The following is a 251,129-nucleotide window of genomic DNA, read 5'->3' on the forward strand; positions in this document are numbered from 1 at the left end:
TCACACACACAACACACAACTATCTGTTCTGCATGCAAAGGGCTCATGGGAGAAGATTTCGTAGAGTGTATTAGTTAGAGGGTTAAGAATGGATGTTCTTATTTCTTCGCCTTCCGATTTGGTTTCTAAAATGTTTTGTGCGCTATTTAAACATATGAAAGTTTTACTTTAAATCAAGGAAAATACTTTTAAAATAAAAGTATATTTATTGTATTAACTGACTGGACACTGAGGTATTGCGTTAAACTGGAGAGACAAAAGAAGGCATAACAGGACTCAGTATGGTATTAATAATATTCTCTCCACGAATTTTCACAGAACACCGTTTATCTTTTATCATCTGACAGCAACGCTTTCTTGTCATTTAATAACCCATTCATATCATGGAGGCAGTGTAATTACATCGCATGAAATATGAAACTGTTGGATTTACTTTTGGCAAAAGGCTTTAACGATGAAAGAAATGTCGGTACTCTCAGTCACATGAGTAAATAATCTTAGCCACAGACTTTAATGTGAGAGAAAAGTTTTTACAGAGACATAAAACCTTTCACCTTTGTTTGCACACGAAGATTTTAACTGTCGATATTTTTCTCTGAAGCAGAGTGATTATAACTGTCGATCTCGATCTCTCCCGCAATCCCCATTACTCTCTGTCTCTCTGAAAGCAGACATACAATCCACAGTCTCTTTAAAAATCATGTCTACCTGAAACTTGAGAAGGCGGAACAAGGAAGGGTCTTGACGAGGATTCGCCACTTCGAAAATGGCTGACATTTGGAGCTAACGGCTTCCAATTACCATTTCTACAGGCAAACCGGAGAATAAAAGACTATAAAAATATTTCATTTGTCAGTTTATTGCCTAAAACATCGCATAACGTTCAGCAAAAATTCACAATTGTTTCACAGGAAATTGTAGCTGTGTAACCATATTATTTGCAACAAATGAAGAGAATGAAGTCACGCGTCGATTCACAGCTTGCTACCGATCATTGGTTCCTCTCATACAGTACACAAGTACTTACAATATTTTTAGAGTCCCTATTGCCCCTCCATCAGTGTATGTGTTTCTTTTATTTTAGCCGCAAAAATAATTTGAGACCTATCTCACATGGTAATTGCCTGATTTTCTTCAAATAAAATAATTTAGTAATCAGGAATATGAGCATCATTGTCGTTAAAAGACTGCTGTAACCAAAATTTATTTTCTGTTCCAATCTGGTTTCTGTATGTTGTTAGAAATTATTTTTTTTTCTTCTAATTATTGGTATTAAATCTTAAACTGTAACGAATATATTTTATCGGAAAATAAAATTTTCGTCTTATGACTCAGCTGCAACTAAGGTTTCCTAATTTATTCATTTTCCCTTGTCATTCAGCACATTTTAATGCTACAGATATTTCGCCGTCTGCTTTGCCCAGTCTTTTTCGTATGTGAAGGAAACATAAAATGAATAACTAGCTCAGAAGACGGAAGAGAAGAATGGATGACGCTGATGTTTGCAGTCAATATGGATCATATTTTTTTTGGCAGGAACATTCTTGTCAGAGATCGAGTCCTTATGAGAATTCTAAGCTCAGAAATTTGAAATATGTGCACTATTGTTCATACTTACACCTGCCATGAAAAGGTATTGCTAGATATAAACATGAAGAAAACGATCTCGCTGACTATGAGGCTCTTCAGATGAAATTAGAGTATACATAGATTGTGAGAATGATTAAATAACACGCCATTAGCCACATCTTGATAGTGTATGACAGCTGTTTCATATTATTCCGATTAATTCTCTTTGTCGGCCATTTATGTTTTTGTGGCTCACAACAAGTTTGCAATAAACCTACTAAACAGCATTCAAACAAAAAATGTCGGATAAATTCATTTTAGAAATACCAGTCTACTTATGTAATAAACTTTACAGAAATAACTGTTTAACAAAAGACATCAGCTCCATACAAGGAGATACACAAACAAGCGATGCAGACGACACTCTCACACCACTGTTTGTACACACCACACTCTCTTATTCGCAGCAGACGACACTTGCAATATGTGACTGGGTCAGACATTTCAACTGACATTAAAGCAAACTCTTCGCTTTAAGCATACACACATTTTCATTTCAGTACATGTTTCCAATGAAGAAAGAATTGATCTTTGTTTCCCTTTCGGGTAATACACATCAGACTAGTATACTACTCTTTAAAAAAATATATGAGGTCCGATTCGAAAATCTTTTCTCTAAAGTAAAGAGCTATACAGATTGCAGATATACAGTGAACTACTTTTTCTAATAAGGTATATTATACAGACAAATATTAATAAATCATATTCTTAATAACGCACATCATCCGTGACAAATTATTTGATAGAAGTGTAAAGAAATAGAAAAGGGGAGACCACTCATAACCAAATCAAACTGATTTGGAGGTTCTTTCCCTTGAAACACAATTTTGAAGTGTTGGTGAGTGTAGAGGTATGGTCTTATTTTAAATACATTAATTAAAGCAGTGTTTGACAAGCTGTGTTGGTTTCCACATAACTGTTAATATACTAGACAGGCTGTTGGCTGTTTTTTTAATACTTTTAATGTGTAATTATTTCAAGTGTATTTCCTCCCAAACGACTTTCTCTTAGCTTACCTCTGCAGGTGTTGTTCGCTACAGTAAGTTGGTCTCCATCATGGCAGAATCACACTGGATTGTTCTGTATATCAAGTGTTCAGCTGTGGGCAACGTGTTAATAGAATGATTGTAGAAATATGAGTTTTTCTAAACAGTCTAAAGAAAACGGGTAACTGAAGGTACACACGATTCCTTATTATTGTTTGCTTCCTGTTATTCACACTATGTCGTACTCGTGATGCAGGAATGAATAATAGAGGACAGGTAGAAGACACCCAGCTAACCCTTCATTTCACGGGAGAACGATTACATAAATAGACCGTTAACAAACACGGATACGCCCTCATAAACCATAGATGGCTTATTGCAGCAAGAAATAACCTCCCCATCCAGTCAAGATTGTTGCAAAAGTTTTGATATCCGTTAGTTGCGTATTTCTTTGAACTACCTTCTTCTTTCTTTCTCTGTTTCGGTCCTCTGCCCCGGTTTCTTCTTCCTTCGTTTTTACTTTACATTATTTTCATTTCTCAGTATTTCTGTTCCTTTTCTTGAATTTTATTTTACTGACTGCTTGTATTTCTATTAATATCCTCGTCTCATTCTTTTCTTCTTTCGAGTCTATGAAAACGTTTCGGTACATTTCACTTCCGGCATATCCAAAAGCTATTAAACATTTGTTTCGTTCCTTTTTTTTTAATTAAACAATATGAGGATGATTTTAGTGACAATACCAAACGCCCACAGACAACACTCAGTGACGGATCTACGTGTACCTTGATATTCTTACAGACTGGAATAATGACAAAGAAGCTTTATGTGGAAAAGTATTAGCTATGAACTATTTGGTCATACAATATGTCTGCATTTTAAAATTATGCCATGTGGACAGAGAGAGAGAGAGAGAGAGAGAGAGAGAGTGGTGCAAACACGCAGGTAAAACTAATTTCACGCGAGATTGCTTTGATAAATGAACCGTTAAGGAAGATGGCTGTTCTGCACGTCACTGCCTGACAAGTTTCTGCAAGTAGCGATCTTGTTTTTACTCTAATGGCATTCCACATCTGTTCAGCAGTACCATCATAGAGTGTGCCTTTGTTTCTTTATAACAAACGCTCTCTACACCCTTCTCTCTTTTGGACTAACCTTCGTCTCCTGGTCAAAGACAAAATGATTTTTTTGAAGGAGAAAAGAGCGACTTTTACAAATTCAAATGATCTGTGTGGGAAAGAGCCCAGTGAGATGAAATTCGCGCTGATCGAAGAAGTTCCCAGCAAGTGCAGACCTAAAGAACTCATGGAGCTTGCTTCTAAACGTGGTTAAGTTCATACCTGTGTAACCGAGTGTTGCGTGGTGAGGGGAGTAGAACAGTGACCACAACAGTCCAGCACTCAAACCAGAAAGGCAGGAGCCTGTCAGCAGTTACACAATTCTTTTAATGCCAATAGATCTACAGTCACGGCTGCGTCGCTTGTCTCGCACCTTCTCTGCGGAGTTTTCTCCCCTGTCCTTACGTCTCAGCTCTGCCCTTATATACCTCGCGGGTGTGTCACTTTTCGCGCTCTTTTGCATCAGCGTTGTTTTCGCGCTCTTTTGCAATCGTCCTTTACTTACTGGCATGCATCAGCATTTTCTGCCTAACAAGCGCTGGACAACCGGCCCTCTACACCTGGAACACGTGGATAAAACTAGATACCAGTAAAGGATAAACGTTCTAAGAGAGAGAGAGAGAGAATCTGTATCATATTTTGACTATTACACAATTTGTATTTCTTGACACTAAAGGCTGGTGGTTTCTGAGTTTGCCTTCGAGGTAAAAATTCGACGATCGGGCTCATGAGCCTATGAGCTTACATACCAAGTATGTGACTTTATACTGAGAAGGTTAAAAGAGTTAGTGGTGCGGTGAACCCTTTACACCTCTACTTTTTTTTTTACTGTGTGGAATCATTAATCTTTCTGAATTATCAGGGGACAAAGGGTATTTTCCGCACAGTTAACCACTTACATTCTGTTTGTCTATACTTAAGTAGAACTTATCTCGATCAGACAGCCAAGCATCTTCAGAGAGTGTCGCCTTAGAGGACAATTAACCAGAACAGAAACATATTCTTTAAAGTTTCTTGGACACAAGAAGCTGATCATTATGAAGGAGACAAGTCAAGAACTGCTCTGTATGTTCTTTATAGGTCCCTTACGACAAGCCCCAAACATATATTTTTGGGTCTCTGTTAGTGTTAAACATAATGAAGAAATAAAAGACGACAAAATTAACAGGTAGAGGAGAGAAAGAACAAGCAGGAGGATAAACGAGGGAATCAAGGATGGGAGTAGATAAGGAGGAGTACAACAGAAGATAGGAAAAACGTCACCAAGGAAACAGTGTCAACTGACCCTCTTCCCGTATGGAGATTTTAGTCATGTACAGGTTCTCATCCTCTAGGAGTAAAGGTTTCTTGTCCTGTAGGCCCGGCACATCGTAGTAAATGAATAAATCGCTGAGGTGTTCAGCTGTCAACACCTCCACGTCTGTGGCCTGGGGGATGACGAGGTCCCTGAGTGCAGCGCGGTCACCAGGCACGCTTCTCAAGACTGTCAGCAATAAGGGTCATTTAAGTATTTATCCTTATTTTTTAAACAAATCCGAGTACAAATGTAAATATATTTTTGTGCATTCTCTTAGCAGGCATTCTTTTTTGTGTGCTTTTTTTCTCCATCTCTCTTTTTTCTTCCCAATCCTTCTCTCTAAGTCTTTTCCCTGTTCTCGTTTCCTCCTCTTCCTCACCCATTTTCTCCACCTTTCTCCATTGTAAATGAGTGAGTAATGCCTACTTACCGACGATAAAGTGTTGGGCTCCTAACACCTTCAAAGGACGAAAGAGAGAAAAACAGTTAATACAGATGGGAATTTCTTTTTAAGATCACTCGACATCGTTTAAGTAAGTCTCAGTCTCTAAAAATAAGCCTAATCTTACAATGTATATAACACATAGGATTGGTTGGTCTCAATTAAAAATGATTCTATTAGCTATTATATTAGCTATACTGACAATTAACCATCTAGTTTCAATTTCCTTCAGTCAGACCGACAGTCACATATAGCCTTTCAGACTGATGCGAGAAAATGGCATCTCCTTACAGATGCGATGTCATGAGACAATTTTTTTGAATGAGAAGTTTTCTCATTTTCTTACATCGCCTTGTTACATTCAGGGCTTCTGCTAAGGCTAAATTCTTTGGGGTCCCAGGGACCCCTTCTTCAGATTTTAAGGGGTCCCTGTTCTTCGCCCAATTTTGAATGGGACCCCATTGACGAAAACTGAAGGGGTCTTCCGAACTTTTAATGCGTACTGTACGCAATTTTTTGCGTAAGCAGAAGCCCTGTTACATTTTTATATATATTTTTTTCTACCATTAATTTTTCCCTTTCGCTCCTTTTTTTTTCATATAGTGCTTTTCTTTAATGGGTAGTGTAACGTCCATAACATAAATCAATTTCATTCCGGTCTATTACAAAATCAGTCAAACAAGGAAAAATTTACATTTCCAATAGCAATCGTGACCAGAGTACATGTTTTGCTCTATGTTAAGATCACAGGGTGAAGTCGTGTGTGATGGGCTGGAGTATGACGTCATAAAATATGACGTCATATTTTATGACGACAAAAAGGTGACGACAAACGGAGGACGTTAGGACAAAGACGAGACGACGAACAACGGCGATGAGTGAGGGAGCATCGGCGTGTGGCGCAGCCGTGGCGATTGTTTTAGCCGTGCAGAAAAGAGTTTGCACCTGAATACAAGACCTGCTTGTATTGTTACTGACGGACGGTTGTCGTGGTTAGAAAGATACCGTCACCCATTGGCCACATTTGGCGCTGCGAGCAGGATATTTTGTCCAATGGCTGAAGAGGGAGACAGCCCAGTAGAGGCTTTACGAACATATCAGTTGTTTCGCCTCCAAAAGTTTGCCGGCGGACCCACACCGAATGTGGAGGAGTTCCAAAAGAGAAGTTTTCGTGGGCCTCACCATGAACCGATGACGCCGAACGCAGCGTGCGGGTATATCCTGAGCGCGTTGGAGGGACCGGCCAGACGGCGAGTATTGATGCTACGCATGACGCTATCGACAACACCCAAAAAGATCTTGGATGTGTTGGTCGAGGCGTACGGCGAACGGAAAGATGTCATCGATGTAATCGCCAGTTTTTATAACCGCCGACAGCGGCGTGAAGAATCCGTTGATGAGTATGCCACGACGCTTCGCAATTTGCAGGCAAAAGCAAACAGCCTGCAGAGCGGCGCTATTTCAAATATCCATCTGGCGGCCCAGTTGGTGAAGGGGCTGAAGAATTGCCATGTTCGACGGGAAACGTCCAGACACCTGGCTGACAATGAGTTCTCCTCATTTGCCGACCTACTGAAGACGGCAAAGCGGGTAGAGAGAGAGGAGGAGGGCAATGAAGACAGGGAGGACGAGATAGATCGCCTGACTGCACGAGTCAGGCAGCTGGAAATGGAAACGGCCTCCCAGCCTCATAGGATCCAACAAAGTAATATCCTCTCCACCCGCACCGCACGACCGGCGGCACTTGTGTGCTATTGGTGCGAACGAGAGGGGCACCGGGAGGCTGATTGTCAGCACAAACAGAGATACCTGCGACGACAGAGGCGAGACAACGAGATGGTCAAAGATTCAGCCCTATCACAAACGCTTTACAGGCGAGGAGGAGGGCGGCGCGGCGTCCAAGCGGCAGCGATTAACAACATTCGGAGGACAGCAGCCCAACGGTCAGGAAAACTGACTGTCCCGTCGTCTGTAACAGGATGACGGGGAAAGGAGGTGTAGCAGGACTGACTGGAAAGTGTCCGACGGTGAGGCGGAAATTCAAGAATTCGAGTACTGGCGCTGCTCGACACCGGCAGTGAGGTGACGACAGTCATGATGAAATGGGCCCGAGGCATATACAGAATTTACAATTAAATCATCTCCCATCACCTTGAGAGGGACCGGCGGAGCGGAAGTGCCATATTCAGGAGTAGCGCTGGTGGACATTAAAGTTTTTTTGACGCAGTGTTGAAAGACTTCCTATCCTAATTGTCAATGATCCTGTCGATGCGGGCACAAGAGAGCGCAGGAGGCGTGTACCACTTCTACTAGGGATGAACGTCTTGATCGGATACCTGACGCACCGCAGATGTGCCGCATGCAGTACAGGTAGCAGTGCGTGAGGCTCACCTTGAGAGGACAGTGTCAACAAAAGGACTGGCTAGGGCCGCTGTCAACACGTATGTTCCTGCATTTTCAATGGTCACAATTAAAGTGACGAGCGTGCGTACCATCGCCCTCTGCTCGCCGCCCCCGTAGCACAACATTACAGGGGGGCTGGTGCTAGTCCCACCTCACAGGAGCACATCACAGCCAGCCGCTATGTGCGTCTGGCAAACCTGACCAGCAGCAGCGTTTACGTTGCCGGCGCGTACTGTCGTCGCAACTTTACAAGTTGTGGACAATGTTGTTTGCCAACAAGGTGTCACGGTGGATGTCGGTGTGAACGAGTTTAATCATCTGTAATCAGTCCAGCAGCTCCCCTAAGGTTAAGGTCACTGACACACCTGTCGTCACGTGTCCAGACTTTGATGGCACGTCAGTCAGCATCAGCGACTTGCAGGCGCTGTTGAACAAGCATGTGTCTGGTTTTGCTAGGGACTCGACGGACCTCGGATCACGGACGCTGTCTTCCATCGTCTGCGTACCACGGACGAGGTGCCGGTAGCGTTGCCCTACCGTCGTATCGCTCCGCACCAGCTAAAGGAAGTGCAAGATCATATAAAAGACTTGCTAGACCAGAAGGTGATTGTGGAGAGCCACAGTGCATACGCTGCACCATCGTCATTGTGCGGAAGAAGGACGGCAGTGTGCGCCTATGTGTAGACTACAGACGGCTCATGAAAAGACAGTCAAAGATGCCTACCTCTACCACGCATCCAGGAGTCTTTGACGCGCTGGTGGGGGCTCAGTACTTTTCAACACTTGACCTTGCCAGCGCTACCACCAGATAGCGATGCACCCAGATGACAGACACAAAACCGCGTTCGTGACACCCATGGGGACTATTTGAGTATACCAGGATGCCAATGGGCCTAACATCCGCACCAGCCACTTTCCAGAGGTTAATGCAGACGACAATGTCGGACTTTTTGTTTTCATTCCTTCTTGTGTACTTAGACGATCTCTTGATATACTCCAAGACGTTCGATGAACATTTAGCACATCTTGATCGGCTCTTGGACGCATCGTGGAGACGGGATTAAAACTGCGGCTGGATAAGTGCCAATTCCTCGGCGAGAGGTGACCTACTTAGGCCATACCATTTCCGCTGAAGGTGTCAGTTGTGAACTGGAAAAGTAGAGGTAGTACAGAAGTGGCCGGTGCCCAAAACTGTCTCGGAGTTACGCAGTTTCTGGGATTTGCCAGCTATTACGGGATTTATCAAGGGGTTCGCCAAGATAGCTGGCGCATTACATGACCTGGTGACGCAAGCCACGCAAGAAGAAAAAGAGACAGAATGATATCACAGCGAATGGCAGTGTGTCCACCAGGCTGCGTTCGACACCCTTAAGTCGGTGTTGTCAGGTGCACCAGTGCTAGGGTACGCTGATTTCATACAGCCTTTCATTGTAGAGACCGATGCCAGCAACGAGGGCTCGGTGCCATTCTGTCACAGGTGCAGGAGGGCAGAAAGCGGGTTATTTCCTATTGCCAGCCGACGTCTGCGCCCACAGAGCGAAAATGACAGCAATTACAGCAGCATGAAGCTGGAATTTCTTGCGATGAAGTGGGCGGTGACTGACAAGTTCAGACACTACCTGCTAGGCGCACAGTCGTCGTGTACACGACAACAACGCGCTTGTCCATTACAAACTGCAAAGCTGGGAGCAGTGGAACAGAGATGGGCATCGCAACTGGCACAGTTTGACATGACTGTTGTATATCGACCAGGCAGTCAGAATCCTGCAGATGGATTATCTAGACTTCCAATATGTGATGATGCACATTCCGATGTGGACCTCTCTCACTCTAACGCACTTCCATCCAGTAGAGATTTCTGAATCGTGTGAGCTGTGGTGTGCACAGCAGCCATGTGATGTGCACGCATATCACCAGTCCATGGATGACGACATTATACCATCTACTGGAGTGTTTCCACAGCTTTCAACCGCCACATTGAGGACATTGCAAGCTGAGGATAGTATCCTCAGGGCTATCATTAATGCCTGGCCAAAGAGACCCCGCTGTCACAGGAACACGAAGCACGCGTACTAAGAAACAGCTCAAGACTGTTTTGTCAGAACGAGCTGCTGTTTCGAAGAGTGAGTGACACTACACTTGGAGAAGGTCGAACAACTGTGCTCCCCCAGTGCTCTAAGACCCAATATTCTCTCATTAGTAACATGACCGCATGGGCACCAAGGATTTGACCGGACTATTTCACTGTTAAAAGCCAGAGTATACTGGCCGGGGATGTACTGTGATGTTAAAAACTACATAGACAATTGTGACAGGTGTGTGTTAAACCGTCGACAATGTGCACACAACACCTTCAGGAGGACATCTGCTTGCTGATTACCCACTTGCAGTGCTGGCCATTGACTTTACAAAGTTAGAAATGTCAAGTGATGGCAGGGACAATGTACTAATAATGACTGATGTGTTTACAAAATTCACGCAGGCCATTCCACAAGGGATCAGCAAGCCGATACTGTCGCAAAGGTGTTGGTGCAAGAATGGTTCCAAAGGTTTGGTGTCCCTCAGCGACTCCATAGTGACCAGGGCGGGACTTTGAGGGCAAAGTGGTGCAAGCATTGTGCCAGCTCTATGACATCAAGAAGTCCCGCACGACGCCATACCATCCCCAAGGAAATGGTCAGTGTGAGCGATTCAATAGATCCATGCACGACCTTCTTAGAACGCTACCTGTTGAACACAAGCGGGTGGCCAGAATACCTGCCGGAATTACTTCAGGCCTACAACAGCACCCACATGCGTCAACAGGTTCGCACCATATTTCTTATTGTTTGGCAGGGAGCCATGCCTTCCGGTTGACTATTTTCTGGGTCGACAAAGCCCTTCTGCGTGAGCACAAGCGACTGGGTGCGACAACATCGTCTTCGGCTGCAGGAGGCCTTTTACAAGGCTCTGCGTAATACAAGGATGCGGCACGGAACCGTGAGCGGCACACAGACAAGCGGGCGAGAGACCAACCTGCACGTCGGGCAGTACGTATATATTATCAACAGTCACCGGCCGCAATAAAATGCAAGACATCTGGAAGCCAGACTTGCACGTGATCACCAACCGCCATTTGGGGAGAGAGTGCGGTATCACAGTCAGACCCTCGCTGGGGGGTCCGCACTTACTTTAAATAGAAGCGATATTAAAGCAGCGAGGCCACTCTACAGCTAGAGGATATTCAACTGCCGGAAGCGCCATACGCTCCGGAGGAAGACAGTGACGAAGAAACGCCATTTTGGTATGATGTTTCTACACCCCCAGCAAACCAGAACTCTTGTGACAGAACCTGTAGTGTCTCAGCCACGCAGATCTCAGAGACTTGCCGCGAGACAAGCAAGAGACACATAATGTGCAAGGAACTATTTCGTGTGACGCTATTCAGAGACCCATATGAATACGAGGGACATATTTAGCTCGCGTAATGATTGACTCTATAGATAACGAGCAATATGTTGTATCATTGATTAGTTTGTTATCTGTTATTTTATTCATATCCTTTCGCTTTGCCACGGCTGTGCCTACGAAATGTTAATTCTGACTGGACAATTACACACAGGACAGCTGGACGGAATGCCCATGTAGTAGTTATTCAGGGAGCAGAATAATCAGTCGGTTAGATTTAGCTATTAGGCGAAGTACAGATGTTTGTTCTACAAGACAACTCTGTACTCTGTTAGGTAAATAGTACCAGCTGCTGGTATGACTAGGCGTTGCTTGCGGCAGCAACAGATCTTCTTTCGAGGTTTTCGAGGTTTAAATATTGGAGCCCCCCCCCCCCCAAGGCCAGCATAATTAGGTGAACTTGTATTTCAGCCCTGGTCTTGCTAGCTAAAGCTCATCAGCGAGGACGCTGTTGGAGAAAGAGTCGGCGGGGATGTGATGGGCTGGAGTATGACGTCATAAAATATGACGTCATATTTTATGACGACAAAAAGGTGACGACAAACGGAGGACGTTAGGACAAAGACGAGACGACGAACAACGGCGATGAGTGAGGGAGCATCGGCGTGTGGCGCAGCCGTGGCGATTGTTTTAGCCGTGCAGTAAAAGAGTTGCACCTGAATACAAGACCTGCTTGTATTTTTACTGACGGACGGTTGTCGTGGTTAGAAAGATACCTCACCACTTGGCCACACGTGCATCAAGGATTCTAACGGTGTTGGACTGAAGACAATGCGTTACTGTACCTTGAATTTGTAGGTCACGGGATATCCTTCAAAAGCTTTGTTAACATCATCGCTAGTGAGTTGTGTACCCTTGATATCAAACACGAAGTACACGGCTTCCTTGGGGGCGTCCATGATGAAGTCAAGTACAAGCGCTTCCTCTTCCGGCATCGCTGTAGAGTTGGCAGACAACTCTGCTCTGACACACGTCATCACCAGTGCAGCCATAGCCAGCTACACAGATGAATAGACAGCCATGGTGAAATCTGAAATACCTGGCACAAAATTGCATTCCTAATTAGTTTCAATAGTAAAATATAAAAATAGTGTAAGATGCTTTTTAACTAATTATATTGTTTTTTATAAATTTTTTCTATTTATTTTTAAAAGCTCTGTACTACTACTACTACTACTGGAATATTACAGCACCTTATTCCCGTCCAACAGAACAAGGCGATGTGTACAAGTCAACCGTCACGCATACCTGACATGATCATATACAACACGTAGGACTTTTTCGGAAGAACTCATTACACAACTATTTCAACACCTAAATGAATATATACTTTGTACTTAAACTTAACATGCCTAAACCTGTTTATAGATTCATTTGTTTTCTCTACTATAATGGTGCTGTTGGTGATGTACATTTGTCTCTCAGCACCTGCCGGCCACGAGTCAGTCAGTCCCTTGACTGGTACTTTTCGTGTTGGGAAAAACGTGAAAAGACTATAGCTTACAAGGCCCGCCACTCACGCCTGTTTTGGGCAATAGTCAGGAAGTCCTGCACAGGACGAACAGTCCAGTCTTTGACCTCTGGCCACCGTGGCATCGACCCCCACCTCCTTCAAGGTAAGAAAAAATTACAACAAAATCTTACATCCCATTTCGTGTTTCTGATATTGTCAGACACCAAGCAGCTGCAAAAAAGGGAAGGCCAAAGAAAAATCTGTTCACGGTATCTGCCTGAGCAGACGAGAAAGAGCAGCAACAGCCACAAGAACAAGGACTAGCGGGTCTCACCCTGCTAGGGCTTGGGTGAAGTAGCCACGGATGCAGTCCACGGATCTGTATGGATCTGTATAGAACACCTGTATTTGTGTTGAATTTATGTTGAACAGACGTTAGAAAAAAATTGTGATGTGATTTCTTCTTCTAATGAGAAAATAAAAATATGTTGACGCAAAAACAACATCGTGTTTTGTTTGTTTGTGTTATCTAATGGCGCTTGTTTTACCACAAATGTAAATGAAGTACATATAGCAGATGCTGCATCTCCCAGATGAGTGTAAAAAATATTTCATTGTCTACAACAGTCTATATCGTCAAATCAAGTCTCTCGAAATAAAAGCATGGCTCATTTGTTCTCTTTGTGATGAAATAATAAACACCAACTGATGTAAACAAAGTTATTCTAATCGAGAGATAAATAAATCAATGAAGCGAATTCTTTCGAAGTTTTTCTCTTCAATATAATTATATATAGAGATATACATGGTAAAGCTGGTGGTTATTGTAATACGGTTACCTGACATGAAAAGGCACAATCGATATGGGAAATTACTCTGTAAGATTTTCTGTTCAATGTATTCTTTTCATAAATCAAAATATTTGGGACGGCTATATAAGAAATGTATTTCTGTTTTCTATTCAATACAAAAATGACACTTAGTATCACGAGTGTTTTAACAGCCATAGCGAAAAGTGATCACTAGTGTAAATTGTATAAAATCATCTCTCATGCCAATATGTTTTTGTGTGTAAGAAAGTTAGCCTGGGGATAAGGTAGATTAAAAGGAGTTGTATGTTTTAAATTTGGCGATTAAGTTTCTTCTGCCACTCTTCGTGAAAACAATTCTTAATTTGAAAACTTTCAAAAACACTTTGACATTTCCAACCCCTTGACTATTGCATACAAAACAAAACCCGTATTTGTAAAAAAAAAAAAATCATGTTATAATGTAACCATGTAGCCTTATTGTCATGGTGTAAACGGTATAAACTTTTCTGCTTAAGCGTTTCTGTGGCAGCTGCAATAGAACAAAGCATCGTACATGTTCATTTATGTTATTCGATAAAGGCCACACTGTCAGTTATTCACTTTTAAAAGATAAAATAATCTTAGGGAATCCTGATATTCATGGGCATTATTTGACAACGGTATCGAGAAAGAACAAAAATAGTCGTAAGGGATCCAGTTTCCATTGTACAATCTACATAAACGCAATTTAGTAGAAATGACTTTGTGCTTACATAAAATATACTAAAGGATATATGAAATGTATACGATATTTAAAATATATCTTTAACCTTTGTGTTCGTCAGAAAACTGCGAATAGTATTTGGTGGAAAGCTGAATAAATAGGAGATTAAACTCTACAACAACAACAACAATCCTCCTCCTCCTCCTCATTATTCAATAAAAACAACAGTATTATAGTTTAGTGATCTTGTAATCAATGATGCATCGATGACAACACCGACATTCCTGAAGGTCTGGAAAAAGAGACGTCTACCCCAGAGAAAGTACAATTAATATAGGGTAGCACACATTTCAGTTTATTTGAAGAGGCTAATTTAGAAGGACCTCAGTTTAGTGATCATTTTTTCAGTTTTCTGGGGGACATCCAGGCTTTCACAATCTACCGTTTGCTGTGTGGTAGTGAAACCTACTGGCAGCTGTGTATCAAAAACAAACATATCCTGTAGGCATATGGCGGAACCAATTATACACAGAATAAGAGGCCATCAGCAACCCGTGTTTACAGACTGAGGGATGTTTGTTTTCAATATTATGCTGTTCAAATTAAACTCCGATACACGCTGATTATATCAGCATCCATGCTGCACAAATTGTTTTGCGCTACATTGATTTAAAATGAAAAAAATGTCATGTGAAGGTGATATTTCTGTTCACCCAATTGTAGGTGGTTGCTTATAATACCCAAGCCGTGTTTAAATTAATACATATAATAATTTTTTTGCATGGCATGTGCCCAAAAGCTGTTACTCGCAGGCTGGCGCTGTAGCAAGATAGGACCTCTCCTCAAGATGGGAACTCCCCTCAATGTGTTGTAAGGACAGAACCGAGCTCTTAGCGAGAACCAATGGTCTGTGCTTACTACAAAATTAAAGTTAACAGTAGAGAAACACGTAAAACTTTTAGTTTCAAATAATTACAGCTTGCAAAGAGATATGTATAGTGGGACTATTTTTCTTGTATATCACTGCGCGAGTGGGTGTTTGATCGTCTGCTAAGGAGTAACTACAAGTCAAATTTAAATAAAAATAACATGAAAAAAACTAAACACATACAACTCACGCTTTATTTTTGGTTTTGATAAAAAAATACCACGAAAATGTCTGCTAATCCATTCAGCAACACTAGAAAACCCAGCGTCTGCATACCTTGAGGGGAGTTCCCATCTTGAGGAGAGGTCCTATCTTGCTACAGCGCTGTGTGTTTTCAATGATTCATTCCGAAAGCAAATGAATGTACAAAATAAATTAATAAGTTTAATTACTTTTATCTCACCTGTTCTGAATAATACATAAGTGAATAGAGCTAGTGAGTTATCGTTTGCGTGCTTTGTTACAAAGACAAATGTCAGCCATTAGTGTGGTTGTAGCGATGTTTTGTTTAAATCAGGGGTCTCAAACACGCGGCCCGCGGGCCGTATGCGGCCCGTGAAACATTTTTGTGCGGCCCGCGGTCACGTACGCGGTGTATATGTATGTTGTGCTTGGTACTTTTTATGGGAACTACAGTTTCTGCTTTTTTATTAGTGACAGAGACAACTTCAACTTATTTTAATAAACTAAACTGCCTGTGCATATAATAAACTACACTAAATGTAATTAATAATTATAAAAACTTAATTTTAGCATTTAACTGTAGTGACAGTAGTGTTCGTAAAATTTAATGAAAAAACATTTTCTTTTCGTGGTGCGGCCCGCTGACTGGCTGTTACTTTCCACTGCGGCCCACATGCTAATATGAGTTTGAGACCCCTGGTTTAAATGTAAAGTAGGACGTCACGTAGCTGTATTAAAAAGAACAAAGCATTACAAGAAACAAAAGCAAGATTAACAAGGGCATTTGTGATTTATTCTCTTACCTCTATAAGTCAATTTGATTTGTGTATGTAAAAAAAGGATAAAATTAGACGCGGACGACTAATTACAGGGGAGAATAAGTGTCGCAAGCACTACTTGTGCCGTTGACACCGGCCAGTTGAGTCTTCTACCTCAGATCCCGTGAGAGTATACATAACTGATTGCATACATGGGCCCAACCCATTTCCCTTAGACCATTTAAACGCACGAACAAAAATTTTCTCTTTGTCACCGTTTGTGTTTGCTATCCCTCATCGTCTTAGTAAGTCTTTCAGCTCTTGGAGGAAGCTTTCTCACTAACAGGAACGTCTTTCTGACAGAAGAATATGAGCAGCTTTGAACAAAGGATAGGGGTAGCACGTGACAACACAGCTGATCGTATTTAAAACAATTAAGTGGTTTTGATGCTTATGTAATATAAAGGCAACACAGTCACTACTGACACTGCTACAATAATCTGTATCGGCGAACTCGATAATGTTTAGCGATGTGCAGTTTGATGATGATGATGTCGATTTGTAGTGCGCAAGTATCCATTCCGAAGAATGCTCATTGCGCAGAAAAAAAAAACAAAAGTAGAAAAAAATAAAGTGAACAAATATATAAAAAAACCAGGAAAAGTAAAAAATATAGACAGAAGTGTTTCTTGGTAGTTTAAGACTGGTTTGAAAGAAACAGATGGGTTTTCAGTTTTTTGCGAAACGTTTATTTTTATTTACAATACTTTATTTTATTTATTTATTTTATTTTTATTGTTTGCATTGGAGTACTCTTTAATGATCAACAATATTTCATGAACACCAAACGAAATATAACTGAGAAAGCTTCCTACTGGGACTGAAAGACTTCATTGTGTGACGATTGACGATAAAACACGACGACAAATGTGAAACCGGTGTGTAGCTATGACGAGCTTTATGGTCTAAGGGAAGTAACTTTAGAATTCACGTTGATAAGACTGTTGGAGTAGTCTTTCCTATATTTTTTTAGTTCATCACGTGACAACTTAAAAAAAAATATAGGAAAGACTACTCCAACAGTCTTATCAACGTGAATTCTAAAGTTACTTCCCTTAGACCATAAAGCTCGTCATAGCTACACACCGGTTTCACATTTGTCGTCGTGTTTTATCGTCAATCGTCACACAATGAAGTCTTTCAGTCCCAGTAGGAAGCTTTCTGACCAACAGAAGACTGCCGAGAGATGGTATGAGAGTAGTTATGAACAAATAGAAGACTTGTTTAGCAGACATGACCCGTGCGTAGCGGCTGATCGGAATAAAAACAAGGATTAAACAAGGATTAATCTGCTTGTACACATAAAAGGTAACACCACCAGTACCATCAGTGTTACAATCGTATGTATGGTAAACGTCAGTGTACACGATCATCATCGGCAATATTCCATCCATAAAAACGATGTTTATGTCTACATTAAGAAAGACTACAAAAACTTGCGCAAAGGCAGCTTGCGCAATGCGTCCTATTCCCACGTAGCAAGGCCACACAAGTGTCTTGCGAACTGACGTCATCCGCACACTGCATTGTGGGAAGTTAACAATATGGCAGGCAACATCGAAGACGAGATACTTTTAGAAGCAACTGTGGCGACTATAGTTATTTTACATGAAGCGGAGAGAGAGAGAAGAAAGAAAAAAAGATGTGGGTGAGGGAGTGGGTAGCTCGAAGGAAACGATTAGGAGCTTATTCGTGTCTGCTTAAAGAAATATCGTCGGAAGATTCACGGGAGTGCAGACGCTTTTTGCGAATGTCGTCTGCCACATTTTATGATCTGCTTCATTTAATCGAGCCTGCAATTCGCAGACAAGACACGGCCATGAGACAGTGTATACAAGCAGAAGAAAGACTGGCAGTGACCCTGCGTTACCTTGGTTCAGGTATGCATTTTTTTTTTTTTTTGCTGCTTGGGTTGGTGACGAGAATGTTAGGTTAAAAGTTATGTAAGACGGGTAGAAAGTGTGGAAAAACTAAATGCTTAATCTCAGATTTAGCAGTACAGTTCAAAGAGATGAAAAATAAGAGAGGAGAAAGGATCAGCTTAAAGGGGAATGGTGGGGTTGGCAATTATAGCAGTTGCTGTGAATATTCACATTTATTGTACCACTTTAGTTGCATTGTTTTTACAACTTGTTGGTGGTGGTGATCTTGATTGATCGATATAGGATTTAATTTGGCAAATGCTTCAGTGAATAAAATCATAAAAAACAAAAGTGCAGCAATACACCATAAACATCCTATAAACTACTGATTGTTTATAAGTAGTTGCTATATAATTTGTTTTATTGCCAACTGTTCAGTTCTAACTGCCAAGATTGCCTGTGTGGGATCACCACTTTTGTGAATGCATAACAGAGGACAACAGACAAGATCTGATTTTTTTTTTTCAGGCAATTCATTTGCAGACTTAGCTTTCCTTTTTCGATAATCCAGGAAACACAATCCACAAATTGTGATGGGATACATGTGCTGCATTGTACGGATTCTGCGAGTGGATTTTTTTTAAAGGTACACTGCTGATAAAGCTTAGAAAATATGAATGTACATCATTAGGGTCGATGAATGCATTGCGTGTTATTATATTGGAACCTCATTGTCAGTACATTTGTGATAAATGTGTAATCAAATCAAACACAGACTTTATTGTCTGTCGAGAGACCCAGGACAGAAATTTGTCTTCGCTCACCAAGGGCAGGCATACATACTCATACAGACATTTAACACACAGTTGGGAGTAAAAGTTATTAGGAGTAAAAAAGTGTGATTGCACCAGTCCATCAAAGCAGTTTATGTTTATCCTAACAACAAACCTTGGGTGACCAAGGGGCCTAAAGCAGTGCTTAAAAATAAGAAACGTGTTTTCACGGTTCTGCCCACGACAGAAAATTGGTACATAGAGGTCCATGATGCTATCCGTTGGGGTCAAGGTGAAGCACAAGTCCAAAATAGAGTCTCAGTTTGCTACAGGTAACATCCGAGTAGCTTGGCAGGGACTCTGTGTGTGTGTCTCTTTGACACAGACATCAGGCTAAGTAGACAATCAGTATTATATTATTTCAATTCCAAGTTTATCAGTAAATAAACACAAAAATGAGTTTCCATTGTAAATGACTCATGCTGGTATGTTGCGGAACAATACATAATGGCTGAAGACAAGTTGGGATACCTGATGTTTATTTTTCTAATAAAGTGGTATTCTGTAATTTCACTCTAATCTCATGCATCATTATATGTACATCCAATTGCATTTGATCTCGAATGTCGTCAGGAAAGTTTTCCGTTGTACGAGCTACCATTTGGTAAAACAGCTCATTCGGGGTAGCCTGTCTTGGCTCCGCCATTGCTTTCTCCATGAACTTCTCCCTGGACGTATGCAGTTGTTCTAGAAGCTCCACAGCCCGTGAAGCTGGCTTGGTGGTGTCTAATCTCTCTACCTTCCCTTTCTTTCTTGCACAGTCTGGTGCCTTTGGTGGTGGTGTTTGCTCATACACACTGGGTGAGGTTGGGGCAGCAGTTGCTTCAGCTGTTTCTCCTGAGCTGGCCCCCACAGAAGTGAGGAGAACTCTGATATCTCCTGTCTCCTCTTCTGGAACAAGGGGTTTTTCTGAGGATTCCGAGGAGTTTTGTTGATGCCAAACTCTGGAAATTAGATAAAATACTCATGATAAAAATTTCAATAAATCTTGTTTATGCTTTGTACATGCAAATATGCTATAGATACATGCACATGTATATTATACTGCTAAAATGTGATGTTTTGTTGTTGCAGGTTCCAAGTACTGAGGCAGAATGGCAACAAATTTCACAAGAATTTGCACAGCGATGGAATCTACCAAACTGCATTGGAGCCATAGATGGCAAGCATGTTGCCATTCAGTCCCCTGGTGGGTCAACACACTATAATTATTTAAAATTCCACAGCATCATTCTTCTGGCAGTTGTAGATGCAAAATATAGATTTCTGTATTTTAACGTGGGAGCAAATGGCAAGGCAGGTGATGCTGGTATTTTCAGAGACAGTAATCTAGCTGCTGCTCTTCAGAACAACACTCTTAATATTCCAACACCAGTGCCTCTCCCAGGCCGTATTACACCTGTCCCATATTTTATTGTAGGGGACGATGCCTTTCCCCTTAAACCATATTTACTAAAGCCATTCCCATTCAGAAGAGTCATTCAGAACCTGCAAGATGCTGAGGAGGAGATGGAGAGGAGGCGACAGCGAATTTTTGACTATAGATTGTCGAGAGCTCGAAGAATTGTAGAAAACTTGTTTGGCATTCTGGCGGCACGCTTTGGTGTTTTACAGAAACCAATGGCCCATAGCCCGGAACGGGCCACGACAGTAACACTAGCATGTATTGCACTCCACAACTTCTTAAGATCTAAAGTGGACCAAGAGTTTGTGCCACCCTGTTTCATTGACAGGGAAGACACTGAAAGCCATAGATTAATTGAGGGAGACTGGCGCCAGAATCCACATCAGCTGCAGCCCCTTAACAATGCTGCAGTCAACAGGTCTTCGACTGATGCCAGACTTGTGCGCGAGGAAGTGAAAAATTACATGAATGAGGAGGGCACCGTGCCATGGCAAAATCATATTGTATTTGGTTAAGATTTGAGTAAGTATATGAGCATGATGCTTGAACGATTTGAAATTGATAAATGTATAGTATTTCAATGTTGCCCTTGTATCCGATACAATCATTGGACAGCAGAACCAGTTGAACATTCTTTTTCAGTGCTCACGGTTTTTAAATCTTACTGTTAATCTTGATAAATCAAATGTCTTGATTTTTTGAAATGGTGGTTTTATATGTGGTAAAGAAAAATGGTTATGTGGTAATTTTTTTTTAAAAATTGTGAATGTATACAAATACTTGAGTATAGTTTTCTCCACAAGGTGTATTTTTACACATGCATTAGAAGATATTGCTGAAAAAGCAAAGAGGGGAGTTATACGTATTCTCAAACTGTTATGGTACATTGGTGATACTTCACCTAACCTGTTTTTCAAACTTTTTGATGCACAGGTCCAGTCATACTTTTATATGGCTCTGAAATATGGGGTCTGTGTACCAGTAATGATAGCATGGAGAAGGTTCACACCTTCAAAAAGGTTATAAACTGAAACTGTTCCTACAAATCCTGAAGCAGAGACTGATAAACTGTCACCACAACAGTGGCATAATGCTATTCAAGCATTTCAAGATATTTCCCATACAATACATTCAAGACTCCTATTATTTTAAGCAGCTATCTTGTCTGGTTGAAACACAGAGGCATAAAAGATACCTTCATAAAATTTAGAATGGGTATAACTGTACTTAAATGCCATCAGCAGCGTTATTTTTTAACACAATCAGAATGTTTGAACTGCCCCTTTTGCCCTGACATAGTTGAAACTGAACAGCACTTTCTCCTTACATGCCCTAAATATATGGACCTTCGTAAACTTTTCATCTCTAAAAAATATTCTAAGCACCCTTCCCTTTTCCATTTCAGATAATAGATTGAAAACTGCAGGTCTTGCCTCTTTTGTTTATAATGCACTGGAAATAAGAAAAACTGTGACTTAGACCAAAGATATGTTACTGTTAGTTGGTTATATGTTGTCTTGTGACTAAAAATAATTTGATGAGTATATATTTGTACTTGCATATTTATACAACTGTATGATGTATGGTTAAATGACAATGCATATCTTTACTTGCACATGAGCATGTTGTGCTTACCTATAATTATATTACTATTGATGGTTATGCACCCCCCTTGAAAAGGGCTGATGGCCTATTCAGTAAACTGATTCTGATTGAAAATCAAAAAATATTTAACTATTAAATGAATGATGGAGATGCATACTGCAGCATTCTGTTATTTTTCTTTGTGTGCATTCTGTGTCGAGAAACCATAATGCATTCTTTTGAGATAACCATGTGTGTCTGATCTGTGATCGACATATTATCTTGATTATTTTTCACCTGTAAACCTTTCCCATCTTAAATTACCCATTGGGACTAATAAAGTTGGTCCTTATCACTATGTTAAACAAATAATCAAATTTTATCAAACAAGGATATTGTAGATATCTTAAGCATTTAAAAGTTGTACTGACACTTTTCGTGTTTTTAAAATAATGTGAAAACAATTTGACAATTAAACAACTAGAGCTGAATATTGCAGATTTGATAAAAATAAATTTGAAAATAAAATGTTTAAGACTATCACACAGAGGCTATTGCCAGTTTGAAAATATAGATATTAGCGGTTAACTCAAAGTGCTTACCAGGTTGTCTTGACCCTTTTTTGTTTATAAAGGGTCTCAGAAAATTTAGCGCTTTCCCAAAAACGCCATGTAGGCTCTGCCACATCAAGTGCAGACACCCCGCTTTTAACAGCGGCCGTTGTATGCACACAGCTGTTGCAGAAAAAGACGTTCTTAGTGAACGCATTTTCTGCTTCACATCGTTTTCTGAAATTAGGCAAACAGAAGACTTTAATATCCTAAATCTTTATTAATACAAAAGCTAATCAACAAAGATTATGAAAGCTGCTCATTTATCATGTAGAGTGGTTTGTGATGAAGCAACTCTATCATCGTGAGAAAAATTGTTTTCTTATGTTTCTAATGGCGAAATTCTAGTACTTTTCTGGTATGGCATATCATTACACTTATTTATTTCATATAAGCCATCACTAGCATCAGCAGCACACATCTTGATTCATGCATTCTTTAAACATGTGTTTTTTAATTCACTGAATCGCTAAACAGTACACAATCATTCTTTAACAATGTTTTAATCACTGAATCTAAACAGTACACAATCATCGAAGCAAAGATAAGAAAATTGTTACCAGTTATCCCGTTGCCCATAGCACGGGCAATTTCTGTCAAGGCATTTTTGGCCTTATACCTGTTGGTGTAGTCTACGTCTCCAGTGTCGAACAGACACGGATAATTTTCCAACATTACGATCAACTTCATGCAGTTTTCGTCGGACCACATGGCCATTGTTGATGTGAAAAGGGAACCTCCTTTGTTCAAGAGTGGAAAGGGAGCCTACTGTGTTCAAGCATTCCGATTGGCTACAGCTCTACAAGGCAGGTCGTCCTTGCGGGAAAATAGAAACGCGCTCTATATCTTGCAACCCAGCGACAAGGCCTCTCTGCGTGCCGTGTGCACAACTCGACAAGGCCTTGCGGGGGCTGCAAACCCCGCAAAGTGCCCAACATTGCAGCGTGGGAATGGGCCTTTACGCCCGGATTTTGTACAGGGCAGCTTGGGTACTACGTCACCCGCTGTTGCTGCCCGTCTCGCGCTGCGCGCCGCTCGCGCGACCACGCGTGGGGTGGAAGGGGATGAGGGGTGGAGTGACTAGGCCTAAACAGCGCCCCCGCTACACTTACACACATACTTTGCACAATCTGGGATACAATGATTGGCGTTTGATCTCGCTTAATGGCTGTAAAGGAGGGAATCTTTGGCTGAGTTCACCACAAAGTGTGGTTTTCTAACTAGACTAACCTCCTTGGAAGCGGATAACTTAGAAGCTAGAGTAACGGCTTTCGAAGTCAAGCTTCTATCTGGTTCGATTCTCGCAAGGAGTCCCTAGCAGTTCCTCTGGCTGACGTTGAATAGGCAGCTAATGAGAGAATAGAAGCACCACCCTTACAATACATTTGCCCTGAAATTAGTGGAGTCTGTAGTACTACACATTCTATACACACATTATCTATTTAGCTATCATTTTAAGGGCATTTTCCAGGTTTCTTTTGATGATACTAATATGGTTGCCTTTTTAAACAGACACAGTTTCAAAACAGGTGTACAGAAAACTTTTGTGTTTTCTATTTTTCAGTCGATAGCCAGAAATGGAAAACTTCCTGTCCACTTTTTTTTTATTTATTAACGAAACCGCAAGACTGCAGCGAGCTTCAAAGAGTATTGTTACTATAGCTACTTAGCGGTGTAGGTATTAGGGCCAGGTCATCCTGACCGATAACATAGGTACTGTGTCTCAGCCCATACATCACTCGAGTAGATATGTTAACACCTGCCCGTCTAGAAGTGGCGGGTAGTTTTTCAAGACGATGAAGGGAAAAACAAGTTAAATGGTTACAATAGATACTGGCGTGGTGAGTCATGTCCAGTAAAACAATCTTTACTTAAATTCACAGGAAACAACACAACCGTTTGTCGACTTACTAGACCACCCTGTTTCAGTATTCCTTCACCAAAGAAAACTATCTTTTCCGATATATTTTCCTGATCTATTAAGTAGAAAGGTGTTAAACAATGGCGGGGCAGGGACAGCAGTATTATAGCGAGTTTTACAATGACAGTCTTCTATTTTCAAGACAATCCTCTAACTGCTGTACAGCCAGCTAAACGAATAATATTAATTAAAAAAACCCGTAAGAATGGGCTTGATTGTCGAAATGAAAATCGACATCTACTGAAAATATGGGTCAACCTTTCATGTTTATATACAGCCATAGTAATCTCAAGTTGATATAAACATAATACCATAAAAGTGAAAAGTAAGATTCTTATTAAGGACTTTCTAAAATAGAAAGTGTAACAATGTACCCTATTTAAATGCTATTTTAATGTGCACAAGAGGAATCTACGATAAATTTATGCAAAAAAATGTATTGAAGTTATTATACACATACAAGTCGTTATAATCAGAGCTAACGGGGTGATAGTAGGAAGCGAGGCAAAGTCGTTGTCAGTGGCAACATGAGGAAATCCAGAACAAAGGTCTTGTCTCCATATCTTGCGAATAGTGATTTACCCCTGGGGTCGTACTTATAATGCTTGGCAAACATGTAGGGTAAGAAAAACAAATATTTAAGAGGCTAGATACCACATCTAAGTACGGGAAACACAGGTGTCCTTGTTTTCCTTACGTAGGTACAGAGCAACACTTTAGTCTCGCGTCCTTACTGCGACCCAAGGTGGGGAGCGAGCGGGTGTTACACCCGTTTTACTACAAGAGGTTTGTTTGACGTCAAATCCGACACGTCTGGTCACGTCAGGGTCACGAGACGAATAATCAGGGTGGGGTGTAGACGCTTGGATTGATGCCACCCTAGGGGAAACCCCTTGTGACTCTGACGCACGATCCGATGTCTTTCAAGACTTCTTCCTTCTAAACGGAGATCAGTCATTGGCTCGGATCCATCGGGTCACGGAAAAGGTCAGATGTTTACAGGTAGTCGGTGACAGGTTAGGATCAGGGACAAGATCCTGTTAATTGAGATCAGGATGCAGCAGTCAGGCGACGTAAGCTGGTCTTTGATCACGTGACCCGGCACGACACCTTGTCGAAGACTGTCCTTCAAGAAACTTTGGAGGTTGCCACCGGGGTGGCCAAAGAAAGAAGTGGCTCACGAGTGTCAAAGACTGGACTGGTCGTTCTGTACAGGACCTGCTGACTATCGCCCGCAATAGACAAGAATGGCGGGCTTGTCAGCTGCAACGACAGGTACTAGTCAAGGGACCAATGACTGAATGACTAAATGTTCTTAATTATCAGTTAAACTCAGCGAACGTTAAGTGCATGTGTCTCTCCTTGTTTTCTCAAAAATGTTGCACGAGCCAATAATTTTCTCGTCTTTTAATAGTATTATATGGTCTTCTTTCTCCCTCTCTCGTCATTTATTTCTCCCTATCTTTTTCTCTTTCTGGTCGATTGTGGGTTCTTGAATTGATGTGTGTGTGTGAGGGACAGAGAGAGAGGTTTATTAACCTGAAGATAAAAATATTTCTCTACACTACCCAGCACATAAGTTAAAGACAGGTGTGAACTCTATTTTAAAGGCAATTGTCAATCAAAGGGCGTTTTGTAAATCAAAAGCGGAAACGATTCCCACTTCAAATATCTAAGATGTAAGCATTTTTTGCTCCCTTTGCTAAATGCCTTTTAATATTGCAATGCTTCGTTACAAGGATAGACAAACCCTTTAGTTCCCTTGAATTTCTATTTGGCCTTCAGATAACAGAAAAGAAAGTTGGTTTATACGATATTTATCAATTTTTAGTTCCGAATCATCAAGTACATCGCTTCTGAGTGTGTTCCTTCTCACACTAGCATTTTAAAATAATTTGCTGGTAAGCACTAATAAATAGTTGGCTGGTGATTATTAGTAAATAATTGGCTAAGGTACATTATCACTAACTCCTCCTTGATATCCTGTTTCTGGCTTTTTTCCTTATTTAATATTTTAAAAAGCAAAAAGATGCAAAAGAATCTATACAAAGATACGAAGTACTTTATTTCATCTTCGGTTGTTGTATCTCAAGTCCACTCCGTTTCTGACTGAAACACTTATCGTCTACGAAACAGAAATGAGTCTTCAGCATCGAAACGCGTGGGTGCAAAATATTAATTGCATGTTAACACATACAAAACACGAGATGATTCATTATCAACATGTGTTATCTTACAATAATCATTTTACACACGAGAAAAACCAGGTTTACTCAGGTTTGGTCCTGACACAAACTCTGGTATTGGCGGCTGGACCAAATCTCCGGCTCTGACTCACCTGACGACGGTGGCTGCCAAGATTGTCTGGCTGGATGAGTGCCGCCAAGAGAGAGATGAGTGTCAACCAGACTTTTTCTCCAGCGTCACGTGACGACGGCATTCGATCTGAGACCGGAGTATGTTCACCTCGTCTGACAGATGTTACAGCCCGGCAGCCGTGGGAGGTAAGGTCAAGAACCTTCTGTGTACACATGGAGCATGCAATACTAGGAAGACAGATTTTGTATCATCTCTCTCTCCACACACACAGCCAATATTTTCACTGGCTTCAAAATGCTCCTTTGATCGTAATCTCGATTCTTCCTTGTTTATCGCACGACCACAGCCGTTAAAATTTATTTTGAAGCTATTAAGAACTTCAAAAAAGTGTTCTTTCTTCATATTTTGTTTTCTTTCTTAATCTGTCATTCGTCTTGAGTATTTTTGAGAAATGTGTTCCCACATGAACGTTCTACACCCCGTTGATGGTATCCATTAGCAATATTTTTATTACAGTTATTAAATATATTACTTTCTAATTAACATTTTCTTGTAATATATTTTATTCACGATACCTATCTTTCGACAAAGGTTTTCGAACATAGGGCGTGGCAGCTGTTGAATAGTTTACTTTACACCTGATAGGCTGATAAATATAGTTCATACCAGTCTCGTATGTGTAGGTCTGTATCCTGTTCACTACTTTATAAAATGAGAGGAGCGAGGCGACTGTGAATCATTGCACTACAGGCCACCAGAGACAGTCATGTGGCTGTTCACAGGTGAGAGCTTATGAAGTTTTTGTAGGTACACGCGTATTCATGCACCACCACCACCACCACACCACCACCACCACCACCACCACCACCACCACCACCACCACCACCACCACCACCACCACCACCACCACCACAACAACAACAACAACAACAACAGTAGAATAAGCTTAAAACACTATCATTCTATCTCTGAAGCTTTCTACTTCATACTTTCATTGATATTATTATCTTCGTTGTTTTCAATTGACAGTGTCGTCTTTCCAGTATTGACCTTTGCTCTCTCACAGGTGCAGGGCTGCAGCTTTTCTCCGTCATCATTACCTGTCTTCTATTTGGTGCGAGAGCCCAAGGTGAGTGCACGAACTCGTTTTAATTCACTAGGTGAAGAAGTCTCGACTTACTTTCACACATCATACAATAAATGTCTGCATCAGTTTGTAGTTACACCTGTGTAGTGTATCGACTTACATAAGGTGTTTGTTGCTGTGTTTTACCGGTTAGGTTTCTTAAGCAGATGTATGTAATATATCCGAGATGCCTTTTATTTCATTTTAGGAAATGATACCTAGTTTGGAAGAAAAGATAAGCATTTCCTGGGCTGTATAGAACACATGAAGTGTCTTTTTAATTAAGGATGTATGTTGTGAATCATCTCAAAGTTGTCGGTTTCTATTCTATCTGTAGTCGCAATTTTCTGTAGAGAACTGAGAAAGGAAAGTTAGAAAAAAGAACGGTAGATGGTCATTTGGGATTGCTCAAAACTTTTGGATCCGAAGAAATCAGTCTTCTCCGCTTCGCTTTCTGTTTGTCACAATCCATGAAAACATTTTCGTGACCCAACAAAGATCTGGCGGCCTTGGTGCACTGCCCTAGAGCTGTGCTTGAGTAAGTCAGCGGTTGTTTTTCAACCCTAAAATTTCAACAGAAGCGATCCCAACATTCAAGTCCCAATTTTTTTTCTACTTTCATTTTTGCTTTAAAGCAGCGGGATACCGAACACAGAAGCTACACAGCGCAACCCAAGCACATGAAACCAGAGACTACAGAACAAACATAAAATGAAGTAGAACCAACTTTTACGGTCTGCAGATAGAAAAGAATGCAAAAACCTGTCCTGTGTGAACAAAAATGAGTGTCTCAAAGGCCATAATTATCTTTGATGGCCCATCCCACTTGCCAGTGTTATTGACATCACAAAGACACAGATGTGTTTTGGGGAAAGAGAGAAAAGTCTAGTCACAGGTGTCGACACTCCTCGGTCTGTGTAGTCAATGGTTCTTTTCTCGTCCTTCACCAAGTTGCCATGGTGGGCTTTATCTTCTATACACTTTCGTTTTCACTGATGCGTAACGATATAAACAAAATTTCTTTTCGAGATTCTTTATTCTGTCGCCCTCAAAGGGGCATTGAGATATTAAAAATATAGGTTCCCACAATTCACACTTTGTTCATTATTTAAAAATGATGTGTGGACTTTTTAAATTGTTGTCAATGTACCATTTCAGTTTCGTTTCTTTCATCATTTCAGTGGACAATGACGTGCGACTTGTAGACGGACCCAGTCCTCATGAAGGACGGGTGGAAATTTTTAAGAATGGAGTCTGGCTGAGTGTCTGCCATTCCTTCATCCCGTATTACAGCTTTGGGAGAGTAGTCTGCAGACAAGCAGGGTACCCAACGTGAGTAGTCCTTGGGTGTAGTGCACTTCATCTAGTGTCTTTGTCCTCAATTTTATGTAGGTGATAACAATATCAAAAATAAATCAGCTGTTGATTCTTTTGTTAAAGGGCAATGCAACAGCATTTAGCTAAATAATTAATCTTAATTTGCACACAAAAACAAAGAGTGTACCTATTAAGTACTAGCAATGCAATTGTTACGAGGAAGCAATGCAAACCACATTTCAAAGTATGTACTGTTTACAATAAACTCAGGGTTATCAAGTGGAGTAAGTTGTATGCACACAATCCTATCCTGCTTCACAGCTGCTGCAAGTGTTTTGTGACTATTTCGCTAACAAGATTCCATGTTTCACTTTTGTTCTTGCATTAAGAGCATGATCCTTAGAAGTGTGAGTATGCGCTTTACAAATTATTATTATTATTATTATTATTATTATTATTATTATTATTATTCCCGATCATGTGTTTCCAGCAATGGCGCAGCTCTGTACTACGCCAACTCTTACGGACCAGCTCCTGGAGAAATACTGAAGAAGTCCATCACCTGCAACGGACAGGAAGCCTCGCTGTCAAACTGCAGTTTCTCACCAAGTGACGAGAACTGTGACCCTCAATATACACTTGGAGTCAGCTGTGACACAGGTCTGCTCACATAGAAGTGCTACAATAAACACATAAATATGCTTTCTGCCCACTCACCTAGTCTGGTAAACCCATTTATGCCACAAACTCTCGCACAGATATTTACAGACGGATGCACACGTGCAGACAAGACTATTGTCGCCAGTAGGTGTCTACACATCCATGTACTTATGCAATTACCCACCAACTCGCTCATAGGTTACCAAAATCTTCCATTTACTTAGTTCTGCAGAGTATATGTACAATTACAATAAAGCGAGAAATAACAAGTTGTAGATACCATACTGCTTGGATATTTTGTTCTGATTGGTTTTGAATGTTTCAGGTCTGTCGGAGGTGCAGACAGTTCGTCTTGTCAACGGCACATCCCAGTATGAGGGGAGGGTAGAGGTTTTCAAGTCAGGAGTTTGGGGAAGTGTCATAGAACAGTACACCAGCTACGTGCGACCATTCATTGCTGCCAATATTGTCTGCAGAACTTTATTTGGATCTAGGTACATATCCGAACATTTGTTTGTTATCCGAAATTCGCTCTGCGCTTTTCTTATATGATTATGCACTATTATTTTGTGTTCTTACAGGTATAGATATATAAAGTAGTTATCACTTGTCTGGAAGAATGTTTGACTTGCGGCTTTTTGCAATTTTTGTTTTGTTTGGTTAGTGGCTAACGGACAGGACTAGATGAAGATGTGAAATAATATTACACATCAAGACGCACAGTTTTATTTACACATTCCCATAATGTGTTATAAATATGTAAATAGCTGGAAATTTGATAGAAACAAAACCAATGTATTACAGAAATCATTACATTCTTTTTGTTTAGCTTATAGGAGGAATGTGACTCAACAGTTTTTACTTACACAAAGTAAAAAAATGCAAATATAGGTTTTGTTGTGTACAGCTATGGTGGATCAGTTGTGCCTACGCAAGAGGCTGCTCTACGATTTGGTATCATCAAAAGAAGACCGATACACATGATCGACCCTGTGTGTGAAGGAAATGAGCAAAGCTTACTTGACTGCTCCTATTCTACTGGACCATACGTAACACTCGAAAACAGTCTTTCACTTGTGTGCAAACAAGGTATATTGTCAAAGTAAAGGGTTTTCTGTGTAAATAATTTGTAGCGCCACGCAAAAGGTAATCAAAAGTGTTTTACTAAAAATTGTTTTGATATTTTTATATACTATAACTCAGCGAAAGTTTTGCTTATTCCAATGACTGTCAGTCCAGAACTCTCTTGCATAGCAGACCAAGACTATTCTAAAAACGTTTAACTCAGTTCATTTATTTACCTTTTTATAGTAATATCTACTTGATGGCATAATTTCCTAAATCTATTATATTATTATGAACATCATTAAACGTCTTAAAATATGTTAATTAAATGGCATCTAAAAAATTAGGTGTAGTTGGTAGAATTATTATATGTGGGAAGCAAACAACTCAAGAATGGCGAATTTAAATTGGCCTCAGCATCATCACATATTTTTGCCAGGATGTATTACAATGACGGCAATAACATGTCTTCAAGCATTGTTTACTAATGTGTTTGATTTCGTTGCTTTAGTTCCCGAAGGATGCAACGGTTATGTTGCTGCATTAACCGTTGCATCAACCGGAACCATTACGTCACCTGGGTTCCCCGAAGGCGCAGTGTACGTCGATGACACAGACTGTGTGTGGAAGATCGTCAACAAAGCTGGAAGGATCCAGCTGTCCTTCACAAATCTTCAGATTAATACTTCATTGACAGCATCAAGGAACATACTCCAGGTATGTTCTGTTCATTTAGGCTTACTTTCGTATTAATAGAACCTTGGTGGTTAATGATATTGGAACGGGTGTTTTGCTGTTTTATTTTATGACGGTAACTGTCATAAGCATGCCTTTTTGCACTGTTGTTGCAGCTTTATATGTATTTTTTTATATAAATAGTTGATAGACAAATCCCTTATAATCCTTCTTCTAAGTCGATGTATCAACTTTTTGCAGCTATGTGTGCATTCGGTTGGTGTAATTGTAAAATCAACCAAAATATCTCTTGTTATCACTGTATGAATATTTCTAAAAATCCAGCAGATCGCTAATGTGGCTAAACGATAGGCACTGAGTCCATAACTGAATGTGCATCGCATGATATCTGTCATTGTCATTGCCCTACTACATCTCTTGACAATAAACAGTTCGGATATTTTGCTTGCGGCTAATCGTTTTTACCTTCTGTTATATCCTAGGTCATAAACAGTGATTCTTACAACTCTTTAGCCTACGTACAGAGTCCTGTCACCCTGGGCACATTGCAGTCCTCTGGAAATGCACTTTATGTGTGGAACCGAGCTCAGTCTGGAACGAGAGGAATTCAGTTTCAGGCTTCTTGGGGTAAATTTGCTTTGGCAGAAGCCTTAGCATTGTTCAAGTTTGTACAAAACAGATAAAATATATGTTTAAAATAGCAGTACATGACAACAAAATACAAGGCATAATATAATCCAAAGGAGCTTTCAAAGTCGCATAAAAAAATTACGATTCTGAGCTCTTCTGATGGTAGTGAAAATTGTAGTAAAATATTAATAAAGCAGCCTGATCCTACTTAATATGTTTGACTATTATGTCTGCAGATATTCCCCCTTGTTTTCAACTACTGAACAGCGAAAGTATCGTCCAGTCACCAGGCTACCCAAACCAATATCAGCCGAACTTAAACTGCACGTACGAAATCGTTAAGAGAAAAGGCGTTCGGATGAGATTTTCATTCTACAACTTCGCTCTTGGAGCAAAGCAAGATGGCGTGTGTCAAGATGCTCTAGAGGTCAGACCATTTGATGCGCTACTTTGAAATGCTAGGTTGCCTATGAACTGATTAAATATGTATCAGGACCGTATCCATGATTCCATTTTCTAATTATGGGTCTAATTAGTTCTAGCAGTATCGTTTGTACACTTGTACATTTGTGTTTAAGTCAAGAATAAATGCGTTTTTGACTTCACAGATATTTGACGGCGACTCCTTCTCATCACCGAGTGTTGGAGGACCGCTCTGTGGAACAACTTACCCATCTTTCCTGACAACCAGCAACCAGACCTCAACAACAGTTCTTGTCAGGTTCACGTCGGATGCTGTTAACACGTCTGTTGAGCGAGGATATCACTTTTACTGCTATGAAGTGGAACCAGGTAACTTTACAGATCCCAAGATAGCAATGATAAAATACAATACTTGAAACGGATTAACCGTCAGCATCTTTTCGGAACGACGACTTCACTGTGACCCTGTCCTGACCACGAGCGTGTATAACGTGTGTCTGCAATTTACTTTGTGTCTGAGTGTATGTTGTAGAAGTGAACCTGTCAATTATAGGCCAGTATGAGTGCATGGTTGTAAATGATTTCGTCTATGTATGATTTATATTAAAAAAACTTTAGGAAAGGCGCTATATAAATCCTCATCATCAGTATTGTTTATATTTTACAAGCGGAGACATAGTAGGTACATAAACCACAAAGAAACTCTTACAGACAAATAAAGAGAAACATATAAACAGACAACAGTGATTCACTGTGTACAGATCCAATCAGACCTGGTAATTACACGCAGGACAGCGGTAGTTTCAAAACTCCCGGCTACCCCGACGTCTACAACGGCGAAGAGGACGTCATCTGGACTATCACCACCAAGCCCTACAAGACCATCACACTCTCCTTTCAGGACGTTCAACTTCTGAGATGCTGTTTTAATATTAATTATATTTTAGTAGGTTAAAATTTATTTCACTCATGTTTCTGCTTGCGATCCTTTGCACTCTGGAAATTGTGTATGTAATCAGATCGTATGTCTTCTGGCTTTAGCAAGGATATCTTTTCTATAAGAAAAGCAGAGAATGGCCCGTTTATTTGTTGATTTACAACTTGCACAACCAGGAATGATTTAAGATGGGTCTTAAGCAAGTTTGAAACCATATAAACGTATGTGGATATTATCTAGCAATAAAAAATAATGGGAACATAGCTCGCAGCATTACGAACAAGACAGATCGCACTCTGCGCGAACCAATAATGATAAATGTAAGATAACAGCCAGAAGACGGTGAGGTACGTATAGACACACTGAACAACATAAAGATGAAATAGAACGTAAAGCAATGGATGAAGGTATGAAGGAATGTAGGTACAGTAAACTTTGTCAGATAAAGTCGTTACAGGATGGTTTTATATATTATATATATTACTGTCTAAGATCACTTCCAGCATTACCTTACTCGGATGATTAATCAGATTATCGTCTTGGCATTGACTCACGTTTACCTTCTGTAGGATAAGACCTTCACTTTTACCACTCGGCTCCCCCCTTTATACGTGTTTAGCTCAAGCTAACATTTTTTGTGCAAACCTTTGCATTTTACGTGTTCTCCAGTGCTCATTCTATACTCTACAGCAGCGGTTCTCAACCTTTTTACTAGTGACGCCCCCCTGACGTACAAAGGTACGTGCGCGCGCCCCCCTTAACCAGCAATGATACCGGTATAATACTGGTATAAGAAACTTAAAAAATGACCACCTTCACGCCCCCCTTGTAAGCACGTCGCCCCCTTCCCTCCAGGGGGGCGTGCCCCACCGTTCGAGAACCGCTGCTCTACAGATTAAGGCTCATTTCAGCAGTTTTTCCCTTGCGCATTCTCCTACCTATAATTTCTTTTTGGATTTAGGTGACAGAAACCCCCGTGTACAAGTACACTTATATTTATAGTACGGGTACAACATCGACGATCATCACTGACGGAAACGGCCTTGAAATTAAACTGATGTCTTTGCTGGATAATGGTCTAAATAAGATCAAGGCTTCCTGGACAACAGGTTTGAGCATAATATATCGTTTAAAACACAGTTTAAAAATAATTGTTTAACATGGTACAGAAGGTTATTACCGTGAAATATTCACGCTTATTAAGCTGTGGTGGCAAACAGAGTACGTGGTTACTTTAAGTATATTTCATGGATGTATGGCTGCTAGTTGTTCGTAGTCTGTATAAGCTGTGTATGTATGTATTTTTGTGTCACTATTCTTATTTGTATCTGTGACGAGCCGTAAGTTCTTCAGCAGTAGTCCTTGATAAAAACGTTTATTTATATTATTATTGCTCCAAGGGGCATTTGTTTCAAACGACACACATAGCAACAAAAGGTGACCGGCCACTGATCGCCGAGGGGTATCTTCATTTAAATATATTTCAAGACCATTTCTCACTTTTATTTTTACACAACGGTGTACTTCCCAGCGAGTTTCATGACAAAGAAAGTAATTTTCACAAAAAAGTGAAACTCCACAAATTTGGCCCTACTCACCTTTCCAGGCCCCTGGTACCGAACTGCTCTGTGTGAGTTGTGACTCTCGGTGGCCGGTCATAGCTGTATACATACGAACTGTTTCTTCTACGATTAGAAAAGTAGAGTGTTACATTTTCAGCTAATTGTTACTGTTTGGGGTTTTTATCAGAATGTCGACAAGTCTTCCAGAATCTCAATGGAACCATTAGCTCCCCTAATGACCCGGAGTTTAACTCGTCATCAGCAGACTGTACCTACATCATTAGACAACAACCAGGCTACTACATCAGGATACAATTCTCATCGATCACTTTTGAAAAAGATGCAAGATGCAGAAACTTCATAGAAGTGAGTTGGAGTCGCAGAAAACCTATATCTACATAAATGCATATCTTACTATTTTTTATGAAAAGCTTCGCTCACATCTTGGAACATTCTGTGTCATTTTTATAATGTTATCTTCTAGAAATTTAATGTATTGGTAACTGATTGAAATCCCTAGACAACTTAAACTCCAATTTTATATAAAGTTTAAAACAATTAGTAAGCATGTTTTTGAATCATCTAGCGTTCAATATGATAGTTTGATGAATTTATAAATAAGAAAAAAAATTGTTTGGGAATTAAGAGTTTATGTTGAATTATGATGAGAAGACATTTATCCTGCAAATGTTAAAAATAAGAGTTATTTACCGTTTTACTTAAGTTTCTATTTCCGTATTAAGGTTTAAGGGTTTTTAAGAACTGTTTGAAGAGGTCTAGATTTTAGACAATAAACCTGAGGGACAGAACGTAAAGGCGTGCAGTTTCGATCTAAAGATATAAATATTAATTTTTATTAGGAAAATCATTTGACTCACCTTCGCACATATTTACGTTTCAAGTATATACTTCCCTTTAAAGAAACCTTCTCTTTTTCCCAGTGAATGGCTATATAAATTGTCCTTTACCACCAGTAAAAGCGATAAAGGAATATATTTCAGATACATGACGGCAGCACAGAGTTTTCCCCCTTACTCGGTGAAAAGTTCTGCGGTCTGTCACTTCCGCCACCTTTGACCTCCACACAGAACATGGTGTTCATGAAGTTCAACACTCAGACTGGATCCAACAACTTTAGTCTGACCTACTCCTCGCACCCAAAAGGTAATTCACACAATCATCACAATGGCAGCTGCCAAATGATAATTAACAAATAAAGCCACGGGTCATCTTCGTTATTTTTATCCACCTTAGTCTTTACAATATTCTCAAGCTATAATCAAATTCCACTTTCCTTTTTAGCTTTAAAACGTTAATGCAGACGTGCACCTCCAATATTTCGTAAAAAAAATCAACAACAAACTAACACATCTTAATGAATTTGTATTACGCATCATTAACTCTAAGTTTACGTTTATACCTTTCGAGGGTTAACTTTCTATGACCTTTTTCGGTGAGCCCGGGGATTATTCTTACGCTAGCATGCACTCGCTCCCTTCACCTTCCCAACAACACTCCCTCGCTCACTCGTTCATTGGAGAAGGCGGACACGACTGAGTGAGCAGCTCGAGATCAGTGATAAAGCACAGCGTGCAAGATCTTTCGACACGTCAATGTAAAATGCTTTAGGGTTGCTTTGCTTCGTTTTAGATTGGCAGTCAGTGATATTAGGCATTTTCTTGCTGTACGGTGACGTGCTGACGGCTGAAAAGATGACATTCCTTTGTTTGAAGAGCAGTCGCATCTCATGATATTCACAACATTCGTATTTTTACTGTTCAGAATGCTCCCAGAGTCTGCTGACAGACAGCGAAGGTAGTTTCACGTCGCCTGGCTTCCCTCTTGGCTATCCTAGCAACACCTACTGCGTGTGGACCATCACTGTCAACGACAACAAGGCTGTCATCGACCTGACGTTCGACGACTTCTCTGTCGGCTATGTAGGAACGCAGTGCTACCATGCCTTCGTCAGGGTCTACGACGGAGCAGTAGTCGATGCAACTACCGTGATGACAACGTGAGTTTACAACGTGAACGTGTTCTAAGGTTAACGTTTTCCTTTTCTGTATCAATGCTACTGCTGTATTGTCCTCTAGCTGCACGAATTGGTAACAATTTCAATTTGATTAACTAAGTTGCAAACCTTTAGCACTATTTATGCTGTGGAATCCCCATTTTTTCCTTTGAAACACGTGACTCGCTGACCCGGTCAAGAAGAGGTTACACTCTCAGTGTACATTGACCTTCCGAAGTGAAGTACTTCTGTTCTTCATAGCACTCGATGTCTGACCTCTTCCCTAAAAGGTCACAGTCTACACATTTCTACAAGAGATATAAGTGTGGTTGATCAGACCATGAAAAAATGCACTGCTATACTAATTTACAAGAGTCCAGTCGCTAAACGATAATCGTTGATGATAATCTCCTTCAGCTAGCTTTGGATTGAGTTTTCTGTCTCCCTCTGATTCTCCAGCAGCTTCGACAGGTTTTTTTTCAATCGTGTCTTGTACGCAATAATGTTTTGACCATCGTTAACTGCAAATCAGTCGTGATCGCAAAATTCTTGAAGATATATTGGAATGTAACCAAGACCATCAATCTTTCCTAACTGTACATTAAGCGTTATTCTCATTCCAAAGACGACGTGCACATGTGTTACAGCTTGTGTGGAACTACTCTGCCACCAAAGATAAGGTCAACAAGAAACAGTCTGACAGTCGTGCTCAACGTCTTCGGGTCACTGGTCAACGCCAACGGCTTCCGGGCGTCATACTCCGCGAGAAGACTAGACGGTCAGTCTGGCAGCCCTTCTGTAGAACTTATTCTGACATATCTGGAACGTCAATGAACCATACATTACATCTGATTATATTTTTAGCATCACACAAGGCATTTGGTATATTCGTTTCGGATTTGTACAAAGTCATCATATGAAACGCGCAATTTCATCGTCGTCGACTATCTAAACTATATGTTAACTACTTTAATCTACAAAACTCTTGCTACATAAAGATCAAGATGGGAGTGTAACGTTCACTTGTATGTGGCTGTGAACATATTAAGAGCTTGTGTGTTGGAGTGTTCGTTCTTCTCTGAACGCGTGCATGTGGTAGCCGCGTGTTTATAACTCCAGTTTTGTTGTTCATTTGTTTCAGGAGGAATCCCTAAAGGTAAAATTTCATTTACATCGCTTAGTCTTTAACAGGAAGTATAAGAAAACTTGTCTTTACCTCCTTAACGATAACTGTAAGTTACTTTTTGCTCCAAAACTTTCTCTCTGAGCACCACCGTGCACATGAAGTATGAGCCATTGATGCCGAAGAGTTCACTTGAATTTTTAGATTATGTCGAAATCTTTAAGAACGAAACTATGTTAGAGAATCACTGTAAACATTCTTAAAATGTGCAAAGGATACAAATTCTGGGAAAAATGTTTTAAACGTATATTCCAAAGTATTGCTATTTTCAGGCCTCTATCCGTATGGAGTCAGTGCAGGCGACGGGATCCTCGGACAATCAATGTATGAAACCCAGACGATAACTTTTCAAGATGACGGATTTCCGTTTGGAGAGAATGAACTCGACGCAGTTAACGTAAGCCATTAAATAATGTCTGCATAGTCACAGTATCTTGGGTCTCTCACTGTTAAAAAAAAACAAAACTAGCTTGACCGTCTGACACAAAGAAGTCATCTGGTTTCGAAATCTTTGAGATTTCACCCAAAATTTTCTTCTCAACCCCCCCCCCCCCACCCAAAAACAAAACAAAAACAAAAACAAAAAAAAAACAAAAACAAAAACAAACAAACAACAAACCAACAATCAAACAAAAAAAACCAACTTAGCTTTTGAAAATAGTAAGCTTAATTTCAAGGAAATCCAGTTACAGTTTAGTACCAGATAGCAAAAGAAGTAATTCCTTGTGTTTTATTAAATTTAGTCTGTCGCGCTTTACTCGTGTCTTGTTTGTACACCAAGAGCTGCTGAGATGTGGTTAGAGATGTGAGACCTTTTTTATTTACAACTATATTACAAGAATATTTTTAGGCCAGCAACAATTGTATGCTGCAAATGTTTAATGTTATAACTGTTATTGATGGCTGTCTTGATTGTTGACCTTTTTTTTCAGGTGGGTAGGGATGGAATCTTGTCTTTTGAGAAGGGAACCGCATGACCGTGGTTTGACTCCACCCGCAAAGTGGTTTGTGCATATTGCACCTACATCAGCAATGAGCAAAGTAAAGGAATATTGAAGCTTTTAACTCGAGTAACGAAATTCAAAACTAATTGCTGAAAGGAATGAGATTTTTCGTAAAAGTTTCCTTCTTTGTATTTTATTGTTTTGAAAAAAAGTAAGGAAAAAAATAAGTAAAGAACGTAACACTAGTACCATAATAATAAGTGAAATGTGCAATAATTTGTAGAATTATTTCAATCCGTAACACAAGGTTGACTATATTAATTTAGATGTATATTAATTTAATAAAACTTAGTATTCAAATATATTCAACACACGACTACGGGCAACAACCCCACCCTCGTATTTAAAAATGTTGTAGGTTTAGGTCAGTATATTTATCGACGTTCATGCTTTGTCTTTGTCACGACACCGCCGGTGCCTCTCGTTTCTCGCTCTCTCCAACTCACCAGCGGGTCGGACAATTGCGCATTCTTTCGTTCCAATTAAAGAATGACTCGCCTGTACGAGTCTGTCTGTTTACTGATCAAAATTACCAACCAAAAAAAAAAAAAAAAAAAAAAAGATCCTAACTATAAAAGCAAAACGGTCTCTAACACCACAGTTTTTCCTTCAATCTCCACTTCTACAAAGTACAACGAAGCCTCAACACACTATAAACTCACTGTCTTGGCAGTCGTTTCTCCTTTCACATTAGTAACATTCGATCTCTGATTAGCAAATCGCATTGTCTTGGCAAATGCGTTCACGTCTCCCTTTCCGCTCTCTAACTTTCTTCTTCTTCCACTCGCTAACGTTCTTCCTCTTCTATCTACTCTCTAACGTCCTCTTCTTCTCTCTATTCTCCAGCGTCCTTCTTCTTCTAAAAATGTCCTCTAACGTCCTTCCGCTTCCATATCCCTTCTCAACGTCTCTCCCGCTTACCTCACTATTTCTTTTTGACGTCACTATACGTCATTTTTCACGTTCCATTTAGAGAACGTCCATCATTCGCACGCTTTCATTTACACACGCGCCCAGTCCTAGCACTCTGACTAGATCCATGACAGTCTTATCGTACTTATGTATAAACGTACATGTCTGTCCATTTTCTGTAGATGTGTACTACCACTATTATGATAACACCACAAGAGACAGCGCAGTGCGGGACAAAGCCACGTACGATGTCCAGGATTTCACGGGGTCAGCGACCTTCCAGGCGAGCGTGGTCATTGTAGTCACATGGGATCGTGTACAGCAGTACTTCCCGTCCGTCGAATACAAACCGACTAACGTAAGGCGGTGTCTTCTGAAGCCCTGGCATACATTAGTTTTGATTCCACATGTGTTCTTTCAGTCTTGTTTCATTCCATCCTGCTTGTCTTTATCTTTTGTAAATGCTCCTGCATGCGGACTCCTGTACACGTGCACAGTTACAGGATTACGTAAATACTCGCACAGTCAAGCATGCACATGAAATATACAAAGGGAGAAAAATGAAAACATACAAAGCTAATTATTAAGATTTATATCAGCTGCATCTATAAACTATGGCAATAATTTTGTCACACAGATGGGTGACGCCACGTTTCAAGTGGCTCTGGTCACCGACTGGTCAGAGTCTTACGCTCTGGTCCAGTACCGGGTGGGTCACATGACCTGGCGATACCCAGGCCGCTGGTACAGCATTCAGATGGGAGTCGCTAAAGGAGAAGTCACAACATTCCAGCCAAATGTGTATTCTGGAACTGAACTGGCATATGAAATCGACTCGTACTTCGGAAATACTGGTCAGTCTTTAAGAGGGAGTTGTAGACTTAACTATCAATGGATCGGGTCTAAATAAGAGCGAGAGAGAAAGAGAGAAGGTGAATGAGTAAGCTGGACAGGAGACCAAAAAATAAAAACCAACAAACAAATAGGGAGAAAGAATAATGAAAAAATTAAATACTAGAGTACAGTCATTAAGTTATTTTAAAATAGAATTAAAAAAAGAGAAGGTCGTTTATTAGAAAGATTAATAGGGATCACGAAAAAAAGGATCACTATCACAAAATGATTCAGACATTCCTGATTACACCTTACTGTCTCCACCCTCTGTCTTTTGATCAGGATACAAAGGGTACTGGGTGTACCAGTTAGGAAAGATCCCAGCCAGCTACACCAAGACATGCCAAGCCTGGCTTCGTAGGAACAAGAACCTGAAAAAGCAGAGAGAGGCAGGTTTTGCCGCCCTACCCAAGTGCCCCTGCTCCAGGAGAGGCATTTTCAGAGGTATCGTCAACCAGTGGAGGTTTCATCGCAGGGACGAGAAGAACTACTTCGAGTGTTACATCCTCAACGTGGCTCGCACAGGAGAGTTCGCTCCCTTCGGAAAGGTCTGTATGGACGTCTAGAAATGAATTATAAGGCTATAGGTCTATTGGATATGCTTCGACTTCCTTCTGTAGGCGATCAACGATACCGTCATGCTCACACGTGTGTCTGAAACATTAGACAGCTATCAAACGCATGATAATTCTTTATAATGCTCAGTACATGTGTTGCGCATACAATAGAATAAAATAGGATTCTTCTTCTACAGATACATTTACTCCTTAATGAGAGTGTAAATTCAAACAAACACTTTTGTTTTTTGTTTTTGTCCACATTTAAACAATAATTATTTATCTCTAGAAATAAGAAGTATTGTAATCGTATTTATTTCGTATTTGGAAAAAAGGATGAACAAGTTGTGGCAGTTTTTTATGTATTAACAATATCATCTTTCTGATGTGAGAGTGTTTTGGGATAACGTGTGTACAGAAAAACATAATTTTAGACGTTTTTGCTTTTTCACATATTCAGCTCAAACCTGACTTTCTGTGCAGGAGTGTTGCTACTCGACCAACCCTCTGAAGCCAGACACACTTGACATGCTCATCACATCTCCACCTTTTGCCGGGACGGCCCTGGCCTTTAACCCTTTGGTCTTCTCTCAAGGGAAGCTGTATGACTCTGAGGACAGGATCCCACACGTTGCTTGTTGTGAGCACGGGACAAACAAACAATGTCGTCGCTACTACAATCTACGACCAATCGGAAAATGCGACCCTAATCCAGCGATACAGTGGAGTGAGTGAATTATTCATCTTGGTAAAACTTTCTTATAGAGTAACGTTAGTATGTTAAAGGTCGAGCAACCTATTGAACAGAGGGAAGTGAGGATCAGGTGCGATCTTTTTTTTTCGATAAGGATTGCGGAGTAGAGTATAGAGTTGAGAGCCATTAATGAACTGCTCTTAATAAACTTTGTAATAGTGATGTTTAATCGCATACTTTGGCATAGGTTATAATGAGTGTCTTAAGCTCTGAGAGCATGCTCTTTCGTGAGTGTGATTCTGCGCTACATAAAGCACACATTGTTTACTATAATTATTATTTCTTAGAACATGACAGTTATTAATGGAACTAGCAAACTTTTATGTGGGTTCAGCAAAGTGATTTAAAACTATGGACAGACGCTGCGCTCGTGCTGTCACTAAGCTTGACGAAACCTCTATGCACCCATGTTACCTCTTATGATATAAATCAGCATTGAACATTAACAGGTTGACACCTATCTGCTTAGCAACACAAATCAAACGCAAAATCAGTAGTGGTGTACAGGGCCGTGCTTAGGGGCAGGCGGACGAGGCATCTGCCTAGGGCCCCGCGCTTCAAGGGGCCCCGCGCTTTTGATTGTAACCTATTGACGAACGTTAGAAATAAATTAATCGTAGGCTTATGTTGTTATGTGTATGCAGCGTGCTGTCAATGATAAAAGACGAGATATCCCTGAGGAAAAAAGTGACTTTAGATCCCAACTAAAACCGTGTGATCGTGGCGTGAGGGCCCCGCACATGCCCTTTGCCTCGGGCCCCGCGGGGGCTAAGAACGGGCCTGGTGGTGTAGGTGTACGATTCGGTTTTGAGCGGGCGTGCATTTATTTACATGTATCAGTAAACACGTGATCTTTTGTAAACGATAGTATTTCCTGTCTCGTCAGCTCCTTTGTACGGTGACCCCCAGATAACGACCATGGATGGCAGGAGGTACCTCTATAACGGTCTGGCAGAGATCACGCTGGTCAAAATAAACACGTCAACCGTCAGTTTCACCCTTCAGGCCCGGACACAGAGGGCGGAGCTTCGGCCGGGAACGCCCACCAACGGGACTGTCTTTACGGCGGTCGGGGCGGAGGAGAACGGAGTGAGGGTCTTCCTGCAGATCGACCCCAACACTAACACCAGTAAGAAGATAAGTGTGTGTGTGTTCATGCAAGGGAAGGAGTGAAAAAACTTGTTTATTCCGCCGGATATTTTACAATGGATTTATGTAAAGATGTAGTGGCAGACAATTATATATACCATTGATGCGTTTTGTTACTTAATTTAAAGCTTTAAAATAGTGTAATAATAAGTATTCATATTGTCATTGTTTTGCTCAGTAACATCGCTAACATTTTGGGTGACGGGCTCTAGTTGACCTCGTATTTCTTGCTAAGGATTGTAAATACAGAATTAGTACTCGATTTAGTGCCACAAAATAATATGCAAGGCCACATGAGATTAAGTGAGACTTATTTCTCGTTTTTCTTTCCTTTATTAAGCCGTTTACTTGTCTAAGGAATTTGATTTGTCTTTCTAGCCCTCATCTTCTGCTTCTTCTACCTTTTAATTTCTACAGAATCAAACTCAGGGTGTAGTCTTTTCAGGCAGCAAGTGATTACTGCTACATTTCAGTTATTTAGTATCTGCTTGAATTCATATAAATATCGTATATTTTAACAGCTCTGATTATCTACGCCGGTGATAGAGACTACACCACACGTTTTATGCAAGAGGGAGACAACTTCACTGTTGACGACGGAAGTGTTTTGCTGACGCGAGATAACGACACGTGTGTTGTCAGCTTTCCGTCTGGTGAGTGAAGGTTTTAAAGAAATGTTTCTGTTGTAAATATTTTTTAAATGTTGTTTAAGCTTGTTACTAAATGATACACAATAATTTAAACACTCGTTATTTACAATTATTAGATATTTAGTATTAAAATCGGATTTGTCGTAATAAAAAAAAGAAGACAAAGATCTGAGTTCTTCTAACACGATCTTTTGCCTGGTGCACTACTAGCGTTCACGAACTACTTTCTTTACTGCTTTAAATAGATTAATGAAAGATTAGAACGACAAGAGAAAGCTTTAAGAAAGAACGAAATTTCCACCTGAACGTGTGTAAATAGGATTGTTATAGCGTTTTAATGCTTTATACATTCAACTCTTGTCAAGGTATAAGCCTGCAGATTTACATCCGTATGAAAGCCTTGGTGATTGGAATTGCCATGCCTCACAACTTCCGGAATTCGACAAAAGGGATGCTGGGAAACTTCAATGGCGACGAGACAGACGACTTCATTGTGCCAAGTGGAGAGCGTCTGAACAACAGTCTCAGCGAGCGGCAGATTTTCAACTTGTTTGCCAACAAATGTAAGATGCACACAGAATAATACAACCAACCGTACACAGTGTGAATGATCATGGTTTTTTTTGTTTTTGTTTTTGTTTTTTGTTTTTTTTGTTGTTGTTTTTTACAAAAATGAAAAGGATAAACGCTGATAGAAGACTAGATCCTGTCTGCTGAGATACGTACCTACCTGTATAAGATAATGTCCAGAGTTCCTGAAGGTTGCCTGTGTCCTTAGGGCTGGTCAACACCAACAACAGCGTCATGCGATACGAGGTCAGAATGGGTCCAGCGGACTTCTATCGCCAAGACTTTCAACCTGTCTTCCTGGACGAGGTGGACCCGTCTCGGCTAACAGAAGCCAAGGTTCTTTGTGGCGCCACTAACATGCCCTGCATCTACGACTACCTGGCCACTGGAGACCGAAGCTTTGCCTTTCAGACGTCAGACCTCCGAAACCTGTCCGACATCCTCATCCAGCAGAGCAGTCAGTAGACATATAAATGTCAGAGTTAAAGAAATGTTGTCTTGTCTTGACAGGAATATAATGTAACGTTAGTAATCTGACATTAATAGTTCTGATTATCAAAATACGCGTGTTACTCTGATATAGACTATAAAATCTTTATTTATGTATATGCAGAGGTTTGATTAACATGAATCAGATGCCACTGCTCGTGCATTCAACTCAGGCGAGAAGCCAATAAAGAAAGGGCGATATGGTTTTTGGTCGAAATGACCGACTCCTGTCTCTTTACCAACACACATCAGTCGACTGTTCTTCATAAACCACACTTTGCAGAAGTAGCTTTTAATAAAAATCAGATTCTTTGACTTACTGTTTGTGCTGTTCGGACTTTTTGAAAAAATCAGGTTCACAAATATAACTAGCTTGTAATTGGATTATAAAAGTTTACTTTGAACATTTAAATAAATAAACTTGAATTTATAGGTACGTGAAGTTTTGTTTTTGGGAGTAAAAGCAGACGCTCTAAGTAATTCTTATTTAATATTGAGGTTATGCTGCACTAAAATTAAAGTTATCTGCCCTTTATTTCTACCTCACCTAAAAGGTTTCATTTTGATTTTGTCTGAATTGTTTTTTTTCCGTTATTCCAGAGAACACAGCGCCAGTCCTACAGGTGCCTGAAGCTATTTACGTCACTGTACACATCACAGCCAAGTTTGTCGTCACAGGCGTTGATCCTGACGTCAGTGACAGATTGACCTATCACCTGTTAGATGACGCCAATGGAACTTTAAGAATCAACCAATCAACTGGTGAAGTCAGCGTCAACATGACATCCTTAACACCTTTTAAAGTCGAGTAAGACTCCTTCTAATAGAATACTGCATTGGGTCCAGCCTGTTACGTGTGATGATACGTTATGTACGTATTTATGACAAACAACAGATCACAAATTTGATATGGCTCAAGCACACTTTAAATAAATTATGTAAATTATGTATAAATTATTGCTTTTAAGCAGTGCCGTTAGTTTCAACAGTGGTAGAATCTTTAAACCGGACAGTGATAGCTATCTTATAAGACGGACATTTTAAGACTCATTAAAGTTGAAAGTTTATATTCCTTCATTCCCATTATGTTCATTATCAGAGTAAGCGATGGTCATCAGGGAATAAAATACTTAACACCAAACTAAGAAAGGGTTTCTTTAACATGATAGTTTTCCGTGAATATGAATGTTCTCTTAAAGACTAACCACAGATGGTTCGCGTGTATTGCATATATCCATAGATACAGGCGATATAAAGCTAACATATAATTTTGAGCCTCTAAAACCGATCTGTTAATGAATTATACGGTACAGTCTCCTCCAGTTCTAAGAATCAGCTACTATAGCACGATAAAGGACTTTGAGCGTCTGAATAATCCAAAATGTCGCGCATTCTCTTTCTCTGTTTGGTGTTAACTTATGGAAATCTTGTAATTGATGTATTAGCATGACGTAGTACACTGTTCGCGGCGATCGTTGATCGCAGGTGCGAATCGCATACTTACCAAATAATTCATTAACAGTTTTATATGACCTCATTTATCGGAATCTGGTTTCAAGCAAATTTTAGGAAGATTTATTTCCATTCTGCACATTTTTAGGATTTATGCCGTGGACTCCCAGGGCGCTCAGTCTCCTGTGGAGTCGATTCCAATCGTCGCCTGCTCCGGGTGTTCAGGTCACGGCACGTGCAACATGTCGGACACTAGAGACGTGCTGGGTGACCACGACTTCCAGTTCGCCGACTGTCGGTGCGGACCGGCCTGGGCGGGAGACAACTGCGAACTGGACAGAGACGGGTGCAGTGACAGCCCTTGCCACCCGCTTCGGAACTGCACAGACATACCAGCCAGTCAGCAAGGCGATAGTGATATCGGGTACACATGCAGCGCCTGTCCACAAGGGTACTTCACGAAGAACGATTCCAATGACTGTTACGATGTAGACGAATGTCTCATCAGTACGTTACATGGCTGCGACATGATTTGCACCAACACATTCGGCAGTTACGAGTGTTCCTGTCAGGAAGGCTATCGCCTGAGCACCAACGGCCGTTCCTGTACTGACGTCAACGAATGTATTGAGAGAACTCACGACTGTCAGCAGATCTGTACCAACACTGCTGGCGGCTTCCAGTGCGAGTGCGAGGCAGGTTACACCTACGACAGCACCTCAAAGACTTGTACTGTGAATGCCAACTTTTCCCAGGTTTGCAGGACCAGTACCTGCTCTCAGGGCTGCAGAGTGATCACGGATGCTGCAAACAACAGCCTCGCGCAGTGTTTCTGTTATCTCGGTTACGACCTGGACGTCAGAGACAACGCGACGTGCGTGGACCGCGATGAATGTCGGGACAAAGTGTGTGACCAGGTGTGTAACAACACGGCGGGCGGCTTCTCCTGCTCCTGCTACGACGGCTTCGCCCTGAACAAGGATGAGCGCACGTGCTCGGTCTGCCCGTATCTCAAGTACGGCCCCGAGTGTCTCCAGACGTGCACGTGCAGTGGCAGGAGCGTAGCGTGTCATCCTGTAGGGGGCTGCGTCTGTCAGGACGGCTGGACTGGCCCCACGTGCATGGATGACGTGGACGAATGTGCAAAGAACCCGGATGTGTGCGGCCTCGACCAGACGTGCGTCAACAGTAGGGGATCTTACTCTTGTGCATGCCGTGAGGGTTATACTTATGACCCGGATAGAGGTTGTCAAGGTATTCTATTTTGAGGACCTTCCTTTACCTGTCTGGCAGTCTCTTTCTGTTGCCTGACATGTGTTTAACCATTACTGCACCTTTTGCTTACGTCCTTTAATTGCTTGACTCCAAAATAATTTTTGAGCTGATTAATAATGCAAATATTTTAATGTAGTATTTATAATTATGAATATATTTCCATATTTTATATTTAGATATCGACGAATGTACTTCAGACGTCCCGTGTAAAGAAAACGAGGTATGCACCAACATCCCGGGTGATTATTACTGTACATGTAAGGCGGGTTACAGCAAGGCAAACTCATCAAACTGTACAGGTAATTTTTGTGAAGAGATTTTTAAGGGAATTTTTTCGAAAGTTCGCATAAACGACTTCTGAGTTCTATTTGCTTATACCGGAATTTCTCGTCATCTTGAATAAAAATTAAAATCGGCCATTTTTCTTTGTAAAAGCCTGCATATATTCACAATCTTACAACTCTAAAGAAACACACAAACAAACAAACAAAAGCACACGAACACACACGCAAACACGAAGGAAATTTTTGTTTATGCCCGTTTCCTTCTGTAAACCGCTACTTTAACCACAAAACCATTTGACACTGCAGACATTAACGAATGTGCAATCAACCGTGGAGACTGCCAGCACAACTGTGTCAACGTCCCCGGCTCCTTCAACTGCCTGGGTAAATATGGTTACAGACTCAACGCTGACCGCAAAACCTGTACTCAAGGTACTTCTTTGTTGTTGATTCTTTTTTTTCTGAAAATTTTGGAGAATAAATCCTTATTTGTCGTAATTGATATATCATAATGAAAATTTTGAAATAAATCCTTCCTGTATTATAATTGGTATATCAATGTTAATATTTAATTGTATCAAAGGAGGTGATGGGGTGTCACTAACACTAATCGAGCAAACGACTACAAATATATATTTTTTGTATGGCTTATTTCAGGTTGGGATGAACTCCATTTATAACTGCCAAGCATGGTTGTTCATTGTATATTAGAACTGACTGTTTTGTTTACCAAAGGCAGTTGATGCTAAAAGCTCACATATTCAGAGACATTTTTAATACAGATAGGGTGTAGTAGGAATAACAAGTTTAATTGTATTTCATATTTACAAAGCTTAATGTTAATGCTAATTAATGAAAGAATTTAGAATTTGGTGTTAATGGTTCATCTGAATCTTTACAATACAGGATCCTGCAATTGCGGATATGAGAGTTCATTGTGAGGATCGGACCTGTAAAATCAAATAATAATTTTCAGTATTTTTTCTGCGTGATCATGCAAAAATACTAAACACACTTTTTAAAAATGATGTACATCCATATTTCTTCCCTCTGAGAGAGAATTTGAAATTCCAGTGACAGGTGTGATTTTATTCTGCGTATTTGGACACCGTAAACAGTTTGTCACAAATATTGTCATTTTGAGACATATGGATATAATTATGTTCATTCACTGACTGAACACTTAAATGCCTTACATATATTAATTGTCTTTTCTGATGTACCTTACAACAGTGCGTGGAGTTTGTAACAACGCGACGATGTGCAGCAAGGCTCACGGATGTACCCTTGACGACAACAACAACGACTTGTGTTTATGCAACAGCGGCTACACGATCAACCAGAACACACTGACCTGCAATGGTAAGTTAAAGTATGATAATAGTAAAATAAACTATCCACCGGTCTTCACATTAAAGATGAAAAGCTCTTCAGTCGATCCACCATCCGAGGTTATGTGTACATACATAACTGCACTTTTTGCTTCATTAATCTATGTACATTAAGAGAAGAGTAAAATATTATGATAATGTAAATTAACGTTTTCAAAGTAAAAATGCATTTACGACATTCTATTTTTTTGATTAATAAAGAACATCTACTTAAAGTAAAAGAACAACAGTTATTTTATGATTCTGTTGTAACGCTGATGTCTAAAGTACATTTTTCTAGTATGACCAATATAGTTTATTTATTTGTTTTAGATATTAATGAATGCTCAGCGGGACTGGCCAAGTGCTCTCAAACCTGTATTAACACACCTGGCAGTTTCACCTGCAGCTGTCCTGTCGGAATGAAGCTGGATAATAACGGACTGACATGCTCCAGTAAGAATAACATACTGTATCACGAATTTACATTAAACACCATTTTTAGAGTGGAATTTGTTAGGTTAATTCTTGATAAGCATATGTTAATCTACTGATAAGATTATTGTATTTCCTATTACAGATTGTTTCCCAGGGACATTCGGACCTAACTGCAATCAAGTGTGCGCATGCGCAGCCGGAGCAGAACGCTGTGACATTGTTTCCGGTTGCGTGTGTCTTCAAGGTTATGAAGGTGACAAGTGTGACAAAGATGTTAATGAGTGTCAGTCAGGAATGTTGCCTGCCAACTGTACAGGTGAGAACGTAGAATGTGTCAACACTAATGGAGGCTACACGTGCAGGTGTCGTCAGGGATTCGCTGCAGACAACAACGGCGTGTGTCAAGGTACATGGTCATCAATGCTTCCGCATGTTCAACCTACAATTCCCTTATATTATAATCTTTTATCGAGTTAATATTTACATAAATATAATTCTCTAGCTGTTTCCAATACAATATAACCGTTATTTGTTGTTGCTTCTGTATATTTATTTTTTTACGGCATTGCACCCAGTCCTTATTGCTTTTTGTTATTTTGAAGTTTGTAGAACGTCGTGAACAGCTAATAAAACTTTAATTACAAGGCACAGTGTTTATGATCATATTCGTTTGGCGATTATTGTTCACCGAACTATACTTTCTGTCCATCATATTTATTATGAACGATTTATCTGTATCGCATGTGTAACGTTTAATGGTTAGTAAATATTGACACTGGCCGTAGACTGTCGCTGTATAAGCGTAGTAACCTAATGGTTAATTGATGCACTCATAAAACTATTTCCTTCTTCCTTTTCAGTGAGTCAGTAGGCAAATGCTGATAAAAGGATATACACTTTCTTTTTAATTATAACAGATATTAACGAGTGTCTCGAGTCTCTCTGCGACCAGCACTGCATCAACACCATCGGCAGCTTCCACTGCTCGTGTGATCAAGGATTCTATCGGGATAAAGACACAAAGACATGCAAAGGTAAGACTAAAAACACTTCGATTTCATGTGTGATTTGATGGGTGTTAACTGTCACAGGGTAACTGAGAGTTGTATCTGATCGTTAATATGAAAATATTTACAACAAATTGGTTTATTACTGTTGAAATTTTCTCCATTACTTTCATGGCAATCGTATCTTATGTTACAGATGTGGACGAATGCGCGTCCCTGCAGACCAATGTTTGCACTCAAAGCTGTGAGAACACCGCCGGCTCCTACCGCTGCTCCTGTGACGTCACAGGATACATCCTCAACAACGACGGCTTCACGTGCAGAGGTCAGTTTGTGAAGAGGCAAGAAGTCATTGTACGAGAGCCACGGATACTCAGAAAATTATACATATCCTACGTTCACCTGGATAGCACTTTTATACTTGTCAAATATCGCTATAATTATAAAGATCTAGCAAAAATGTTTTGAGAAGTCACGCATGCTAACCAGTCTCCGTAACTAAAGTCGTAGAAGAAAAATGTAAGTGCTCAAGGTAAAGCAGACAATCAGTGGCACTCAGAATGTTTGTAAAGAATTGAACATTATAACATGTGTGTGATCTTTGAATAACATAAAGTGTAAACAACATCTGTTGCAGCACTCACTGTCTGCCAGAGAACTGACTGCGATGACGTCAATGGGGGATGTGCTGTGGAAACAAACGGCGAGATTTGCTTCTGTAACAGCGGTTTTCACCTGCTTTCTGATGGAGTTTCTTGCAGCCGTACTCCAGGTAAGTAGCAGTAATGAATTTCTTTAAAAATGTTTGTTCATATAATTATCCTTGTACTGTAAATTTTGTAAAACACTTTATTTTTACTCCCTATTATTATAATTCATTCTTGGAAAGCTAATATAGCATGGACAATATTACTGATAGCAATTCAAACAAAATACATTCCGGTGATAATGTTGAATATTGTGAGGTCACACGAGAGAATGAGTTGAGTCACACAGAATATTTAGCACCTCTGGTCGTCGGTTAGTTTCAGAAACTATTGAGAATTCTACACAAGAAGTTACTTCTCAGAATGTGGGAAACACACCAGAGCTCTCGACGGACATCAGCAGGAGCACTACAACATTGTCGTCTTCCTCGTTGCAGACGGCATCCGTCATAGGTGGAACCCTTGTAGGTGTTGTGGCTGCTGCTGCAATACTGATGATAGTAGAAATGAAGCTATAAGGCATCTTTGCAGTGTGATTATAGGTGGCAAGCTGAAATGTTTTCTGATTTATTTGAAGAACTTTTGCCCAGGCTGCTAAAACTTTAGTATTTGTGCCGTTAGCTTAGAACACTGCTCATCTTGGTTAGAACACTGACATTTGAACTCATGTGTGATCCACTTATCTGTTAAATATTTCCGGGCTATTAATAGCTTGTAACTTTAAAAAAAACAACTATCAGGAGTCTTTTATACACAATGAAAAATGTAATGCGTTTATGGCGAAAGTAACATGTTCGAGCAGTTACACACACTGTTTGGCGCTTTATTATGTAAACAATCATGTGGCAGTGTATACCCCATATTTTTGGAAGCTATTTACTGAAACAATTTTTTCTTTATTAAACTGAATATACTTAGCACATGTGCTGTCTGTTTTGTTAAAATCCGGTTTCCAAAGTTCTCTACACTATCATTGTAATCTATGCTTTGGTTCTTCATTGCTGTCGCTTATTCTTTTCTTTTCTGCATAAGTTAAAATCTTTCCCAACCTGTTCAACATATTAAATGTTTGAGGTTTACACATTTTCTATTATGGTGCAGTCTGAAGAGGCTAGACTGATCCACGTAAACAACAATAGGAGTGTGAAAAATTCCGATTGCAGTAGAAAAAAAAGTATCACTATGTCTGTAAAAATATTTTTATTTAGATTGTTGTTCTATGTATAATATTGTTTTCTTGAATCAATTGATGTAGATTTTATAAATTTATAAATTTATGTTTTAGAGTTTGCAGTCTCCTATTTTTGTTGTTATTATTAATTATTAATTAATCATATATATATATATATTAATGTCTTTGTCATAGATTGTTTTAGTGACTTGGGCGAAGCAGTCGTCTTTGCTTGAAAGAAATGAAGATGCAGACAAACTTAACTGCTGTTTTCTATTTAATGTGGTTACTTTCTAGCTAGTCTGCTTGTTACTCTGTCAAATTACTTACAATAATGACATGTAGGAAGAGAAATTTTAATGGATTTAAATATCAAATTCCAATAAATTGTTACGCTTTAATTTCTTTACATTGTAATTCTTTTTTGGTATGCTTTTGTCTGATGTGGTGCATTGTTATGTAGTTCTTCTTATTAGTAGCATTATCTTTCTAATCATCATCATCATTATTATTATTCCATAAACTGGTATGCTTGTGTAGCGAGAAATCTCTACAAGTGGCTAGCTTCTCCCTGCTTTACACTCCCGGCTGACCATAAGAAAACAGAAATAGAGGTTGATGGTGGCTAAGGCTCTGAACACAATTAGTACTCTCTCACACACACACACACACACACACAATCAAAATAACAAATAAACATGATAACTTATAATTCAGTGTGCACATCAAAGTTTTTCCAAGCAAGTTGGTTTAGGCATTCATGCATTGCTTGCATTTCCTGCAGTGCCCGTTGTAGCCGAGAAACTTCGGAGTGGAGGAAGGGAAGTAATTACTTCCATTGTTCTTGTTTAAGAAAATGTTTTTTCTCCCTTGAATATAACAGCTCTCTCTCTTACACACACAGATATAAAAAGCCATAAGCTTGTATCCTGTCTCTTATTTTAAATAAGAATAACTAGTAAGGTTTCTCAAATACGACAGAGCAGACACGGCCCGACTTGACTGAACAGACCGTCGAACAGACAGAACGTTTCTCTATTTCCATCGCGAATGGACAATCCGATTCAGTAGGCTCAAGCGATCCAAGTAGACAGACCCGGCCAGACTGACTCGACTGACAATGCAAACACGAACCCAGAATACAAGTAAAGGACTCTTACAGTCTGAAGGAGCAGTGAATGAATATATAAAACTTGATGGGATTTTAATGGTAATGACTTTACTAAACATTAAGTTTGGAATCTGAAAGACGTATGGAAGTGTACATCCACATATGTGTTCTAACACATTAAGAGCAATGGTGTCACTTAGCTACAGATAGCTGAAACATGCTCAGAGTAGTTCGTGTTTTTAATGTTAGTCTTGTTTGCAAGTGTCTTTTAAACATCGTGATTCTTTCGTTGTAATACAAATGGTTTTACGCGTCAGTACCCTGTAGAGAGGGCAAGGAGAGTTACACAAAGTGTCAGAACTAAGTGTGTCTTCCCGAAATACTTCAACGCACACTTTCAGACAGTGCTCTCAGACTGGCGCGTGCCGACACTCTGTCAAGCATTTTCATTGCCGCCCACTTCTTCCATCCTGCACCGCCAGGCGGTCGTGGCGTAGACGCCGCAATTAAGAATTTGCACGTTGTCGAGTTAAAGAGATTGTAAAGGCAAAATAAAACTGCTTAGAATATCGTGAAGAATAGGGTCAAGTTTGAATCTCGTCCATTTTCGTGTCTGTTCATGCGGGAAAAGTTAAAGGTTTTGTAGAATGTTGTGTTTAATACGAGAAATGACACAGAACTCTTAGACAAAGTCTCGTTCTCCGTCACGTGACCTTATGGCACATGACAAAGACTGCTTACCAAGTGAAACAGACTGTTTTCTATAATTTTTAAAACTATGCTTTGAAAAGTTCACTTAAAACCTAAATTAGCTAACGGGACACCACCGATCACGAGTTCAAATCCTAGCAATGATCACCGACACTTGTCTGTCTGTCTTGCTCCTACGTCACACGTCGTCTGCTAACCGTCTCGGGAAGATATCGTGGTTACTCGACGGAAGGACACAACAGTCAATTTCACTGCATTTTTTTCGATGTTTATAAACATCGGTAACCGAAATAATGCTAATAAGTGGTAATAAAGTGAGAAACGAATCATTTTTTTCTTCTGCATTAATCTCGTGCACTGCAACGTAAATAAATATATTTTTAAACGTTTTGACCGTCACAACAGCTGAAATCCATCTTAAAACAAATCTTCTCTCCATTGCATTGGCAATACCCTCCCTCGTTTAATATTTATTAGAGAGTTTTTTTTTCTATCTTATCAATGGATTTTTAGAATTGGTGACCGTTGTTACTGATCCTTCGTTGCAAGATGCAAGTAAGTAAGCTATAGACTGCGGTATGTATATAACGTATATACAGCTAAATAACAAAAACTTGACCTGCATCGACGTCTTCTCAGGGGAGGGTCACGTCCTGGTGACGGTGGTCTGTAAAGCAAAGAGAGCAAATCGAGGGTCAGTGAGAAGCCTTCATTTCCTGCAACCACTCGGCATGTGTGACAGCCATGCGAGTCCGTCAAGGTCAGAACCAGTTATGAATTACATTTGTAGCCAGGCGAGATCCTGTAATATTTTTGTTGACTAATGCGTTTATTCACTGTACTCTCTTGTATGCACGCAAGAAAAATACTAATAGAGAAAGAGAAATTGTCTTTACTGGAATGTTTTGACTTCCTTTTTACTTTTATCATAGCTTCAGTCAGTAGTTTTGCATCGTACTAGTTCTCGTTATCTCTATGTATTATTCACTTTTTATTAAGTTTTTCTTGCAGGTGCGAGATGGCAAGGCTTTTTTCTAGTATGTACCATCTTCTTCCTTCCTCTGTCTGGTGTAGATGCGCAAAAGGTTAGTGAGTTAAACCGTTAGTCCCCTCTCACCGTTTTATACATATGTAGCTATCACTATGTTATTGCAGCATTAATACTTCACCAGTAATAATTTACAGCATCATCGTCAGGCTAGTTTCTGCGTTTTTTGACGATAACTGAAAGTGGAAGCTTATTGGCTTCTCAACATATGACTTGATATAACGCATACCTTCTCTTCCTTTTCACTATTAATAACAAAGAGATTTTGATAGAGATTATTTGTACTGTATACAATTATTAAACTATTAAATGCAGGAGCTTGTTCATACATATATATAGTTGATTACATTGAAAGACAAATCAACTTCAAGCCCACTTCCGGAGCAGTCAAGCCACGTGCGCCCTGCTGAACGTGCTGACGTCGGCGAAATAGGTCGAATCATTACTAAATTTTTTCATAGCCAATTTTTTTTTTCAGTTTTAACAACAGGTGATTGTTTTTATTTTGTGTCTGATTCACATGATTTTGTGCCTGGCATAGGAAAAAATGAATTGCGACTTGCAGACGGACCTAACCCATATGAAGGGCGAATGGAAGTCTTCAGGGACGGAGTCTGGCTTAGTGTCTGTCAAGAGAATGTCTCTGTCACTCTTGGGAACGTCGTCTGCAGAGAATTAGGCTATCCAGCGTAAACAATCAAGTTTCTTCAAGTCCAGTGCACTATCAAAACATTTGTAGCTCACTTATAGAGCATCTAGACTTTTTAAATTCAAGGAAGAGTGATGCATAGTAAAGAACTCAATGTATGGATTTGAAAGACAATAACTACTATAGATTATTTTGTATTACATAAACTTCTTCATTTATATTGTCATTAATTTCAATAACTTTCAATAGTTCAGGAACGTGTAACCAAGATGTTAAAGACATTGTTTAGGGACGAACACTGTGTGCGTGTGTCTGTGGGCGCGCATGCATTGATAACTAATTTTATTTTTCTAGCAAGGGCGCTGTTCTGTACTACTCCAACTCTTACGGTCGAGCTCCGGGCGAAATACTCAGAAAGTACATAAAATGTAGCGGACAAGAAATATCCCTTTCAGGTTGCAGTTTTTCACCTCGTGACCAGACCTGTGACCCTCTTTATACGCTTGGAGTCAGCTGTGACACAGGTTTGATGAAGAAAAGTTTAATGATACACATATATACGCTTGGTACTGTACAGAATTGTCACTATTATACAATCTCGTGAGGCACAAAAGCGTGTCTAATATGTGTTTTCGGCGTTTTATAAATGCACATTTATGTACAAAATATGTATCTAAGTCACAAGATGATGAAATAAAGTGGAATGATCTCTTGTCTAGTCATTTTTTCAATGTTTCAGGTGTGTCGATGGTGCAGACAGTTCGACTTGTGAACGGAACGTCTCAGTACGAGGGTCGGGTAGAGGTCTTCAAAGCGGGTGTGTGGGGCAGTGTCACGGATCAAAACTTCTACTTAGGAAGACCCTTGTACAACGCTCTTGCTGCCAACATTGTCTGCAAAAACTTGTTTGGATCAGGGTATGAAGTTATTTTCTAGCTTCTCAGCTAAGCATTTACCCTTTTCAAGTATTTATGATCTATGTGTATGAGAATGTTTTGTTTGTATTGTTTTCTGTATGTAAAGAGCTTTCATCTCACTTTTGAGGTGGTGTATAAAAGTAGATGTATGAATAAAAATACAAGTTTTATTACATGTAACATCCATTGTCATAGTGTTTGATCCTATGTTAAACTTAATGGTTCTTACATATGGCTAAAGGAAAGCACATTAGTTTGTAAACTGTATTGTAAGTATATTCAGAACCCAGTGTGCATTACTCACAAGTGTAACCAATGAAATTGGTTTATTAATCTCCTAGTAAGGAGTTGCATTAAATCACACTGGAACCCCTAAGTAAAAGCTAAGAGGTTTGCATTGTAACTGTAGTAGAAATATGCATGATAAATACATGTTACCTTCGTGTAGCTATGGTGGATCAGTTGTACCCAAACAAGAAGCGACTGTTCGATTCGGAGTTGCCAGAAGGAGACCCATCCACGTGAACAACGCCAGGTGTGAGGGAAATGAACAGAGCTTACTGAACTGCTCCTATACTGCTGCATGGATATACGAGACACTTGAAGACAGTCTTGCTGTTGTCTGTAAACAAGGTACGTTGCGTATTTGACCGTATACTTCACGAACATTAATTTTGCAAGCACCAATAGTAAGAGAACTTAACACAAAATTACAGTATTAATTAGATTTTTTAACCGAGAAAAACACAAACACCATGTTTTGAAAGTGTTTAACAAGAAAGCCAACCCTATCTGTCGCACGTGAAGAATTGTAAGTACAATAACATCTCCTTGGTGAGAATCCCGAATTCTTTTCACTCATGTCAACCCCTGTTTGTATATTTTCGTGATTGGTCTGGTTTCTCAAGTTCCCGAAGGGTGTAACGGGTACATTGCCGCACCAGCCGGACACATCACATCGCCGGGCTTCCCTGAAGGTGTAGTGTACAAAAGTAACACTGATTGTGTGTGGACGATTGTCAACAAGGCGGGAAGAATTCAACTGTCTTTCACAAATATTCAGATGTATACGCCTTTACCTTCTTCGACAAACATGCTCCAGGTATGTTAAAGAATATGTAGATTCTTATTTTTAAAACGTGTAATGATCATTTAAAATTTTTTAATATAATGTTCCACTTACTTTTTGTCTTAGGTCATAGACAGTAACGCGTACTCCAGTCTGGCTTCCATTCGGAGTTCCTCTAAAATAGGAGTGTTGCAGTCCTACGGAAATACACTTTACTTGTGGCTCAAAGCTCAGTCTGGAACAAAAGGGATTCAGTTTCACGCCTTTTGGGGTTAGTTTACCTTCTTACAGAATAGTTAACATCAATTTTCCACGTTTTATTTCAAGACAGCAAAAGGACAGGGGGATATCAAGTAAATACAAATGATAATGAAAGGCAACAAGGTTTTAAAAATAATTGTTAAACCTTCTTCCTACACGCTGTCTCATTCCAGTAAATAATTCTAGGATTAATAGTTTTCTCTGGTAGTGTTCGACTTCTTATTTTTATCAAACGATTGTCCACAGAGGTTCCACCATGCTTTCAACGACTGACCAGCACAAGTGATTACATTAGGTCCCCAAGTTATCCAAACCAGTACGAACCGAACCTCAACTGCACGTATGAGATTGTCAAAAGAAGGGGAGTCTTGATTAGGTTTTCCTTCTACAACTTTGCTCTGGGAGAGAAGCAGGGAGGCGTTTGTCAAGATGTTCTTCAGGTAACACCACTTGGAAACTACGTTATTTATGACTGAGTACTTTTAATGTCCATTTTTGTAAGAACAAAACCAATTCACTTCTTCGATGTACAGATATTTGACGGTGACTCCGAATGTCAGAGACTGTGGGAGGTCCTCTTTGTGGAACGACCCTCCCACCTGACATGAGAACCAGCATCCAGAACTCCACAACAGTTATCGTCAGGTTTAAGTCTGATGCTTTCACCACATCTGTAGAGAAAAGATATAGCATATACTATCAGCAGACTGAGCCAGGTAAGATTGCTATCGCCCGACTTTTTACAGATTTATCTACCATTAATTAGTAAAGAGATATATTCGTCAGCAAAAACATGATTGCCGATACAAAACTCACAAAAACTTACTCGCAGACCAAAAAATGTCAAAATCCAAAAAAAACCAGCCAGCAGAGCGATTCATTGTGCATAAAAATGGTCTTATTTGATCAGATCCCATCAGATTTGGAACTACACTGAGGACATGGGTACCTTTACATCTCCCGGCTACCCCGACGTCTACAACGGCGAAGAGGACGTCATCTGGACCATCACCACAAGCCCTACAAGACCATCACACTCTCCTTTCACGACGTTCAGCTTGGACAATGCTGTGATAATAAGATGATAGTATGGTTTGATTATCTTTCTGATTCCATTATTTACATTTGATGGGGCTTAAAGATATCTTCTAAATAAGTAACTATGTAAAAGACTTAACCGCGTCCCATAGCTGTTGACAGCAGCACTAGCTCCTAGCTGCATGAGCTTTGACAGATGTGGTATAATAAGGGTGATGTCCCTTTGCCGTGCCGTCTTGTTTTATTGGAATACCTATTGTGTTGACCAACGCTTCTTGCTGATATTCTCGACCTTGTGTTGGACTGTTTTCTTGCCTTTGCTTGTATCCTTATGTTTCTCATCTACAACTTTCTCAGCGACTGCTAGTATTCGGAAGGCCATAACGGTTAACATGAACAGCAGAATATGCTGCTTCAACTCCATGTAAGCTGATCTCATGTTGTTATTAGACATTTTCACACATGCAGTTTTGAAACTGTACCGTTTATAAGTATGAAACAGTTGTTGCAAAAGACTTCAACATTTTCCTACCTACATTTTCTAACAAAATGTCTGATGCAGGTGACTGACAAGCCCGACATCAGGACAACACAGATATCTAACTGGTGGTCTACTTCACAAATCATCAGTGACGGACACAGCCTCGATGTGGAATTGCATTCCGTGCTGAATAACGGTGCTAACAAGTTCAAAGCTTCCTGGACAGCAGGTTAGACAGTTATGTATAATGAAAATCGGTGAGGATTTGTTTCGATACACACATACACCACTGTCTGCCATCGCCCACCTACGTATGAGAAAATATAGACACACACGTACATAGTTATAAAATGGGTTTAAAAGTATTCAGTGTTCTGTGCTGATATATATATATATTATAGAAAATTAAAGTTTCATTATTAAATTCAATCAACGATTAGTGTTACAGTATTTAGTAACGATTATTGTTTGGGATTCGATCAGAGTGTCGACAAGTGTTCGAGATCCTAAAGGAATCATTACCTCCCCTACTGACATCGACTTTGACACGTCATCAGCAAACTGTACCTACATCATCAGACAGGAGCCAGGCTACTACATCAAGATACAGTTTTCTTCAGTCCACTTCAAGAAAGATGTGAGATGCAGAAACTACATAGAGGTAAGCTGTGATTTTGAGGGGGGAAAACAAATGAGGCCATGAGTATGAAACGTCACGAAAGTAAATACACAATTGATGCTTATTCATTATGAGATCTGGAAATATTGTAGAAGAAAATCATTTTACGGATATTAACATTTCTGGATTTTTTCTTTGTTCTTTTTTGGTAATATTCTATTGCATATTTACTTTGGTGCTTTTCACATGCTGTTTCGCCATCAACAGCCAACTATTTTCCTTGTGTATTAATTTGCGGTTGCCACAGTAGTCAGCAAAAGCTCCCTCCCGACATTGAGAGAAGAGCTTGTTGGATTTGCTTCAGGTACACGATGGTAGCACTGAGTTCTTTCCTTTCCTTGGAGAAAGGTACTGCGGCGGGTCACTTCCGCCAGACTTGACCTCCACACAGAACGTGGTGCTCATCAAGTTCAGCACTCAGACTGGACAAAACAACTTCAGTCTCACGTACTACGCGTATCCAAAAGGTCAACCACTTTTTTATAATTCCCTTCATTTAAAATGTTTACAAACGTTCTAGATTATTGAAATCCAACTTCCTTCTCATTTTTCTTTTGTTCTTTGTTATTTTAGTCCTTTACCCATTTCAGATGTATGTGCGTGTGTCTGCTGAGTGCACGTGTATGAATTCGCGCAGTCTCCTTAAAATTCTGATACAGTACCTTTTTTAAAGGCATGTCAGTTAAACACGAACTTTTCAGTTAAAGACCTTAATGTCATTCATACTTGTGGCTTCTCTATTTTACTTTATAAAGTAGTTAGATATCACTTCAAACGAACTGTGAGACATTTCTTCTTAAAGAATGCGACGAAAGCCTGATAACAGACAGTGAAGGAGGTTTCACGTCGCCTGGCTTCCCTCTTGGGTATCCTAGCAACACCTACTGCGTGTGGACCATCAGTGTGGACGACAAGGAAGCTGTCATCGACTTGACATTTGACGACTTCTCTGTCGGTTCTCAAGGAAGCTCAATGCCAGAATGCCTTTCGTCAGAGTTTACGATGGAGAAATTGTGGACACAAACACTGTTATGACCACGTGAGCCTTAGTAATTACCCTTAGTGATAGACTTTAAGGAAATCATTTTTCGTAGTTCTGTATCCGTTCGAACTGTCCTTTCTGCACAATAGCCTCTGATGAAGAAGCTTCACATGTAATCTCTAACTGGTTTCTTTATCTGTACATGGCGGTACTGTGAGTCAGTCTTTACAAAATAACTTTCTTTACGAAAAAAATTGAATGTAATAAAACTTTGTAGCGTTCAGCTACGAGATACATATTTGTCATTTCAATGATAATGTTACAGCTTGTGTGGAACTACTCTGCCACCACAGCTGAGGTCAACCGGAAACAGTCTGACAGTCGTTCTGAACGTGTTCGGGTCACTCGTCAACGCCAACGGCTTCCGAGCATCATACATCGCGAGAAGACCAGGCGGTCAGTATGACGGATACTACGTTGAAATTTAAATTTGACAATATTTTCTCACGAAGTTTTGCAAAACAATCTTTAACATTTTTTTATTAATGATTGAACTGTACTAAGGTGGCATCATCCTCATCAAGATCAATCATCATCAACGTATTTATCAATATTAACAAATTATTTTCATGTTATCTTGTTCCTAACTGTAAAAGTAAAATTCCTGTGTACTGGTTTGTATGAGCTTCGTTGAATGAGTTGCGTATGTTGTGATTACACATGCTTGGAATTAATGACACAATTTTCTTGGATTTTGAAATTTTCGCAGAAAGACTTCTGAAAGGTGAGTATTTTATTTTTGTTTCCTTAAGCTTAGATTATGATTGGGTCGGTGAAGTGGTATAATAAGCAGCATAAAACAATGAGCAGCCGATGATGAGATACACAAAGTTCTTATGCTCTTTCTATTGTATTGAATGCAATAAACATTTCAAAACAAAGCAAACTATTACCATTCTATTCTTAATAAAATTATTTTTTAGTATCTACTTGATGCTTACGTTCTTGCAAAAACAAAAATGTTTTCTGCAGCAATCTGTTCTGTTTTGATTAGAGTGTGATGGAGCGATTCATTGAGATTTTTCTAAATATTAAAAATTTAACTTATTTTAAAAGTTTATTTGCATCATCAGGTTTTTATCCATACGGAGTCAGTGCACGTGATGGAATGCTCAGACAACTGCTGTATGAAACCGTGAAAATATCTTTTATTGAAGATGGTTTTCCGTTTGGAGAAAGTCCTCAAGAGTCAGTCACTGTGAGCAATATTTAATGGATAAATGCATTCAAAATGTCATACTAGTCCCACCAAGCACCAAGAGGGATCTGATTACTTGTAAAAACTAAATAAACAAAACAAGTTAATTATGTGATGTAGAGTATCACATACAACTACTTTTCATTAAGATCTAATAAAACTGCTGCATAATTCTCAATGAATTTCGTCCAAATAATATTTAATGGTCAGGTCCTTGTCTAGTTAACACTCAAAAAACTGTAATCCCTTAACAATGCCTCCAAATGGTTGAGTATTTTTTAATTAATCTAAAAAAGTGAAATCAGACAAGCAATAGTTAAATATTCTTTAACTCCAGATGACTTTCTCACTGTGTTCACGTTGTTTGCCGACATTTTTTAGGTGGGGCGGGATGGAATCTTGTCTTTTCGAAAAGGGAACCACATGGCCGTGGTTTGACTCGTCACGTAAAGTGGTCTGTGTATACTGCACTTACATCAGCAATGAACAAAGTAAATACATAGCACGACTTGTCATTCGATTCTATTAAAACCCCTTAAACTGATAAAACTAAAGCAAAAACCTTTATACTTTGCAATATGAATTAATCAGACTGCTAGTCTAGACTAACCATATAATAAAAAATATCTTTAAAAGTAACTAAATATTTAAACAATTACATAATAAATACAGAAAAAAAATAAAGTGACAATTTGTAAATAACACATTACAAAACGATTCACGCACTTGGGAATAGCATTCTTAGTTTGAAAAAAAAGTCCAGCAATATAAAGTCCACGTGTTTACTACCTCGTCTAAAATGTTGTCCCATTTAAAGACGAAAGTTCACGTGCGGCGATTTGTACAGGGGTGTACTACCATCTGTATAATGACACTACAAGAGACCGTGCAGTGCTGGACAAAGCCACGTACGACGTCCGAGATTTCACGGGTCAACGACCTTCAATGCAAGCATGGTCCTCGTGGTCACTTGGGATCGTGTGCAGCAGTACTTTCCGTCCGTCGACTACAAACCGACTAACGTAAGACTATAATTTATGTACCATGGGAATAGCAAGAATTAGCTTTATTACAAGAATTTATCATGTAATATCTCTTTTTTATGGAGTGCTAACACAAAGTTCTGTATTTAATTATAATGACCTTCTATAAGATGTCTGACTTTTGTTCACAGATGGGGGACGTAACCTTTCAAGTGGCTCTGGTCACCGATTGGTCACTGTCTTACGCACTGGTCCAGTACCGGGTGGGTCACATGACTTGGCGCTACCCAGGCCGCTGGTACAGCGTGGAGATGGGAGTGGCCAAAGGATCGCTCACAACATTCCGACCAAACGTTTACTCAAGAACTGAATATGCTTATGAAATCGATAAGCACTTTGGAAACACAGGTCTGATTCAAACAAAACAAAAAAAAAAAAAAAAACACACACACACAAAAAAGAGAAAAGACTCTTATTGACACGTCCGTCACCTAGTGATTCATTTTATAGGTTTATTACTTTTTTACTAATAATTAGAGTCATTTGGGAAAACCATATTTTCTCCACTTACCGGGTGAGAAAGAGAAGAGATAGTAAATGAATAAATTAATTAGTAATAAACTGTGAATAAGGAAGACAGACTCAAGGTTTTTAAGTTGGACATAGCATTACCAAGTTTTCCATAATTAACTTAATGTCAAGAATGTAAAGAAAATGTGTGCTTTCATTTATTTACGCCATATTCTGGGAATTTTTTTCCCTTCACCTTTTCTGTATCAGGATACAAAGGATACTGGGTCTACGAGTTAGGAAAGATTCCAGCCAACGCCACCAAAACCTGTCAAGATTGGTTTCGCAGGAACAAAGTATTGAAAAGTGAACGAGACGCAGGGTTTGCCTCCCTACCTAGGTGCCCCTGCTCCAGACGAGGCATTTTCCGAACTCTCTTGAACCAGTGGAGGTTCCATCGCAGGGACGAGCAAAACCATTTTAAGTGCTACATCCTCAACCTGGCTCGCACAGGACAGTTCGCTCCCTTTGGAAAGGTGTGTACCGTGATGACCTCTGTTATGTTTTAAGGAGTCAAAAACTCACCCACTCTATACATCCCCTGATGGGAGACAATTTTTCGGATGGTGTGCTGTGAGAGCGGCAGAAGTGACAGTAATTAAAGCATACATTTAAAAGTCTGTCTGTGCAGGAGTGTTGCTACTCGACCAATCCTCTGAAGCCAGACACACTTGACATGCTCATCACATCTCCACCTTTTGCCGGGGCGGCGCTGGCCTTTAACCCTTTGGTCTTCGCTCAAGAGAAGCTGTACGACTCTGAGGACAGGATCCCACACGTTGCTTGTTGTGATCACGGGTCAAACAAACAGTGTCGTCAGTTCTACAGCCTAAGAGAAATCGGAAAATGCGACCCTAATCTATCGTTTCAGTGGGGTGAGTAAAACAAATTCATTCTTTGCATAATTTGATATTATTTTAAATCTTTAAAAATGTATAAAGATAAAGGCTCGAAGGCAGTCTAGGCCATGTTTTCTTAGTTGCAAGCAATAAATAAAAATCTGTGAAATAAATAGTTATCAGTACGAATTTTGTAAATACCATTTGTAGCAGGAAAAACGGCTGGGAACAGCATTACATTTATCATCAAACTACTTATGTAATTTAAAATGCAGGAACTGGTAACCACCATATGCAAATGAAATAAGGCATGTAATTTTTTCTGAAGAAATACTTTTTGCAAGTGACCATATTTCTGAAAAGGACAGCTAATTTTTCCTGATGGAAAGAGAAATTAAATTCATTTTGTTTAAATCTGAGTGATGCAGTTATTTCGTTAAACCTGTCAGTTCGGCTGAATGCAAACATCAAAAGATCTGTCCACGGGACATATAAATGACACACGTTCTACATTCAATTTCCTGTCTAATTAGCTCCCCTGTACGGTGACACACACATAACAACGTTGGACGGAAGGCAATACCTCTTCAATGGTCTAGGAGAGTTTACACTGGTCAGACTGGACACCTCAACGTCAATTTAACTCTTCAGGCCCGGACACAGAGGGCGGAGCTTCGGCCGGGAAATCCCACCAACGGGACTGTCTTTACGGCGGTCGGGGCGGAGGAGAACGGAGTGAGGGTCTTCCTGCAGATCGACCCCAACACCAACTCCAGTCAGTTCTTCTGCAACTTCCGAGATGACTTGTTCATTCTATCTTTCTCTCTCTCTCTCTCTGAAGGAATGCACGCTCGCTAGTGTCTTTAAATGTGGGGACCTTGAGACGGAGGAAGGTGTCATCACACAGTAACTGGCTCTTGTTCGTCCCCATCCGAAGTAGAGAAACCAATGTAATTGATGTATAAAAAGCAATTATTAAAGTACCTGCGGTTAATTTATAAGGGAATTATTAACAACAATGAAAATGTCTTTTAATTTAGTCTCACTTCTCTGCCTGGCGCTAGTGCCCTGAATGCTGGCAGGCAAGAATCACAGACAAGAGGGTTTGAGACGAGAGTGCACTGCTATATCTCAGTTGATTTTTAACATGACATGAATATTCTCTATTCTATTAGCCCTGATTGTCTACGCCAGTGGTGTAGACTACACCAACCGTTTCAAGCAAGAGGGAGACAACTTTTTTTTGGATGATGCAAGAGTTACGCTTAAGCGAGAAAACGATACGTGTATTGTCAGCTTTCCCTCTGGTAACTGATTCATAGACCAGTTTCTCTTATAGAATTTTTTTCCTTTTTAAAAAGTTTAAAATTTAACACGTAAATACTCTGCAGCAGTTTTGTAATCAGCAGTTATCGAATGCTTAAGATAACAAACATTTTTAAAATAGAGAAGGCAAACAACAACGATGTGTTTTCTATCAAGCTATCGAACTCACCAAGTTAATGATTTTTTTGTGTCTTTGATGCACTGATGAGTTAGTGGGAAAACATAGCTATGGACAAAGAAACGGTAGCGACATGTAGTAGCATCTTCATTAAAAGATTTAATGTTTAAATTAAAGTTAAGCAGTTTTGTTTACATTTTTAGAATGTTTTATCCTCTGTTAAGGTATAAGCCTGCAGACTTACATCCGCGCGAAAGCCTTAGTAATTGAAATTGCCATGCCTCGCAACTTCCGGAATATGACAAAAGGGATGCTGGGAAATTTCAATGGAGACCCCACGGACGACTTTATTCTGCCCAGTGGCGAGCGTCTGAACAACAGTTTGAGTGAGCGTCAGATCTTCAACTTGTTTGCCAAAAAATGTAAGTAAAAGAGTAACAAAGTTGAGTTACTTTTTTTTACACGAGATATACAGACGGTAAAGACAGACTGAAGTCGAAGGAGTGGACGAGATAAACTTTTACTTCCATAATCTATTTAGCGTGACGGTCACGTGTGTCCTTAGGGCTGGTCAACGCCAGTAACAGCGTCATGCGGATACGATGCGAGGATGGGTCCAGCGGACTTCTATCGCCAAGACTTTGAACCTCTCTTCCTGGACGAGCTGGACCCGTCACAATTAACAGAAGCTAAGGATCTGTGTGGCGCCACCAACATGCCCTGCATCTACAACTTACTGGCCACTGGGGACCAAAACTTTGCCTTTCAGACAACAGATCTTCGCAATCTGTCCGACATTCTCATCCAACAAAGCAGTCAGTAGTACACCAGCCTCTGTCATGTTTTTGTAGGTCACGTGAGAGATAAATAAACGTTGTCTATTCTGGACAAGTGTGAAGTATAAACGTTCGCCATTTAACAGGCATCTGCAACTCAAGAGTACATCTGCCACTAATTTCCTTTTTAAAGTGCGCGTTCCAAGTGATTGGGAAAATTAGAAAGAAGAAGAAGTAAAGAAATATTTTAGTTCACAGTTATACATAAATGTGCTTCATAAATAAGCTAATATTAGCTAGGTTCACAGTAAGAAAGTAGGTACAAGAAAATGCTGTAGTTATAAAAGTATGTCTGTAATTACTACAGTTATTTTTGTAGATTAATTAACATTTTCTGTCCTCAGAGAACACCGCCCCAGTTCTACAGGTTCCCGAAGCTGCGCACGTCATCTTTGGTGTTCCTTCGTATTTTTTCGTCACTGGACTTGATCCTGACGTCACAGACAGATTGACCTATCGCCTTTTAGATGACTCAAATGGAACAGTGAGCATTAACCAATCGTCTGGTGCAGTCAGCGTCAGCCTGAAATCCTTAACACCATTTAAAATAAAGTAAGAATAAATAACAACATGTTGGTTTGTTTACTCATACAGAGATAAATAGTGTATATCGGAGACAAGACACAATGGTGTGTTTACGTTAGGTTTTATCCAAGGTATTGTTAAAAAATCTGAAATTTTTGTTGACCAAGGAAGGGGCCAGATGGCAAGATAAAAAGTACAATGACTCTGACAGCAATAAAATACGACGAAAATATAAACTGTGTTACTGGTTACAGCTGTAACGTGTCCACATAAAAATACACAGACATCATATGTTTGCACTACAGTCTTCTTTCAAAGGCTTCAAATCTTATCTGGAAAGTACAGAAAGTACTATTTGTAGTATCTGTCCTACACTGTCTGTCTCTACTATCGCCGTTTATCAGGTCAGCATCTTCCATACATTTACTATTATTGTTATTGCTCATCATCATCATCATCATCATCATCATCATCATCGATTCCATAAAGAGTCAGTGAAAGAAATTAATTCCTCTAAAATCTCTTTGTGTTAGGGTGTATGTTGTGGACTCCCAGGGCGCTCAGTCTCCCGTGGAATCCGTGCCAATCGTCGCCTGCTCCGGGTGTTCAGGTCACGGCACGTGCAACATGTCGGACACTAGAGACGTGCTGGGTGACCACGACTTCCAGTTCGCCGTCTGTCGGTGCGGACCGGCCTGGGCGGGAGACAACTGCGAACTGGACAGAGACGGGTGCAGTGACAGCCCTTGCCACCCGCTTCAGAACTGCACAGATATACCAGCCAGTCGACAAGAATCCAGTGATATCGGGTACACATGCAGCGCGTGTCCACAAGGATACTTCGCGAAGATCTATTCCAAGGACTGTTATGACATAGACGAATGCCTAAACGGTACGTTACATGATTGCGACATGATCTGCACCAACACGTACGGCAGTTACGAATGTTCCTGTCAGGAAGGCTATCGCCTGAGCACTAACGGCCATTCCTGTGATGACGTTAATGAATGTGTGGAGAGAACTCACGACTGTCAGCAGATCTGTAACAACACTGCTGGCGGCTTCCAGTGCGAGTGCGAGGCAGGTTACACCTACGACAGCACCTCAAAGTCTTGTATCATAAATGCCAATGAATCCCAGGTTTGCAGCAACAGTACCTGCTCTCAGGGCTGCAGAGTGATCACTGATGCTGCAAACAACACCCTCGCGCAGTGTTTCTGTTACCTGGGTTACGACCTGGACGTCAAGGACAACGCGACGTGCGTGGACCGCGATGAATGTCGGGACAAAGTGTGTGACCAGGTGTGTAACAACACGGCGGGCGGCTTCTCCTGCTCCTGCTACGACGGCTTCGCCCTGAACAAGGATGAGCGCACGTGCTCGGCCTGCCCGTATCTCAAGTACGGCCCCGAGTGTCTCCAGACGTGCACGTGCAGTGGCAGGAGCGTAGCGTGTCATCCTGTACGGGGCTGCGTCTGTCAGGACGGCTGGACTGGCACTACGTGCATGGATGACGTGGACGAATGTGTAGAGAACCCGGATGCGTGCGGCCTCGACCAGACATGCGTCAACAACAGGGGATCTTACTCTTGTACATGCCGTGTGGGTTATATTTTAGACCAGAATGGAGTTTGTCAAGGTATAGTGACTCTTGTATTTATTTGTCCTGCTAAAGTGTTACAATGTGTCTTTTTCTACTTTTTTGTAATAATTATGTCAAACCAGGTTTGCGAAGTACAGGATTTTCCCTTAACATTCTGTGCGCATGTTCTTAGCAATTTAATAGATTTTTGATTAACTTTTATCTCGACTTTATATCAATGCATTACATATTTAGATGTTAACGAGTGCTCCAGAGATTTGCCGTGTAAAGTAAACGAGGAATGCACCAACAACCCTGGTGACTACTACTGCAGTTGTAAGCAGGGATACAGCAGGACAGATTCAACAAACTGCACAGGTAATTTTTTCGTGATACTGCGCTGTCAAGCTTAAATAAATACTGATTGAAATAGTGTTTAACGTTTCTCATTATTCTTAAAATCAAATTTGTTCTTTTCCATTCTGATGCACAAAAGTGCACTTCCACACTCTTAAACAGGCCCGCTCTTATGTAGATTTTACTTTTGCGGTTTGCATGGTGTTTGTCTATAAGATGTTTGGATGTTCCAGATGTTGATGAGTGCTCGGTCAACCGGGAGACTGCCAGCACGACTGTGTCAACGTCCTCGGCTCCTTCAACTGCGAGTGTAAATACGGCTACAGACTCAACGCTGACCGCAAGACCTGTTCTCAGGGTACTTACTTTGTAGCTTATTTCTTTGTTTGCTGAGCCTGATTTTCTTTATCTGCATATTATAGAGAGAAGGCGAAGGTAAAAGGCTGCATACACAACTATGATTCACTTAGCTCCCCTTCTCTACACAATTAGTCACAAATAAACTTAGAACGTACCATCCGAGGACATTTTATTTTTATCTTTTATTTGTATCCTTGACCATTGAAAAATATAACTCGAATATAGAGTGTAAAAGGAATATTTTATTTGTATCTTTCTTGCTGTGAGTAACAATATTTCTTATTTTGTAAAATAAAAGTGAGGCAAATATGCAAAATCTATCATCATAATTTTGGTGACATTTTTACACAAATCCTCTTCCTGAATTAAGTATTTTTATATTTTATCAATGCCGTATGTGACTGTATTCTAAGTATTCATTGCAGTACTGTTATGTCTGTACCGCATGTTTCGTGCACTCACTGCATATGATAGCATGCTATTCAGATCTCGTGTACTTTGCTAGTGTGTTAGGATGCGCGTTTGCGTACTGATATGTACGTTTCTACACACGGTGTTCTGTTCCACACATCAACAGTACGAGAAGCTTGTGCCAACACGACCAAGTGCAGTAAGGCCCACGGTTGTACACTTGACGATAACGACAACGACTTGTGTATCTGTAACCTTGGCTACACGATCAACCCAAACACGCAAGTCTGTGAAGGTAAATATGCAAAATAACAACAGTCTTGCGAGCCAAAGGTCCTTCAGTAGAACATACAGTCAATTATCAAAATTCGACAATTTAATTTCTGGATTTCGTTCTAAACAGGGATTTTGTGTCTTTACATTTGTTGCAACACCTTTGTGTTTGTGCCGGTATATGAATAATTTCCTATTTTGAGTCTAATTGTGAGCAATATCATAATCATATAGATTTTCATAAATTATATTTTAAGAGACCTAACATTTATAGTATTGAGGACTAATTAGGGACTTCAGAGAAAGTAACATGCCATGATGAATACAATTTTAAGAAGTGTATATTTTTTTCTAGATGTCGATGAATGCGTAACGGGGCTGGCCAACTGTTCTCACACCTGTAGTAACACACCAGGTAGTTTCATCTGCAGCTGCCCTGTTGGACTGAAGTTGGACAATGCCAAGCTCAAGTGCTTCAGTAAGGATAAATTAAGACGGAAAACAAGACTACTTACTGTTCAGAATCCTTCAAACTGCACAGTGATATATTTAAAACCACCACAAAGAAACATTTATGGCCAAACTTTATCAGCAGTCAACAAAAGCAGCCTAACTTTAATTTAAATAAACATTTTAGTATCCTCCACATTTTTTTATTTATCGAAACCTGAATTTTGGAGTAACATGTCTATATAATGAATATTTAATTGTCTGTCTCCTTCTGCAGCTTGTCCCCTGGGGACGTTCGGACCTAACTGCTCTCACGTGTGCGCATGCGCAGCCGGGGCAGAACGCTGTGACCCTGTTTCCGGTTGCGTGTGTCGTCAAGGTTGGGAAGGTGACAAGTGTGACAAAGATGTTGATGAGTGTCAGTCAGGAATGTCGTCTGCCAACTGTACAGGACAGAACGTAGAATGTGTCAACACTAACGGAGGCTACACGTGCAGGTGTCGTCAGGGATTCGCTGCAGACAACGACAGCGCGTGTCAAGGTACATATATATACAGGTTACACTATTTCTAATACAATTGTATATTGTTCTGATATTGTAAATTTACAAAAATCTCCTTTCTATTTTCTTTATATTTAAGTTTTGCATATAATATCATTATCTACGATTGCAATCAGCAAAGTGCTTTTATTCTAAGAGTAAAACTAAAGATATGATATATTAGCGTTTTCCTGATTCCGTTGATGGAGGTGGGGAAGAAAAACAATATGTAATTCACAGGCCGTTACAGAATACATTTTATATTACATACATTTTATTGCGTGAATATTGTTTAATATTTTTTTAAAGATTTTGACTCAACCCTTATTTTGACTATCGATGCCCTCATAACAGTGACATCTACAACGGACTTCTGTGTAGTATATTAATTGCTGATTTTATACTGATAACGAGACATACAATTTTACTGCAATAGATATCGACGAATGTTCCAAGCCTGTATGCGACCAGCACTGCAACAACACCATCGGCAGCTTCCACTGCACCTGTGACGACGGCTTCTACTTGGACGCAGTCACACAGACATGCAGAGGTAAGCACTGAAACAGTTTAATTTATGAATGTGCTTACTGTTTAGTGTCACAGGTATACCGACGATTTATCGCATTGCTATATATAATTTAACATCTTGTGTAAATAACTGATTTAACAATCTTTTTTTTTTCTAAAGCCCTTTCCAGACAACATTTTTATATGTTTATGATTACTTCAATGTTTATAATTTGCACGATGCATTACAGATGTGGACGAATGCGCGGACCTGCAGACAAATGTTTGCACTCAACGCTGTGAGAACACCGCCGGCTCCTACCGCTGCTCCTGTCACGTGACAGGATACATCCTCAACAACGACGGCTTCACGTGCGGAGGTGAGTATGTGAAAGACCATCGAACGAAAGTGTGTCAATCCTTTATTTGAAGTACAACATTTATTGAGCTAGCCTCGCTCTTCTCTTTCGTAATCTCTACTCACTGATTGTTTTTTTGCTAAATGTAAAGGAGGGCAAGTAGACTTGTTTAAGCCCAAATGTCAGTTTAAAAAATTGAGAAAGAGTGGTCATTTATTATTTTTCTAAGTATGCAAGTGTTTACTTAACACTTCATGTGCAGCTTACAAGAGGATTACTTGCTTTGCTCTAGATTATGTTCATTACTCATGTTATAGAACTGACATGTTCGCCGGCATCAACATAATCAAGTACAGATTTTTAATATTTTTAATGTTTTCTGAAAAATGTATTTTCTTTTACAATTCTATTTAAAATTCTGGAATTTATTTAGATGTGTACAGAGCAAAAATTCATATAATTATCTTATTAATATTATCAAGTTTCGTTACCGTTGACGTTACTGTTTTAAAAAAAAAAATGTGTTCTAATCCTGACCAGCATAATATACAAGTGTATACATTTTTTTTCTAGACGTTGATGAATGTATAACTGGGGTGGCCAATTGCTCCCACACCTGTAATAACACACCTGGAAGCTTCGTCTGCAGCTGTCCTGACGGAATGAAGCTGGATAATCTCTGGATGACGTGCTTCAGTAAGAATATATACTAAAATAAAAACTAAACTTAAAACTGTTGCCCAACTTGCTATTTTAAAGATCGAGCTTTTCCTTCAGAAATATAAATTATAACAGTAACGTTAGGTAAATTTAAGTCTTATATAAGTTAACAAGCATGTCTGAGTTTGTCACATCATAATCAAAGTGCTTTAAACTCAGCTTGATTCATTAAACGTTTGTAAAGCGATATATAGATAATTATACACACATATACACACTTTTTCATATATTTTATAATAAGATATTACTGAAGTTCATTATTATTCATCCCTTGTAATTTCCCTCAGTCTCAAGGGCAGTATTTTAGTCTGCTGAATTCGGATAAATCTTTTTGAGTACTTCATGTTACTTCATGTTGATTTTTCTGGATCCTCTGTTTTGTTTGTTTGTTTTGTTTTTTTTTTTACCTGTAACCAATCATTACTGGTCAATAACGACAAAAAAGCGTGTTAAAAACCTTAGCCACAAGAGCCTCTTTTTCTAAACCACTTTGTTTACTGATTATTTGATTGCATATTCTTCTGCAGCCTGTCCCCCAGGGACGTTCGGACCTAACTGCTCTCAATTGTGCGCATGCGCAGCTGGGGCAGAGCGCTGTGACCCTGTTTCCGGTTGCGTATGTCGTCAAGGTTGGGAAGGTGACAAGTGTGACAAAGATGTTGATGAGTGTCTGTCAGGAATGTCGTCTGCTAACTGTACAGGAGAGAACATAGAATGTCACAGCACTGACGGAAACTACACGTGCGAGTGTCGTCATGGATTCGCTGCTGACAACGACAGCGTGTGTCAAGGTACACAGTCATCAACGATCTGGACACACTTTTTATCTTCTTATCATAATAAATCAGGTTTTAATCTGATACTTGCAAAAACCTTTTTTTTTTTAATTTTGGGTTTTCAGGAACATATTTTCGGTTATTAGTCAGTTACCTGTCAGTTTAGCAAGAATATGACAATTTAATTTCCAATGTTCTGATAATATTGATGTCTAAAATATTGCTACCAAACTAAAATTTTAGCTACACCAAATACATTTTACATGTATGTGCTTTTTTTTAAAGATATTGATGAATGCATTAATGGGGTGGCCAACTGCTCCCACACCTGTACTAACACACCTGGTAGCTTCGTCTGCAGCTGTCCTGTCGGAATGATCCTGGATAATATCTGGATGGCGTGTTCCAGTAAGAGCATAACAAACAATAAAACTCACAACTTGTCTAGCTAGGCAAAGACTTTTGTTATTTTTAAGATATCTTTTTGTCTGTCGTTAATAAGAAGGATTAACAGTAACATCACGTACATATAAAGTTTCATAAGTCAACATTTACAAACGAGTTTTCCCAATCTCATTACTGTATGCTTAAGACTTATTTTCGTTAAACCTGCAAAGCAAGACCATTCTAAATTATGTAGTAGCTAGATTACCACCTACGTCGTCAACATTCTTAGCACACTTAGTGACAAACACAATTTGTGTTATTCTGCTTGCTAATTTAGATCACTTTATTTAAAAATGTCATGTTGCTTGATATCTATTGTTTTGAGGACTTGATTCTGTGGATTTTCTGTAAAACCTGTAATTACTGATTACTGATTAATATTCACGCTATTTTGTAGTTCAAACCGACGTCAAAAAATTTAAGGTAACAGTGGTCTTTCGTTTCTTCGAATCAGGTTTATTTCCTAACAAACCTTATTTCTTGCTGCAGCCTGTCCCCCAGGGACGTTTGGACCTAACTGCACTCACGTGTGCGCATGCGCCGCCGGGGCAGAGCGATGTGACCCTGTTTCCGGTTGCGTGTGTCGTCAAGGTTGGGAAGGTGACAAGTGTGGCAAAGATGTTGATGAGTGTAAGTCAGGAATGTCGTCTGCTAACTGTACAGGTGAGAACGTAGAATGTGTCAACACTAATGGAGGCTACACGTGCGAGTGTCTTCAGGGATTCGCTGCAGACAACGACAGCGTGTGTCAAGGTACATGGTCATCAAGCCTGATTTAGTCTAATTTGGGAAAACTTTGATACAGACATATCAAAAATAAAATAGAGTTGTTTCAGTAAATACCAATGGGTACCTGACTCTATAAAAAGGTTGGGGAAGGTAATGCAAGTAAAACATGCCCCGAGGAAAGTGAGATCTCTAACATCTCACTCCTCAACGACCTGAAAAGGTTAGTGGATGACCTTTAGCTCTTTTTTTAAAACCCAACAGATATCGACGAATGTTCTGAGCCAGTCTGTGACCAACACTGCAACAACGCCATCGGCAGTTTCTACTGCACCTGTGATGACGGCTTTCTCTGGAATCAAGTCACCAACAGATGCAATGGTAAGCTTGGCGACAGCTAATGTCCGGGGGTGATTAAACATTGAGTAAGACGGTAAACAAACAGACTATCAGCACGGCGACATGCAAAAAAAAAATGTTGCATAATGATAATATTTAAAAACGTTTATCTAAATTGTGAATGTTAGTGATGACAAGATTGTATTTGTCATTAGTATTTGATAATATGACAGATGTTGAATGCATATATATGGACACCATATAAAGGAAGAAGAAATAACTATGCGAGCAAGTCATACAAGACAAATGTAAATGAGACAAAGAATAATCAGTGAACAAATAGTAAGCATGAAGAGTGACATAAGTGTTAATTTTTTTCCCGTTCATCATAGGAGAAAACGACGTGCAGCTTGTAGACGGACCTAACCCGTACGAAGGACGAGTAGAAATCTTGAAGAATGGAGTCTGGCTGAGTGTCTGCCATCAGTATGTGTCAAGTGACTTTGGGAGGGTCGTCTGTAGACAGTTAAGCTATCCAAAGTAAGTAACTTTAATCTTACTTATCTGTAACTTTAATTGTTTCTAAAGATATTCTCCCAAATCACTCTTTTTAAAAGGAATTAAATATAAGCTAATTATTCAATAAGACTGTATGAGAGCAGTGTATGATGGATACACCAGACTGTTTCTCGTCTGTTGCATTGTTGGTAGATAAACAGATAAATCTACTCTGTTTATTGTAGCTTTTTATTAAATACATAGGTGTAGTTAAGAAAAAAAAATTGTTATAGCCTTAAAAACATTAAATGTACAAATACTCAGAAAGGTGTGTGTGTGTGTTCATGTTTCTAGCGATGGCGCGGTTCTGTACTACGCCAACTCTTACGGCCAAGCTCCGGGTGAAATACTCAGAAAGTACATCAACTGTACCTGGGAAGAACTGTCGCTGTCAAACTGTAGTTTCTCATCACGTGACCACAGCTGTGACCCTCGATATACACTTGGAGTCAGCTGTGACACAGGTGTGCTGTAGAGGCAATGCACCGCTCTACCATGCCAGTCTGCCAGTCTATAAGCACAGGACACTGACCCGAACCCCCTTTCTTGATAATGATATCAGTTCACATTTCTACTTCTGATACACCAAACACATAAATTCATTTGTAAGATAACCAACCTATTTAAGAAAGGAAATTTGAAGTGTTCTATTGTTCAATTTTGGCTGAAAATGTTTCAGGTCTGTCGGAGGTGCAGACAGTTCGCCTTGTGAACGGAACCTCTCAGTACGAGGGTCGGGTAGAGGTCTTCAAAGCGGGTGTGTGGGGGAGTGTCACAGCAAGTAGAGACCTGGCGACACGACCCTTGTACAGCGCTCTTGCTGCCAACATTGTCTGCAGAACTTTGTTTGGAGCCAAGTACGCAGTATTTCTTGTCCAAAATTCGATTGAGTTAATACTTATGTAATTAAAAAATATATAGTGTTATATACAAACTAGTTGCTAAATATTTCAGGAACAATTAATCTCTTGTTTCTTTAAAATAGCTAAAGACAAAAAACGCATAGTAGAAGAATGGCAGTTGAGGCAACCTCAAATAGTACAAACAGTAAAATAAGTAGTAGTACACATAAAATGCTACATATGATATTACCAGAATTAAATTGAAATAGTATTTAGCCTTAAGAAGTATTATGAACAAAGGGTAGTTGTCACTTTTATGTATGTGTGGTTGATCATTTACTTGTGTAGTCATTGTTGATCAGTTGTCCAGATACAAGAAACGTTTTGTTATTTTTATGTAATGTAGTTATGGAGGATCAGCTGTACCTCAGCAAGAAGCGCTTCTGCGATTTGGATTTGCGAGGTCAGCCAGACATTGAGTGGTTTAAGATGTAAAGGAGATGAGCAAAGCCTTGTGAACTGCACTCATGATGCTGGAGTTGCGTCTGAAGCACCAGAAGATAGTCTGGCTGTGGTGTGCAAACAAGGTATATGGGAACTAAAAGTCCAAACATATTGTACAAATCTTTATGGAAAGGCAATTGTGTTCAAGTGATCTGGTTCACTTTAGTGAGAATTATTATTTCGAAATAGAATGAAAACTGGATTATATGGAAGACGAACACATAATATATTTAGAAGAAAATTCTGTGTACGGAAAACTTAACATTATTTATTCCTCTGTTCCTTGAATGATATAGTCCCATGTAAATAATGTACTAAATTGTAGAAGCGAGTATAACGATTTTAAACATATTAAAATATTTTAATATTATTATCTCTTCCATTTGTGATATTTTTTGGTATGGTTTCTTTTCCTAGTTCCTGAAGGTTGCAACGGGTACATTGCCGCACCCACCGGGATGATCACATCTCCTGGCTTTCCCGAAGGCGCAGTGTACAGCAGAAAAACAGATTGTGTCTGGACGATTGTTAACAAGTCGTGGATTCGATTTACTTTCATAAACCTTCAGACAGCATCCCGGTTGACTGCTTCGATGAACACACTCCGGGTATGTTATAATGATTCCTTTGCTTATACTGTTAACTTTAGTTAGTAGCGATACTTTTGGCAAGTGTTATTTCAACGTTTGGTTTGAACAGACAAACCCATCAACTACACAGCTTCTTATATAAACCATTTGTGTCGTAATGTTACCTGTTCACACAAACACATCTGCATCAGTGTATTTATTTATGTATTTATAATACTCATGAATCATTGGAGTATTTAATGATTATGTGCATTAGGTAGTCAGTTTGCTTGTCTTTCTGTGTTCGTCTTGTAGACTACGATTCTTGCAAATTGTTTTATTTATTTTTTATAGGAATTTTTGTAGAGTTTGTAATTTACATACAGACGGGTCAAGACTTCACTTCATAAAGCAGGATGTGCTGGCCGTATGAGCGATAGTCAGTATGTTTCCAAGACTATAACTATCAGTAATATCTGTTGAACCTAGTGTTCAGGTTTAATGTAATTTCTTTTTACTTAGGTCATTGACAGTAACGCTTACTCCAACCTGGCCTACATACAGAGACCCAAAACAGTGAGTGTATTGCAGTCCTCTGGAAGTACACTGTATGTGTGGCTCAAAGCGCAGTCTAGAACAAAAGGAATTCAGTTTCAGGCTTCTTGGGGTAAGCTCAGATTTCAATGAAATACTGTATTTCATAATCATTAGACATTCTATTTTTATTCATCGGTGAGGAAATATAAAGAAATGCGCCAAGAAGGGGCAAGGTATGCCAACAGATGTAAAACAAAAGTTACTTTAAAGGAAAGACTGAAATATTTCGTGAACAAACTTTTCATCCGAGATCTAGCTAGAAATCATTCTGAAAGTACTAAATACGATATTTCTGAATCAGTCTGACTTGAAGATTGTTCCGTACCCAGAGACTCCACCCTGTTTTCAACGATTGAACAAGAGAAGTGGCTACATCCAGTCGCCAGACTACCCAAACCAGTATCAACCAAACCTGAACTGCACGTATGAATTTGTTAAACTGGAAAGTTTCAAGTTCCGCTTCTCATTCGAAGTTTTCAGTCTGGGAGAGCAGCAAGATGGTGTGTGTCAAGATGTTTTACAGGTCAGAACATTGGGTAAGGTCGATACTATAAATAGAAAAACGTAGACCCTCACTGTTTAGATTTTATGTGAAGCTCATAAGTTCATAACATCACCTGGATGCCCTCTCCCAATTCTCGTGTCTCACAAGTCAATAATTCGTTGTTCGTTGATGTCACAGATATTTGACGGTGACTCTGAATCGTCTCCCACTGTCGGAGGGCCTCTCTGTGGATTAATGCCCTTGTCTATCCTGAAGACGAGAAACCAAACTCCACAACAGTCCTAGTCAGGTTTCACGTCAGATGACGTCAGCACGTCTGCTGAGGGAGGATATAGGATACATTACTATCAGATGGAGCCAGGTAATATTTTCACCAGCTAGCCACAGGCACTGATCTTAACTAGAATATCAGAGAGAGAGAGTAAAATTAGCACAGACATACATTTATCGAATCAGGAACCACAAAGAAAGACATGTTAATTAGCTGAAAAGCGGTGAACCCAAGAAAATAACAAACTGCTGATGATGTAAAAATATGTATGTTTAAACAGATCGGATTAAACTTGGTAACTACAGTGCAGACACCGGTACCTTCACATCCCCCGGCCTACCCTGACGTCTACAATGGCGAAGAGGACGTCATCTGGACCATCACCACAAAGCCCTACAAGACCATCACACTCTTCTTTCACGACCTCCAGCTTGGACCATGCTGTAGGAACAAAATATTAGTAGGTACAAACTTTGTGGGTATGATTCCTTTCTGTGTGCTTGCTGAAGGAATGAAGGACAAATAATGAAAGGTTTATTTATGACTTGAATGATTAAAAATAATATAGCTGTTTCTCGCAATATTAAAAAGTTCTCAAATTATATTACAATGAAAGAAACGTCTGAGAATCCTATCATTATTTCAATATCGGAAGCAATGGGGAAGAGCAGTGTGGTTTTGAACAAAGTCACCTTAAATTGCATTTTAGAAGTCTCTTTACAACAGCATTCTTTCTGTTATTTTCTCTCGGATATAGTTTATTAATAGCATTTTGCACAAGTTAACAAGACCTGTTTCGATACAGGTGACCGAGAAACCTGTCCACAGGCGCACTCAAATTAAATTTTCTGAGTCCGTTTCAACAATCATCAGCGACGGAGAAAGACTTCAAGTCAGACTGGTGTCCGCGCAGAACAACACCTCGAACAAGCTCAATGCTTCCTGGACAACAGGTTTGACAAAAATATATAATAAAAGCAGGCACTTCTTTTCGAAACACACACACATCCATGCATGCGTCTGCACTTGGGGCTATTTATATAAAATTATAAACGTACATCTACACATGAGCTGAAAGTGGAAAAAAGATTGTTATAAATAAATTACAATATCCTTTTTCATTTAATTCATAAATACTGTGTTCGGCTTTATCAGAGTGTCGACAGGTGTTCCAGACTCCCAGTGGAATCATTACCTCCCCTGATGATCCAGATTTCAACACGTCGTCAGCAGATTGTAATTATGTTATTAGACAACAACCGGCTACTACCTGAGTATACACTTCTCTTCACTCAACCTTGAAGAAGATATAAAGCTTGCAGAAACTACATTGAGGTAAGAACGTGTATATATTGTATCTGTTGTATTTGTACAATAGAGAAGTGCATCAAAATATTTGAAAGAAATTTAACGTCTCGAGCATCAAACTGCGCTCTATAATATAATTCACCCTAATGACATCTTCATGACATGAAAAGCTAAGGTTTTTTAAATTAAATATATAATCGGTTAATATTTGCAATTTGAAGGATACGGGAAGACGACTTAGTTCATCTCTCCATGTCAATTTCTTTTTATATGAGATTTTCCTCTTCATGTTAGGATTAGAGATTAGTTGTCTCAGGTTTACAAGTATTTGTCGCGAAATAAAATATGTGAAGACATAGAAGGTCTACACTGTTTAAAAATAAAAGCTAAATGCTTATTTATTTAAAATAGTTTAATTGTTGAACATAAGCTCGAAATTGTTAAGCTTCTGTTTATTTTTAATGCGTTGATAGTTTTTTTCCATAACATTTGAAATTCGTTCAGATTTTGAGAGAATGATTGTGCGTGGAAGACGAGACCCAAAGGTTCACGAGTTCTGAGTGTAAAATAGTGATAGCAAAATAAATATTTTGATCCAAAACCATTTGACTGATGCTTTTATATATATATATATATATCCAATTATTCCTATATTTTAGCATTAGTGTCTTGACAAAGATCACCTATCTTGCACTCTTCAAGCATTTTCTCCGCTTGCGAAAAGTAACTGAAATAGTATTTCTCAAGGATTTGAAAAAGTCTATAAATCAGTTCTCGTTTGCTCTTGTCACTAAAGAAGTAATCTTGCTTCTCATCCTATTTCAGGTGCATGACGGTGAAACAGAGTTTTTCCCCTTGCTTGGTGAGAAGTACTGCGGCCTCTCACTTCCGCCACCCTTGACCTCCACACAGAACATTGTATTTATAAAGTTTAGCACTCAGACTGGAAACAACAACTTTAATCTGACCTACTCCTTGCATCCGAAAGGTAATTCACACCTTTTATATAATTGCTACTGTTAAATGACAATACATTCAAAACTCTAGTGGTTCATCCTTCTTTTCCTTTCCCTCTTTGTATCTTCACATTACATTCTGCTAGAGTCTAGACCATTTCACGAACAGTTACATTTCTGGTTCAAAACGTGGCAAGTGACACAAAGAACATTCGTTTTTATTCAGAATGCGACAAGGGTCTGATGACAGACAGCGAGGGAAGTTTCACATCACCAGGTTTCCCTCTGGGGTATCCTAACGACACCTACTGCGTGTGGACCATCAGGGTAGAGGACGTAGAAGCCGTCATCAACTTGGCCTTTGACGATTTCTCTGTCGGCTCCCGAGGACTGCATGTGCCAGAACGCTTTTGTCAGAGTCTACGATGGCGCAGTCGTGGATGCAAGTACCGTTATGGCCACGTAAGTTTACGAAGAAAATCTATGTTGTCTTTCACACACCATTCCTTTCACTCCCCCTCCAACCCGAAATGAAGACACCAAAAGTCTCCCACAGTTCGCAAGATTTCTATTAAAGATATTTTTTCCTTTCTCCGCCTAACTTCATTTCTTTATCTATTTATCATCAAGGAGATTTTATCAGCCGTGCAAAGTGGAAATATTTATAAGAAATCAAAGGGAACAAACCGATCGCATCATTGTATGATATTCAATTCAGCTCAATTGTTTCTCGGTGATGGTCCACGAAGTCCTCTGAGATGGATAAAAGTACACATGGTCCAGTTTAAAGTAGCAAAAAAAAAAAAAAAAGCTCTACGCACTGTTTAACGTAACCAGATACTGAGGGTTTACCGTCAATAGATTCGTAAGACTGTGTTACAGCCTGTGTGGAACTACCCTACCACCAAGGCTGAGGTCCACAAGGAACAGTCTGACAGTCGTGCTGAACGTCTTCGGTTCAGCGATGAACGCCACGGGCTTCCGGGCGACGTACATGGCGACACGAGTAACATGTCAGTATGGCGGCTGTAACGCATGATTGATCTTGAGTATCAGCGTTGAAATGAATGTTTAAATGCCTTCGTGTATGTTAGATGATGTGTTGTGCGGCTCCGTTTTTTTTGGAACCTGCACTTGATGCGGTTACATGAAAATTGTGTTTCTACATATAGATGTGTTATAAATATTTTCTTCTTTTTTTTCAGGAGTTCCTGGAGGTGACATAGATCAATTTTTTCTTTTCTGAGACTATGATTGGGTAGGGTGATGGTAAATTAGTGAACAAGAAACAATAAAAAAACGTTTTCACGAAACGAAAGATTCCTTTGTATTTTCACTGTAATGTTTGATCTTATGTAGCATCATGTGTAATGACAGACTTCGTACGGCGTGCGAGTCGTAGAGTGTGATTCGTGCTTAAGGTAAAAGCTTGTTGACAAGAATGTTCCGCCTACATCGGGGGCTGTATTGTTTGGGAGTTTATATTGACATGTGATATAAACCTAAAATTAATTGAGTTTTTTAAAATTCAATTTTAAAGATTTTTATGAGGGCTTTTTAAGAAATATTTAGTAGTTTAGTAGTTATACTGGTTTAAATAAAAATTTCTTAAAATTTCACACACATTTTTACAAAAAAAAAAATCAGCAATATCCTATGAAACGTAAATTTCCTTTTTTTTCTGGACGTGCGGTCGTCATGAGAAACTCGCAATCAAATATCTCGCTATCCCATAATCTTTTCTGTCTTCGTACACTTTTTGAAAAAATTAAAATGTTTGGAAAGCAGGTTTGTAAAACACATACACAAATACGTTCGTACTTACATACATAGATGCATGCATGTAAAAATCGCGATAAGCTAATACTTCGCTATCGTAAACATTGATACTACCTTGTTACAAGTCAGTATCCCTTAATGTGGGCCTGAACACTAACAGCAAGTGTCATTACTCATTGTGTCGTGACAAGTACTTCAACATCCACTTTGGACAGTGCGCTCAGAGTGGCACTTGCCATTAGCGAGTCGCATGAGATGATGGTCGAGGGCAGGGTTAACATCTATCTGTTGTTTGTTTCATTTCTACATCCTACATCCTGATTTGCCAGACCAATCGTATCAGAGAAGCGGCAATTTAATAAATTGGAAGTAGGAAGATCCCATCAGGCTGATAGAAAAAAAGAGGGACGAGAGAAGAAAGAAAATAAAAGGGACTTTATAGGATAGTACAAACCATTTATTTTTCTTTTAAATTGTAAGTTCCATGCATTCGTTGCTTATAAAAGTTAAATTCGTCGTTAAAGTTAATAAACACATATTTACTTAAGATAAACGTGTGTTTGTGTTTGATAAGCATGTGCCTATTCTTTGAAAAGTTGGAAAGAATTTAAGGGCCATCCAGAAGCACGGTGAAATTCCCCTCTCCGAAATGCTGTCATCCCTTGGTGCTGACTACAGCTGCTGATGGTCACTGTAAGTCTGAATAGATAGCGACTGTGAAAAAATATTTCCTTTGCCTCATACGCCGACAATGCTCAGTCTATGACAAGAGAAATAGAAACGTGACAGAAGTGAGGTACGTGGAGGTCTGCATACATCTGGGTTCTTGATGTTCGATACCAGACTCTACTTCTCGAAATCTGGGTGAAAACCACCCTTCCGTTGTTGACATAGCCGCTTAGTAATACCATCATGAACAGAAAGTGGTCAACACAAACTTAATTGTGTACCTGTTGATGTTACCAAGGTGTCAGCCAACTGGATACTGTAATTATATGTTAATAGGAAGATTCCAAACATGAAATTGTACCTCTGCTTTGCGGTGCTCATAGTTTCAGCATACAAACCACTTTCTTGCTGAATTCGCTTTGTTATATTTTTATGTATTTGAGCAAGTGTGAACATTGTTTTACATCCTTTGCTGCAGGGGGTTTTCAGTTTGACTATACGAACTACACAATAACAAGCACTAGCTCATAGACTCTCACTGATGGGCTCCAAGAGGAAGGTCACATCCGGGTTCGGTTGCGTATAAAAGAACGGGAGGGTAAACAAGGACTACAAAGCCTCCACTTCCTGCAACCGCCGGACCATTCCAATCTTTCAAGGTTAGTGAACCAGGCGATCTCTTTTTGTAAGAGCCATTTTCCTAGCATCATTTTTACAACTTCATATTTTATAGTAATATCTATAAGCTAAATATCTTTATTTTAGTTTTTCTTATATTTTTGCTTTGTAGTTTATATCTTTGTACTATTAACTTTTTTTATTTTGTTCATTCCTCTGCCCTGTGTCGGGTCACAAAGTCAGTGTGTGAACTCGAGTTAGCCACCGTTTCAACAAAGAGATATATCTGTGACATATTTATGACAACTAGGGACACTTGTTATCAATATTTTTATTGTTTTATTGTATATAGTGAGTATAAAAAGTGTACTTGTGTAGGGCGCTCTTCTTGAAACTTATTCATGTGTGTTTTGCAAATTTTATATGTGTATTACCGTAGCACTTAATGAAGAAAATGTATCCAACAACTTCATGGATTGCAAAGAGAGCGAGAAAAAGATATACCTTGAGTAATAATACTATTAATAATGTTTTAACCGGTTTTTTTGTAAATACCCATTTCAATAGACAGGAAATGCTATTATAAAAAAAAAGATGACTTACATTCAACCTGTTCACAATCGTGTTCAAGCAACAAAATAGTACTCATTTGGAGAATAGAAGTTACCACAGTTCATATCAGTGTTAACATAATTTTGACTAACCCTGAAAATTTAATTAAGGGATATTTTATATTAGGCAGATTTTCATTGTTTTCTAGTTAACGTGTGTATATATATATTTCAAAACGCACATATTATATACAAATATACCATAAATTGGCGATAATAAAAAGCAAGATTTTCTAAATCTTCACGATGTTTAGCTATGTGGACAGCGCAAGAGCCCGACAGACACCAATGGATCACAAATGTTCCTGGATTTCAACAGAAATATTGAGCCAACACCACTAAGAACATTGAACAATTCAGAATCGTATTTCCATTAGGTCTTTTTAGTAAATACATGAATATAATAATTCATTCATATTTATCAACGGTTTTAGCTTCTTGCCGTTGTAGCTTCCTGATGTGTAAATGCTCTCAGTTAAGGCTGATGTGTTAGACATAGTGCAACTATCATTCTTTTATTTATTGTAAAGATTTTTCAAACATATGTGTAGAAATATTATACAATAATTGATTTTGCTCATTTTTTAAAACGTATTTCCCCTTGTATGATGTCTAGGTAAATGTTCTGTAATAAAAGAGTTTGTGTGAAGCAATAAACTGAGATAATATTTTACTCTCAGCAAAGCTCTCTATCAATTTGCGCTACTCTAATTTCATTTATTTCTTTTTCAGGCAAATACAGGTACACAAAGTATAGTCATCTTGTGAGATAGTGTGTTTCAGTCTGCCATCTAATAGGCAATAGAAAAGCTTTATTCAAGTGATAACTATATGGGATTTCAGTATACAGCAATTGTGAATAATAAATGAGTTTAGACCCGTTTCATTCTGAGTTGGTCTGTTAGAGGTTATGGATGGTTATGAATGAATACATGAATAGTAGGTTACATACTTGTTTCCCTCTCCGGTATGTTTAAGGTCTGGTACATGTATAAAATCTTAATTATAAGTTGTGACGGAGCAGCTTCTGGATATCGGTTTCCAAGTTCTTTAGAACACTTCCTAGAGCTGTAAATATGTCTGTATCCGCTGGAACCTAAAAAAAAAACATTTAAGTGTACAGAACTTATATTACTTTTTGTAAGGTGCAGGAAATAAATTAATCGTATGGTTTAAAACTAAACTGATGTATGTTTAAGAACTTTAAAAGTTTAGAAAAATCTCTCTTTTTTTGTGCAGAAGGTGCCGCCCTTACAAAAATATTTCATTACAACAAAATCATATCACTCAGTGTGTTTTTCTCAAAGCCACTGAAATATTGTCTTAGTAAACAGTTTGTAAGTAACACAAAATATACATTTTTAAAAATCCTCGCAAAAATATTAATTAAAACAATAAGCACAAATTAATTGTCTTAGATTACTTGAATAAATATACTTAAATTGAAAAATCAACTGGCGTTTCAGAAAACATATTTCAGCATTCAACACATCACAATAATATTCTGGTATGAAAAACATAGAGCACAACTCACACTGTACCCCATTCGACACTGAACTTTGTTTCTCATTGAGCGATGGTATACCAGTCTTGATAATTGAAATGGTCTTAAAATCAAAACCTGATGAAATTTTGCCAATCTTTGTGCGATTATGAAAAACACGGCTTACCGAAATATGCCTTGCGCCTCGGGTGGTGCCGGTGACATGGTACCCCGGTCATCGGGCTAGGGGAGGTCAGCGACGTGCGCTTGTGATTGCTACTAATTACAGAGTTATCTAACCGCAGTAGTTTTATGTTTTTATTATTGTTTTAAACGTGTTATTTAGTAATATGACACTGATTATCATTACTGTGATGCGCGTTCCAGATGCAGGATTGTTGTGGTTTGAGTTTAGTCACACTATAAGGTGGTTTAGACAATTCTTTCTTTTTATCGGCGTTGATTTTTTTCTACTTCGTCGTCATCGTCATCATTTATTATTCATTATTTATTAAATACCAAAAGTTTTGGAAAGTTATGTACTCACAAAGCATTGGAAATCAATGTTCTCTATTAAAATAAAAATTGTTTCAATTTGATGATCATAAGCAAGCAATATCGTGCTAAAATATATTATAGCAGATCGCCTTTTACAAAAGAATGCTAAAGTTGTGTGCGATTCACCACATAAGTATAACTAAAGGTTTCGTTTTTGTTTGATTCGGTATATGACATTTTGTTTCAAACTTATTAACAGGTTAAAACTTTTTAATGTTTCTTTCATAGAAGAAATTGCAGTGCAACTTGTAGACGGACCTAACCCGTACGAAGGACGAGTGGAAATCTTGAAGGACGGAGTCTGGCTGAGTGTCTGCCATCAAGTATGTGTCAGTGACTTTGGGAGGTCGTCTGCAGACAGTTAAGCGATATCCAACGTACGTAACCAAAGTTGCCTTTAAAGTTCAATGACCTCGCAAACATGCTCGCAAACAACTCCTTTATGAAAATAAGATGAAAATAAGTTAACTGCTTAAAAACTGGTGTATAATAACATTGCATGAAGATGCACTTCACCTATTTTACGCTGTTTCAAAAATTGACTGTTATTTATGAGATAAATTGCGGCGATATATGAGCAGCTGCTTATGAATCCCGTTTGACATGACAAGATCATTCTTGTGTTAAGTTGCCAGCTGTGCGTTTAGCTTCCTAGGTGCTTGAGGACCCTTCTCTATCATGATATGAAACATAAACAAAACAAAGTATTTTATACACTTGAAACCATTAAACTAAAACTGCAAGCTCAGCACTCGGAAGTGCGTGCGTTTGAGTGCGTGTCTGTATGTGTATATAAGCCTTTCTCTCTTTCCTTTGTGTGTGTTGTGTTTTACATTATGTTTCTAGGGATGGCGTGGTTCTGTACTACGCCAACTCTTATGGCCAAGCTCCGGGTGAAATACTCAGAGAGTACATCAACTGTACCTGGGAAGAACTGTCGCTGTCAAAACTGTAGTTTCTCACACGTGACCACAGCTGTGACCCTCGATATACACTTGGAGTCAGCTGTGACACAGGTCTGATGAATGGATGAACATGTGTTGTTCGTATAACTACACATGTATTAATCTTACCGAGCCAGTCACATGCATGCCCCCATCACACACACACACACACATGCCATTTGTAAGTCGCCGGCAATAAGCTAAATTTTAAGACAATGAAAGTTGAAATTGTTTATTTGTGTTCAGATTGGCTTGTAATGTTCCAGGTCTGTCGGAGGTGCAGACAGTTCGCCTTGTCAACGGAACGTCTCAGTACGAGGGTCGGGTAGAGGTCTTCAAAGCGGGTGTGTGGGGAGTGTCACAGCAAGTAGAGATCTGGCGACACGACCCTTGTACAGCGCTCTTGCCGCCATCATTGTCTGCAGAACTTTGTTTGGAGCCAAGTACGCAGTATTTCTCCCTAAACATTCACTTTGTGCCACCTTTGTTATAATTAAAAATATAAATTTATGAGCAAATAGTGGACATACAACATTTATGTTAAGAACGTGTGATCCCTATAGTGATATAAAAGCGTGTCATATTAATCGATCAAATTAATTATACAAACAGTCATCAAAGTTGCCAATTTTTTTCCTAGTTTATGGAAGAAGTGTAAACAAATGCTGTCTATCATTTCTATGTAGCTGTGGTAGATCTGTTGCCTGAAAAGCTTTTTGAGGGTTTTGTTATGCAATATAGTTACAGCGGGTCAGCTGTGCCTCAGAAAGAAGGGACTTTGCGATTTGGATCCGCAAGGTCTGCCATACACATGAGCAGCGTGCGATGTCAAGGAGATGAGCAAAACCTTTTGAACTGCGCTTACGAGGACGTAGAAGCCTCCGAAACACCCGAGGACACGCTTGCTGTAGCATGCAAGCAAGGTATATCATGAATGTCAAATCAAAATTTATTTTAGTTTTAGCCATCAGTCTATGTGTCCAGTACTTTATCGACGCAGGAACCGAAAACAAGGACAGAGGCAGTCAAAGCTGTTTATTTTTGCAACACTCTATGGAAGCAAATTGACATCGTTGTTCAAGTGTTTTGTTTGTCATGTTTTGCATTGGGTAGGAATACAATGCATTTGTAAGTGGCCCTCTCAATCTGAAATCAAAACACGGCCTTGAAAAGAACACGACAAACATTTTCAAAAGGTTTCAGAGGAGAATTCGGTCATTGGCAACTCTACTTACATTTATGCTTTGATATTTTATGCTCACCCTCAGTGACTCTAACCCTAACACTTAAATGATACGAGCCCATGCAGCGACAATACTTACATAAAAGCAGATGATATTAATATAAAGATTTAATCATTAAAATATTTTATTATTAAAATTGTCATCAAATACAATATGCGTAATCGTGAAAATATCTTACTTTTTGGAAGTAAACAGCTATAGAATGATTTTCTTTTATTTTTATAGTTCCAGAAGGCTGCAACGGTATGTTGCCACCCCAAATGGAACCATCACCTCGCCTGGATTCCCAGAAGGTGCAGTGTACAGTAGTGACACAGACTGTGTGTGGACCATTGTCAACAAGGCGGGATGGATTCGGCTTTCTTTAGCAAACATTCAGATAGAAACTGAGTTGAATGCGTCAGTGAACATACTCAGGGTATGTTGAGAAATTGTTTAATATGCATAACTTAGTAACGTGTCTGTGTCAGTCTAGGATTTTCACTTCGAAAGGGAAAAACCATCAATCACTCATATATTTTGAGGAAAATTATTTGCTAATGTTACTCCATGTGTGTGCAGTATATATATATATAAATGAGTCCACGAAACATTAATTTGTATGCACATGCGAATACTTTTGAATGTGAATGCTTCTTTGCTTCTGTGTTTGTCTGTTTAACTACAGTTTTTGCTATTTCTCTTAACCACCAGTTTTGGGAACCAAAAAAAACAAACAAACAAACAAACTAAACAAAATCTTGTAATCTTCATCCGAGCGGGTCAAGCCAACACACTCCGTGCTGCATCCCAACATGGGGGTGATAGTTTTCGTGTTCCCAAGTCTATAATTGTCAGTTTAAAAATAAGATGGAGCCTGCTGTCCATGTATAATCGTTTTACTTTTTACTTAGGTCATTGACAGTGATGCTTACTCCAACTTGGCCTACATACTTAGACCCACTAGAGTGGGCGCATTGCAATCCTCCGGAAGTACACTATATCTGTGGCTGAAAGCTCAATCTGAAACAAAAGGAGTTCAGTTTCAGGCTTTTTGGGGTAAGGCCAAATTTTCTGCGTAATCTGAAAAAGTTACAATCGTTTTTCTTTGTGTGTAGACAGTGGATATAATATAACAAAATGTTGCAAAAATAAAATACTTAACTCCAAATATTTCTTTAAAATATTTTACGAAACAAATGCCTCAACCAAAGTTATGATAGTAAATCAGTCTGAAATAAATCAACTACTCTGACTCGAAGATCGTTTACGTACCCAGAGACTCCACCCTGTTTTCAACGACTTAAGAAGAGGAGTGGTTACATACAGTCGCCAGACTTCCCAAACCCGTATCAGCCAAACCTGAACTGCACGTATGAATTTGTCAAACGAAGAAGCTTCATAATCCGTTTCTCATTCGAAGTTTTCAAATTGGGAGAACTGCAAGATGGTGTATGTCATGATGTTTTACAGGTCAGAACATTCTATAAGGTAGATACTAGAAACAGCAAAACCTAGACCCTCACTGTTTAGAACTGTTATGCGAGATTGATCCGTTTTAATACTATCTCTTTGATCCTCCCACTCGTGTACCTGAAAAGTATTTCATTTTCGTTGATACACAGATCTTTGACGGTGACTCTGAATCATCTCCCACTGTCGGAGGCCTCTCTGTGGATCAGCTCCCCTGACTGACCTGAAGACGAGAAACCAAAACTCCACAACGGTCCTCGTCAGGTTCACGTCAGATGACGTCAGCACGTCTGCTGAGGGAGGATATAGGATACATTACTATCAGCTAAAACCAGGTAACCTTTGTCACCAGCCGACCACTTGTTTGACCAACCCTGAATATCAGATATACACTGAAAGTGTATTTGGTTTTATTTAGTTCTAGCTATCAGTATATGCTTACATTAAAAATTTTTATCGACACAGAAACCTTCAGACAAAAAGAAAACAACAAACTAGGCAGTCAAATAACAAAGCTGTTTAGTTTGCTCAAAAGTCCTTTTTGAACAGGTCGGATTCAACTTGGTAATTACACCGAAGACAGCGGTACCTTTACATCTCCCGGCTACCCCGACGTCTACAACGGCGAAGAGGACGTCATCTGGATCATCACCACCAAGCCCTACAAGACCATCACACTCACTTTCACGACCTTCAGCTTGGGTCATGCTGTAGGAACAAAATATTAGTAGGTTAAAACTTCCTTGTCGTGTGTTTCCGTTTTTCTGATATCTTGCAGACATTCATTGCATTTTATTCAACCGTTGGTGTAAGCGATTTTCTTAACAAACACAAGAAATAAAGAATTTTTCCTGATATTAGCAAAACAGAAACTGTTATCTACTAATGAAAACACTTGCACTTACACACGTTGCTTTTACGTGCACAATAACGAATTTAGGTTTAATTGAACACTTGTTTTTATAGAACAAATAATTCGGAATTTCTGCGAATTTATCTAGCACACAAATTACAGTTTTCACTGCCTTGATCTTAATTCAAATGTTTCACTCCAAAGCACATTCAAGTCTTTTTAGAACATATTTTCTATTGTGTTTTATCATCTATGTTTGCGTAATGTTTCTCATCAATGGTTTCTTGTTGGATGCAGGTGACCGAGAAACCTGTCCATAAGCGAACTAAAATTATTAAGTCTGGATCATTTTCGACAATCATCAGTGGTGGAAATAAACTTAGAGTTAAAATGGTTTCCGCGCAGAAAAACTTGAATAAATTGAAGGCTTCCTGGACAACAGGTTTGGCAATTTATATATATATATTAACAACTAGAGTAAAGGTAAATAACTCTTCTCAGTGTGAAGCGCACTTTCATACATACTCTGCACACATTTAAGTACGATACATGTGTATATATGTATAAAGGTGCATGTACACGTCAGCATAATGAAAGATGCCAATTCGATTATATGATTATAATAAATAACCAGTTAGTTCATTTTTTTCATTTAATTGACTAAGAATACTTTTTGTATTGATAAGAGTGTCGACAGGTCTTCCAGACTCCCAATGGAATCATTAGCTCCCCTGATGATCCAGATTTTAACAAGTCGTCAGCAAACTGCACTTACATCATCAGACAACAACAAGGCTACTTCATAAACATACAATTCACCTCCCTGAATTTAGAAGAGGATGCAACGTGCAAAAATTATATTGAAGTAAGCTATAGTTGTAGAAACTTTTATGCAAAATATGTGTGCAATAATAGTTATATCTGTGAGCCACAGAAGATGTGTCATTAAAATCTTTTAAATGGTCCGAGGACATTCTATAACATTCTTCAGAAATGTGTGAAAAATATTTGAAAATAAGTGTTATCTGCTGACCTTTTTTCATTCGTTTAATTGTTGCCTGGTAAAGCTAGGTTTTTTTTTACAAGTGCGTTTGAAGATTTTTTTTTCATATTTTTTAAAAGTGTCGGTATTTTGAGCCAAGAACTTTGAATTTAAGTTTCTAAACCCGGACCAAAAGATATGCAGACTTAATGCACTCTTCAATTTTTTTTCCCAAAAGTTGTCCTTTTTTGCTCTTTTTCTCTATCACGAAAGTCATCTTTCTTTTTTACATTACTTTAGGTACACGACGGTGCCACAGAGTTTTACCCCTTACTCGGTGAAAAGTACTGCGGTCTGTCACTTCCGCCACCTTTGACCTCCTCACAAAACGAAGTGTTCATGAAATTCAGCTCTCAGACTGAATACAACAACTTTAGTTTGACATACTCTTCCTATCCAAGAGGTAGTCAACATTTTCTTTATATCAGTGTTACTGTTAAATAGCAATCCATTAATGAAACGGGAACAGATTGGTGGTAGTCTTCTGTTTCCCTTCCCTTGTAGGCGTGCGATATCATTAAAACGTTTAATTCATATTTTCTTTAACGTATTTTACTAAACACATTTTGCTCTTGCTTGCACTTTGCAACTGTTTTTTCGTTGACCGTGGGGTTTACAGTTTCTATTTAACCTCGACTTACAGACTTACAATGGGTCTCATCTTCAGTGTCCTTAAACATATCTGTTGACATCACGTGACATGGATATTACTTTATTCAGAATGCGACAAGGGTCTGATGACGGACAGGGAAGGAAACTTCACGTCACCTGGCTTCCCTCTTGGGTATCCTAGCAACACCTACTGCGTGTGGACCATCAGGGTCGATGACGACGAGGCTGTTATCGACTTGTCGTTCACTGATTTCTCTGTCGGCTCTCAAGGACCTCAGTGCCAGAACGCTTTTGTCAGAGTCTACGATGGCGCAGTCATGGACAGAAGAACTGTAATGGCCACGTAAGTCTACAAAGTAAACCTGGGATGCCTGTCTCTTTTCTTGCATTCTTAAGTGATACTTCCTGCGTGAATTCTATTACCCATGTCTACCTACTGGTTCTTTTTATTGTATTGTTATGTTCACATCCGAATGGCTGACATATGTGTACTTCAATGAATAACACGTTACATATGTAAATAAGTCCCATATATAGTATATTTTTCCTAGTGGCAGTGTTCTTTGGTATGTATTTTTTCGTAGATATAACATTTTTTGACCAAGGCGTTAACTTCTCAGGCGTGCACTCGTTTGATCTCAGTGGTTGCGTCTTGATGGACGTAGTCTGATATCATTTGTTTACGAAATATAAATGACGAACCTCAAACTTTCAAACTTCAAAGACTTCGTGTTTATGTGTCACAGCCTGTGTGGATCTACCCTTCCACGGGGCTGATGTCAACCAGAAACAGTCTGACAGTCGTGCTGAATGTCTTTGGGTCAGTGGTTAAGTTTACGGGCTTCCGGGCGACTTACAGCACGACACGACTTACAGGTCAGTAAGCGACTGTCATGTATGATTGATCATAATATATTAGCGATTTTAATATATGTTGTCTTCTGTATCTCACAAAATGTCCACGTAGTCTCCTTTAAGTCGTATTACTTCTCTTTATATGCTATTAAAGTCGTTAAATACAGTACAATGTGTCTTAATTGTTACTTCTGTCCATAACAGGGATAACAAAATATTTTTGTTCGAAAGTTTCTGTGAGCAGTGGATGTCACTAATATGCTTGCTTCCTTTGTTGTCCATTGTCCAAACTAATATTGTACAATGTTTTTGTCAGAATATAAAAAGTAGATACACGTTTCCTGGGGCATTAAAGTAAATGTGTAAATACCCGAGTACACGATTGAATTTGTATTTTTGTTGTGGTTACAGATGCACTGTGGTATGACATGCATTTTTTGGTTTGTTTCAGGAGCACCACCTGAAGGTGAAATTTTATTCTTTTGTCTTTTCTAAGACAGTGGCTGGGTAGGAAAATGGTAGAATGGCAAGCAACAAAATAATAAGTAACTTTTCTGAGATACGAAAGAGTCTTTGCGGTAGAGTGTAGCAACAAGCCAGCACAACACAATGCAAATAAAAGTTCAAACTGCAGCAAAGGTATAATTTTTTGTTAATTCAATACATCACTGCTTTCTTAAACGCTGAAGAAGAAGAAATTTAAATTTGCCTTAATGCTACAGTTTGAAAACTAAACAAAACACAAAGAAAACATTTACATGGATAAATGTTATCTATAGACTTAAAGTAGAATATTTGATCGGAATGCTTACAAACCCTGTCGGGAGTTTACTCATTATTGGTACATTCTTTTGACCGATTGATCACACCCTATACAAAGAGATAAAGTTGAAGATTATGAATTTTTTTTTAGTAATGGCATTGTGTACTCACTTTCACAACATAATGTTTAGCACAAGCTTTTAGTACATGCGGTTATCTTGCATGTTACCGAATGTCATTTACAAATTGTCCTAAACTTTGTTCCAGCGGACGTGCTGTGAGTTGTCAAGTCCAACGCCTTAGAAACATTTACCTTTTAAAGCTGAAGTCTACTCACTTTTGATGTACAGTCCAGTTATTATATTCAAGTCATTTACTTTAAAAAATCTTTTTTACACCCAAAATTAACTTACCACATTTTCCGGAGAGATAAGCGCTGGATGATCGGTCGTTCAGTCTGTTTCATTCAGAGTTCATCCAAGACGATGTGCTTCGCCGTAACATAACAGACAAACGACATGGGATAGGACATGAAGTGACGCAGGATTTAAAAAAAGTTATTTCCGTTTTTGTTTAAAAAACTAGCATAATCATACCTAATAGAAAATTTTAATGTGTACTCATTTATAATACACAGTATATCTCACATACTTAGACATAAATTGTATACTCTACTCATTTACTCCGCTTTTTAAAATTCTTATCATAGCCAATAAATATATCAGGGTCTTGTTTTGGTGATTGTCATTATAAAATGGCAATAAAATAAAACCTTTAATAATGTTACATTGTATTTGCTTTTTTCATTATTCCCATGTAAGAATATCCAATGGAGCTCTAGGTGAAATACTATCTTAAACCGCTTCAATAATTAAGGCAAAAGCGCCTTTTCAAGCCTACACTTGAACGTGCATCGTCATAGCGTTTATATTCAAATATAAACTCATCTCACAGACCGATTATTGGGCCAAATGATGTTTCATAAAAGATTCAATAAAGAACGAATAGACCCTGCAGCCTTCAGTTGTTTGTCTTTTCTACAGGCAGCAAGATGAACCCCAAAAGATTTCCATAAGAGATGGGAGTTTTGTTTGCTCAGTTTCTACATCTCCTACACACTCCAGTCATTTCATCAAAAACTGTGTTTCAGCAAATCGTCCAGTACACAGCAATGGCACTTGTCTCGTCTCCTTTCTCTTAGAAGAAATTTATTTATAAGGTTTTATATCTAACAGGTCTATTTGGGTTCAAACGTTAATTATTATTGGGTGACTGGCTTGAGTTTAGCACATAACACTACTTGTGAAAACTTCAGCGAATAACATCTTTGTGTTCTCGAGATAAAAACATCTCTATTTCCAGAAAGAACTGAAAGTACAGTCATCAGTAATATACAGTGATACTCTTAAGTCTTGTATCCTATATCCGATGGGAGAGATGAAACCGAATCAGAGGAATATCCGTATATGCTTGAGCCGTTACCTTATGAACATGGTAATGTTGTGAGAACCAGTGTGTGAGGAGACTGCTCTGGATCCCGTAGATACATAAAATTACACAGAAAACATTAAATCAGCGACTTTACTTTCCTACCTTCATATGTAAAATAATTACTTAAATATTTGGTTACCTAGCTTATAATAGGTAGCTAACTTGGTTCAGAAGAAGAGCAAGACTGCAAGAAGATAAGTCTTTCATAGTTTTACATCCGTTCTGCCTTCATCAATGTGACAATTGTACTTACTGTGTGTGGAACAGTCGCTGACTAACGTGTCGAGCCTATTGGCGACCACCACCACCACCACCACCACCACCACCACCACCACCACAACAACAACAACAACAACAACAACACGGACAGGATACTGCATTAACATTTGTGTCTGGACGAGTTAAAGTGGCGGGCGCGAAGAATCTTCTCCGCATTTCGAGAACAATGGACAGACAGGGCAGGTCTGGGTGAATTTTTTTAGCTTGATTCAACAGTACTAATTTCCACAAACTTCAGTGATGATTAATTGGTTGGTAAACATTACCAGAGTTTAATACTCTACATCTGCAATGTGTGCTCCATGGAGATTTTTTTTTCAAGGAAATAATTCGATACAGTCTAATTTGACGAAGAAAACTGTTGAGGTATTTCACAGAAGATTCAAGTTGGGATTCTGATTTTTCTTTTTAAAGACTGCATGACTTACTAAGCAACTTGTAAAAAAGACATGTGTGCAAGGAAGTTGCTTCACCTAGATTCTAGCACTGAATAGTAGGTAGTGAGCCATGAGAGGCGAAGAACCCTCGACATAACTACTCAGTATGAGCACATCTACTTATATCAATGATGCACTTGTCATAGTTTACTACATCCTTCTTCCTATTGGCTGCTAAATATAGTTTTATGGAAACCCCAGATGAGGAAGATCATAGTCCGTAAACGGGTACCTATAAAACGACGGGATCTCACTGAAAATCACTGAGAAGCTTTGCTTTCCAGCAACCTCACGGCACCTGTAACAGTCATGCGTCTCCGTACAGGTGAGATTATGAAATATTTGTTCTCATTGCATGTAGACATCGCACAAAAGCATCGCGTACATACATGCTAATGTATACGATTATATTTGTATGCAAACAGACGAGCAAACACATAAGACAGAAAACCTGAAAAAATTGTTTGTCTTTTACTACTTGTCTGCATTGTTGTTTCTCCTTCCTTTTTCTTCATCATCATCGTTGTTGTTGTTGTCATTATTATTATCAATCTTTTACTTACCATTTTCTTAATTTGGATAAGGTTTTCAGTTTATAACTAGATGTTTCTGTTGTTGGTGATGTACCTTCTCAGGAGTGAAGTGGCAAAGCCCTTGTCTTGTCTGCTTTATTTCCTTCCTTCTCTCGCCTTTAGCAAGAGCACAAGGTTAGTGCACGTGTTCATGAAGTGTCGATGGCACAGATGTGTCGTCAATTTAAAATAATACTAGAAATTTTTTAATAAGATTGAAGGTTTTGTTAAATCACATCAGACAAATAAACAGGCACTTCGTCATACTTTTTTCTAAGATTGACACTCAGGGCTGATGCTTGGCTAGTTTTGTCTCGTGACCCACTCATGTAGAGTAAAATGTTATGTAGTTTCTGGTATTTTCGTGTGCCTTTTTGTTTACCTTTTTAGACGATTTCGATGTCTTTTTTCATATCAGAGCATAACTACATACGGCTTGTAGATGGACGTAACCCATATGAAGGACGATTGGAAATCTTTCAGGATGGGGTCTGGCTTAGTGTCTGCCTTTCGTATGTTTCTTCCCACTTTGGGAAAGTCGTCTGCCGACAGTTAGGCTATCCACCGTGAGTTGTTGTCAAATATGAAATTTAAATCAGCTTTTATCTTTGATCTGCTTATTAACTCTCCAAGTTCATAATACCGTAATATTTCAAAAGAATGCTATTGTGTAGAGGATGATGATGATGATGATGATTGATGATTGATGATTCATGGATGATGATGATGATGATGATGATGATGATGATGATGATGATGATGATGATATGATGATGATGATGATGATGATGATGATGATGATGATGATCTGAATGCGATGTGTAAACAATTTGCATATGAATGGTTGACATGTGTTTCTAGAGATGGCGCTGTTCTGTACTACGCCAACTCTTACGGTTCGGCTCCTGGCGAAATACTCAGGAAGAACATCAGCTGCAATGGACAAGAAGCTTCACTATCGAGCTGTGACATCTCGCCACGTGAACAGAACTGTGACCCTCGTTATACACTCGGAGTGAGCTGTGACACAGGTGTGCTGGAAGGAAAATGTCACGTCAGATGCACCTGCGCATGCACATGCATTCAGCTACTGTCCTCCTCTACCAATGTTGACACGCATAAGTGTGCATACAACCAAACACACACTTAAACATGCATTCGGGTGCATTCTTGGTAGTACATATGCACATAGCCATGTACTCTGCACTCCCTCGCTCACTCTCTCACTCGCTCACTTACTCATGTCAGATGTCAAACAAATTTCACAATAAACTTAATCTCAAGAAAACGACAACAAAGACGGGTACATTCTAGTTTATTTGCTGTTTTTTATTTGTTTTTGTTTTGTTTTGTTTTGTTTTGTTTTGTTTTCTGTTTTCTGTTTTTGTTTTGGTCGTAACCAGATGCCAATGTTTCAGGACTATCAGAGAGGCAGACAGTTCGTCTTGTGAACGGCACGTCTCAGTATGAAGGTCGGGTAGAGGTTTTCAAAGCCGGTGTGTGGGGAAGTGTCATGGAGCGAAACTACTACTCAGAACAACCATTGTACAACGCCATTGCTGTGAACGTTGTTTGCAGAATTCTATTCGGGCCTAGGTTAGCGTCTCGTCATCAACATTCACTTTGAGTAGTTCTTATGAAAAAATATAGCAAATCTAACATCGTTTATCATAGAGAACATATTAAACTTCCTTTTTCTTACGCAATATGGGGAAGCGGATGGCCGAAGAGTTAGAGCATTGCTTTCGAAACTCGCCATACATTCGACATCAATGTGGTGCATCGGACATTCCTTAGTCAACCGAGCTGTCGAAAATGGTCACCTGGAATCTGTAGAGGATTGGGAAGAGTAAAACAGTAATAGGAGATGACCATCCTCACAGAAAAGTGGCTCTGAAAAAAAGGGAGGTCTCGAACACTTAACTCCCACCCCAATTATTTTTTATAAAAAAACTGGGTGACGACCTTAATGTTTCTTACAATTTACTAAAAGAAAGAGAAACTATGAGAAGGAATTTGAAAATAAGATTGTAGTTACATTAAACGACCTTGTTTTTATTTTCCAAGGACTGTTTCCATAAAGGCCTTTACACCACAGAAACCGTAGCTAAAGATAAAATGTCCAAATTAAAATCCTTTGATATGCTTTCAGAAGCAATATTAAATAAAGAAATACTGTTACCTCTGTGTAGCTATGGTGGATCAGTGGTGCCTCAACAAGAAGCCATTTTGCGATTCGGAGTCGCCAGGAGGATTCCCATACAAATCAGCTACGTTACATGTGAAGGAAACGAACAGACCCTGTTTAACTGCTCGTATTCTTCCCCATGGTCATCCGAAACACTCGAAGACAGTCTTGCTGTGGTGTGCAAACAAGGTATAGTTCAATGTATATGATCTACAGTCGTGCCTACATATTTGCTGTTTACCACCGTCCCAAGCTAGTAATACAGCATTAAAACGTAAGCTAGGAAATAAGACAAATTAAAAAGAAGGCTCTAAGCAGCAATACACCCAAATATCTGCTAGACTGCAATAAGTATTACATGCTTATATATATATAGAAGGAGATATTTTTTAAAAATAAAAAGAGAAACGTGCCAGAGATTTCATTGACACAGAAGTATCTTTGTCCATTTCTGTATTTGGTGTCGTCTAATATCCACAGTTCCTGACGGTTGCAACTGGTATAGAGCTGAGCCATCGGGAACCATCAACTCGCCTGGGTTCCCCCAAGGCGCAGTGTACAGCAATAACACGGACTGTGTGTGGACAATAGTCAACAAGGCAGGAAGGATTCAACTGTCTTTTACAAACCTTCAAGTCAACACCTCATTGACGACTTCAATGAACATACTCCGGGTATGTTAAGGGATGTGCATTTAATTATTTATGTGAATGATAGAGCTGTTAGTGACACATTAGGGGTGCCATTTAAATGACACATTTGTAAAATTCGCGAACCAGCTAGGGCACACATTAATTCTCAGAAAAAGATAAGCGTTAATGACGCCCGTTTGAAGTTGGTATATCTATCGTAAATATTCTCTACAATCCATCCCCGTGTAAAAAAATCTCATTAAGTTTATGCATGTCTGTCTCTTTTTTTTCCGCTTGTTTTTGTCTCCCTGTCTATACAAGCGTTTTAGGCAGTCAACAAGCCTCTCAGTTTGCCTTTGTTAATATTTATATTACAGTCGGACCTCGATAAGTCGACCTTCCCTAAGTCGAAAACCTCCCTATATCGAATTAATTGATAGTTCCCGGCCAATACCTGCCCCTATTACGCCATTTTCCCTAAATCGAAAACTCCGTAAGTCGAATTTTTTGGGGGTCCCTTTGAGTTCGACTTATCGAGGTCCGACTGTATTACATTTTTTCAATGCACCTTATAGCTCTTGTAAAAACAAAGAGATTAGTGCTCATGTTGCACCTGTATTCAAGAGCAGTTGAATCAAGCCGTAGTATGTTTGGGCCCGCCATGTCTAAGACTTCTCTTAGTTAACAAAAAAAAAAAAAAAAACCAATTTAAAAAAAATTTAGGCATAAGTCTTCTTTACATCCTTTCCTAGGTGATAGACAGTGATGCTTACTCTAACCTAGCCTACATCCAGTGGCCCACTACAGTGGCAACATTGCAGTCCTCCGGAAACAAACTTTACGTTTGGCTCAAAGCTCAGTCTGCAACGAAAGGAATTCAGTTTCAGGCCTCTTGGGGTAAGTTGACTTTAGAATATAAATGTTTCCTCCGCCATCTGCCATTGGGATATGTTTCTTTGTCTACGTAAGGTGGGAAAGAGAAAATATATATATTAAGCATGTAAAAAAAGTTCATCTGTGGGCCTTTAGTTTTTTTTTATTTAGAACAGAAATAATCTGTACACACTAGATTCGTGTCAATGAAAAGTTACAAAACCAAAAGAGCTGTATATTTAAACAGACTTGATTCTAGTTATAATTAAAGCAAACAACTTCAGGAAAATTTCTCTATTTCACAAACTTTAAGCGCTGTTGCTAGAAAAGCAGTCTGATACTACTAAAGATTATTTTCCTATTTCCAGACGTTCCACCCTGTTTTCAACGACTGACCAACTCGGGTGGTTATATCCAGTCACCAGGCTACCCAAACCAGTATCAGCCGAACCTGAACTGCACGTATGAAATTGTAAAGAGGAAAGGTGTTTTCATCAGCTTTTCGTTCTACGACTTCGCTCTGGGAAAACAACAAGGTGGTGTGTGTCGAGATGTTCTACAGGTCAGCATCATTCTCTACCTTCAAAAAGCTTACATCGAAATATCAGGACGTATATTTAGACGCTGCTTAGATACTGTCAAATTCGTTTGATAATAAAACATCGTTTGTCATCGTTTGCATTATCAGTTACGGAATGTGTTGACGTTACAGATATTTGATGGCGACTCGCAAACGTCACCGACTGTTGGAGGTCCGCTCTGTGGAACAACCCGCCCCCCTGTCATGAGGACCAGCAATGTGACATCTACATTAGTTCTCGTCAGATTCATGTCGGATGCTATCAACACATCTGTTGAGACAGGATTTCGCATATACTATTCTCAGGTGGAGCCAGGTAATAGTTTTCACTAACTCACCCAAACCCGCCCACCATCTACCCTCTTACATACCTTATGATAACTGAACCAATAGTACTGTTACAGCATGAACATATAATTTCAGACACAAGGACAATAAAGGCATATAAAATACAAAGCAAAAGTGGCAATTAAAATATTTACATGATGTGCAGATCCGATCAGACCAGGTAACTACACTGCTGACGTCGGCAGTTTCAAGAGTCCCGGCTACCCTAACGTCTACAATGACGAAGAGGACGTCATCTGGACCATCACCACCAAGCCCTACAAGACCATCACACTCTCCTTTCAGGACGTTCAACTTTTGGGATTTGGTCTTAATTATATTTCAGTAGGTGAAAATGTTTGAAATTTATTTACTTTATCGAGCTTTGCTATCAATGTATTTGTGACTACAGAGAATAAATTTCCGTATGCGGCACAAAAATACCAGTGGTTTTTATGAATAGAAAAATTGTAACTTTTGTTTCGCAGTGATTAAATCCTATCACTTGGTTTTAAGCAGAGAGAATTTATTAGAACTACATCCCAATAAGATTAAGCTGAACTAATAACGAACTGCGATAAGAACAAGGCAACACTTGCAACCAAAAAACCACTAGCACTAAGCATCAATAAAATTGATATCTCTTTTATTCAAATAATTAATATAATCCATGTGGAGATATATAGCATTGATATTTTGCACCGCGCTTCGTTTAGTGCTCCTCTAACATTAGTAGATTACTTTGTTATCAGTTCTCTAACCTACAGTTTCCAGGCTGTTCCTTTAAGTTGCATGACAGTTATTGCTCAGTACTTACGTGCTACTTACAGGTTATCAGAAAAACTGCAGGTGATTGACAAGCCAGATTACAGCCATACTATTTTATTTATGAACTTACATGTATTAGCGCACAAGAAGATCCAATCTCAAAGCTTCACGAATATTCCACCAACATTTTTTTCAATATTACGTTTTTGATCCAGGTGTATGACAGGGTCAGTGGCTACACCAATATTTATAACTCGGGGTCCGTCTCGCCGATCATCAGTAGCGGAAACAACCTTGAAGTTAAATTACGCTCATCGCTGGACAATGGCCTTAACAAATTCAAGGCTTCTTGGACAACAGGTTCGGCAAGTTTTCTATCAAATTGGAGTTAAGCCCTTTGAAGTCCTACATACATACTTGCATACGTGTGTACATATATGCACATGAGAACGTATGTAAAACAATATACATAAATACCTTTGTGTGCACATAGATGCTGTGTGTTTTCAGTTTGGTAAAAGAATCATAATAAATACGCTGTTACAGTACATCTATAGTTAAGCTATAATTGCTGTTTGGAAATCTTAATTTTCAGAATGTCGACAAGTATTCCAGAGTACCAATGGTGTCATTACCTCTCCTAATGATCAAGAATATAACACCTCATCAGCTGATTGCACTTACATCATAAGACAACAGGCAGGCTACTACATCAGGATACAATTTTCTTCAATTAATTTTGAAAAAGATGCGACCTGCAGGAATTATGTAGAGGTAAGTCATAGTTATAGAAACTCTAAAGCAGTGTATGGGTTATTATGGCTATTTTTACAATGCCAATAGATCATCATTATCATCTTTGGAAGAATACGAAGAGCCATAGTCTCGATCCAGTGAGCTATTTCCTTATCAGGAACTTGACAAATCATATTGAATCAGTGTTTACAATGTAGCATTTTCTTCTATGAACCCTTTTCGGATCAGAGACAGAATTATCAGAATTGAAAGTTTTCTCGTTGATTAAGCGTTGGTGAAACATCTTTCATATTTGGCCGGAAGTATTACGCACTCTTATATTACAGTGTAATTTAGTTATGGTAATTTATATTTTGTCAATCATTAGAGAAAAAGAAAACTTATTTGCATAATTTGATTCGGATAGTGCTTTTGTACATTTATATGTCCCCAAGCACAACATTTGTGTTTTTATTCATAAAAATGTAGTTGGATGTAATTTGATAATCATCGTCACTTGACTGACCAACTGATTGATTAATTACAATATTTCTTTAAAATTGTTACACTTTCGCATATGATGCATTGGACCGCCTTCATTAATTGCTCATCTCCCTTTCTTACATACACAAGCATTATATTCATTTTACTTCAGATACGCGATGGTAGCACAGAGTTCTTCCCCGTGCTTGGTGAAAAGTACTGCGGGCTGTCACTTCCGCCACCTTTGACCTCCACTCAAAATGTGGTATTCATAAAGTTCAATACTCAAATTGGAAATAATTATTTCAATCTGGGATACTCCTCCCATCCAAAAGGTAAGCCTCTCTCTGTGTGTTTTCCTCTTGGACATTCGTGTAACATGTTCATTATTCTGCAGCTCATCCAGTCGCAATGACAATGGGCAGATGTGATTAAAATGTTAAAGTTTCTAGACGATTTCTGTAATCCAGCGGTAATATTTTAAACTGAAGCATTTTCCGATACCTTTTCTAAAAAAGATCCAATGACGAGCAACCAACAAATCGTCTCATATACTGATACATTATCCAATGAATCCAGGACATTGATCCAGCAAGTCTTTATTTCTTTGTTGCTAGGGTGAAAGATGCTATGTACACACACACACCCCTTACACACATTTACCAGTGACTCTTGCCTCTCACTTTACAACTAGTCTGACCTCGTGGCACGCGTTACGTAGAAAGCTTGTTATCTTGGGCTTAGTGTGCGACAAGGGTCTGATGACAGACAGCGAAGGAAGCTTCACATCGCCTGGCTTTCCTATTGGGTATCCCAGCAACACCTACTGCGTGTGGACGATCAAGGTGGACGACAACAAAGCCACCATCGACTTGACCTTTGACGACTTCTCTGTCGGCTCTCAAGGAACTCAATGCCAGTATGCTTTCGTCAGGGTCTACGATGGAGCAGCTGTGGATGCAAATACCGTTATCACCACGTGAGTTTAAAAGGAAACTTGTACAGCATGATTTCTCTATCCGGAGAGTGACCTTAACTTCTGAATACGTCTGCATTAGAGATTGAATGCACATGCATTTGAGATTTTTTTAATCTTTATCGTTATTTTTCCTCCAAGAAATTTGAGTGGCAAGTTGCTAAATGTCTCCGTTTATAATACTTAGCTCAATAAAATATTCCTTTTCATTTACATTTGACAGCAATAATATTGCATTTCATAAGTTTTTTTATTCGTATTAATTTTGTTTATAGAAATTTGTTTATGAAATTTTGTCACACTTTCTTATTTTTTTAATGTATCTGTGTGCTATTTCTTTCTGCACCTGTGCTTGTCTGTGTTCATTTGGTTATTGTTTGGAGTTATTAATTCAAGCTCCGTGACAATTGATACCTTCGTGCGTTATTCCAACATTAAAGACCTAATGTTCTGGTGTTGCAGCTTGTGTGGGACTGCTGTGCCACCAAAGCTGAGGTCAACCGGAAGCAGTCTGACAGTCGTGCTGAACGTGTTCGGGTCACTGGTCAACGCTAACGGCTTCCGGGCGACCTACAGTGCGAGAAGATCAAATGGTTGGTATTTAAAATGAGACACATTGTAACTTTTCTAGACTCAGATACTTGTATTTAAGTTATTTGTCACGTTTTTGTAGATGACTATCTTCTCTATTTGCTCTGTTAGTTAAGTGTATCACAGTCAGAAGCACAGCTTCAACCCTCTCGAGAATGCTACAAACATCAAGGACAATATTGTTTCGGATTTCAAATGTGATTACTGTTCTTTCTTGTGGACATAATATATTATTAAACTAATTAATCAGACCAAAGCTTAAGTTAGACAAGTTTAAATAAGAAAATGGATGCTGGTTGCATAATCTAAATTGTGTTTAATTAATAAAATCTGACACTTTTGTGGTAGGCGTTGTGTCAACATTAACAAAGCATTAGGTATTTACTTGTTTAGTTGCCAATGAATGTGTGATTGTAAGTCCGAATGTATATTTGTTTGTCTAAATGCGTGTAGATGCTATTGTCAAACATAAGTTATGTTTACGAAAGATTTTTGTCTTGTTTGTTGCAGGCGGGCTTCCAAAAGGTGAAATTTTATTGAATTAGTTTTAATTTTAGTCAATAAATAGGTAGAGAATAAATCTTGACTTTCATGTTGAATCACGTAGCAAAACATAGAGAAGGCAACGCAAATGAAGGTTCATTACACACGAAATAGATATTTCTCTTAATAATATCTCTCAAAGCAAACACTTTGAGAAAAATTCATATTGCTTTAAATTCTTAATGAATAATTGTCAGCTGCTCCCAATGTTATCCATCTTTTCCCACACACACACACACGTGCGCATGTCTATATATCTACAAATATAAAGATAGATAGGAGTTAAACTTTGATATTAATATCAGCTATTAATATTTAGATATTAAATGAGTATTGAGATGTCTGCATGTTTATGTTTGAACGATTCCACTCAGTATTGTATTCCTCTTAATTTTATAAAGTATAAATTATTCAGCCATCTTACTGTAGAACATTTTAAAATCTTTTTTTTCGCGTTGTCAGGCCTCTATCCATATGGCGTGGCTGCAAATGATGGGATCCTTGGATCATCGACACAAACAATACCTCTTCTAGAAGAGGAATTTCCGTTTGGACTGATTCCACAATCCACAGTCAACGTATGCTTTCTACGTAGATTTTGTATCTTTAGCATTTACTATTCTTGTTTAAAACTACAAAAATTAACAGCAACACAATCTTATCGAGTTTGCATGCAATTTCTTGTCAGGGTTACTTGAATAGTTTGCCTGATAGATTGTACGATACATTTTGGCCGCGGACAGACCAGCTAGGCTTTTTTATAATGCTATCATATGAAGACATATTTACCGCTTGTAATGTTAGCACATACCGTATGCAAGTACTCCAAGACAAAGCAATTTTTGTTTGTTCGAAGTAAACTATAATAAAATTCTAAACCTCAAATTCTACGTTTCTTGTAGAAGATAATGCGATTTGCTTTCTATAACATTCATTCCATGTCATCATTTATTAGGTTGGTCGGAATGGAATCTTATCCTTTGAAAAGGGAACCGCATGGCCATGGCTTGACTACTCACGCCATGCAATTTGTGTCTACTGCACCTACATCAGCGATGAACAAAGTAAATTAAAAAAAACATTTCTTGACTTAATTTGTGAAACCGACGCAACTAAAGTGAACACGCTATTTTTTTGCAGAAAAGCTGTAGTATTTAAACAAATGCGTCCATGTATTTACCCACAAAACGTGCAGAGATTTAATGCTGATTTTGCAAAATTATGTTTATTTTGTACAGGTGTGTACTACCATCTTTATGGTATCAAAGACCTCGAAGTGCTGAACAAAGCCACTTATGATGTCCAGGAGTTCACGGGGTCAAAACGCTTTCAAGCTAGCATGGTGTTTGTGGTCACGTGGGATCGCGTGAAACAGTACTTCCCGTCCGTCGACTTTAAACCGACTGACGTAATGTCTTTTGTTTAATGCTGAGAATTTATTGCGAAATATTTATGTAAACGGCGCAGTTCGACTAAAATAATCAACCTCAGTTTTCTTCACTCTCTCTCTCTCTTCGCCCAAACCTATCTCTCACTCTTCCATCACTCTCTCTTTCTCCTTCTTGTTTCCACTTTTCGTGTATATATTCGCAAGCGTTCCCTCACGTACATTGGTACATAAACCAAACGTTACCAAGTAAAATCAGCCCCACACTGAAAACGTATGATATAAAGAATTCCTTTAAACAATGTTAACATAACGTCAATAAATATTTAAATTATTATAGTATATACAGCCTGACAATATTTCTGATGCAGATGGGAGACGCCACGTTTCAAGTGGCTCTCGTCTCGGACTCATCAGAGTCTTACGCTCTGGTCCAGTACCGGGTGGGTCACATGACCTGGCGCTACCCAGGTCGCTGGTACAGCATTCAGATGGGAGTCGCCAAAGGATCACTAACTACATACCGTCCAAACGTTTACTCAGGCACTGAGCTGGCTTACGAAATGGACACACACTTTGGAAACACAGGTCAGTGTCCCAAGAGAATGACAAGAGGGCAGCACTTACTTTACATTCTCACCTACCATTAAACCTCTTGATTTATCTGTTTAAAATATCCAGACCTATCAACATTCTTTATATAGACAATGAATGTTATCGACTTATTCAAGTTAATCACTAACCTAGTGAGTTAAGAAGTGAGTTACAGAGAAGGGAGACAGAGACTATAATAACTGAGGGTTAGAAATATTTCTATGTACAGATAATGGCATAGATCCCTATTTGGTGATATTATAAATAATGTGAGGGAGAAAGGATGTACTTGACAGATTTTGAAATTTCCTGACTGACGTTTTTCTTCTCCATCTCTTTTAGGATACAAAGGTTACTGGGTTTACGAGTTGGGAAAAGCTCCAGCCAACTATCACAAGACCTGTCAAGACTGGTTCCGCAGGAACAAAGTATTAAAAGACGAGCGAGAGGCAGGTTTTGCCGCCCTACCCAGGTGCCCCTGCTCCAGGAGAGGCATTTTCAGAGCTGTCATTAACCAGTGGAGGTTCCATCGCAGAGACGAACAGAACTACTTCGAGTGTTACATGCCGAACCTGGCTCGCACAGGACAGTTCGCTCCCTTCGGGAAGGTTTGCATCGTTGTTTCCATGGAAGCGGGATTTGCTTCGTTAGATCATGTATTCACACAGACGCTTACTAATTCACACATTCTCCGAGATTAACTGAACACATTATACGGTTATCAATAGTCTAAAGTTCGTTTTTTTAATATTTAGAAAGTTTGTAACATATAGATTAAATAAAAGTATATATATATTTATAGGTAAAACCCACCTGCATTTTTAAGAATATCTTTTCCTCTTTTAAAAAAAAAGTCTCAAGAAATACATTATTTTTGGGCAGGGATGCTTTTAATGAAGTAATAAATGTATATAAAGATTATTGAAATTTTAATTACTGAAACGTTTTAATGAAAGCTTTGTGTATAAAGGTTATCTTTTTAGCTTTTACACAACCCAAAATTATTGTCTACTTCCTGCTTGAAGAAGATTAAGGGATTAATGAGGTGAAAGTGGCTGCTAAAACAGAGATTAATTGCCTCTTCTACAGGAGTGTTGCTACTCGACCAACCCTCTGAAGCCAGACACACTTGACATGCTCATCACATCTCCACCTTTTGCCGGGGCGGCGCTGGCCTTTAACCCTTTAGTCTTCGCTCAAGAGAAGCTGTACGACTCTGAGGACAGGATGCCACACGTTGCTTGTTGTGAGCACGGGACAAACAAACAATGTCGTCAGTACTACAATCTACGACCCATCGGAAAATGCAACCCGAATCCAGGGATACAATGGAGTGAGTGACTCAAATTTATTTTCTTGTTTGTATTTGATGTGCTCGACGTATTAATATAGTAATTTGAAATACAAACGTTGCTGATGAAATTTGAAATAAGTACCTACGTTCAATGCTCATTTTCTTGAAAATAGTCACTAAATATGTTTTCTGGCAATAAAGAATCTGGTACAAACGACTAAAATTGCTGATTTGTTTAAAATGTATTTTTTAATAATTTGATTTCTTTTTGATTTAAAAAAAATTAGTTTCGGTTTAAGATCGAACGAATAAATTGGCATATAATTATGATAAACTGTTATCTGGCTGTGCTGTAAGCAACAGACAACATGGCTGAGCATTTTTATGATTTTAGGTCATGCACGTGCGAGATTATATATCATAAACCTTCATCACATGATGTTTAGTAAAATGTGATCTTTCGTTCCTTATAAGTTCCCTTGTACGGTGAACCACTCATAACGACCATGGATGGGAGAGAGTACCTCTTTAATGGTCTAGGAGAGTTCACTCTGGTCAGTCTCAAAACCTCAAACGTCACTTTCACCCTTCAGGCCCGGACACAGAGGGCGGAGCTTCGGCCGGGAACGCCCACCAACGGGACTGTCTTTACGGCGGTCGGGGCGGAGGAGAACGGAGTGAGGGTCTTCCTGCAGATCGACCCCAACACTAACACCAGTAAGTTCTTCCTTGTAGTCTGGCATTTCTTTATCAGTCAGTCTACTCTGTCTCTCTATATACTGTATATATTTTTTTCTCACCCTGTACAGGCAATCATTTTATTCGTAGACTCTTATTTAGCTTTAATTCCTGGTAACGATAAACAAAATCAGAATTTAACAGAAAACACGTAAGCACCGATCACAGAAAAGTCACTTCAAATCAGTTGTTATTTCAAGTTGTTTCTAATTATAGTTTATTTCCTATTCTGCATCACGTGCTTGATTCGTTAGCTTTAGTAGACCCAGAGATTGCTTACTCGTGCTCATTGTTCTCTTCTTTCTAAACACAAGCAAAATATAATTAAGTACAGTCAACATATACTGCCGCTTGTGTCGAAATTCGATACAATAGAGTCCTGATACATTTTGATGATTTTAACATTATAAATCTAAAATATATATAAATATGAATTATTATTTTCAGCGCTGGTGGTCTACGCTAAGGATGTCGACTACACCAGGCGCTTTGTGCAAGAGGGAGACAACTTTACTGTGGACGACAAAAGTTTTATGTTACATCGAGATAACGACACGTGTGTTGTCAGCTTCCCGTCTGGTTAGTGCATCCGTGGAGGATGAAGCTTTACATGTTGCTTTTTATCGTTGAGTGATAACAGGTGCATAATTCTTGATATGAGTTTTCGTAGCAACAGTTATTAAATTATACTGTGACGATCACACTCACCACGCCGCTAAACTGGTTTTTCATGCATCTCGAATTTACCAGGAATAAATAACTCCAAAAATATAAACTGTAACCATAAAGAGCAATATATCCACGTAAAAGTGTATGTGTAAAGGGAGGTAAAAGAGCTTTGTACAGTTTTTATCACTTTTTAAAACTATTTTTCAGGCATAAGCCTTCAGATTTACATCCGCATGAAAGCCCTAGTGATTGGGATAGCCATGCCTCGCAACTTCCGAAACTTGACGAAAGGGCTGCTGGGAAATTTCAATGGAGACCCCACGGACGACTTTATTCTGCCCAGTGGCGAGCGTCTAAACAACAGTTTGAGCGAGCGCCAGATCTTCAACTTGTTTGCCAACAAATGTAAGAGCAAAGAAGAATGCTACAACTTACCTTGGACTGATTCTTTCTGTCCATCAAAATAATATGTAACTGGATAAATATGTCCGTTAGGGTAATGTTTGCTTCGTAATATCTAGTAGGTCTCTGCTTGTGTGGAGACCTTAGTAACACAAAGGAAGATGATTTAAGAGCTCATGCTATTGTCGGCTGTGTCCTTAGGGCTGGTCGACGCCAACAACAGCGTCATGCGATACGAGGCCAGAATGGGTCCAGCGGACTTCTATCGCCAAGACTTTCAACCTGTCTTCCTGGACGAGGTGGACCCGTCTCGACTAACAGAAGCCAAGGTTCTGTGTGGCGCCACCAACATGCCCTGCATCTACGACTTCCTGGCCACCGGAGACCGAAGCTTTGCTTTTGAGACATCGGACTTGCGCAACCTGTCGGACATCCTCATCCAGCAGAGTGGTCAGTAGTCATATATCATTATTAATAGCATGTTTCTTGTAGCAGAGATATAGAAACGTAGTCTTGTAGTATATAACATGACCTTTCACATGGCATAGGTTAGATGCTGCGTGTCGCCGGGAGCGATTCGTGATATTTTCTTTATAAAATGCAGCCTGCTGTATGATCAAGTAATCACTAACAGTACAAGGTACAAGTGTTTGATGCAAAGATAATATCACTTACCCAATCCATTGAGATGAATCCATGCATTTACAGACTAGAAAACATCGTCTAAGTTCAATGACATGTTTTTATTTACTTTCGATTTGTATCGGTGTTCATTTCCAGAGAATACAGCACCCCTCGCTCAGGTGCCTGAACTTGCTTACATCATCGTAGGCGTTCCTCAGGTGATTGTCGTTACTGGCGTTGATCCTGACGTCAACGATGTATTAACATACCACCTTGTCGATGACCAGAATCAAACTTTGAGCATCAACCAATCCTCTGGTTCAGTTACCGTCAGCCTTACGTCATTAAAACCCATCAAAATCATGTGAGACTATTTTCTAACATTCCATCGGGTTCAGTGTATGTTTGAACAAATAATTGTGTTTTTTAATTAGTATAAAATATATTAACTAGTTAAGTATAAAATGAATCATAAAAATATCACAATAAACGGTCAAACTCATCCAAATCATTGCAGTTATACTTCGAGTGTAGCAGGTAAATTATTTGTGCAGAGACTAAATTTGGAGAAATGACTATCACAGTTTTCCTCACAGCAATTACAAATTTATATTCAAAAAAGATGATAAAGTCTTGCAAGAAATGTGATCCGTCGTAAAAATTAAATTTTCTTCGACTCTGATTTCTTTAGGGTCTACGTTGTGGACTCACAGGGCGCTCAGTCTCCTGTAGAGTCCATTCCAATCGTCGCCTGCTCCGGGTGTTTAGGTCACGGTACGTGCAACATGTCGGACACTAGAGACGTGCTGGGTGACCACGACTTCCAGTTCGCCGTCTGTCGGTGCGGACCGGCCTGGGCGGGAGACAACTGCGAACTGGACAGAGACGGGTGCAGTGACAGCCCTTGCCACCCGCTTCGAACCTGCACAGACATACCAGCCAGTCGACAAGGTGCCAGTGATATCGGGTACACATGCAGCGCGTGTCCTAGAGGGTTCTTTACGAAGAACCACTCCAGTGATTGCTACGATGTAGACGAATGTCTTAATAGTACTCTACATGATTGCAACATGCTGTGCATCAACACGTACGGCAGTTACGAATGTTCCTGTCAGGAAGGCTATCGTCTGAGCACTAACGGCCATTCCTGTACTGACATCAACGAATGTGTGGAGAGAACTCACGACTGTCAGCAGATCTGTAACAACACTGCTGGCGGCTACCAGTGCGAGTGCGAGGCAGGTTACACCTACGACAGCAGAACGAGGTCCTGTATCATAAATTCCAATGAATCCCAGGTTTGCAGGACCAGTACCTGTTCTCAGGGCTGCAGAGTGATCACGGATGCTGCAAACAACAACCGACCGCAGTGTTTCTGTTACCTGGGTTACGACCTGGACCCCAGAGACAACGCCACGTGCGTGGACCGCGATGAATGTCGGGACAAAGTGTGTGACCAGGTGTGTAACAACACGGCGGGCGGCTTCTCCTGCTCCTGCTACGACGGCTTCGCCCTGAACAAGGATGAGCGCACGTGCTCGGCCTGCCCGTATCTCAAGTACGGCCCCGAGTGTCGCGAGACGTGCACGTGCAGTGGCAGGAGCGTAGCGTGTCATCCTGTACGGGGCTGCGTCTGTCAGGACGGCTGGACTGGCCCCACGTGCATGGATGACGTGGACGAGTGTGTAGAGAACCCGGATGTGTGTGGTCTTAATCGGGCATGCGTCAACAGTAGGGGATCTTACTCTTGTGTTTGTCGAGCGGGCTATGCTTTGGACAGTAATGGAGTTTGTCAAGGTATTGCAGAATCTGTATCTTTTTTGCCTTCGTTCTTTGTTCACCTGTCTGTTTCTCTTTTACTCTATTTCGACTTTTATTAAACGAGACATGGAAAACCATTTTTTCGCCAATTACTTAAGTATATTTTATGCACGTTGACGTAGTAAATCAAAAGGTGTTTCTGACTTTTTTAAACCGATCTTGATGTCGACATAATTTCAATATTGCTTGTTTTTAGACGTTAATGAGTGCACAACAGACGTCCCGTGTAAAGAAAATGAGGAATGTACCAACAACCCGGGCAGCTACTACTGCAGCTGTAATCAAGGATACAGCAAGACAAATTCAACAAATTGCACAGGTAATTTCTTCACAATACTGTAAGATAATACTTGTAAATTACACAGAAAATATGGCTAAACCAGTGTTTAGCGTTTCTTATTATCCTTACAACCAAATAAAATCTGTTCCTCTCCTTTCCAATAAAGTTCATGTTTATAATTAAATAAAACTGAAAAGATGAAGATGTAATTTTACATTCTCACATAAGCACTTACACAAATGCACACGCAGAGTTTTTGGCATGCTTCTTAAGCCTTTTTATTCTGCGGTTCGCATGTTGTCTGTGCATAAGGTATTTTGATATTTCAGATGTTGACGAGTGTTCCGCCAACCGAGGAGACTGCCAGCACGACTGTGTCAACGTCCTCGGCTCCTTCAACTGCGAGTGTAAATACGGCTACAGAGTCAACGCTGACCGCAAGACCTGTACTCAAGGTACTTACTTCTGTGTAGTTCATATTTTCGTCTATTTATCTTTGTTTCTCTTAATCTGCAAACTACGGCGTTAGAGAAAGAGGTTAATCGGCTACGTAGATAACTATAGTTCACTTATCTTCCCTTGTCATCATAATTAGTGACCTGCATGAGTAAGCCAAGAGCATTCCATTACGGACCGTCGGTGTTATTTTTAGCTTCAAACACCTATTCTTGCCAAGATCAAATATAATTATTTGAAATGTGGAACTATGGCAGCGGTTCTCAACCTGGGGGCGCGACCCCCTGGGGTGGGGGGGCGTGACGTGCCTACAAGGGGGTCGCGAAGGTGGTCCTTTTTTAAAAGTTTCTTATACCGTTATTAGTGAAATTAGTTTACATTGTGTAACCGAGTGGTGCGGGGGCTCAAACTCCAAATCTCTTCTCCCTATTCAAGTACACTGTCTCGACATGCAGTGACTTCTCACTTCCAAAACTCAAAACACAATCCCCCTCTCAACAATTAAGCCTCCAATCTCCCTCCTCTCGCCTTTTGCCCTCTCTCTCCCCCAGTCTCTCATCGCTGACTCCACTCTCCCTCTCCAGTCACACCTCTCTTTTTTTTTTTTAAAACATCTAAAAGGCACGCATTCAGGAAACGTCCATCATTCACACCCTTTCGGCCTCGCACTTGCTGTCCTAGTACTCTAGGTCCCTGACAGAAGGCCATGACCAGACAGTGCGGGGTGGGGGCTTAAGAACGACCGATGGCTGCTGCTAATGGCATATTTATCGGACATATTTGAGAAGCTGAACGTTGTGAATACTTCTCTGCAAGGGAAAGACACCACCATATTACAAACAACTGACAAGATGAATGCTTTCCTCCGAAAAATGTTGTTGTGGACGCAAAAGATACGCCAAGAAAATATTTTTGATATGTTTCCGTGCTTGTGTAAGTGCAAGGCTGACAACTTGAATCTTGATCAGGTGAAGAAGGTAATTATTGCCCATCTAAACGGACTGCAAGAAAGGTTTCAGCATTACTTTGCTGAAATTGATGTGACTAAATACGATTGGATTCGTAATCCATTTCTGGCTGATCCTAGCACAAGCGGGTTGTCCACGGAAGAAGAAGAGCAGCTCATCGACTTTTCGCGTGAGCAATCCCTGAAAATGGTCTTCCAAACAACACCAGTGCCAACATTCTGGATTAGGGTTAACGGTGCTTTCTGAGAAAGCAATGAAAGTTCTGCTGCCATTTTCAACTTCGTATATGTGAGAGCAAGGATTTTCAGCATTGGCAGCACTGAAGTCGAAATACAGAAATCGTGTGGACGCAGAGGCTGAGCTGCGAGTAGCAGTGGGTACGAACATCGCACACAGGTTCGCTTTTCTATGCAACAGCAAGCAGGCTCAACCTTCTCGTTAATCAAAGTCAGTGTCCAATAAAATAATATTTATTAGCACCGCAGAATTTGCTTTAGTAAAATTTCATTAGCAGTTATACTTCTTGCAGATACGAACTTTGTTCTTCCGTTGTTGATTTCCTTGACGCGGCGTTCGAGGTTAGCTAAGGCTCTCCCCCCCCCCCCCCACTGACCTAGCTGGCTAAGGGGGTCGCGGACGTACCGGTGTTCGTCATGGGGGGTCGTCACAAGTAAAAGGTTGAGAACCGCTGAACTATGGTATGTAAAATCAGTAGTTCAATTTGACTATGTCGTCTTCTGTGACTAAAATTATTTTGAGATTTGGAAAAACAAAAATTTCTCCTTACTATTCCACTGCTCTATTCCACATTTAAACAGTACGAGAAACTTGCGTTGATCCAGCAAAGTGCATCAAAGCCCACGGCTGTGTTGTTAACGAAAGCAACAACGACGTGTGTTTCTGTAACAGCGGCTATATAATCAACCAGAATACGCAGACCTGTGAAGGTAAAATTATCGAATACTAGTAAATAAATAGTGCAATGATTATCAGGTAAGCGTTCCAAAAGGTCAGTCATTTAGTCGAACTCACAATCAAGGTTCCAGCAATCACGCTTCTGAAAAGATTGTTTGTTAGCCTTAACATTTTTTTAATGCTTTTGCTTGTTTTTGATGGTGTAATTTTTTTTATTTTGCCTATTTACATTTGTAAAGAGCAACATCATAATCGTACATAAAGAGACTTGGATAATACTACAAACATATTGGTATAGGTTTCAGTGTTTTCAAAACTTATATTTTAACTCTTTTATTAGCAGATGCAATGCACCAGAATATACAGCAAGAGCTAGTTTATTTTCTCTTTTAGGAGAAACTGTTTTTATGCAGTGGCACATACAATTTTAAGAAGTGTATTTTTCTCAAGACTTTAATGAATGCGAGACGGGGTTGAACAAGTGTTCCCACACCTGTAGTAATACACTGGGTAGTTTCAACTGCAGCTGCCCTATGGGAATGAAGTTGGACAATAACAAGCTAACGTGTTCCGGTAAGTATAAAATAAATACTAAAACCGGAGAGTACGGTTTATCATCCTTAAAAAGACAGTGATGTGTACTTTAGAAAACTCCCAGTCCTGTGCAAATAACATAGTTTTTTTAAAATAATATCTTAAATATATTTAACCCAAGTCAATAAAAATAACAAAAATTTTGTATTCGGATAAGCTATTTCTATGCTATTTGATATCTCCTTTCTCTAAATCAAAACCAATTTTGAGGTAGGCTATGTTTATTTATTAACTATTTTATTAGATTGTTTATATTTTCTGCAGACTGCTCAGCTGGTACGTTCGGACCTAACTGCTCTCAGGTGTGCGCATGCGCAGCCGGGGCAGAACGCTGTGACCCTGTTTCCGGTTGCGTGTGTCGTCAAGGTTGGGAAGGTGACAAATGTGACAAAGATGTTGATGAGTGTCAGTCAGTGATGTCGCCTGCTAACTGTACAGGACAGAACGTAGAATGTGTCAACACTAATGGAGGCTACACGTGCAGGTGTCGTCAGGGATTCGCTGCGGACAACAACAGCGTGTGTCAAGGTATATGGTCATCAATACTCTCGGTATACTCTTTCTATTATTATTACTACGAATCTATCCGTATTGGTATGTATGTCTTTTCAATAAGAGGTTTAATTTTTCTTTCCAGTAAGAACATTGTCATTTCTCCTTTTACAAATGTTTCTAACATTCGATAAAAATCTTTTAACCACTGTTATTATTTCTCTAAACTGAAGATTGAAATACAATATTTTTAAGTACGATTGTAATAAGCACACTGTATTTACTCAAAGAGTGAAACATAAAGACACAGATCAGTTATTCCATTGAGGATTGGGGAGAACACGAAGTAAATCAAAGATTGTTACACAGTATTTTTCTGTATAAGAGATATAAAAGATTTATTTTTGTGTGTGTGTGTGAGTAAAACCATTGATGTTTGTTGCGCATTGATACGGACTTTTGCTTCTGAAAAGAAAATATGCAAAAAGGTTGATCGACAAAAAACAATTATACTTTTGTTTCTTCGCAGTTCACCCGATGTTCTTTTAACACTTATAATAACGCATATGTTTTCATATTCCTTGCATCAGATATTGATGAATGTTCCGAGCCCGTCTGTGACCAGCACTGCAACAACACCGTTGGTAGCTTCCTCTGCACCTGTGATGCCGGCTTTCTCTTGGACGCAGTCACACAGACATGCAAAGGTAAGTATAAAATAACCGAGCTACAAGTGTGATATGCTTGACACTTGTAGTGAGGGGTAGACCAATGATTGCCGTATCATGAGGCCTAATGTAAAATATCATATTGTCCTAAGAAACTGATTTAAGATTGTTTTCTTCTGTAAAGGCTTTCCGAATAAACACTTCTTCTTATAAAAATCATTACTTTAATAATAACAAGATGTATAACATTGGACAGATGTGGACGAATGCGCGGCCCTGGAGACAAATGTTTGCACTCAACGATGTGAAAACACGGTTGGCTCCTACCGCTGTTTCTGTAATGGAACAGGATACAGCCTCAACAACGACGGCTTCACGTGCAGAGGTGAGTACATAAATGACCATTAAGTGAAGGGGTTACAATCATGCATTTTATGTCCAAATGCTATATAAGTATTTCTTTTTTTCTTCGTAATCTTAACTCGCTGATTGCATGTTGTCGAATGTTACAAATGTTGCAAGTGCTCATTTTAGAACAAATGAGCATCTTATATGTCATGTACTGTATTATAACTGTGTTTTTTTTTTCAATAATAATTATTTAATTTTAATAATTTTTTAATTTATAATACTGTAAACATGTTGCTATTGAATATAGGTTTTACGGGAAGAAAATTATAGTCTCTTTTATTGTCTGATAAAAGCGCCATCATCCACTAACAGGAAGTGGAGGACATCTTAATTTTCAATGCTGTTAGAATATCGATGTCTAAAACACTAGTTTCATATAAATGTTTTTTTGGTTCTGTCCAATTCAAGTGTTAGCTTTTTCGCAGACATTGATGAATGCGCGAATGGACTGGCTAAGTGTTCTCACACTTGTAGTAACAGCCCTGGTAGCTTCATCTGCAACTGTCCCGTTGGAATGAAGCTTGATAACGACTGGATGACGTGCTCAAGTAAGAATACATTAAAAAAGGAAAACTTACCACATTTTTTCTATCTTTGAAAAAAGGTAATTGCTGTGTAAAAGACATCATTTCGCCATCAGTAAATAAGAAGTATCACAGCGGTGTACGTTTCAGGATCAGCCAGGTTCTTTAGACTTCTGTAAATCTCGTGCATATTTTTTCTTTTATGTGATAACTAGACTACAACCAAAATATATTAATATTCGTAGCATTCGTAATTTCTCTCATAGCCACACAGGCGCAATTTGACGAGTTGATTTTTTTGAATTTTGTTTGTAATAGTTTGTAATCATCATCAATATAACACTACTGTAATTTAAACTTAATATTAGTGACAAGGTTTACACATTAACATGTTAATTGTCTATGTTTACCGCTGCAGCCTGTCCCGCGGGGACGTTTGGACCTAACTGCACTCAATTGTGCGCATGCGCAGCCGGGGCAGAGCGCTGTGACCCTGTTTCCGGTTGTGTGTGTCGTCAAGGTTGGGAAGGTGACAAGTGTGACAAAGATGTTGATGAGTGCCAGTTAGGAATCTTGTCTGCTAACTGTAGAGGAGAGAACGTACAATGTATCAACACTAACGGAGGCTACACGTGCAGGTGTCTTCAGGGATTCGCTGCTGACAACGACAGCGTGTGTCAAGGTACAACATGATCAGATTAATCAGTTTTATTTATCCTCCTTTGATGTTTACACGAAATAGCGTACTTCTGAGATACACGAGACAAAACAAAGCGGAAAAGGAACAATTTCAAATACATAGGTATTATAACTGTAAAATACGTGATTTGACAGAAGCAAAATATTTGAAGTTTACCTCCGAATTCTCGTAACAGCTGCACTATAGCTATGGAATTAACAGGTAGAATGGAAGAACTAATATTTATGTATTTAGCAATCCTTTTGTTTTTCTTGTTATCTTGTCAAACGACATCACCTTTACCTGTTCTTGTAACAGATGTTGACGAATGTTCCGAGCCAGTGTGTGACCAGAACTGCAACAACACCATCAGCAGCTTCTACTGCACCTGTAACGATGGCTTCTACTTGGACGCAGTCATGCAAAAATGCAGAGGTAACTACAGAAACGATTTAATTAAAATTAAAGGTGATATTTGCTAAAATATAGTGTACAAGGTAAGAGTGCATTTGCGATCAGTATATGATAATACTGATATGAACATCACTGAAGTGTGCGACGTGTGTCAGATGTGGATCAATGCTGGAGACAAGTATTGCACTCAACGCTGTAAAAACCAAGGGTAGGGGCTTAAATTGTTGTTCCAAGATGGAATTAGGAACCAGATCTCTACGTGCAAAAGTTTGTGAAAGAAGAGAGAGACATGGGACATTTTTTTAAGATATACTATTATATTTCCTATTGATGTGAATAATGTGTACAACTGTCGGAGGTAAAATAGGTCACTAAGAAAATACCATTTGATTAGAATTTAGTAGAAGTTAGCCTATTCACTTTCTTAAAGTGTAACTAAAACCATTTTTTTAAAGTCAGCCTCAATACCAAATCACAAGTGAAGCCTGCATGGCATAAATTATTTTGCACGATATTTGACACGTTAAGCACAATATTAGTCGACATTTTGATGTTTTGGCAACTGTAGAGAAACGCTCTACTAACAGTGAAAGGGACAGATGACGTAAGGAGGGTATCAAGAAAAAGTGCAACGGTCATGAGTCAAACCCGAGTTACTTGCCCTACCGGCATAAAAGTGTCAAGAAAAGCTTTATAAAATCAATGATAATGAACTGTACACAGTTGAACGTCAGTACAACACGAGCTGGTATTGAACACGAATTATTAAAATCGAAAACTAAAGTCGCCATTGTTACAGATACTGTACATTCTTATTAGTGTTAGTTTTAAATTTAAATAGTCTGAAATTTGTGAACTTCATTACACCATCTGAATTTTTTTTTCACAAATTTTGACTCAGAAGCCTGAAAGAAATATGTTGTTTTCATGTGCTCATAAAGTGGATATTGCTGTATACAAGATTCTGACACGTAACTTCCCGCTCCACGTCTCACATGGAAACTAATGCGGGGTATTCGCAAAGATCATCCTGAGTTATTTCCGTGTCGTGCAGTACAAAATTCTAAATAAATTACTCGGATTAGGAATTAAATATCATCATAACCAAGGTACAGCTGTGTCTTTTGCTTGCTTTTGGCATTTTTTAAATTTTTATTTTACTTAGATGTCAGCGGGTAGCAATGTTGCTGAAACATGTGCAGAAATCTGTACTAATGTTCTTTAGTACAAATAAAGTGTTATTAATGTAGGCATAAAATACAGGGTTGGTCAACATTTTGTAAAAATTATAACGGTACAAACCCTTTCTTCTCGAAATCTAGATAAAAGGTGCAAGAGAATTTACAGGAAGGTCTTAAAGAGCAGTAAATGGTTTGCGGTTTTTGTTTTTTGGGGTTTTTTTTGTTTGTTTGTTTGTTTTATTTTTATTTATTTATTTATTAATTTTTTGCAGATATCGGTAAAAAAACAAAAAAGTTTGTTCACGCTCTTTTTATGGTTTTCGGGAAATTTGAACGTTGGTATAATAATCGTGTTAACTGAAGCAGACTTACAACCAAAAACTGCTCAAATTTTTCCCATCTGTGACTCACCGAACTATGCCACGCGCTTATACCAGTGCCGATTACGTCATACTCCGTTATACGTCATCGGGCTAGGGGAGGGCAGCGATGTACGTTTTTGGTTCCTACCAATAATAAAGTTATATAATTGCAGTATTTTTATGCTTTGTTAATGCTTTCAAAGTGTTATTTAGTACATCTGACGTTGCATATCATTATTTTATCACGTCTCCGATGTAGGATTTAAATAAACTCACGTTTTGTAATTTGAGTTTAGTCACACTTTAAGGCAGTTTAGAAAATTCTTTGATTCTGTTGTTGATTTCTTTTTATTTTGTCTTTATCTTTATCATCATCATCATTATTACTTACTATTAATTAACTATCATATACCAAAAAGTTTTGGAAAACTGTGTACTCACAAAGCATTATAAATCGTTAATAGGTTTAAGAACCCACGACGGCAATGCAATTTACAGACAGCATCTAATAGCATTGTCCTTTTGTTGAATGAAGACATCAGCACACTCTTAAATTAGTACACTGATCTCTCATTGAATATTTACAAAAACAACAAATAACCATGATTGTAGATCTAATAACATACTTTTTTTAAATTAACGCATCGCTGCTTACGTCGACAACGAAATTTAGTACTTGCATGTAGACAAACACACTCAATATTAATTTCTTTTAAAGCTTTTATAATATTCTTGGCAGCATGAAAATATTTAAGACCCTCAGATATGATTGTCAACTTGTTTGAGAAAAAAGAATAATAGGTGTTTTTGAATGGTTTTCACTCATTGTTCTCGATTTCAAATAAAAAAATCTTGCCAATTGGTGATCGTCAGCAGGTAATATCGTGCTTAAATATCATTATTTCAGGTCACCTTTTACAAAAATGTGTGCAATTCAACACATTAATATTAGTAAACGATTTTTTAATTCCATAATTGTCTTTTTGTCATAAATCTTAATGGGTTCGTTTAATTTCTAATATGTCCTTCATAGACGAAATTGAGGTGCAACTTGTCAACGGACCTAACCCGTATGAAGGACGAGTAGAAATCTTGAGGGATGGAGTCTGGCTGAGTGTCTGCCATCAGTATGTCTCAAGTAATTTTGGGAGTGTCGTCTGCAGACAGTTAAACTATCCAACGTACGTAACCAAAGATACGTTCAAAGTTCAATGACATCTCACGATATGCTCTCAAACCAATCTTTTATGAACGAAAGATGCTGTATAAGAGAATTGCAGTCACATATTTCGCGCTGTTTCAGACTTTAACAGTTATTAAAAAAGATAAAGTTCAGCGATATGTGAGCAGCCGTTTATGAATCCAGCTTGATCGAATGACAATGTCACTTTAGTGCTATGTTGCTAACTGTGCCCCTTTTTTTTTTTTTGTTTTGCTGAAGGTAAGACAAAGTATTCTATATATTAGAAACCATTAAGTTAAAATACCAAGCACAGTACTGGGAAGTGTGAATATATGCCAGCACAAGCATGTGTATATATCTCTGTGCGTGTGCGCGTGCGCGTGCGTGCGTGCGTGCGTGTGTGTGTTTTACACTATGTTTCTAGCGATGGCTCGGTTCTGTACTACGCCAACTCTTACGGCCAAGCTCCGGGTGAAATACTCAGAAAGTACATCAACTGTACCGGGGAAGAACTGTCGCTGTCGAACTGTAGTTTCTCATCACGTGACCAGAGCTGTGACCCTCGATATACACTTGGAGTCAGCTGTGACACAGGTGTGCTAGAATGAAATTGTCCCGATACTGGGATATTACAAATGCACAAATCTTCCTGCCCAGTTTTCGCTGTTACTTCACTCACTCCATCCAATCAATTTATTTGAACGTATGTTGGTAGTAAGTTAAATTCTAAGGCAATGAACTTCAAGTCATATTTAGTTTAGCTTCCAATGTTTCAGGTGTGTCGGAGGTGCAGACAGTTCGCCTTGTCAACGGAACCTCTCAGTACGAGGGTCGGGTAGAGGTCTTCAAAGCGGGTGTGTGGGGCTCTGTCACAGCAAGTAGAGACCTGGCGACACGACCCTTGTACAGCGCTCTTGCTGCCAACATTGTCTGCAGAACTTTGTTTGGAGCCAAGTACGTAGTATATCTTACCCGAACATTTACTTTGTGATATCTTTCTTATACTTAATAATTTTATATATCGATATACATTTCTGTTATATCTATAAACGATTGTCAACATTTCAGAAAATATTGACTTCCATAAGAACAAATAGGGAAAATGTGACCATTTTAGTTTCCTAAAAAAGTAATATCTATAGTGACTGGAAGAACATGTCTTCAAGCCCGCTAATGATAAAACTAATCGTACAAACAATCCTTAAGGTTGTTAATATTTACCCAAACTACAAGAAGCAAAGTGAACAAAAAATATCTATCCTTTGTAGATAGCTGTACCAGATCTGTTGCCTAAAAAGCTTTTTGAGGGTTTTGTTATGCAATATAGTTACAGCGGGTCAGCTGTGCCTCAGCAAGAAGCGACAATGCGATTTGGATCCGCAAGGTCTGCCATACACATGAGCAGCGTGCGATGTCAAGGAGATGAGCAAAACCTTTTTAACTGCATTTATGATGATGTACTGGCGTCCGAAATACCCGAAACCACTCTTGCTGTAGTATGTAAACAAGGTATATAGTAAATGTAAAATCCTAACATATTTTGCAACATTCTGCGGAAAGAAATTTACAATGAGGTTCAAGAATTCTTGTTCTACGAAGTTAGTTTTATTTCGGAACGAGCATGCATTTTTAATAGCCCACTTAAGTTTCCATATTCCCAAGGTGAATCAGAAGACTGTCACCATTTACAAAGTGTTCTAAAGGAGAATTTGGTAACTGACAACTATAATTACACTTTATTACTTTGTTATTTTACACTCCCCCTCACTGACCTTAACACTAACATGATATGATCCATGTAGTGACAATACTTACATAACAGCAAAGGACATTAGTATAACGATTTAGACGTACTAAAATGTTTTACTATTGAAATACAGTATACGTCATTGTTAAAAATTTAGAAAACAGTCAGTTATGGAACATCTGAAAATTTGGTTTTGTTTTCCTTTTTTAAGTTCCTAAAGGTTGCAATGGGTATGTTGCCGAACCAAATGGAACCATCACCTCGCCTGGTTTTCCCGAAGGAGCAGTGTACAGCAGTGACACAGATTGTGTGTGGACGATTGTCAACAAGGCAGGATGGATTCGATTTTCTTTAACAAACATTCAGATAGAAAGGAGGTCCACTGCTTCATTGAACATACTTCGGGTATGTTGGGGATAGCGCATTTCCTTATTAAACATAACTTAGTAACATGTTTGCGTCGTTCAAAGCTTTAAAAAGGTGAAAACTATCAAACACTCACGTATTTTGGGGTAAAACGTTTGTTATTGTTACTTGTGTGTGTGTGTGCCTTTCGTGCGTGCGTGCGTGTATATGTGTGTTTGTACGCACTTGACATTTTCCGTGTGTACATGTGTATATATTAAATGAGTTCATTAGACATGAATTTGTAGGGACATTTTTTGGACACGTTATTAAGCATTTTTGTTTCTGTGCTTGTCTAGTCAACTACACTTCTTAAAAATTCTCTTAATCACCAGTTCTTGAAAAAAGACCCACATAAACAAGTTGAAATTCATGTCGCGTTTGTAATCTGCATCCAGGCGGGTTAGGCAAACCTGCTGTCCAAGTATAATGGTTTTAATTTTTTATTAGGTCATTGACAGTGATGCTTACTCCAACTTGGCCTACATACGGAGACCCACTGCAGTGGGTGCATTGCAGTCCTCTGGAAGTACACTATATCTGTGGCTGAAAGCTCAATCTGAAACGAAAGGAGTTCAGTTTCAGGCTTCTTGGGGTAAGCTTTGTAAGATTTGCTTCGTTTTCTGTAAACATTAGAAACTTTTACTAGGTCTGTAGAGAACGGGAAATGTAACATAATATGACTTCATTTTACGAAACAAACGTCTCGACCAGTGTTGTGACAGTAAATCAGTCTGATATAAATAAAGCAGTCCGATATTCCTGAATCAGTCTGACTCGAAGATCGTTTACGTACCCAGAGACTCCACCCTGTTTTCAACGACTGAACAGGAGGAAGGGCTACATACAGTCGCCAGATTTTCCAAACCCGTATCAAGCAAACCTGAGCTGCACGTATGAAATTGTGAAACAAAGAGGCTTCAGGATTCGTTTCTCATTCAAAGTTTTTGAATTGGGAGAACAGCAAGATGGTGTGTGTCAAGATGTTCTACAGGTCAGAACATTCGGTAACTTCAGCACTATACATAGAAAAACCAATACTCTCACTGTTTAGAACTGTTATGAGATTGATACGTTTTACTAATACCACTTTGATCATGCAGTTTGTAAGTGCGATGTCAGCATTTCCTTATTCGTTCACATCACAGATATTTGACGGAAACTCTGAATTATCACCCATTGTTGGAGGCCCACTTTGTGGACCAACGCCCCTGTCTGTTCTGAAGACCAAAAACCAGAACTCCACAATAGTATTAGTCAGGTTCATGTCCGATGCTGTCGCCACGTCTGCTGAGAAAGGATATCGGATACATTACAATCAGATAAAATCAGGTAACATTTGTCACCAGCTGATTACTTAATATATCCTTCCTGAAATATCAGTAACAAAATGAAAGTGTATGGTGTTAATTAGTTTTAGCAATCAGTCTATGCGTACATTTACCGACACAGGATGCGACAGTCAGAAAGAACACAGCAAAATAGGCAGGCAAATAACAAATCTGTTTAATTTGCGAAAATGTGCTTTTTGAACAGGTTGGATTCAGCTTAATAATTACACTGAAGAAAGCGGTACCTTCACATCCCCCGGCTACCCCGACGTATACAACGGTGAAGAGGACGTCCTCTGGACCATCACTACAAAGCCCTACAAGACCATCACACTCTCCTTCCAGGACGTTCGGCTTGGGCCATGCTGTAGAAACAAAATATTAGTAAGTTAAAAATTACTTGTAGTATGTTTTCCTGTGTTTTATGATATCTATCAGACAAAGCTTCTTCTTCCTCGCTCATGAATGTAGCAAGAAAGATTTCGCCAAAAGCACCGGACGATGACAGGTTTCTTTATGATTTGTATGAACAGAATAGCAATTAACTGGCTCTCGGAAAATCAGAGTACACTTTAGTAATATATATATATACATCATTTTAGCAATAAATGGCAATAAGATAAAGTTTATTTTCATTTTATGCAACCAGAGGTCTAGCAGATTTTAGAAACACAAAAATAAAAAAGTTCTCCAGCTATCAGCATGACACAAACTGACGAAGACGCTTGCACTTGCACACGCTTTAAACAATAATGAATTGAAGTCAATTTAACACTGGTTTTACAGAACGAGTAATCAGATTTTTTTTCTTTACAAATTTCGCTGTCTTGTTCTTAATTCCCATTATAGACTCAAATACACCTTTAGGACAAAGCTTTTTAGAACATGTTTTCTATCATGTGTTCTGTCACCTACATTTTTTCACTATTCTTCTTACCTCATAACAAGACTTCTTGATGGATGCAGGTGACCGAGAAACCTGTCCACAAGCGTACTGAAATTAAAAAGTCTGGGCCATTTTCAACAATCATCAGTGGCGGAAAAATACTCCGAATTAAAATGGTTTCTGCAAAGAAAAACTTGAATAAATTCAAGGCTTCCTGGACAACAGGTTTGACAATAAACATGTAAACAGAATTAAGGTAAATTACTCTCAAAGTTAAGCGCACTCTCATACATACATCTGCACTCATGTCTGCAAGTACGATATATTTGTGTATATGTACAAAGTTGCATGCACACGCTAGCATAATGAGAGATCCATTAAAAGATGTCAGTACGTTAATGTGATTCTAATAAATAACCAGTTACATCTCTTTTTCATTTAATTGACCAAATTTTATTTGCTTTGATAAGAGTGTCGACAGGTCTTCCAGACTTCCAATGGAATCATTAACTCCCCTGATGATCCAGATTTTAACATGTCACCAGCTGACTGCACTTACATCATTAAACAACAACTAGGCTACTACATAAACATACAATTCTCCTCCCTGAATTTAGAAGAGGATGTAATGTGCAGAAACTACATTGAAGTAAGCTTTAGCTGAACAAACTCTTACCTGGAAATATGTATGCGTTATTAAGCTATGTTTGTGGAATACAGAAAATTAAAATGTTTGAAATGTTTAAATGGTCTTAGTACCGAAGGAAATTTTCAAAACTGTGTGAAGATTATTTGGTATGTTTTATTTGGTATGATTATTTACTAATTTGAAAATAGGTGTTAGTTGCTGACCTATTTATATTCATGTAGTTGCTGCTCTGTATGTCTAGGGTTTTTTGTTAGTTTGTTTACTTAAATGCGTTTAAAGATTTTTCATATATTTTAAAAGGGTCGATATTTTGAGGCAATAACTTTGGATTTAAGTTTCTGAAACTGAACCGGAAGATGTGCATTTTTAATTGCATGACTGGTGTCAGTCACTCAAAGCAACAGAAATACTTTTATCAAAAACTGTTTGGATCATAATGATGTATTCGGGGTTTTTTTTTCGACGCTACTACATTAGAATTTTAGTTTGGTATGCTTCACTTGGCTAAGTGCTTCATTTACACTCTTCAAACGCTTTTCCATCAAATGTCATAAACGCTGTCCTTATTTGCTCCCTTTCTATCAAGAAAATTATATTTATTTTTTCACCATTATTTCAGGTACACGACGGTGCCACAGAGTTTTCCCCCTTGCTTGGTGAAAAGTACTGCGGTCTGTCACTTCCGCCACCTTTGACCTCCACACAAAACGTAGTGTTAATGAAGTTCAACACTCAGACAGGATACAACAACTTCAGTTTGACGTACTCTTCGCATTCAAAAGGTAGTCCACGCTTTTTATATCAATGTTACTTTTTAATCCATTCATAAAGTGGCATCAGACTACGGCAGCTAATCTTCTGTCTCGTTTCCCTTTTACTTGTATATATTCATCTTACAATTCATTTACCCCTTTTACTCACGCGCGCACGTGCATTCGCGCGCGTGTGTGTGTGTTTTCATGAGCACGTGCGATCTCATTAAAATGTTTAATTTAGTATTGTTTTCCTCAAAGTACATCAACAGAAACATTGTTCTCTCATATGCACTTTTCCACTGTTTTTCTCGTAGACAGTGTGGATTAAATTCCCAGTTTCTAATAACCTTAAGCTGCAGATTACTTATGACTCATTTTAAGTGTCCTGAAACATATCTGTTGACATAAGGTGACATGGACATTTCTTTATTCAGAATGCGAAAAGGGTCTGATGACGGACAGTGAGGGAAACTTCACGTCACCTGGCTTTCCTCTTGGGTATCCTACCAACACCTACTGTGTGTGGACCATAAAGGTGGATGACGACGAGGCTGTTATCGACTTGGCGTTCACTGATTTCTCTGTCGGCTCTCAAGGACCGCAATGCCAGAATGCTTTTGTCAGAGTCTACGATGGCGCAGTCGTGGACACAAGTACCGTTATGACCACGTAAGTTTACGAAGTAAACTTGGGATGCCTGTCTCTTTTCTTGCATTCTTAAGTGATACTTCCTGCGTGAATTCTATCACCCATGTCTACCTACTAGCTCCTTTTGTTGTATTGTTATTGTCGCATCCAAATGGTTGACATGTGTAATCCAATGAATAACACGTTACATATCTGGCTATACACTGTATAATAGATTTTTTCTCGTGTCAGTGTTCCACTTTTCTTTTTCTATTTCTCACACACACACACACACACACACACACACACACACACACACACACACACACACACACACACAACACACACACACATACACACACACACACACACACACAAATACACACGTACCGTAATGCATGATTTATTCTTCTTGGTAAGGCAAGTATGTTTTCTGATTAATCCATGATTCCCTGATTTGTTCCGGTAGTTCAGACGATTCATCTGGTTGGATTTACAAATTCCTCTGTTACAATTCTTTCTCTTTCTCCATATAATGGTATATTGTACTGCTCAGCGTCACTTCATTGTAATGGCATTGAAGGTGTCAAACATCCCATTGCCTCTTACTCAACGCCATTGAAGCTCTTTGAGGTGGTGAAATACTACTCGCCTTTAAAACACACGACCTTAAAAGGGGTCCTGCACAGTTCCCAAATTTTTCCCCTAGCACATGACTGGAAGACTCCTCTCAAAGAGGCTAACGTACTTTAGTCAAATGAGACTGATAGTTCACTGCAAAGAGACACTTATCTGTAAGGCATCCAGCCGCAAGTCCATAAAAGTTTACGGCAGTCTCAGATAGCGTTAGATGATGCTTTTTCTCAGACAGCTCGATCACTTTTAAACCTGCTAATAGCTTAAATGTACTTTTTCGTTTTAATCTTAATTTCAACCACTTGTTACTAAATATTTTTCTTTGGTATCTATTTTTTCGTAGATAAAACATTTTTTGACCAAGGCGTTAACTTCTCAGGCGTGTACTCGTTTGACCTTAGTGGTGGCCGTCTTGATGGACGTAGTCTGATATCATTTAGCTACGAAATGTAAATGACAAACCTCAAACTTTCAAACTTCAAAGAGTTTTATGTTTTTGTGTTACAGCCTGTGCGGGGCTACCTTCCCACAAGGGCTGAGGTCAACCAGAAACAGTCTGACAATCGTGCTGAATGTCTTTGGGTCAGTGGTTAACGCCACGGGCTTCCGGGCGACTTACACCACGACACGACTTACAGGTCAGTAAGCGGCTGTCATGTATGATTGATCATAATATATTAGCGATTTTAATAATTGTTATATTTTATAAATCTAAAAATGTTCACATAGTCTTCTTTAGCTCCTGTTAAATATTTCTCTGTATATGCCATTAAAGTGGTTAAATACAATGCAATATGTCTTAATTTTTACTTCTGTCCATAAGAAGAATAACATAATCTGTGAAAAAGACTGTGAGTAGTAGAAGTCACAATCCTAAAATGTGCCTGCGTCTTTCGTTGTCAACTGAAAAAACTGATATTGTACTGTTATTTTATAATCAATTCAAAATATAACATAGTAGATACGCATTTCCTGTGGCATAAAAGTGAATTTGTAAAGTACCTGTGTGCATGACTGCACTTTCGTGTTGTTGTGGTTAAAGATGCACTGTTGTCTAAAATGCAATTTCTTGTTTCTCAGGAGAACTACCTGAAGGTGACATTTTGTAATTTTGGTTTTTTACACATTGCTTGGGTGGGGATATGGTATAATGGCGAGAAAGAAAATAAAAAGCATTTATTCTGAAATACGAAATATTCAATAAATTTTCGCGTAGCGCAACAAAATGCAAATATAGGCTCAACGTGATGCAAAGGAATAATATTTTTCCTAATAATCCATCCCAGTCTGTCCCCACGCTGCACAACAAGATGTTGAATTTTATTTTGCCAATTGCTAAATTTTGAAGACTACAAAAAAGAAAACTTTTACACGACTTAAAAATGCCCTCTCTAGAGTACTCAATCGGAATGGTTACAAACCCTGTCGGGAGTTTTCTTAACATCGGTACAGTCTTTAGACCGATTGCTCACACCACATACAAAGTGATAATATTAAATAAGTCTTTTTAGGAATTGTATTGTGTACTTACTTTCACACAATAATGCTTAGCACAAAACGAGTGTATGGTTATGGTTTTTTTTCATGTGGCTATATTGCATGTTCCCAGATGACATTTATAAATTGTCTTAAATAACTTTGTTTCAGCGGACGTGGAGTGAGCTGTGAACCCAGATGCCCTAGAAACATGTGTCGTTTAAAGTAGTTGTCTACTCTCTTTTGATGTGTAGTCCAGTTATTATATTCCAGTCATTTACTTTTAAAATATTATCTGCACGCAAAGCTAACTTACCGCATTTTCCGGAGAGTTAAACGCTGGATGATTGGTCGCTCAGTCTGTTTCATTCAGAGGTCATCCAAGACACCGATGTGCTTCGCCTAACAGAGACAAACGACATGGGTGGGATAAGACATGAAGTGACGCTGGATTTTTATTTCGGTTTCACAGTAAACAGTATTTCTGTTTTGCGTAAACTCGTATAATTGTAACTTCAAAGAAAATTTTTAATGTTCTTGCTTACTTACACAGTTATATGCATAGACATGCATTTACTCTGCTTTTTAAACGATAAAACGTTTATCATAACAAAAATATATGAGGCTCTTGTTTTGGAGATGTCATTATAAAATGGCAGTAAAATGTCTTAAGTAATGTAACACTGTAGTTTCTTTTCTCAGTATGCTCATGTTAGATGTGTTATGTCTATCTATCTATTCCTCTTTGTGCATCAGGTTGCACATAAGGCCTCAACCAGAGTCCGCCACCGATGTCGATCGGCTGAAACACGCTCTAGGTGACCCCATGTCCAGCCCTTTCCTTTCATCTCCCTTTCCACTGTTCTTCTCCAAGTTTCCTTTGGGCGGCCTCGTTTTCTTCGGCCGTCTGGAGTCCATCGTAGGGCGACTCTGGAAAGGTCTGCTGTCTGCTGGCGGAGCACATGTCCAATCCATCGCCAACGCCTTCGTTGAACCTGCGTGGTGATGGACTCGGTTTCAGTTCTTCGGTGGAGTTCTTCGTTGGTGATGGTGTTTGGCCAAAAGATGTTAAGTATGCGCCTGAGGCATCTGTTTTGGAAGACGTCAAGCTTGTTACTGATGGTTTTGGTCATCTTCCAAGATTCTGATCCGTAAAGGAGGGTGCTGATCACATTTGACTTGAAGATTCTCAGCTTGATCTTCTGGCTGATGTTTTTTGCCTTCCATGTGCTCCTGAGTGAGGCAAAGGCCTGACTGGCTTTCGCCAGTCGGGCTCGAATCTCCACCTCCGCATCCCAGGTGTTTGACATTTTGGACCCAAGATAGGTGAAACTGTCAACTTCCTCAATCTCTTCTCCATTTAGTTTGATGCTGTCTTGGACTCTGGCGTTCACTCTCATACTGTTAGTCTTTTTTGTGCTGACCTTCAAGCCAAGGTTTCCAGCTGTTTCTGAGAAGGCCTTTGTTTTTTCCTGCATGTCTTGGTGGCGGTGTGACAGCAGGGCAATGTCATCAGCAAAGTCCAAGTCTTCCAATGCTGTTGTTGCTGTCATAGTCATGGTCCATCTGAGCCCTCTCCTCTCGCTGTCGGTGGAAGTCTTCATGATCCAGTCCATGGCCAGGATGAAGAGGAACGGCGACAGAATGCAGCCCTGCTTCACCCCGGTACTGACGTTGAAGGGGTCTGTGAGCTCCGTGTCACAGACAACCTGGGATTTGAAATCGCTGTACAGCATTGCAATGACCTGAACAAGTTTTGCAGGGACTCCGTAATGCCTCAGGATCTTCCATAAGGACTCGCGGTGGATGCTGTCAAAAGCCTTCTCCAGGTCGATGAAATTGATGTACAGCGGTGTGTTCCATTCGTTGCTCTGCTCCAGAATCTGTCGCAGAATGAAGATGTGTTCAGAGCAGGATCGCCCAGGGCGAAATCCTGCTTGCTGTGGTCGGAGGTCTTTCTCAAGAGTTGCCGTCAGTCTTGACAAAACAATCTTGCTGAAGACCTTGCTGGTGAGGGAAAGAAGTGTTATGCCCCTCCAATTATTGCAGTCTCCAAGATCTCCTTTCTTGGGTAACTTGAAGATGAGCCCTGTCTTCCACGCAACAGGGACCTGCCCTGATTCCCAAATTTGCCTGAAGATTTCAGTCAGCTTGGGAGCTGTCACATTCACGTCTGCTTTCAACATCTCTGCTGTTATTCCATCTGCCCCTGGTGCTTTGCCGCTCTTCATTGTCTTGACTGCTGCTGTCACTTCTTCCAGGCTTGGTGGGTCTGTGCAGATGTCAAGGTCTATAGCTGCTGGCTGGATGTCTGCAAGCTGAGGGGGATCTGGTCTGTTCAGAACCGACTCAAAATGCTCCCTCCAGCGCTGTAGTTTTCCTGCCTCTCCCTCGACGACATTACCGTTCACGTCTTTCACTGGCACATCACTGTTCTTAAACCCGTTGTTTAGCTGTTTGTTTATCTTGTACAGTGTCTTCAGGTCATTTTTACTTGCTGCATTTTCTGCTTCATCTGCCAGTTTCTCTATGTGATATCTTTTGTCGGTTCTTGTCATCCTCTTTACCTCTTTGTTCAGTTTTGCATATCTTTGTCTGTGTTGTTCCTTCAGGCGTTCAGATCTGGTGCTGTTGATTCTTTGTTTGGCTGACTTTCTCTCTTCTATCTTCTTCCATGTCTCTTCTCTGATCCACTGTTCTTTCTTTTTCCGTTGGAAGCCCAGTATTTTCTCTCCTGATTCCTGTAAGACTCGATTGAAGTCGTCTAAGGTCATCTCTTGTTGGTCTCCTAGTGCCTGGAACCTGTTCTTTACTTCCATAGCAAAGGCCCTTTCGGTGGCTGGATTTTTTAGTTTGCCGGAGTCCACTCTCTGCTGACGTGCCTGTTTCCTCGTGATCGACGTAGCTTCAGAGAAACTGTGGCTATCACAAGAGTGTGGTCACTGGCAATGTCTGCTCCTCTGTAGGCTCTAACATCTTGAAGTGAGCTCCTCCATTTTCGGTTGATGATGACATGGTCTATCTGGTTCTTTGTGATCCCATCTGGTGATGTCCATGTTGCCTTGTGGATGTCTTTGTGTGGGAAGAGTGTGCCTCCAATCAGTAGGTTGTTTTCTTCACAAAAGTCTGCCAGTCTCTCTCCGTTGTCATTGATGCTTCCGATTCCATGTTTGCCCATGACATGCTCCCTGCAGGTGTTGTCACTTCCCACCTTGGCATTGAGATCGCCGATGATGAGCAACATGTCGTGGGCTGGAACGCTTTCTGAGGCTGCCTGGAGCTGATCGTAAAAAGCATCCTTGTCTTCTGCCTCAGAGTCATTTGTTGGTGCATAGCAGGCTAGCACTGTCAGCTTGGTGTACTTGGAATGGAATCTTGCTCTCAAAAGCCTGGGTCCATAAGGCTTCCATTCCAGCAGTGCCTTTTCCGTTTTCTTGTTGAGGAGTAGAGCTACTCCTTCAGAGTGCTGAGCGTCTGATCTTCCTGAGAACAAGATGGTATGTCCTGACGCTAGTCTCCTCTTTCCCGTGCCGGTCCATCTGACCTCACTGACTCCCAGGATGTCCAAGTTGTAGTTGTCAAACTCCTTGACTAATTGGAGCATCCTGCCAGTCTGGTACAAGGTCTGGACGTTCCAGCACCCCACCCTCAACTTCTGCCTCGGCTTCAGTAAATCCGCTGTCGGGGCGCCAGCTCCCTTTCGGGTTTGGCTGTCGTCCGTCATTAGTCCAGTCTCCTGGTGTGCTTCATTACCTTCGCCATCTGTGACGAGTTCTCTGGTTTTAGTTTCTGTAACAGGATTTTTTTTACATGGTGGGGTTGTTAGCCCTACCACAACCTATTTTACCTCTAGGTGAGGTGTCCACCTTAGTCGCCTCTTACGACATGCCTGGCTGGATGGCAGGGACCCTATTCTTGCAATGCTTGCTAGGCAAGCATACCCCGGGGTCCCACAGGGGTAGATGTGTTATGTAGCTATAGGTAAAATAAAATCTTAAAGCCTACACCTCGATGTGCTTCATTCTAACATTTATATTTAAATGTAAACCCATCTCGCAGACAGATTATTGCGACAAATGATGTTTCATAAAAGATTCAATAAATGACGAATCCACCCTGCAGCCTTCAGTTGCCTTTTTTCTACAGGCAGCAAGATGAACCCGAAAACCGTTCCAGGGAGATGGGAGGTAGTTTGGGGATGAGAACAACATAAATTCATAGCTCGTCTCCCTTTAGTTTTCTAAAAAATCTCTTACTAGACAAATTGGGCAACAAACACCATGCGTTATCTGAGCCATATTCCGCTGCAAGCACACTACAAGAATGTCTTTGCCTGGCTTAAGCATGATTATAATCCATATGTACAGACCATTACATTTAATAGCTATCGCTGGTGTCAGACTTTTCATAGTATTCGTATCATTTTTCTAGAGAAGAAAATCTGTACATTTTTAAAGATTTTCAGGAACTAAGTGGTTTATCACCTTAAAACGCCTGTCACATTTAAGAATGTTTTGGTATATATGATGTTTCGAAATCAAATAATAGTTTTGTTTCTCAGTTTCTACATCTCCTGCACACTTGAGTCATTTCATGAAAAACTGTGTTTCAACAAATTATCCATTACAAAGCAACTTTCTTTTAGAAGAAATATATTTATTAAGGTTTTATATCTAACCGGTATATTTGTGTTCAAACGTTCATTATTATTGGGTGACTGGCTTGAATTTAGCACATAATACCACTTGTGAAAACTTGAGCAAATAATACTGTTTCCAAAAAGAACTGAAAGTACAGTCATCAGTAATATATATTGATACAGGTAGTCCTCGGGTTACGACGGTCTCGGGTTACGTCGTTTCATGGTTACGACGCTCATTCCGACTTACGAGGTTTAGCGTCGTAAGTCGAACTGTACGTGCGCCTCATTCCACGTGCGGCGGAAGTCATAGAGTCCAGTACAGAAGTCTGTTCTCTCTTTGGAATTGTTATCTTTGTTTATTACAGTACTGTACACTGTTTATTACTGTTACAGCACTTACAGTACAGTATTTCATTATTAAACGTTCTGTATGCACAAACTGTACTTATGTTTATTGATAATTATGTAGCGTACTGTATTAAGATAGGTGTTTGGATAGGCTAAGTGTTTGCAGTACTGTACTGTTATTATGCTACAGTACTGTATGAACGTATGATCCAACTTACGTCGAAATTCGGTTTACGACGCCGCGTCAAAACGGATCAACGTCGTAAGTCGAGGACTACCTGTACACTTAAGTCTTGTATCCTATACCGGATGGGAGAGAGGAAACGGAATCAGAGGAATATCCGTAGACGCTTGAGCCGTTACCTTATGAACATGGTAATGTTGTGAGAACAAGTGTGTGAGGAGACTGCTCCGGATCCCGTAGATACATAAAATTACACAGAAAACATTAAATCAGTGACTTTACGAAATACGATGCACAGTTGCTACACTCGAAGGATATGAGAACCTCCTTCTTGTAACACTCAGGTGACGTAAGCTGGTCTGGTCCCGCAGTCTATTGAAGACTGTCCTCTAAAAAGTCTAAGGTACCTTGAAGGGTGGTCAGCTCCGCGGAGGGCAGAGGTTTACAAAGGTGAATCAGTAGACTGATTGTCCTGTGCAGGTCCTGCTCACTATCGCCCAGGTGTACAAGTATATCGCTATAATGAGATCTGTGTCGCGTCGCTGTTACATTAGTAAAATAATGAGAGAGAAGAAAGCAAGAGGATAGGATAGAAGCTAGAGAGAGACAAGAGGGCAACAAGAAAGAGTAAAGAGAAAATAAAAGTCAATAACAATTTTCAAAATTTATTTACTCAACAATGACAATGGTTATAGGAAAATAAATTCAACAATTTATTAAACATTAGACAGCGTTAATTGCAAAAGTCAATGTAAAATAGCAACTAAGCTAAGCTCGAAAATCGCTAGCCTCTCTCTCACTCACACACACACACTATCTTCTTGTCTTACTCGGTCTTTGTCTATCTTCTAGAATCTTACTCCTTTATAGTGTGATATACCAGCTACATGATGTCTGTCACATATGTAACGGTGCGCTGTCAAACATTCTTACTCTACGATATTGTTCAACAAAGTCTGAAATTCCCTCTTGGTTAGCCATGTTCTGCGAATTTCGAAGATGATTCTTTTTCTTTGTACATTACTTCACCATATCATGCACCTATTCGACTGTTAGCTGTATCTTCGTAGTGACAGTAAACTCTGGGCAAGTGCCTAACTTCATATTAAAATAATTACTTAAGTATTTGGTTATCTACTTTACAATAGGTAGTTAATTTGGTTCAGAAGAAGAGCAAGACAGCAAGAAGATAATACTCTCATGTCTTGCGTCCGTTCTGCCTTCATCAAAGAGACAATTCCATTTACTGTCTGTGGAGCAGTCGCTGACGAACGTGTCGAGCTTATTGGCGACCAGCACAACAACAACAACATCGGTACCTTCTACTACACCTGTACTAATGTCTTTGACTGGCATGCACTTACCCAGACATGCAATGGTAATGAGTCTATGAACAGTTTAAATGCACAGACGGTGACTGACAGCGTTGCCGAGATGCAACTAAGAAACTTCTGGATGTTATCATAAAACTGTTATCGTCCTACTGAGACCCCGATATAGTAGGATACATGCTGTCCATGTCGTTTTTATTGTCTCTCTTCTACTCATTCAGTTATTCATCAGTCTAAGGTGTGTGGGATGTGAGTTCAGACTAAATTACAGACTTTTTTTCAAATGAGGTTTCTCCACCTTACATGATTGAACTATGACAAGACAGAAGTTTCCAGACATCGATTGTCACAAAAACAACCGACACTTGTGTCCGTTAAGGTCTGATGTCATCTAAGTGGGAGAGGCATTACTTGGGAACGAGTGAGCTCCTCTCTTATTTTTCGAGACTTTTACTACTGAGTCGCTGTAAGGAGTGTCAATGGGAAAGCTCAAATTTATAACTGTGCTCACAAAACGATCAACAGGTTATTTATTGTCCCAACCGTGAGTTGGATTATAAGGAAACATTTTGAAGTATTGACAAGATCTTGATATATGATGCTCTATTGATCACAGTATTTTTATCGCTTAGTAACATACTTTGTCTCAGTACATGTCCTTAGTACACGCGTCACTAAAGTTAGAAGCAACTTTCACTGTTTTTTTAAATGATCCAAAATTGACTTTCCTCCAGTCTGTCTCTCTCATGATGTGTGTGTACGAATGTACGTAGAGATGGGGGCAATGAGCGTCATGAGAAGAGGGAAATTAATTATTATTCACCACATTTATGATTTTCATTGCTTTTACCTTTATTTCAGTTAGATATCAACAGAAAGAGCTATAATTAGACTTGGCATTATTAAGCAATAGAATTTATGTAACATGCATTTTGCGAATGTATGTGTAAAAAAATTCTTGTTTCGACAAACTAACTTGAACCTTCCTTAACTCGATTTTTTTTACCGATCGCTTGAAGTTTCGACTTATAGAAGTTCGACTTACTATGTTTTCATTCTACAGTTTTTAATGTTTCTCGTCATAGTGTATATCATGATAGGACTTGATCCTGCATTAACATTTGTGTCTGGACAAGTTAAAGTAGCGGGCGCGAAGAATCAACTCCACGTGTCGAGAACAATGGACAGACAGGGCAGGTCTGGGCGAACCAACAGTTCTAATTTTCAAAGAGACATGCGTGCAAGGAAGTTGCTTCACCTAGCTTTCAGCGCCGCCAGTAGTCGTCGTTGTATACAGTCGCCCAGGCGTCAACAGCTGTAGGTAGCGAGTCGTGGGAGGCGAAGTAAAGAACCCTCGACATAAATACTCAGCATGAGCACTTCTACTTACATCAATGATGCACTTGTCATAGTTTATTACATCCTTCTTTGTATTTTCTTACTCCACCCTAAGCTGTATCCTGATTTATTATTTATAGTGTGATCATAGCTCTTGATCCGTTTTTGCAGCTTTCAGTGGGGTACTCTAATACAGCCCCTCTCTTAGCAAATAAAGTTGTAATCCCAGAACAGAGTAAACATTGACTCTCACACACACATAATGTTTACCCTTCTTCAAAGATTGTTTAACTCTTTACTTTTGCTTGATTTTTTTCTAACCTTTATACTAACATTTACTATAATTCAGATCGTTGCAGGTTTTCAAATATTAGTTTTGTTGATTATATGACAGCACGCCTAACGTAACAGCCGACAAATGATTGGCTGCTAAATATAGTTTTATGGAAACCCCAGATGAGGAAGATCATAGTCTGTAAACGGATACCTATAAAACAACGGGATCTCACTGAAAGTCACTGAGAAGCTTTGCTTTCCAGCAACCTCACGGCACCTGTAACAGTCATGCGTCTCCGTACAGGTGAGATTTATGAAATATTTGTTCTCATTGCATGTAGACATCACACAGAAGCATCGCGTACATACATGCTAATGTATTCGTTTATATTTGTATACATCCATGCAAGCAGACGAGCAAGCACTTAAGACAGAAAAACCTGAAAAAAACTTACTTCTGTCTGTTCTTTGTTTGTCTTTTATTCCTTGTCTGCATTGTTGTTTCTCCCTCCTGCATCATCATTGTTATTGTTGTTATTATTATAATTATCATTATCAATCTTTTATTTACCATTGTCTTAATTTGGATAAGGTTTTCAGTTTATAACTAGATGTTTCTGTTGTTGGTGATGTACCTTCTCAGGACTGAAGTGGCAAAGCCCTTGTCTTGTCTGCTTCCTCGTTTCCTTCCTTCTCCCGCCTTTAGCAAGAGCACAAGGTTAGTGCACGTGTTCATGAAGTGTCGATGTTTAATAAAGCTGATGAAATAATGCGGTAGACAGTTGTTATTGCACTAATTTACTTACCTTACATAAAAGGCTTTTGTCTGGTTCTTGAATGTACTACAGCCGATCAACATGAAATGACACCTAACTCTGAAGAAATTAAATGAAGCTTACTAAATGAGAAGCAAGCACTCCCGTTGCTGCGTGTGGTAGGTCACGTGGTTGTATCACGAACGATATGTCATAAGGGAGACAATTTGTTTTCAATAAATAGGCACAGATGTGTCGTCAATTCAAAATAATATTAGAAGTTTTTAAATAATGTTGAAGGCTTTGTTAAATCACTCAGACAAACATCTACTACCCCAGACATATAAACAGGCACTTGGTCATACTTTTTTTCTAAGATTAACACTCAGGGCTGATGCTTGGCTAGTTTTGTCTCGTGACCCACGCATGTAGAGTAAAATGATACACTAAACATGATGGTTTCTTCTTCCCCGCTGTATGTGTCACTACAACGAAATATTACTTTCTCCTCAACTGTATTTTACTGTGACCATATGTAAGGGATTTTTGCGTGTCCTGTGGTAATTTAAAGTGAAGCATGTAACTCTCCACAATTAAGAGTCTAGATGAAAACCGACCAGGTAGTCCCAGAGACCACTAAATTAATTATAAGGTCATTGTTACGGGCTTGTACGGAAGCATTATGCAGGGAAGACAGCCATAGGTGGCTAGGGTGAGCCAAGAGAAAAGAGCTGCTGAATGGAGGTGTACATGACGGGTGTAACACGTGGACCGTCTCCATGGCTACCCATGGCGGCTGAGAGAGGGCCGGCAGAAGATAAAGCTGTTCTCAGAAAATAAGAGAACGTCTATGTATTTTCCCGAACTCCAAAGCACCGGAGTTGTTTTTCCAGGCTTCACCTTCTCATCCATAGTCTCACGATATTCCATTGGTAATGTTTCACTTCCTGCAAGAGTTCTTGACCCGCATCGTAGCTATGTAGATTGAGGATGTCCAACGACCATTGTTTATTCCTTTTTAGCACTTTTATTGCGTTACAGTAGGGTTAGCTTAAGAGTCTTCTTTTTGTTTTCACCCTTCACCAAGCCGTTTAACTTTGCCCGTCCATTTTTTCCTGTTTGGGTGTGTACACAAGGTTGATAGTCATGGCTTGAGGGGCACTTGCCTTCCCATGTACTTCACATTGCTACCTGATAACAACCTACTTGTGGACAGTCTTACTTCAGTCGCTAGTCGCGTACGTCTCTTGTTCATAAAGATTTATAGAGCGCAGATAGTACAAGTGATTTCTGTGAGCTTACCATACACACACATATGTATTGTATATATACTTAGACATGCACTATACAACTGTGAGTGGAGAGACAACTGAAGACGTCTTCAGAGAAATCAGACGACAGTTTCTGGGAAGTTTAAAAAAATGTTACAATGTATGTAAAAAAAATTGTTGTCTCAATATAACTTGATAGCAAAATCAAAAATAGAATCGAAGGCAGATGAAGTTGAGCTATTGTTCAATTTTTTTTTTTTTTGGCACCGATATCAGTTATATTTAAAATAACCGATAAAGGTAGTCACTTGAATGATAGGCAAGAAATGTAGATTCCTTACATATGCAGCACCAAAACAGACAAATACAGTCATGGCTGTGCATACTGTTGCTACGAATAGCAGCCTAGCTGAGGAATAATGACTAGTTTCTGTGGCAGGACACACGAACACAGCAAAAACATAAGTTTAACCAAACTATCATAGGCATGCATGCATGTCACAACAAAAAGACATTAAAACACAAGCTGTAGCACGAAAGTCGTGATGATACTGAGGAGCAGCATAGTTCCTGTAGGTGTTTAGTATTTGGATGCTTATGTTTATTCTAATAATAGTTACTAGCAAACTTGTAGCTTCTGGTATTTTGTGTGCCTTTTTGTTTACTTTTTTTGCTTTGCTTAGACGATTTTGATGCTTTTTTCGTATCAGAGAAGAACAACATACGACTTGTAGATGGACGTAACCCATATGAAGGACGAGTGGAAATCTTTCAGGATGGGGTCTGGCTTAGTGTCTGCCGTTCGTATGTTTCATACTACTTTGGGAAAGTCGTTTGCCGACAATTAGGCTATCAACCGTGAGTTGTTTTCAAATATGAAATTTAAATCAGCTTTTATCTTTGATCTGCTTATTAACTCTCCAAGTTCATAATACCGTAATATTTCAAGAGAATGGTATTGTGTAGATGACGATGATGATGATGATGATGATGATGATGATGATGATGATGATGATGATGATGATGATGATGATGATGAGGAGGAGGAGGAGGAGGAGGAGGAGGAGGATCTGAATGCTATGTGTAGACTGTGTACATATGAATGGTTGACATGTGTTTGTAGAGATGGCGCTGTTCTGTACTACGCCAACTCTTACGGTTCGGCTCCTGGCGAAATACTCAGGAAGTACATCAGCTGCAATGGACAAGAAGCTTCACTATCAAACTGCAGCATCTCGTCAAGTGACCAGAACTGTGACCCTAGTTCTACACTCGGAATGAGCTGTGACACAGGTGTGCTGGAATGAAAATGTCACTTCAGATGCACCTGCGCATCACATGCATTCAGCTACGGTTCTCATCTACCAATGTTAACACGCATAAGTGTGCATACAAGCAAACACACACTTAAACATGCATTCGAGTGCATTCTTGGTAGTACATATGCACATATCCATGCACTCTGCACTCCCTCGCTCACTCTCTCACTCGCTCACTTACTCATGTCAAATGTCAAACAAATTTCACAATAAATTTAATCTCGAGAGAGCGAGAACAAAGACTGGTACATTCTAGTTTATTTTTTTTTTTATTTGTTTTTGTTTTCCGTTTTTTTGACAAGATGCCAATGTTTCAGGACTATCGGAGAGGCAGACAGTTCGTCTTGTAAACGGCACGTCTCAGTACGAAGGTCGGGTAGAGGTTTTCAAAGCCGGTGTGTGGGGAAGTGTCACGGAGCGAAACTACGCAGAACGACCATTGTACAACGCCATTGCTGCGAATGTTGTTTGTAGAAGTCTATTCGGGCCTAGGTTAGTGTCTCGTCATTAACATTCCTTTTGAGTAGTTCTTGTGAAAAATATAGGTAATCCAACATCGTTTATCACAGAGAAGATATTAAACTTCCTTTTTCTTACGCAGTCTTGGAAGTGGATGGCCTAAGAGTTAGAGCATTGCTTTCGAAACTCGCCATACCTTCGACATCCGTGTGGTGCAGCGGACATTATTTAGTCACCCGAGCTGTCGAAAATGGTCACCTGGCATCTGTAGAGGATTGGGAAAAAGTAAAACAGTGAGAGGAGATGACCATCCTCACAGAAAAGTTGCTCTAACATTTCACTCCCACCCCAATTATGTATTTTAAAAAAACTGGGGGACGACCTTTACTTTTTTTACAATTTACTAACAGAAAGAAAAAATATGAGAAGGAAGTTGAAACCTTGGAAGTTGAAAAGAAGATTGTAGTTACAATAAAAGACATTGTTTTTATTTTCCAACGACTGTTTCCATAACGGCCTATAAACCACAGTAACCGTAGGTAAAGATAAAATGTCAGAATTAAAATCCTTTGATAGGCTTTCAGAAGCAATATAAAATAAAGAAATACTGTTACCTCTGTGTAGCTATGGTGGGTCAGTGGTGCCTAAACAAGAAGCCATTTTGCGATTTGGAGTCGCCAGGAGGATTCCCATACAAATAAACTCCATAAGGTGTGAAGGAAACGAACAGAGCCTGATTAACTGCTCATATTATTCCCCAGGGTCATCCGAAACACTCGAAGACAATCTTGCTGTGGTGTGCAAACAAGGTATAGTTCAATGTATATGATCTACAGTCGTGCCTACATATTGTTTACCACTGTCCCAAGCTAGTAATACAGCATTAAAACGTAAGCTAGGAAATAAGATACAAATTAAAAAAAGGCTCCAAGCAGCAATAAACCCAAATATCTGCTAGACTAAATTAAACTGCATTTAGTATTGCATGCTTATATATATAGAGAGAGATTTTTAAAAAATAAAAAGAGAAACGTGCCTGAGATTTCATTCACATAGAAGTATCTTTGTCCATTTCAGTATTTGGTGTCGTTTAATATCCACAGTTCCTGAAGGTTGCAACTGGTATAAAGCTGAGCCATCAGGGACCATCAACTCGCCTGGGTTCCCCCAAGGCGCAGTGTACAGCAGTAACACGGACTGTGTGTGGACGATAGTCAACCAGGCAGGAAGGATTCAACTGTCTTTTACAAACCTTCAAGTCAACACCTCATTGACGACTTCAATGAACATACTCCGGGTACGTTAAGCAATATACATTTAAATGTTTATATTTATATGAGCGGTAAAGGTGCTAGTGACACATTAGGTGTGCCATTTCGATAACTTATATGTAAAATTATCAAAGCAGCTAGGATATACATTATTCCACACAAAAACAGTTGTGCTATATATGTCTGTTGTGCTATCTATCTTAAATAGTTTCTGTTTTAGATTTCTTATTAATATTAAGCATATCTGTCTCTTTATTTTTGTCTGCTTGTCCATCCAAGCGTTTTAGTCAGTCAGCAAGCCTCTCACTTTGCGTTTGTTATTATTTGTCTTACTACATTTCTTTCAATGCAGCTAATAATTCCTGCAAAAACAACAGCTCATTGTTTATGTTGCGCTTGTAATTCGAGTGTAGTTCAGTCAAGCCTAAAATCCTTGCTGAGTGCGGCAGAATGTGTGGCCCACCATGCCCAAGACTTACCTAAGTCAACAATAAAATGGATATACTGTGAGATATAACCGTCTTACTTACGTCCTGTCCTAGGTGATAGACAGTAATGCTTACTCTAACCTAGCCTACATCCAGACGCCCACTACAGTGGCAACATTGCTGTCCTCCGGAAACACACTTTACGTGTGGCTCACAGCTCAGTCTGCAACAAAAGGAATTCAGTTTCAGGCCTCTTGGGGTAAGTTGACTTTAGAACATAAATGTTTCCTCCGCCATCTGCAATTAGAATATGTTTCCTGCGTAAGGTGGGAGAGAGAATAAAACAAAGCTCGCAGTTCATGAAAACTGCAATTACTTCTTTTAAATATTTAACAACTTAATGCTTATAATTAATAGCCTAGGACTAAACCACTAGCATATCGATACTTGCAGAATATTTCTAAACTAGTCTAATTCGATAAAAGACTGCTCACTTACTCCATTTGTTGTTCGTTCGAAGTCCCACCATACAGGGACAAATGACATCCTTTGGAAATGCCCTATACCGGTAGATGAAAATTTAGAATGTAAAAAAAAATCATCTGTGCTCCTTTAGTCTTTTTTATTTAGAACAGAAATTTGTTATCTGTTCACTCTAGCATTGTGTCAATAAAAAGTTAAAAAAAACCACAAAGAACTATGCACTTAAACAGACTTGATTCTAGTTATAATTAAAGCAAACAATTCAGGAAAATAACTATATTTCACAAACTTAAAGAACTCACTTTAGCAGTCTGATACTGTTAATGATTATTTTTCCTACCCCCAGACGTTCCACCTTGTTTTCAACGACTGACCAACTCGGGTGCTTATATCCAGTCACTAGGCTACCCAAACCAGTATCAGCCGAACTTGAACTGCACGTATGAAATTGTAAAGAGGAAAGGTGTTTTCATTAGCTTTTCGTTCTACAACTTCGGTCTGGGAGAACAACAAGGAGGTGTGTGTCGAGATGCTCTACAGGTCAGTATTATTCTGTAGCGTCAAAACTCTTACATAGAAATATCAGGAGGTATATTTAGAGGCTGTTTAGATATTGTAAAATTCATTTAATGATAGGACATCGTTTGTATTATTAGTTATGGAATGTGTTGACATCACAGATATTTGATGGCGACTCTGAAACGTCAGCGACTGTTGGAGGTCCGCTCTGTGGAACAACCCGCCCCCCTGTCATGAGGACCAGCAATAAGACATCTACATTAGTTCTCGTCAGATTCATATCGGATGCTATCAACACATCTGTTGAGACAGGATTTAACATATACTATTCTCAGGTGGAGCCAGGTAATAGTTTTCACTAACTCACCCAAAGCCGCCCACCATCTACCCTCTTACATACCTTATGATAACTGAAACAAAAACAACTATAATACTGTTACAGCATGCACATATAATTTCCGACACAAGGTCCATAAAGATATACTAAAATACAAAGCAAAAGTGGCAATTAAATATTTACATGATGTGCAGATCCGATCAGACCAGGTAATTACACTGCTGACGTCGGCAGTTTCAAAACTCCCGGCTACCCTAACGTCTACAGCGACGAAGAGAACGTCATCTGGACCATCACCACCAAGCCCTACAAGACCATCACACTCTCCTTTCAAGACATTCAACTTTTGGGATGCTGTCTTAATTATATTTCAGTAGGTTAAAATTTTTGATGTTTATTTACTTTATCGAGCTTTGCGATCAATGTTATTTGTGACTACAGAGAATAAATTTCTGTATGCAGCACAAAAATACCAGGGATTTTTATGAATAGAAAAATTGTAAGTTTTGTTTCGCAGTCATTAAATCCTATCACTTGGTTTTACGCAGAGAGAATTTATTAGAACTACATCCCAATAAGATTAAGCCGAATTAATAACGAACTGCGATAGGAACAAGGCAACACCTGCACACACAAAAAACCAAAACCAAAAAAAAAAACAAAAAAAAAAAAAAAAAAAAAAAGCTAGCAATTAGCATCTTTAAAATTGATATCTCTTTATTTAAAAAATTAATATAATCCATGTGACGATATACAGCATTGATATTTTGCACCGTGCTTCGTTTAGTGCTCCTCTAACATTAGTAGATTACTTTGTTATCAATTGTCTAACCTAGTTTCCAGGCTGTTCCTTTAAGTTGCATGACAGTTATTACTGAGTACTTATGTGCTACTTACAGGTTATCAGAAAAACTGCAGGGGATTGACAAGACAGATTACAGCTACACTATTTTATTTATGAACTTACATGTATTAGCGCACAAGAAGATCCAATCTCAAAGCTTCAAGAATATCCTACCAACATTTTTTTTCAATATTACGTTTTTGATACAGGTGTATGACAGGGTCAGTGGCAACACCAATATTTATAGCTCGGGGTCCGTCTCGCCGATCATCAGTAACGGAAACAACCTTGAAGTTAGATTATACTCATCGCTGGACAATGGCGTTAACAAATTCAAGGCTTCTTGGACAACAGGTTCGGCAAGTTTTCTATCAAATTGGTGTTAAGCCCTTTGAAGTCCTACATACATACTTGCATACGTGTTCACCTATATGCACCTGACAATGTATGTAAAACAATATATATACATGCATATACTTTTGTGTGCACATAGATGCAGTCTGTGTTCAGTTTGGTAACAAAATCATAATAAATACGCTCTTACAGTATTTCTATAGTTAGGCTAAAATTGCTGTTTGGAAATCTTAATTTTCAGAGTGTCGACAAGTATTCCAGACTACCAATGGTGTCATTACCTCTCCTAATGATCAAGAATTTAACACCTCATCAGCTGATTGCACTTACATCATAAGTCAACAGCCTGGCTACTACATCAGAATACAATTTTCTTCAATTAATTTTGAAAAAGATGCTACCTGCAGGAATTATGTAGAGGTATATCATAGTTATAGAAACTCTAAAGCAGTGTACGGGTTATTATGGCTATTTGTACAATGCCAATATATCATCATTACCATATTTGGAAGACTACGAAAAGCCATAGTCTCGATCCAGTGAGCTATTTCCTTTCCAGGGAATTGGCGAATCATATGGAATCAGTGTTTGCAACTTAGCATTTTCTAATCTGAACCCTTTTAGGATCAGAAACAGAATCATCAGTATTGAAAGTTTTTCTCGGTGATTAAACGTCGGTGAAAGATCGTTCATATTTGGCCGGAAGCATTATGCACTCCTATATTACATTGTAATTTAGTTATGGGAATTTATATTTTGTATTTTAAATGCTGCTGGAAGCATTAGTTTGAATCTATTCATAGAGAATCAAGCATCAAGAGATACCTGTATGGCGCTTATCAATCATTAAAGAAAAAGGAAAAAGTCCGAAATGTTCGGATAGTGTTTTAGTAGATTTAGATGTCCTCAAACACAAAAGGTGTGTTTTTTTCAAATAAAAATGTATTCGGATGTAATTTGATAATCATCGTCACGTGATTGACCGACTGATTGATTAATTACAATATTTGTTTAAAATTGTTACACTTTCCCATAGCAATCAGTGGACCTCCTTCATTAATTGCTCATCTCCCTTTTTCACAGACAAAAGCATTATATTCATTTTACTCCAGATACGCGATGGTAGCACAGAGTTCTTCCCCGTGCTTGGTGAAAAGTACTGCGGGCTGTCACTTCCCCCACCTTTGACCTCCACTCAAAATGTGGTATTCATGAAGTTCAAAACTCAGATTGGAAATAATTATTTCAGTCTGACATACTCCTCCCATCCAAAAGGTAAATCGCTCTTTCTTTCTGTATGTGCGTGTCTTTTTTCCCACTTTTGGACATTCGTGTAACATGTTCCTTATTCTGCAGCTCATCAAGTTGCAATGACAATGGGCAGATGTAAATAAAATGTTGAAGCTTGTAGACGATTTCTGTAATCCAGCGGTAATATTTTAAACTGTTTGTAGCATTTTCTGATACATTTTCTTAAAAGATCTAGTGATTTGAACAACCATTAAATCATTAAATCGTCTTATATATTGATATATTATGCAATGAATCCAGAACATTGATCCAGCAGGTCATATTGTTTCATTTCTGCTAAGGTGAAAGATGGTATGTACACATTCACATACACACATTTACCAGTGACTCTTGCCTCTCACCTTACAAGTAGTCTGACCTCGTGGAATGCATTATGTTGTTATCTTGGGCTTAGAGTGCGACAAGGGTCTGATGACAGACAGCGAAGGAAGCTTCACATCGCCTGGCTTTCCTCTTGGGTATCCTAGCAACACCTACTGCGTGTGGACGATCAAGGTGGACGACAACAAAGCCACCATCGACTTGACCTTTGACGACTTCTCTGTCGGCTATCAAGGAACTCAATGCCAGAATGCTTTTGTCAGGGTCTACGATGGAGCAGCTGTGGATGCAAATACCGTTATCACCACGTGAGTTTAAAAGGAAACTTATAGAGCATGATCTCTATATCCCTAGAGTGACCTTAACTTCTCAATATGTCTCCTTTAGAGATTGAATGCACATGCGTTTGGGATTTTTTTATCTTTATCGTTATTTTTCCTCCAAGAAATTTGAGTGGCAAGTTCCTAAATGTCTCCGTTTATAATACTTAGCTCAATAAAATATTCCATTTCATTTACATTTGACAGCAATAATATTGAATTTTCATAAGTTTTTTTATTCGTAACAATTGATTTTGTTTATAGAAATTTGTTTATGAAATCTTATCACACTTTCTTATTTTTAAATGTATCTGTGTGCTATTTGTTCTTCTACCTGTGTGCGTCTGTGTTCATTTGGTTATTTTTTTGAGTTATTAAATCAAGCACTGTGACAATTAGTACATTCGTACATTCGTACACTATTCCAACATTAAAGTGTTCTGGTGTTGCAGCTTGTGTGGGACTGCTCTTCCGCCAAAGCTGAGGTCAACCGGAAGCAGTCTGACAGTCGTGCTGAACGTCTTTGGGTCACTGGTCAACGCCAACGGCTTCCGGGCATCATACAGTGCGAGAAGATCAAATGGTTGGTATTTAAAATGAGACACATTGTAACTTTTCTAGACTCAGATACTTGGTATTTAATTTATTTGCCACGTTTTTGTAGGAGACGACTATCGTATTTATTTGCTCTGTTAGTCACGTGTACCACAGTCAGAAGCACATCTTGAACCCTCTCAAGAGCGTTACAAACATCAAGGACAATATTGTTTCGGATTTCAAATGTAATTACTGTTCTTACTTGTGGACATAATATATTATTAAACTAATTGATCACACTAAAGCTTAAGTTAGACAAGCTTAAATAATAAAAAGAATGTTGGTTGCATAATTTAAATTTTGTTTAATGAATAAAATCTGACACTTTTGTGGTAGGCATTGTGTCAACATTAACAAAGCATTCGGTATTTACTCGTTTAGTTGCCAATGAATGTGATTGTAAGTCCGAATGTATATTTGTTTGTCTGAATGCGTGTAGATGCTATTGTCAAACATAAGTTATGTTTACGAAAGATTTTTGTCTTGTTTGTTGCAGGCGGGCTTCCAAAAGGTGAAATTTCTTTGAAATAGTTTTAATTTTAGTCAATAAATAGGTAGAGAATAAAATTTGACTTTCATATTGAATTACGAAGCAAAACATAGAGAAGGCAACGCAAATGAAGGTTCATTACACACGAAATAGATTCTTTTCTTAATAATATCTCTCAAAGCAAACACTTTAAGAAAAATTCATATTGCTTTTAAATTCTTAATGAATAACTGTCTTCTGCTCCCCATGTTCTCCATCTTTTCACACACACATACGCGCGCTTGTCTATATATCTATAAATATAAAGATATATATAACTTACACTTTAATATTAACCTCAGCTATTAATATATAGATGTTAAACGAGTATTGAGATGTCTGCTTGTTTATGTTTGAACGATTCCACTCAGTATTGTATTCGTCTTAATTTTATAAAGTATAAATTATTCAGCCATCTTACTGTAGAACATTTTTTAATCTTTCTTTCGCGTTGTCAGGCCTCTATCCATATGGCGTGGCTGCAAATGATGGGATCCTTGGATCATCGACACAAACAATACCTCTTCCAGAAGAGGAATTTCTGTTTGGACTGATTCCACAATCCACAGTCAATGTATGCTTTCTACGCTTCTATCGTTAGCATTTAATATTCCCGTTTAATACCGCTCGACAAAAATTAACAGCAACACAATATTACCGAGTTTATAATAAATTATAAAGACACGTTACCCTTTGTATTGTTAGCACATACAGTATGCAAGTATGCCAAGACGAAGCCCCTTTTTTATTAAAAGTAATCTATAATAAAATTTTAAACCTCAAATTCTACTTACCTTGTAGAAAATAATGCGTTTTGCTTTCTATGACATTCATTCCATGTCATCATTTATTAGGTCGGTCGGAATGGAATCTTATCCTTTGAAAAGGGAACCGCATGGCCATGGCTTGACTACTCACGCCAAGCAATTTGTGTCTACTGCACCTACATCAGCGATGAACAAAGTAAATAAAAAACACCTCTTGACTTTGTGAAACCGACACAACTAAAGTGAACACACTATTTTTTTCAGAAAAGCTATGATATTTAAACAAATGCGCCCATGTATTTACCCACGAAATGTGTAGAGATTTAAGGCTGATTTTGCAAAATTATGTTTACTTTGTACAGGTGTGTACTACCATCTTTATGGTATCAAAGACCTCGAAGTGCTGAACAAAGCCACTTATGATGTCCAGGAGTTCACGGGGTCAAAACGATTTCAAGCCAGCATGGTGTTTGTGGTCACGTGGGACCGCGTGAAACAGTACTTCCCGTCCGTCGACTTTAAACCGACTAACGTAATGCCTTTTGTTTAACGATGAGATTTTATTGCGAAATCTTTATGTAAACGGAGCTGTTCGACCTCCGTTTTCTTCACTCTCTCTCTCTCTTCGCCCAAACCTATCTCTCACTCTTCCATCCCTCTCTCTTTCTCCTTCTTGTTTCCACTTTTCATGTATATATCCGCAAGCGTTCCCTCAGTTACGTTGGTACATAAACCAAACGTTAGCAAGCAAAATCAGTCCCACACTGAAAAAGTATGATATCAAGAAGTCATTTTAACAATGAAACATGTCAATAAATATTTAAATTACTATAGTATATACAGTCTGACAATACTTCTGATGCAGATGGGAGACGCCACGTTTCAAGTGGCTCTCGTCTCGGACTCATCAGAGTCTTACGCTCTGGTCCAGTACCGGGTGGGTCACATGACCTGGCGCTACCCAGGCCGCTGGTACAGCATTCAGATGGGAGTCGCTAAAGGATCACTAACCACATACCGTCCAAACGTTTACTCAGGCACTGAACTGGCTTACGAAATGGACACACACTTTGGAAACACAGGTCATTGTCCAAAGAGAATGACAAGAGGGCACTACTTACTCTGCATTCTCACATAGCCATTAAACCTCTTTGAATTATCTGTTTAAAATATCCAGACCGATCGACATTCTTTATATAGACAATGAGCGTTATTGACTTATTCAAGTTAATCACAAACCTAGTGATTTAGGAAGTGTGTGACAGAGAGAAGAGGCAGAGACAAGAGTAACTGAGGGTTAGAAATATTTCTCGGTACAGATAATGGCAAAGATCCCTATTTGATGATACAGTATTATAAATAATGTGAGGAAGAAATCATGTATATGGCACATTTTGAAATTTTCTGACTGACTTGTCTTTCTTCTCCATCTCTTTTAGGATACAAAGGTTACTGGGTTTACGAGTTGGGAAAAGCTCCAGCCAACTATCACAAGACCTGTCAAGACTGGTTCCGCAGGAACAAAGTATTGAAAGATGAGCGAAAAGCAGGTTTTGCCGCCCTACCCAAGTGCCCCTGCTCCAGACGAGGCATCTTCAGAGCTGTCGTCAACCAGTGGAGGTTCCATCGCCGGGACGAGCGGAACTACTTCGAGTGCTTCATCCTCAACCTGGCTCGCACAGGACAGTTCGCTCCATTCGGGAAGGTTTGCATCGCTATTTCCATGAAAGCGGGATTTGCTTCGTTAGATCACGTGTTCACACACTCACTAACTGACACATTCACCGAGGTTCATTGAGCACATTATACGCTTATCCAATAGTCTGAAGTGTGTTTTATTAATATTTACAAAGATTGTAACATATAGATTAAATAAAGGTCTATATATATGTGTGTAAAACTGATCTACATTTTTAAGAATAATTATCTTTTCCTCTTAAAAACAGTCTCAACTGAAATACATAATTTTTGGGAGGGATGCCGTCAGTGAAGTAAGAAAGGTATATGAAGGTTATCTTTTTAGCTTTCACACAACCCAAAATTATTGTCTACGTCCTGCTGTAAGAGGATTAGGGGATAAATGAGGTGAAACGGCAGTTAAAGTGAATGCTAGTACGGAGATTAACTGCCTTATCTACAGGAGTGTTGCTACTCGACCAACCCTCTGAAGCCAGACACACTTGACATGCTCATCACATCTCCACCTTTTGCCGGGGCGGCGCTGGCCTTTAACCCTTTAGTCTTCGCTCAAGAGAAGCTGTACGACTCTGAGGACAGGATCCCACACGTTGCATGTTGTGAGCACGGGACAAACAAACAATGTCGTCGCTACTACAATCTACGACCCATCGGAAAATGCGACCCGAATCCAGCGATACAGTGGAGTGAGCGACTCAAATTTATTCTCTTGTTTGTATTTGATATGCTCGACGTATTAATATAGTAATTTGAAATATGAGCGTTGCTGATGAAATTTGAAATAAGTGCACACATCAAATGATGTTTAGTAAAATGTGATCTTTCTTCTCTTATAAGCTCCCTTGTACGGTGACCCACACATAACGACCATGGATGGGATAGAGTACCTCTTTAATGGTCTAGGAGAGTTCACTCTGGTCAGTCTCAAAACCTCAAATGTCAGCTTCACCCTTCAGGCCCGGACACAGAGGGCGGAGCTTCGGCCGGGAACGCCCACCAACGGGACTGTCTTTACGGCGGTCGGGGCGGAGGAGAACGGAGTGAGGGTCTTCCTGCAGATCGACCCCAACACTAACACCAGTAAGTTCCTCTTTGGAGTCTAGCGTTTGTTTACCATTCAATCTACTCTGTCTCTCTATATATATATTCTCTCACCCTGAACAGGCAATCATTTTATACGAAGACTCTAGCTGTAATTCAGAATTTTAACACAAAACAGTCAACATTATTAGCCGCTTGTGTCGAAATTCGAAACAAGAGAGTCCTGCTACGTTTGGATGATTTTAGCATTATAAATCTCAAACATATAAATATCAATTATTATTTTCAGCGCTGGTGGTCTATGCAAAGGATGTCGACTACACCAGGCGCTTTGTGCAAGAGGGAGACAACTTTACTGTGGACGACGAAAGTTTTATGTTGCATCGAGATAACGACACGTGCGTTGTCAGCTTCCCGTCTGGTTAGTGCATCCATGGAGGATCAAGCTTTATAGGTTGAATTTTTATCGTTGAGTGCTTACAGGGACATAATTCTTGATATGAGTTTTTGTAGCAACAGTTATTAAATTATCCTGTGACGATCACACTCACCACGCAGCTAAACTGGTTTTCATGCACCTAGAAATTACTAGGAGTAAATAACTCCAAATATATAAACTGTAACCATAAAGAGCAATATATCCACGTAAAAGTGTATGTGTAAAGGGAGGTAAAAGAGCTTTGTACAGTTTTTATCACTTTTTAAAACTATTTTTCAGGCATAAGCCTGCAGATTTACATCCGCATGAAAGCCTTGGTGATTGGGATAGCCATGCCTCGCAACTTCCGAAATGTGACGAAAGGGCTGCTGGGAAATTTCAATGGAGACCCCACGGACGACTTTATTCTGCCCAGTGGCGAGCGTCTAAACAACAGTTTGAGCGAGCGCCAGATCTTCAACTTGTTTGCCAACAAATGTAAGAATAAAGAAGTATGCTACAACTTACCTTGGACTGATTCGCCTCTGTCCATCAAACTAATATGTAACTGGATAAATATATCATTAGTTAGGGTAATGTTTGCTTCGTAATGTCTAGTAGGTGTCCTTGTGTGGAGACCTTAGTAACACAAAAGGAAGATGATTTAAGAGGTCATGTTATTGTCGTCTGTGTCCCTAGGGCTGGTCAACACCAACAACAGCGTCATGCGATACGAGGCCAGAATGGGTCCAGCGGACTTCTATCGCCAAGACTTTCAACCTGTCTTCCTGGACGAGGTGGACCCGTCTCGACTAACAGAAGCCAAGGTTCTGTGTGGCGCCACCAACATGCCCTGCATCTACGACTTCCTGGCCACCGGAGACCGAAATTTTGCTTTTGAGACATCAGACCTGCGCAACCTGTCGGACATCCTCATCCAGCAGAGTGGTCAGTAGTCATGTATCATTAATAGCATGTTTCTTGTAGCAGAGATATAGAAATGTAGTCTTGTAGTATATAACATGACCTTTCACATGGCATAGGTTAGATCAGGGGTCTCAAACTCAATTTACCCAGGGGCCACTGGAGGCAGAGTCTGGATGAGGCCGGGCCGCATCAGGTTTTCCACAAGAAAAGCTCTTACAAAAACATTCCAATGTTATCAAATGTCTTATTTTTTCATCTTATTTTTGTGTTAAAAAATAAAAATAAATTAACAAATTCATAAGAAAAAATAAATCAATTAGTAATAAATGAATAAATTGAAAATGAAAATATAATAATAATACAGCAGATATAGAAGACAGGAGAAAATATAGTTGCTGACCAGAGAAATGTAATTATTATTATTCAGATTCAAATGTCTGTATTAGCATTTCTTTAACATTTAACTTTCTGAACATGAATGGAACATTGAACATAAACTGTTTTGAACATGGCTTCTTCTGCCTACTTCTTGCTGCTAGAGGTCTGGCAGCGCTTACTCTCGCATAGCCGAGCAACATTTGGCTTAAGGGAGGAAGCAGCTGAGACCCTCAGTACTGCTTGAAGATGCTCATCAGTAAGTCTGGATCTGTACTTGGACTTATTGAAGTTCAAGGTAGAGAAGAGCTTTTCGCACAAGTATGTGCTTCCAAAAAGACACATGGTCCGCTTGAACATTCGGGAAAGCTCAGGGAAGCTAGGGGGCAATTCTCTCAAAAATTGCCCGATCTTGTCTGCTTTTCCACTCACCTCCCTGAACTTGGCTTTGAGTTCAGAGTTGCACTGCAGGTCAATGAGCTCCATTTGAAGCACAGGAGGAGCATCTTGTACATAAAAGGAGTAGGGGTCCTCAAAAATTTGAAATGTGGTTCTGTGCGTCTTGAAATCCGCAAATCTGTGATCGAATTCCTCCTGTAGCTTCAAAATGACATCCACATAATCTTCACCACTGAACGGTGTGCCTGCATCCATGAGTGCCTTGCATGCTGGGAAATGGCAAAGGTCTGTCTGAGAAAGCTGGGCTTTCCATAACATAAGTTTTGTAGAGAATGATCTGACGTTGTCATAGGCAGCACTGACAAGTTGCCCCTGACCTTGTAGCTTCTTGTTCAGTACGTTAAGCTCATGTGTCATATCAACCAAAAAAGCTAAGTCCATGAGCCATTTTGGATCACTTAGCACAGGAACAGCAACCCCATCTTTCTCCATGAAGGCTTTCACTTCGGCTCTCAACTCAAAAAATCTCTTCAATATGTTTCCCCTGCTGAGCCAACGTACCTCGGTGAAGTAGAGCACATCCCCATATTCTGACTCCATTTCCTCTAAAAAAGCACGAAACCTTCTGTGCTTTAAGCCCCTGGATCTGATTTGGTTGATACATTTCACAACGAAAGACATCACATTGTCAAACTTCAGGCATTTGCTGCAAAGGGCCTGCTGATGAATAATGCAGTGCAGAGCAATGGCCTCCTCCACACCTTCCTCTTCCAGTTTGTTTGTTTGTTTTTTTTTTTTTTTTTTTTGTTTGTTTGTTTTTTTGAACAAGTGCCACCAGTCCTCCCTGTCATTGATGGCGCTCCATCAGTTGTTATTCCAACAAACCTCCTCCAAGGCAAACCGGCATTCTCAATGGCATCACGCAGCTGGTGAAATATCTCCTGAGCGGTGGTCTGGCCATGCATTGGAATCATTGTGAACAACTCCTCTATGACTTCAAAAGTGTCATCAACACCGCGGACAAAGACTGCGAGTTGGGCAGTGTCGGCGATGTCTGTGGTCTCATCAAGAGCGACTGAGTATACAATATGAAATAATATATATGAAACATTTTGCTTTCTCACACAGTTGATCATAAATGTCACTTGACAGGTCAGAAATGAGCTCTGCTACGGTGTTGGCAGAAAGGCTGATGTTGCTAAACTGACCTTTCTTTTCTGGACAGACAATACTTGCAGCCTGTAATGTGCTTTCCTGCTTTAGCAATCATCTCACTAACCACGTAGCTAGCTTCGACTGCTGCGTCATTCTCTTTGGTTGCTTTCTTAAAGAAATTTTGTTGCCTCAGTAGATGTGTTTTAAGATTAGCAACCCGGCTGACTCTCTCATCTCCCTGGTATTTTGCATACTCCTCAGCATGTCTAGTTGTGTAATGACGTTTCAAATGGTATTCTTTGTGCACTGCAACTTTCTCTGTGCAAATAAGACACGTTGGGCTGCCTCTGTGGGAGCGAGAGAGGAGAAGATATAACAGTATCAAACTCGGGCCGCACTAACAGGAAACTTTGATATTGAGGTGGGGGCCGCAAACTTTTGTCCGGCGGGCCGCAGTTGGCCCGCGGGCCGCGAGTTTGAGACCCCTGGGTTAGATGCTGCGTGTCGCCGGGAGCGTTTTGTGATATTTGTGATATTTTCTCTATAAAATGCAGCCCGCTGTGTAATCAAGTGTTTGATGCAAAGATAATATCACTTACCCAATCCATTGAGATGAATCCATGCATTCAAAGACTAGAAAACTTCGTCTAAGTTCAATGACATGTTTTTATTTACTTTCTATTTGTATCGGTGTTCATTTCCAGAGAATACAGCACCCCTCGCTCAGGTGCCTGAAGTTGCTAACATCGTCATTGGCGTTCCTCAAGTGATTGTCGTTACTGGCGTTGATCCTGACGTCAACGATGTATTAACATACCACCTTGTCGATGACCAGAATCAAACTTTGAGCATCAACCAATCCTCTGGTGCAGTTACCGTCAACCTTACGTCATTAAAACCCATCAAAATCCTGTGAGACTGTTTTCTAATAGTCCATCGGGTTCGGTGTATGTTTGAACAAATAATTGTGTTTTTTAATTAACTAGTTAGTATAAAAGGAATCATAAAAATATCACAATGAACGGTCAAACTTATTCAAATCATCGCAGTTCTACTTCGAGTGTAACAGGTAAATAATTTGCGCAGAGACTAAATTTTAAGAAATTACTATTGCAGTTTTCCTCACAGCAATTACAAATTTATGTTCAAAAAAGATGATAAAGTCTTGCAAGAAATGTGATCCCTCGTAAAAATTAAATTTTCTTTGATTCTGATTTCTTTAGGGTCTACGTTGTGGACTCACAGGGCGCTCAGTCTCCTGTAGAGTCCATTCCAATCGTCGCCTGCTCCGGGTGTTCAGGTCACGGCACGTGCAACATGTCGGACACTAGAGACGTGCTGGGTGACCACGACTTCCAGTTCGCCGTCTGTCGGTGTGGACCGGCCTGGGCGGGAGACAACTGCGAACTGGATAGAGATGGGTGCAGTGACAGCCCTTGCCACCCTCTTCAGAACTGCACAGACATACCAGCCAGTCAGCAAGGCTCCAGTGATATCGGGTACACATGCAGCGCGTGTCCACAAGGGTTCTTTATGAAGAACGACTCCAGTGATTGCTACGACGTAGACGAGTGTCTAAATAGCACTCTACATAATTGCACCATGCTGTGCGTCAACACGTACGGCAGTTACGAATGTTCCTGTCAGGAAGGCTATCGTCTGAGCACTAACGGCCATTCCTGTACTGACGTCAACGAATGTGTGGAGAGAACTCACGACTGTCAGCAGATCTGTATCAACACTGCTGGCGGCTTCCAGTGCGAGTGCGAGGTAGGTTACACCTACGACAGCACAACGAGGTCTTGTATCATAAATGTCAATGAATCCCAGGTTTGCAGCAACAGCAACTGTTTTCAGGGCTGCAGAGTAATCACGGATGCCGCAAACAACAGCCTCGCGCAGTGTTTCTGTTATCTCGGTTACGACCTGGACCCCAGGGACAACGTGACGTGCGTGGACCGCGATGAATGTCGGGACAAAGTGTGTGACCAGGTGTGTAACAACACGGCGGGCGGCTTCTCCTGCTCCTGCTACGACGGCTTCGCCCTGAACAAGGATGAGCGCACGTGCTCGGCCTGCCCGTATCTCAAGTACGGCCCCGAGTGTCGCGAGACGTGCACGTGCAGTGGCAGGAGCGTAGCGTGTCATCCTGTACGGGGCTGCGTCTGTCAGGACGGCTGGACTGGCACCACGTGCATGGATGACGTGGACGAGTGTGTACAGAACCCGGATGTGTGCGGCCTCCATGAGACGTGCGTTAACAACATGGGATCCTACTCTTGTGTCTGCCACTCGGGCTATGCCTTCGACGATAATGGACTTTGTCAAGGTATTCTATTTTGAGGATCTTCCTTTACCTGTCTCTGCCAGTCTCTTTCCGTTCTTGATATATGTGTAAGCATTACTTCACGTATTGCACAGGTCACAAAATTATTTGACTCCAAAATAATTTTAGAATTGATTAATAATTCATAAATTTTAATGTAGTATTTATAACTACTAATATACTTTATATTCAGATATCGACGAATGTACTGTAGACGTCCCGTGTAAAGAAAACGAGGTATGCACCAACATCCCGGGTGATTATTACTGTACCTGTAAGGCGGGTTACAGCAAGGCAAACTCAACGAACTGCACAGGTAATTTTTGCAAAGAAATTTTTAAGCCAATTTTTCTAATGTTTGGATAAATGAGTTATATTCGCATTTTTTTAACAGTTGTTGAGATTTCTCGTCATGCTTAAAAAAAATTGTAATCGTTTATTCTTCTTTGTAAAAATGTGCATATGTACATAATCTTACAGCACTGAACAAGCAAATAAAAGCACTCGCAAACACGAAGAATATCTTTTGTCTATGCACGTCTCTCGATCTTCTGTATTCCGTGGCTTTGTTCTTTTACCACAAAACAATTTGATGTTCCAGATGTTGACGAGTGTTCGGCCAATCGAGGAGACTGCCAGCACGACTGTGTCAACGTCCTCGGCTCCTTCAACTGCGAGTGTAAATACGGCTACAGACTCAACACTGACCGCAAGACCTGTTCTCAGGGTATTCTTCTCTGTTGTTTGTCTATTTTTTCTGCAAACTTTGCAGAAATGAAATTTCTGTCTTCACAGCATAAAAAGAATCTGAGAGACTTATCTTTCCTGTACTGTAATTGGTCTGTGGATATTCTTTTATTTTATTTTTTTTTTTTTTTTTTTGTTTTTTGCTTAATGTCAAAGGTTAGTGGGCAGTCATTAACCCTAGACGATAAACTTCAACAAATAAATATTTTTGTATGGCTTATGTCATGTTGAGATGAACTCTATTTACACCTGCCAAACATGGTTGTACATTGCTGTTTTGTTACCAAATACATTCGCTGCTAATACGCTCACATATTGAGCGACATTGTTTAGGAGAGATAGGATGTGTCAAAAATAAAAAATGTATTTACTATTTACAAAGCTTATTGTTAATACTAACTACTGAAAGAATTTGTGACTTTTGTGTTGTTGGTTTATCCGACGCTTCACAACTCATGATCCTGCAATTACAGATTTGAAAGTTTATTGTAATGATCGGACCTGTAAAATCAAATAATAATTTTTAGTATTTTTCCAGTGTGAGTATTCAAAAACCCTAAACATACTTTTTTAAATGATGCGTACCCCGTATTTCTTCCCTTTGACTAAGAGAGCATTGGCATTTCCAGCGACAGGTGTGATTCTATTCTGCGTATCTGGACACTGTAAACACTTTGTCACAAATATTGTCAGTTTGAGACATATGGGTATAATTATGTTCATTCACTGAGTTAACACTTAAATACCTTACATGTTTTACTTGTCTTTTCTGATGTACCTTACAACAGTGCGTGGAGTTTGTAACAATGCGACGATGTGCAGCAAGGCTCACGGATGTACCCTTGACGACAACAACAACGACTTGTGTTTATGCAACAGCGGCTACACGATCAACCCGAACACACTGACTTGCGTTGGTAAGTTAAAGTATGATAATAGTAAAATAAACTATCCACCGGTCTTCACATTTAAGCTAAGTTCTTCAGTCGATCCACCATGTATTTATAACAGTCTATTTTCTGAATAATATAAAACATCTACTTACATCACACGAGGGGCAGTTATTTTCTGCTGCTGATAAAATCCTGATGTCTAAAGTAAGCTTTTCTGATAAAATAATATCTGATGTCGAGTATGACTAATATATTTTATTTATTTGTTCTAGACATTAATGAATGCTCAGCGGGACTGGCCAAGTGCTCCCACACCTGTACTAACACACCTGGCAGTTTCACCTGCAGCTGTCCTGACGGAATGAAGCTGGATCATGACGGGCTGACATGCTCCAGTAAGAATAACATACTGTATCACGAATTTACACATTGCCTTTGACAGAGAATTGCCATTTTGAAAGAAAGCGTTTGACATTTACACTAACTATTAAGCATGAGCAGTAACCAAATATAAATGTCAGTCTTACATAAAACATACATTTACATAAGCATATATTCATTCATTTTCTTTGACTTTTTTACTAGTCAGACAGGAGCAGACTAAAGAATTTTTCATTGTTTTAATTCAAAGCTATAATTTATTAGGTCATTTTTAGAGTAGTATATGTTTATCGACTGGTGATGTGATTATATTTCCCGTTACAGCCTGCTCCCAAGGGACGTTCGGACCTAACTGTAATCAAGTGTGCGCATGCGCAGCCGGAGCAGATCGCTGTGACCCTGTTTCCGGTTGCGTGTGTCATCAAGGTTGGGAAGGTGTTAAATGTGACAAAGATGTTGACGAGTGTCAGTCGGGAATGTTGCCTGCTAACTGTACAGGTGAGAACGTAGAATGTGTCAACACTAATGGAGGCTACACGTGCAGGTGTCGTCAGGGATTCGCTGCAGACAACAACGGCGTGTGTCAAGGTACATGGTCATCAATGCTTTCTCATTAATTCCCTTCTATTATAACCTTTTCTTTAGTTGAATTTTGTATGACCATACTTCTCTAGCTGCTTCCGATGCAATGCAAACCAATATTTATTGCTATTTCTGTATATTTTGTTTGGCTTTGCACCCAGCCCTTATTGCTTTTTGGTATTTTCAATTTTGTAGATGCACATTTTTGTCGTGCACAGATAACAAAAGATTAATGACAAGGCACTCTGTTTATCGTCATATCTAGTAGTAGAAATAATTATCGGTGACTATCATTTCCCGAACTATACTTTCTGTACATTATATTTATTATGACTGATTTATCTTCATCACATGTGTAACGTTTAATGGTTAGTAGATATTGACACTGGCCGTACATTGTCGCAGTATAAGCGTAGTAACCTAATGCTTAATTGATATACTCATAAAACTATTTACTTCTTTGTTTTCATTGAGACAGTACGTGAACGCTGATAATAGGATATAAACTTTCTTTTTAATTATAACAGATATTAACGAATGTCTCGAGTCTCTCTGCGACCAGCACTGCAACAACACCATCGGCAGCTTCCATTGCTCGTGTGATGAAGGATTTTATTGGGATGAAGACACAAAGACATGCAAAGGTAAGACTAAAACACTTCGATTTCATGTGTGATTTGATGTTAACTGTCACAGGGTAACTGTGAGTTGTATCTAATCGCTAATATCAAAATATTTAGCTCAAATTGGTTTAATGGCATTCGAGTGTATGTCATGTGACAGATGTGGACGAATGCGCGTCCCTGCAGACAAATGTTTGCACTCAAAGCTGTGAGAACACCGCCGGTTCCTACCGCTGCTCCTGTAACGCCACAGGATACATCCTCAACAACGACGGCTTCACGTGCAGAGGTGAGTTTGTGAAGAGGCAAGAAGTCTTTGTACGAGAGCCACGTACATACAAATGTCCCTTGTTCACCTGGATTCCACTTTTATACTTGTGAATCATCTCTATAATTATAAAGATCTAACAAAAATGTTTTGACATGTCACACACGCCAACCAGTCTCCGTAAATACAGTTACAGAAGAAAAATGTAAGTGTCAAAGTAATGGCAGACAACCAGTGGCACTCAGAATATTTGTAAAGAATTGAACATAACGCCAATCAGAAAAAGACATGTCGGTACATTCAGAGTAACTTTTGTGTGTGATCTTTGAATAACATAAAGTGTAAACAATATATGTTGCAGCACTCACTGTCTGCGAAAGAGATGACTGCGATGACGTCAATGGGGGATGTGCTGTGGAAACAAACGGCGAGATTTGCTTCTGTAACAACGGCTATAACCTGGATTCGGATGGAGTTTCTTGCAGCCGTACTCCAGGTAAGTAGCAGTGATTAAATATTATTTGTTCTTTAAAAGTTGTCTGTTCATAAATTTATCCTTGTGATGTAAATTTTGTAAAGTATTTTATTTTACGCCCTAGTATTATAATTTATTGTTGAACAGCCAATATAGAATGGGCAATATTACTGATAGCAATTGAAACAAAATACATTCCTGTGATGATGTTGACTATTGTTAGGTCACACGAGATAATGAGTAAAGTCACACAGAATATTCAGCATCCCTGGTCGTTGGTTATTTTCAGAAACTACTGAGAATTCTACACAAGATGTTACGTCTCAGACTGTGGGAAACACACCAGAGCTCTCGACGGACATCAGCAGGAGCACTACAACATTGTCGTCTTCCTCGTTGCAGACGGCATCCGTCATCGGTGGAACCCTTGTAGGTGTTGTGGCTGCTGCTGCAATACTGATGATAGTGGAAATGAAGCTATAAGGCATCTTTGCAGTTTGATTATAGGTGGAAAGCTGAAATGTTTTCTGATTTATTTGAAAAACTTTTGCCCTGGCTAATGAAACTTTAGTATTTGTGCGGTTTGCTTAGAACACAGCTCATCTTGGTTAGAACACTGACATTTGAACTCATGTGCGATCGACTTATATGTTAAATGTATTTCTGTGCTATTAGTAGCTCACAACTATTTTTTAAAAAAGGAATCTCTTTTATACACAAAATAAATGTAATGCGTTAATTGCGAAAGTAACATGTTGCAGTAATGTAAACAATCATGTGGCAGTGTATACCCCATATTCTAAGAAGCCATTTACTGAAACTATTTTTCTGTATTAAACTGAATATACATAGCACATGTTCTGTCTGTTTTTTTGTTTTTGGTTTGTTTGCTTTTTTTGCCGGTTTCCAGAAGTTCTCTACAATATTATTGTAATCAACTCTTTGGTTATTGTATGACTGTCGCTAATTCTTTTTATTGTCGTTCTGTCACGGACCGTCCGCGGACACGCGCATTCTTTCCACAAACCAAAATATCCTGATCGCTTGAGGGTGGGCGTACCTTCTTAGAGGCACGAATAATTATTCAATTCAAATGCAATGTCAAATGAAACAAAGGCAAAGTATCCACACTCATAGATTCACTCCTTCATTCGCCACACAAGATATATTACCAATATGTTATCATTCATCCCACGTACTATTAAAGTTAACAATAAAATCGACTCTCATAAATATTGTCACTGATGAAGAATAAAACAAAATGTTCGTTCTTGATGAAACATTAACCTTTTTATATTAAAGTCTTTGAGACCCTCCCAAGTCCTCTATTCTAATTAGTCCCACTGATCTTCTTTCCACGAAGTCTATTTATTATTAAAAAAATAAATGGTTTTTTACAGTACCAACAGTTTACAAGCGGAACGTCTCGGTCTTGCGCATGCGGCCGCCTCCTAGGTGTTTGGCAGGATGATGTTAGATTCGCTGAAGGCCGGGAGGAAACCTTTCCTCCACCGGCGCTTACTCTCAGGCTGTTAAGAACTGTCCCTTCCAGGCGACAGATGGAGGTCGGTGCACCAGTCTTGCACCAAGTTCTCCGTTCTGGGACCGTTGTTTTCTCGCTGACGCCAGTGTGTGGTTTCTTGGCCCCACCAAGAAACTGTACTGCGGGATGCCCAAGCCACAGAGCTCCCCTCACGGTGCGGACACGGACTACAGTGACTCACGACCTGTGAAGTACATCCACCTGTAGTTTAACCACGGTATTACTTTCCGTAATACTTTTTCCCGCTGTCGCAGCAGTTGCGAGAAAGTCCCGAGAAAATCCACCAGCTTCCACTTCGGTTCCGCCGTTAGCTCTCTGCTTTCCGTTTTTTCTCTAACGTTATTTTCCTCTATATTTTACGTCACCTTATTTTGACGTCCCAGTTTACGTCATTTGCTCAAGGGCAAACAACTTCCAGCCCACTACGCTAGATCAGATCAACCACGGTTGTCGATCTTCCCTCCTAACCCCCTCTACTAAGTACTTATCCGTTACACGTTCCAAGAAAGGAAACAAAAGTCTCGGCATCCCTGCCCTATGAAATTCAAGTAGCAGAAATCGATGATAACCAAGGAAGCAAGTAGTTTTAAAATGCCGACAATATGTGTAAAAAAATGTCGAAACAAGTGCGAAAATAATCAACCAAGAAAGCACTGTTTCCACACCACTTTCATTCCACGATTCGCTTTACAGTTATCAAAACTCGTGCTAGTTAGATAGACACAAAACACCTGTTGCTTTCTTGGTAAGTGCAACAATACAAAAAAAAACCCCAAAAAACCACTAAAAATTTAGTAAGTGCAAAGCAATTTACTTCGTGTCATTTAGAGCTGATGACAAAAGCATTGTCTCCCCTTTTCTTTCGTATGTCTGAGAGCCGCGTCCCCAAACCAATCCAAAGCCATCTTAAGGTACTTGATGTTCTAATTTATGTACAGTTCACTTGTGAGAAGGTCTATTGCCATATTAATGTGTCTTTTGGGGCAGGCTCAATGCTTTTGGACTACAAAGCCAAGAGAAAAGTAGGAGCTCGGAACAGAGTGAGCAATAAAATGCATTATTGTAAGTGCTTTATTGTGGGATTAAACTCATTTCTCGTGGTTTGTTTTTTTCTCCTTGAAAATGATTTCTGTGTATTAAAAATAGAAAAATGGTAAGTATTGAAAACCTGACCTCTGAATCCCATGAGACAGGTTCTTCTCACAGTACAATTTTACAAATCCTAGCTTATACGAGAAGCCAGTCTCCTGACCACATCTTGCTTTCTTTAATGTAATACGCAACCAAGTCCCGTTAACTCTCCTTTTGATGATTGAAAGCTTTTCATTCTTCCAGCAGATCGCAAGCTATAATCGTGGCTTCTCGACAAAACTGCTAACTGTATCCCCAGCATTTTATTGCACACGACATGTTCATGTGCAGAGATGATTAACTGGTCATACAAAAACGATCTGATAGCAACAACAACAACAACAACAACAACAACAAAATAGACAAGCAAGTCACGGTGTTAGCAACAGGGGGTTGCTGCCCCTGTCTTTTGTTTGTCAGAGATTATCGCCCTTACCAGTCAGCATATGAGTGTTTTTGCTGGGTCGTGGTTTTGCGTCAGAACCCGACGTCATTTTATGACGTAGTTTTAGATTGTGCGGGGCGTGAAAAAGTTTTGGAAGAGGCAGACGACGGGAGACGAGATATAGAAAGGACAGGCGTGAAAGTGGTCTGACTGTAAGTGTGGATACAGGGACCGGTAATAAGTAAATTAGTTGCTTGCCCAGTCAAGGAACTACGTAAGGACTCACTGGGAGTGTGGAATCCCAACGTAACCCCCGGAGAGGTGACGAGAAGCGGACGGAAAAGATTTTTGGAGAGAGAGGACGGACGGAAAACTGAGGAGCTGTCTGACTGTACGTGTGGATACAGAGACGGTTGGGAGAAAGGACGAGTAGCGGACAGTGTATGGATTGTTCGTTTTGGGGAACTTGTGTATGTGCAATTCAAGGAGGATTTAATTTTGGGTGTGAGTAACTAAGACTAACGATTTATTCAAAACATACGACAGTTTGGAGTTACAGTGTGGAAGACCTACGGACTTTGTATATATATTTAGTTAATGTTGACCGATATAAAGTTTTGTTGCCCACGACAAATCTCTATGATATCTGTGTGAAAAGAACACGCAAGGGGACGCGTGCGTGTAGTGAGTGAAAGTGTGATCAAAAACAGCGTCCCTGACACACGGATATTTTGAAAGGGTAGAATACAGTCGTCCACCAAACGCGGTGGGTTACTGAATGTTTCAGCAGGAGGGGCATGATAGAAGAACACAATTCTTTCTAACATTTTGCAATACGACAAACACAATCTTATTTGTTAATATGTTATATATCTGATAAGAGTTAGAAACAGCAATAGAATTATTATGTATCATTAAATGATTGCTATTAATGGTTAATTAAAAAATTAATTAAAAATCGGTAAAACGAGCATTACATCACACTTAACCTTAAATGGCTGCACGTACTTCTTTGTGGCTACTGTGCTATCTCTGATTTCACAATCCGCAACAAGAAATAGACCCTTTATCTCTTTCTATTTCTCTCGCTCTCACACACACATACATACACACAAAACAAAATTTATACAAGAGTGTGAATTCATAGCTACATGGAAGCAGTTTACAGAAAGCCCGCTGTTGTCGATTCACGACAAAGAAACATTGTGACTTTTCATGATTACATGCAGTGCTGTTATCATCTGATTAACATCTGTCCCTGACAAAAGTCATCACTGTATTGGTGTATGTTCTGAAAGTACGTCCGGTCGTTGACAACGGATAATGCGTCGAAAATTTCCCTAACGACATGAATGTCAGCTTAAAGGTCTAGTGGGATGTAATTTTCACTCTAATGACTGGATAAAGCTCAGTGTACTTTATTAGGTGTCCGGTCACTTAATCCCCAGACACTTCATCCCCGACACTTCATCCCCGACACTTCATCCCCGAGACTTTTAATCCCCAGACACTTCATCCCCAGACACTTCATCCCCGACACTTCATCCCCGACACTCAAGAACTATTTTCATATCATATTGTTGAAGAACATTAAATTTACTAGCTTATATGAACTTTAACTAATGTTGTAGATGTTCAAATGACGTTGAAGTTAATAGCATGATTTGAATTTGAATTTCAATTAAATTTTTCGCTGACTTCATAATTTTTATAGTTAAGGATTTAGTTTAGGGATTAAGTGTCTGGGGATGAAGTGTCTGGGGATTAAAAGTCTAGGGGATGAAGTGTCGGGGATGAAGTGTCGGGGATGAAGTGTCTGGGGATTAAGTGACTGGGAACCACTTTATTATTTTCCACAATCTGTTTGAATACCCGCCTTACGTTCTCGAGATACAAGCGTTCCAATGTTCACAAACATCACCATGCACAGCACATTAACAAGCCTTCAATTAGTGGTTGACCTGAGACCACATGCTAATTAGCTATATTCAAGTGCAAACGCGATCTCATAAGTCGGACCTCAGTTTGTGGATGGTGATACTTGTGAACATTTGTGCTCTACTAGACCTTTATAAAACTTAATTACCCTCAAATTACACGTCCCTCGCTACCATTCTTCCAGATGTTCCACTTAAGTGGTGGCAGCTCGTATCCGCGCAGCTTTTCAAGGGCCGCCGTTTGGGAGTTCTCAAGCTGTTCTTCGTAGTCTCTGTATCGAAACATGTGAGTCAAATTAAATATTTTATGTTTTTGTTTGTGAAATATACGGTCACTGATCTCACGTTGTGCGTTAAAATTCCATATTTAGGCAATAAAGGGATATACATGTACCTTCCTTCAGAGGAGTAACATAGTGCTCATCTTCAAACCACATATGTATCTGCGTATCTTATTCTACATATCTAGAAACATCTAGTCCAGTCTGCTACATGCTAGTAACAGAAACACTACACATCCATTACCGGAAGTGCAGTTTAAAGCGTTTGGCACTGTGAGTCGCATCATTTGAACACACTACTTACATGCATCACACTTCTTCGTCCTTCCAAGCATTTCTTCGTTTCAGTCTGTGAGAAGGGAACTCAAAAGCTGTTACAGAGAAACTTTTGTTTGTGTGCCTTTAAGGCTTAAATGATCTTCTTCGGTGTACGTTCAATGCGTTGTTAATAATTTATTTCCAGAATGTGTATTATTTGCAGTTATTGATTGGCTTGTTGTTTGTGAATCTATGTATGTAGATTCTTATTTGTAGAGATGAGTGTTTCTTTTTTAATTGAACTCTGGCTGAATTTAGAGTGAAGTTATTGATATTTGTTCTTTTATTTTCTTATTTCCTTCACTTTTAAACTGTAAGGTTGAGTTAACGGGTTAAGAACTAATTACAGAGGCCTGCCAAATCAACATTCAGACATTCAAACGTCTTGAAATTCGTGTTTATTTTATGTGTGCCAGAAACTGTTCTTAAAGTAAACTGAGCTACGTGTGACTACAGTTGTCCCAATGGCATTCCAGCGCAAAAGACGTGAGTACCGTTGGCGACTGTTTGTTCTTCCTCACTACCACCACTAACCTGTCTACACATCTACAAGCAGCCGACCTTTATTCACAAAACGCACTTCGTTATAGCAGCTTCCACTTAAGATGTCACCAGTTAAGCTAACTGAAGCACTACATTTCTAACGGACACCATAAAAGGACAAGGTCTTCTTATCCGTGGCAGAAGAGAACAGAGCGAAAAAAATGAAAATAATAATAAAAAAAAAAACACTTTTACTTTAATACATATAACTCAAAATAGAAAAGTTTGAGAGGCACTCTTGAAACTTGAACACTCTGGGGCTCCTCACACTTTTTATATTTTTAGTTATATGTATCAAAGAAAGTCCGGAAACCTAAGGAAAGGGAATTTTTTTTTAAAAATTATTTATTTTATTGTAAACTTCTTAGTTTTGTAAAAATTTTATTAGAAATTTTTTTTTCGTTTTGCTTTATTTCCTTATCCTAGGTCGAATCAGAGGAGCTAGCTATAGCTTACTAGTCCTAGAGCATCTGTTACCTATCTCACCTGGAAGTCATCATACAAATTGTGTTTAAAATTTAAAATATTTTACTAATTGTGGACACTGGAAATAATTAAATACTATATTTTCACCTGAAATGAGCAGCGGGAACAAATTTGAGACCTCTAGGAAGATGAGAAGTTGTTGAAACATAGATTAGAAATTTCATTTGACAGACAAGCAGGCGAGCAAGCAAACATAGTGAGTTATATAAAACTGTGTAAGAAATAGTTGAATACCACATTAATTTCAATTGGTTTTAAATGCAAAGCAAATGTTACAAAAACAGGATAGAGCTTGGAACTCCGCCTTTCATTTAAGAAAATAAAAATCAAACGCTCTTTCATTTACTGAGACCTTTTATTCAATTGCACAAAAGTGTCGAGAAAGGTTTTTCATATTTGATTACAGGCTGCCCAGTGCTTTTGCGGAGCGCCTTTCTGCCATTACTATTTTCTACGATCAGAACTTGCAAATGTCAAGGTGAGAAACATTTTTCATCCTCTCTTTTCATGTTGGTGATGATTTTATAACACACAAAGAAAAAAAACTTCCAGCAATCTGAAGATTGTGGTGACGGTGATGCTGCTGGCGATGATTTATGGATGATGATAAAGCTGACGACTTTTCATTTTGATTGCTGTCCTAGAGTGCGGTGGAAACTTTACAAACGCCTCCGGAACTATTACATCCCCTAACTTCCCTGAGCCCTACCCCAACAACTTGACCTGCATCTACCTGATAGCCAGGCCAGAAGGTGAGGTCATCACGCTCACCTTCACGAACATCAGCCTTGAGGACCACCTTTCTCACTGTCATGACTACGTTCAGGTGATAATTAAAATTATTATAATTGTTCTTATGTTACAAACGTATTTCTTCTTATTTAGATAGTCTCAGAGTTGTGTCACTTCCAGAACTGGTTTTAATGAAAGAGGCAGTAAAGGCTGAACATTTTTAAGTGTGCACACACTCGCGTGTATTTGTATGTTTGTTTGTTTGTTTGTTTGTTTGTTTGTTTGTTTGTTTGTTTGTTTGTTTGTTTGTTTGTGTGTGTGTGTGTGTGTGTGTGTGTGTGGTGTGTGTGTGTGTGTGTGTGTGTGTGTGTGTGTGTTTCGTCATCTTTAAAAGCATTATTATTTTTCTCTATTTTCCAGTTCTTAAAATATTAACAAGGAATCGAAAAATAGAACTTTATATTTCGGACACTCGTAAAAAAGCGTAGTTCTTGTTTGCATTCTTAAACGTCCTAACGTTCTCAGTTTGCAATTAAAATATTTATGGTCGACATGAACTCCTTGTTTTTGTTTCTAAGGTGCAGGATGGAGGAAAAAAAATTTCTTCTATACTGGGTGGAGTTGATTTATGTGGATCTATTCTTCCAAAGAAAACAACACACCACCCAAAATATTATGAGGATTACCTTTGTCTCTGATCACTCTGTGAGCTACTCAGGGTTTCGGGCAATTTATACCTCAAGTGCGTGGTTTCCAAGATTTAATTCTTACTTTGGTTCTAAACACTTTCAGAGTAAATGACACATAGTTTTTATATATATATTATAAGTATATGCGCAAGGTTTAAGATGCAGATGCTTTTCTGAATTTGCTGTCGGGGCCTTAAGACCACCATGATCCTTATCAGACAGTACAGATATTATTTGTTAAATTAATATCAGTAGGTGGGTAGCGTGTAGAGTACTTGATCTGATCAAATATCTATCTTTAAGAGCATTTTTCTAGCTTATATCTTATTTTATTCATCAGCATAGTGATAACAGCGATGACAATGCCAGCTATGAGAAGTGAGAAGCAGAGGAACATGCTGGCGGTGCTCATTATTAGTGAAAAACATTTAATGCTGCTGTCGACCTCGAAATAACAGCAGTAAATTTTATTTAAGTTTGATGGCCATTTTTTTCCAGCCCTGCTTCCTTATCAGCCGCTTCTAGTGACAGCCCATGATGGTATTTACCGCTTGGATGTAGAGACGGGAATATATACCCCGATCCCAATATTGAGTACTTCAACATTCCTGGCCATTGCATTGGATCCGCTGGACGACCGCGTCTACTGGTCAACATCTTACAGCATCAACAGCGCATTTCCTAACGGCAGCGACATCATCAAACACTACAATTTTGATTTCGGTAATCTAGTTTTGAAAAGACAATACATATTTGAATGTGTGCTGACTTCTGAGATGCGTAGGATGTTCGTTATTAACGGCATGCTTTGTCACTTGCCTTTCTAAATGCTTCCGGAGTAGCTGCATGAGCAATTAAAATGTTTAAAACAAACTTCTTCCCCATGACCAGCAGACGTAGAAATGTGCAGTCCTTGTGGGAACGGTGTAAAATTTGCGACAGGATGACAACAATTCTTGTTGGTAATGTGGTCTTATCTGCATGTCCTCGTGATATCACAGTCCTTACCATACGAACGTTCAAAAAACAACAACAACAACAAAATTCCTCTTGCTGTTTATCGTTTATTGGTTACAAAATGTTTTGTTAATTCTTTGTTTTATTTTTAAACTTATAAGATCATCCAAAAGTGTTTTTAATTCAATTTCAGTTTTCAGTTTTATTTAATCTTTTCATCATTCTTTCATAGGTAGGAGTTCTAAATGCAGCGGGCTTGCCTTGGATTATCTCTCTCACCTGCTCTTCTTCGCTGACATGAATAATGGCGTCATTGGTCTCATCGACATTCCTTCTTCCCATGTCTCTGAGGTTCTGTCGACAGATCTCGAAGGGCCCTCTGATCTCGCACTGGATATAGTAAACAAGTGAGAAATGTTTATACTAAGTTTTCTTTCTGAGACAACATGGATTTTATAAGCAATAGATGAATCCGCTTTCTGTTACAAATAGGTTTTAGCACGATGGTTGAGTGTCCGGCAAGTGGTCAAGCATTGACACAGAATTCTCTCTAAAATATTGGTTGAGGACTGTAATGCAGCTTGATCACCGTGGCATCGATGTTTTGCATATTTGCTGGTGAAATTTCACCTGTCTAAAATTTCTCATCTTTTTATGTACTATGTTCTACTTAACCTAATTTCTCTGTGAATTTTATCTTCTAATTTATTCGTATACACATTAAAGCATGATGCCTTCATATGAAAACCTGTGCCTGTGGATACTTCTCATCTACATCTCAACAGGAGACACAGCTTTACGATTCGAGATTAAATTTCTTGTTGCACACAAAATTAACAGTTCGCTATGATATGTCTCCTTTCTGTCAGTGTCATTTACTGGACTCAGATTGGAACTTCTCCTAAAATTGAACGTGCTAACTACGACGGGAGTGATCGTAGAACTATTGTCACATCTGTAGACAGGCCGTATGCTATCACCCTGGACCTAGACCGTGAGTACCATTCACAGTGTACAGTAAAGAGCTTTGTTGATAATTACTGCAAGGGGTGCGACATGGATAAAACATACACCCAGTAGGAATCCGTGGACAAAGTGGGCACCCGGGTAGGAAGCTATCGGAGAAATCATCCCCCACCCATATTGTGGATGTATCAGGAGCTGAGTTGGCAACTAGCAGTGGTGATGGTGATGAGTGTGAGGTCACCTGTCGGATGTTACCAAGGAAATAATCAGACCAGTTATACCCGACAATCAGGTGTTACCTGTATTTTCATCTAATTCTATCTCGCTCACTTGTTCACTTGTTCACTTGTGTGTGTGTGTAGGAGGCTATTTGTACTGGGTGGATGCATTGTCAGGAGCAGTAGGCAGGTCGGATCTCGAGGGCAATTACTCCACGGTCATATATTCATTGCCTGACTTCTCTGACACCCTCTATGCACTCGGCCTTAAAGACGACATGTTGTATGTCATTCAAAGCAGCATTTACACGTAAGTTATACCTCAGTTTCTCAACCTTACTCCTATTCCCCCATTTACCATTTATTTGTGGATAGTCTAAAGAATCTGAAGACAGGTATATGCGGATCACAGATAGCTTAATGTGAACTATGAAAAAATTTCACATAAACTAATGTATATATATATATATGTCATTAGACAGTATGCTCGAAAATGGATTCATTAACAGGAACTCTAGTGTACACTTTTTCATTGTATAAAATGACAGTTTCTCCTTTTCGTCTCATTTCAGATTCCCTTCTCTTTCGTTCTCGTTTTTGTATAAAGTTAATACAACAACAGGAATTTCAGCTGGAAACCTCTCCTTCCATGAATTCACAATGAAGGATATGATTGTGCTTGACCAAAATATCGTCGTTAGAAGTGAGTGCGTGCGTGGGCGTGTGCGTGCTTACATAATGTACTATGCATGTATGAAAATCGCTCCAAAGTCTCCTTCATTCTTTAGAAAAGTTCCGACTGTTGTTTGTGAGCGTTTGCCTGCAAATTGTACAAGAGAATTCTCCAAGATAAGTATCGCATTGCTTGAGTTAGAAATAACATTTACCTTTAAGGTCCCAACAGATGCGATGTTGACAACGGAGGCTGCCCTATATTTGTGTACCCAAGTCTGGCAAGGCGAGTGCCTGCTTGTGTCCAGAACACATGTCCTGCAACAGGAGTGAGAGTAAAATATCGGGTGAGTATGTCACTGGTGGAGATTATTCAATGATCTTTGTGACATTTCTTAATACTATTGGCATTTAAAAGAAGCTGCATATTCTCTGTACGGATATTTTTTTACAAAGGTAGTTGCTAGTGATCTATGTGAGCACATTTGCAGAATATAAAGACAGAAGAAAAGAGAAATTTTAAATATTTTCTCTCTAGCTATACAATCTAGTTTAGAATTATATATCGAGCAAAGTCTAATTTATTTACCATTTACTGCAGAATTTATTCATAATCTTTTACAGAACAATTAACTTATCGAAGTCTGAATCTTCTCAAAAGCATTAAATTTTCTGAAACTGCTCCACATACAGTATGGTACTGTGAGGGCGGTAACTATACGCTGAGAGTAAGCAACTGCTAGCAGAATTATCTCCCATTAACAAGTCTACAAGAATGGAAGTGTCAATAAAAATATTTTGTCTTCTAAGACTTATTTAATTAAATAAATAAACGAGAGATATTCCTGTACTTTTGTTTGTGTGTACAGGTGTAGTAGAATTGAATATATTGATGGATGGGGTAAACTTTCTTCTGTGTTACAAGACAACACGAGTGCAACATTTTTCTTCACATTCAAGTTTTCAGCTTATTACAAGCAATCATAGTTGCTTTCAACAGCTCGTGTTTTTGCGCAGATTGTTGAGTATTGTAGGGGATGAAGTTGGCACGCCACGTTTGAACAAAGCAGAGATGTGTATATACACATGTCTGAACAAAGTTAATCCATGGAGCTTGTAACCAGTATTTTTAGGAAATGACAATTAGTACAAAGCAAATCCGAGTGCCTAAGAGAACATCGAGCGACAGCACATCCTGTCCAGGTCTGTTTTTTTTTTTTTTGTTGTTTTTTTTTTTTTTTGGCTGAGGATTACATCAGACGACGCTATCTTTAGAAATATTACAACCCTTTCGTCACTGTTTTCTCGACACATCTAGATGTGATTAAGGAAAAAAAATGATTTAATATTTCTCCTGCTTCTTCGTCATAAAATACCGTCAGAATATGTTTTCGTGATACTTTATGGTCTATTGCCAGCGATTTTCGCCGAGTGCTCGTGTTGACTAACAAAAGCAGTCACTATGTTTATACAGCGGTAACAGCGACTGAACACTCGGAAGTTATAGCTGTCCTCCACTCATGTTTTCATGACGTCACAGGAAACAGTTCAATTGAGGCAGTGGCCGTTATACTGCAGCGGAATGCAGTATAGTTGCGTACGTGAGTGTGCATGGACAGGATATATTCTATAATTTATGTCGAGATTTTGAACTTTTTTAGGGTGTGGCGGAACAAACGAATTGGTATTACGCAGTAAGCAAAATTATAGCTGTGTGGTGCGAAAGTGAAAGGAATATTATATCTAGAGAAATAATACGAATACATTTATTAGGAATGCGTATGCAAGTCGTGTACCAGTCGTCTTTTCAAACCAACCGTGGATTACCACGCCTCATCATAACTACATGAGCTCCCTCTTCCCGTCCCCATCCCATAGTCCCACCCATGGGATTCCACCAAAACAATTTTCGCACTTGCTTTTAGCAGTGGAAATCTATGTTCATTTTCCAATAATTTACTTACGCAACTGCAAATTTCAGCGTAAATTTATTTTACAATATCAAGTATTCGACTACCATGGGATGTGTGCTGTCCCATCCCATCCCATCCCATGGGACGTTTCCCATGGGATTCCCATGGGATTCCCATTCCTATGGACAACACTGTGTATTACGACATGAAGAATACGAAGAACACCCGCTACGATAACTGAAGAGGCTCTGAACGGTGCTCTTCATATCTGTAGTTCGAGCAGCCGACAAGCAAACCTCAGTGTAAACAGGAAAACAAGGAGACTGCTCTTGCATAGAGATGTGATGTTGAACGTTTACGTAAGTCGTTTATAATATTGAGTGTCTTCAAAAGACATAGGATACTGGACGATTAAATACTTTGTAGGTTTACAATTTACACTCAAACTAACCTTCTGCATGTGTAAAGAGACCCCTGCCCCCCTCTCGTCAGGCCTGAATACTTTGCTCGCTGAAAGGCCGAACATTAGAGACAATAGCCCAAGAGGACTAAGAACCGTGGGCTAGTGGAAGAGATATTGTTGGTGTGATTTAGGCTAATTTATTAGATAATTTGCAATTAAAAAAACAGCATACGAATAATATAATAAATACTTGAATTTTACTCCGAGCACACTGGCATCTACTACACCAACACACGTCATGATGTTTGCAGTTACAATACAGGTGCATTCTTTTAAAATTGTCTCCCTTTCTTTGTTCATAAATATATAATTTTTCTACACATGCTGTATAAATCAATTAACACATTAAAACATCTCTTCAAACTAACGATCTCGTGTTTAGTTTAACTGTAAGTATATATAATACAGAGTACAGCATATTAATAATAAAATAATAAAAATTCGATATTTTTTTCCCATTCGACAGCCTGTGGAGAGAATATCACGTCATCATCTGGCATCATACACTCGCCAAGATACCCGAAAAAATACCCCAATAACCTGGATTGCATCTACTATATTATACGCCCGAAGGGTGACAGGATCACAATCGCTTTGCAGAATTTTAGCTTGGAAAATTCCGAGTTTTGTCACGCTGATTTCCTTGAGGTTTGTCTCCGAGTCTTTGTATTTCTTAGTATTTGTTTTTGTGTCGATTGATTTATTTTCTCTTCTTTTGTTACTATTTCTGCGGTCCTCTTCATTTTCTCTCAAATTCTTTCCCACAACATCTCCAATGTTCTGTATCACTCATCCTCAAATGTAAAGTGGCGGTAAAAATTGTTATATTCTTTAGTACTCAATAATACATTCTCGCTTCATAATATAGTAATAATTTATGATTTCCCCATCGCCACATATTTGTGCGTGTGCGTACAAAATGTGCAAATTGTGAAATTGTGATTGCTTGAACACACACACACACACTGAACCAAAGTAACGATAGTTGCCACAAGCAAACCCGATCTTATATTATTTGTTGCAGTCCGCTCCTTCATTGTAAAGAATGTTAAGACTGCTAACTAAACTATCGAACGAAAAGCGAGTTTTGCTTTATTTCTACCACTAGCTTCGAGACGGGGACCAGCCGGCGTCTCCTCTTCTGGGCAGAAGGTACTGTGGAACTCTCGGGCGGCTACCTGTCCTGACATCGACACAAAATGTCGTGAGGATCCGATTGAGAAGCGATTCTGTTCTCTCGAGTACCGGATTTCGTCTAAGCTACACAACGGGTAATGCGCGGATCACCTATTCTGGTCATTTACAAATGTAGACTTTAGTATGGGGATGATTTCTGAGAAGCCAGCTGCCAGTCATAGTGCATCTAAATGACCTACAGGTCAGATATCCAAATAAAAATACTAGACAGAATAAACTCGCATTTTTAGTACCAGTTTGAGTTAAAACGGTTTGCTGAAAAGACAGGTTATATGTGTTCAATATTTGTTACTGGTCTGTCTCACAATATGGCCAGACGCCGGTCCAATGAGTCTGTTGCCCTTGTTTACGGTGTGTGTGAGGAAGCAAAAAGTCACTATATCTACTAATAGAGGAGAACAATAAAATAACACAATAATAATTTAATGCACAATACATGGTCCATTATTTAAAGCGAATGACTGGCAAAGATCTGGTTCGGTAAGAAGAAGGAATTTAGATACTTCTGTACTTATACTGACACACAGAGATAAAAACAGGAATAGCAAAAAAAAAAAAAAAAAAAAGAAAATGGACAGTTGTGCGCTTTAAGAACCGGCGACCGAGGACAAGTGCGCTCTTGTTGATCGTTTAGTCACCTGTGTGACCTATCATGTTCCTCCCAGCTGACCTAACATAAAGGCCCCTTATAACACCAGACAAATATGTAACAAGCTTTGCCCACATTTGGCAAATTTCGTACATGACGGTTACATTAAGGTTTAGTTAACGGTGAGTAGTTCACCATATAAAATATGATATGGTTTGATGTTTTTTAACGTCTTGATTTGACGTCGACGACAACCGTCTTTACGACGTCTTCAGACTTGGCTCCAAAACCAGCGGCTGCACGAAAAGTCGTTGTCAACGGCCCGCTCGTCTTCGATACGAATGGTTTCCAGAAGTTGACATTGACCTGCCACCCCGAGGACGCCGCAAACGTGATTGTCTACAGCTGGAGTGTCCCTTGTGACCAGACAGGAGAATGGGTGTGCTCCTTTATGCCATTACCCGCTGAGGATGATGGGAAGCCTGTGGTTTGCGTGGTTAAATACACAAACGGCCAATGGGAATATGGACTATTCCCTGTAAGATTAAACTGTGAGTATTTGTGAATACTCTCTTGTTTATTGCAAGCACACAGCCGTATCCTATAGAAAAAAAAACTAAACAGCCTTAAAAGTTAACTCTCTTTTCAAATTTTAAATAATTTTTTAACAGTCATATTTAAAAGATGTCTTTTCACAGAACATTATTTTGGAAAAATGTAAATATTGCAAAAATCTGTCCTGAAATTTAGAAAAGGTTCATTGTTTGACAATCGTGTGCAGAGCTGCGTTCTGCTCTTTTCCACTACAATTATTTTTAGATTAAATTCAGTCATAAGCTGTCTGAAAAGGTGTGCATCCTCGTTTTGAGTTGCCACAGTCTAGTTTTCTGATTGCATGTCTTGTACAAGATCCACCAAGCCTTCGCCCTCTCATCAGCGGATACAAAGATGGCGACATCCTGAGGGAAGGCGACAGGCTGAATCTCACCTGCTCCGTTGCTGGAGGGAAACCGATTGTGGAGTCAGTCATCTTCTCGTGTCCGGGGTATGCAGACGATCCGGACGACGTACCCGATGCAGAAGGAAAACAAAGTGCAGTACAGATAAGCCACGTGCGTGCATCAGACAGTGGCTTGAGGTGTGAATGCACAGCCAGGTGGAAAAACACAGACTGGTACACACTCACCACAGCTATTGTGCTCACACTCGAAGGTGAGATGATGCTGATGCTGATGCTGATGCTGATGATGAAAAGAAAAGTGTAGACAAGATGTCGCTTTGTTCAGCCTTTTACTTTGTTAACAGATTTTACATCTTGTTAAATATTAAATTAGCATCTTATATTTGTTTGTTTGTTTGCTTGCTTGTTTTAGCACCTGCTTCTAGCCATGACAAGCTCTGTTCCGAATCAAAATCACACGTTTTCCAATGGGCGATTGGAGGGTCTGTGCTCATTATTTTTGTCATGATTATCGTTATTACGATAATCATCATCAAGAGAAGACGGGGTAACATTTCCATATACATCATATGTACATGTGTGTGTGTAAAGAGAGAGAGATGCTTGTGAGAAATATTTTCTTGCAAATAATTTTAGGGTTGTGGGTTTGAATCTCCGTATATGGCACTACAGGACAGCTGACTACATTAGTGATGGAGCTTTTGTTTAAAACACACGTTAAACAACGATAAGCAAACACTTCTGTTATTTGTATCTTCCTTCCCATCACTAGAACTAAGATACAGACGTTACTAAAACCAAATGCCACAATGTTTATTATCTTTTCTAATAATAACATCTTTGCTGCTTTAAATATTGTGTAAATAGATCATTTTGATAAAGACGAGGAAGCAGGGGGAGAACTTTGAAGTCGAACATTACATGTGACTGACATCTAATCTCCTCGTCTGATGCAGAGAAGAGAAACAAAGACAGATGACCATCATTGGAGATGACGGCAGTATGGCTTACAGAAATCTGGAGAAATCCGAGTTGGACCATCAGTCTGCTTCGAGATTCTCAAATATCGACTAGAAAAACTACGGGTATGATTACCTTCTGTACTTTTTCTTTATTTATTTTTACATTTCTGTCGCTATTTCTATGTATGTAACACTCATGCACTTAAAATTCATGTAAGTTTTTTCTGTTCTTTTATGTTTCTGTGAGAGAGAGAAGGGGGAGAACTTTCTGTCTCTTGGTGTACTTTTTATTTTTGTTATTATCATTACTTCTCTTCTTGAGCTGGCATTCTTTACTCATGTGTTTTCCATTTACACAAGTTCATTGACACAACACGCTTGTAAATAAAACAATTTCACTTAAATTGTGTTTTGATCTTGCAGATATATAGCCGTGGAAAACGTTCATCTATAAGATGAATGCTCGACGAGATGTAAAATTCTTGTTTAACTCAATGTTATGACATTATGGTTTCGTTGGGTGCTAATGTTTTCTGATTTTTTTTTAATGAAACTTGCAAGTGTAACCACCGTACAGTCAGAAGAAGTACACTTGTCCAACCTTGTTTATGAGAACACCCTACTGTAAATTAACCCTAACCTCCGTCTTTAAACCTTATAACGTTTCCCAATATGTCGCAGAGCATCAGAAAATTCATAATTTGCTCGCTTGTTTTATTTTCTTTTTTTATAAGGCTTTCTGTATAATAATCCTAAACTAAAAGCCTTTCAATCTTATTTTGCAGAAGAACATTATTGGCATCATCACAAATGACACATGTTACTATATTTTGGTATTTCAAGTTGTTTTTCTTGACACTTTTTGTTCTGTAGCAAACCTATAATGCTTGTATTTTATGACAATTGAATATGACTATTTTTCGCTACTGCCTTTTTGATGTTTAACAAACGTAGCACAGAACTGAAAGGTTACCAAAAAAACAGCGGTTTGTCACATGTGGAAGTCAGACCCGAGCCCGCTTCTGCTGTAACTCCCTGATGAATCAGGGTCCAGTTCTGGAAGGTGGATTAGGCGTGTTTCTTCTACAGAGAGGGCTCCAAACAACGGTCTGCTCGTTCAAAGTCAAAACATGTGACTAATTAAAAAAAAAAGATGATTCCATGTTCTTAGATGCTAGTGGCTTAAATTCTGGTCACTGTCATGCACATGTATGATTATTTTTACTTCATGTTTACCTGAAACATCGCTCACACACAAACACACACACACACACACACAAATCTATTGATCTCATTTCCGACTATGATCTCTGGAATGTATCCTGTCAGCATACAACCCCATCTTCCCCATGGTCTCCTATCATATCATTCAGTAGTCATTTGAGAATTGTAAAAAGTGTTTCTGATAAATAATATCAAAATTATATATATATACTGGGCAAGCAATAAAGGCCTTTAATTTGTCTACAATTTTTTGGTATAACCAACTATAGATTGACAGTGAGAGAGTGGGAACAAAAGAAAAAAGAAGTAGACAACAACAGATGATGATGATGATGATGATGATGATGATGATGATGATGATGATGATGATTATTATTATTATTATTATTATTATTTAATAATTAGTGCTAGGGTGTTGCGTTATTGTTTAGAATTAACTTTTAACTGAAATGCCTCTGGTGTTTTTTAAAATCCTAACGAATATTTATTTTAAATAATTTTTCTTTAATGTTTAATCAAATTATTTTTGTAAAACATTAATGAAAAACATACTATTTGTGCTTGTGATCTCAAAAATTACAAAGAACGAAGTAGTGATATATGTAAAGGCTGCAACTGACTCAAACTGAATCAAATTGTTTATTAATCCTTAATTCGTGATTTTAATTTGATTATTAAACTAAATAAGACACAGTCCTCCAAAAAGCAGAAAGTAAAAAGATACTACATATCATCAAATGTTTGAAACAATACTTCGAAATCTCCTGTAATATCTACTGCAGGCAGAAATCAAACCATACATTAAAGTTAAGGAATAACGATTCTAACTGTGAACGATTGTCACACAAAAAAAAAGTAAGACTGGATGAAAAAGAAAAGGGAGGCAGGGATAAAAATTGGCAACAGTATTTTTGAAGATAAAATACAATTGCGGGCTCGGTTTATTTGCGACATTGTGCCGCCAGCAGCGTTCAAATGCCGCAGACATCCGCAGCCGTCCAGCCTCGATCTGTCATTTGTCGATCAGTCTTCTGCAGACGAGAGGCCATCGTGTTGACGTGAACAGCGCTTCTAAGGGAGACAATCCAAATTGTTTGTGACGCGACGAGTCGAGACCTCAGCACGTGAGAACGGCCACCTGTGTGATTGGCTGTTGCCCGCGGGAGTTTGCCAACCCGAAATCCCAGCTCTAATGAACTTTCGTAATGTTGTGAGTTCTTTGTGCCGGCACTTGAAGAAATCCTTAAGGTTCCTTCCTTTCTAAAATATTGTGAGTGTTTTTGTTCCGTCTCGATGCATTTCTTCCTGATGATTTCAAAGGCGCATGCGTCAACGGGGGAAAGGGAAGGGAAATGTCGAAGGGGGAGGGGGAGGGCTGTGGTGGGGATGAGAAGAGAGAGAGAGACGAGAGTTTGGCGGAGAGAGAGTAAAGGAAGGGAATCTAATCGATCCAATATTTACAAAGAGAGACATACAAATAACAAAGCAAACCCCACATTAGAATAGAATTATTTCTTGTACTTTCAGCTCGATAACTCTCTCAAACTCAGAACGTCGAAGATAAGATTTCGAACATAAAAATATGTTTTAATATAATTTCATTTAGTAATACTATTTTTCGTAAGTACGAGATTCACAAAATCAATACGATAAATACACGTAGATATATCTGTGTTTATTTGGCACTTGTTTTGTGTCTTTTTTGAGATTTTTCTTGTAGTTTGCTTTTCTTTAGCTATAATTTCCCTCGTCATTACTTTGATTATAATACCAAACAAAGCAAAACAAAACACCTATTCAACCCGTGCTTTACAAAAGAGTAGATGGCTTGCAAAGATCAAATAGGAGGCATACTGAAAGTTCTGGACTGGTACTTCGTATCAAGTACACATATACACAGTCCTTCCCTCGGACACCTTATAGTATGCACAGACAACAAAATTTGATAGCTTACCAGAAACAAGCAACTTATTTAAGAGCACAAGCATCTGTTGGGGTCAAAAGGAGCGACCTGTCGTAGCACGCAGTTCTGTTACAACTACGAGAATAACGAAAAATTATGTGACTTTCTCCATTTTGTCAACGTTTCAATATTTTTGTTATTTTAATTTCCATTCTCCGACCGCCATTCGTGATTTCCTGCGAGGACGTTATTCGAGTTTCAACCATCGACTTTTGGTGGTCAGAGTCCATGCCAGTCGCCGGCCAGACCACCTGTGCCGACCACTACATCACTGACGCCATTGGCGACAGTCCCACAAGTGTTTGTACTGTTTGTTGCATTACGTGAGGTGGTTAGGCCTCCTTCTCCATCAGAACCGTTTATAACTGGCAGTTCCGCTGCACAATGGTTTTTTCGAGGGCCATCGACAATCCTCTTCACCCTCGCGCGCCATTCATCCACGCATCTAACAGCAAAATGACATTCGGAGCCGGTGTTGTCTTCCTTCAGTGCCCCATTTAAAAAAGACTTTTTTTCGTTTGCCTTGCATATGCAAAGTGTGTTCCATGAAATGAAAGCTCAAATAATATTTCGATATAACAAATATATGAAAGCAAAAGGAAAGTAACAAAAGGAGAGTAATAGTAGAAAAAGTAGTAAAAGACACAGAAATTTATCGACGAAGAAAAAGAGGCAGATGACAGAAACTAGTGAAAAAAGTACAGAAATAATACTTGAAATAAAAGGCGCGCTGGCTAAGTTCAAAGATGTCATTAAATAGTTTTCAAACTTTTAGAAATAAAGCGAAAATTGCAAAGGGAATGAGATTTATAACCATTAATATTAAGCTAAACTAAAGTCATTATACCTGTATAGCAGTCAAGGACACTCCATAATGAAAAGGTAAATTTGATTGGATAAGCAGCCGACTTACTTCTTAATCACAATCTTGCTTTGAAATTGTCATCAAAAAGAGTGGATTGATTCGTTGTGAGCTTTTTTTAGTATAGCACTGAATAAAAAATGTTATTGTAATTGTTTAAAACCGGAATAATATGTGTCGCCTGTCATGACTCCGACCGTTAATTTCAATACTCTTGTCCCTAACGGGTCTTCTAAAATAAGAATGGCAAATATCCTACACAAACGATGACAAACGACATTAAAGCCAAATCGACAATAAAAACAATGTTGAAGTAATATTACTGTTAGACGACAAGAAAATTCTGTTTTGGAATGAATTTAGGGGTACAAACTTTCGTCACCGGCCTAAATTTAGTACCTAACCACCTCTGAAAGACCTGCTCCACAGCTCGGCCTGTCTGGGCCTGTTCTCACACTTATTCCTCCGCCCGTTTATCACTGCGCTCTGCCGTTTAGTGCCGCAGCAGATGAGGACATAATGTATAACTCTCCACAGGGCCTGGCTGGGACAAGAGAACTCGGCAACGAATGCATTAAAATCATTTCAAAAAATAGCGTTCAGCTGACTCCAGATGACTTGAGGGTCACGTTCTAGTGATCTGCGGTGTGAACATTAATTTCAAAGCACTTTATTTAAGACTAAATCACCAACACTCCGGATTTTTTGTTCATTAACATCTCGGTTATCATCATGTTTTATTTTAAATATCTATTAAACTATCCATAAGATATGGTTCTTTACAATTCTGTAAATGTGTTTTTACGACTTACAGAAAGTTCATTCTGTTATACAAATGCTCTGAATTAAATATACAAAAATTTCAAAAATTCTTAAATTAACCAATAAAAACATAATCTCTTTGCTATTTTTCATACCTTTCTCTGCTATTTGCATTTTGACAAATTAAGTGAGTTAGAAGAAGAAAAGATCCATTAAAGTGTAATTTTTAGTTAAGCTTTTCGATCAAACAACGCCCAGCACTCTTCGAGGATTTCAGCAAGGATGAGCAGTTGTCTAGTTTTAATATGAATACATTAGCTGATTTATTTATTCTTAAGAAAGAGAAAAGTGAAGCGATCTTCAAGAAAGAAAGATTACCTGAATTGTTGCTGTATAGTTCGGTATCGACATGTTGTAATGGCGGCACTTGATGTAGAGGATTTTGAGTAAAACGCACTTTTAGTTTGTCTTCTTCCATTTAGAACTATGCCTACGTCACTGAAATTTTGTTTAAATATCTGGGAAATTTTAGAAAAATAGCCAAGAAAATGGACTTCAAAGTAAGTTGAAATCGATTTAAATAGTAGGATTTTTTTTTAATCTTCTGGAAAAGGGAACAAAATCTAGTCTGACAGACCAATTTAAAAAACAACGTTAAAAATGTATATCTAGTACTTATCTTGGCTTTTTATCTGAATTCTTTTCTTTGTCTTTCTGTATTTATAACTTTCTGCCTCTCCGCCCGCAGCTATCTTTGTCTGTACTTATGTGTTAATATTTACATGTCTGACTTCATTTAGAGAAGTATGTATAGACTAGAAGAATGACAAAATAAGTTACAAACCTAATCAATTCTAAGTACCTATCTTTCTGGGGGAAATAACCTCTTTGCATACTCTACAAATTCTTTAGTGAGGATCTCGTTAATATGTATGTAGCTGTCCAATCAACAGTTCTGTGCGAGTGTGAAAAAAAAAAATAAATAAAAACATCAGCACACTATCCGGATCGAACTCAGGGATATTACTGCAGATGATGGTTGTGACTCCAAACAAATCCAGTCTCCAGTTGCCAATTGAATAAATGTTTTCAACGTGCGAGCTTAGCGTCGCGTGCGCCTTAGAATTCAGCAGGCAGCATTCTGTAAAGAGTTTCAAGCCATTTGGCGTTTAGGCCGAGATTGAGTTTGCTGTTATCTCCGCTCGCTGATGCGTGAGAACCTCACACCTGGGCGAGAGACGCTTCGAGGTCCTCAGAGAAGAGAGCGCAGCCAAAGCTTCCTTTCACGTGCGCCGCCAGCGCGCTATTCTAATTGATGAGCAAAGAGATTGGGCATTATACTGTCTTGCCGGCAGGCCTGTCTGTTTGCCAATGCCAGTGAGTAGAAACACTTCTTTAAGCAACCCGTAAACATTGATCACTGATCTATAATTATAGGTAGCAGAAATGCAGCCCATCGCACGATGCCGCTCCTTCCTTTTTGGAAAAACCTGCCTTGAAGGATGTAAAAATATTACCCGGTGAGATTAAAAATGGAAGGGATGTTGTTTATTGAAATTTTGAAACATAAATGTACGAAGTAATGTTCTAAACGATAGATGGTTGTTTTGAAGAGTTAAAAGCAGGCAGAGAGTAGTTAAAACTGTTGAACATTTTCAAAAGATATTATATATATCTTTGTCAAAGCAATAATTTTGGAGTCAAGTATCTATATAATTTTTTTCTTAGAAAATGGCTTGCGCTTGAGAATATGCAGCTGTCTACAGTTTTCCTAGACATATTTTAAATTAAAGTTTCTGCCACATTCACACCATCAGAAATAAGGGGAGATCGCCAAAAAAAATCAAATGGTTAAAGAAATGGCGTCCGAATCAGGAGGTGAACAGCTATCCTGTTCGATGCCCGTGTGACGCAGCATAATTCTCCCAGTATGCCCTCATAAAATGCTGAAAAAGGAATTATAAAGTAATGAAATTAAGACATAAATAAGTTTATTAGTTTTAACGATGTTCCAGAGAATGATAGATGACATAACGGTATTAGAATAAATTTATATTTTTGTACATGAAAATAAGACACCCTTGAAAATAAGCCCCAGTACCTCTCTTTGTATAGAAATTAATATAACATCTGTTCGTATTTTGTGTGAAACACGGTATACGGACATCTGAATGTGGAATCTCCATGAATTAAACGTGTTACTGGTTATTTTCGTGTGCGTGCACTTGTGTGCATATAGGTATGTGTGAATTACAATATTAAAGAAGGTGTGTTGTGTGTGGAGTGCGGGGAACGGTTCTACTATTGATGGATTCTCTTTAAATACATATTGATCATTATCTTCTCTCAATATTGACTTGTTTGTCGGCTTGTGTATTCCATCAAAGATTTTCCAGTACTTTTATCCCATTGCTTAGTAAACTAAAACTTGCCAGTAAAAAAACTTGCCAGTAACCTTCTTGACGTTTTCTCAAGGATCAGTGATAAAGATATCAGTAATTTTTACAAGAAGTTCTCTCAGCATGACTAGTGGTAAATGCCTGTGGCATTTCATATACATATTTCTTGTCTACTTATTAGCAAAAACTGTCATATTTTGCCAAAAATATTTATTTACAAAATATCAGACTGAAGAATGTTTTCAGCAACTCTCCAGCGTGTATTCAAAGTTTCATCCTTTTTTCTATTAACCGTCTTTAGAAAATACCGTTCCTCCCATACCCCGGGGGTAGTGATTGGTTCATTACAGTTCGATTCGCAAACAAAAGTCCATTTTGCGATCTTAGGCTGAGGTTAATGATTTTGATTTACAATACTTTTCTGCACATTTCTTTTCACTGGAGATTTTCCAAGAAGCGAGAAGGGACCGATTAGGCTTCGATTTCTGAACAGGTAAACGAGTTTATTTGTTTTTCGGACTTCCGTTTCCAACCAGTCCTCCGCAGCCGATTGCCTCTTCGCATCCATATCTGTTCTGTTCTCGAGTCTCTCGGACGATGACGGGGCTGGAAAGCGAAATGGGAAAAGCACCACCTGCCTGCTTCACATTCAGGTAAAAGAAGCTTAGTCGAGTGCTTATAATTACGGACATTAATGGATAAAAATTAGGCCCCTGCATAATGTCTGATTAGGTCGTAGCTCTTTGATTTGGGAGTAGCAAATGTAGAAATATGAATTTTATTGACAATTATTTTATTTGACTGTGGAAATCATACGTCTTGTGGTTAAAATTGTTCTTCTGTATCACAAGATCAAAGGATTAAGGGAAAAAGGCAGGAGCTTTATCGTGAAAGGAAAATGTTTCATTTGAGATCGACTGTATCTGGAATATACTCCTGTCCTGATGTCTGTCTATGTCTACTAGTCAGTATTACTATTTGAGCCGCTTTAATTTTTATTGTTGTTATTGTTTACAGCAAACAGAATTTGTTCTGAAACATCTTTGCACAACAGCTCTACAATCAGATCCCAATCAAAACCGTCAAAAAATGGCATCAATTGTCATCAATCTTCATCACTCATAAAATCTGTGATTATTTTATATTTAGTAATTTTACTTCCATCTCAACGATAGGTCATTTAATAACATAAAAGAGTTGTCTAAACATGTTCAGAGATGAGTATTTCTACTTTATGCTCAAAAGTCTGCCGTGCTCTGACAGCAGATATTGCTGAAATGTGTGCACTCATGCAGGACAAACATAGTGGAAGGGAAGAAGAAAGAACATATGTCCGACAGGAAACAATAAACTACTCTTCATAATTGCGTTACCCTGCATCCACATTCTAGTCACTATATATGCTCACGCAGCATCTCCTAAATCGTCGTTGTCGCCACCACCGCCACCACCGCCACCACCAGTAACAACAGTAACAACAGCAACGGCAATAGCATCAGCTGCCTGTCAAATTCTTCTCAGCAATGCCTTTAAAAAATGTGATTCTGTCTTCTGATGGGCATCGATAAAAAGATGCATTGTAATTCAACTGCAGCAGAACCGTGACCCGCTGGACAACAACCCTTCGTGGTTCAAATCTGCGGTTGCCTCCCCCGACGACCGCTAAAGACCAGTCTGTTAATCTCACTATTCAAAGGCGAGGGCGGAGCCATAGGCAATGAGCTTCTGGATTGGAGAAGAGAAACAGTTCCACAGATCGATAACTCCATCGATTTTAGCTCTGGGTCCTCTTTCTCCTTGAAAGAAAATTCCTGGAAGGGGAGGGTCCTCGATGGCAAGTCTACTCGCATTCAGGAAAGGATGGGTGGAGCAAAGATGCGTGCTGGTGACTATATAGAAACTGCGTTTAAAGAAATTTTAGATGATGGTAGTGTAAGATTGGTAAAGGTGATCGGTCGTGTCTTCTTTAAGAGTGACAAACGTGTGCACTGTTGCTAAGAAAACGTTGCAAACGAATTTCAGAAAGATAAAAATTCAAAAATTTCAGTCACCTCTATCGGTTTGAGTGTAAAAATCATAGAAAACCAATAAGTTGTAAGATTTTAACTGGATGTGATTCAGTCATATTGGGTCTCTATAATAGTCACTTCAGGAGGAATCTTCAATCTCACTGCCTCAGATTACAAAAGCATTCAACCTGAAAATGCATCATCAGTCAAAACCATCGTTTTTGTCTATTCGGGATATTATTGGCGATGATGCCACAAATAATGCAACTGTGGATGATGGTCACTGACACCAACGTAGGGTCACCTGTAGACCAAGATGAAGGACAAGCATTGAAGACAGATGAAGAAGCCGAGAAATCGCAACCCTTGAAATCCCTTCCTCGCCAAAAGCAGCCTCGCCTTCTTTCACGGACAATGGCGTCGAAGAGGAGGAGGAAGAGGAGGATGAAAAGCCATCCCCGCCACTGCAACCACTTCCCTCCGACTGCTTCATCCCATGTCGTCGTCCGGCTTTCAAAACGGGTTTTCTCCCTTTGACTCCATATCGCGTCCATACTACCCTCCGTATTCCGCAAGTCTCGGCCAGACCGGGTGGATGTACCAGTCTCTTTACCAAAGACATTTAATGATTGAAGGTACGTTTTATCTATTGCAGCATTTTTCATTATTTTTTGAGACAAAATGACTTTTTATCTTTTTATACTCTGTAAGCTATTTACATGTTATAATTGTTTAAAATGTTATGCATAAATGCTAAAGTGTTTTTTTTCTTTTTGTTGTTTACTTGTAAATATGTTTCTTTTCGTTTCAGATATGTTTCTTTGGAGAGTTCATTACTGGTGGGAAACGCTAACTAAAATTTAAAGATCACTCACTAAACTTCTAAAACTTCAAGAAAAAGTATCCATTTTTCATGTAATTATTTTAAAGACTATTTACTGTTTCTCTCTCTCTTTCTTCGCCTTTCTTCTCTTTTCCTCTCTGCTTCTCAGTCTCTTTCCCTCAGACGAATAATACATAATTTGTGTTCCAGCACAGAAGAGCTCAGCCCGTCGTCAGCGCCGTGTAGTTGTCGACAGGAAACCGAGGCAGGCATACTCTTCTACACAGCTTGAACGACTTGAGGAGGAATTTAAGGTAGCTATGTATGTGTAAACGTCTTCTTTGCCCTCGGATCCATGAAGACATAGAATCATAGACACATAATCCTTTCTCCTCGTCAAAAGCCTGTACTTTCTTCTCCCCCGTTATTTTGGATTGTCTTCACATGCAGACTGACACACACACACACACACTTTTTTTTCTTTAAACACGCATAAAAAGAGTAGATCAGGCGATCGAGAGAAGTAATCTTGTAACTGATTTTTTGTCTGGATTGCAGAAAGACAGATACCTCAGTGTCAGTAAACGTGTAGAGCTTTCAAAAGACCTCAGCTTGACAGAGACGCAGATAAAAACGTGGTTCCAGAACAGAAGGTAGGAGCCACTCGAAAACTTTAAAAACACTTAAATCTTTAACTTTATCTGTTGAAATATGGTTAATAAATATGTAACCTGTTAAAATTTTTGTTTGCTCTAGTTAAAGCTACTTCGGTGTAGTGGAGGGTCTACTGGTTTGAACATAGGCATACGAGGATGGAGGCGGCTAGATATTTTGTTGTGCAGGATACTTCCCTCAGCCTATTGTTGACTGAGTACCTAGCCCTTAAAAGGGATGAGAATTACAAATGCAGGATACTTCCCTCAGCCTATTGTTGACTGAGTACCTAGCCCTTAAAAGGGATGAGAATTACAAATGCAGGATACTTCCCTCAGCCTATTGTTGACTGGGTACCTAGCCCTTAAAAGGGTTGAGAATTGCAAGGTAGCGACCAAGAGGAGACACGCACTGCCCAAATAAAAATATTTCATCCCGAGAAATGAATTGTCTCTGAATAATTCCCTATGACCTACAGGTACCAATACTATCTTCCCATTTTTAATGACTTAAAACAAATTGTCCACAATGTGAGAAACATGCATGTGCATGAGCGTTTTTGAGTCAATTAGTGATATCAACCTTTTACAGTGAACCTATTTATGTCCTTCAACTTATTTAACTCCATATTTTAAATATATATCTTTAATAATTCAAGCAAACTATTCCGCTCACTCCTCATTTTTAATCTTCATCCGGGCACTTCTTTGGTTTTTATTATAGTATCATCTGTTTGCTGGCGCTTGTCTTTCATGCATAGTTGGCTGTCTGTTCCTTTGAAATCTTTCGTAATTGATCCCGCATCCACACGGGAAATATAGTTTACAAATTCTATTGTTGTTATTATTACAGGACAAAGTGGAAGAAGCAAATGGCAATGAAGCTGAAAAGGGAAGGGTTCAGCGCCGCCCATCTGTGGAACCCCTTGTCAATCATGCCTCCAAGCCACACCTACTTTCTTTCCGCAAACCCTTGTTTGGTCAACTTTGACAGGCCATTCATCTAACACTTAATTACCTGGAAGTTATCGGGGTTTCTAATTTTCTGCTCCGATAGATCTGTATCGGGTGAGAAGAAACCACACACCTAGGAGTGAATAAAGAGTCACAGCCAGTGGCCTGGAGCAAAAAGTCTTCGTGTACAATGGTGATTGTGCAGGGACTCACGTGACCAGCTCGGGTTTTGAACCCTTTGTTCAATTCTTCTCCTGCTTATGTGAAATAACAGTACAATGGGGATTCCAAGTGTCCCCTGCAAGGACTCCGCTACACTGTGTGTAGTGTATGTGAGTGTGTAATGGCATTAAACTTCCAGGACAAGCAAGTAAAGTCTGTCACAAGAATTTGAAGAGGCTAGCCCATTCGGGCGTATCAAAGAACTGTGGAGAACTTCGTAAATTTTTCAGGGATTAGCTCTTGTCGTACGAATTCGATTAATGTGATGAACTGAACTTCATCTTCTACCAAATTTCTCATTAAAATCGTTAGTTTAATAGTAGTTCTTTAAATGTCTTTGAACTATAGACAATATAAAGAACTATTCCTTAGCTGTTGTGTGTAGAGATTTCCTGTCTTTTTTAAATTAAAAATATAAACAAATGACGATGGTCTTTAATAATTTGACGAGTAATGCTAACGAAAACAAAATGGCCGTTATTTTTTACTTGAACTTGTTTCTGGTTTGCAGAGTTGAAGATAGACCAGCGTAATCTTGTAAGGTTACATATATAAATTCGACTAGGTATCACTGTCTTGGCCTTGAAGAAAGTTTTTTTTTCAATATTCTACAAACACTAGATTTTTCTTCAACCTAAACTTTACAGAATATTCATTCAAGAGTTTGGTATTTCTGTTCTGAAGATTGAGATACTGTGCTTTTTTATTGTAACAGAACTCAGCCGTGTTCTTCAATACGATCTATAAAAAAATATTGTAGAAGCGTAATACAGGCTATTAAGTAGATGATAAATATAATGAGAGAGTTCCGCTGTTTTGCAGCACGGTAACTAAAAATACGAAGATCATATATCAAACACACATCAAAAGATCCCACAACATACTTTGAAATCAGTGACTTGTAAAAAAAAAACAATTTGCTGAACAATCTGAATCCATTGATACCAAACCGTTTCTGTAGTTTAATTACAACTAGAGTTACATCATTTTTAAAACACTCATTTTTTTTGAATGCTGGCGTAGATAAATACCTTTTAGAGAACTGACTTTTCTAAAAATCCATCCCATTTTGTAGTGATATGAATAATATTTTTTCAATACCTGGTGTCTTAAATGCGAGCAGTTCTTCGTGTTAGTTCTGCCAGATGGCGATATCAAAGTATTTAGCACCTGATTGTTGGTGTGCTGACCTTTTAAAATCATTATTTTATTTAGAGCTTCAAGCATAAAAATGCATCAGAAAATAAAATAATAAAAACTTGGAAACTATTTTAGTTACAAAATAAAACTTGCTAACATGGAAATAGGGATGAAACAATTTCTTACTGATTATTGATTCAAAAATCAGTTTGGAGTACCTACTGCGTTGGCATAAAATAAACCGGATGGATGAATTCATGGTGTCTAATGATTAAAATGAACCCGTACAATTCTGATGAAAAATAAGTGAGCATAACATGAAGTTTATGTTGCCTCCTCATATGCATCCGGTAGACACTCCTCTTCTTTAAAGATCCAGCCTTTACTACAGCAGGGCACATGCAATGTGTGAACTATGAGGAGAACCAATTGACAGGGTAGCAACACTTTTCTGTCATCTGTGCTGCCCTTCAGCAGTTCTACTTGATTTTGAACATAAACCCGCAAAGAGATAGCTTTTTTGTCGCCTTGTCAGTCAGGTTTTCTTCTATTTCAGAAGCTTTCCCTCCTCTTTTAGAATGAAATAATCGTGGCATGGCCTAAGCTTCGCTCTCCAGGTTTTCAAAACATTTTTGTCCGTAGCTCCCATTGTTATGTGTTCTTTCAAAGTCCGCGCCTGGACGCTCGTGAGGGAACACTACAACGGAAATCGGATGCTTGAGATACAGTACTTATGGTGGAGCTGCTGAGGTTGTCTTCATCATCTCGACTCTCTCGTCGGCGATATCGACGATAACGGAAGAAGTAAAGGCTGCAAAGAATGATGACCGAAAGTCCTGCAACTCCTCCGACAGATCCCAAAGCGACTGCTGCTACCTTTACTGTAGAGTAATCTTCCGTCTCCGCGCCCTGAGATAAAGTAAGGACAGGTAAATTGATTTTTGACAGATTTCCATAGAAAACAATAAGTAATCAAGTGGTGCAAATTTGTTTTATCTTCGACGTAATGGAAAAACTTGTTGTCTATCACTCGCAGACTTCCTGTGTGTATCACACTCTCAAATACACTCTTCGTCGTCGTCGTCATCATTGTCATCAAAGAACAGAGTAAAAAAAAAAGAATTCAATGATCCCAAAAAAGAATTAAAAAAAGACCCTTCTACATTGACTACGATTAGTATATAAAATAAACACTAACAGGTAAATTAAAATAAACATATTTTTTTCGTTAATTCGTTGAGACACAAGAAGTTTACTTTAAAAGACAGTCATACACAAACCTGCTCTCTGGTGACCCCTTCGAGATGAGAATTTGCGTTCAGTGACAAAGGGGAGTAAGTCGTACCCTGCAACTCTCTCGGAGGTACAATTATTGTCTCCCCTTGGAGAGTCGGCCCAAACCAAGTGGTTGAGCTAACCCTTGACGATCGCTGAACAGGCGATGATGTCATCGTCAAAGATTGTTTTGTGTTTGGAGAAACCTTTCCTTGCGACACCTTGCCTGTAGTCACGCCAATGGAGTCCTGAAGAAACTCACAGATGTTCGCGTGACCAGCCTCATCAGACGTTAACAGAGTGATGCTCTTCTTGCAGCAAGTGGTTCTTTGACAACAACAACAACAACAATTATTATTATTCACGTAGTCACTTTAGACAACAGAGCAGCACCAAGCATACTTAGTCTGAAATGACCATTACCACGCTGTCATTTGAATCTTTCACTGATACGGAAAATAAAGAGAAAAATCAGTTTAGATTAGCAGTAAACAACGCCAGTTACTATTCATACTATTTCAATACATACTTTGTCTTCTCACAGGCAGCGTATAGCATTGTAGACAGTACATTCGACTGCGATGCAGCTCACCGGGTTGAAACCCTCTCACCTGTGACTAGACAACTCCCATTCCCATTCCCATTCCTCCCTACCCGAGCCGTAATTATCACCCACGCGATTAGACCCTAGACTACTTAATTATTCTTCAACATAGGATTTCTGCCTTAATGATCAATACCGCTTATTAAAAGACAACAATTTGTGGATACCTGTAGAACACGGGAACCTCTTTGGTCGCTTGACCTTTGATGATCGGCTCGATGACGTATTCGTCAGAGGCGCTGACGCCACTGAAGGAGACAGACGCCAGGCCTGACACGTCATCAGACACCAACGCACGAACAGTCCACTGGCCCTCGCCGCACTTTGAGCGCCTCCCATCTGGTCCGGCGCTGGCGCTGCAGTTGCTAGTGATAGAAATCACGTGACAAGATGGCGGCTTGTCGTCAGCCTTTGACCCACCCACCGTGAGAAGACGAGTCGCCTTTTGCGTTTCGTGGGGGTCGCTGCGACTTGTCACTCGCACTTGGAGTAGCCTGAAGACGAAGCGATCCATTTACATCAAACTTTCCAACATCCAGGAACTAGACAGACACACGACTCTACACGACTTAGCAGTCAACAGGCTTCGCAAGTATCAAATACACCTGCGTGATAAAAATACTGTGTGTATGTATGGTGTTGACCAAGTCGACCTACAATTAAATTCCATCATAATTTTTGTATGTGTATAGATTATTTCAGTTTTGCAATGTGAGTTTTTTTTTTTTCCTTCCTTCTTCGAGCTTACCCGGTTTCCGATGATGCTACTGTTGATTCCTCTACGGTAACTGTGACACTTCCGGTAAACGTGCTTCCCTGACCAAGCACTATCTTGGATGGGGATACATTTGCTTCAAAGACCTACAATCAAATCATCATCATGATCATAATCATGATCATCGTCATCTTCATCGTCGTCATCGTCATCGTCGTCGTCGACAAAAGTACAAAAGCAACCACCAACAACGTCCTCTCTGTTATCGATGCATCGTCCTTTTTCTCCTTGTCATTCTCATTTTTATCATGCTATTTTCTTGCAGCTATTTTTTCCTGTTATCAGTTTCTGACAAAGATTGCTTTTTACCGGAAGTAAATATCTTACTTGCCTTGTTATCAACTGACGTAGATAACAGCAACGTATCTGTCTGTCCATAGTTTGTCACCGTGTACCTGATGGTCAGGGGCACAGAACTGTGCATAACACCTGAGAAAGGAGTAGCATGTTCTTTAGATAAAATTATGTCTGTTTGACCTTCTGCTGTTATTTAAAAGGCGGTATCGTCTAGGTACCACTCCCCACCCCCATCACACACACACACACAAGCACACGCGCGCTCACACACATATTCACGTGAGAACACAGCGAGAAAACCTCTTTCTTAGAGAAAACCTCTCTCTTACAGGTTTATACCCGCCTACATAAAAAAAATCTGACAACAGTCTTTTGTGCGAAACTCATTTTTCTTGCTGAGCAAGAAAGTGGAGCGAGAAACAAAAAGTATTCTTACTGGTGCCGGGGTCGTTGAGCAGCTGGAGGTCAATGAGCGTTGGAACAAACGTGTAGGGGCTCTGACGCTGAAAGCTGTCCCCGCTACTCTCTGTGCCAACCGCCAGGACGTACACGGACTGAGAGAGAAAGAGGGAAAGTTTGTGCCTAACAATCATCTAGCCCAGGTAGACGAGATAGAGCCCGTTAACTGTCATTACTGCCCCCCCCCCCCTAAAAAAAAATGGGTTTTAATCTACATATACATGTATAAAATAAACATGAGTTCATCTTGAGCAGACAGTTTTTTCCTTCCATTTACACCTGTCACATGCAAGAATTCTTCATGAGTAGGCTCCCATTTGTCATTAGGACATGGATTTGTGTTGCACCGATCTACTTATTGCTGTTTACTTGTTGTGGCTTTATTTAAGATACGAAGCATGCATTTTGATGAACGTGACTTACTGTCAAAAGTTTTTCAACAGACTGGCGATCTACACGTGATTTACGCGAAAAGCTGAACAGCCAATAGTTTATGAGGAAGGACAAGAAGAGAAAAGTGTTACGGTTTTGATTATGTAAGTAAATGTACTTGTTTGACAAACCAGATGAACGAGTTGAGGTAAGTTCTTTCCTGGCTCCCGTAAAACTATGTCCATTCAATCACTCATTTATCTAGTGAATTACTCAGCCAAGGTAACCGAACCAGCGCTGAAAACTACCTCACCTCAGCAGGCCAGGTGAGTGTGGTTGCATACTGAGGGTCATTCGGTCCACCTGTGTGCCTCACCCAATCGCTAGCAAGACTCCTTCCGTCTGACGTCACGAGGGAGATGTTAAAGAGCATGCCCATCAGCTCCGCGCCCACAATATCCAGTATAATCCTTGTCGGACGACCTGTGACGACACAAGGGCTGATTGTCTAATTGTCATCAAAACTTTCGTAAAAAGTATTTTTCGGTTGGATGGTCGGTTTGTTCCATGGTTAGATTATTGGGCGATAAATATAAAGCATTGAATATTAATTGATCGAATCGCTGGCTCGTTGGATGGTTGGGACATGGGTGTGAACTCCAAGCAATATTGATTGATTGATTGAGTGATTGATTGATTGAGTGATTGATTGATTGATTGATTGATTGATTGATTGATTGATTGATTGATTGATTGATTGATTGATTATACGTTGGAGAGTAGATCTGGCATATATTTCTTAAAGAGGAAGTTGACTCATAACAAATGTACCTGCGGTTGGGCTGTTCTGTACAAGTTCGGAAACTCCAGTTATTGTGTCGATTTCGTACAAGGTTATCTCGAGGCCCAAAGGACTTTCCCCTTGGACACTGATATTGTAGTTCTCTTGTCCCTTGTACTCAATGACCCATCTACCTGTAAGCGTGAAGACGAAGACTGAGGAGGTCATGACTGTCTCTACAGACACTAGCTAACAACTTAGTCGCAAGTAATGTAATATCGCCAGATTATAGACCAATAATTATAGAGAACAGTAAGTAAATAGCTTGACATACATCAACGTCTGGTTCCCAAAACATACAACAGGGATGTTTTTACACTCCCTGGTGTGTGTGTGAGAGAGAGTGTGTGTGTGTGTGTTTTCTCTCTCGAGCCCGTTACCTGCAAGTGGTCTCGTCGCAAGCCACCGAATTGTACCCGTCCCTGTCTCAGATGGGTGTTCAGATTTACCTGTAACGGCAAGTCAATCTTAGCTTGCTATGCGCACAAGTTATGATTCTGCAATCACCAAAATTTAAGTGAAAGAATGAATGACGGGTGGATTACAATAAGAATAAGGATGGACTGAAAGGTTGGCAGGTTGTTATGTTGTGTAACATCGCGTCAGTAGCAAAGGCAAGGATACTCAACCTTATTTGACATGGATCACATATTTTATTTAGAAGACTACATCTACAAACATTATAATAAAATAATAATATAATAAAATAAATGAAGTATACAAACGAGTTCGCATTCATCCTATTCATCCTCTCACAGGATACAGGATCTTTACCTTCCGGATTAATCAGACTGCAAGCCATCTCTGTCTGTGACTGTAACTGTTACTGTCACAGTGAGGGACACCATAGTTCCATCTACTATAAAAGTTGGGGTAGATGAAGGTTGACACGTTTGCTTGAGTATGGTTACCAGCAGCAGGTTCTGTCATCACAGTACAGAACTTTACTCAGCTCACCGTGTCATTTCTATTGTATGCAGATTACTATGTAATCCCATATATAGGCTTTATATAGGCAAAATTCCTACATAGTGACTGTCATCTGTTTGCTGACGACAGCATAGGTATCCCATTGTTGTTTATGCAAAGTGCATGAAGAGCATCATTATCTGAAGCACTTGGTCATGACTGTTTACTATCAGGTGAGCGATATAACCTCACTCGATCCATCTGTAATCTACAGTTCAGTGTCAGGACACTAAATACAATCGTGTGATCTGTCCTCTTGAAAACGACATTGGTGGCATTATATGTAACATTATAAAAACTTATTTCAGTCTTACCCTACATCATGATTAGACAAGCCATTTTTATTTCTAGGTTATTGTTTCCGCGGCGTATCGATAATAATATCTATTTCTTAAAACTGTTGAAATTTCTAATCTCCCGTTTTGTCTTTGCTTCAAGTTTGTTTGTTTGTTTGTTTGTTTGTTTGTTTTTGCGCTTTTTTTTCTCCTTTGGCATATTATTTGTGAACAAATGGTTCATGACTGACGGACTAAAACCTATCTTGTCAAGTGAGACTGAAAGGTACTTACTGTCTGAGCTGCTTTAAGCCTCTGCACCTCAATGCTTGGTTGAAGTCCTGACTTTTCCTGCATCTGCACTTCTAAGAAATGAAAGTGGTAGAGTTATACGTTTTACATTAATGTTTTCTGAAATGTTTCTTAAAACTAGTCAACACAGGAGAGTAAACAGACCATAGACGTTTTTTTTCTGAGTGAAAAATGAAAGTTCTGGATGCAGTTACCTTCATCGTCTTGGTTCTGAGATTCATGCTGAAAGTGAGGTCCAGCGAGAGCCTGTTGGGTCACATTCACCTGAGCACCCAAACTCGCACTCTGAGATTCGTCTACGAACACAATCAACATGCGGATCAACACAAGCACAACAGTGGTGGAGACTTCAAGAACTGTCCATGTGTTTTTCACGCTGTGTGGCCTGGCCATTGTGGATGCTGGGTCACCTCCTGATGTAAGCCGTGCGTCGTTCCTTGCAATGTCTCGCTGGCGTCAGCCACACCTGAACAACGGTTCCCACCCTACCTCGGGCTGACAGCTCTTCTGCTAGCAATATATACACTCAACCTAAAAAGTTTTTCCTAAAGAAATGCACAGTTAGTTTCATGTATACAACACAACAGTATCATCGTGGTCAATCCTTGAACATTATTCAGTCTGCCTTACACAGCATTCATGTTGCTCTGCTGTATTTTCAGTTGATGTCGTCATTGGTCAGACTCACACTTCTTCCTCCAGACTTACTGTCATCCTTGGAATGTGCACAGAAAACCTTTTTTCGCAGTCAGAGTGTCCAGGTAAACCGGCGTAAACATTAAAAGATTTGTTCATCCGACATTTTATTCGAATTTTTTGTAGGACCACCTGCTGGTAAAATTTGTTTCAGTATTATACTTGCTAATTCAAGTACACCGAAATATAGTGATCTGTGACAAACAGTTATCCTCCACTTCTTTCTTAACACAGATATTTGTAATCCTTCAAGCCAGTAAGTCCGATGGTGACAAATTGAAAAAAAAAATCCGTTCTCTTGATCTACTAGTTCTTTGTCTTTTCATGTAAGAAAAATAGACTCCAAGGACCAACGACTTTCCTTGCTGCGGTGTTACCAGTCCTTAGAGTGATGTTCGGTAAGTGTGTCACATGCATCTTCGTTAGGTGACGTCAGGAACACGTCACAGTCGTCGAATGGTACGGCGAACTCGTGACATCGATGACCTTTTAGACGATACTACTTATCTATGTTCCTATCCTTGAATACAAAGTTCTCAGGGGTGATATTTAGTTCATAAATTTTTCTTTAAGAAATCTGTTCGAATGCAAGCCACAATTAAGCCTACTGCAAAAGAAGAAATATCAGGTTTGTTATTTGGTTTATATATATAAAAACTCCTCTGTCACGACAAACAAATCAGTGGCGTAGGAAGTAGGGTCGACTCCATGTGAATGACGTTCTTGCCCCCTCGTATCTTTTTTTCAGTAACTGCCCCTTGTCCCCCTGGTTCCTACGCCACTTATTTTTCCGCGTAAGATTTGTTCGCTTGTCAACTGTTTTAAGTTGTGCGCTGGCTCTATGTGTATATAATCTTTCTAAACACTCTCGCATTTATCTTACTTGTATCGTTTTTCCCTTGGAAAGAATAATCCAAACTTTTCTACTCCCCTAGCATGAATAATGTATATGGGTACGCGTATAGCCGGGTATATTTACAAGAACGCCCTGACGGAAACGATCGAGGTAGGTCATCTGTCTGACTGTAACAAGCATCAGTGACTTCTCACCCACGTCTCGCGTAATATCAATGGTCGGCTACTTTGATGCGATATCTCGACTTATCAGCTTTACTTGCCACTGCTCTCCTGTACCTAGCGCTGCCCTGCTGCGCCGGATACGGCGGTATAAGTTCTCTTCTCCAAACAAACATTTGACCTTACATCAAGTCCTTGACTCTCTGACTAACAATCAAGACTTCGTATTTATGTCGACACCGCAGCTATCGGGACTTGAAAACCCACTAGACATGAAGGTTAAAGACGCAGGGAACGACTGGTACGGTAGTGGGGAAAACTCCTGCAGTGAGAATGGTCCTTGGTGTAATACATTTCAGTAATTTTTCTATTGAATACGTCCCATTGTTTCCTTTACACAGGATTACAGTTAGGGGTTATGTCACCATTGTTGACAGACTATTAAAATCTCTGTTTTAATGTATGTTTCAATAATACCTATAAAGGTTGGAACAAACATGGAGGTCGAACAAAGGGACCAAAGGGAAGTCACTCTGATAAACGTGTGTGCAATGGCGGCAGGCATGTGTTAGAGACGAAGAAACAAAACAAAAGTATCACATATGTAGCCACAATTTGGTCCGTCGAGCTTGTAAGGTTAGTTTTTTCACAACCCATATCCATCATATTCGTTTACTGTTTTACACTTTTGCTTAATTTCCTTTTGTGGCCAGACTGCCAGCCTTTCTTTCGCTCACATTTCGAGAGGGGATTTGGGAATGGCAAGTTCTGGGAACTCATTCTGAGACAGGGAGCATTTCTTACAAGCCGCCAACATAATGTATTGCCCTACAACATTGATGCCACATCATTTAGACTGTTAAATGCATGCCTTTTTTGTTGTTCTTATTTTTTAAGCAAAGATGAGGGTCGAAGAAGCGTGGATTTCCCGATACAGTGACAGCCTTTTAATGTCTCGTAACAAGCTACCTGTACACATAATACTTCTAGTGCAGGGGTGGGCAAACTTTTTTGTTGCGAGCATGACTAGTTTGTAATTGAATACAAAAACGTAACATCGCCAAATTGAAGAGTGGTGGATCATAACTGACAGCAAGTTTGCATCTGAAAGCAATGACCTGTTGACTTGTTTTATTCACAGTAAAAACTTGCTCACAGATGTAACTTGAACAATATTGAAAATAGCTGGGCAGCAAATACTCTTAAACGCACTTATAAAACTCAACCAGTGACAGGGAATAAAACCTTTCCTTCAATGCATGATCTGATTGAAGGTGTATCAGTTCAGTTGTCAGGTGCATCATCACATGAAAAGAAAAAGGACATGATAATATGTTGAATTTTGATTCCATCCCTTAAAATATCTTCTTGGAACTCGTTTTGCTTCTGCGGGCCGCAGAAAACACTTAATTTGCCCACCCCTGTTCTAGTGCTAGATATTCTCTAATACGCTCTTTGCCTGCGTATGTGGAATTTTTAGATTCAGCGGTAATCTGTTACATGCATATTAAGATTTTTCCATTTTATGAAGTAAAGACTACGGAAGAATCAGAGTGGGGTTGAGAAACATATTTGCATCTAAATTGTATTAGGTTTCAAATAACTACAAGTGTTTTGATCGCGGAATGGTCTGTCCTAATCTTCGAGACTAATCTGAATCATTAGACTGAAGATTTTCATGATTGGTAAATGAATAATTCGTAAATTGTACAGCCCATATTAGATAGTGTCATCAGTAGAAATGCAGTGGACTATTTTTCTCATGAAATCACTTAGCTTCGATGCTTCCGTCTATCAATTCTTTTAAATTCTTTGTCCAACTTTCTAAAAAAAAAAAAAAAAATTAAGTGGCATGTAAGCTAAACTGAAAAAAATACAAATAATAAAACCTTGTTTCTAGCTTTTTTCTCATTTAACAGTTCAGGAGGATGTGATAAAATATATAACAGGCTATTATTGTGTCTCAAGCATTTTTGTTGATCCTTATTTCTTTTAATTATAAATGCAGTTAATTTATCAGTTTGGCAGAAGGAAAATGACTGGTAAACGTTCCTGTGTTGATTTGGATCCTGACTATGAAGACATATCAGAACATCAAGCAAAACGCCAGCGTGTCCTAGAACAAGATGGTATGTTCAGCAGATACTTTTTCAATTTACTCTGCAGTGAATTTTTGTTTTCACCAGTTGAGTTCTTTTAACATGATATTTTGTTGGTTACAGCAGAGGTATAGGGTTCTTTTTTTAATTTGATTAATTAACTCAAAAATTACATATTGTTAAAAAAATTAAATTTAGGCTTTAGATTGTGTACACCAGTGGTTCTTAAAGTATTTTGGACTGCGAACCACTTTACCAAAGTAAAAAATATGGTGGGCCACCAAGGCCTTCAATCACTCAGTACTGTGAATTTCAAGTTTAAATTGCCACATTTGTTTCATTGCAATGCAAAACTAAATGTACTTTTGTGACTGTAGTATAGTAATAAGTTTATATAAAAGTATATACATCACAAAGTACACACAAAAAGTAAAAATAAGGAAGTGCACTGCGTTACTAAGGGGTAATGGATGACATGGTTAAATGACGCAATGTTTGTGCTGTGACACAAAACCGGTAAGCGAGTGTTATATGCAAATGAGCTGTTGGACATCGATAAAATTAAAACTTGTGTGAAATCAATACTGGACTAATTAGCACATCTGGCAATTTAAACATCACTTTTCTGACATATAATGATTGTGAGCCGTGGACCACCTGACATGCGAGCGGTCCACAAGTGATCCACAGACCACACTCTGAGAACCACTGGTGTACACATTCTTTCTTATTTTAGTACCTCTTTGGCTTGGTCTTTTAAGGCCACTCAAATGCTGCTAATAATTTTGTTCTTTTATAATTTTACTAACTTTCTTGTGTCAAGTAGTTCTTAAACTTCTTATTTAAACCGGTTTTGGTTGATTGTGTCATGTACTAGAAACATACCTCCAGCTCAAGCTAATACATTCTCACATTTTCCCCTTTCAGCAAAGGAAGCAAGCTTGAAAAAGATAGAGAGCATTATATGGAGTCAGTTCAAAATGGAGACTGAAAATATTGAATCTGATGTCGTCATAATTGATCAAGTAAATATGTAACTGTAATTAGACTTTATAAAGAGAAATTGTTATGAAATATATCCGAGACATACAGATATATTTTGTAGTGTCTTTGTTGTAGGCATCAAGTCCTCGAAAGTTGTTTTGCAAATTAAGGTTTTATCTCCACCTCAAACACACTCTTGACTATTCTTTTAACGACTCATAAGGATTGCCTTGAACTGTCAAGGTCATGCTGTATTTCTGCTTTCTGGACCAAGCACTTTAGATAAGACAGCATAATCACTTCCCACTGCCTGCATTTGACAGCCGTCTATGTTCTAAAATTACATTTAGGAATGCACAACAACAAGTAAGCATGCTGTAGTGGGAGGTCTGGGGTTATGCTGGGCTATGGACAAAGCAGGACAAAGACTGCAAGTCCACTTCCTAAAGGTATTTGACCAGTGTCTGTCATTGACAAACAGACAACTTTGTGTAGTCAGTAAGGCCATGTCACATGCTGGCACCATGGTGAACGCTTGGGACCACGGCTGCTAGTGCTGCACACTGTCTGTGGGCCTCAGTGGTCACTGCGGCAGGAGACCAAGACAGGTCTAAAGCATCAATGAAGGGATGATTATGTCGACCCTCATCTAAACTTGAACACATTCCACTTGGGGGGTCATGTAAGAACATATTTACAGTGCATTATCTCCCGTTTATTTGTGACATCCATGACATAAGGGCAGCTGTAAATTTTGTGTCAGGGTTGTTTCATAGGCTGTTTGTTTGATGGAGGCATTGTGCTAAATCTGATAAACTTTGGAGGAAGTTATTATTTTTTTTTCGCCAGCAGCAATTTTAAGATTAATAGCATAGTTTACAAAGTATGGTAATCCTAGAGGGACTGAAGATATATGATTATATAAAGACTTCCTTTAAAATAAATTTCTGATATTTTTTCACATTTTAGAAGGTGAGAGAGTCAAGTTAATATTATTTTCAGTAAATGTGTATTTTTATCAAATGCAACAGCTGCTGAATCAAGCTCGATCTATGATGGACCGATTGCGGGCTGTCACTGTTGCCAGCTATTATTCACGGCTCCAGCAGAATCCTGGAAAAGTAAATTTACAGTTTAAAATTTGTCGTTCACATCATTGTATCCATTATATATAATAATCATCTTGTAGGAAAAATACACATACTAGCAGCAAGACATCATGATTACTAAATGAATACATCTTGCAGAGAGTCCTGTAACAGTAATTTTTAAATTACAAATGAGAGTAACCAGTGATAACATATCTTTGCACATTTTTGCCATTTTAGATAAGCTGAAATGTTGAAATAAATCGAAAATATAATTTTAAAGAGACATTTATGAGTAGATTTTGTTGTGCATTGAATCTTCACGTCTGAACTTTTTGACTATAATGTACTAAATCAAAATCTCTGACTTACACATTTTCTGTTCTTTTCAGACTTCACAGACGTCCATTTTCCCTGTAAATGCCATTCATCCAAGTGTTAAAAAATATCTAGGAAAGGCACCTGTGGCCACGCATGTGAAGACAGAAACTGTCACATCACCACACAAAGATGACAAAAACAGATTAAATAGTGCGTCTGCTCCAGGACACGTGCCACAACAGGCTTCAACAAATTTAGGAGTAAGTGTATTAAGCTGTTTCTGAAGCATACCTAAACTTAAGTGCCATTTTCTTTTTGCCATATCAGAGAATGTAAGTTCGATAGAAAGTAAGAAGAACCTATATTTTTATATATGTAATTAGAAGGATTTTCTTGTAATTCTCTCTCTACCACCCTTTTCAGCTTTTCCATCGATTTCTTCATATTTAAAAGCGTTTTACTATTTTGTTTGAGTTTTACACAAACACATATTTTCATTTGACACAGTAATAAGAGGCAAGAGCTAAAAATCTTTCCTCATAAATTTGGTTCTAGTTTACATTCATTATCATTCTGATTGTTAAAGGATTTTGCATAGCTTTCCCATTAAACGTTTGTGGGATAATTTTGTTTTGACACGAGCTTAAATCTTCATGAATCATTTATTCTGCCTGCAGCAAAGCCAATCAGAAACACCAGCATTTAGCTCAGAGTCAGCAGATGTAAACAGGGGCTCCAGATTTACCGAGAAGAAAACTATTGTTGTTGGCAATGTCTCAAAGTATGTTTTTTTTTTGTTGAGTCTTTCCAGTTGTTTTGTAGATAGTTGATGGAAAAAAGGAAGAAGAGAAAATGTTGAGTAGATATGGTACACAATACACATGCATGTGTGTATTCAAATCTGTGTGTGCACAATATTATTATAGGGAACGAAAGATCTAGACAAGATGCTGAGGAGGGAGTAAGGATAGTATAAACTTTTTTTTCTGAGGGGCGGAGAGGGGTGGATTAGGTTTAGGGGTTAAAATAGGGAAGGTGTGGGAGTATGAACCATATCAATACCAGACAAACCAAGTGCAATGCTAAAATTAGTTTGTGAGAGATTTTGGGGTTGGGAATCAAGGACACTTGTTCACAGCACTTCAATTTCTCCTAATGGCAAAATTATGTGTTTGTGTGTGTGTGTGTGATAGAGACTTTGTAAGGAGCATTTGGTGCCTAACTATTGTGTGTGTCTCTATACCTTTGTTTTTCCATTCTCCCTATTCATGTGAGAAAAAAAGCTTATGTTTTTTTTATGCAAACAGGCACATAACAGACAGACAGCGAGAAGTCAATGACCACTCAACACACAAGTGGATGGTGTATGTTAGAGGCCCAAGAGACAATCCCTCCATCCACTCTTTTGTTTCAAAAGTCTGGTTTTTTCTTCATCCCAGCTACAGACCTAATGATCGCGTGGAGATAAGGTAATTCTGATTAGTTTCATTCTTAAAGTTTTTGTACATCAAGATGCTGCTGATATAGATATTATTGTATTTTTACTTGTCTGCATAGTTGTGAGTGTGATTATGTACTATATTAGTCAAATATTTGTTTGTAAAATATTTTTTTATCTCAGTGTCTGTTTCACTCTTGAATTTGATGGGTGCTAGGCAGATTGGCTTATGTGCTTGTATACATTGCAATTGTATTGGTCTCATTTTACACTAAAAAGTTGAGCAACTTGGGATCATTAAAAATGGGTTGCATGTGAAGTCTTGCAAATATGTCTTCATTTGCCAGTCTCAAGTGCGTCAGCTTCACTAAGTTTGGTCTTAATAGATGACTTGCCACTTGAGACCAGTACTTGTGGGCTTTTCAAGATCCCATAAGCATAGCAGCTAAGAGCAATTTTTGGAAGCTGAGCCTAAAAATTTGGGCTCAAAGTCTAGTTTGAGTTAAGACTTCAGATGCAGTCTGTGCTCAAAGCTGTGCTAAGTTCTTGCATGCAGAAGATAGGCCGTTATAATTCTCGTTCCTTGGCAAGTTATATAGTGCATCCAAAAAACCATTTTGAAAGAAAGAAAAGACATGTAGTTTTAATTGAAATGATGTAAAGTTGTCATCTTTGATTTTTAACTGCCTTAGCAGTACTTCGTGCATTTGATCACATTTTTTTTTTCTTTTGCTTTGAACAAAGCTCACCCCCATTTCACCTGACCCGTCGAGGATGGGGTGAATTTCCAGTCAGAGTCCAACTACATTTTTGGGATGAGCGTAACAAACGTGTTGACATTATTCATAACTTGAAGGTAAATTTCTCTTTAGAAACCAAGATAGTAACTTGCTTCCTTGACCTTTTTTTAAAATCAAATTTAATTGGATATTTTATTTTGGTTTTTCAATCCATTTTTTCCCGTTCTTTTATCTTCATTTTTGTTATCTCAGTCACTGTACACAAGTAATTACAAGTGTATACAGAACTATACCTAACTCACTTTAACACTCGTTGATTTATCCACAGACTTCATCTCTCTCTCTTTTTTAAGCAGGTGAGGAAAATTTATAAAAGGAATATTTCTGTGTAGATTTGAATTGCTTATAGAAAAAATACATTTTTAATGTATTTAACCTATGCTTATGCCCTGACATAGACAAATATTTATTATTCAGTTCCATTTTTTTTTTCTTATACGTAGCTGGACAGATCATATACAGGCCTGCAAACACTTGGTGCTGAAACAGTAAGTTGAAAGTTTGGCCCTTCTATAACTGACCTATGATCATCACAGTGTGTGATAAACATTTGTATGTTCACAGATTCACAGAAAGAACCTTTTTAAATTCATTACTTTATTCCTCATTCCGGAGGAAGTCATTTTCTAAACACTTTCTAGAGTTATTAAACTGCAGTAATCTGAGCTAATGAATTGTCAGTACTTAGATGTAGTGTTCACAATCTGATAAGCTTTTATGATTTCAATACATTTTATCCTTGGAGTTCAAATATTCTAAAGGTAGGATTAGATTGTAATAGATTTAGTTTCCTCTTTTCTGTTGTTTTTTTTTTTTTGTTTTTTTTTTGTAATTTGATCATTTTTGGAATTTTTTTTTAAAGAGTAGTTTTTTGAAAATTTTGCACACATAGCCATCTGGAGTTTTATTTCCTTTTGATGCATATGCATACCCAAGTAGATGATGAATAATTGATTTTAGTGCCACCACCTCATTTGCCTTTTCTCCTTAATTTTTTTTGGTTTCGTGTTTTAAACTCAGGTTGTTGAGATTGAGCTTCTGCGAGAATTTACAGGAAATGGCTATTCTAAATTACACCACAGCCTTTTCTCAGATTCGTGCTTAGAAGAAACTGTTATTAAAGAGGAGAAAGAAGATGATGGAGTAGAAGTACAGACAGGAAATACTGAAACTTGTGCAGACGTAGATGCATCAAACATGAGATTAAAGGATGAATGCCTTTTAGACTGGGTCTCGAAAGAAGTGGAATCAGACAGCACCAGCTATCCATGTGAGATTACATCTGCCACACACAAGACCACAGAAGTCACCATAAAGCAAGAGCCATCTGAGCTGATTACAGGGTCTCACAGCAATATCAGTTATAAGACCAATGACAGCACCAAGGGAGAACATATCATGATCAACAGATTCAAGAAACCTGAGCCACTTCCTGTATTAGGGAGTGAAAAAGGAACTGTTACTGGTAGGGCATCAGGAGACACTGAAGCCATTCCAGCTAAAAGGAATGATGGAATAGAAGAAAATGACTTTGTTGGTGATGATGCTTCTGCATGTGTGACCAGCAGCAACAGTGCTCCTTTTGCCAGTCAGAGTCTCCAGACTAATCCTTGTCTTACTTCTGTGAAAGTTAACCTTGGAGAGACAACTCCAAACACTGTAGCATCTTCACCACTAATAATGCAAACTACTGTACTCAGCAAAAGCAGTCTACAGTCTCCAGAAACTTCACAGCCATCTGTCATATTGGTAAGCACAGCTCCGAGAGCACCAGTGGTACCTCCAGTGAACTCAAGTGCAAGGATGGTGTCTCTGTTACAAAGACCACAGTCTGTAGTGGTACCCAGAAATGTTCATGGATCACCAAGAATGGCTGTGCCAGTTTCAGCAATCTCAGGCAGCACACTCAATCAGTTGCATGCTAAAAGCAGCTTATCTGATGTAAATGCTCCAAAGGTATTGATGCAGGTTACTCCAGCAGGCCTGAAGGTCATCAATACTCAAAAGCCTTTGGCTGCCTCAGCTGCCTGTAATTCTCTTTTGACTCCCAAAGAGATTGTGGTATCAAGATCTACACACACCTCAAAAATTTCACATTCTCTTCTACCTCCTCAGCAGAAGGTTGTTGGAAGGCCATCAACTACAGCAATATCCACAAACTCTCTTCTTCCTTCTCAACAGGTGGTTGTTGGAAGACCAACGACTTCAGCAGCAACCACAAACTCTTTTTTGCCTCCTCAGCAGATTGTGATTGTTAGACCACCAGGCAGCCCATTAGTTTCAAACTGCCTTTCTCTACCTCAGCAGACCATTTTGACAAAGCCTGTGACTCACATTCCATCCAGAACAGAGAGCATTGTTAGTGGCACAACTGTTAACAAAGTGTCTTTGCTCACCTCACCCATCACTGTTGCAACTAGTGTTCAACCTTCCAAACTGCCAGCTGTAGCTGCAAGAACAGTTTCCCTGCTAAAGTTAAATGGTCCCATACAAAATCACAACAAGCTTTCTGGTTCGTCACCAGCTGGATCAGGTGTTGTAACCAGTTCGTTAACTGCATTAACACCTGTGGTTACATCTTCTAACTCATCTAAAGTTACTCTTGTTCTGCCAAAATCAAATGAAAGACCAGTGCTTCTTAACTTTGACCTGTCACAGATAAGAGGTCAAGGACTTATGCTGGATCCTGTCTCTATTGACAAGCCATCCAGTTTAGGTGCTTCTTCGTCACAAAATCAATCTGCTCAGGGTCAAAACACCAAACCCATGGCCCGACTCCATACCTGAGTGTAAATTCTCTTTCCACATTGAGGAATTCATCTTCTACTAGTTTGTCACAACCTCCGCAGCAAGAAAGCACATTTTCTGTGGTAGCAGCTCTCACCAAGCTGAAAGAAGCCAATGAGGTGAAGGAACGTGCTGACTCCCAATGTAGCATGCCTCGAACCCGTAGGTGGTTTTCTCCAGATCACATTTTGTTGCCGTCCTCATCGCAGCTCTCTGCACCTGGAGATGCCTTGGTTTGTGTCTCTTCCACCAGTGTAGGAGATGGCCAGCTCAAGATTAAGCTTGAAAATGAGTTCTTTGACAAGCAGAGCATGGAAACAGAGAAAAGAATCTTGGCCTGGAAGGATAAGAAACAGAAGGTGCCAGAGTGCAGAGTCAGTCCTCAAGAACCAGTACTGTCAAGCCTCAGGTAATAAAAATTCTTCATTAATAAACACTGCAATTAGAAATGAATTTGAGCAAAGTGAAGACCATTTAAATAAAATGGTTGACTAATGTGCCATAAAGCGCACTAGCTCTTCATTATAAATAATATATACACATACACATTTTATGTTTCAAGAACAGTTATAAATTTATGACTGCTGTGTTCTGTATATAACTTTTATCTATGGCAGCTGTTACAAGTTGTAATTAGTGAATATATTATTCTCTGCAAATATGGATTAAGCAGTGTGCAGCTTGTTTATTTCATCCAAAACAGACTGGAGGATTATTCAGACCTTCGTACTCTCATCAGAGCTGCTGTTATCAAGCATCCTTTGATTGACATTGAATCGGGTATGTCAGATTCCATTCACACAATTATCAGTTACACAAAAATTAAAAGAAGCTGTATTTTCCATGTTCTAACAGGTGACACAGGTGGCTTCTTTTGTGCACACAGCCACTCCCTTCCCCACAATGCACACACCCACACACAAGAAAGCACACTTCCCTTACAATGATAAATTTACATTTTTTGAACATTTCCTTTTTTAAAAAAATTAACTTAATTACATTTCCAATGTAGCTAGTTCAGAACTTGTGTAATTTCTTTCCCCACTCATTGCTTACTTTAACCTCTTGATGACCCCCTCCTCCAATGATGAGGTGATAAGATTTGTGTCCCATTGTGTCTGTAAGAGACTGTATCTGTCTTTGTGACTCAGATTTTTTTTTTCCAGACAAGTTTACTCGACCTTATTGTGCACAGTCCTGGGAACAGTGGGTGTCTTGGAATGTTGGCAAACAGCGAGCTGCAGAGGTATATTGCTTTTTTTAAATACATTACAGAATGCTTAAAATAAAGCAGGATTTCTTGATGTTAAAAAAATTATCTCTTTCCACCCAGACTCCTTCCCTGTCCTTTTACCAATAGTTTTTTTATCAACATACATACTGTGTGATGTTTCATTTTGTTTGTCAGCCATTTGGTATTTTTACTTTCCACTTGTCTACTTCTGGTTTTTTAACTGTCTTCATAACATGCTTCATTCGAAAGTATACATATCTATGTGTGTGTATACAAATGTGTACTCATAGGCATGTGTATATGTGTGCGTCAATATATTATTACTTTATAATTATCATAGCTAATTAAATTATTCCTTTTGTTGATTTACAAGATTTGTGTTGGGTTTGAGTCAGTTAATTACATTTTTATGGGTGTTTTTTTTTTATTCCCCAGTGGACAAGGGCAGCAACAGTTCGAAAATACATTCAACGTCAACTTGGGGCTGAGAATAAATTTAAAGGGGAACAGCTATGGACTACCCGGCACATAATGCAGTGGTGTCGTTTGTATGGCCAAAGCCCACATCAGCCAGGTGAATTTGATGAGGATTGACTACTTGACTAGGGAAGATAGGGTTGAATGTATGAAATGAAAGTAGAATATTATATTATATACAGGTAGTCCTCGGGTTACGACGGTCTCGAGTTACGTCGTTTCGCGGTTACGACACTCATGATAGAAATCAGCACCAGGTCATAAAGTTGGCAAGGAGTGACTGACTTTGCTTTTTGGGGGCAATGCTGCTGGCGACTACAAACTGAAGCCCATGCTGGTGTATCAGGCTGAGAATCCAAGGGCACTCAATGGCATTTCAAATGGTCAACTACCAATCATCTGGAAGTCTTATAGGAAGGCATGGGTGACACTTGCAGTGTTTGATTACTGGTTCACCAACCATTTTGTGCCAGACGTGAAGCGGTATTGTACCTCCAAGGTACCTCCTTTAAGGTGTCGCTAATTCTGGACAATGTCCTGGACACCCTGCCCATCTGGATGACTTTAACCTAATGTCAAGTTGGTTTACCTTCCACCTAATACCACTGCCTAATACAGTCTATGGACCAAGGAGTCATTGCTACATTCAAGGCCTACTACCTCCGAAGGGTCATTGGTAATGCTTTAGCAGCAACTGAAAAGAATAAGGACTTGACTCTAAAGGACTTTTGGAAAACATACATCCTTGATGCTGTGAATAACATTGCTGATTCCTTGGATGAGGTTAAGCAGACCAGTATGAATGGTGTGTGGAAAAAACTGTCCTCAGTTTGTGAATGATGTCACAGAGGTCCAAGAGACAGTGACTAGCGTCATAAAGAACGTTGTTGATATGAGTAAGACAATGAATCTGGAGGTGGAGGAGGATGATGTCACAGAGCTACTGGCATCTCATGGAGAGGAGTTATCTGCTGAGGACCTTATTCAACTGGAGAAGCAGATGACAGAGGAAGAAGAAGACATACCAACCCAGAACCTAAGAGATTTACAAGGCAAGGCTTGGCAGCAGGTTTTGCCCTGATACAGGAAGGGTTGTCAAGGTTTGAGGCTGAGGATCACAACATGGAAAGGTACACTAGGGTTGGCAGGAGTCATGGATTCCCTTAGGTGTTACAAGGAGATCTTGGAGGAGAAGAAGATGTTCTCCTTCAAAACTAAACTGCAGCAGTACTTCAAGAAGGTAGAGAGGCCTGCAACAGATCCTGTACCTGTATCCTCTACCTCAGCTACCTCTTGACTCAGCTGCCCCAGTATCTCCAGCGCCTTCTGCAGCTTCCTCCCAATAAGCAAGCCTGTTCTCCTTTTGGAATTGTTATCTTTGTTTATTACAGTACTGTACACTGTTTATTACTGTTACAACTCTTACAGTACAGTATTTCATTATTAAACGTACTGTACTACAATATTTTACTGTACTTATGTTTATTGATAATTATGTAGGGTACTGTGTTAGGATAGGTGTTTGGATAGGCTAAGTGTTTGCAGTATGAATGGATGATCCGACTTACGTCGAAATTCGGTTTACGACGCCGCGTAAGAACGGATCCCCGTCGTAAGTCGAGGACTACCTGTATAATATTATATAGTCTTAGGGACTTTATGAGGCATTATAAAGATCTATTTGGAGAAAGATGTCAGAGGTGAATTAAGGTAAGATTAGTGGAAATAGCTCTTGTAAAATTTGCAAAATTTGACTTCTGAACCAGACTTAAAGCTTGAGTGTGTACCCATGGTATACGTTTTACACAAAATGTTTTCGGCCACACTGTCACATCTTGTTTGAATATGTTCATTATACTTAAAAATCTGCAGGCGGTCAGATTGTTTCATCACAGACATGTGAATGGATGAGTGAAGAAGAGGATAAGGAACAAGATCTTGTAGCCAGGAAGTTTTCCACACTTTCTACACCAATAGGATTGCTTACAAAGGTTGTAGAGGAGGTCCCTGACTCTGATAGTGACGATGCATCAGAAATTGATATTGTTTCCACAGGTGGGGATAACTGCTACTTTATTTCTTTAAAAACTGTAGATAATGTTTTTACAGCCCCATTAAATATCACAAAGTCACTTTATATTTTTGTAGAAGTCATCATATTTGTGCATCCTACTCTGTTTCATATGTGCGTGACAGGTATTTCACCTGATTTCAGGCATTATTCATCTATTAATAACACATATTCTGGGTATTTGCTACATAATTCCAACTGCTTTTGCACTAATGGACAGATTTAAAATTTTTTTTGTAAGTACAGTTGCTCCTAAAACAAAAGTGAAAATTAAGAAAGCCCAAGGAGAAGATCTATCAGGAACAGAAATATTCCCACCTTCGGAAGAAGCGACCTTTGTGCAACAGACTGCAGCAAAGGTTTGGCACTTTTTTTTTTTAATATTCATGTTTACCTTTGCAGGGGTCATATCTCTGCTTGCATGCATTTCTTATGTATACATTCATGCATTACACACATATATACATTTGTATATGCAATTGTGTTCTTGTATTCATTCCCTCTTGCGTGTATTTATGTTTGTGTGTGATTAGCATGGATGTGTTTGTATTGGTTTGGTCTGAGGAAGTGCAAGATCAGATGACCAATTGATATTATAGCCATTTCCTTTATAAAGTTTGCCTCGTGTTTAATGTCTCTAAAGCAAAGTTTGTTTGTGGAAGATGTGGTTTCATGAGTAAATTTTTTTAGAAAATTACAAGCAAAATTATTATCCAATTTAACACTTTGAGATGGAAAAAAACAAAGTGATGTCCAATTTCTTTCAGATTGGTGTGAAGTTTTTGCCAACACTGATGCAGCCCAATGTGATGACACACACTTGTGAAGATATGATCTATGCAGTGAGTATAGAAACAAAGATCATTCTGAGATGTATCCTTGCAAGCTTCTTTCGAAAACGTCACATTAATACTTTTCATTTCAGTGGGTCCCTCTTTTACTTTGAAAGGTCCTTCTGTATTCATGTCACTGTTCTCAGTTTTCTGCATACATGCACATACATTTTTAATATATAAACATAATAAAACTGAGAAGCTTTTTTAGATTTGTTTTTTTTTATATATATATTTATAACACTTTTGGTTTTTGGTGTTTTTCTTTCCTGCAGGCCATGCTTGAATTTTCCAGTGAAATTTTAAGTGATGCCTGTGCAGCCCATGTTTCATCAGACAAGTAAGTGCAGTAAAAAATTTTTCACCTGCTTCCTTGTGAGAAAGATACATGGATAAGGAAATTTGTATCTGCATTGTAGCATTGTAAAAGTCTGCCCCTGTCTAAAGGAGTGATTATGTTTATTTTTATTTGCAGGCCACTACACACTCTGACAGTTCCTGATGTTTACCAGGCCTTGGTTCACATGCCTTTTTCAGCCTTGTTTACCAACGAACACTTGGGTTCTCAGGAAGAGATCTCCTCTTGTAACAGATGATGGTGCTTTTTCTAGTTTTCATGTTCTTTAGCCATGCAAAACATTATCTATGCAGACAGATTTCAATTATTCTCCCACTGTTGTTCCCTGTGAATCATCCTGGAAAGACTGCTCAGCAACAGAGTGGTGCTCTTCTGTCATGCTTGAAAAGAGAAAAGGGTCAAAACAGGAGACAGCTAACAAGCCATGACCAAAAATGTCTGACGAATTCATTCCATCAAACTTTGCCAAGCTGGTGCCAACAGGGAAGTGAAAGCCTTATCTGACATGGTCTAAGTAAATACTGATGTGAAGTTATTCACCTGAGAACCACTGTTAGTCGGGTGACTTTTAACTGACATTTAGTAATATGGCTTAAAGAAACAGAAAAAAACAGATTTAGTTTTTAGAAAATATGTAATGAAAGCTTGTCTAGTCCAAATGAGAATGAAAGCCTGTGGTCTGTATGACCATGAAAGAATTTGGCCCAATCAGAAAATAATAGAGCTCTGGAGAAAGAAACGATTTTGAGTTTTGCAAGTGACAGTAGACATTCCTTTCTTCCGGCACTGTTTGCTTAAATGCACCAGTTTGTTTCACAAAGCAGCTCTGTTTTCCTTGAAATGCAGTTAGTATGGAGGTGCTAGAATCCGGAGAAGTATACTTAAATTTCCCAGCACTTTCTGTTTCTTGTTTCCATATTGTCTTTCAAGTTCTCTTATCTGCCTGACTATCTGCTATTGAACTTACTTTATGTCATTATATGAAGTATACTGTATATTTCCATATTTCTGTCAGCAGTTTTGAGAGAAAGTTTTTTTTGTGCTTTTTTTTTTTTTTTGGTAAATGCAACTTCTGTGTATTTATAATGTTGACCATATTGAGTGTATTTATACGAAAACACAGCTGCTTTCTGCGTACATGAAAGAGGGAGAAGAGAGAAAAAGGTCTGTGTATGTGTGTGTAGTCACGTAGTGGGTCTGTGTGTGCATGCAAACATACACTTTTGGAGGGAGCTAAAAAAAGGATTTGCTTGTGTAATGTTTACAGAAAAATGATCAATATCCACATAGGAATATCATTACATTGGTTAGGCAGCAAGTAGCTAACTACAATTGTGTATGTGGGGATACTTTACATTATTGCTGAAATGAAAACTTGGTCTTCATCAGTGTGTTAGATATGCAGTGCATGTCTCAGTTCATGTGCATGAATGCTAATGAACCCTAGAAATGGAGGGGGAGAGAAAAAATGCAATATAAAAACACAGGTTGTAAGGAATGACAATGTTTTTTTAAAAATGCAAGGTCCCTGGTGGATTTGTTAGTTAAGGAGTGGTTGTACATATTAAAAGTTATGTGTCACAGGGAAATGTAAGAGAGAGGAAACTGTCTTCATGAGTAGTGTTTATGACAGAAGACAGTTTGATTGCTATGACAGAAGCTTGAAATTAGACTGGGAAGTATATTATACTTTTTTTTTTCTTTTTTCTTTTTTTTTTTTTAAGTGAAACTGTTTGAAGATTTTGTTTGTAAAGAACACTGTGGCTTACAAAGAAAAATACACATCTTTGGAGTGCAATAATAAATCTGAATATCAGCACAAGTGTACCCATGCATATAAATGAAGTTTAATCAAGTAATGATATATGGCTGTATTGTAAAGTAATGTATAAATTTCATACTTTCTGCATTCTTTGGTTGCTATTTTATAAGGTTTTAAAGCATATTGTTAATAATATTGTGACTAACCCACAAGCAAACTGTCACAGGTAAACATTTGTTTACTTTATTGCACTTACGGGTGAACTTTACTTACACCAGCCCAGTCATGTTTTGTATATGCATTAGAAGTAATTTTGTTTTGCTGATTCTGCTGCCAAATGACATTTTGAGGACAAATAATTTTAAAGTTACTTTACAGATTTTCTTCCACCTACCATGTTGCAAAAACTTTGTCACCATATTTAATATTTCTATAGAGCTCATTAGTTGTGAAAAATTTCCAGCATTTTTCTTCAAATACCTTCTAAAACCATATGTCATCATCTTGCATGTGCAGTTTTAAGCAATTCCGTTTCAAGAAAAGTGTTTTTCTTGGTGATTTTTACTTGAACTGTTCCCATAAATCAATATAAGTAAAAAATATAACTTCAATTCTTAAAACATGAGTTTGTCTACAAAGGATATGTTTAACATGTCTATTGAAAATAATCTGAAAGAGATAGTAATGAAGAGAAATTTACTTGTGATTTCACACTTGTGCTAGCTGACATCTAAAATAGCTGAAAATTGAAAGAGTTGATCAAGTTTTACTTGACTGACCAGCTTATTAGTACAAGTACTCTGTAATAAACCCTTATCATATTTATTACACGTTGATATACAAATGGTACACTCAAATAAGGACAAAATAAAAAAAAAGAAATTAAGCCAGCAAGTTGATACTTAAGTTCAGCCTTAAACTTTACTACACACATGACATTGTTCAAGAGTTCCAGATGCAAAGACAAAAATGCAATACATGTACACCATCATCTGATGCTGTATTTTGCATTTATTATTATTTGGTGCTATATTCTGCATTTATTATTATGTGCACACAGGATATTCATAGCAATGCATTAACATGGATAGCATTTTCTTACAGCGAAAAGATATCTTCTACAACTTTAGTCTGATGCTAAAGGCCATCAGGTGTCTGTATCTTAGTATTATTTCAAGACTATTAATGACATCAGAGGTCAGAATATGACTCTCATTATTTGACTGGTTTAGAATGATGTAGACACTTGTCACAAATTCATGTTTTTACGTGTGTCTTGTAAATGATGAAAGAATGTTAAAAAAAAATTGCAAAATGTATTTAAGGTTAAATATGAAAGCTATTAGCGATTTTCATGTTAGTTTATGAAGATATGAAGCATATTTTCTCAAACAGAAGAAATGCTGTCATTCCGATCCAATTATCTTGAAACTACTTATAATGATCGTGAAATAGACCTCAAACATATGCCATCCAGTCTCAACTCTTTTTTTTTTCGGGGGTGGGGGTAAGAAATTGTAAATAATATATGCAACAGTTTTGAATGCTGTGTATGTGTGTGGGAGAGTATGTGTGTGTGCGTGATGCATTTGCATCGGCCTGGCATTTGCTGAATAATTTACATCAACTATTATCTTTTTTTTACTAATTTATTTGCTTTGATTGCATATAACTCCTAAGTAAGAACGTAAAGGTCCTCCCATGACATTTTTCAGGCCGTTGGGGAGTGAGGTTGGAGAACTTACTTCTCCGGGCCATCTTTACTTGAAGGCGGTACCAATCTCCAATTCCCCAACCCTCTTTGGAGTGAGGTACCCTTTCCCGCCAGCTGGGTCGGGTGGGGGAAGTGAGCTGTGAACTGGTGCGTCTCGGACGCCAGTACTTTAACCACTCGGCTATCCGCTCCCCACAACATACAATATAATCGCTAACGTCAAGCAGATGCTAATAAAACGTATAACAGATATGTGGGTAGTTATAAAATCATAGTTTCCCGTCCATAAAATGTCAAGGGCTTCATACGCTTGGTTAAAATTGTTGAGGCTGCAAAATGGAAAAACAATATACCTTCTAGTCATTTTTTTTTTTTCTTCTGAGGATTATGAAATACACATATATCAAAGAAAGATATAGTATATTAAGTAATATGTTAGACCTGTGTAAGTTGCTGTGGAATCCATACAATCAACTATTAATATAAGCACAAATAGTAGAAGCTTACTAGTTCTATCTTCTCACTCTTTCTCTGCGTCTCTCTTTTTCCTACCTCCACGTCTACTCTTGTTTCTCCTTTCGTACCAGATGAATGTTTTTAAAAATGAAAAAAAATGTCTTTGAAGGATGTGTTAGTGATATGTACATGTTGAATATTGGGCTTTTTGAATAAAACAATTTTTTTTAATTGTTGGGGTTTTTAGTCCCGAATAAAAAAAATATTGGAGGGCTCACCGATCAGTAGTAGAGGAGATACACAGCAACATTTCTTAATATTGTCGTGACATTTATCCCTGATGTAGATATTTTATGTGTATAAAAAGAATGTCTCTGAACTTTGATAAAAATGATAAATATATCCTTTCATGCCCAGTTACAAAATGAGACTTTCGACCCAAACTTACGCGTTTTCAGACTCCCAATGAATGCCAAATGGTTTGTGTTTACCTGAGGCAAATCTGACTAAAAGCTGTTGTACGATCTACGGTTCTACGCGATGAGAGACCTTGTGAAAGTATGCAACTAACATTAGTTCAACACATTATTATGAGTGTGTTGTACTAAAGGTAACAATTTTATCAATGTTAACATTCACGAAGAGTTGTTGAGAACTATATGTCTACGAAAGCTGCTATTTTTCTGGCAGCTTTCACTAAAATTCGATTAAACACTTGACTGCAAAACGTGTGGAGACTGCCTCAGAGATTTCATCATAAAGCACCAGAAGGACACCGCATGCGCCAAGTGTCCATGCAGACCCCTGACATGTGCGGGCAAGAGGGAGGAAAGACATTTTAATGCAGAGTTTCAATAGTAAGACCATGGTAACGATGACATGTGCATCTTTTTTATGCTGTTGAGCGCCACCTTGATGGCCTTCTTGTCCTTCCGCTTGCGGCGTGCCTTGAGCTTCTTCTGCTTCAGTGCGCATGACACAGTCGTTGCCGTGAGAGCAACGATGACGACTGCCATGCCGATCATGAGCGTCCAGAACTCGAAGGACAGCGTGCAGGCCTGAAAGGACGGGGCGCTGACTTCACGGATCACCACGCCTTTTAAAGAAAAAGGAGAAAGATGTTTTAATTTTTTTTTTCTTTTTGTTCATGAGCTACTTATTTTTTTACCGAAAATTGCGAAAGGTTAAGTTTAAAAAGAAAATTGAGAAGAGAAATGTAAAGATTCTCGATCACTCATCTTGATCTTTCAGACAATTCATCGTTCTTTCTTTTACCCATCTTTTACTGTACATTTCCTCTATCTCTTGCCACGAATCATGTATTCATTTGCTTAGCTATCAATCGCTCAATGTACACATTCATCATTCATCTGGTCATCAAGATGTTCAGTACACGCACTTATTTATCCTTCCGCCGCACCTCTTCGTTGCAATTAATAAGCTATGGACAAGAGGTAACTATCAGGAAGCTCCAGCAAGCTACCTACAGGACTAAACAAATTCTACCATCGAGGGAGCTTTTGATTAGAAGTAATGCTAACTTGAAAGGAGCTGTGGATCAAGTGTAGCTGTAACTTGGAAGAAACGGTGGAGCAGAATAACATTATCTTGCAATACACTATGGTCAACTTGGAAGAAGCTGTGGACCGGAAGTAATGCAGGGAAATGTGGATCATCAGTAACACTTAGGACTGTGGACATGAAGTAAAACGGAATTCTGTTGGCGCAGACATCGGAGATCGGTTCCCAATCTGGGTATGGTCGTATAGCTACCACCAGATACCTTTTTCTGCTTTAACTAAGGTAGACTTATAAACCAGTGGCGTGCGTACCGCTTTGCTCGTGCTTCTTCTTGTCTGTTATGACCACTGTCAGTCTGATCACTTCACTGGAGTTGAGATTCTTGACAGACTCGTCTTCCTTTTTCTCCGGCAGCACGATCCCTTTCTTACTCTCCGGCGCTGCACTGGCGACAGCCGCCCTCGTGTGTCGAAGACTTTTTCGTCGGCTACGTATCGCATCTACCGGATCCTCATCAGTCCTCTCTATCGATCGTCTTCGTCGTCTGTCGACGTGGCTACACTGACTCTGAACCGTAAAGACAAAAATAAGAACTAGGAATATATATATAACACAAGCACTGAATTTTCTGTCAACCGTATGAAGAGCAGAAAAATATTTTTCTACAGCTTATGTTTCAGTTAAAAATCACTTATTGATTCCCAAAATATCGGCATGAAGGAGTGAAGGGCAAACTGACACGTGATTACAATAACCATTCACGTATTTTTATAATTTGATTTCACTTCATCAGAATAACCGACATATTTACATTTCTGTTGACATGTCTATCTCTTAGGTTTTGTTTTCGACTAGGTTCATTACTTTCACCCCTTCGTTCGCCGCTCATTCAATCATTGACATAAATTTGCCGCAATTTTAACATAAGTGTTATCTTAATGTTTCAGACCCTTTTGTATTTTTAGACACCACAAGAAATGAATAAAACTATGCCATCACTGTTTTCTTATCTTTTCTTTTTTCTTTCCTTATTTTCTTTTATATATATATATTGGTTATGGCGGTTGTTTTGCTAAACGCGGACTAAGTAAAGTGTACCCAACCAAACTTATCACTGACATACAATGAATAAGTCGACGCACTGTCTTAGTAATTAGTAGAATCGAAACATTATCGTAAATTCCGATTGTCAGTGTGCCGTGGGCAATCTAGTTCAATGTGTTAAAAATTGAAAATGGTATTTTAAAATCAAATTTTAAGTTAGATAAGTTATGTATATATGTACATATATGAGAAAGATAAAGGGGACTACAAAAATTCCATTGCTACACAACACATGCACAACATGCATAGGTGACAGCACATGCACATGCATAAATTAGACAGACTGCAGCTTGTCCTAGGGCCCTCTAGTAGTGTACAAACGTTTACCTTGGGTGTCCAGAATCTCTGACAATCATTGGAGATGCGTGTCAAGCCAGTCATAACAAGCTGCATAAGCAATTAAACAGCTGTACATATGCACGGGACAGAACAAATGCACCACTGAAAAACAACTGAACATATTGGAAGACATGAAATATAAAATGTCATAATTAACCTAACCTTACAGACAATAGTTTTCTAAAGTCTTACACAAGCAGAATTTCTCATAATAACAAGAACAAAAGAAAACATGTTTTCAACTGCCAATGCCAGCTGTCAGTATTATCATAAAATGTAAATCTTGGATATTCAGTCCTTAATTCTTTCTTTGCTAACTAACATCTGGGATATGTAGGTCTAAATGAAAGAGAAGGAAAAAAAATTAACATGAACACAAATCACATTGCATGCTCATTATTCACGTAAAGTAATTTGAAATGCGTGTTTTCACTAAAAAGTAAAAAAAAAAAAAAATCGCCTCTGAATATATGTCTTGTGCTGTTCAAAAGGTTGCAACTATGTGGCAAACAAGCCAAGAGGACATAGGTCACGTTTTTCATCATGAATATTCATACATATGCAACACATCCATGAATCCACACATCACACAAGAACGCGCAGGCACGCCAACACACAGACACCAATTCCCTCCTTCCTCACACTCTCTTAACACACAAAGATACAACGAGTGTCATTATACTTTTGTCCAGTTTCGGTATTACATTACTTCCTTAGGAAAAGTTGTGGTTTTTAGTGGTTTATTATTAGCACTTAGCAGCTGTAGCTTTACCTGTTTCGCAAAGCAAAAAGCACAGAATGTTTTAATGCATTTTGATTGGCTCATTTTATTTAGCCATTTATTCTCACTGTAAAAAAAATTAATTTTAATTAAAATTTACCGTTTATTTATTCTTCTCGGCATTCTTTTTCCTTGCACGAATAATGTAATGAGACTTTTGCTGTTATCTCTTATTCATGATCTGTAATTTTCAAGTTCTATCTAATGAGATTGGAGACGTATTAGCGTCTGCCGTTTGCAATTCATTTCCGGATTTAAAACAATGAAGTCGGCTTGCGAAGTATGACATGCAAACTGAGACACATTTAGGACCTACGAGAATGATATCTTCCTGGAAACTGGATAAAAGTCTATTATCTGGATGTATACCAGTATCACGATCAAACGCCACCCAGTTAATTTAAATTAAAACAGTTCTGCTTCACAACACTGCATACACATGTATGTGGAGGATATACTGTTGGTCTCGGCCTGGAATAGTCTACACTAGCTTCTACACTACACAGTTCTAGCTGTAGCCCCCCTCCCACCATGGGTTTATCACTGCATATGTCGTGCAGCCAAACCCATATAGACTGCTCAAGCTGCCGCCAGCGGGAACTGCTGCAACCCCTGCTGCATGCACGCTGCTGTGGACAAGTGAGGCTAAGGAGACGCATTGCTGCATGCTGAGGTCAGACCTACAGGCCCGTCAGATGTAAACTAAATATTGTTTTCGTTTTAAGGCTTCTTTTTTTAAAATAATAAATTTCCTTTTCTAAATCTTTCTTAATTTTATTAGGCTCACTTTTACACTTCTGACATTATCAGTAATTTTTGTTTGTTTGTTTTTGTTTTCTCCCATGATCTTTTTTTCGTGTGTATAGCAGGTCGTTGGCGTGAAGTGGAGCTCCTCTTACTGTAAGTGCCTTATTCACACGCAAAGTACTGTCTAGTTTCTTTGTTATTTCAAGAGCCGCCCGTTCACTGTGAATACGCCGACTACGAATGTGCATGCTCTCATGAACTTTTGTAAATTAAAAAAAATCATGGGTTATAGCGCATTCAAGAGAGAACTTTGAATGCAAATGTTTTGGATGTGACTGAAAACCGAGAGTGGGGAGAGTTTAAACCTTAACCCCCTTTCCTCCCTGAATTTTATTACTAACAAAGTATTTCCAATTGTTACCAAATATTGCATAAGAATTATTGGGATGATCAATCTAAAAGAGCAGCTAATTCAACTTGCTAGCATGTGGGGGTGGGGGATGAGGATGAGGATATAAACAAAGAAAAACAATTATGAAATTTAGGAAATGAAATTACTATATTTTTATATATCTGTAATTACAAAATACAAACTATATAGATACCTCTTTGATGAGTCTTGTCCTCAAAGTTAAAAAAAATCATGGTAGTTTTTCTGATATAACATAATGCTAGTCACTTGCATTCATGAAATGATAACACAGCAATCAGATGAAACTGTAACCGTTGAAGTGTAAGAGGTTTTCTGTTTGACAATACCTAGTTTGTGTTACTGCAATGAAGTAGTATTTTTGTCATTAAAGCTTGACGTGGCCATCAGATTACAAGGACCATTTTCCATGCGTCTCCATACAGCCTCACTTTCCAGCTACTGGGGGGTTAACATATATAAAACTGAGATAATGGTCATTGGCTCACGAACACAAGCCATCTCGTCAGATGAGGCTCACCGGGGTATTCTGTAGAAGGAAAAACGTGTAAAACATTCTAACATGGTGTAGGATATAAAACATTAACAGCCAATTTTGTCAAATTTCCACAAAACTGCTTGAAACAAGGGATACTCAGAGGATACGCTATTCAAATTCCGATTAGTTTGTAGAAAATAATCTTCAACATATAAGCATGGCAAAAGAAAAAGCAAACAGTCGTGTAACTTTTTTAATTACGCTCGTGAAAGATAAAGCCCCTTGGCCCCTTAAGGTCCATAATCATTAGTGTCAAGGAATATGTAAATACATATAAGACGCCTAATAAAAGATATGGGGCTGACACACTTTTCAGAGAGTTACATTAGTGCAAAATATGTGTCAGTTGTACGAGGTGGGCGACATGTCTTGGCTCTAAAATTCTCTTTCTAATCTTTTAAAAAAGATCGACTAGAACTGCTCTAAGGTAAGTGAGAAAGACTTGTTAGAAAAATAGCCAGAAGTAATTAGCAGTGTTGAGATACAAAAGAAATGTTACTAGCTCCGTTATAAAGCAGTGTGTTATTAATTCTGATGCATCAGCATGACGGAACGTAAGAGACTCAGAAACATGTTCATAGCCCAACACAGTTTCAATATCCGTTCTACCACAAGAAAGACAGTTAATTAGTAGAAGAGATTAAACTCTTTCAATGTGAAATACTCACAATACTGCAGGATGGCGAGTCCCAGCTGCTACAACCTTTCACAACACACGTGATTCTCAGCTGGTTCGTTGCTTCAAACCGAAAAATTTTGAAGTAAAGCTGAAACTCTTTAGCATTGGGTTTCATTATCCACTGTCCAACTGGTTCCACTGGACACCTGTTGTTAAACAAACAAGAAAACGGCGTGTATTAGTCTTCTTGAATACCAAATAAAGAATAATGTAAGCATCTTGCCTAATCAAAAGTTTTTATCAAGTCTGCGACGACAATTTAAAAAGAAATCCTTTGCGAACTGCTCAGTAATAGTGGTATTAAATCATAAGCTGTGGTGAACACGGAAAAGAAGCGTATACCATCTCAAGAAATGCATGAAAAGATCATTGTTCATTGAAACATGGTTAGCTGACAAAGGTGCTGTGCGTCTTCACGTCTGCTCACTTGTTCGCTTGTACTCGTAGGTTATAGGTTATAGGCTATAGGTTATAGGTTATAGGCTACGCTCATCGATATCATTGAGGTGTACCATGTTTAACGTGCTTACCCTTGCTCGTGGAAAGTATAGGAAGTCTGGTTCGTTCCGTTCCCATCGTCAGCAGTACAGCTTTCAATGATGAGCGTAGAAAATGCTAGAATGAAAGAACGCGAGAATATGTGGTCTAACATGAACTATTGTCTATTTTGCTCAAGCATAATGTATTTTCACACCTGACTCCCAAATCTCGTCTCCTGGTACTTTTCTAAAAATTAAAATGAGGAAGAAGCAAAAATATTCGATCTGAATGTGGTCGACTTACGGCTGTGCTCTCTGATCTTTACTTTCAGGAAGACCAGAGCGCCGACTCCCAGCGTCTCGCCGTCTGTGATCTGAGCATCATCAGCAGACTTATGCAGCGAGAACACAAAATGGTTGCCCACACCTCGTACCTGGGGTTTGTCCAAGAACCTGTCGTTTTCAACGCACCGGTTTGTCATTAATACCTTCTATGATTGCACAGCGTTTAGCCACTAATCTAATTGATGATCACATTATTGTCATTGTCGTTTTAGGTACCATAAAAGTATTATCCACATTCAGAGAAAACTTATAGTTAGGTAAGTTCAAGAGGTCGTCTCCCAATTGCATTTAACCCACAACGTGTCCCTATCTTGTCTAGTAGCAAAAATATAGATAAACGAGTCATTGATATAATGGAGAGCATAGGTCTTATTATAGTTTAAAAAATAAGAATCAGAATGGGTTGTCCCAGAGAGTAGAAGCAAAATGTCTGTTTGTTGTAAGCGAAAGGGACGCAACTCACCCGTCTTCGAGAGGCGCCGTGAAGACACTCTTCATGACATTGACAGGGTTGTTCTTCTCCACGGCACAGATCATCGTCACGATCTCGTCCAGGTTGACATACACCCGGTCATAGTACTGCACCACCAGTTTGCGGGTGTACACATCAAATCCATGCTGTGACCATCGCAGGAAATATAACATATCGTCAATCATAATTTGCGCACATGAAACAACTACTGCTAATACACTACGGCTAATAGAATACTGCTAATACAGCTACCTCTAATACAACTACTACTAATAAAAGATAATGCTTTTTAATACTAAAAAAAAAAGAACAAGAAGAAAAAATCATACACTGCAGACAAAGTATTCGTGGAGCTTATGCAACGTTACCGACATTTTCAACTGAATTTTGTACACGAGTCATCTTTACAAAAATATAGTGTTTCTTGTTACATTCTTGGTGAGTTTCTTTTCATAAATTTCCAACATAAAAGATATTGATAAATTCAGCAGTGATTCCCCACGAATAAATTCATTATCATGAAATTTCATCGTAATCATCTACTCTGGAAATTCATCTTCTTTGTTTACAGCGTACTTTTTTTTTCTCAGTCTGACAGACTATAACACACCGTTGAAGAATAAGTAGCATCCCCACTACATGGATCTTTCTTATGAAGAGCCATGCCACCATAACCTTCCCAATCGACACCACCAAAATCAGCAATCCCAGCAGCCTTCAGTTCTGAAATTGGCTTGAAGTCACACGAGGAGCTCGTGAGTCTGTCAATGTAACGGATATGACCTTTGAACCCTATTGGGTTTAAGCCCATAAGCATCCGGTCGTAGAAGCACTCTAGTGTATCTGAAATAATCGACACGAGGGTGAGAAGAATTCAAGATGTCGTAATTCTAACTATGTGACTACGATGGACAAGTCATTAACACGAGTGAAATATTCCAACTTTGAGGATGCTCAGTCCGACAACTTTTTTGGGGGAGGGGCATGAATTTTTTTGGGAGGGGCATTAATTTTTTTTCAAAAAACATAGCTTTTAAGTCTTGTTATTGTATTTAGCTTGTCCACTGAATCTCTAAAATAATGTTTTAGAGACAACAAACAGAATAGATAACAGTTTCCTGGGTTCTAAATATCTTAAAGGTCTGAAATGAATGAACCTGCCGATCAGCCATTGCCTCACCAATACATCTTCCAGACAGTTCATTGTTGAATTAAGTTGCTGGCACTTACATCTGGGCTTTGTGCAGGCGGCACCATAGTAATCATGATCGCAGTGACAGCCAGTGATGGTGCCTTTTGTGTCCTGGATACATCGGCCTGACTTGCACGGGACATTGTCAGGACAACTTGAGGCCTGACGAGCTGCAGACAGATACAACAGGGACAGAGGGAAAGACGGACGGCTGCATTATCTGTGCGGTTAAACACAATAAAGGGCAGAGAGGTACAATGTTAAAAAGGCAACTGAAGGGCCTAAATTATGCTCTGCAGATTAAGATAAATAGGGTGACAGTGCTTACATGTTTCCAGGTCACACATGAAACCGGTGTATCCACGTAAGCACGTGCACTCGTTTTTGAAATCACACGTGCCGTGAGCGCATTTGGATCCTGGGCGGTTGCAGTTATAGGCAGCTTGCACTGAAAACAGTAGAAGGAAAAATTGCTGAGATATCTTGAACTCATTCTCTTTCACCACCACTACCACCTTCAATCAACGAAGACATCAGCAGAGTCTACGATAAGTGATCAGGATCAAATGATGTGTCATCGTTAGAACGAGATTTTTGTGAACGTTTGTGATGTTCATTAATTATGGGCTTTTTCTTGGTTTGTTTGGTTTGTTGCTTGAGTTTGTTTTGTTATGGTTTGTTTTTTTGGATTTTTTTCATTTTTCTTTTTCTTTTATTTATTTATTTTTGTTGTTGATTTTTTCTTTTTTTTTTTGTTTGGTCATTCGTTACTTCTTTTGTTTGTCAATTTTTTTGTTTGTGACTTCTCCCTCGTTCTTTCCCATTTGCTTGTGTTAGATGTACGCTTGCATGAATCTGTGAAAATGGTGGTGTGGGTGTGTGGTATCGCTGTTGGTATGACTTGCCTACGTGCGCAAGCGTGTCGTGGGTTAAGGAGGGAGAGGGTGTGAAGTCTTAAGTCCCTCCATTTAGCAAGCTTGTAGAGGGATGAATTTGGCAAGCTTGTAGAAAAACGAAGAAATAAACCTACATTCACAAAATAGTTTCCCTCTGCAGTGCGAATGTTGAAACACCTGTTTAGTCCAACTAACCAGACCACAGTTGTGTCATGCCTCACGATTTTCGCCTCCGACACAGAGGAGTGTTATGGCGAGGGGGACGTGCTGGAATTCGGTAACAGCACAGGAAACTTTATATCACACGGTAAAGAAGGTTAACGCCCGTCGTCAGCACCATCTTCAAAGTGGCACAGCAAGACAATAAATAGCCCTAAATTTATTCATGCATATTGTGTGTGTGTGTGGAGGGATGGGCGTCACAGAGAGAGAGGAAAGAAAAGTAAAACAATGATTTACTTACGAAAGACAGATTATGTAACCAGTTGTGAACAGATGTGTGAGCTTTGCTCACTCTCAGTCAAATGTTCTCTCAAAAGTGGTTCTGTCTGTGAGCAGTTTTATTTCTAATTATATTTTGTTATTTTTCAGAGAGGTTTCAAATAAGCTATTCATTATGTGTTTATAGAAATTGTGACACGTGCTAGGATATATGAAAATCAATGTCACTGAGCGAAGAGTCGGTTCAAGAAATAAAATCGGAAAGGTCTGGGTCAGATTTAGCGTAGTGAGATAAATTTTTGTATCACACCCTCGTCACAGCCAGACAGGTCAAGCTCAGTGTCATCACATAAGGTTAGAATAGAATATTGCTGCAATGCGATCAGAATCAAATGTCAGCAGTAACACTACAGTGAAGGTTATAACCAGAATTAACAGTTATGGACATAAGGAAAGTTGGGAACAGGTTATTAAAGTTCAAAAAACGTTTTCATAAACTGAGCCTTAATACCTTTGTAATGAGTTTCTAGATGTACGTATGTATGATGATTTATGGATATGTTCCTTCACACACGTGCAGAAACCTTAATTTCTGGAGAAAAAAAATCTTACTATTTCATAGGTTTGCGAAGGCACGAAAAAGCATCAGATTAAAAATTTTAATTTCAAAAATTCTATTTAAAGTTCATCATCTGCCAAAAATGATTTGAAAAGAACCTTGCTTTCTGACAAACTACGAAGTTAGTTTCGTGTAAGTTCTGGTGCAATCTCTGAGTGTGCTGCGCCTTTTAGTTTGGATTTGCATGTTCGGGTAATAAAACTGTCAGTTTTATTATACACGAGTCCCGTGTAGACCTCTCAAGACAATCCGACAAGACAACAGGGTTCACCACACCCAGTACTTTATTTGTAAATGAAATTGTTTTTTTTTAAGGCCAAAACACAAGGGAAAAATGGCTGCTGTCAAAAAAAAGTCAACGTCTCGTCTGTGAATAGACTGCGGTGAGAACATGTCTCGACGGGAGTAGAGTGTTTAACAAGTCTCGGGCTCAACAGTACAACACTTTTAAGACAAAGAATTTCCAGGTAAAAATCCACAGTCGAAGTTCAAGAGATAAATACAATTAAGCATGAATGCATGTGAAAGTGAGGAAGAATCATGAAAGTTTCTGACCGCTTTCTCACTCCCACTTCATCATCTATTTGGGATGTCGTGTAAAGTATGTCACCAGATGTCAAGAGGGAATGACTAATAATGGAGGGAACCACTGCACCATGCTGTCACGCCATAGTTATCTGTCAGTCTACATCCCGGACCTCGGATGGAGAGAAGTTTCTCATTTTACTTACTGGATCACGTTCTTACAACAATTGCATCTTTCTTCTTGAGGTCTTTCCTTCCGCTCCTGTACTTCATTCCTTTTAGGTTCTTTTCATATTTTTGCTTTACACTTGGTTGTGTCGGCACAAGTGGGTTTATTATAATACTCCTGTTATCAACTGTGGGAAACATTTAGGTGTGAAGTGACCCCCACAGCATTTGTCAATAGAGTACAATAGTTTCTATATGTGTGAAGATAGTGCCAGGAGGGTATAATTATGCTCTATGCTGAATGCATTACGAGTTCGAGTATCCTCAATGACATGTAAGTGGCCTTTGTAAATAGAGTTTGTACGGTGTTGGTGAATGTTGAGATAATTGACACCACTGGATACTACAGGCGAGACAGCGAGGAGTGATGGAGGCCGGTATAAGTCAATCAAGACATGCTTGTATCATTCCATTAAGACCTAATTCAGTTGTAAAACAACAAACAGAGCAGCCTTCTTCTTGGAGGACAACCGTCAGTTCGAAGTGGTGAGAGCTATCCTGAGATGTTCTACCCTATGACATATAGAGTACTGTAGGCTAAAAGCATTGGTGAAATCTAATTTGCACGGACTTGAAAATTAATTTATATAAGAACATAAAAATTCCGAAAAGTATATATATATAATATTTATATAATATATAAATTTGAAATATTGACTGCTTCCTACAATGTACAGCACTGACACTGAAACTGAAGTTTGATATTGTCGACCCTAAGGATTCATGAGGCTGTTTGTTACAGGTTTGACTATGACCTGTTTGATGTTTATGTATTATGTATGCCATGTGACATGTTAAGCAGATGACTTGACTGAGAATAGAACGATGTGAGTATTTGTCAAAGCATGCTTGTCCCAACTTCAATACATTGTCATTTTGGTCCTTTATTACTCTTTCAGATTATTGCAGCTCTTATCTAACTGTAGGCGGTGGGTGTGGTAAGAAAATAAGACTAATTGTCTGTGTTGACAAGAAAGAAGATTTGTGAATATGTCGTTATGCACTGGACACGGAAATGGCGGATATGTGTGCTATTTTTATCACACATTAGACTTTAAGAGAATGTAATTTACCATGAACTGACAACCAAATAGATGGTAAGCATTAAGTGTTTCCGTTTGTGCGTTTAATTACAAGCATACCTGTGTATGTGTGTTCGCAGATTTGTGTGTGTATGCGTGCCTTGGTGTGTGCGGACGTATAAACGTTTGTGAATACGTGCGTGCACTAAATGCACTAATTACATAATTACAAATTTCTTTGCAAAACGGTAACAACTCTACGACTTACCTGCGTTCAAAGAAATTCCCAGGATAAAAATTGCTGTCACCAATAAATCCCTGAAGTAGATTAAAGAAGACATGGTAGCTGTATACACAATTGCACCACAGTAGAACTGTTGACCCTCCTTATATAGTCACCTTCCTGCAGTTGACAATTATCCCCCCTTTTCCCGCCAACCTTCCTTCTACCTGTGGCTGTCCATCTTTCATCCACACGTGTTTCTTAACGCCTCTCAACTGAGGTTTTTTCATTCAATAAATCTCAATGTTTCCACATTCAGCCTGATAGTTTCCTCTTTCTACATATTACTTCCACTTAGTAACTTACTGCGCTGATAAGGTATCTCTTGTATGTCAGTAAGGTTTCTCTTGCTTTGAGTTTAGTACAAACACATTTCAATAAAACAACTTTCAACCTTTTAGTAACGCTTCAGTCCAGCTGAACTTTTTCAGTAATATTTTGCAGCTATTCACTTTTTTACCATTGTCGCCCATCTAATTTCTGTTGGGATGATATTAACAGAGAGTAATGTTCTCCAGTAGTTTATTTCCTGTTAATTTTCAAGGAGAAATCGTATTATCTGGTAAATATAATTATCTCTTCATAGAGTGTAGCACATTCTGCACTTTGTTTCCGTCCAGATGTTTCTTCATGCGCTGTCTTAATGATGTATCCATCCGAGTCCTTTAGCTTACACAATGCAACGTGTATTCTGATTTACTGGACATTCGCACAGAAGTCCAATTACACAAGACACAAGAATCCTCTCTGGAAATTTATCGCTTTTAGGATGAGGACTTTTTTTTCTCTAATTTGCTTCTTTTGTGTTCTCAGAATGGTCGCACAATCTCTGAAGTATCCAAGAGAAGGCCTGATGACTGAGGTGGCGACCACCTTCTCTGGGTGTCGTTGTGCAGTCGTCTGGTGTGAAGGAAGGTGCAAAGAGTTTAGACCGGCGCTAGGACAGTAGATATGTAGAACTGGCGCACGCGGAAGATGAAAAGGCTTCACGCCACGTTCCGCTCCGCGAGATGAGCGAAAGTCGACAAGGTCGCAATTACTCCACCCACCCCATCACCCACACACCCTACAGACAAATACAGATTAAAGCATGCACCCCATGATGCACGCACGTACAGACACACACGCGCGCGCGCGCTACCACTTTCACACACATTTGCATACACACCGGCGTGCACTCTTCCACACACACACATGACACGCACACCCCTCCGCCTTAATAATAACGGCTGAGACAATAGCGTAGACACATGTGGCGGACTGACTTGCTCTCCTTCGTGCAGGGTGGGGTGGGTGGTGAAGTGAGGTGTTAGAGACAACATCTTTCTCCTGGCCAGCCATTCTTATGCTCCATTTCATCTCGCCATTGCTGCTTTAGTTTTTCCCCAAGCCTTTAAGGGAGTCCGGTGCCCCATTTCCAACAGCTACCCGCTTCTCTCCACTCTCACTCCATCGGCATGTGGGTTAGTGTGCGTTTGAGTGTGTTGTTTTTGTTTGTTTGTTTGTTTGTTTGTTTTTTGTTTTTGTTTGTTTGTTTGTTTTCTTTTTTTTTGGGGGGGGGGTGGGTGGGTGGGAGTCAGATGATGCCAGAAATAAATAATCAAAAACAAATATTCACAAGCACATCTTTAATCTCCCCATAATGTACCTTTGAGCATTTGCACTTTGCTTCATTGTCATAATCTCCTTGCTTCTTTCCTTTGCCCTTGACTACCCATCCTTGTCAAGTTATCTCCCTTCCTCCTTCCTAACACGAACCATTGCATTTTGTTTCTTCCCGACTGAAACTTCATTTTGATTAGTTTGTCGCAAAAAGCTATTACGACTCTCCTACATTCATTACTCACTGTACCTAAATGTCAGAGCTAGAAACTTCCTTGTTTCCAATGGCGCGTAACGAGACAAAGGAGGGCGTAACAGTGTGAGTAATGTACACCATAGGGCGAGGATGTAGCGGAATTTTCAGTGACAGTGAAGAAGAGCTTGAAACCCCGAGTGCCACTTATTCAGAACATAATTTTCTCGGGCCTCTCCCGTGGATGAGAACAACAATGCCATTGTTAGAGCAGACTCAAAAGGACACAGACATGACGAGCAGTCTCTCAGGTCACTTGCCATAGCTCTAGGACATTCATCAACCCAGTGATAGGTAGGGGGCGCTAGATCCCCAGGTAATGTTTGCAGCCTGCGTAATACAGTCATGAACCGCACAACGGCTTTTGGGTCAAGGACGGACCGTGTATATGACGACCATATCATCAGAATATTAAGCAGGTCATTAATTCCTATCATTATTCACGTTGTAACCATAGTAAGGTCGCTATTTGACAATGATAATAAACAATATATGACGTTCTTACAACGACGAAATCCTCTAATAAGCACCGGAAACACTTGATTCTTCATAAATATATTTTTCAACCATTCGTGTATATTTTTTACATAATTGTGTCTTCAGTGGTCGAATCACTGCTTGCTCATCCATAGGCATTGACCCACAATATATTGTCTTAAAATTAACAGACAGCTTAATCGTTGTTTACAACTCGAAGAACTCGGTTAATGATATTTGTTCTCTTTCACAAACACCCGACTGCTAACTTCACGTCTTCAAAGGGGAACAACTTACCAGCAGGTCTACTCGGGTCTGGTGAGGCCATGAGTTCGCTCCCTTTGCATTAAAGTAGCTGACTACTAACCACGCAGTAAATACGATTCAGTTCCTCGAGCAGTAGTTATAAAGTCACGGTAAGTCGTTGCCCTCGGACAAAACCGAGATTTGAAGCAAAGAAAGTCTCTTTAATAGAAAGACAAATGTCTTGTTTCCGAAGTTAAATAAGTGGTGTCCAGACCCAGTTGATGTTGTTTTACCCTAAATCCGTAGTTATTAAGAGGAGGCTGGAGCTCGGATGTAAATAGACATGAAATAGTGTCCGCTAGGACTACTGTATACACCGCTCTATAACTTCGAAAACAAGACGCATCTCCTTGAGTTCCTCATTTTACCGTGGGGAACCGATTAACTCTTGCTTCATAACAACAAACTCAAAGGACTTAGTTCTCAGTCTTCCTTCAAACATTATCTGCAGAGTTGAACAGATTTATTTTTAAAATCCCTTTCTTCACAAACACGACAAATAACAACAGCAAAACAACTGAACCTTGAAATTATGGTATGTGTTATTTCATTCATTTCTAAGATTGTGTAAACTATAAGAGACACTAAACAGTGAGATGTGAGTGAGTCACTTACAACATGTCCGAGGAAGTGAGATAAGCATTGATCGTCACAAGAAACCGACACAACTGTCTCTCTCGCTGAAGTCATTGACTTTTTTCTCTTATTAAGTCCAGAAACAATCGCATGTCATTTATTTCTCTCTCGTCATGTTTTGCTCAGACATAATGCAAAAATAAATGTAAATGTTCAGCGTGTACAATGTATAACAACAACAGGTGATTTGACCGAGACAACATTTACTTGGATATTGGCTCACTGACTATAAGTTTTGTTAACAGGAGCTATTTGGCTTGAGTTGCTCTTATCAGCAGTCTGCATGTCCGTATGCATGTTCACCTTTAAGGATGTTGTTTCTGTCATATCAAAGTGATTGAGAGGATACTCAGGCACGAGACGAGCTGTAAAACTATGGTCATGGCTGGCACAGAGTTAGACAGGTTATCGCTGGAGCTGATGTATATCTTGGCGAGGTCGGCGTTGGACTCGACATTACACATGTTGGTCTTGCATTCCAGCAAACATGTCCGTCTGTCGGTGTAACCACAGACTTCCGACGATGTGGCTGATGGTGGCAGACAGTCTCTCGTGACAGACTGAAGTTCTACATAACCTGTGAATAGGAGAAAATCATCAACGTTCTCCTCCACAGGATATACACACTCTCCACAGGATATACACTTATATACTGTATATATAAATATATATAAATCGATCGAAATAAAGATGTGTGTGTGTGTGTGTGTGTTTGAGTTCAATAATTTTACTGTCCTTTTCCTTACAGCTATTTTGACTTGAAACAGAAGCCACAATACACAAAAAAAAAAATAAATAAAAAATAATGATAAAAGAAAGTCAGGCTTTAAACCTTCATATCGATAGACGGCTTTGGTGACACAGCTGTAAGTGGTGAAGTCGCAGGTGATGTTCGAACTAAGCTTGTGACTTAGAGGATCGTTCACGCATGCGTAGTCCACCGTGCCATCACCGGCCATCTGGTAGCTGCAAGCGACACATTTGTTTTGTGCCTCTGTAAACAACAACGATGTACAGTTCATGGTGAGTAACAGTGACATACACTACTGTTCATGTAACAACTACATACAGTACAGTTCATGTGAGTAACAGTGGCATACAGTCCAATTTAGAGTGAGAGGATACTCAGGCACGTGACGAGCACAGAGTTAGACAGGTTACCGCTGGATCTGATGTATATCTTGGCGAGGTCGGCGTTGGACTCGGCATTACACATGTTGGTCTTGCATTCCAGCAAACATGTCCGTCTGTCGGTGTTACCACAGACTTCCGACGATGTGGCTGATGTTGGCAGACAGCCTCTCGTGACAGACTGAAGGTATTGATAACCTGTGAAGCGGAGAAAATCATCAACGTTCTCCTCCACTTACTCCTCCAAACCTTCTACACAACGACACCACATTTTCTTAGTGTATTGTCTCATAATGCTTAGAGTGTCGTCAGGACTTTCAGATAATCCCTTATGCAGAACAAGAATGTATAGAGGGTAAATAAAAAAATTAATAAAGAAAGAAGATTTAAATATTTTGTGAAAAGAAATTGAATGAAAATGTTTATACTTTTTTTTAGATAAATGATAGTATCTCTATTTTATTGTTTGTTTATTAGTGCATTGTCAAACTCGGGCTCTTTCAAGTCACCTTCATATCATCTGAACTTGGAATAATTACATACTTCATTAATCTCCCACATGTGGTTAGCTACCATCAGTTCATGTCTGTGTGTATATCTATATATACAAATATGCTTAATAAAAATCTTATTTCCCATTGTGCTGCTTGTCTTTAAACAGAAGCTACAATACACAAAAATAATAACATAACAATACCAGGACGTACACCTAAATATTGTATATATAAATAAATCGATCGGAATAAAGATGTGAGTCTGTGTGAGAATTCAATAATTTTACTGTCCTTTTCCTTACAGCTATTTTGACTTGAAACAGAAGCCACAGTGCAAAAAAAAAATGGTGAATAAAGAAAGTCAGGCTTTAAACCTTCATATCGATAGACGGCTTTGATGACACAGCTGTGTGTGGTGAAGTCACAAGTGATGTTCGAACTAAGCTTGTGACTTAGAGGATCGTTCACGCATGCGTAGTCCACCGTGCCATCACCGGCCATCTGGTAGGTGCAAGCCACACATTTGTTTTGTGCCTCTGTAAACAACAACGATGTACAGTTCATGGTGAGTAACAGTGACATACAGTACAGTTCATGTAGCAACTACATACAGTAAAGTTCATATGAGTAACAGTGGCATACAGTCCAAGTTAGAGTGAGAGGATACTCAGGCACGTGACGAGCACAGAGTTAGACAAGTTACCGCTGGAGCTGATGTATATCTTGGCGAGGTCGGCGTTGGACTCGGCATTACACATGTGGGTCTTGCATTCCAACAAACATGTCCGTCTGTCGGTGTAACCACAGACTTCCAACGATGTGGCTGATGTTGGCAGACAGTCTCTCGTGACAGACTGAAGTTCTTGATAACCTGTGAAGAGGAGAAAATCATCAACGTTCTCCTCCACTTACTCCTCCAAACCTTCTACACAACGACACCACATTGTTAGTGTATTGTGTCATAATGATTATAGTGTCGTCAGAATTTTCAGATAATCCCTTATGCAGAACAAGAATGTATAGAGGGTAAATAAAAAAATTAATAAAGAAAGAAGATTTAAATATTTTGTGAAAAGAAATTGAATGAAAATTTTTATACTTTTTTTTAGATAAATGATAGTATCTCTATTTTATTGTTTGTTTATGAGTGCATTGTCAAACTCTGGCTTTTTAAAGTCACTTTCATATCATCTCAACTTGAAATAATTACATACTTCATTAATCTTCCACATGTGGATAGCTACATTCAGTTCATGTCTGTGTGTATATCTATATATACAAATATGCTTAATAAAAATCTTATTTCACTTTGTGCTGCTTGGCTTTAAACAGAAGCTACAATACACAAAAATAAAAACACAAGAATGCCAGGTGTACACCTATAGACTGTGTATATATATATAAATCGATCGAAATAAAGATGTGTGTGTGCGTGTTCAATAATTTTACTGTCGTTTGTGCTATTTTGACTTGAAACAGAAGCAACAATACAAAAATAAAAATTATGATAAAAGAAAGTCAGTCTTTAAACCTTCATATCGATAGACGGCTTTGATGACACAGCTGTGTGTGGTGAAGTCGCAGGTGATATTCGAACTAGTCGTGTGACGTATAGAATCGTTCACGCATGCGTAGTCCACCGTGCCGTCACCGGCGAAGTTGTAGCTGCAAGCGACACATTTGTTTTGTGCCTCTGTAAAACAACAACGATGTACAAACCAAGGTAATTAACAGTGACATACAGTACAGTTCATGTGAGTAACAGTGACATACAGTCCAGTTTAGAGTGATAGGATACTCAGGCACGTGACGAGCACAGAGTTAGACAGGTTACCGCTGGAGCTGATGTATATCTTGGCGAGGTCGGCGTTAGACTCGGCATTACACATGTTGGTCTTGCATTCCAGCAAACATGTCCGTCTGTCGGTGTAACCACAGACTTCCGACGATGTGGCTGATGCTGGCAGACAGCTTCTCGTGACAGACTGAAGTTCTTGATAACCTGTGAAGAGAATAAAATCATCAACGTTCTCCTCCACTTACTCCTTCAAACCTTCTGCACAACGACACCACTACGATAGACAGAAGGGAAGAGAACGAGAGATTCACTCATGACAGAGAGAGAAAACTGGTGAGCTGAGATTGGCTTCTAGGATCCCAGCTGAGTTGTTTGCGATAATTACATATAAACAGTTAAAGAAAGGAATGCGTGACGAGAGATTGACTCTGGTGGTGTTGTCAGAACGATTTCTGTTTAATCTTCGTCCACTACCTTCATCATATTGACCGGTGACGCTATTAATAAAATATAATTGTTTTATTTATTTTAGAATGTCTTCCCACTATGTGATTGAATATTTTATATTCTTAGCCCAATCAGCGATTTACTCTGTCATCGTGTAATATCTTGTTTTCTCACCCCTGGGTTAAAGGTTAAGTGTTTGGATGCTACAGCGTTCAGGGTTGAGAAGGATCGTTAATTGACATTCACAACAGGATTTGTGATCTGTTATCTATACGAACTTCACATCACTCACTTTGAATGTTAATGTTAACTCTAAATATGTAAACTCCCTATTTGACTGTCGATGTCAAAAATTTGACACCGAACCATTCTCACTACAAAATGTCACACAGTTTATTTTAAAACTTTCCACTAAAAGTTATTTGATTGCTTCAGGGGTATTTAAAGATGATTTAAAATTTATTTTATTGTACTCAAGAGGTTAATAAAAATCTTATTTCACTTTGTGCTGCTTGGCTTTAAACAGAAGCTACAATACACAAAAATAATAACATAAGAATACCAGGATGTACACCTATGTACTGTATATATATATATAAATAAATCGATCGAAATAAAGATGTGTGTGTGTGTGTGTGTGTGTGTGTGTGTGTGTGTGTGTGTGTGTGTGTGTGTGTGTGTGTGTGTGTGTGTGTGTGTGTGTGTGTGTGTGTGTGTGTGTGTGTGTGTTTGAGTTCAATAATTTTACTGTCCTTTTCCTTTAAGCTATTTTGACTTGAAACAGAAGCCACAATCCATAAAAAAAAAAGATGAATAAAGAAAGTCAGACTTTAAACCTTCATATCGATAGACGGCTTTGATGACACAGCTGTGTGTGGTAAAATTGCAGGTGATGTTCGTACTATGCGTGTGACGTAGAGAATCGTTCACGCATGCGTAGTCCGTCGTGCCATCACCGGCCATCTGGTAGCTGCAAGCGACACATTTGGTTTGCGCCTCTGTAAACAACAATGATGTACGGTTCATGGTGAGTAACAGTGACATACAGTACAGTTCACAGTTGAAGTGAGTAACAATTAACTATACACACAGTACAGTTCAGGGTGAGTTGTATAGACGCGATGACTGCGGTGGCTTGTACGTCACAGACATAACAGCGAGGATCTCTGACGTCACAATCTCGTGAACTTTCTTCGCTACTCTCGCGGTTGCATACACGCTTAGGGCTTCGTACAATAAATATTTTTAGAAAAAGCAGACCGATAAACAGACAACAAACAGATTGACAAACAGGTAGACAGAGGTAGAAGCATTCCCTGAGCACACTGGATAAGAACAGCAAAACAGCGATAATTATGGTCTCCTAGGTTCAGGTCTCACGTTGGACATACTGTACTTTCTCTGCGTGTGGTATTTGTTGATAGTGCCTGCTACTGTACACTGTGACTGACTTGATATTACACTAACCGCTCAACCTTTTAGCCATCAACTCTCCAATGTTGGATAGACAAGCAGGAGAAAATGAGTGAACGCCGGGTAGGGTTTGTTTTCCACGGCTCATAAAACATAAAACTGTAATAAGGAAGCAAAATGAGATTTTTAAGAACATGTAAGAACATGACATGCCGCTAGTGCTGAATCTGAGTGAAGCCCCCAGCAACCTGTTCTGCAAGCGGATGGTCAAGTTTTCAACTGAGGAACAGCTAGGTTACTGGTCCGAGACCTGTTCAGACTTTGTGCTGATCGACTGGCTTTTAAATTGCCCATTGGGACTAATAAAGTTGGTTGTTATTGTTATTGTTATTGTTATTGTTATTGTTATTGTTATTGTTATTGTTATTGTTATTGTTATTGCCTTCCACTCCCAACCACGCAGCTGTCCAGCAGACATGGGGACCTGCTGTACCACCTCAGATAAAGGTGGCTGATGGAAAGAGTTATATAGGCTCACGGAAAGGTCAAGACTCGATCAACTATTTATGTTTAGTGCCATTTAGGTCCCTAGACTACACCTACCCTTCATTTTTTTAACACAAAACAACGCTGATATATATATAGCACATACGAAACCATGTATCCGGCTTAGAAGTCCCTTCTTGTAACAAAACGTGATACGTACTCAATATATTTTCTTACTTTATAAGAGTCTAGTGCAGTGGTTCTTAACCTTTTTTGAGGTACCGAACCACAAGTTTTCTATGCACATTCACCGAACCCTTCTTTAGTGTCATCACGAATTGCGGGTGTGTCTTGACCTCCGTGGCGGAGGCTCCACCGAACCTCTGAGACCGACTCACCGAACCCCTGGGGTTCGATAGAACCCCGGTTAAGAACCACTAGTCTAGTGTTTCGTGTTAACCATCCCACCACATATCCTAGGAAATAATTCTTCATGAAAGTTCTTTCACTATCCCTCTTTCTCTGTCTCACTCATTTTTTTTCTCTCTCTCTCTCTCACACACACACAGATGAGGCACATAGTAGTGTGTGGTGATATGCTTCGCTACTTTCAGATATTACGAAAACTGTCCGATCGTTAAATTAACACTTCCATCCGCTCAAATGAAGCCGTCGAAGCCTAATTAAAGCCAAAGGCTAATTGAAGATAGAGTGACTATATATATATATTTTTTTTTTACACATTTGTAAATAACTACGAACATAGTCCAAAGAATACAAGGATTCGGCATTGTCAATGTTAACACTGCCTACACTTGAGACGATACTCTTAATTTTAGTAACTGATGCTCCAGGAATCTACAGAACACATTATCTAAACATATACATTTTTACTACAGACATTGAAAACGAATCGGCGCTGCCTCTTGGGGGAAAGACCACACCCTCTTCTTCCTGTTTTGTAACTGCAGGGATATATATGATGTAGAGATAAAGAACCGGAACACATTCAAATGAGGCTAAAACGATGTCCCAAGAGTAACAAGACTGTAATGTGAAAGATATATAATATTATATATCGGTCGATTCACTCATAAAAAGAAACCTCCTATTAGTATGGCTGATCATTAGAGCTGTTCATTGTTAATTAGATAACTGGAGTTGATCGCCTGACTGCGTGAATGTTGAGCGAGCATCTGAGAGTCAGTGACAAACACATCTACACACAAATACTCATGTAAATATAAATACAGACAACGTAGAAAGACTGAAGTGAGACACAGAAAAAAAAAAAGTTTCCTTTCACACGACCGACGGTTTGAACACCAAAAGGAATGTGACTTGGCGGAGAGTCACAACGACAGCATCAACAGGTACACCACACTCGCCGTCACGCTTTCTGCTCTCACTCACCTGCTGACGGTAGAAAGCACAGGACCGTGAAGCAGACGAACACACAACACACCCCACAGGTCGGCGACATGCTGGCTACAGGGGGAGACGTGAACAGCCTGACGATCTTCGATGAAGTGAGCGGTCACACCTTGATCATGTCGTCTTCAGGCCTCGTGTGTTCTATTGTTAGCCAACAATAACCTTTGCACTCCTGCATATATAATTACCGGGGCTTATTCAACGGACCTATTTACTTTTGGGACCTTCACCTCGACACTAACCTCGAAATGAAAAGCTGTGTATGTGGTTTGTGGTGGTGGTTGAGCTCCGAAATTTGTGACACCAATAAAAGGCAACAATAAACAAACAAACAAAAAACAAACAAACTGCCGCGTTTTTTGAAAGATTTTACTGCCGTAATATTATATTTACATTATATGTAAACTAAGACGCATAACTAATGTGCCTGTAGTGAGTTAATGGGATAAAGAGATCGCCATATATCGTGTACTCGACTGCTAACTTCATGTCTTCAAAGGGGAACAACTTACCAGCAGGTCTACTCAGGTCTGGCGAGGCCATGAGTTCACTCCCTTTACATAACAGAAGCTGACCACTAACAACAGTAAAATACGATTCAGTTCCTTGAGCAGAAGTTATAAAGCCACGGTAAGTCGTTGCCCTCGGACAAAACCGAGATTTGAAGCAAAGAGAGTCTCTTTAATAGAAGGATAAATGTCTTGTTTCCGAAGTTAATGAAGTGGTGTCCAAACCCCGTAGATGTTGTTTTACCCTAAATCCGTAGTTATTAAGAGGAGGCCATGGAGCTCTGATGTAAAGAGAATGAAATAGTGTCCTCTAGGACTGGACACCGCTTTATAACTTCGGAAACAAGACGTGTCTCCTTGAGTTCCTCATTTTACCCTGGGGAACTGATTAACTCTTGCTTCATAACAACGGCCTCAAAGGACTTAGTTCTTAGTCTTCCTTCAAACATTATCTGCAGAGTTGAACAGATTTATATTTAAAATCCTTTCCTTCACAAACACGACAAATAACAACAGCAAAACAACCGAATCGTGAAATTATGGTATGTGTTATTTTATGCATTTCGAAGATTGTGTAAACTATGAGACACTAAACAGTGAGATGTGAGTGAGTCACTTACAACATGTCGAAGGAAGTGAGATAAGCATTGATCATCACAAGAAACCGACACAACTGTCTTTCTCGCTGAAGTCATTGACTTTTTTTTCTCTCATTAACTCCAGAAATCATCGCATGTCATTTATTTCTCTCTCGTCATGTTTTGCTCAGACATAATGCAAAAATAAATGTAAATGTTCAGCGTGTACAATATGTAACAACAACAGGTGATTTGACCGAGACAACATTTAAACATGATCGTCTCTTGGCTCAGTGACTGTAAAGTTTTGTTAACAGGATCTGTTTGGCTATCTTATGCTTGAGTTGCTCTTAGTCATACAAACCAAAGAGCCTTAACAGCATGACAGCTATCTAAACCATCTAAATGGTTCTCATCCGGGGGCTGTCCATCACTTTTTCAAAAGCAAATTCACACAGTTGACAATACAGTGTAATACCATTCTTTCCCAAGTGTTTAATAAACAGTCAGAGTTCAATACATTAATCATTCAATGATTCTAAGATTCTAACATAATTACAATGATTAATTTAATACTAGGTAAACTTTATACTGTTGTGGCTTGTTCACTTTCGGGTGTGTGTGTGTGAATACTGGTAAATCCCGTTCTTTTCGACTGCATACTGTGCCTTTATCAGCAGTCTGCATGTCCGTATGCATGTTCACTTTTAAGGATGTTGTTTCTGTCATATCAAAGTGATTGAGAGGATACTCAGGCACGTGACGAGCTGTAAAACTATGGTGGCTGGCACAGAGTTAGACAGGTTACCGCTGGAGCTGATGTATATCTTGGCGAGGTCGGCGTTGGACTCGACATTACACATGTTGGTCTTGCATTGCAGCAAACATGTCCGTCTGTCGGTGTCACCACAGACTTCCGACGATGTGGCTGATGTTGGCAGACAACCTCTCGTGACAGACTGAAGTTCTACATAACCTGTGAAGAGAAGAAAATCATCAACGTTCACCTCCACTTACTCCTCCAAACCTTCTGCACAACGACACCACTACGATAGATAGAAGGGAAGAGAACGAGAGATTCACTCATGACAGAGAGAGAAAATTGGTGAGCTGAGATTGGCTTCTGGGATCCTAGCTGAGTTTGCGATAATTACATATAAACAGTTCAAGAAAGGAATGCGTAACAAGAGATTGACTCTGGTGGTGTTGTCAGAATAATTGCTGTTTAATCTTCGTCCACTTCATCCATATTGACCATTGACACTTGATAAAATATGATTGTTTTATTTATTTTAGAATTTCTTCCCACTATGTGATTGAATATTTTATATTCTTAGCCCAATCAGCGATTTAGTCTGTCATCGTGTAATATCTTGTTTTCTCACTCCTGGGTTAAAGGTTAAGTGTTTGGATGCTACAGCGTTCATGATTGAGAAGCGATCGTTAATTGAAACTCACAACAGGATTTGTGATCTGTTATCTGTACGAACTGCACATCACTCACTATGAATGTACTTACCTTAACTTTCTCTCCATACGTTAACTCTAAATGTGTAAACTCACTATTTGACTCTCGATTTCGAAATTTGACACCGAACCTTTTCACTACAAAATGTCACACAGTTTATTTTAGAACTTTCCACTAAAAGTTATTTGATTGCTTGAGCGGTATTTAAAGATGGTTTATAATTAATATAATTGTACTCAAATTCAAAAAACTTTACAAATTATTTCAGTAAAACAAAGAGAAAGATGAGACAAAGGATCGCGTGTCTTTCTTCCTTTTCGACATCACGTAGGTTGAGAGCGGCTTTTCTTTTCGCTACTAAGTCGAGAAATATTTGAAGTCTGAAACTGAAACTTTCTATTTATAGAATAAGTTGTTTGTCATTCCTGATGAATTTTTTAATGAGAAAGATGGAGATAATGGAGTTTTTAGTCTAAAGCACGCAACCACTACTGTGAAACGTAAGTTAAACTTTTGTTTACTTTTTATGATCACCAGAAGCTACTTCTAAGGTGTAAGAGTATTTTCTATAAATATTTACTGAGTGCATTCTCACTTTTACTATGGTGGGATTGTTTTTTTTTTAAAAGAATTTTACTAAATTTGGAATTTTCTTAATGTATTATGCCATAACGCTTAGAACGTCGTCAGGATGTTCAGATAATCCCTTATGTAGCACAAGAATGTATAAAAGGTAAATAAAAAAATTAATAAAGAAACAAGATTTAAATATTTTGTGAAAAAAAATTGAACGAAAATTTTCATACTTTTTCTAGCATAAATGATCAGTATCTCTATTTTATGTTTGTGTTATGTGGTGCATTGTCAATCTCTGGCTTTTTTAAGTCCACCTTCATATCATCTGACCTTGGATCATTACATACTTCATTAATCTCCTACATGTGGTTAACTACATTCAGTTCATGCCTGTGTATACCTCTATATATACATATATGCTTAACAAAAGTCTTATTTTCACTTTGTACTGCTTGGCTTTAAACAGAAGCTACATACACAAACGAATATCAACATAAGAATGCCAGATGTACACCTACTATACTTTATGTATATATACTATACATCGATCGAATATAAGATGTGTGTGTCGTGTGGGTTTATTGAGTCGAGGGTTCAATAATTTTCTGCATTTCCTTTAAGCTATTTTGACTTGAAAACAGAAGCCACAGGTACAATACCAAAAAAAAAATATAATAATAATGACAATAGAAAGTCAGGCTTTAACCTTCATATTGTAACGGCTTTGATGACACGCTGTAAGTGGTGAGTCGCAGTATGTTGAACAAGCTTGTGACTTAGAGGATCGTTCACGCATGCGTAGCCGTCGTAGCATCACCGCGTTGTTGTCAGCTGCAAGCGAAATGTTTTGTTCCTCTGTAAACAACAACGATGTCACCCAGGGTTGTACAGTGGCATACAGTCATTAGAGTACAGTTCATGTGAGTAACAACTACATTACAGTACACGTCGGGAGTAACAGTGACGACAGTTACAGGTCATGTAACAACTACATTACGGGTACAGTTCAGGGTGAGTTGTTTGACGCGATGACTGCGGTGGCTGGTACGTCACAGACTAACAGCGAAATTTGAGTCACAATCTCGTTGAACTTCTTCGCTACTCTCGACATTTGCAACACGCGTAGAGCGGTGGGTGATCTCCCCCTGTTAAGGAGGTTCCTACAATAAAATTTAGCAAACAGACCGATAAAAACAACAAACAGATTGGACAACGGTAGACAGGGTAGAAGCGTTCCCTGAGACAACTAGATAAAGAACACCCCTTAAAACAGCGATAATTATGACCTCCTGGTTTCAGGTCTCCACGTTGGACACACTGCTACTTTCTCTCATGCTGGTATTTGTTGATGGAGTATCTGCTCCTGCTACACCGTGGGCTGACCTTGTATTACACAACCGCTCAACCTTCAGCTATTCAACGCTCCAATGTCGAATAGAACATCAAACATGGGTGAACGCCGGTGGGTTTGTTCCACGGCTCATAAAAATAAAACAACTGTAAATAAGGAAGCAACATGAGATTTTTAAGAACATAGAGAGGAATCCACTTCGCGATTGCAGATCTGAGTGAAGCACCTCATACCTGTCTCCAAGCGATGTCGATTTCAACGAGGAGCAGCTAGGTTACGGTCCGAGGACCTGTTCACTGTGTTATCCGACTGCTTCCACTCCCATGACCCCGCAAGCTGCCCAGCAGACTTGGACTGCTGTACCACTACCTTCAGATAAAGGTGCAGGAAAGTTATATGCCTAGGAAATTTAACACGTATCATCATTTTGTTAAGTCCATTAGTCCTAGACACACACCATCATTGACACAAAACAAGCTCGACTATATATATAGCACACACTAACAAACACGCTAAGAATCCTCTGTAAAAAACATACGTACCATAATTTTCTACTTTAAAGCATCTATGTTTCGTGTAACCATCAACACACCAATCTTAGGATATACTCTGCTGAAACTTTCACTACCTCTTTCTCTGCTCACTATTTTTTTTTCTCTTTCTCTCCACAGAGAGAATGAGGGTTTGGAATAATATCTATAGCTAACTTCAATTAGAAAACTGTCCGACGTAAATTAACCTCCTCTCTCAAATGACACCGTTGAAGCCAATAAAAGCCAAAGACAATGAAATAAAAGATATATATATATAATATCAGAATGTAAATAAATGCGAACATAGTCCAAAAAACAGATCAGCATTGTCAAGTAACACGCCACACTGAAGACATAACCTAATTTATAACTGATGCTCAGGAATCTACAGCACAATATCTAAACAATAGACATTTTTACTACCAGACATTGAAAAACAAAATCGGCGCGCCTCTGACAATGACCATCTCTCCTCGTTTTGTACTCGAAGGATATATATGATTAGAGATAAAACGAAACGAACACATCACTGAGGCTAAAACGAAGTCAAGAGTAAAAAGACTGTACATGTGAAAGAAAGTAAATAAATAGCTCATATATCGGGTCGATTCACCCATAAAAAGAACCTCTATTAGTAACGTGATCATTAAGCTGTAACTTAATAGAATAACTGGGAGACGCGTGACATGCTAAAAGTGGGCGAGGATCTGAGTGCAGTTGACAAACACATCTACACCAATTCCATGTAAACAAATACGACATGTAAGAAAGACTGAATAGCAACACACAAAGAAAAAAACATTTCTTTCGCATACGACATTAAAAAGCCAAAGGAATGTGATATGGCGGAGAGCACAACGACAACATCAACCAGGTACCACATCCGCCGTCCAACTTCGCTCTCACCACCTGCGATGTAAGAAGCACCAGGACCAGAAGCGACGAACACACAACACACCCAAGTCCGGCGACATCTGCTACAGTAGAGACGAGGACTAAAGTTTACGCAAGTGAACACCTGACGATCTTCTGATGAATACGTCACACTTGGATCATGTCTACACCCGGTGTCTATCGTTAGCCAACAATACCTTACACTCCGCATATATAAACCGGCTATTCAACGGGACGTTATATTCCTGCGACCTTCACCTCGACATAACCTCGAAAGAAAACCTGTTATGTTGTCGTGTGGTTGGTCGAATTGACACCAAAAAAAAAACAACAACAACAACAAAAAAACAAAAAACTGCTGAGCGCTTTTGAAAGATTAATCCTTACAATAATACGATATTAACATATTGTAATAACAGACCAATAACTAATGTGCTATGAGTAATGGATAAATAGCAACATATTCAAACGTCAGCTAGATAACCAAAGCTTGTCTTGACAAAGCTTCTAGTAAAAAACAAATGCAGTCGACTCAAATACACGAGGTAATGACCAGGTACAGGAACCTGTTAGGGGAATCCTCCCTAGAGCGTGACATGCCGAGGCATGGCGGATAGCATTGCGTATGGTGATTACACACCGTCCTCACTGTCACACACATCCTCGGCGCTTTTATACCTGCACCTGCACAGTTAACCCCTCGCTCAGCCACCAACCAGATGAACTCAGGTGCAGTGTTTACGGATTACCGATCCGCGGACTTCTTGATCTACGATTCTTTGGCAGACTCACGCGGAGATTAAAAAAAAACAAACTCACATATACACAGAGGAATACACAGCGTTACAACACTCCGCCAGCACTACACTCACACACGTCATAAGGAAGATCGTGATTTATATCAGTGCAAATTCTGACCTTCGGATAATTTTATGCTCTTGCTCAAGCCCACAAAGTCCTGCCCCGAAGAGAAGTAGTGAAGTAT

The 251,129-nt window shown here is 39.1% G+C and overlaps 15 protein-coding genes and 3 long non-coding RNA genes across 28 annotated transcripts in view; 14 read left to right on the forward strand and 4 right to left on the reverse strand.

Moving 5' to 3' along the window:
* Positions 1 to 4,172: 4,172 nt before the first annotated feature.
* LOC112554919 lies at positions 4,173 to 12,907 on the reverse strand. Its single transcript, XM_025222992.1, has 5 exons — positions 12,827 to 12,907; positions 12,108 to 12,320; positions 5,461 to 5,488; positions 5,019 to 5,216; positions 4,173 to 4,293 (listed from the first exon to the last, which is right to left on the reverse strand). The coding sequence occupies exons 2-5, from the start codon at positions 12,312 to 12,314 to the stop codon at positions 4,262 to 4,264; spliced, it is 465 nt and encodes a 154-aa protein (XP_025078777.1). The 5' UTR covers positions 12,315 to 12,320; positions 12,827 to 12,907; the 3' UTR covers positions 4,173 to 4,261.
* A 14,530-nt stretch (positions 12,908 to 27,437) lies between these two features.
* Positions 27,438 to 42,305, forward strand: LOC112554721 (tolloid-like protein 1). Its single transcript, XM_025222703.1, has 23 exons — positions 27,438 to 27,536; positions 27,821 to 27,883; positions 29,062 to 29,212; positions 29,688 to 29,857; positions 30,183 to 30,351; positions 30,765 to 30,946; positions 31,434 to 31,639; positions 32,101 to 32,245; positions 32,485 to 32,675; positions 32,857 to 33,040; positions 33,433 to 33,617; positions 34,570 to 34,717; positions 35,358 to 35,536; positions 36,172 to 36,334; positions 36,953 to 37,187; positions 37,832 to 37,962; positions 38,326 to 38,340; positions 38,640 to 38,764; positions 39,300 to 39,408; positions 40,466 to 40,641; positions 40,921 to 41,137; positions 41,460 to 41,725; positions 42,218 to 42,305. Exons 1-19 carry the CDS (start codon positions 27,521 to 27,523, stop codon positions 39,342 to 39,344), a joined length of 2,703 nt encoding a protein of 900 aa, XP_025078488.1. The 5' UTR covers positions 27,438 to 27,520; the 3' UTR covers positions 39,345 to 39,408; positions 40,466 to 40,641; positions 40,921 to 41,137; positions 41,460 to 41,725; positions 42,218 to 42,305.
* On the forward strand, positions 40,411 to 53,100 carry LOC112558013 (mucin-like protein). Its single transcript, XM_025228194.1, has 19 exons — positions 40,411 to 40,641; positions 40,921 to 41,137; positions 41,460 to 41,725; positions 42,218 to 42,461; positions 43,375 to 43,617; positions 44,159 to 44,290; positions 44,653 to 44,850; positions 45,066 to 45,314; positions 45,947 to 46,154; positions 46,947 to 48,052; positions 48,250 to 48,372; positions 48,664 to 48,789; positions 49,591 to 49,719; positions 50,061 to 50,183; positions 50,308 to 50,571; positions 51,083 to 51,199; positions 51,369 to 51,497; positions 51,810 to 51,944; positions 52,198 to 53,100. The coding sequence occupies exons 1-19, from the start codon at positions 40,411 to 40,413 to the stop codon at positions 52,395 to 52,397; spliced, it is 4,440 nt and encodes a 1,479-aa protein (XP_025083979.1). The 3' UTR covers positions 52,398 to 53,100.
* Positions 53,101 to 55,552: 2,452 nt separating this feature from the next.
* LOC112558016 (CD5 antigen-like) lies at positions 55,553 to 58,136 on the forward strand. Its single transcript, XM_025228197.1, has 6 exons — positions 55,553 to 55,632; positions 55,884 to 55,953; positions 56,460 to 56,609; positions 56,924 to 57,093; positions 57,309 to 57,486; positions 57,935 to 58,136. Exons 1-6 carry the CDS (start codon positions 55,617 to 55,619, stop codon positions 58,134 to 58,136), a joined length of 786 nt encoding a protein of 261 aa, XP_025083982.1. The 5' UTR covers positions 55,553 to 55,616.
* A 935-nt stretch (positions 58,137 to 59,071) lies between these two features.
* LOC112554938 lies at positions 59,072 to 62,047 on the forward strand. Its single transcript, XR_003097351.1, has 7 exons — positions 59,072 to 59,256; positions 59,350 to 59,532; positions 59,727 to 59,903; positions 60,417 to 60,564; positions 60,819 to 60,996; positions 61,319 to 61,481; positions 61,817 to 62,047. It is a non-coding gene; the product is annotated as an uncharacterized LOC112554938 (long non-coding RNA).
* Positions 62,048 to 63,635: 1,588 nt separating this feature from the next.
* On the forward strand, positions 63,636 to 67,507 carry LOC112554857 (mucin-like protein). The gene is made up of 8 exons (XM_025222916.1): positions 63,636 to 63,745; positions 64,102 to 64,276; positions 64,429 to 64,645; positions 65,018 to 65,283; positions 65,439 to 65,682; positions 66,180 to 66,421; positions 66,822 to 66,953; positions 67,315 to 67,507. Exons 2-6 carry the CDS (start codon positions 64,208 to 64,210, stop codon positions 66,287 to 66,289), a joined length of 906 nt encoding a protein of 301 aa, XP_025078701.1. The 5' UTR covers positions 63,636 to 63,745; positions 64,102 to 64,207; the 3' UTR covers positions 66,290 to 66,421; positions 66,822 to 66,953; positions 67,315 to 67,507.
* Positions 67,508 to 67,661: 154 nt separating this feature from the next.
* On the forward strand, positions 67,662 to 92,497 carry LOC112558026 (fibrillin-2-like). The gene is made up of 23 exons (XM_025228211.1): positions 67,662 to 67,905; positions 68,271 to 68,478; positions 68,985 to 70,210; positions 70,635 to 70,748; positions 71,328 to 71,456; positions 71,790 to 71,912; positions 72,162 to 72,425; positions 72,862 to 72,978; positions 73,187 to 73,315; positions 73,868 to 73,990; positions 74,542 to 74,805; positions 75,076 to 75,198; positions 75,727 to 75,990; positions 76,228 to 76,344; positions 76,695 to 76,842; positions 77,155 to 77,324; positions 77,540 to 77,717; positions 78,109 to 78,289; positions 78,624 to 78,814; positions 79,298 to 79,442; positions 79,702 to 79,895; positions 91,923 to 92,105; positions 92,320 to 92,497. Exons 1-18 carry the CDS (start codon positions 67,701 to 67,703, stop codon positions 78,179 to 78,181), a joined length of 3,975 nt encoding a protein of 1,324 aa, XP_025083996.1. The 5' UTR covers positions 67,662 to 67,700; the 3' UTR covers positions 78,182 to 78,289; positions 78,624 to 78,814; positions 79,298 to 79,442; positions 79,702 to 79,895; positions 91,923 to 92,105; positions 92,320 to 92,497.
* A 2,639-nt stretch (positions 92,498 to 95,136) lies between these two features.
* Positions 95,137 to 96,680, forward strand: LOC112554933. Its single transcript, XR_003097350.1, has 3 exons — positions 95,137 to 95,153; positions 95,584 to 95,598; positions 96,162 to 96,680. It is a non-coding gene; the product is annotated as an uncharacterized LOC112554933 (long non-coding RNA).
* A 1,639-nt stretch (positions 96,681 to 98,319) lies between these two features.
* LOC112554482 lies at positions 98,320 to 133,384 on the forward strand. 3 transcript variants are annotated; one of them, XM_025222267.1, is made up of 55 exons: positions 98,320 to 98,426; positions 98,737 to 98,808; positions 99,092 to 99,239; positions 99,535 to 99,704; positions 100,092 to 100,269; positions 100,866 to 101,050; positions 101,342 to 101,535; positions 102,246 to 102,390; positions 102,735 to 102,928; positions 103,079 to 103,262; positions 103,440 to 103,618; positions 104,257 to 104,401; positions 104,637 to 104,815; positions 105,432 to 105,594; positions 106,004 to 106,238; positions 106,698 to 106,828; positions 107,337 to 107,351; positions 107,832 to 107,947; positions 108,325 to 108,433; positions 108,608 to 108,777; positions 109,128 to 109,344; positions 109,693 to 109,958; positions 110,440 to 110,683; positions 111,119 to 111,361; positions 111,830 to 111,961; positions 112,259 to 112,456; positions 112,655 to 112,903; positions 113,234 to 113,441; positions 113,769 to 114,874; positions 115,095 to 115,217; positions 115,508 to 115,633; positions 117,421 to 117,549; positions 117,968 to 118,090; positions 118,376 to 118,639; positions 119,194 to 119,310; positions 119,528 to 119,656; positions 120,108 to 120,230; positions 120,625 to 120,888; positions 121,204 to 121,320; positions 123,876 to 124,023; positions 124,450 to 124,619; positions 124,802 to 124,979; positions 125,353 to 125,534; positions 125,984 to 126,177; positions 126,628 to 126,772; positions 126,978 to 127,171; positions 127,326 to 127,509; positions 127,714 to 127,892; positions 128,475 to 128,619; positions 128,865 to 129,043; positions 129,663 to 129,825; positions 130,233 to 130,467; positions 131,569 to 131,699; positions 132,142 to 132,156; positions 132,709 to 133,384. In XM_025222267.1, exons 1-55 carry the CDS (start codon positions 98,411 to 98,413, stop codon positions 132,720 to 132,722), a joined length of 9,762 nt encoding a protein of 3,253 aa, XP_025078052.1. In that variant the 5' UTR covers positions 98,320 to 98,410; the 3' UTR covers positions 132,723 to 133,384. The 3 variants fall into 3 exon arrangements, with proteins under 3 accessions (XP_025078052.1, XP_025078060.1, XP_025078068.1); XM_025222275.1 differs by lacking the exon at positions 132,142 to 132,156 and having other exon boundaries at positions 98,321 to 98,426; XM_025222283.1 differs by lacking the exon at positions 98,737 to 98,808 and having other exon boundaries at positions 98,396 to 98,426.
* Positions 133,385 to 137,803: 4,419 nt separating this feature from the next.
* LOC112554555 lies at positions 137,804 to 165,703 on the forward strand. 3 transcript variants are annotated; one of them, XM_025222377.1, is made up of 39 exons: positions 137,804 to 140,359; positions 140,775 to 140,960; positions 141,300 to 141,374; positions 143,393 to 143,540; positions 143,806 to 143,975; positions 144,319 to 144,493; positions 145,085 to 145,269; positions 145,564 to 145,757; positions 146,274 to 146,418; positions 146,989 to 147,182; positions 147,323 to 147,506; positions 147,693 to 147,871; positions 148,552 to 148,696; positions 148,938 to 149,116; positions 149,809 to 149,971; positions 150,402 to 150,636; positions 151,101 to 151,231; positions 151,742 to 151,756; positions 152,233 to 152,348; positions 152,629 to 152,737; positions 152,904 to 153,073; positions 153,407 to 153,623; positions 153,981 to 154,246; positions 154,682 to 154,925; positions 155,077 to 155,319; positions 155,570 to 155,701; positions 155,999 to 156,196; positions 156,398 to 156,646; positions 159,259 to 159,466; positions 159,778 to 160,883; positions 161,074 to 161,196; positions 161,482 to 161,607; positions 162,416 to 162,544; positions 162,793 to 162,915; positions 163,226 to 163,489; positions 164,011 to 164,127; positions 164,267 to 164,395; positions 164,736 to 164,870; positions 165,139 to 165,703. In XM_025222377.1, exons 2-39 carry the CDS (start codon positions 140,945 to 140,947, stop codon positions 165,330 to 165,332), a joined length of 7,131 nt encoding a protein of 2,376 aa, XP_025078162.1. In that variant the 5' UTR covers positions 137,804 to 140,359; positions 140,775 to 140,944; the 3' UTR covers positions 165,333 to 165,703. The 3 variants fall into 3 exon arrangements, with proteins under 3 accessions (XP_025078162.1, XP_025078173.1, XP_025078154.1); XM_025222388.1 differs by having other exon boundaries at positions 140,837 to 140,960; XM_025222369.1 differs by having other exon boundaries at positions 137,804 to 140,960.
* Positions 165,704 to 167,899: 2,196 nt separating this feature from the next.
* Positions 167,900 to 170,907, forward strand: LOC112554949. Its single transcript, XR_003097353.1, has 3 exons — positions 167,900 to 168,412; positions 170,031 to 170,131; positions 170,861 to 170,907. It is a non-coding gene; the product is annotated as an uncharacterized LOC112554949 (long non-coding RNA).
* A 1,239-nt stretch (positions 170,908 to 172,146) lies between these two features.
* On the forward strand, positions 172,147 to 183,257 carry LOC112554749 (low-density lipoprotein receptor-related protein 6-like). 2 transcript variants are annotated; one of them, XM_025222748.1, is made up of 15 exons: positions 172,147 to 172,299; positions 172,784 to 172,947; positions 173,393 to 173,617; positions 174,084 to 174,258; positions 174,721 to 174,845; positions 175,180 to 175,345; positions 175,608 to 175,738; positions 175,930 to 176,054; positions 178,550 to 178,731; positions 179,192 to 179,354; positions 180,106 to 180,420; positions 180,779 to 181,081; positions 181,243 to 181,377; positions 181,787 to 181,915; positions 182,216 to 183,257. In XM_025222748.1, exons 1-10 carry the CDS (start codon positions 172,286 to 172,288, stop codon positions 179,268 to 179,270), a joined length of 1,386 nt encoding a protein of 461 aa, XP_025078533.1. In that variant the 5' UTR covers positions 172,147 to 172,285; the 3' UTR covers positions 179,271 to 179,354; positions 180,106 to 180,420; positions 180,779 to 181,081; positions 181,243 to 181,377; positions 181,787 to 181,915; positions 182,216 to 183,257. The 2 variants fall into 2 exon arrangements, with proteins under 2 accessions (XP_025078533.1, XP_025078524.1); XM_025222739.1 differs by having other exon boundaries at positions 180,145 to 180,420.
* A 7,678-nt stretch (positions 183,258 to 190,935) lies between these two features.
* LOC112557656 (homeobox protein ceh-19-like) lies at positions 190,936 to 193,661 on the forward strand. The gene is made up of 4 exons (XM_025227649.1): positions 190,936 to 191,646; positions 192,045 to 192,148; positions 192,393 to 192,487; positions 193,341 to 193,661. Exons 1-4 carry the CDS (start codon positions 191,508 to 191,510, stop codon positions 193,492 to 193,494), a joined length of 492 nt encoding a protein of 163 aa, XP_025083434.1. The 5' UTR covers positions 190,936 to 191,507; the 3' UTR covers positions 193,495 to 193,661.
* Positions 193,662 to 194,981: 1,320 nt separating this feature from the next.
* LOC112558279 lies at positions 194,982 to 200,400 on the reverse strand. Its single transcript, XM_025228644.1, has 10 exons — positions 200,201 to 200,400; positions 199,807 to 199,875; positions 199,417 to 199,560; positions 198,899 to 199,068; positions 198,191 to 198,308; positions 197,789 to 197,886; positions 197,431 to 197,543; positions 196,850 to 197,176; positions 196,084 to 196,405; positions 194,982 to 195,712 (listed from the first exon to the last, which is right to left on the reverse strand). The coding sequence occupies exons 1-10, from the start codon at positions 200,226 to 200,228 to the stop codon at positions 195,467 to 195,469; spliced, it is 1,635 nt and encodes a 544-aa protein (XP_025084429.1). The 5' UTR covers positions 200,229 to 200,400; the 3' UTR covers positions 194,982 to 195,466.
* A 2,756-nt stretch (positions 200,401 to 203,156) lies between these two features.
* Positions 203,157 to 212,212, forward strand: LOC112558040 (YEATS domain-containing protein 2-like). The gene is made up of 10 exons (XM_025228224.1): positions 203,157 to 203,331; positions 204,716 to 204,824; positions 205,722 to 205,819; positions 206,810 to 206,899; positions 207,259 to 207,447; positions 207,865 to 207,968; positions 208,495 to 208,656; positions 209,370 to 209,481; positions 209,869 to 209,913; positions 210,446 to 212,212. Exons 2-10 carry the CDS (start codon positions 204,731 to 204,733, stop codon positions 212,210 to 212,212), a joined length of 2,661 nt encoding a protein of 886 aa, XP_025084009.1. The 5' UTR covers positions 203,157 to 203,331; positions 204,716 to 204,730.
* A 116-nt stretch (positions 212,213 to 212,328) lies between these two features.
* On the forward strand, positions 212,329 to 218,795 carry LOC112557783 (YEATS domain-containing protein 2-like). Its single transcript, XM_025227822.1, has 9 exons — positions 212,329 to 212,621; positions 212,916 to 212,992; positions 213,379 to 213,458; positions 213,882 to 214,020; positions 215,796 to 215,978; positions 216,241 to 216,353; positions 216,762 to 216,836; positions 217,103 to 217,167; positions 217,303 to 218,795. Exons 1-9 carry the CDS (start codon positions 212,362 to 212,364, stop codon positions 217,421 to 217,423), a joined length of 1,113 nt encoding a protein of 370 aa, XP_025083607.1. The 5' UTR covers positions 212,329 to 212,361; the 3' UTR covers positions 217,424 to 218,795.
* Positions 218,796 to 218,875: 80 nt separating this feature from the next.
* LOC112557407 lies at positions 218,876 to 235,926 on the reverse strand. Of its 2 annotated transcripts, XM_025227228.1 has the most exons (11): positions 233,744 to 235,926; positions 230,073 to 230,192; positions 229,783 to 229,914; positions 229,163 to 229,395; positions 228,544 to 228,698; positions 228,040 to 228,188; positions 227,787 to 227,871; positions 227,246 to 227,402; positions 226,560 to 226,568; positions 222,950 to 223,205; positions 218,876 to 222,213 (listed from the first exon to the last, which is right to left on the reverse strand). In XM_025227228.1, the coding sequence occupies exons 1-11, from the start codon at positions 233,814 to 233,816 to the stop codon at positions 221,969 to 221,971; spliced, it is 1,614 nt and encodes a 537-aa protein (XP_025083013.1). In that variant the 5' UTR covers positions 233,817 to 235,926; the 3' UTR covers positions 218,876 to 221,968. The 2 variants fall into 2 exon arrangements, with proteins under 2 accessions (XP_025083013.1, XP_025083014.1); XM_025227229.1 differs by lacking the exon at positions 226,560 to 226,568 and having other exon boundaries at positions 233,744 to 235,925.
* A 918-nt stretch (positions 235,927 to 236,844) lies between these two features.
* The window catches only part of LOC112557562, a 19,338-nt gene continuing 5,053 nt past the window's right edge, over positions 236,845 to 251,129 (reverse strand). For 2 of the 5 annotated variants that reach the window (XM_025227505.1, XM_025227504.1), the window contains exons 4-8: positions 239,361 to 239,528; positions 239,032 to 239,193; positions 238,194 to 238,361; positions 237,865 to 238,026; positions 236,845 to 237,609 (exon numbers count right to left, since the gene is read on the reverse strand). In XM_025227505.1, coding sequence (XP_025083290.1) covers positions 237,356 to 237,609; positions 237,865 to 238,026; positions 238,194 to 238,361; positions 239,032 to 239,193; positions 239,361 to 239,528 — 914 coding nt within the window. In that variant the 3' untranslated portion in view covers positions 236,845 to 237,355. Of the gene's footprint in view, positions 237,610 to 237,864; positions 238,027 to 238,193; positions 238,362 to 239,031; positions 239,194 to 239,360; positions 239,529 to 240,188; positions 240,351 to 240,491; positions 240,660 to 241,738; positions 241,901 to 244,214; positions 244,466 to 244,589; positions 246,299 to 251,129 lie in introns of those variants that run through there. The other 3 variants (XM_025227503.1, XM_025227506.1, XR_003097969.1) reach the window with 3 other exon arrangements.

The sequence above is a fragment of the Pomacea canaliculata genome, linkage group LG2 (genome assembly GCF_003073045.1).
Source record: "Pomacea canaliculata isolate SZHN2017 linkage group LG2, ASM307304v1, whole genome shotgun sequence".
Classification (NCBI taxonomy): domain Eukaryota; kingdom Metazoa; phylum Mollusca; class Gastropoda; order Architaenioglossa; family Ampullariidae; genus Pomacea; species Pomacea canaliculata.

What these genes read in the sequence shown, in the direction of transcription:
- LOC112554919 (XM_025222992.1), bottom strand. Translation starts at nt 12,314, where the DNA reads ATGGCTGCACTGGTGATGACGTGTGTCAGAGCAGAGTTGTCTGCCAAC. An exon ending in CCGTGACCTACAAATTCAAG is followed by an intron (nt 5,489 to 12,107) that starts GTACAGTAACGC and finishes CGTCCTTTGAAG; the next exon opens with GTGTTAGGAGCCCAACACTT. An exon ending in AATCTCCATACGGGAAGAGG is followed by an intron (nt 4,294 to 5,018) that starts GTCAGTTGACAC and finishes CACGTGTTCCAG; the next exon opens with GTGTAGAGGGCCGGTTGTCC.
- LOC112554721 (XM_025222703.1), top strand. An exon ending in CAAGGCTTCCTGGACAACAG is followed by an intron (nt 34,718 to 35,357) that starts GTTTGAGCATAA and finishes GGTTTTTATCAG; the next exon opens with AATGTCGACAAGTCTTCCAG. An exon ending in GATGCAGAAACTTCATAGAA is followed by an intron (nt 35,537 to 36,171) that starts GTGAGTTGGAGT and finishes AATATATTTCAG; the next exon opens with ATACATGACGGCAGCACAGA.
- LOC112558013 (XM_025228194.1), top strand. Translation starts at nt 40,411, where the DNA reads ATGACAGTCTTATCGTACTTATGTATAAACGTACATGTCTGTCCATTT. An exon ending in CCCGGATAGAGGTTGTCAAG is followed by an intron (nt 48,053 to 48,249) that starts GTATTCTATTTT and finishes TTTTATATTTAG; the next exon opens with ATATCGACGAATGTACTTCA. An exon ending in CAACAACGGCGTGTGTCAAG is followed by an intron (nt 50,572 to 51,082) that starts GTACATGGTCAT and finishes TAATTATAACAG; the next exon opens with ATATTAACGAGTGTCTCGAG.
- LOC112558016 (XM_025228197.1), top strand. An exon ending in CTGTCTGGTGTAGATGCGCA is followed by an intron (nt 55,954 to 56,459) that starts AAAGGTTAGTGA and finishes TGTGCCTGGCAT; the next exon opens with AGGAAAAAATGAATTGCGAC. An exon ending in TGGAGTCAGCTGTGACACAG is followed by an intron (nt 57,094 to 57,308) that starts GTTTGATGAAGA and finishes TCAATGTTTCAG; the next exon opens with GTGTGTCGATGGTGCAGACA.
- LOC112554857 (XM_025222916.1), top strand. Translation starts at nt 64,208, where the DNA reads ATGGTCCTCGTGGTCACTTGGGATCGTGTGCAGCAGTACTTTCCGTCC. An exon ending in AGTTCGCTCCCTTTGGAAAG is followed by an intron (nt 65,284 to 65,438) that starts GTGTGTACCGTG and finishes CTGTCTGTGCAG; the next exon opens with GAGTGTTGCTACTCGACCAA. An exon ending in TAATCTATCGTTTCAGTGGG is followed by an intron (nt 65,683 to 66,179) that starts GTGAGTAAAACA and finishes CTGTCTAATTAG; the next exon opens with CTCCCCTGTACGGTGACACA.
- LOC112558026 (XM_025228211.1), top strand. Translation starts at nt 67,701, where the DNA reads ATGGGTCCAGCGGACTTCTATCGCCAAGACTTTGAACCTCTCTTCCTG. An exon ending in CAACGACAGCGTGTGTCAAG is followed by an intron (nt 75,991 to 76,227) that starts GTACATGGTCAT and finishes AAAACCCAACAG; the next exon opens with ATATCGACGAATGTTCTGAG. An exon ending in AGTCACCAACAGATGCAATG is followed by an intron (nt 76,345 to 76,694) that starts GTAAGCTTGGCG and finishes CGTTCATCATAG; the next exon opens with GAGAAAACGACGTGCAGCTT.
- LOC112554482 (XM_025222267.1), top strand. An exon ending in AAATTCAACAAATTGCACAG is followed by an intron (nt 115,218 to 115,507) that starts GTAATTTCTTCA and finishes TTGATATTTCAG; the next exon opens with ATGTTGACGAGTGTTCCGCC. An exon ending in CTTCATTGAACATACTTCGG is followed by an intron (nt 126,178 to 126,627) that starts GTATGTTGGGGA and finishes ATTTTTTATTAG; the next exon opens with GTCATTGACAGTGATGCTTA.
- LOC112554555 (XM_025222369.1), top strand. An exon ending in TCGACTTTAAACCGACTAAC is followed by an intron (nt 153,074 to 153,406) that starts GTAATGCCTTTT and finishes CTTCTGATGCAG; the next exon opens with ATGGGAGACGCCACGTTTCA. An exon ending in CCGCAAGACCTGTTCTCAGG is followed by an intron (nt 161,608 to 162,415) that starts GTATTCTTCTCT and finishes ACCTTACAACAG; the next exon opens with TGCGTGGAGTTTGTAACAAT.
- LOC112554749 (XM_025222748.1), top strand. An exon ending in GAGTGAGAGTAAAATATCGG is followed by an intron (nt 176,055 to 178,549) that starts GTGAGTATGTCA and finishes CCCATTCGACAG; the next exon opens with CCTGTGGAGAGAATATCACG. An exon ending in GTCACGCTGATTTCCTTGAG is followed by an intron (nt 178,732 to 179,191) that starts GTTTGTCTCCGA and finishes TTCTACCACTAG; the next exon opens with CTTCGAGACGGGGACCAGCC.
- LOC112557656 (XM_025227649.1), top strand. Translation starts at nt 191,508, where the DNA reads ATGTCGTCGTCCGGCTTTCAAAACGGGTTTTCTCCCTTTGACTCCATA. An exon ending in AAGACATTTAATGATTGAAG is followed by an intron (nt 191,647 to 192,044) that starts GTACGTTTTATC and finishes TTTGTGTTCCAG; the next exon opens with CACAGAAGAGCTCAGCCCGT. An exon ending in ACGTGGTTCCAGAACAGAAG is followed by an intron (nt 192,488 to 193,340) that starts GTAGGAGCCACT and finishes TTATTATTACAG; the next exon opens with GACAAAGTGGAAGAAGCAAA.
- LOC112558279 (XM_025228644.1), bottom strand. Translation starts at nt 200,228, where the DNA reads ATGGCTTGCAGTCTGATTAATCCGGAAG. An exon ending in ACAGAACAGCCCAACCGCAG is followed by an intron (nt 199,069 to 199,416) that starts GTACATTTGTTA and finishes GTGTCGTCACAG; the next exon opens with GTCGTCCGACAAGGATTATA. An exon ending in GAGGTTCCCGTGTTCTACAG is followed by an intron (nt 196,406 to 196,849) that starts GTATCCACAAAT and finishes TTGTTGTCAAAG; the next exon opens with AACCACTTGCTGCAAGAAGA.
- LOC112558040 (XM_025228224.1), top strand. Translation starts at nt 204,731, where the DNA reads ATGACTGGTAAACGTTCCTGTGTTGATTTGGATCCTGACTATGAAGAC. An exon ending in ACATTATTCATAACTTGAAG is followed by an intron (nt 209,482 to 209,868) that starts GTAAATTTCTCT and finishes TCTTATACGTAG; the next exon opens with CTGGACAGATCATATACAGG. An exon ending in AAACACTTGGTGCTGAAACA is followed by an intron (nt 209,914 to 210,445) that starts GTAAGTTGAAAG and finishes TTTTAAACTCAG; the next exon opens with GTTGTTGAGATTGAGCTTCT.
- LOC112557783 (XM_025227822.1), top strand. Translation starts at nt 212,362, where the DNA reads ATGCCTCGAACCCGTAGGTGGTTTTCTCCAGATCACATTTTGTTGCCG. An exon ending in GCAAACAGCGAGCTGCAGAG is followed by an intron (nt 213,459 to 213,881) that starts GTATATTGCTTT and finishes TTTATTCCCCAG; the next exon opens with TGGACAAGGGCAGCAACAGT. An exon ending in CCAAAGCCCACATCAGCCAG is followed by an intron (nt 214,021 to 215,795) that starts GTGAATTTGATG and finishes AAAAATCTGCAG; the next exon opens with GCGGTCAGATTGTTTCATCA.
- LOC112557407 (XM_025227228.1), bottom strand. Translation starts at nt 233,816, where the DNA reads ATGTCTTCTTTAATCTACTTCAGGGATTTATTGGTGACAGCAATTTTT. An exon ending in GGGAATTTCTTTGAACGCAG is followed by an intron (nt 230,193 to 233,743) that starts GTAAGTCGTAGA and finishes TACTGTTTTCAG; the next exon opens with TGCAAGCTGCCTATAACTGC. An exon ending in TATACTTTCCACGAGCAAGG is followed by an intron (nt 227,403 to 227,786) that starts GTAAGCACGTTA and finishes GTTTAACAACAG; the next exon opens with GTGTCCAGTGGAACCAGTTG.